This window comes from Columba livia, chromosome 1 (genome assembly GCF_036013475.1).
Source record: "Columba livia isolate bColLiv1 breed racing homer chromosome 1, bColLiv1.pat.W.v2, whole genome shotgun sequence".
Classification (NCBI taxonomy): Eukaryota; Metazoa; Chordata; class Aves; order Columbiformes; family Columbidae; genus Columba; species Columba livia.
Genome location: NC_088602.1, coordinates 65,398,768 through 65,687,125, shown reverse-complemented (window position 1 = coordinate 65,687,125; position 288,358 = coordinate 65,398,768). Strand labels below are relative to the sequence as shown.

Sequence of the window (288,358 nt, the reverse complement as noted above, 5' to 3'; positions counted from 1 at the left end):
CGCGTCCACGCTCCAAGCATGGATTCGCTAAATGAGCATCATGGGCTGTCCATGCACAGGAGTCTCACTGATGATACGTCCGATGATTCACGCCACGCCAGGACCCTGCTGATTGAGGAATGCCCCTCTTTCTCACAGCAGATTCTGTTCTCAGCTTCTCGAAGCAGCCTTGAGATTCCTTTAAGCCTGACTAATTCAACAACATATCTTTATCTATCAAAACCCCTCCACACTCTTCCAACCAAAATTATTCTATGATTCTGTCTTATGAAGTACAAGTTGCAGTGATCAAATGACTGGTTTTTACAGACAAATATCAAGAAAAATAATATTTTCTACAATAATATAGTGCTAATATTTGTCTAAGTGCATAATTAATTTTCTGTCTGTAGTGTCTAGTATATGGCTATTGCTGGATTGGATTTGCCCATGTTTTTAAAGCAAAGGACTACATAAGGACTTGTCTGTGTTAAAATGTATTAATGTAATGCCCTTGATTGTAAAAAGACATAGACATGAATAAGAATATGGATTGATGTCACAGACAATGGATACATTATAAACAGATTAGGCAGATGAACAAAACAATAACAGTGCCCAAAATTTGAAAGACACAACCCTGAGTGTTTCCCTGATCACACTGATGGAATTCAAGTAGGAACCAAGGAGACACTTTGGCTTTCTTCTTACTATACAAATTTCTTCTTACTATAGCACTAACAATAGTTCATGTGTCAGACCACCCAGCCACTGGTTCTGTAACTGTCCAGAAAGACAAAGAGAGAACTGTACAGGAGAAGTGATGCTTCCCAGAATACACCACCAATGAATTGTGAATTAGGTGCTGGTCTATTTCAAAGGCGTGCTCTGACTCTGAGGGAAGACAGGACCTGCTCACAGTTTTCTGCGTTTAATTACATTTTGCTACATGTCCATTGACAATCATGGATGCAAGAAAGCTAAACAACATCATTGCCATCTGGAGTTACTTTGTGCCATGAAGATGGGAACAGGAGAGATAAAAAGCCTCAAAAGAAGATCACATTTCTTGATTGCTCTCTCTTAGTATAGCTGGTGACTAATGGGAGCTAAAGAAGGTATGACAATATACATTTAGACTGTTACCTGTTTTGTCTTCAAGAGGTTTGTGCTATAGGTCTTTAAATTGCACAGTGAGTTGTTAAAGTTGTATTTCTGATGTCTGGTCCTTTAAAACTGTCTAGCAGTACAAAGCTAGTTGCAACATTATCTAAATGGTAATACAAAGATCTCTTCAGAGGCCTCTTCAGACATTGAAGCATGGTGGTTCCAGCCCTGCTCTGCCCACAATCAGAAGGATGTAGATAGAAGCTCATACAACATAGGTGTTGGAAGTTACTCTGGAGTACAGTTCAGGGAAAAAAAGTTAAAGACCTGGGCAGTGCAAAGTATTCCAGCTCACACTTAAGGATAATATCTTGGGATATAGGTTGGGATAAAGACTCCAGAATCAGCTCATATTGAGTAACCACTTGCTTTTCTTTTGGTCTGAGAAAAAAAAAAAAAAAAACGCCAGCTTCTCTTGGCTAGTTAAGGCCATAAAAGACTGAGCCTCTTGTCATCACTGCATGACAGCTGCCATTGACAGTGAATGACAGTGTTCATATTAAAGCTATATAAAAAACCTCACTGTGATGATTTTTAGAAACACTCTGAAGAGCACTTGCATTCTCGTTGTCTGTCAGTACAACCATGAACTTTGCTTTAAGCTGTAACAAGCATTTGCTATATGCTGAAATCCAAGAAGGACGTGGCTTTCCAGCACAGAGGCTGCCAGTGCCACTCCTGTGCCTTGCCAGGAGATCACAGGACCCCATCCCATTCACAAAAAGACAGTTGTTTATCTTGACTGCTTTAAACCAGTAAACTTTTCTTGTGCCCTGTGGGAGAAAAGAGTCTAAGGAGACCACATGCAGGCCTGTGCTTCTTTTCACAGCAGCATAAGTCATGCTGTGGGCTTAAGCAGCTCATGTCATCAGCTTACGTGCTTTATTGGTTTTGGCAAAGAGACAGAAGAATAGGAAAATCTTCAGGACAAAGCAGAAATATTAATGTGAGAGGCACTAGATTCCTGCCACTTTTTTGATAAAAATGAGGAACATAAGCCCTCTCTACCCCCATTCAGATACATGAGGAGCAAATTGCAGTAACCTCTGGACTGGTTACTGGGTTATGGATTATGGGGATATGAATAATCTGAGACTAACTATAATTTCAAGTATGATTTACTTATTTCTTTCTGAGAACTTTCTATTCAATCTTACGTATCTGTCAGGCATCATCTAGTTCATAGTTGTCTTTGAAAATATTCAGCCGAAATGGATATATGCATTCATACATAATCTTATTTAGAAAACAAGACAGTGCTCATTATTACAGTCATGACCAACACTAAATGTATTAAACATCCTCTATGCAGGTTTCTTAAAATTTTTAAACAATGCTGCAAAAAGTAGAAGTATCCTAAGAATTATCTAAGAATTGTCCTAATAATTATTAGAAGTATCTAAGAATTATTAGAATAAATATATATTAAGAATAAATATTCCAAGGATCACTCTATGCAGGCTCTAGAAGAAAGCAATTATTTTTTAATCCAGCTCAGCAGATGATTTCTAGTATTTTACAGTAGTAGGACATATGTTCTCCTTCACAGTATAGGCCTCATCTTCCTAGTAAAATCTGATGACAATTCATTTCTTCTTAGTCTTCCTACAGCACACTATGCGAATTGTCCACTACATCTCCCATTTGCAATTAAAAAGCATCTGCAGTACCTACTGCAAATTCATAGACTGGTAAAGAAAAACTCTTTAGTGATCTTTAGATAGGAATGATGGCACCAAGCCACCTACCTTCTTTCTGTTGGTGCACAAGAACTCCTTAACAAAACACTGCTGACTGGAACTCTGGTCAGGACAGTTGGAAAGAAAATGTTGAGTGAACCACATTTCCTTTCCATTACCCTGGAGCAACACCTTCAGCTCAGTTACAAAGCCAGGCTCCTGCTAGGTCCAGCTCTAGTAAGTCACGCAGTTACGTCAGCAGCTTTCTGCTCCTACGACCCACTGGAGTCTCCCAACACAGATGAGTGATCTCAGGGAAATTCAGTGCGCCAAGCTCCCCTCAGCAGGGATAGATGTTACAGAAGTCTGGGAGGCAACAAAAATCTTGTCACAGTAGCACCATGCACTGAGAAGTTTCCAGGAGTGCCTCCTCTTTGGGGAGGTGGATTACTGTGTGTCTCCAGGTTTGACTTCACTCTCTCCAATGTCAGTATTTCATTTCCTGTACTCTTCAGCAGCTCTCCATGTGGTTGACATGATGTTAATCCGAACAAGAATTTTTTGAAGTGAGTACATAGCACACAAGGTTTATTGTGGGGCTTTCCTTGAACTCAGCATCACTGATGTTTGCTTTAAAAAGTTATCATCTTTCTGCTCTTTTAATGAACCTTGGGTTACAAGTCAGAGGCAAAATCTGCAATACAAGTTTGAGCATTTCTAAATTTCATGGTGTAAATCAGAAGAACAGGGTCAGACATCCTGGCATCCTACATAACTAATGGATAGTATTAGTCACCGTTCCAAAGGACAGTCCAAAAATATCCCATACAGTGCACAGAAAGCCAAGAAATTATAGCTAATTGAAGTTCCCACCTCCTCCCTAGAGTTTAGACACGGTATTAGGTGAGGTGCTCTCTCCTAGTGGAAAGTACCTTGAGATGCTTTCAGGAAGAGGTAGCCTTAGGTCCCAAATCATGTCAAAATTGCGTGTTTTCAAGGAGCAGGTCCTTACCATATGTCTATACAATGCTCTGAGTGAGAGAAACATCCATGAAGCCACTGCAGCTCAGCAGCCCATAAGACAGGAGACTTCAAGGCTGAGAAATGTAAATACCTTACTTTGTAACCTACTGATTATGACGCTAACCTGGAACATGGAAGGCCTGGAATCCATTTTACAGGGTGAATAAACCCCTGTAGTCTTGCCAAGTTGTCTCATACTATCTGGACTACAGTAATCTTGTAGGGCACAGAAAATTAAAAATAAATATTCTGTGGATCTTCACAGCACTGGTAGAAAAGTCACCTGCTACTCTAAACCACATCTGATACTCTGAAAATACCTTCCGTTTCCATGAGATCTCACTGTGGAAAAGTAAACTCAATCATTACAGTAAAGATACTGTGGTGAGTCGCTAAGATAGCATAAAAATACTACTTCTATATTCACTCTCCATAGCAGTGTTGCAATAGCCTTTAAAAATTGAAATACTTGTCTGAATTATGAAAAATACAATATCTCTATTACTCTCATCCTTGCTGGATGTAAGGAGAAAGATGAATATTTGGACCAGATCTGTTTATTATACTGCCAGTAAGAAAACTGTAAATTAGAAAGCAATAAATTATTTTCACAGCAGCCCCAAAACTCTGGACTAAACTAGACAATTCTTGAATATGTCTGTTGCATTCTTTTAGTAAGCAAGATTGCTCTGCTGAAAAAAAGAAAATCCTCTTTTTATAAACTTCCAGCCAAAGCACTTAAAAAAATAAAAAAATAAGATAAAAAAACACTGCAGAAAGAGCTGATGTTCTCTTTGTTTGCAAGTGCAGTGAACAACTAGTTCATGGGTAGGCTGCAGAACATATTTTAATTCACCCCTACAGAGGCTGGTAAAGCAGCATTTTTCATAATAATTGTTTATATTAATTTAAACCCACAAAAATAGACATGCTTGTTACTTTCCTTTTCTCTGCGACCATAATTTATTTTTGATCTGTATATTGGGCATATGTGAAGTAGTATCATGCAGGAGACTTGTTTACCTTTTTCTGTCTAGCTTTGCAAAAGCATCTGCACTCTGTAAATCTCCTCTTCATTCCAGCTGCATTCTTCTCTAAGGCAAGAAAAAGGCCTATAAAATGTTTAGAAAGTTAATTTTGAACCAGTACCAGAATGGCTCTTAAGAGCAAGCCTGTACTATAAAATTCTGCTTCCAGCTACAATTTGTTGATGTCTAATGGCCATCTAACAATTAGAGAGTCTATAGCCACATATGAAAGAAAATGGATATACAAAGAACTCTCAATGTTTCCATATCCCAGCTAGCAATAGCTTCAATTCAAAATGTAGCTCTCCAAACATATGTCAAAAAATTGAGAGGACGGGTCAGGGGGGCAGTTGTTTGCGTCACCATAGGTTTCGCTAGACAGAACGCATTAAGAATATTTATGAGTCGAAGGAGCAGAGTCGCCTGTAATGCAATTGCAGCTCATTTAATTGAGAAAACAGAATGAAAAACGCTTACCTCAACATGTCTGCTTAAGCTGTCTTCTGATTTACTCCATCTGTATCAATGCAGGAAGTCAAAGAGGCAAATTGAATTTATGGACCAGTGGAAGATAAACCAATTTTCTCTGCAGAATCCCGTGTAACATAGCTCATACCTAAGCTGCCTCTTCTGTTTTCACATCAGTCACCATACACAACATTTCACAAAGCAGTAAACCAATTTAAATGATCCATACGTGTGAGCTACTGCACTGCTCACGTGCCATCCCTGCGGTGCAACTTTGCTCTTTGTACAACCGCTGCGGTGGCACAACTCACCATCTCAGCCCTCTGCCCAGGGTGAGGGTCCCAGCACAGACATTCACACCCTTCTCAGGTCTTGATAGGTTCATTAAGGACCCATCAAGGTGGTGGCCCTCCTGATCCCCTCTTTTCCTGTGAGTCTGTTCGCTTGTGATGTCCAGCTATCAGGGCTAACGAGTGCTAGCAGTAATCGCCTAGTACCAATTTAATAACACCTTTGCCCTACCACTACACCAAGTCTTTCTCTTACAGTTAACATAAACACATGTGCCTTTCAGGGTTGCTTGTTGTAAATGGCTTTTTCAATTATCTCAATTAATTCCAACTGAAAAGCAACAGTGTGTCAAAGAAAAAGCTTTAATGTAAACAGGCATGTAGTCAAAAATACAGCTGACACAGCAGAAGTTTTTCTAGACTTGGCATTTTTCTGACAGAAAATGTCAGACATTAAAGAACTTAAATGTTCTCAGCAACATGTTGATAAAACATCCAACAGACCTCAGTAGTAGGCAGCTCCACGGTCAGGGAGTTATATTTCTAGGGATCCCAGGAAGTGCATTTTGCTTTTGAAACAGATTTTGAAATATTTTCTTTCAGAGTGTACCGTGATGGGAATCTAACCCAGGACCTTCACACTCACAGCAGCTTCGAGGTCCCTTCCAATCCCTAACATTCTGTGATTCCGTGATTCCTCACTTTTGAGCCAGACGCAGGGCACTTTGGGCAGCATTGCTTGGTTGTCCCATACACACCAATGTGGAGGGCAAATGAGAGTTAATCTTACCATTGCAGTAAATCCTAATCCCCTCAATGTCTGCTATGAACACACAAGGTATGCATAGTAAATAACACATCCTCCTAAAAGTTGCTCTCTAGAAACATGGTCACAGCAGAATAATGTATTGCTTAGTACCACTGGTATACCAATAAGATTATTACAGTCTTATTTTAAATTATTTATCTCCCAGAGTTTTGTTTTAAAATAAAACCTGTTGTTCTCTTTCTTTCCTTCCCATGATCCTCTGCTTCCACAACTGTTTGAACTCAGTATTTGAGCCATGTGAGGTCCTGGAACATCTGTAGAGCAAGAAGATATTTAGTGTAAGAGAGTAGTCACAGCACAGCTAAGATAAATAGTGAATAAACTTAGCCTTAATGCTGAGCTAACGTGGATGTGACATGTCTGGCTGGGTCAGCATATATGCAAAACTCACTCTCTTCTGCTTGAAGACCACACAAAAATACTATATTGCAGATATACTCTCAGTTCCTTCCTCAAAAGACTAAAATCACATACATAGCAGGAAAACAAAGGCACTACATATGTCAAAGTACAGACCACTGGGGAATCTGTCTCTGATTTATAAAATCTATGAGAATTAGAAACTCTTTGGACTTTTCCCTAACAACCAGGTGTGTTTTGGATGCCCAGTTTCTACTGCTTTTACTGAAAGCATGGCCTTCTCTGCTGTACCTTCCCATGTACCTTATTATAATTTGCCTCATAGTAGGCTCTTGGCTGAAATCCTGAAAGTAATGGACCCAGACACCAAGCTACGTGCTTTGAAGTACGTATTTTGCTGACAGGGAAGGTCATCTTGATGACAAGGTCATCTAACAAACATTCGTTGTAACCAAAACAAAAGTGATCATGAAGTTGCTTCAGGGACTGGAAAACTTAGAAGGTCCAGGGTCTTTCCTCTTTTTTTGGCCTTTATTCAGTAGAAAGGGAAATGAGACAGGAATAACGAGCAGAGGGGCGTGCTGGAACTCAGATGTTACTGGGACATCTGTGGAGCTGTGGTTTTGCTCTTGGAAAGGGATGCTAAACCAGAGTGTGGGCCAAGTTCCCTACAAGCTGCCTGGTGAGTTAAAAAGGGCTATTTTGCCAGGTTCACCACTAAGCAGAGTGACCTCAGCTGCTTTACAGATGGGGTGTTGATCTCCTAACTGGGATTCAGCTGACCTTTGGATTTCAGATGACAACCTATGTGAGGACGCAGATTCTCATGCTGTCTATGCCTGAAGTCAGGCACAGTGCATCCCATTCATAGTGCAAGCACTTTAATAGGCCTTTGCAAACACATCACAAAACTTTGTTTCACATTAATACAAGGCCATTCTGTCCTTGGTATGTCCTGGACAAGTTCCACCAAAATCATTATAGAGAGATGCTTACAGGCAATTCTCACTGTGCTTAGTCTCAATTTTTTTCCTTAGCCAAGATCAGGTATGCAGGATGGTTATTTTCCTATTTGATAGGGTGCCTTCAGACCATTCTGGGAGGAGACCTAGATGCCATCTCCTTGCAATGATGAAATTATGTCTGCCTTCCCCTCACCATAATGATACACAGGAATCCTGAGCAGCACAAGTCTGATCTACAGTGGCTACAGATTGCAAAATGTGTATTTGTACACTAGATTCTAGTCTTTTTAGTAAAGAACAACAAATTGCAAAGGACACACAATTATTTTTAGTGCTCAGGGCTTAGTTCCCAGATAAGAAATTACTAAAAACCTGTGTTTTACCACCACCAAAACATAAGCTCTCAAATGTCAAAAAGTGCTAATACACATGGCTTTCTCAAGTTCATGATTAATGTTGAAGCAGAAGGGCTCCAGGCTGATTTAAATTGGCCCTCATCTTAAAAGACGTTAACAAAAATGGGAGTTTGGTTTTTTTGCCTTTTGTTTTTTCTTTTGAGGTGGTGGTAGTAGTATAGTTATATAAAGTTTTCAATTCAATAACTGGAACTGCCAAACTCAGGAAAAGAAATAAGACATGATGTCTAGAAGTTACAGAAAAAGGATGAAAAAAAAAAACATTAAAGCTTCAACTGAGGACATTTATGAGGACAACAGAGCCTGAAGGAAGAGTGTGTATGTTTTAGAAGGGCGACTCCAGAAGCTAGATTTACATAGAATTAACAAACAAGCAAGTGTAATCTATTGTTTGTGACAGGTAACAAACTGACATCCTCGACAACAGAGTTATTTACCCCTGGACCTTGGACAACATGGAAAACACCACTGGCAATAAACGATTTCCTACTTCATGCAGAGCTGTCCATGACCTCAATATGAAAGGATCATATTTGAAAACAGGCAATGTGACACTGTCTCCATGTTCCTTTCTTGCTAACTAGTCATCAACCCATGATCAGGCTCACTAAAATAGAATTATAAACTCTCCACCCATTCTCCATTGCCACTGAAGTCCAAATCTGGATTTGAGTTATCTTAGTCTTTCCTTAAAGGTCTCCAATATATGTTTGGACCCAGCATTTTGGAAATTCAAAATTGGTGGGGACAAATACCAACAGAACTGTGACATAAGGAGATATACCTACATTCCTCTTCTTCCCTGTCATAGCCATTTTCTTTTTGTAGATCCCATACCTGTCCCACCTTCAAGGTATCCTTCGCTAGAGCTGCCTTTGCAGTAGACCTTGAAACCTTTTGTCCTTCCCATATCCTGTTTTTTGACATTCTTCATGAAACCATTGTCTTGGGGTTTGTTTTTATGCTTTGGGCTTTTACTTCCTATTTAACAGTTCCACATACACCTTTTCACATGCTTCTTTGTAAGAAGCCCTGGCCATGCCCAGCAACTAGTTGGGAGGCTCTGTATCAGGAAAACAGAGAGTGACAGTAGACCTGTAAAGAGATATTCTGTTCCATAAAACAGCCCCTGTGAAAAAAAGCTGCTCATCCACACCATCACCCCCCTGCAGTGTCTCCCAAACATGCCAAAATAAGAAAGATATGGTAGCCTTATTCCGCAATGTAAACCAGGCAGGGCTCCTGGGCCTCTGAGAGGACACAGTCACAGAGCAGATATACATAGAAACATGCAGATCTCTAACCAGCTTAAACCAATTTCAGCAGCTTCTCATTTTCTCTTGCGCCTCCTTCAAAGCAGCTTGAAACTTTTGTCACATAAACAGGTAGATGGCAAATTAAATCAAAACCCCACACCTTTCACAAATGCCACCCTTAACTTTCCACCATCATAAAGTCTCACCAGTGATAACAAATCCTCATTTGTTAATAGCCCCTGGCTTTTGTTCATTTTTGAGTCACACTTACAAGCAGTCTCAAGCTTTCCAAGCAACTGCCAGTCCCAAGTTTCCCCTTCTATTTTTGTTGTATAAGAGGACCTCATGTGTTTGGCTCATTTACTTTGTTCTGTCCGGGAAATGAAGGCAAAAGCTCTGCTTCTAGACATCATTTGCATGTAGCTGACAGCAGCAATTCATCAGGATACTTGGATCGTAATATGTGAGAATCTGGGCCTCAGTTTAATTTCTAAATCAAGTAAATCTCCAAAGCTACAAGCAGGCAGCATTTTCTAAAAAAAAAAAAAAAAAAATTAAAAAATGTAATTAGTTAAGATATTATAATAGTCACAGTATAATTGCATTATGTAGACTTTAAGCTAGGCTATATGCATCTAAAATCATAAAAGAATCATTGCTCTAAGGTAACTCAAGACAGAATAATATATATGGTCTCATACACACATATTCATCCTTTGATATAAGGCCTCAAAGATTACTTGGAGGAAAGTCTGGGATTTCTCATTTGTAAGATACTTTCAGGAAATTATTTACATTATTAACATTTAAAATGGCATTTGTTGGTTTACCAATCTTATAATACTACTTTGTATTTTAAATAAGCAATCTGCCTCTACAAACAAGTTCAAAATTACCTCAAAGAGAATTCAACCTTCCAGCCAGAACAGTAAACATAGGGGGACAAAAGAAAAAGAAAACTAACTGAATACCTCTCTTGGGCAAAGTTATGGGGGGCTTTGCCCTTGATTTTTATTCAGGTACATTTTAACTGCAAAGATCAACTTCTGTAGTCTTTTCTCAGCTGAGAGTCTCACTCTTTTTTTGTTTCTGAAGGAAAGTTATGTTTGCTCTAACCACCATGTATTTGACTGAATTTTGTTTGCTTTTGGAGATTAAAATGTTAACTGAGGCCTTAAACTCTGTCACTGGTTCTGTCCTACATGATTTGGTCAGTATGCTCAGAGTCAAATGCAGCCAACAGTTCTGGTTCAGAGCTGCTGGAACGGGGGGAATTTGGTCACCGGCATCTAGAAATGAAGTTTAGAAATCTCTGCTCAACAGCAATAGAAACTGCTTAAATGTGCAACAGTCACAATAGCATAGGTACTTTTGTCCCATACCATAGAGGTCCCTGGTTTCCAAAGTACCACAGGTGGGTCAGGCTTAACTTCGCTTTGGTAAATTGATACAAATATCAGACCTAGGTTTCCACCAAGGCCCAGCTCTGAAGCATTCCACACCTTTGTCTTGCCAGTCTACCAGTTCAAACCATGTCTAAAACACACTGGCAGGCTCAGACTTTTCTGAAGGTCAATGGAACAGGCCACTTTTTCTTCTAGAATGATCCTGGTTTCTCTAAAACCCACAAATTTCTCCTTGTTTTATTTTTTTTATTTTTTTAATACAGCTTACTCACTGAAGCCTAAGACCTGCATTCTAGTCCTTTACTCACCTGAAGTGGTTCAAAATCACCTCAACTATCAACAAGGGTGTTATGCCGAAGTTGTGCATCTGTGCTTTGGCCAGACTCTGATTCTGCACTAGTCAGGGTTGTCCTAGGACACTTGTTCAGAAAGGGGAAATCCTGAGTACCAGCCACACCTCAACAAATGCATCAAGATTTTACATTATATTATATTAGGATATGATATGATATCAGGATATTACATCAATATATGATATGATGTTATTGTATTAGATCAATATTTCATATTATATAGTGATATGCTAAAAAATATAAACAACATCTGGAGTGAGGACTGGACTCTAGATTTTCTTACCAACCTGCACCACTAGTCTCCATGATACAGAATGATTTGTTCCTCCTAACCTAATTCTGCCCTCAGATGATTATTCAAGTACAGCAGGTCCATTTCCACAGAGTAAGTGGAGGACATCCTCACCCAGAAGAACCTCCTAGCTGTGGAAATGGCACTTCTGGAAAGCAGTTTTCACTTGCTACCAGGCTGAGCTGTGTTTGTAGACAGAGGCTTTGGTCCTGGCCCACATCTTACAACAGGTCCCAGAAATTTCTGCTATTTCACTGTAAACCGAGGACTGCCACAGCAGGTGTTACTTATGTATTGGCATGCAAGTTAGCTAAGGTTCAGGTTTCTTTTATTTTTTTTTTTTACCAGTACTATTCAACATATTACTAGTACTATTCAATCTACTCATCAGTGACTTGGATGAGGGAATAGAGTGCACTGTCAGCAAGTTCGTTGATGACACCAGACTGGGAGGAGTGGCTGACACGCCAGAAGGCTGTGCTGCCATCCAGCGAGACCTGGACAGGCTGGAGAGTTGGGCGCGGAAAAATGTAATAAAATGTAACAAGGGCAAGTGTAGAGTCTTGCATCTGGGCAGGAACAACCCCAGGTTCCAGTGTAAGTTGGGGAACAACCTGTCAGAGAGCAGTGTAGGGGAAGGGACCTGGGGATCCTGATGGACAGCAGGATGACCATGAGCCAGCACTGTGCCCTTGTGGCCAGGAAGGCCGATGGCATCCTGGGGTGTATTAGAAGGGGGATGGTCAGTAGGTCGAGGGAGATTCCCTTCCTCCTCTACTCTGCCCTGATGAGACCACACCTGGAATATTGTGTCCAGTTCTGGGCCCCTCAGTTCAAGAAAGACAGGGAACTGCTGGAGAGGGTCCAGTGTAGGGCAACAAAGATGATCAAGGGAGTGGAGCACCTCCCTTATGAGGAAAGGCTGAGGGAGGTGGATCTCTTTAGTTTGGAGGAGACTGAGGGGTGACCTCATTAATGTTTACAGATATATAAAGGGTAAGTGTCACAAGGATGGAGCCAGGCTCTTCTCAGTGACAGCCAATGACAGGATAAGGGGCAATGGGTACAAAATGGAACACAGAAGGATCCATTTAAATTTGAGAAGAAACTTCTCAGTGAGGGTGCCAGAGCACTGGAACAGGCTGCCCAGGAAGGCTGTGGAGTCTCATTCTCTGAAGACATTCAAAACACACCTGGATACATTCCTGTGTAACCTCATCTGGGTGTTCCTGCTCCGGCAGGGGGATTGGACTAGATGATCTTTCAAGGTCCCTTCCAATACCTGACATTCTGTGATTCTGTGATTCTGGCCTGAGCTGTATGTGGCAATATCTGGATTGATTATTCTAGGTTTTAAGAAATCTGTAATTATTTTCAAGTGTCACTGTTAATCACACTTTCCTTTTAAAAACATCAGAGCAGGGAACCTTAGTGCTGCAAACAATACTCATCGACAGTCCTGTGTTTTATTCATTATTTGCTTACTGACAGATGCAAAAAGAAAAATGAGGTTGCCTGTAAGTTACTTCAATCCTTGACTAAATATTGGGGTTTTTTTCCCCTCTGAGGACATAAATATATGATTTGGAATGGTCAGTTACAAAACCCATTTTTAAAATCATTCATACTTTCATGTTTCACCTGTTGCTTTGTTTTATTTAAGGAGAACAATAAAAATAACAAATGTATTACTAATAAATTCAAATATGAAAGAAGCTGGAACTAATTTATGTAGAATGTTTATTTATGTTCTGTCAGGTCTTTGTACTAAGCAATTAGAAAGTTTGCAGCCACTGATTTAGAGGTTTTTTTTAGTCAACCACCTATTTAGAAAATGTTTGCGGCAATTTCTTACATCATTTATTTACTTTCTGAAAACTGGAATAGGAATTTCTCTGATCTTGCAGTTTATTCTTTACTTCAGGCTATAATCTGGAATTACACTCATTTATCTTCTTTGGAAGTTTACTTTAAAGGAAAGAAACTGAACTTTCAGGAAATGGTATGACAGTTCTTTGGGAGTGCAAAAGTCAAAAGAATCTATTTTGGAGATGCAGCTTAAGGCACCATAATTAGTTACTGGAATGGAATTAATGGCTTGTCACTAAAAAGCCAATTCTCTGACTGGAACATCTGGCTGGGATATGACGATTGGCTGCTACAGACATCATGTTGGTGTCACATTATGTGATAAGTAATAGGAGAAGGCAAAATCTCTAAGAGAATGAAGATCTAGTTTTATGATCCTGTTCCTAAAAACTAGACATATGAGAAGAAAACCATACAATGAAACTGTTGTCCAGTTTATAAGTATAGTTGTTTCAATCTTGGATAATATCTACATTTTCTTCGTACTGTTTTTATGAGATAATATATGCTCTTACAACAAAACCAACTGTATTCCATAGTAATGCTTTTGTTTTCATTACACTTTCCTGTGCATTTCTAACAACACTGGGCAATTCAAGTGCTACTTGCTGCTCATATGAGCAGTCATAGGATGTGTTTTCAGTGTTCTGAAGTCCATGGCCTTGATTTAAATTAAAGTTGTAAAGTCCAATAATTTTTTTTGCTCAGTATATGCGGTTGCCCCACATTTCAGCCATCTTTCCAAGAGAGTTTACCAAATTAATCAAAACCAAATATTGATATATTGTACACTGTGCTAATTACTGGGGGAAAAAAAAGCTACTGCCCTTGCAGAAAATTAGTTTAATAAATGAATGCCATATTGTTTTCCATGTCTTGCTCTTTTGTGTTTTATTTGTGCATCATGTGTGGTAATCTTTCACATGAAGCTTTCCCTGTTAGGTATTATACTAATATTTTAGAAAGACAGACTCAGACATGAAAAACAAATGAAGAAAGAGAAAGTAATCCTGATGAAAGGAAGCTGTTCATCACAGAAGTACACATTTTTCTTTTCTGTTTTACTGAGCCAAATCAGCCCATAAAGCTATCCAGATGCTATAGTTTCAGAGGAGCACTAAAGTAGAAAACACAGAATTACTCTAATTGTCCCAGAGTGATTAAATTTAGAAGAGGTGGTGTATGCATCAGTTGAGTTAATTATTTTTTTTAAAATACGAACAGGTCAAACTCTGAAGCATACCCCGTTGTGCTTGTATATTCTTATTATTCCTTAAGTAACTGAAGAACAGTCATAAATTCACTCTAGTTATGCTTTCTGCTTGGTAGCATGCCAAAAGTTCTCGTCTTCATCCACTCTGCAACATTCCCATTTCCTTTTGTTCTGCCTCAGTAACTTCAAACCTTGACGTTTAGGTACATGCACAACAGCAGATTCATGTAACTACACCCTTTACAGAAAAAACTTCTGTCTCCAAGGTAAAAATAGAACAGATTGATGGGGTCAGTATTAAACTGGCTCCCTCTAATGAGTTAAAGACTCCCATCTGTTCCATATACTAATGTGGTTGAAGCCTGCATGGAAGAAAGAATAAAAAGATCAATACAAATTTATGGGCTCTTCATAAGCATTAAATTAACAGCAAGAGAAACACAAGGTTGTGTGGAAGGGATGCTCATGATCCTCCTCTGAGGCTTATAAAGGTAACTGAGCACAAAATGATATAATTATACTGTTAAATAAGACTTCTAGGGTAAAGTTCCTAAAGGATTAAAAAAAAAGCTTGCTATAGCCCTGAAAATTAAAGAAGCCTTTCCAAAGGCTTCCAAAAGGAAGTCTGTAGCCCTGGCTCACTTTCCAATTTCTCATATTAATCCTTAGAATTTCCAACTCCCCCATGTAGTTCCCTTCCCTTGTATATTTCCCCAGATCTTTACTTCATCAAGATTCAGTGATTCAGCTGAAAGGTTCACTGGAGCTGGCCTCCATGCAATGCTGCTTCTTCTCTGAATTCACTGTGGCTAAACTTCTTCTCTTGATCCTTCAGCATCAGCCATTTGCTCCCTCATGATTTCTCATCAGCAGGCAGAGCCAGCTCCCTGGTTTGCTCTGCCCCTTTTTGTCCCTCTTTGTATTAATACTCTGTCTGATGCTCTTCACACTTCATTAGTCTCCATTCTCAGACTTCTTGTCCCATTCCTCCCCTGTTAAGCCTTACCCATCAAAATCTATAAACATATCTCTAGCACCTGCTTGTACATTACATCTTGAATAAATCCCAGTCCTCTGCTACAAATTCAGTTCCGCCACTTTCATAGTTAAAGGAATCTATGCCACTAATTTTGTTGAAGCTGGACCAACACTTTCAGTGATATAGTTCTTTACCTTTAGACTGATGCTCAGGTCCTTTCATCCTCTTCCTGCCATTTCCCTCTCTGCATAGACAAGGTCCCCAATTTCTCCCATCTGACCTCCTTTGAACTCACCCCTGTCTCACCCCTAACTATTCTCTCTGATTTCTCAGTCATCTCTGGTTTCTTCTACTTACAGTGTAAACATATCATAGAATCATAGTTCGGGTTGCAAGGGACCTTCAAAGGTCATCTAGTCCAATCCCCCTGTAATGAGCAGGGACATCTGCAACTAGATCAGGTTGCTCAGAGCCCTGTCCAGCATGGCCTTGAATGTTTCCAGGGATGGGGAATCTACCACGTCTCCGGGCAACCTATGCCAGTGTTTCACCACCCTCAGTGTAAAAAATTCTTCCTCATGTCTGAACTGAATCTGCTCTCTTTTAGTTTAAAACCATTATGCCTTGCCTTCTTGTAATGGACCCTGCTAAAAAGTGTGTCCCCATCTTTTTATAGGCCCCTTTTAAGTACTGAAAGGCCACAATAAGATCTCCCTGGAGTCTTTTCCAAGCTGAACAACCCCAGCTCTCTTGGCCTGTCCCAGTACCACACACCCATTAAGCTCTTGGCTTGTCCCTTTCTCATTCTCTTTCCCTTTTTCCCTTTAATCACTAAATTCATTGGAGGTACACTTAATAATAACCATCTTGGTGCTCCTCTTCTCTCTCCAGCCTGACTCCCTGCAGTGGCTTTCTGCTGAGCTGACTATGACCAGTGCCTCTGGCAGTTCCCCTACCGATTTAGGATCCATCTCCATCCTCCCTCCTCACTTCAGCTGCCTACACTATCGTCTGTCAATTGCTTCCCAATAGCATGTTCTCTGCTCTCTTTCTTCCTTCCCTTGCAATCATCTTTCAGCATGTTTAGGAGATATTCCTCTTCCCCCTTGGTCTTTTTATGAGGATCCCACAACCTTTGGCCACATACTTTTTCTCCCTCTCTAACGTTTTGCTCAATAACTTCATTCTCATACACAAACTGCACTGCAAATGACCATTTATACATAATGACTTTTTCTGTGTACCCTCATCGCTAAAATTTCTATGCAGACTATCATGTCACTGATTATTGGAACAACTTTTTCTTCTGATCTTGACTGTCTCACAGTTCAGCGTCTGTACAATTGTCTGCAGACTTCTGAGCTAATAATGACGGCAGTCTTTCAAAGGTCTTTGAGGTTGATATCACCCAGCCTTAACTCAAATACTTTATTTTAGAGAACAAGGTAACTTAACAGTGTAATTCAAGTATTGCTTTGCCAGTTGGCCTCGATGCAGAGAACAGCATCAGGCACATCTAATTTGTTAGCACAGAAATAGCCAAGTACCTTGAAGCTAGAGGCCTGAACTCTCCCCAAACACTTCTGATCATTAGTCAACCAAGTATCTGTGCCTTTTCAGAATTATTTTTCTCATCACCAGTCAAAAGGAGAACTTCTATAAACTCCTATGCCTTTGCACAGTTGTTGGCTGCAGCAGTTATTGGTACGCAGACTCCAAGGTCTGCCATTTTCTCCTTTGGGCTTTTTTTCCTCTTGCAAAGACACCTGTAAAGTCCTCTCTTCTCCAGCTGTTGAGACATTTCCTTCCATACTGCAAAGTGCAAATGGTGTGTATTAAATTTATTGACGTGTAAAAATTTAGCAAGGAAACAGACTAAAAAAAGTTTCAGTTATGCTGAATCCAACCAAATGTGCAAGCAGACATGCTGGCCCAGATACCCCCAAATTCAAGTCCTGACTCTTTGCTATTCTCCAAGACTGGGAACTAAGTATCCATGCAGTCTCATATTCATCCTGGACACCAGCCACAGAGCCTCTTTCTGTTCACCCAGTGGATCTTACAGAGGGTTTTCAGCAAAGTGGCCTGTTTCCAGTAGGTGAAGAGCTGATGCCATGGCTTAGCTTAGTCTTATAACTATAGCTTCTTCTAGGACATAGGACACACAGGTCTCAACCTTCTCAGACATTAAGCAAAATAGCTCAAAAGGCAGAAATCATCCCATTTCTTGAAAAATGGTCCAATAACTGGCAAGTTAATTATAAAGGAACACCATATCTACTTCTTGTATAGAAAAAAAATAATGGTAATCATGGCTACATTTTACAAAAATCCTGTAGGAACATGCTATGAGTTTAATAAAAAGGCTTAGCAGATCAAACCCTTTGGAGGAATATAGACAGAAGAATGACTCTTCTCCAGTTCCCAGCTGGTCTCCTGTGCAGTCTCTATCCTGCTGAGCCCAGACAGCCATGCAGATGTGCAGGAGGATTGACAGGCAGCACAGCAGCCGTGGGAGCTCACAATGCCCCCATGCTAGGTAGCGGAGCAGGATTTTCGGGATCTAAATGTCTTCTCAGTCCAATTCTACTCATCAAACAAGTATGCTGCACTGCAATCTTCTTCCTTGACAAACAGTCAGGAGAACTTTCATGGATATAGCTTTAAGTGTTGCTCCTAGTTGTCATGGACATAAATACAATTTTAAATGTTAATACATATAATTAGAGTGTTTTCAAGAGTCAGTATTTTCCTTGTTTTTACAGAACTCCAACAATATACATCTCAACACAGAGGATTACATTCCACGTGGAGTCACAGTAACAAAATATTGGAAAATACCTCTGCTTTTTAGAGATTATGTAAGTTTAGAGGGGTATTTCATTTTCTGTATCTTAGTAGGTTGCTGATAAATAGCGTCAGCTTTTACAGTACTCTAATTACTTTTGATGCTGAAGAGCAACAGAAAGATTAAAATTAGCTGTCTGAAACTGAGCATCTTCTGATTTGAGAAAGTGCAAATAGTGAAATACAAAACTAGAATATATTACTATAATTCAGTAATGGGAATTTATTGTACTGCTGACAATACATGGATTTATGTTTTTAACACAGATAACTGGGCTCAACTTTACCTTGAAATCTGACAATAAAAAATGGAAGAAGTCATTGTTTTAACTTTGTGTCTACCAGCTTGGACGTGATGGAAGACAGCTTCTCTAAATTTGGAACAAAGCCATGCTTAGTTGCCATTTGTTGCAGTTTTGTCCATTTTTAAGCTGTTGCTTCCTACAGAGGTAGTAGAATGTCTTCGGCTTAATTTATAACACAACCTTTCTTAAAGGCAGTTCTTGGGCTTTTCAACGGAATCCATTTCTTTTCCCTTTAACTGTTTTGCAAGAAAGTACTAGGAAGAGTTATCCATCCTTACAGGTTTTCATATTGCATATAAACATATATATATATATATACAGCTCCAATGAGAGCTGTAGAGTCATCTCTGGAACCAATCTGCATTAACTGCATTAGAGTCAGAGGAGCAATTCACAGAGAGAGGGGAATAAGTTAAACAAAACCTCTAAGGACACCTGAAAAACACCCCTGGTAATCCTTAGGGTTCAGAAGTCTTTCATCCTGTCAGATGCTCCACAAAAATGAGGTTCAGCCTTGTTAAAGATCACCATCACTTATATGAGAACAAGCATTTTCAGTATTTCCCAGGTGTAAACAAATATGCTATGGTTATATGCAGTCTGATGTTTTTCTGCTGCTAGAAAACAATGAGTGAATGAGTCCTGGTGACCAGAGACAGAGGGGAGAGTGGAAAGTTTTGTACTGATTTCCATATGCTGTTATGAGCCATTACGTGTCAGTATTTCTACTACAAATAATGACTCAGAGCCAAAGGAAACAACTGCAAAACATAACATCAAAATCAAATTACAAGGTGAAAATAATTTGTTTCTGGGTATGAACATAATTGCTATGTTCTGCTTTGCTGGGAAGCTCTTTAAATCAAGGCACCCAGACTCTATGTTGAGAAATATTTACAACATTGAGTGAGTTTTGATGTTTATAGATCTTTGACTAAGTTCAGAAAAGCTTGCCCTAGTGTTTACTGGACTCTATAAAACTTACAGAAGAGCCCTTGCAGGTTATCCTTGCATAGGTTGGAGGCACCACTCCCTGCTCGTGTGCGCTGGGCACTGACTTTCACACTGAGGTGAAATCCAGTGCCAGGCAGGAGCAAGAAGTTCCTGTAACTCTGCTAGTAGGCACAATCAGAATGGGAAGTTATTTTCTGAGCACAAAAGAGCTTGGGACTACTCTGAGTCTTCTTACAGTCCTTCCACATTAGTTTTGGTAAAGCTATTCCCTCAGTTGAGATCCTAGGTCCCTGGCCTAGTTCAGACCTTCTCAGCTGGGTCAAGCTCAGAGCTAAGACATTGATTCAGCTTAGCAGGCTGCACACTGACCCAGCAGAGAAGATCTAAGTACTGCATCCAAGAGATGTCTTCCAGATAACACCACAACTCACTTAAACCCGCATTAAGGGCCTTCCTCCTTCCAGGAAGACTTGTATATGCAAGCACCTACCTCCACATATTGTTAGGTTTTAGGAATGTTCCAACTCATTTGTTGGGTCTTGTCACGGGATGACAATTAATAATGAAGTTACAAGATGCTGAACAAGCTGGTTTACATACTAGCTTCAGGAGTGCTGCACAGACAAGCCCAGCCTTTGGCTGCCTGACCCCCGTGTGCCTCCACTTGTGCCATCTCCCTATTCCCTCTCACCAGAGCTGGACTAAGCTCTCTGCAAAGCCTTGTCACTGCAGTTTGCTCCCTCAGCCCTTCCCAGCCTCACGTGACACCAATCTTCTTTCTCCACAGCAAGCCATCAGAGCCGAGCTAGTGAACAGGCAGGGTCATATGGGGAATGTATGGGTGTGTGAGGGGGACAGCTATGCTGGTGCAAGTCCCCTGCCTCAGGCCACTGATAGAGATGGGCAGACACCTGTGGTCACCCTGTTCCACTGTGGGGTGAAGTTCCCATCAGGAAGTTCTTACGGACCTTCTCACCATCCAAATCAGTTAAAGGGGTGGCAGGGACTGAAAAAGTGGGAAGTTCTTGTCCCCAGTCATGCATTTATATTTGCTGTTGTTTCATTAAAGATCTTTTGGTTTTGTGAAGCCTTGCCTGCGTGTAGGTGTCTGTAGGCAATGAGGAAATCACTTCTACAATTTGAATAATTTAAGAAAATTTTGCTCAAGTTTCTACCTGTTTTCCAGACTACAGTTTGGAATCTTTTATATTTTCAATTTTTCAGCAAAATTCTCAAAATGGAGACCCTAGAGCTGAAGTGTTTCAGTGATGACCTTCCTAGCAGTTACACAGATGGCCCTGCTTCTCCTCCAAACTGTGCCTCAACTTACACCAGCACAGGTCACATTAGCCCTTCAGCTAGCTATCTCAATGGAAATGCCTGTCCTGATAGCTGTATAACTTTCTCTTAAGATCTTTTTGATGTTGCAGCATAACAGTATCCTATCTCATAGGTGGGACCCATATTCTTCGCTTCAAAATCCACAGTCTTGAATTCAGCTGTCTTCAAAGGCTCACAACTCAGATCAACACACTTTACAAAAGAATCCAGCTCGCTCTATATGACTGACCTGTCCCTGTCTTTATTTACTTAATCCCACAAGGATCATTGTGTCCAACTCCTGTCCCTGCATAGGACAATCCCAGAGTTCACACCACGCATCTCAGGGTGTTGTCCAATCTCTTCTTGAACACTGTCAGGCTTGGGGCCGTGACACCTCCCTGGGGAGCCTGTTCCAGTGCTCCACCACCCTCTGGGGGAAGAACCTTTTCCTAATGTCCAACCTAAACCTCCCCTGGCACATCTTCCTGACATTCCCTCAGGTTCTGTCATTGGTCACCAGAAAGAAGAGATCAGTGCCTGTCCTTCCTCCTCCCCTTGTGAGGAAGCTGTAGACCGTGATGAGGTCTCCTCTAAGTCTCCTCTTCTCCAGGCTGAACAAACCAAGTGCCTTTAGCCGCTCCTCATACAGCTTCCCCTCCAAACCCTGCACCAACTTCGTAGCCCTCTTCTGGACACTCTCCAGCAGACTTTTATCTTTTTTATCCTGTGGCGCCCAGAACTGCACACAGTGCTCCAGGTGAGGCCGCACCAGTGCAGAGCAGAACAGGACAGCCACCTCCCTCACCCAGCTGGCAATGCTGTGCTGGATGCACCCAAGGACATGCTTGGCCCTCTTGGCTGCCGGGGCACACTGCTGGCTTGTGTTCAGCTTGCTGTCAACCAGAACCCCCAGGTCCTTAGCCACGGAGCTGCTTTCCAGGATCTCATCCCCCAGTCTGTATGTGCAGGCAGGGTTGCCATGTCCTGCCGCGACTGAGAGACAGGACGCAGTTTGATACGAACAAAATGTTGGCTTTATTAGTGTACTTCACATACATTTATGCTTTTCCTCAGCAACGTGTTTCGAGCTGATTGGTGTTTCTGATATCATGTTACAGGCTGATTGGTCTACACCGTACACTAGACATCACAGACTGGCTAATGTTAAGACATTTTCTTAAACAGTTACTACCTTAACTCAAGCAATCTTCCCTGTGCAAGAACAATAGTTCCTCTTTTACAGGACAATTGTTTTACAACTTTACTAACTCGTGAACCTTGTCTAAACATAGAATCAGCACTCTCTATTCCTTCTAAGTAAGGTTCTTGCCTTTATCATTCCCATGGCCTGTGATCAACAAGTTCCAGCACGTCTCCTTTTACCAATTGATAAGCGCTGGGAGTTTTGCTGAAGCCAGCCAAATCCTGTCCCACAATGTCCCAGGTGCAAAATCTGGCACTTGCTCTTGTTGAACTTCATGCAGTCGGTGATTGCCCAGTTCTCCAATTTGTTCAGATTCCTCTGTAGGGTCTCTCTGCCCCCAAGAGTGTCAACAGTTCCCCCCCAATTTTGTGTCATCAGCAAACTTACTAAGCAATCCCTCAAGTCCTGAGTCTAAGTCATTTATAAAGACATTGAAAAGTGCTGGATCCCTGCAGAACCCCACTAGTGGCTAGTCACCAGCCCAACATAACCCCATTTACTAGAATCCTTTGAGCCCGGCCTGTCAGACAATTGCTCACCCACTGCATTGTCTGTTTACATAGCTGTGTGCTGGACAACTTGTCCAAGAGGATACTGTGAGAGACAGTATCAAAGGCTTTACTGAAATCCAAAAAGATCATGTCAACAGGCTTCCCCTGGTCGACTAAGTGGCTAACCTTGTCATAGACCAAAATCAAGTTGGGCAGGCAAAACTTCCCCCCCATGAACTGGCTGGGACCAATGACTGTGTGTCATTCAGATGTTTTTCAGTAACTCCCAGAACAATCTTCTCCATGATTTTGCCAGGAACAGAAGTGAGGCTGACAGGCCTGTAGTTGCCAGGGTCATCCCTGTTGCCCTTCTTGTAGATTGGGACATTTGCCAGCTTCCAGTCTTCCAGAACGTCTCCAGATTCCCAAGAACATTGAAAAATCACAGAGAGACATCTCACTCTGATGTCAGCCAGCTCTTTAGGCACCCTCAGATGAATCCCATCAGGCCCTATTGACTTGTAGGGATCTAGCTGGAGTAGCAGATCCCATACAAGTTCAGGGTTCATTGGGAGTTTATCATTCTTGCAGCCACAGTTTTCCAGTCCAGGGTTATAGGGGCCCCCAAGTCCATCGGTGTTGAAGACTGAGGTGAAGAAGGTGTTAAACATCTCAGCTTTGTCTATGTCCCTGTTAGCAAGGTGACCACACTTGTCAATTAATGATTCAGGCAGTTCTTTCTTCTTTCCTGAAGGAAGAAAACAGACTCAAAGCTTGTAAAGAAAGCAAGCTGCTTCTCTCATGGGCTTGCAGAAGAGAAATATAGGGGGCAAAAGAAAGCTCAGCAGATGTTCAGTGCCACTAATGGATGAATTACGAAACGCTTTCTTTTCTACTAGAAGAATATATTCTGTACTGTACAGCAGAATCACAGTATGTTACTATTAACCATGGAATGAAATCAGCCAGTCCATCAAAAACCAGCATGGATCTGCATTTTATTCCCCTTCCCTGAGTTGAAAGTATTCAAAATATTTTCTTTCCCACTTGCCCAAGTTTTGCATAAATATTCACAAATGACCTGAGGAAAACTATGAAATGTTATAGAAATTTTTTTAAGTAAATAGAACAGTGAAATGAATCCTTGCAGTGAGTGGCATGGAGGTTAGAATGAAGATAGAATACCGAAAAATGTTGGAATACTGACAAATAAAAGGAAAATGTTCTGACTTAAGAGCAAAAAAGACTCTCATTAGCACACAAAATAATAAAACTGTTTATAGATTTCTATGAAAACATTCCTTGACCTTAATTTTGTGGGTGACAAATTTGGAATCTCTGACACAGAACCTTAAGGGGACAGAGTTCAAATCTCTTTCTAGTTGAATGAGGATTCAAGCTACCGAATGCTCTTGTAATAAGCTGCTGGGAAAGCAGCGACACATCACAAGCTTTCTTTTCCGAGAGAAAGTGTAGTTCATTCATAGTTGACAGCTCTCTATTTTGAAAACTTGTATTTAAAGTAAATCATTAATATACATTTTCTTTGCCTTCTATTTTCATTCTACTGGCATTTATTATAGAATCGTATTTAGAGTGAACTGGAGGGTAGCATAATATGTGACAATTTTGTCATTTTACATAGTCTTGTCTTTCTGATACATGATAGCTACGATCTTCAGTAGTCTTATGTTGCTATCTCATGTCCAACCAGACAGCACCAGAATCATAGAAATCACAGAATCACAGAAAAATGCTATGTTGTGTGTGAGAAAGATCTGCCTACCACCCTATAGAGCAGGGTATATAATTTATCATCTGGAGTACAGTGCAGTTGCTAGGACCACTAGCTGTCCTAAAGATAAAGTCCATAGCTTCACCCTTGGTACACATCCCTCCATTTCTTCTAGAGATCATAGTTGTACAAAAAAGAGTAGGAATTGTGGGAACCCTGTTTGTACGTCAAGCATAGGATTCAGCCAGCCAACCTCACCTTCCTTGTCTAACTTTAAGAAATCACCAGTAATTAGGAGTACACTGCCTCATTCTTGCAGAGATATGCAAGTAGCTGTTTATGATCTTGCTCCAACACGACTCCGTTTCCAGCACAAGTTTCTTTCTCAAAAGTGTTGTAGGAACTGCAAGTGTCAAAGGTTTGAGCTGACACAGAAAACCAAAATCCAGTAAGTAACTTTTCCATTATTAATCTGTCATAGATGAGAAAAGCAGTAACCCATTTACTGCATACTATTAATATAAAGCTGAGACCTTCTTCTCTCAACTACTTTACTACAAAAAGATTGAAAGCAAGGTAAAGAAAGAAATGCATTCCAACAGATAATTGTTTTAATCAGAGAATGTAAAACAAAACAAAATGCCAGATAAACCAGGTCTTTTTCATCTATAAGAGCCACAGTTACTCCATTAGCTTTCCTCAGCACAATTTGTTCAGTGCAATGGGGAGCTCCACATAAAAAATCAATGATTCGATCTGGCCCTATAAATACCAGGTAGCTCAACCATCTACAGAATTCTGGCAGAGTCACGACGAGATGGATGAGATTGTCTCCTTGAAATTTGCTCTCTGAAAGCAGAAAAATAACTGAGGGGGCCATACTAAAAAGAGCGTATTCTTAAAAAAAAAAAAATCCTCTAGGATGATTAGAAAAGTCAAGTCAATTGTTTACTTTTCCCTAGTGCAAACTGATAGCCACTCCCTGCATAATTTGTATCATCCATGCCAAAAGGATCATAAAGTACAGAACCTCCACAGCACAGTTGTGCTACCTCACAATAATACACCGCTCAGGCAGCTCTTTGTTGGCAAATGTCAATGCTCCAGCTTCCATGACAGGGGATGTAACCGTGTCTCTTCCTAAGGACCTGAGACAGATCATTATATGTGCAGGTAAAGACTGCAGGGTAGAAAAGAGAAAAGATGGCACTGATATGAGTGTTTAAGCACAGACTATCACTCCACACTTACTGAAGGGTGGAAAGCCCTGAAGAAGTCACTGTTTGCAATAGGGGCACTGTGAGAGCTCTGGACACCACATTAACTCATGAGGTCCCTGTGTGACATCCTGTGACTAGGGAAATTTCATAATACTAGTAACAAGGTGAAAGAAGTGTTTAGTCTCAGTCAAACTCATGTGTGGGTGGAAAAGAAGGTGATGACCTCAGCTATTGCCTTAGTCAAGCAGATAATAAAGTGATCACTGATTTATCAAACCTTCCCAGAGACGTTTTTTAAGCTGTGACCCTTCCCTTATAGCATATAGATGACAGGTGGTCCTCTGCCTGTTACATCCTCATCGTCTGTAATGTTTGATATAATTGCTTCAGATTGACTTATATACAGGCAATGAATTACAACTTAGTGGCCAGCCTCCCCCTTTTCTTTCTATTTAATTCTTAAGCATTTAATAGAGTACCTTTCCAATTTAATTAAAAAAAAAAGAAATCAGAAAAAAGTTACTATTGTTCAAAGTGTGTAGCATATTACTGCATAATTTATGTCTTTGCAGCAAACTGCAGATTAATTTATAAATGGCACACACAATGGCATCTTTCTGATAATAAAAAACTGCAAAATATGACTCATAGTAAAGTCATGGCAGACATTGTAGACATAAGAGGAATGTTTAAGTGTCTTCCATTGTGCTCAGAAACCTCCTACAGCCACGATGCGCAGTGCACCAGCAATATCGTGTAGTTTGTAGCCAAACAGGAGTGCTGTCGAGTGCCTGAAACAGCAGCTGTACTGTCTTCACTTCTGGGGAATGGAAAGGGAGTCTTCCAAAATAGAGTTACCCTCCAAGCTGTTGTATGCAGAGGTCAATCCAAAATGCACGAACTTAGGGTCATTGGATCCTTTAATTTGGTCATGTCAATGACCCACTTGAATACTCCATGAATATATTGCCCAAAACCTGTTGTAAATCAAAACTGTATGTGGTTGAGATGTCCATGGTAACTTTGCGTGCTGGAGGAATAAGTAAGAAGTGCAAGATTTGACCTTTTATGGAATAATGGAGAGTAGCAGGGATGAGTCAGCCTGTAAGGAACTGATACAATTCTGCATTCAAGGTCACCATAATGAAATTACAGTCTACAGTTGAAAATAATCAGAAGGCCAGTCCAATGTTCATTTGGCACAAGACACTCTCTTATCAAAAGAATCAAACTTTGAGAACCCTGAACGGACTTCTCACATTTCTGTGCAGCTCCAGTTTAATCTGCTAAATTGCTCATGCTTGTCCCACAGTAGCAAATGTAATCAAATAAATTAAGCTCATTCTCTAATGTAATTTACCACAAGCCAAGTTCTATAACAGCTCCTGCACTAGAAGAGTATCCAAGTACACAGAGTATCTTTTGAGCCTGCATGTGACTTTGAGCTACCGTCTTCATGTTAAAAAAGGAAAAAAGAAATTCATACTGAGTTGCAAATTAAATAAGAAATGAGGCAAAATGCCCAATGCCTGTCTTTGGAAGCCTTTTACTATACAATATTATTTACTGCATGTGTGTAGGTGTATAGAGGCAGAGAATACACAGGTGGGTGTGATTTTTTTTTTATACAGGGGCAATTCAGTACTAAGTAAATGTAACGTCCTAAAATTCCTTATTTCTCATGGTGCAAACATGGGAATTACCATACTACAGCTAACTATTGGCCCACTTAGCACACAGTTTTTAGATTCAGGCTAAACTATTTAGATGTACTTTCCTACCACCTGCTGATATGCTGTATGCCATTCAAGGTGCTGTCCCCAGCAAAAGACTGTACTTACAGCAGTTAAACACATTACTTATGCTTCACATCCAGTCTAAACAAGTCACAGTGAATTTTCAAGTTATCTGAAGACACCACTGTGATCCACTTGCACAGGAGCCCGACATGATAAAAATGAATGACTCTGTATAGCAAGGGTGTAAGAAACTGCTCTGGCTTTCTACCCTGCTCCTCAGTACCACCAACATATGGATGGAGCATCAATACCTACATCTAAGTTCCTCTCCTACCAAAGTCAGTGGAAAGAAACAGAAGCTCAGGACTCATGTCATCTTAGAGACACCTCCCCAGGCTTTTCTCAGTGGTGAGTAGTGCCCAGGAGGAGGTTGGACTATCTGACTTCCAGAAGTTCCTTCCAATCCAAACTTTTCTATGATTCCATCTAAAACCAAAGTGGTTATTTCTCATCACTGAGTATTTTGCTCCAGAAATACACAGTGAACCACTGAAGCTCCATAGTCAGCACTAATGAATGTGATATCCTGATATGAAAATGAAATAAAATATTTCTTTTTCTGCTATTAGAAGGCAATATATCATAAGGTATTAAGTCTCTCACAGCAGTCAAGGGTTTAATTGCTCCATCTATTGTGGGAAACCACATGTCACCTAGTTCTGCAGAAAGTTTTAAATGTTGTGGCAACACTCTCCTAGACTGGACATTTAATAAGGAGCCAGAGGAAAGAGAGGAATATCGAAGTTATATGCACATGCTGGTTATTTTGCTAAACATCCCACACAGGACTTTCTTTGGAAGTGACTGGTCTTGTTTCCTGCATAGGAGCTGTAATAATCAAACCTGAAGATTTGGATTAGAATTGCATAAGGTAAACATCTGCCCAATGTAATCTTCTAATATCTAGGAGACATGATTTATCTCACCTAAACCTTACCTGTGTAACTCTGAATCATCTTCAGCTCCTTATGCTTTAAAAAATTAGAAAGGCACCAGGCTTGTCACACATACTTCAGTTACTTGCCTTTTATGAACAGGAGTGTTCTCTGAAGGTGTTTGTTCCTTTCCATTTACAGTAGCTGGAGATTCCTCAAGTAGTGAAGAGATAAAGAAAAAACTGTGCATTTAAAATTACTAGGAAGGGACCCGAGCTGATGAGCCTGAAGGTGTCCTGAGGACATCAACCAACCTAGCAGATGTAGTAACTATAAAAGTAAGTGCCTTTATTGCGAATGCTATTACAAAAAAGACAAATTCTCTCCTCAAGCGAATATGAATTTAGTAATGTTTGACTTCTGGTTTAGGTAGTAGTTCTGCATCCAGATATGAAAAGAATAAGATCACTGTTAAAAAAAACAAAACAGTAATTTTTACAATAGACTAGGTATCTGCATGCTTATGCCTCAACTTAGCATTACTCAGCAGGTTGTGTCCCAGAACCAGTTTGCATAAAGAAATTGATTTCTTTTTCTTTTTTCAGTAATGCTGCTTCGACTTTTCCATACTGACACTTTATTCCAGCAAAATGATGCTTCATTTTCAGTGATGTCTGTTTGTAAGGATGACAACGAAACAAACAAACAACCATTTTGGTTGGGGTTTTTTGCATTCTACCCCTGTGACTTCCTTGGCTGGAGAAGTCTTGGGTGAAACCTAATAACAACCTTCTGATAGCTAAGAGTAGATAACAGGAGACAGAACCAGGCTCTTTAATGAGATCCATGGTGGAAGAACAATAGAAGGTAGTCACATATAGGAACAGGGAAGGATCTGACCGGATATAAAGAAAAACAAATGTTTCATTATAAGGAAAATCAGCACTTGAACAGGGTGCCCAGACAGACTGTCAAGTTTCTGGCTTTGGCAGCTTCTGAGATTCAACCTTAGACAAAGTTCTGAGCAACCCCATCTGAATTTAGTGTTGATCCTGTCATGAGCAGGAGGTTGACCTGGGGACTTCCTGATGTCTACTCCAACCAGAACGACTCTGCGACTCTACAGTCACACACTTTACATCACATTTCAAAAAATATCCTTATTTATATGAGACCCCAAACAACTACATTGGCATTTCTAGCTTTTGGGCTCCACAGAATGTGATGTATGAATGCCTTGATGAAAAATATATCTTGAAATTCCCACATAGGCAGGGGTGTTTTCTGGCTGACCAAAAGTTGAAAACCATGTATTCCGTTTATCTGTTAGCAGAATTGCCTTTATGAAGGACCCAAAATAAGTCACAATAATTTATTATCATATTTACAAATATGTCATGTCTTTTTTCTGCTGAGAGGAAGAAGAAAACTATTTTTTCCACAATGAAATTGCTCTTCCTTGAAAGGGAAAATCCAGTATAAAATAAAGCCAGCTCTGGAACCAAGTTAGCTTGATGATAAAAATGCCTTCACTCCATGAGTAAATGTCTCAAAGAGAGCAGCGGACTTTCTGCTGCTTTTATTGATTTTGGGCTTTGCTGTGTACTGTCCAGCTTGTACACAGAGACAGCTTTTCACTTTATCTATTCTCTGTGCAAATCTAGTGGAAGCCATTGTACAAATTAGAACTGAGCTTCTTAAGATTAAGATTCAGAGTTATGGGTTTTGTTGGTATCTTTAAGTAACTTAATAAAGCAGTGTATCTGTTGGATTGAAAGGACATTGTTCAGATAAGAGAAGCTCAGCTTTTGAAGAGGCACCAGAGGAGTTTATCCAGCAAAGACAACATGTTGCACAGAAAAATAAATAAATACATACATACATACATACATACATACATCAATAAAGGGAAAGTAAAACTAAAAAATATTTCAGGAAGTCAAAATTAAAATAGAGATGTGAGAGGAGGTGACTGTGAGGGAAGTTTATTTTGTATTCCATTTCTTTAAAAAGGAATCGTCCTGGAAACTGCAAGATTTATTTCCTTTTATCTTTTTTTTTTTTTTTTTATCTATCTCTTCCACTTACCTTAAAGGACACAATATTTTCTTTGTATTGCTTCAGTTGGAGCAGAGCAGAAAAAAGGAGCAGCTGTACTAGCACTCCCATAGCTCATGGGAAACTTTGCTACACCAAGACTGACCCAAGGACAAAGTCAGATCTTGGAGCTCAGCATTCCAAAAGTAGGATTTCAGCGTTTTCTGTCTTCCATCCTGTTGGTAAGGAAATATACAGAAAATTTTGTCAAAGCTCTATAGAAAGTTGTCAACTCACAAGAACAGCTGCTTCCTTGTTAACAACAGTCTGATTTCATTATGTTAGCCCATTGCTTCAGAAAACTAAACGCTTACTCTAAAAAATGTCCATATTAACACAGATATTATGAGCCCTGCAAAGAAAACATTCAAGTCAAAATAGGGGATGGAAACAAAACTAACCACAGCTTGTGAGCAAAGATATTTTAAATGCACTAGTAATCATTGAAATCACTCAGTGCAATCCTTTCCACACGTGCAGATGAGTGCTGCATTTAAAGCAATCAAAAGTTTTGACTGATTAGGTTGCTTAGACACAGTTATCCAAAGTATCTTGTAGATTCATAAAGAGGACAAACAAATGACACTGTGTTAGACAACTGACTCCTTCTATTTTTGGTGCCGGGTGGTGAAGTTTCCAAATATTTTACACTTGCATTTTGCTTTACACACTGTCCTAAACAACCATACCTGTGCCTCTCCACCTAGGGAACTAGGAAAGCTAATGGCTCAGAGTCTGGGAATTATTGGTCTTTTACCTTGGTTCCTCTAGTTTTCTTTTTTATAAGTCTGAAATAATAATGACACATTTTTTTCTGAAACATTTTGAATATAATGGGCCTTATCTGCAGGCAAGTAATTCTACAGGCCACATATTCTACCCTGGCCCCATTGAAGTCAATGGCAAAGTGCCTGTTTACTTAAGAGAGAGCAGATTTTTCACTTATTGACTTCAATAACAGGTCAGGCCCTGTTGTTAAACCAAAATTTAACAATTTTTGCTATTTTAAACTTTCTTGGTATTTACTTGTCATGTTGGTCCTGTTTCAGCTGTGGATAAGCACAGGACTAATATCTAATTTCATTGGTGGAGTCTGTTATTTCAGGTGTTCACAAGCTGTAGGTAAGTGTCTACTGGTGTAGCATCTCCATCACACATATATTCTAGAGTAGCTGCAATGGGCAGCAGTCAGTGTTTTCTTGAACTGACATGTTAAAGTTGCACACATTCAATTGTTGTTTACATTAAACCCTAAGCAAACAGCTTTTCTAGAAAGTTTTGCCAAATATGTAATATATTTCTAGACTATGATGTAGTTTCAGCGCCAGTGCATGGCAAAACTCAGCAATTAAAAGGATCTTGCATAATCAGTGAATAGGTATTATTGTATTATTTTATATCCGCTGAGGTTCCATAAATTTCTGTGTCATATTACACAAATTCATTTTAGACAAATGGAAGTTCATTGTTTTATTTTTAACAATGCTTGGCATTTAGTGACTTATTGTAAATGAAGATGGGTTTGCCTCTGTCAGTCTAGGACAAATATAAAGAATGACAATGCTCAGCATTTATTGACATGAGAAATTTTATACTGGATAGAAATTGTTTTGATAATGGTTCATCGTGCTTATTTAATTATTAATTTTTCCCTCTTCCTTTTACAGGGAGGAATTATCAGCTTTCTGGAAACCAGCAGAAAAATAATAAATTGTGGCAATAATTCTAATAGAAAGAATGCACTTAAAATCTTGGCCAGCATTTCTAAGCCCAGATATCTACAACTGGACAGACAAAGTTGTATCAGACACCTCTGCAGAGGTACAAGAAGAATCTGCACTTTCTCTTTACATTTTTTTACCTGCTTTTGGTAACAAAACAGCATGCTTGAAAATTAGGCCTTTTGTATGCAAGTGTCATCTCAGGACAGATATAAATGACTGATTTTAGGAATATAGTAATAGCTAGCATTATCAGGTTTTTCTTATCCTATAACCAGAAGACAAGCTCCTGTCTGGACAATTCAAGGTTTCTGTAGCAGCTATAGGCTCTAGGTCTTCAGACTGTTGGATGACATGTTGGTTGTTCGCCCCTGGGAGATGGACTAGATATGCTACAATCCTTCAGACTGGAACATGGATCTCCAGGACGAGGGGGTCAGATGGGTCAAAAGTCATGAAAAGCAAGGAAAAATGCATAGCAAACCATTATTTTCTATTGCATGCTACAAAAGAACTGTGAAGTACTCATTAAGTGTTCAGACAGGATGTGTCAAGCCAAGAGATTCGTTACCTTTCAGCAGTATTTTGAATGCCATAGAAGCTTAAAGTGGGATCAAAAATAGTTGTATCAATTCAGAAAAAATTAATCCACTGGGAGATTTTAAATATAAACAATCTTCAGGTCAAGAAGTCCCACTAGTACCTATGCTCAGAATCTGCAGGACCACAGCACAAGAAAACTTACTGTTTCCCATCACATTTTCTTAAGCATAAGTGACTGAATATGATGGTAGAGATTGAATAATAGATCTTTAGTCTGACCAATTCCTTTACTCAATCTTGAGATCAAGAGGAACAAAAGCAAAAATTACTAAACCACTGAAACTGCCAGTAGTCTCAGCCTCCAGTGTTCAGTGACCTTCTCACTGCCCTGAACTTTGTCCTGATTTGCATGCACTACTTTTTAATCTGAAATTTTGCAAAATGTTTCAGAATTAAATGCAATTACTTTAAAAGGATCAATAATGTTGTAAGACATCTCAAAGTGCAGTGTGCCTAAAATAAATTTTTAAGTTCTTTTTTTTTTGAGGGAAAGAGGTTTGGAATAGGCTTGTGTGTATGTTCAGAAAATATTAAAGATGTTCGTGAATCAGATTAAGTGCTAGCTCTTTGGGTCCTAATATCTTGGCATGCCGCCAGATAGCAATTTTAGTGATTGAGTCATTTTGTATAGGGAGACTTTCTTCAGATAATGCCCAAGTGAGTCATGAGATCTAATTCCATTAAAAAGAGTCATGGGGCCCACAATCTTAATTACATTTATGCTACTAAGCAGAGGAATGCTTAATGGAAGAGAACAAGAATAACTCATTTTGAGCCCCTTCCAATGGAACCAGAATAGAAGTAGCATTGCCCATGCCTGAATGTATGATTTTTTTCTCTGTGTAGCTTTCCAGTTACAAGCTCCATAAGCACTGGAACGGTCATGATGCCATTAGAGAGATTAGAATCATGGGGTGAGGGGTGTGGAAGATGCCAGAAATGATGGTCTTACGCTTTCCAGAGATTGTAACCTCTGCCTATCTCGATCTGGGTGAAACTCCTCAGATAAGTTCACATGACAAGACAAAACAATTTAATGACTACTAAGTTTAGATAAACATAGACTCAGGTACCACTTCCATCATTCATACAGGCATAATCCATGTTTTGCTGTACTAACAAAATAATAGGCTTGTTTTCTCTGTCACCAGGATGCAACAGAGATGGGGTTTTACTCACACAATGTAAGCAAGGAAAGTATTTAATCCTATGCTCTGTTAAAATGCAATTCTTTAGAAGACCTGCCTCATATTTTCAGTCTTGAAGACCTTGTCTAAATAGGTATGCAGAGATTGATATTTTTTTGAAGTCAAAATAAAAATACCTTTCCAAAGTTTGCTATTTTTTCTACTGTGGCCCAAACAGGAAGTCAATTAATCTGCATATTTTTAAATAATCAAATCTGCATTCTGAGGTTCCCAAGTTTTATATATAACAGGCAAATTTCATTCTGCACTCATTCCATTTTGTTTTCATTCATGAGTACCTCTAAGAAGCTGTAATAAATGCCATCGACACAATATACACCATATGTGGGTAAAAGCTTAGTAACCCATCCCTTTGCTGGAGTGGCATATACAGAACAGCAAGTCAGACAGATCACCTGGCATGTACGTCAGGAGCTCTGCTCCCTCTGCATCAGCAAGCAGCACCGCACCAGGGTTGTAGAGAAGGTGCTGAGGAGCCCCTGTCCACACCTTGTGTGTGTCAGGGGGTTACCTTGGGCTGCTGCAGCTCCAGAACCCAAAAGCCCATGAGCAGCTGGAGCTCACCAGGTGTGCTCCTGGAGCACAGCTTTGGGTGACACATCGTCAAAACAACTGCAGCATTAATAGTTTCCTCTAAAGTAATAACATGAGGGGCAAAGGTTCTGTTAGAAATTCCATTAGTCATGAAGCGAATATTTTAATCTCTAAACTCTTCAATTACAATGTTTAACACAATTTCTTTACTGCTTGTTTCTGCAACTAATTAAAAAATAATAATCTTCAAAACTGGATAAAACATATTTAATTTACTACTTGACACCTTGTCTAGACTGAAAAGCAGATTTAATGCTTTGACATAACTAAACTGGTTTTAAGTTCCAGACTGCTGAAGCAAGCCTCCTATAACAAGATGATCTGTCTTCAAGCCATTTTTGTCTTGACAGTTGCAGACAATGATTTCATCAAGCCTAGCATAAAGCCTAACATTAAAATGTCCTGTTTTCCTCCCAAATGAATCCTAGTCTTGTAATCGAGGTGGACGGGAAAGAAGCATGAAAAGGTAACACTTCAATCGGTGAATTTTAAAAGGCTTGAACGTACAGTATCTAATTTGTTCCAAAGCAATTAAATTGTAAGAAAACACAACAAATAATGAGAGGTTGTTCCTTAAGTCACTGATATAATCTTAAAAATCATCTTTAGCAACTTATTATTTCCCAAAACTTTCTTCAAACCAGATTTAAGTTTCACATGCCACTCTGGAAAGTACGCATAGATCTGTATTTTGTTTTCATTGTGCCTTCTGATATTGAGAAGACAATTGCACTGAGCTACAGGCATCCAGAGCTGAGACTATGAACAGAGAGGAGCAGGAGGAATGACAGTCCAACCTGTTTGCTGTCCCATGCACCTAAAATACATATCTTGCAAGAGTCTTGCAAAAGGATTTGCACATGTTGCCAAAGAGTGACTGCAACAGAGCCAGCTATGGAGCCTATTTCTCTCAGTCTTTCTCCAGTATTTTAATAGCATCCATCTGGTCCAGTTTTTGCACAATTACAATTTACTACTTCTGAAAAAACAACAGCATCTAAATGCAAAAATCAAAACAAATCACAGGTTATACTGACATCAACAGAGACGTCTGCCTTTGTTTCAGGCATGTGTTATAACCTCCTCTCCGCTTGCTATCCAAAAGCATGTTTCCTGCACATCAATATAAATGAGAGCAGAACAAAAGCAAATAGTAATTCAAGCTACTGATGTAAAGAGCTCCCTCCATTTATTGATACTTGATCACTTGATACTTATTTGGATAGTTGACTGTTATCTAACTAGGAAAAAATAGAATAATACATTTGCCTAAGGATGCCTAAGTGCATCTGTTACAACATGTACTTAGTTAGAGTTGTTTGAAAAGATAGTCACTGAAATACTTAAGAACATTTCCACACTATTCTGTTTCTCAAATGGCTGGACTAGATCATTGGTTCTTTCTTTTCAGATAAGTATTTAAGTGACATAGAGAAGTCAGAAAGCCAGACCAGGAATCCCCTTTTACACAAGAAAAGGATAGCAAATAAAATCTAAATCCCTTAAGAACAGTACAGCCATTCTACCTGCACTTGGGTTACCCACTGTGCTCCTGCCAAGACGGTGAGCTCTGTTACACCCTTGTACTATGATCTTTGCTGGGCATTGGAGCAGCGACAGAATACCTGCCACAAACTCAGCCACAGTGTGGTTAAAAATCAAGGTAGCAGCAGCAGTCAAAAATTTAGGTAAGTATCCTACAGAAATACAATACTAAAGCTCCAGTGATATTTTGTTTTTTCCTCTAACACAATACTCACTGAACAGTAAATCGTCCTAATTAATTTGTCAGATAAATGGTCATTAGTTAGTCAAAGTACAACCCAATCCTTATGGCAGTACGTAGGAAAAAAGTAACAAGAATGCAAAGATTAATAACTATTACAGAATGAATTTAAAGGCTTGTAAGAGAAATTTCTCTAAGCAATCTTCATCTTGGTCTGCCCCAGCAAATTAATTTTTTAAAACCAGCTATTAAAATATAAAACACCCTGTGAAATATTTTCGTTGTCTCCTCACAGCCCCTTTCTGAATTTGTGCCAGCAGAGCTATTAGCAGTGATTGAAGGTGAGACAGCCAAGACGAAATTCTCCAGAGAACAAGATGAGAGACACCTTTCTGCCCTCAACCCATCAACTATAATGAATGATAGGCACAGTGCATGACAGGGACTGAAATAGGAGACTGTGACAAAGACAGGCTCAGAAGTGCTTTGGAATAATTCATTCAGTTGCATTTGGCAGCTGCAGGTCATAATATTTTTTGTGTAGCTATGCTGTCAATGCAAAAAAATATAAAAAATACAGAACGGGATTTGCATGCTGATTCCATTTCAGTCAGAAAGAAAGGAACAGTGAGTTAATCAAGTGTCTAAGCTAAATTCTCCCTCCTTTGTCCCACTGCTCAGAAGCACAGAGGGCAGTATGAGACAGCCGCATGAGGCTGAACAGGGACCAAGGCCTAATTAGCAATGTATTGATTACAGCTACTTCCCTCTCCCTCATGTAATACTCCATGCTAGGAAAACCCAAGGCTTTATTCATCGGCTGTGTTTGGAGTCTTTAATTGTCTCCCTGCTGGAAGAAGAGTTGGAAACACAGCATCACCCTTCAAGAGACTAATGGGAGTGGCAAGAAACTCAGAGAGAGATCAAGTCCTGAGCCAGAAATCAGACTCCTAGAAGCAAAACTGCAATCCCAGGTGCCATCCCAAGGCTGTCACCTCGCCTTGCAGACAGTGACTCTCCATCAGTGCTTTACCTGCTGAAACCAAAGCCCCCAGGAAGCCGACGCCTCTGTGTCCACACGGGCTCACAGGCACAGAGACTTGTCACAGCAGGGCAGGGCTCCATCCAAGCAGCACGTAGCCCCAACCTGAATTCAAGGAACCCACATAACACAGTTGGTAGAGGACTTCTGCAAGGTGCTGACACAGTGGGTGGTGGGTGCAGACAGTATCAGCATGTTCAGAAGAAATTAGATCCAGAAATGGACCCTGAAAGTAGGGGTATGCTCTAACATCCCTAACACAGCTACTCTGCATGTCCAGAAGCCTGAGGAGAGAGAACTGTAAGAGACCAGGCTCCCAGCCCAAGCCCTGAGCCCCATGACCCCCCTCAAACCTGACAGGACATTTCCTTTGTTCTTTGGGTTCTTCTCTCTCTGTCTCTGATGGATTTGAGCTAACAAGAATGCACCCAAAATGCCTGTTTCATGATGCTCAGTGCAGATGCCACGCAAACGATCTTAAATTTAACTCCAGTAACCGAAGAATTCATCTAGCAGGTGGAAAAAGAAAACCACTTATTCGACGATGTAAAAGCATTCAAACTTCCATTCCCCACTCCTTGCTCATCTCTAACATAGAAGCCATTCCAGAAGACAGACAACTTTCAGCACAGAAAAATGAAGTAAGCATCATGCTAAACAGAGCACTTGTCCTACTCTGAGACTTGTTTAGGCACAATTTGATATTATAATGAACAGTCTGTGTACAAGAGGTATAAAAGGTTTTTGCAGCAGGGACTGGTACAGCCAGTGGGTTATGTGGGTGCATTCCTTAAAGATTAAAGTTGCGGCTTTGAATTCCCACATGACAGGAGAGGGGATTGCACTTCTGTCCATCACATCACAGATGACTGCACTGAACACTAAGCTTACCACCGGGAAAGGAGAAAGATGCTTCCTCTGCTAGCATTATACAAACATGACCCCTTGCTCTACTTAGAATAAAAATGAGCATGGCCACCTACTTTCAGGAGTTTTGTTCAAGGAGTCCTCAGAGGACTAGGCAGAGGACAGTTTGGCTCAGCAGGCTGCTTGCCAGTTTGGTGTTGTTCAGGATCTCCGTCTTCTGCACGGAAGTTGTCACCGTTCAAAGTCACTGCTGGTGACCTTCCAAGGTCCCTTCCAACCCAAACTATTCTATGATTTTATTTTAGGAGCTCAGCACCTAGTGCTCTCCGAGGACGTGGTCCTCAGTCCAAGCTGTGACCTCCTGATAGCGACAGCTAACAGCAAATCCTTCCTTCAGCACAGTAACACACTGACTGGGACAATCTGCAACCCCCTTGCTTTGTCCTAGGTAAAAAGATAAACTATGATGGATTACAACAGGCAATTTGTTAGCTTTTTTGACGTGTTCAGTTCTGTCTAGGAATCTGAACTGTATTTCCTACATAGTCTGCTATCAAAAAGCACTAATGAATTTGAGCTAAAATCACAGGTGTATGAAAATATGGCAAATCTGGCTTCACAATATATGCACACAAAAATATTTGGATATTTTCCAGGCAAAAATATTTTTTTAAAAGTAATAAATATGCTTCAAGAAAATTAATTTCAACTCATTAGATTACTTTATTCAAGCCTGAAAAAAAAAAACAGTATGCCAGTGAGATACTTACCTTATGCATTCAGTGTGCCTATGTGTGATGACAGAGACCTTCTAACAAATACATATTTATCAGTAAATGCCGGTGTTTACTTGTCAACTACAGTTGCCAAATCTCACTCCTGGCTTTAGTGGGAGACACAGTGTGAATGCCAGTGGAACTGGTACTGAAGTATGTCTGTAGAAGCAGGACAACTCTCTTATTTTATTAATTGTTTCATATAATCAGCTGAGGGATACTTCAAAACAGCACAACAAAAATGTTACTGCTGATTGCCAGTTATCTTGGAAATGCTGTATAGAGACAGCATTTCTACTCTGACATGGGGATACTGTGAGGGGTTTGACTCGGATGGGGAAAGTTCAGTATGTGCTTTCCCCATACTGAACGCAATGAATGAGAAAAGATGAATAGTCACCAGACATTTTGTGATGAGTATTTGAACTTTTCAAGGCTCCTGCAAACCACAAAATCCTTAGGTTTGCTTATTAGTAAGAAAGAGTATTCCTCAGACTTGTGAGTTACCAGAAATGCGACATTTTAGACAAACTTGATAGGGAATTTGAAACTTTCTTACAATTGTGCTTCAAACTAAGCATTGTGTAGGATATACAACCCCATGTATGAGCAGGTTTGCCTTCTCTAGGTTGTCTTGAAGCAAATGTAATCCAAAAACCAAATATTGAGAAACTAAACAGCAAAAGTATATGTGCAGTTTGGGATCAATACATTATTCCTCTGAAGTTGCCCAGGCACTTGTTGAATGTGCTCTGTGCTCTGTTCAGGAAACCGTGAAGAGCTGCAACAGATAATTAGGGTAGTGGAAAATATTCATAGTTGATCTGACAATTTTGTATGCTTGCAATGATAAGAGTCAGTTCATAAATGCTTAGGTCTCTGAGGCAAAATAAGATTGTCCTACACAGCAAGAAGCATGTTCTCCTACCACTGTACTATCAGTTTGCACAAGTGATCCATAGTCATTCATACCAACCATTGTTTTTCACAGTAGCCATTAAAGCTGAAGTCTTACATCAGCCTGCAAATAAAGAGTAAAGACCTGATTCCAATGAATATAGAACAGAATCATAGAATAGTTTGTGTTGGAAGGGACCTTCAAAGGTCATCTAGTCCAACCCCCCTGCAATGAGCAGGGACATCTGCAACTAGATCAGGTTGCTCAGAGCCCCATCCAGCCTGGCCTGGAATGTCTCCAGGGATGGGGCATCTACCACCTCTCTGGGCAACCTGGGCCAGTGTCTCACCACCCTCACTGGAAAAAATTTCTTCGCCATGTCCAGCCTGAATCTCCCCTCTTTTAGTTTAAAACCATTATCTCTTGCCCAGCCATAACAGGCCCTTCTTAAAAGTCTGTCCTCATCTTTCTTACAAGCCCCTTGTAAGTACTGAAAGGCCACAATAAGGTCTCCCTGGAGCCTTCTCTTCTGCAGGCTGAGCAATCTCAACCCTCTCAGCCTATGCTCATGCTACTGAAGTCAGCAGCAAAATCTTTGTTGCTTGTCTAAGGTTCTCCAGTAAAGAAATAGTACAATAATAAGGCATCAAAATAAGACTATCAGCTAAGTGGACTACAAATATTCCTATGGGAAAACTGATCAGGTGAGCGCAGTGGGGATGGATTACAAAGCCTAATTTAAAAATAAATGTGGTCATCATTTGGTGACAGCACGAAGCAGGGCTTTTATTATTTAGCTACATTCTGCACCCATAACAGAAACCCAGTTAGGTCTAAATTGTGCTTTTTAAGAATTAGAAATCTGTCTGCACTACATACAGTGAGAAAGTGACTGGCTCAGTTTGGCATCACATTCAGCTGTGGGCAAGAGATAGCACACAACTACTTCAGACTGAAAGAAACCTCCAGGGATGCTCTAATTCATATCATGGAAACACAATAACCACCTTATTTTCCTCTTTGAGACAGGTAATTACTTTCCAAAAGGTATATAGCTATTTCCATTTTACAAGGAATTACTAATCCAGCTCTTCTATGTTAGCGATTGTAACTGAAGAACAGAGTATATAGACAACTCACTGTCTACCTCCTTTCAGAAGTGGATAAACTCTTGACTGCTACGTCTGGAAGAAAATATAAGGCTCTCCCACAAGCTAACTTTAGTACAGTCTAAAACACAGCCTGGTTCAGTAGAAAGCAAAAACAGAAGATACGAATACTACCCAGTAGGTTAGTCTTTCTCCAATTTTTAATGGAATCATTAACTTAGAAAACAACAGAAATAAAATGGTTGAAATCTCAATAAGGTTAAAAAAAAAAAAAGTTTCATAGTCTCAGATGATTTAATGCCAGATTATTACTGTCACCCAGTAATCAAATTGGGTATATTAAATATCACAACCGCATTTCATGAAGTTGGAATCTAATGCCTTTCAAATTAAGGTTACCTTTGAATCAAACTATAGGTTTTTAGCAAACTAATAAACCTACTAATTTTACGTCATTTTTTTCTCAAACTTTGGTTCAGCACATATTCCCTCAAAACAGGGATGAGGACTTTATTTAAAAAGGTCATCTGGAACCTGCTTACCAAACTTGTTTGAACCCATTAATAAGCTTAAAACCAGAAGAGTCCCTGCCTTGGCTGGGAACAAGTGGTACAGGCTTCCTGGGCTCACAGTGGCTCCTAATTCATCAATGAGGGTGGGCAGAACATGAATAAGTGGAAAACTTTGGTAAATATTTACCTTTCTGTAGCAAGTACTGCTCTTTCCAAACTAGTCTAATTCCCTCACATGGATGGTATTTTCCATGAAGCAGGTAAGAAACTTTTCTGAACCTGGAGCAGTGCCTCATCCTCCAGGAAAGCTTATTGATTTTGGGGGGAGTGTTTGCAGAGTAGAGAGCTGCCTAACACTAGGAAGTAAGTAAAATACGTGTGTAAAAAAGTGTGTGTATCACAGGGTGTAGTGAGATACAGCAATCACCATGACTAGCTATCCAAACAGCTTGGCCAAGTTAGCTCAACTAAATCCAGATAGCACGTATAATTCAGTTTAAGATGAAGCTACTTATATTCAGGCATTTGCATGTAAACATATTCATATGAGCAAGGATTTGAAGCAACTGTTTGAGTTGGTGGAGACCTGGAGTTTGATTCAGCTGCCCAAGCACATCCCTTTTGCAAAGCCTTGCTGTTAGGAGCTCCCTGGGAGGGGACTGGTAAATCCAGGAGGCACAGTGTCTGCCAGAGATCTCTTCAACTCTGGGGCAGCCCTGGGAGGCCAGCAGGATAAAAGGAGAAGAGAAGGTTCTGGGGACACCTCATTGTGGCTTTTCAGTACTTAAAATGGGTCTATAAGAAGATGTGGAAAGACTTTTTAGCAGGGTCTGTTACAAGAAGACCAGTGGCAATGGTTTTAAATTAAAAGAGGGGAGATGCAGGCTAGACACAAGGAAGAAATTTTTTACAGTGAGGGTGGTGGAACACTGGCCCAGGTTGCCCAGAGAGGTGGTAGATGCCCCATCCCTGGAGACATTCCAGGCCAGGCTGGACGGGGCTCTGAGCAACCTGATCTAGTTGCAGATGTCCCTGCTCTTTGCAAGGGGGTTGGACTAGGTGGCCTTTGAAGGTCCCTTCCAACCCAAACTATCCTTTGATTCTATAACTGAGGCATCTCACATACGCTTTAGGCAACTGAACTATGCCCCAGGCTCACATGTAAAAAACTGCTTGTCCTTACCTAAATGTAGGTGGATCTGATTAGGAGTGATTAAGACCTACCTGTGGTGCCTCTGCACTGCAGGTACACCCCTGCCACTCCTTCTGTGTGCATATGAGACACAAGAAATTAAAAGCAAAACTGTTTCTCTGTCCACAGGTACTGACATCAGTGCATGTGCTGTGACACATCTCTGTCACTATTTTAGCATTGACAAGAATACTAACTTTGGGCAGAAGTCTTTATTCAGGAAACCTAACAATAATAACAGACTATTCTATGGATACATAATTTTTTTTCCCTAAAGATACATTAACAGGTATCCATTATGTGATTGCAAGCTACTAATATCCTGATAAACATAACATTTTATTTTTCAGTACCTAGCATCTTAAAAGGTTTGACCAGTCTAACAGCATTTCTCTAGGCAGAAAAAATACAAAGCCTTTTAATATACAAAACTGAAATAATCATCTCATTTTGCTAATTGATTCCCCTCTAGAATACTTTGAGGCCTGCAGGGAGCTTGCATAAGAAATTTTGATTAATGTATTTTGCCATTCTCCTCTCAGAAACAAAATGGCATAAACAAAATAAATAGCAAAGTAGTCTCTACTGCATGAGGTACAGGCAAAAATGGCATAAATCATCTTTAAGATGTCCATGGGGAAAGTGCTTTTGAGCTCTGTTTGCCTATAAGTTTACAAATGAGAGTTTAATCTTTGCATGTCAAAGGTAAAAAGTAGGGCACAGGAAAGGTTTATTAAAAGTCATTATTACTTTGCTTCAGATCCGACCAGTAACCTGCTTCTCAGAAATCTGTTGAATGAAGCCCAGATGTTTCACCTCAAGCCTAAAGGAACTGTACCTGAACACAGCATTATTAACTCCTCCTGTCACACTCAATGCATCTATGGCTTGCTGTTGCAGCAGGGCAGAGCCAACATTCCCCAACTTAGCATGCCCAAATGTCTTTAACTTATAAATTGAAATCTGAATTGTATCAGTGTCTAATACTTGGTTTATAGTCAATTACACCATCTAATGTGTTTTATTTTTTTAAATTACTCCTAGGTAGTCTCAACCTTAACTGCATGCTGGTATGATTTGTATCTTGTAAATTGTCAGAGGGCTGATGTTTTATTGTGAATGTGATGACTGCAATGAATATGTGACTCATTACCACATCTTTTATTGATGGGGCTGGGGGTTACACTGCAGGACATCAGCAGAGGAAGAAAGATGATTTGCAAATTAAACTCTGTGCAAAGAATAGCATCTTGCAGGAGGTTATGGCCATGAATTAGTTGCCTCTCGGGGGGGGGGGTTTTTACAATCATGTTCTCACTGGTTTAGTGTTTTCCAATCTTCAGACTGATTTTCATTCTTAGTCACAGTCAAATCTCTCTCTTTGCCCAGCCATGTTCTCGTTGCTGTATGCCAAAATGAAACCACTTAAATACAAAACACATAGTGGTAGGCAGTTCACTATTTGTCTCTCCTTGAGGGTCCTTAAACATACCAGTCAGTCAATGCAGAAGTAAATCACTGCTTCCGAATCTCTCTTCTCCAAAAAAACTAGATATCCTGATTTTCTCATCTATTTTGTTTTTCTTCTGCAGCTTTCTAAACCAAACCAATATCCAGGTACTAATTCTGGCCAGACTCTCATATAACATATATTACTTTCCTTCTGTGTTATAAAAATAAACAAACCCACAGCTTGTTGAAGACCAAGGTTTTGACAAAGTCCATGCATTTTTCATGAAGTTACAAGATCTTTCTCAGCTCCTCATGAAGTCACTCTCCTTTAAATTTCCAAACATCAAATAGCAATTAATGAACAGAGCCATGTAGACCTACAGTTTAAGTTGGCAACGTACAATCATCTCAGGTGAGGATACATGCAGATTCTCTTGGAGAGGAAAGAGCTGCAAGTAATTTTAAACTACTCATGCTCCTTCCCAGCACTGAGCTGGTACAGGCATCAGCAGTGGAGCAGTGGGTGAGAGACAGAAAGTGAATTGGAGGGGATCAAGGATGGGACAAAAGAAGAACTGGAGACTGGACTTACAGTGTGTTTACTAGGGGGCTGGGGGGTGGGGAGGGGAAAGGAGGGCGTAGCTGGAGTGTGTTGCAAGCTACTCTCCAGAAAAGGAAGATGAATAAGAATTACCCAGGACAGCCAGGAAGGCACCTTTATTAAAGATAAACTATAACATCATATGCATCAATATCATGGTGGGCTACAGCTACAACAGAACAAAAGATCTCACCACTCTGCTGGCAAGATACAATGAAACGTATCACTGCAGACCTGCTGCAGTTTTATTTTGTTTTGCTTTCTCTAGTTACCTCCCATATTGTTTACTATTTTATTGATTTATTGCAAATTGAAATCAGGGCAAAATTAGCATATCTTTCACTAACTGGTCAAAGGTATCCTCTTGGGAAGAGTGAAAGGGATGTGACTTCAATAAATGCATCAAACTGGGAATATCTTTTTCCTCCATTGACTTTTTCTATCATCTTGGCAAGTTTTGCAATCAATTACTCCACTTGCTCTTTGCCATGTTATTCATGTTCCACTTTATACACTTACCTCTTCCTACCTGGGATTAAGAAATACTAGCTAAAATCTTGTTTTAATGTTACTGGGAGAAAAATGTCCAACATATAAATATGTTGGTATCTCTGTGTGTGTGTGTACACTTTGCAAATATATATATATATATTTGTGGGTTGCAGAGAAAGAAGGGTTTTGAAAGTCTCAAACCTTGAGATCTGATGACCATTCATCTAGAAGGGAATGAAGAAAGTATTTTGCAAGCTCCCATGCATAAACATCCCTCTGTTTCAGGAATGTGTGCTGGCAACACTTGTAAAGTAACTTGCCCTTCAAGTTCCTCTCAGGTGACAGGTGGGACTGATACCAGTTTTCTCAATTTGTTCTTGGCAACAAAAAAGATCTGCACATCTCCATATTTTGGATCCAACAAGAAACTATCAAATATTTAACATGTGGCTTTCTAGCACAAGTAATCTTATCACTTCAAAACGTTTTTCTTTTAAAGAAATAAAAATAACTTTTGATCACAGTCACTAGAGCTATAATTTTTTCCTAAAAATAATTACGAAAGCAGGGGTTGTGCTAGATTTTACTACATTTGTTCTGTACCACCTCTGACACTACTTATGGGGAAAGTAATACTGAACTTATGGCAAACTACTGTGGACTGAAACCTAAAGATAATACAAATCTACTTAATGTTTCTGGCCATTTAAATTAGGTGGTAAATATTAAATTTCAATGCGATGAGTGTGCTGAGACCAGACAAGGATTTAAATAGGAAAAAAAGCTCTTGTAGAGCCAAAAGCAATTGTCAAGACTCTTCGGAGTCAACATATATGCTACTACTTTAAAAAGAGCAGACACAACTTGACCTTACCTAGGAAGGGTCTTCTTTCTCCTACAGACAATGATCCCTGACCTCCCATGTCTCAGTGAGTTTAACCAGAATAAATTATACTAGATAAAACTGATTGTGCTGTCCTCAGCTTCACCTAATGCTCACAATGCAGGGAACACTCTGTTTGGCTGCATCTTTTTCTTCCTCACAACTGTGACAAAGACACACAGCTCTTTAAAAGTGACAATATTGAATTCTACCCTTTCTTTATTGTTTACTGATCTTGGGGTTACCAATACACTTCAGTTTTAATTAGGGGGCTTTCAACCAGTTGTGAGGAACTTCATATAGCTGGCTTTTCATTGTATAGGTGGAATCTAGATAAACTCATAAATACTGTACCACTATATACTAGTGTCCAGAAAAGATCATAAACTGTCTCAACGAAATAGTAAGCATGCTAAATGTCTCCAGTAACTGACTTGCTAGTAGCATACAGAGAATCACAGAATCACAGAATCACAGAATGGTTGGGTTTGGAAGGTACCTCTGGAGATCATCTTTCCAACCCACCTGCTGAAGCAGGTTCACCCAGAGCAGATCACACAGGAATGTGTCCAGGCAGGTCTTGAATGTCTCCAGAGAAAGAGCCTCCACAACCTCCCTGGGCAGCCTGTTCCAGTGCCCTGGCACCGTCAAAGTAAAGAAGTTTCTCCTCATATTCAGACGGAACCTCCACTGCTTCAGCCTGTGCCCGTTGCCCTTCTTCCTATTGTTGGGCACCGCTGAAAGGAATCTGGTCCCATCCTCTTGACATCCACCCTTGAGATATTTATAAGCATTGATAAGATCCCCTCTGAGCCTTCTCTTCTCCAGGCTGAACAGACTGAGCTCTCTCAGCCTTTCCTTATAAGAAGGGTGCTCCAGGCCCCTCATCATCTCCGTAGCTCTCTGCTGGACTCTCTTGGGTAATTCCTTGTCCTTCTCGAACTGGGGTGCCCAGAACTGGACACAGTACTGCAGAAGCAGCCTCACCAGGGCAGGATAGAGGGGGAGGAGAACCTCCCTAGGAAACCATTGGCCTTCTTGACCACAAGGGCACTGACTCATGGTCAGCATGTTGTCAACACCAAAGGCTATATTTAAAATGCAGAATGGGCAAGAATTATGCAGAGGTGTTAATAAAACAAAAAAAGAAAAATGAAAAGGAAAAGGAAAAGGAAAAGGAAAAGGAAAAGGAAAAGGAAAAGGAAAAGGAAAAGGAAAAGGAAAAGGAAAAGGAAAAGGAAAAGGAAAAGGAAAAGGAAAAGGAAAAGGAAAAGGAAAAGGAAAAGGAAAAGGAAAAGGAAAAGGAAAAGGAAAAGGAAAAGGAAAAGGAAAAGGAAGAAAAAGAAAAAGAAAAAGAAAAAGAAAAAGAAAAAGAAAAAGAAAAAGAAAAAGAAAAAGGAAAAGGAAAAGGAAAAGGAAAAGGAAAAGGAAAAGAAAAAGAAAAAGAAAAAGAAAAAGAAAAAGAAAAAGAAAAAGAAAAAGAAAAAGAAAAAGAAAAAGAAAAAGAAAAAGAAAAAGAAAAAGAAAAAGGAAAAGAAAAAGAAAAAGAAAAAGAAAAAGAAAAAGAAAAGAAAAAGAAAAAGAAAAAAAAGAAAAAGAAGACAATGTTATCTATCATCAATTATTTTGGCTATGCCTCAATGAGCACCCAGAGCTAACCACTCAAGGCCATTGTTAGTTTTAAGTGTGTGCTGATGTTACCACTCAGTCTGTTTAATGTGGTGCTACTATTGGCTTGATTTCGGAAAAAAAAAAGGGTTTGTGGGGTACCTTTAGCAGCTATGATTGAGTTAACAGCTCATTGAAGTAGTGGTACAACAAAGGCTGTCTTCCAGAACAATGTGATATTATCCATGACTTCTGTAAAATTCAAATGAAAAGTGAAAAACACGACTCTGAGGAATCTTTAAAGCATTTTCTGCTGAAACAGTTATTCAAATAAAGACTATCTTCCTATCAGTTGAAGGTATGTGGCAGACTAAATATATGTTTCAGAAACACACTGGAAGCCTACCAAATCCCAACCAGCCTATAAATGACAGGCAACCTTTGATTTTTTTCTGATGCAGTCAATGTACCTCTCCTTAAAAGCTTTCTAAAGAGCTATTATTTTAAACTACAATGGGTTTTTACTGCTGGTAGCTTCCACAAACACTGCAAAAAGAAAGAATAAACCCATTACACTAATTTTTCCTGCTTTTGTCCTTTGATGAGCTTGGGGAAGGGAAAAAGAAAAAGAAATATCTCCCACAGGCAGCAAGTATACCTAGTAAGTGTGCTTGTGTTCCTCTGACAGGAAACATTCATCCTCCATTTTAATGACAGTTTCTTCATTTATGCCCTCTTCTTCTCACAATTTTATAAAGGATTTCAACACTTAGAGCAATGCAACTACGAGTACTTACCAAGGTACAAAACACTTGTGTAAGAAAATTTAAAATATTCCACAGCTTCCCTTGCTGAATGGCAACACAGTGAGCCATGTTTTACTCATCAACCACAAACCTGACTTTAAAAAAAAATATTCCCTGCTGTTTAAAACAGCAAAAAGAGCCTTTATGTTAGTCATTTGCTCTATAAACTGTAGCTCTGGGGCAGACTTTGGCCCGGAGTAAAACAAGGGCATCTTCATGGTAGTCAATGCAGACATTGTAGCAAAAAGCTGCTGCAAACCTGTGTTCAGAAATAGGATGATAATGTCAAGTGTTTTCTGCCACAGAGGATACAGCTTTTCTTACTGGAATAGAAATTTTGTCTGGGAAACATGTTGAGATTTCTATGGTTAGTGACCTCTACCTCATTTTATTTCATCTTGTACCCTACACTCTCATATGGCTGAATATATTCAGGTTTTCTCTTTTTCAGAATGTGTCTGAAGGCTTTTGTGGCAAAGGCTTAATTGCAAAAAAACTCCCTTTTAGCATCATCAGCACAAGTTATTTTGTTAAATGTACTGTGTTAGGTCAAACAACGAATATGGACTTTTAACAACTTTGCAATAAAGCGCTGAGAGATGCAACAATGAGAGAGAACAGCTCATCTCTACCAGATTGAATGGCCAAGGATGTATCTCTAATCTAAGAATGCAGCTAAACACCTAAGAAATCTGTTTTAAGCAGTCACAGCTCCATCCTGCTTGTGTCTCAAGGCTTGCTAATGGCACAATTTTATTTGGATTACTGCTGTCCCATGTGTGCAATAAATCCATACCTTTGCAATCACCCCTGCCATACTTTTTCAATTGTATAGGCAAAGACTAAGGAAGACAGACACATGATGTGCTCCTGATGCATCTGTGCAACGAATAACTGCATCAAAGGGTAAGAGAGGGAAAGCTGGAAGTGGGGAAGACTTACTTTGATCCTTTGTTGTTTCTGTGTGCAAGCCACAATCTATTGGTAAGAAACTATGAGGAGAACTGACATTTAAGGATGAAAAAATTATTCTATGCAAATTTTCACATTTACCACTCAGGATGTATCTAGGACGAAAATAAATTGCACCTAATTACTACCTGCAGAGCCATGGCTGTGCATCTTATCTAAGTTAATAGCAGCCACAGATGGACAATCAAGAATAAAATCTGGCCAGCAGTCAGGATGAGAACCTGTGGAGAAGTTATGTTTACCACATCACAGGCAATGCAGTAGGGTTAAAACCAGCAACCTTCATCAATAATTCAGCCACCAGACAGATTCGATTCTGCATCAGAAAGCTCCAGCAGGAAAAAATCAAATTTGTACTCTCTATTCTAGCATTCAGTGATGTTTACTGCTTTATTAGAAATGGAAACAGGAAAGTGTTTCCCCTCTTTTATCTCTACTCATGAAAGCATGTTTCATAAGGAATAAACTGGAATAGCCAGCAGCTGGCAACAAATTTCTGGTCATTAGTGCTGACTAAGGCTGAATTTCAAACCACAAATTTCCTTAGCTCCTTCAGTTCCAACATCATTTTGCAACAATCCCTTCATCATATTCAAGAAGCTGAGAATATGTAGCTCTCTTGGTTTTACTATTTACTTTGTTTATTTTCTGAAGATGCTATTCTATTTGTACCATGAGTAGTCTGCCTCAGGAGGCTATAACAAAGTGCTTTGGTCTACTGAGGAAAAGCAAACTCCCTTATCAGCACTTTTTAGAGCATCTCAGTCAAGTAACTGGTAAATCGCTAAAAGAAACAACCGTCATATAAGCCAGCATCTGCTGGTGGATTATCCAGCAGGATACACAGTGCTGGAGATGGTTGGTGTTCATGAAGACCTTCTGAGCCTGGTGAACTTGGGTTTGGAGTAATACAGTCAGGCAGGCACCATGCTGTAGCCGTGCACAAAGCTGACATGGGTCTGGACATGTTAGAGAGGACAAAAGAGAGATACCAAGTCCGCTCCACTGCACCAACATTTCATTTATGTTCCAACCCTTACATTTGATTTTTTTTTTTTCCCTTTATGTTGTTACCTCTTCTGGCCTCTTGAGTGACAAACCAAGACCTGGCGTTTTGAAGGTTATTGCAGTAAGCAGAAGTCAATGAAGTAGTTAGCCATCATCAGTACAACTTCTATTTACAAGAATGCCCAAACAGAAAGAAAATATTTGTCTAGGTTTCTGGTTTCATCTTCCCTCCTTTATGTAAGTGACATGGAGATGACTATACTACACTCTAAATACTTTTCCCTTATAAATAATAGTGCTACTTGCATCCTGCTCACTTAGTTTAACTTTTCCATTTCCAGGTCCACAGCAGACAATACACAATGTCTCCACTCTGCTGCCTGCAGGAACCAGGAAGATAGTAACCAATTGAGCTTCTTCCTTCATTTCAGAATTGCCTGCCAGCAGTGCATGAATTGAGTGCACGATCCTTGCAAAGAGGCAAAGTCGGGGAAAGAATTCCATTGTACCCAATTAAAGCCCTTCTTGGGCTACTGATAATTACTTACCAAACAGTTTAGCAGTGAATAATGTGTGACAGGCTCTTCATCAGCAGTGGCGGAGAAGCAGTCCATCACCAAGCAGCTTCCCTGATGTGATTAGTGCTGATTAGACACGTAAGCTTCGGCAGCTCACTGGTTCAGACCCAGGATGGGGTCTCTCTTCCTCTCCACCTCCACACTTCGGGATGCTGTTGCCAGGGTAACTTCTACTGATGTTTTAGGTTCAATTTCCAACATTTACCTGTTCAGTGTTCATAAATCCTTGTTATTTTCCTTCCCTTCACTAGCCCTTCAGTAGGCTTCTCTCAGCAAACCCATCTGGTGGATATTTACCAAACACCAAGGTGAAGTGGACATGACCATGAGTGAGAAGGCTGTTTTTCTAAAGCAGGGGAGAGCTGCAGAAAATAAGTTCAGTCATCCACAAAGTTTCAGCCTTTTCATCTCATATGTGGAGCTCAGTACCCTTGAACTCCATCACTTAGAGCTGGTCCCAACCACACTGGGTTATTTTGTGGTCTTTGTGACACTGGAACAGTTTCAACACACACTGGATATTAACACAACTATGGGCATTGTGTGCATGAAAAACTGAACTACAAAAAGTATACAGGCTATAAAAAAAAGCATTTGATCCTTGGAAAAAAAGGCCCAAGGCCGCTGGGATCCTGATAAACAGCTGTGACGTTCTATTTCATGCAAAACTTGGTGACTGAACCAGGGAACTTTGGGGTAATTTTGTATGTTCACGGTGATGTACAACATCCTACTTTCCTGAAAGTCAGGGGGACTGAACACTGAAGGGGGTTTTCTGACTCTTTCAATCCCGTACCTCAACACCGTACACTTTTGTCACGACCACACACAGATGCTATACAAAATGTACTGTGATTTTATCCGTTATCATTTAGTGTTATTCTCTCATCCACATACCCTGTCATGCCAAAATAATGCGTTGTCCCAGCTCATCCACACATATCACTTACATTTCCAAGCTGCCTTGCACTTCCTCTGCTTGGGACAGAAATGTATGCCTCATAAAATCTTAAATGAAGGATCTACTCATTTTGACAAAGTTTAATCCAACCCATAATGAGATAACCTACTCTGTCAAGCAATTAACAGATTTTGAATGGTCAAACTGCATCTGAAACCTGCCCATTACAGAGGCAACTGGTTCCTGACCTTAACTAAATAATTCACACCTGCTAACACAACTATAATTGCAGCCTAGTAGCTCTGAAAGTGCATGTTCCAGAATGGATATCTGAGGCTTATTCTCAAGCCCAGAGGCAATCACATTTATTACATTTTGCAATTGGCAATTAGAGACACAAGAATTAAAATCGTCTTTGAAGAAAAACCCTTTCCCGCTTCACCTGTTTGTCTTGGAGATCAAGTTTCTAAAGAGGAAGGAAGAGGAATGGCAAAAGAGAGACATCTGAGTTGGGCATGTTTCGGGCTTGGGAACCACGGTGAAGGAGCCATTTAAAACATATCATGCTGTTCAATTAAGGAGCAGAAGAAAAGGAAGTGCCGATAGGTTTTAAAATATCATGACATACAGAAATAAAAGTAAGAACAGGATATCCAGAAAGGTATCTGTTTTCACCTTCAGGCACAATTGCAGCAAATTTAGACAACTAAATATTTAATTAAATTGCTGATCAAAGTTTCTACCAATGCTGAAAAGCACAGGAAGGTGGTTTTTGTCTTGTCCCTTTATGATGCATAAATTTCTGCCCTGCATTAAATGCACTTTAGAAAAAGCATTATATTGTGAAGCTGGTCAATGGAGGCCATGTCTTGTTTGGTAGAGTACTTTATTCCCCAGTGGCTCTGGTTGCCTTTTTACATTGAATTTCTAAGCCCTCCTTTATCACAGTATATTTCCATGAAAGCATTCAGTGGTGCAGACAATAGCAAAGCACAAACAAAGGGAGTTTATATTTTAAGCCATACATTGTAAATACATGACCTTAAACTACTTATCACAGTAGGAAACAGCAATGAACAACATTCAAGTTTACTTATTTGAAATTTTATGTTTCAGGAATTGTTTGCCTGGGGAAAGAGGTGGGGGAGAATCCAGGGTTTCCTGGTCACTGGCTGGCCTTAATTTGGGGTGTTTGAAGGGTGACACATAGCACAGCAACCCAGTCATATGCATTTGAAAAACACCAAATAAAATTCCCACTGAAAGTTTTAAAAATAAAAATATTGCAGGAGCTAAGACTGCTCAGTGAAGGCTATTTTTCTGGAGCCTTTAAAAAGCTCTAAGAAAAAGTGCCTAGGTTATTTTTTCCCTCTGCCAAAGCCCATGCTATACCCAATTTAGGATGTGTAGTTTCCCTGAGCATGGTTGGCAAATGCAACCCCCACCCTTATGTCTGGATGGCATAATGAAGATGGAGCACAATTTACAAATAACAAAACAGGATTGTATTAAAGAAACAACAGACATGGTTACCACTTTTCTGCTTTTATAGATGTGATCCCCAGGACCTCAAAGTCAGAGGATGAGACTTTCAATCAGAAATAGTATTTTTCCTTTGGGCTTCTCGAAAAGACGAATCATTTACTCTGCTGTGGTTTCCTCAGCACCTGAACTGATCACAAGACAAAATGCTGTTTCCTTCTGAATTCTGCCCACTTGCACAGCACATTGCTGGCAAGTTGCCCCTGGCTTTGCTGACAGAAGATTGCAAAAAGGTAAAAAATAGGGAAACTGGGATTTCTGAAGAAATACGATCTTTCTGTGTCTTCCACTCAAGAAGAGAAACAAAGCTGGATAGTGCTGAGAAGAAGATTGGAGGGAAAAGGACATGATGAAAGCTGGGACGTGCAGAAGGAAAGAGCGCTGGATCTTAGTACTAAAAGTAGGAGCTACAAAAACCTGCATGCTGAGCCAGGAGCTGCCTAAACTGCACAACAGCGGCTCAAAGGAGAAAGGGCTGAAGCTAGTAGCCTTGCTTTCTCCTGGAAGGAGGCACCAGCCCAGCCTACAAGTGATGGGGTGTCCCCCCCACCTCTACACAAATGCTGTCTCCTCTAGCTGGGAACACCAAATCCAGTTCAGTGGTTTTCTGGGGAGATTTCTTCCTGCCTCTTCAGCTATGCAAAGGAAATTTCAACAAGGCTGTATGGTTGTGATCCTCCCAGCCCACTTGTTCCCACTTTATATTATTTATCTTAATAGTTGGCCCAAGCAGTGGAGAGAGTAACATGTGGAACAGGCCGGTGATGACACCAGTCACCCAGTTCCTGTTTCTAGTCCACAGATCAATGAATACCTTAGGAAAAAAAAAAAAACAAAAACAAAACAAAAACAAAAACAAAAACAAAAACAAAAACAAAACAAAAAAAACACCACACAAAACACCACTTGTTTCTCAGCTGAGGAGAAAGAGGACCGGGTCCAAAAGAAAAGACTAAGAATTCATTCTGTTCTCAGACTAGAAAGAAGGATGAAGAATCTACCCTATAGAGAGGGCTCATTCCAGATGATAGTGGCAATTTGCAGAAAAGTTGCAAGTTCTTCCAGCACAAGGATCCAGAAACTTTGTGGTTTGCTGTACCCAGTGGCACAAGAGAGAAAGGACCTATTCTCAGCATTCCCATCTACTCAATAACAAGAGTAAACTAAAAGACAGGTCCCCCAGGTCCCAGAATCCTAGGAAAGAAGCCATGTACTCCCTTTAGTACATATCGGTTCATATCAAAGCTGTTCCCCATGCTCATGTCTACTTTCCATACAGCTCAGAAGTAGGGAGGGCACCCACATATCCCCTCCCAGGAATGAGAGTAAGGTCAGGTCAATACCCAAAGCCAGCAGTCAGGGAGTACTTCCAGATCCAAAAAATATCCTTGTATTTTCACCAGAAGACAGTGGCATGCCAAACTTCAGAAGAGAATTCATAGATACAAATATCAAATAAAAACTGAAAAGGAGCTTTGCCTACCCTAAATGTCAAACTCCTCCTATTCAAGAAAGCCTGAGCTTCTAAATCAGGACAGAGAATTTTACTAGGCCATAGGGTGTCTAAAAGTTAACTTTTTCAGTTCTTCAGTTGCTTTCTAGATCAAGCATTTAGGTCCCTGCTTCTCTTTGTGGAAACAAACCAGCAGACATGTACACATACAGGCTGAATTCACCTCACAGCAGAGACACAGTCTCTCCAGGAAGGGATATTTCTTATCACTCTCACCAGCAGCAGATTTTTGTATAACTTCATAAAATGAACACTGAATTTCAATCATAGAATCACAGAACCCCACAAGGATCATCTGGTCCAACCTTTCTTGGCAAAAGCATGGTTTAGACAAGCTGGCCCAGCACCCTGTCCAGCTGAATCTTTAAAGTGTCCAATGTTGGGGAACCCACCACTTCCCTGGGGAGATTATTCCAATGTCTGGTTGTTCTCATTGTGAAAAAATTCCCTCTTGTGTCCAATCAGAATGTTCCCAGGAATAACTTGCATCCATTTCCCCTGGTCTTTTCCATGTGACTCCTTGTAAAAAGGGAGTTTCCTTCTGCTTTGTAGCCACCCTTTAAACAGTGGAGCATGGTGATAAGGTCTCCCCTAAGCCTTCTTTTCTCCAGGCTGGACAAATCCAGTTCTGAATAAACCTATTTGCTGAAAAATATAATGGGAAGGGGAGAGTGGGCAGGGGGGAAGACATTACAAAGTGAAGCACCAGATATGAGCAGCAGACAGAAAAATTACAATTCCAACGGCTAGGTACCCTTTATTACATAGCAAAAATGTCGAGACGAACTCATTTCTAACTTGGAAGATCGCAAACGCCAGGGGGAGGGCGGCTGAAGAGTACGGTAACATGACCGATCGTACTGGCTCCAGCTTAAATTATTCAAAGCAGTGCCATCTACTGGGGCCAGCTGCAGGATGAAGCCTCTCCCAAAGATCTGGTAGGGGTTTTTACTTCCTCTACATAATATAGTTCAGTGTTTTAATAGACAAGGCCACGGCTGATGGATGCTAAAGATTTTAGAAGTACCCTTTGTGTTTCATTCACACACCTTGCAAAATGTTTTCCAAAGGTCAAACTGCTCCACATGGTGCTGTCTCTTCAGATTTTTTGAATCACGATGGAGATGTTATTCTTTTTTAATTTATACTCTCCAGCACAATAAAAGCTCAATCAGTAAAGCACTTAAGCAAATGCTCACCATTAAGCATCTAAGTGGCTTCTCTGATGGTGGCAGAGATAACCGCATTTCTTCAAAGTCCTGTAGAGCAAGACGTGAGATCAGGGTGAAAAAAAAAAAAAAAAACATGCTTATGAAAGTATCTGTCTCTTATTTACCAAGGAGTCATCCAGATATATATTCTAGATTCAGAATTATGCATGAAAAAAAAAGCAATGAGGAGAGTACATGAAGCAAAAAAAAACAGTTAAGTAGTTTTTATGTGAAGAAAATACATATTGTAAAATCATTCCACTTGTTGAATTAGAACTAATAGAAAATGGATCATTTAAGGTCATTAGCAAGTTAATATTCAGCAGTTCAAAAATTCTTATATCATCTTTTAAAATTATTCATAGACTTTATAGAACTGACGTTTATAACCTCAAATCCTTCCCGGGCTGTTTAATATACTAAAAATCTTTCTCTGCTTGTGTGTCTAAGAGCATCAAGAGCAACAATAATGCTAATTTTACAAACTTTAGACCAACTTGAGCTTTAGACTTCAGAAACTCAGACAGAGAGAGTGTCTAAAGCTAGAATTTAAGCTCTGCTTATCAATCTCAGATGACCAACTTGAGCTACCTATGTAGTCTGTCTCAGATATAAAAGGTGTGTACCTTATCACTTTATGGACTTTACAAAGAAGCTGAAGAGGGAATAATTTTCAAAAGAAAAATATAGGACCTCTAGCGAAAATATCATGGTGAGCTTTTTTGAAAGAAATATATTTTCAGAACAAGTTGTAATTGTGGATCTCAGTGCTACATTTTGTTAGGGATATCAAAAGTATAAAAATATGTTCAAAAATATTATCTAAATTCATTTAGATTCATTATCTAAATTCATAACTCTGTCAAAGGGATAGAGTGTTATATTACTGTTTTTCAGAACTGCCTTTTTATAGTCTTAATGTATAATCAAAGCACATTTTCCATCAGCTCCTGCCTAAGTTGTGAGTGTGGTCAGCACCACCATGAATCTATCCCTAGGTCTTTCATACTGTTGTGCTCCAGGCAACCTGATACACATCCTTAGCAACCAAGTGCAATCATTTTGTCTCACAGCTTACTGCCACATCTACAGAAATGTTTTGAGCACCCATGTGTAGTGTGATCCACCTCTGTAGGCAGAAATGGAGTCTCAGAAGAGCCAGTCAGCTCCTTCAGAGCACTGGAAGTTGCTTAAATCCCTGGTATCCAATTTTTGCCAGCACATTTGTCTAATCCCCACTAAGATGGGATTTCCTTAAATGTGGGTGATCCCTCAAACATCTGGTCCAACAGAGAGCAGCGGAGCATGCTTCTCGGAGAAGCTTCATGCTTCAAAGGGAAACTATTGCTTCAGAATTTAAAAAAAAAAAAAAAAGAAAACCTTCTAAAACTAAACAGCCTTAGGGTTGTTGATTCAGGATCCGATGAGAGCCTACAGCTGTCATGGGAAACTGTACAAACTGAGAGAGATAAGAAGCATCTAATACCCACGCTGGATGTGAGCAGGCCCATAAACACCTATTTCCAGCCACACGACAAGAGCCACCCAACAGCATTTGCTGTCTGCACCAGATATAGCAGGTCCTGCTGCAGCTTTGCCATTTCTGGGATCAGAAGCTTTTGTTTTATAGTAAAGTTCCTACATCAATTCTCCCAGCATCCTATGTCAGTGATTATAAGATCTTGTTAAGGGGGAAAGCAGTGGGGATGTAAACACAAAAGGCTGAATTTAATGAAGAAGTATTAATACAAGCAGTAATAATATAGGGCGTGAAAAGTGACTCCATGGTTATGAAGGTATCTGTACTGATCTTCTAAAAGCAGAGGAAGAGTGCAAGTTTTGGACTCCAGCAGGAAAGCAGATAGAGACAGACAAGCTTTGGAGACCAGCCAGTCCTCCTTACTTGGAAAAAAATCTCATTTCGACCTTGCAGAAGGGGATTGTTCCTCTTGTTTGGTATCAATCTTATGTGACATCAACAGAGCTGGATGAGTGACCGGCTGATGTAGGAGGTAATACAAAATTGGATTTTACCATAAGAATAGGTCAACACATGGTGAGAATAGTGTCCCGCTATCTGGAATACCTCTGAGTGGTCACAGGACACTACTCAGAGGTCTTTCAGCTGCTGTTTCCCAAGCAAAATCCACAGGTTTGAATCCTTCACTTGCTGAAGTGTGGTGTCTTTTTCCCTAGGAAGGGAAAACAAAGTCCAGCTGTGAAAGTAGCAAGAAATAAATACAATTTAGAGGAGAAAATGGGATTATAACAAATTTCATTTTATTTTGAATTTTACATGTAAAGTACATTATATCATACTTTATCTTATTTTGAACTAAACCACAGAACTGACAGGAATATCTTTTTCTGGAGAGTAAACATGATGGGGAGTTCAGATACATGCTTCAGTTTTACACAACACACACACATATATATCTATGCATTTGTGCATATGCCTATATTCATGTATGTATATGCCTATACACTTATATATGCCTATATTTTGAGACCATTAAGTACACCTGATTGTACTTTTTAGCATTAACTGATTGTTTCTGGAGCAAAGGGATAAGATTTTAATTTGTTTGCAGGACTAGTTCTTACAACGTGCAAACACAGATGCAACTGACCTTTTAACATGAGGAGGATCAAACTACTCTCCCTGACAAATTTAATGTATTTTATGGGAGTCTCACACAAATGGGAATCAAATGTGTTACTATGTCTTTAAAGATGAGTGGATCTGTCACTAGTGCCCTAAAGCTTTTTGCAGAACACACTGCCTGGTTCGCTCCCTACCAGCTCTCAGCCCCTCCACTCCTGAAGCAGAGGACTGTAATGCTCATGATAATTTTTAGATCCCTGAGCTCAAGAGAATACTGAACAATCTCCAGTCCGATGCTGCAGGACAGTCATGCTGAAGAGATCTTAGGGAGCCCATCCAAGGAGCAAGCAAAAGTTTGATGTACTCCCTGTTCCAGGCTTGCAGGTCCATGTCTGGCATGGACTCCTGAGTGTGACCCATGCTTTGAGTGCAGGCTTGTATTTGCTGGGCCAGGAATCACTCTCTGGTTCTCTGGGGCTCTAAGAAACCTGATCTAGTTGAAGATGTCCCTGCTTGTTGCAGGGGGATTGGACTAGATGACCTTTAAAGGTCCCTTCCAACCCAAATGGTTCTATGATTCTGTGAATTCTATGATTCTCTTTTACTTATATAGCTTCTGTACTTCCTTTGCACTAGATTTTGAGTGGGCCTACAACAAAACACAACACAAACACAGCAACAAAATCTACTTATGGATATAACATCCCATATCCACTGTGATATCTTGCAGAATCCTGGTCCTTTCAACAGCCCACAGCTGGGTTTGCTTCTTGCAGACATCAGGAAGCTGGTGAGTGCCCAGGACCTTGAGGCAGTGTCAGGTGAGAGCTAGAGCCTTGTGATTTCATGTAGCTAGAATGCTTCCTCCTGGGACAGTCCTCCTAGGAGTGCTCCAACCCACTGCTGCATGCTTGCTGATGTGTGGTGGATGCTAGAGACACACTGGCAATCTTTGCAAGGCTGGATGCCTTCATGTACTGAAAAAGGAAATAAGTAGTATATAGTACACAACCCTGCTGTACATCAACTAATTCCAAGTATTCATCTCCATAAAAATACCACTGGAAGCCCTGCTAACACCAGTCATTTAAATAGAGGCGATCGTTTCCTTCAAATTTTGAGGGGGTGTTAACACACACACACACACAAAAAAATCTTCATTTCTTACCCACTTCTGCCCTCATATCACAAAGTGCTCACACTTCTGTTAAGTGTGAGAAAGCTCCTCACAGGAGTGTTTCCTGACCTTCCTTTCTAAATTAGATTTGCTAAGTGTTGGCTGCCAGCTGGTAAATGAGAAGGGAAACCAGTTATCAGTTCCTGCATAAACTGTTCTGGGACAGCAGCTTCAGGAGCTAAGTCTTCAAATCAGTTCCCTGCAGCTCTTGAAGATGGTGGAGGGGGGTTAATACATTTTATATCTATAACTATCACACATAATTGCATTAAGTCATCCGGGCTATTGCGTACATGCATTAGGACGTATCCACTGTCTTTGCACACTAAGGGATGGCTGAACTACATATACAGAGTCCTTCAAGTGAGTTGGATGCTGATTTATTATATTTCCAAGATGTTTGCCCATGGCTGACAAATATGACCCACAGGAGATTTCCACCCTTCTGGAGAATCAGCTGGAGACCAGACTGGGGTGTCCAAGGTTATTAGACTCCCATGCTTAGGCAACTAAATCCACATAACATTTATCCTGTGCCAGCCCTAGATAGCTGATCCCTACACACCAGGAATGTGGTATTGTTGCTTGGTGTTGTACCAAGCTTCACCACCAAGCGCAAAACTCCCTAGAACCAGCAGAAGCTGCTGCCTTCAAACAGCCATGCTAGCCTTAGCAAGTCACAGGAAATCTGTGTAGATTAGTCCCAGAAGTTGTTACAGTCCAGTCAGTTACAAGGTTTACAGGAAAGCCAGGACTAGGAGAGCACAACAAGCACAGCTAAGAAATCACTCATGTGATTATAGACAAGCTAAAGAAGTAGCTCTAGGTATATAGAGATATGTCTTTGTGATTTAAAAATATGAATAGTTTTTAATAGAAAGCTATGCTTGTTGGTCATGTTCAGCAGGCTACTTACAATGAAAGATTAATTAAAACTCACAGTTAGGATGCATATGAAAGGAAAAAAAAAAATTAATAGCTTCTTTAGATAAAAGAATGAGGTTTATGCTCAAACTTTTGGCCCCAAAACAACAAAGCCTACAGATAGATGCTTGACTTCAACCATATGCTGAAGTTTCCAGAACCAGTTAAATAAAATATAATGGGATTCCAGAGTGTTTTGATTCAGACACATAGTTAATTTCCCTTCTGAATCTTCTTTCCATTACATTTCATCATAACATATGAAGGTCATGGGGAGAGAGTTTTTAGCTGCTTTTGGTATTTCTGAGCAAATTTCTGGAATCAGTCACCTTGTAAAATATGCATTTGCAGAATTTCCTAAACTGAGTGGTCAGTAAAAGTCACAGACCTTCTGATACGATAAAAACATAATTCAGCATGTTGGCAAACTCCAGATCCAGTTTTTTGGGGTAGAACAATATTCCCTATATTGTTTATGTTGGGGGTTTAAAATGGTTTATTTGAGCTAAGAGATTCTGTTTTCCTCCAATTAACTTAGAAAATCTGTGTAGCTACCCATGTAAAAGACATAGTCTTATGTTAAACGTGGAAATGAGCATAGATACATGTAAATAGGAAGCAGGTTTTATCACTATTTTAATTTGCCAAATTTTAAGTTTGGCATCTATGCCAGTACTCACCTTGTAACTACCAGGTAGTGTTACAGCAGAAAGAAAAAAAGATAACGTTGAGCCTGAAGAAAATCATCTTGAGAGGGTGGCCATTTAGCCACCAAACCCCAGGAATGGTCATGGCTCATTGGTCGAATGCCGTGTCATTAAAGTACAACTCAAAAACATTTAAAGGCATTCTTACATGTGAAAGCACCATGCCCGAAGAAACAGTGCTGTCAGGTAGGTCACCCAGCAGTTTAATGTTCAGAACGTGGAGATGTGGGCAGGAATTCCAATCTCAGAGCTCCACTATCACATTATAAAAATGATTGATATTCCAGAAGTTGCACCCTGAACACCATGTGCAAAGATAGCCTCGAGAATTCAAAGCTTAGACAAGAGTCATCACATGTTGATTGATGGCCCCATGTCACTCTGGTTTATGGGTTGTGACCACTGGAGACTTCAAAATGAACTAAGCCAAACATAACAGCATCCTTTGCTCAGTGAAGCAAGGATGCAAGACTCAGAAACCAAACTGTTCTGTCAAAAAATAAAATACTTAGCTCAAAAAATCTGTCAGACTTTCAACACTTTTGACAGCTTCCATATTCAATGCATGCAAAAGTGAGTCTGATGAATGCAGACAAAGCATTCAGAATGTTTCTTTGCTATTAAAAATCCCTAATCTGATATATTAAGCTTAAATAACTCACATATCTCATTTATGTAGGTCTTTCTGTCTTTGATGTTCTATAGAATAAATATCTTCATTAAAGCAAACAAAAATAAACTACTTTTCTTGTTTTGGGTAGCATTAAAAGCTGTCCTTACATAGGGTACAAAACTATGCTAACACTTTAATGACACTGATTAAAAGCATATATAAACTGAAAAATAGCTATCTTTTAAGCATACAAATATCAAGTGTATTAATCCTGTATTAGGACTGTCATTTATTGTAACAGGATGGATTTTTCTCAACATGTAAAATGAAAACATATTATATTAATGTACATAATTACCAAATCCTTCAAAATCAGCCATAGTTGTTATAAAAACATCGCTTTGTAAGATATTTGGTTTTAATTTGCAATCTTCTGTTCTTTAATTTCATTAGGAATCCTTATGTCTCCCATCATTCTTGTTGAAAAAGTAAAAATCACATAAATTTGGATAATTAATATTTTGCTGAACTTTTCACCATTTGGAAAGCTTCAAAGAGCATAGAGGTTTTTTGCTCCAACCAAATTCAACAGAAGACTTTTAGATAAGACATAAGCAATCTAAGGAAAGACACATATCCAAAATGATAAAAGAATAAGTGAGCATACTTTTCTTAATTTTCTGCTGAAGGCACACATAAAAGTTATTCACTGAGATTTAACAGCCAGTAGTGACTTTCCAAAAGATTTTTCAGGACAATTAGAAGAGCAAAGAATGCACATTGTTAAAAGGTCAGAAATTCCAATAACTCAGAAACCATGCTGTCACACTTTTGTCATTCATACGGTTTAGGTCAAAGCACAAAGACCTGACCGGTCATTTTTTATTCCTATAGCTTTCTCACTTCATATCTGTTTTGACTTTAAACTCTACTTCTGTTGTTGGGAATAACTGACAGCAACATCCTTCCTTCTGTGTTGCAGGTGACATGTACAATCCTGTACCTCAGCACCCCAAGGAACAAGGCTGGAACTACAGCAACAGAAGGTGTGACACAAAGTACACAGAGAACCAGAACCTCATGTGCCTCATTTACAAGCTCTGGACAAGAGGACTGCCCTCTATGAGATACACTGTTAAGTAGAAGAAAGTATATGCTTAGTGCAGAATTTTCAGATGCTTGTAAAATTTTTTAAAGCCTTACACATTACAATAGTTCTGAATACTCCACCATCACAACCTAGCTCTTCTCTCATAAATTATTAGATATATTACCTTACATTTTCATAGAAGCAGGATTAGCCACATACTTCAGAAACAAGGCTATTTATGCAGGGTGTTTTTTCTACTCAACATTTGGTTGGACAACAAAGATTTAGACTAAATAATTTTGTTTGTACATATACAGATGTTTCTTTATATATAGGTCACTATTCTTCATATATGGACTTGTGGGTGAGATGACTTAAAATGTACAGTTCCAAAGCCATTTTATTGGTAGGCATAGTAGAGTCTGGATCCAAGTTGCCTAACTTCAGGAATTTGAATATCTGCCTACATTAGGAGTCTAGTTGCTTTAGCTTCTCTAGTTGTCAATAAAGAAAGGTAGATGTCCACCAAGGCAATACAGCTGCATCTAAGACTGCTGATACCACACTTTTGCAGTTTTACATATGCAAAGACCCAACATCTGGCAAAGCAACCAGTTGCTACTGAAATATCAAGGTCCTGCCCAGCATGCCTCGATCTTTTAACACAAACTTTAACTGTGTGATACTCAGTCATACCAGTCCCTGATAGGCGGCTTGTATCTGTAGTACCCTGATGTGAGAAGACAACTTGTCAGACTTGACCAATACAAATTGGCTGTTCAGAAAAGGTTTTACTTATAATCTTCCCACTATACATATGTTACCCAAGAACAGGAGAAATGCACCCACAGGGTCGTGATATGCCCACTATGGAGGCCCTTCTGGCTGCCACCATATAAATACAGCCTTTGACACCCCTGGATTTGGCTTTGTTTCTGTTGTATGTTGAGGGACATTTTAAGTCCAAAAGTTACGTCTTAAAGCAAGAGAGCTTCTTCCCCTGTAAAGTTGCCACAAGGAACAGCATAGCCCCCAGTCTGCCATGTGACACTGAAACGCAGGTCATTCATTTCAAAACAGTGTTAATTCTTCAGAAAATGTGAACATTGCTATTTGTTTTCATGCCAGTGCCTGAAAGAAACAGGTCAACTGATTCATTGGCCTATGAGAATAAAAATATATGACAACATCAACAGACTTTATAAATCCTAGATCAACTTCTCTCCTCCTCGTTATACACCCATGCAATTCTGTTTATGAAAATGGCATAGTCCCCAAAAGAATGCCCAAATGAAAGGAGAAACACAGACATAAAACTCTGAGTAGATTTTTGTCAACAAGATGAAAAGATCTAAAAGAATACTTAAAAAAGGAGAGGACAAATTTCCCACTTAAATATTCCCACCTGCATCAGTTCCACAAACATCACAACAGGCAAGCTCAGTGGGACAGAAAGGCGCTTGGACACCAACTGTTGCTAACAACAGGTAACGTCAGTATGGTATTTGTCCAGCTGTTAAAGTGCTCCATTTGTTATAGGGCTGGGGAGGAGTGCAAATTTCAATCTGTTGCAACTGAAGGTACAGGGATTTTCAACCACTCAAAATGTCTTTGTCACTGAAAATGTGAACAGACTTTTCAAAGTAAATACAGAAGATCCCTTTAAAACTGTCTACCATTAAGGATCCACCACTGTAAATTAAAGCTGGCTTCCTGTATCAGAAAACACAGGCAAGTGAAACACATAGACTTCTTTACTTCTGAAGTGCATCAGATTTTATGCTGGTAATGAATGTTCCTGTTAAAATGTTGGTGGTAATAATATAATTTTCATACTCACAAGAAAATCTAGTAAAAAAATGTATACCTTTGCTTTCCCTCACTGCACTGTGTTTAAATGAGCAATGTCTTTTCAGCACCATGCATAAAGACAGCCACTGCCAAGAGAGAAATTTTCATAGGCTTTATTAATAGTAGTTTTGTATTGTTTAGGTGTTTCACATATAATATTCTTTCTGCTACCTAATAAGAATTGTGACACCCAGACCTATTGTACTGAAAAAATGACAGCATAAATATTTTGTTTGTTTGAAGCATCTGGATTCCTTTCTTGAAGTTATGAAATAATCATATAAGGATTTCCCAGAACCAAGCAGCACTAGACTGAAAAAGTAATATTGTTGGGCTTGCAGAATTTCAGAGAGAAATCTGGCTAATGATCACAAGTTCAGCACTGCATGAAAATTTCTGAAGCTGCTTTCTCATGCTTCACATCCAGAGAGATTTTCCTGTCTCCAAACAGATGCTTGTAAAAAGGAAACTGGAGCTATAATTTGGTTGGATAAGCAAATGTCTTCTGAACTGGGAATGGCAGTCTTAATGCAACAAAGTCCCAGCTTGAACAGCAGATGTGTCACTTAAGCAAAACTCCATTTAATTGTTCCAGATGAAAGGTCAAGAGGTTTTAGTGCCCAAAGTAGTACAGGGTAGAACTTGAGCATCCTGCTATACCACCAGTAGAGCCAAGAATTAAATTTTCTGCGTCTGGTCTTCAGCCGTAATGAAGAAGTGCACTTTTATTCTCAATAAATAGTTGTAAAGAAAATTGTACAAGTCTGATTGTATTTTGTCTGACCTAGCTTCCTAGTTTCACATAGCCTTGGGAAGAGGCTGCAGTTGCCAGTAGCCCCAAGAGATCTGTATGACTGTAGTGAATCCAAAACAGTGAAGTTATTTTCTCTCAATCACAAGCTGTATAAAGAGGTATAGAAGATATAGGGGCTTAAGAGCAAATACATTTTCCCTGGCTGTTCCCAGGCTGTTTTGTTCTGCTGCTGCTGTGGTACGAACGCTCAATAAATGGTCAAATTGAGGCCTCAGAAATAAATGCCAGTTGAAAGAGAACAGATATGAAATTATGTCAGTTCACAAAGTCCCCTTCAAAGAAGGTGTGCTTACATCCATAAAGAATGCTAAATAAAGTGATTACACAAACAGCCTGTTGAATAACTTCACTTAATGCAAGCAGAGGCTGTGCTACAAAGAAGATGTTTGGCTTGAATGGAAATATTTTCACAACAGTTCATGAAGACAGTTGCTAAAAGAACTTTTTTATAAGCCTTGCTATGCCCCTGCTATTATGGTGGCATGAAGCTTGTCTTTGTATCCATAAATCATAGAATCATAGGATGTCCTGAGTTGGATGGGATGCACAAGGATCATGAAGTCCAATTCCTGAACACAGTACATGACACCTTATTCTGTTCAGGAAAACTGGAATCCTGGATTCAGCTTTAAGAAAGAGATTCATCTGTTGATACAAAGGAATCAGCAGAGGGCAATGGACAGCTTACATTATTTTTTGGAGTGCACATTTTTAAAAGCATTTCTTTCCTGCTATCATTTGGTAGTTACAGGGAAGGTTGACAGGAAAGGATGGAGAAAGTCAATTACTTTTCCACTTAGCACTGCTCTGAGGAAAAGGACCATAAGTGTTCAGTTAGCACTTGCTCATCAATCAACGCATGCCTGATGCCTGGAAGCTTGGACACATACCTGCCATCCATGGGCTCTTCAGTTACATTTGCTCTTGGGCTGCATCTGTCTTCACTTCTGGTTGCTCATCACAGCATGAACTGGGGTCTTGGTGCACCAGTCCCCCATAGCATCTGTCACAAATTCTGGAGCTTTGTTTGGGGAGAAACAAGGACACAGCTGTGTCAGGCATGTAAAACTAAGCAGTGCTCCCAAGTTCTCTAATGTAGACTTTTGCTACATCCATGTTTAAGCCTGAGAGACATTAACAGCTTCTATCCCTTCTATATCGAGCAATGCTGCCTGCATTAACATTTTCCACACTGAGCTTGCAATCTTGCTAGTTCAGTCTGCTGATAATTGGGAACTGTGTATTTTTAAAACATAATAAGTAATGTTAGCAAATAAATTCCATCATTTCATATATATAGGCCACCAAACTCTAAAACTGTTTATTACAAGTTTCCGTTTCCCCCCTGCAGCTCTAAACCAAATCTCATTTACAAGTGGGAATGTATTATTCTGTGTAGTGAATACCTGACCTTTTATTTCTACAAAGTAATTTCCAGAAACAATGCCAAAAGCATGTAGTACCACTGACAGGGTGACACTGCAGCACTTCATATGCATATTTTCTTGAGAAAAGTATTTGGAAAAAGCTGTAGGAGCCCAATTAAGCTTTATCACCTGACTATGCATGCTCACAATAACAAGATTGTATATTAATACAACTGTGACCCCAACACGTGCAGAGCTGGTCAGAGTTATGCAAACTGTGGGCTCTAACACTTCCTCTAGCAGGAAACTCTGCTGGAGAGAGGACACTTAAAGCAAAGAAATTTCTGGTGTCTGATGCTAATGGAACATAAGTGCTTTACTGAGAGGGGCTGCACTTAGGTATTGTCCTTAAATGTGCTGCTGAATTAAAGCCTTAGGACTTTTCATTTCATGTTTTCACTTGACATTTCCCTTAGTATTAGTTTTGCTGTTACATAAATCTATCTGTGACGATTATCTCAACCGTATCTGGCTGCAATCCCTGCGTTCATTAAATAACCATCACTAGATCAGTAGTACCATTCTAGTTTTACAGTTACCAGCAAGAAGATTGCTCTTGACAACATATGGGCTGGACAGCCAGGAGACTGTGACAGGACATGTTTGTGATAAACCCCAGATGTGTCCCACAATACCAAAAGTTTTCATTGCCTAAGGTTGCTTATCGACTGATAGGTAGGTCAGTTCAATTCAGTCACCACAATGTGAATGCAGACAACAAGCTGTAAGATTCAAGAAGCCTGAAAGTGAAACCTTGACCTGTCCAGAGTCTTGTTTTGTTTTTCCAGAATACATGATGTTTTTCTGAATGAGTAATAAAGGTTAGTATCGGAGAATTTCAATAGCTTTCAAATGTAAAGTTAAGTTTAAAATATTTTAACATCTTTTGAGATAAAATCTGTGTTTTGTCCAGCAGAGGGAGACGAGAATTTTATATAAACGTGATACAAACATTAAGCATAACAAGGAAAAAAATTCTTTAAGTCAAACATATTAGCCATGGATTTTGATTTATAAGACATAGTACTCTAGATCATATAGACAGCTAAATATAGGCAAAATCTGATGAAAATCAGACTTGAAACCATATTATAGTGCTTGATACTAATGTAGGATTTGTAGCCTTCATCTCACTTCAAGTCTGATGCTGTACAAATGACAAAAAAGAACAACTCTTTCTAACATGATTTGAAAGTCCTACTGTGAATCTTAATCAATTTTTAAATGTAAAAATATTCAAAACCAACATAAAAATTAGAACAAAAGCAGCTTTATCTGCCTTTAAATTCAGTATTATTCATGTCCACTAGCCTGAGACAGATTTCTTGTCCAAGACACAATTCTATCAGACATTTTAAAAATCCCACATAATACATTCTGTGAGTTTTTGAATTACCTGCATTCTTTCAAATGTTCTTTCTCTATATACAAATGATCCCTGAAATATCCATTGCAGGGAGAGTAAAAAGAGCTAATAAAGAAATGTAAAGCTTTCAATCAGTTAATAAACCAACACCTTTTGCCAGAGATCTCATCGCAGAATTATCTTCAGTAAGAAATGTTCTACAAATTATTTTTAAAAACACAAAAGCTTCAGATGGTAACTGGAAATATATTTTGTTGCTCAGATAATCCCTTTGTTTGTTTTTTTTTTTCAAGCCAGAAAATCTAAAACTGATATATTTAATAGGAATGGAAAAAAGAGATTTCAAAGGAGATCTCATCTGAAGAACAGGAAAAAAAAAAAAAACACACAGACCCAACTCCAAGGTCTGGAGGATGAAGAAAAGAAAACCATGTCTTCGTTCATTTGCTGTCTAGTTTTGACTCCACTGTAGTGCTGTTTATCTTTGCTTAACTCACTTCAGATGTTCTGGTCAGTAGCATTTGGATGTCTCTGCTCATATAAGCAGTCATATGAATGTCAAGAACAGCATGGATAGCCACGAAACATAGCAGCAGCATGTATTAATGGCGTCCTGAATCCACCAAATACCTGAGGCTCCGCAGGACATACACTTCTATTTTTAGTTCCCACCCAGGAAAGAGCAGAAGAAACAGTAATAAATCTCTGCCACTGAATAAAAGCATGTAAGTAAACAGTGCAAATGTGTCATTATCTCCAAAATAACTCAAATGACACCATGCCAAAGGGAAGCTCTATCCTGACACGGAGCAGAAGATGAGGCAGGCCAGGACAGGCCAGTCCAGCACTCTGAGCAACCACCCCAGCAACCTGGTTACCTTGTGAAATAATATTCCTGACCCTCTCTGCCACTGTTATAAACTGGTGTGTGCTGAAAAGAGAATTTTACCTGGAACTAAATGAGAAACTCATAGACAATTATCACATTGTGATAAAACTTGTTGGCTTACCATGTGTACATTTAAGGACGTGAGATGAGAACAAAAGTAAAATAAAGGTACCTCTACTCTCCCTTTGTACTTCTTTTGCTGATCAGATGCAGATTTCACGAAGCTCAGTGACTGTGAACCATAGCATTAACTATCCAAATTCATAATGCTATACAGCAAGGATACTTCCAAGGACAGGGAAGCATATTCCTGATTTGTAGTCACTTATCTCCATGCTCTGAGCACCCAAAAGTCTCTATTTTTATTTTTGTTGAGTGTCCTGTGGCTTTCCATTGCAGGTAAAGATTTTAGTGTTTTCAGCAAAGCCAACACAAAATATAAAATAAAACAAAATGAGTGTGTTTTACATGAGGAAACATCTGCCAGCAGTTTGTGCTCAGGAAATGGGCAGTGGAAACCTGGAGGAAGCTCTTTGCGGAGACTGCCTGGTCTTTTTATAGAGTGGCCCAATAAACAATTATTCTAGCCCAGAAACCCAGTCCCTGGGCTGACTAGTTGATCTCTCACCTCCCTGTTTTACAACAGGAGAAATCCATGACCCATTGCCTATTTCAAAAGCAGTTTTAAAGCTGCAGGCAATGGTTTTTGACCTCACTCCAGATTATCTGGCAAAGTGCACTGTTCACAGGCTACTCAGATTCACAGCTGCAACGAAAGAGAGCCCCTCGATAAGCAGCTCTTGGGTTTTCCTTTGTTCGGACACACCAACTGATATGCTTTGGGGATTACTGCATTATCATGGTGATTTCGTAACTGAAAGGGGAGTAGATACCTTTTCAATCCAGCAAATGAACTGCCAGGTGCAGGTGTGAGAAGGACAAACAGAAAGGACTGGCCTTAACACAGAGAGGAAAATGGCAGGTCATTTCATAATAGAACTTAAAAGTAATGGTCACATTAATAAACAGACAAATGGAAGAAGAAATATTATGCCTTAGCCATATATTCTCTGTTCTGTGTCACTGGTTCTGCCTCCAGGATAAAAACCTGGTGTCAGAGACAGAAGAAAGATCAAGTGGTCAGCTTAAACCTAACCAAGCAGTTCTCTTGGTTTGTTTCCTGATTCTTGGGAAACTTTTCATTAAGTCATACAGGGAACACTGAACCAATTCACTGACTCCCACAGCTCCTGAGTACTCACAGTGCTTGCATGCCTTCAGCAGAAGAGAGAAGCAATGCCTGATAGCAATGCTTTTCAAAGTAATTTTCATTTATGAACACAATCCATTCAAACTTGCTTGAGATCAGCTGGAGTGACCTACCTTTTGCCCAAGAAAAGTTTTTCCTGTTGCAACCAAACATTTTGGTGTGACTGCAACAGCTGGGAAACAGATTTAAAAGCGTCACTGGCATACTTTTAGCAGCCCATGTTACTATGTTGTTCATGGCTAGTCTGGGGCATGTCATTATCTCTCCCAGTATCTCATATGAATATAGACAGGGACTTAAATCTTGTGAAGAAACATTACCTCACACACTGTGATCCATAACCCTGTAATGTCAAGTTAGTTAAGAAGTGCACCTGTCTAGAAAGTGCTATAAAACATAAATGGTTGGCCACAGCAATGGGACAGACCCTCAGACATTTATTAAATGATTACGGTGCAGTACACGGTGAAAATGAAACCAAGTTACTTCTAATTCATTCAGTCCTATTTATCTTAGGCACCAACAAATAACAAAGTGTTTTGCAATTTAGATTAAATATTTGTAAGAAAATGAAATATTCCAAGATGGTTGACAATGACAGAGACAAGTTAAAATCATTTTGCTGGAGCTACTGACTGATATTTAATGTTGTTGGCAGTAAATAATCATACTTTAGATGATAGATCATAGAATAGATCATAGAACGGTTTGGGTCGGAAGGGACCTTAAAGATCATCTAGTTTTGACCCCACTACCATGGGCAGTGACATCTTCCACTAGATGAGGATTCAAAGTCTTTTTCCTTCATGAGATCAAACAGGAGTTCATAAACCAAGCCAGACACACTGTTCAACTATTGGCTGCTGCTGCACCTCCTCCTTTGCTCTCCTCATGCTCAGGAGGAATAGAAACTCCACCCAAACTTTCATTCTGCTTCTGCCTGAAAATCTAAGTGGGTGCACAGTCATCAATACAGCCAAGGACTGAAGATATTCAATCAGGAAAAATTCTCTGGCAAGTTTCTTTTACCTTCTTTTTTTTTTTCTTTAATTTCTTGAGTCACTTCCCAGCCACTAATCCAACCTCTTGCTATAATCAACTGTACCTCTGGGAAATTGTGTGTGAGTCAACAAGGAAATGAAAGGAAATATTTTGGTGATGTTTGCTGTTGGGATTGAAATGTCTTTTATCTTTTCTGGCTGGTATTTTTAATTGAAGCAATTTCCGTAGCCTCCTTTTAAGCAGAACTTTCCTCTGATCATATTCTGGCTCTCTGAAGGTTATGGCTAAGAACAGTCCTCCTTGAAAGAAATCCAGAAATCAATAACTAGTTATCATAAAATGGGACAATCAGCAGTAGAATTAACTAGATTTATTTAAATAATTGAAGTCTAACAACCTTTAGTTAATGATTTATCTAGTCCAGTTTATTTTTCTGCAAAAAAAAATCATTATACAGCAGAGAGCTCTAAGAGTGAAAAGCTCCAGGAACAAAACACTGAAAAGCTTTCAAATATTTTTGTGAGTATGAGGTCCAAAGGGTGTTAGAAGGTGTTTCTGTTTATTTTCCTTGAGAAGGTTTGGGTCCTGCTTGCTGAATTCAATGGGAGCTGTTATGCCTTCTTTTGAATCGTACCTCTAATCAATTACTTTTTCCTGCCTTTCAAAAGGCACATACTTACAATCAAAATTTTACATAAATATGTCTGGTAAAATGTTTAAAGATGGAATTTTTTCTTTTCTCTTTCCGTACCTGAGTAAATGGAGTGATTTTTAGAGATACTGAAACCCACCAGCAGCAATATACCAAGCATTTCTGAAAATCAGATCCAACTTTAAGGATATGTGGATCCAGATAGGCCAAATCATAGCCAAAGAAACAAGAAGACATGGAACTCAGTCTATAAAAGATACCTCAAAAACAGATCAGTAAGCTTAGATATTTTTTTCTCAGAGCAACCATGTTAATTCCAAGCCTTTCTTTCTTCATGCAGTGTTCAATGGTCCTGGATAAAATGGGAGATTTGAGTCTGGAACAGACACTGGACCGAGCTGAGTTACGTGAATTAAAAGGTATTCCCTTGACAACAGCAACATACAGCATATGGGACCAAGTGTGGAAGTTCAAAGCCAGACCTGACGATCTGCTCATCTCAACCTATGCAAAAGCAGGTTGGTATGGGAAGGAAACAGAATAGAAAAGATTGTGATAGTGCTTATTATTGGAACTGAAAATTAAGTTTTTCATTTGTGGCTAATATTTGCTTGATCCCAAACCAGACATATTTTAAAGACATGAAGCTCTGTCAGCTGTCACAAGTGACTTTTGATTTCTTTGTCAGAAGTGACAACTATCTATTATTACTGAAGTTCAAACGGTCACAGTCCAATTACTTATACTTAAAGGTTTCCATTGATTTAGATTATATACACATATATTAGTAGCAACAATAGTCTTCCACCAATAGATATTGATTTAGCAAAGCCACATAAAAGTAATCATTACTAAGAAGTAATAGAAACCAGTTGAACAACTATGGATTTTATTGTGTATTTAGAGAATGACTTGGTGTGTAAACCAGTACTGATTTCTGGAAACAGGTTAATTGTTTTAATGAAATAACCAAATTAACTTAATAATTTTAGCAAATAAAATAAAATACCCACCATTAATATTAGCTATCTGTTATTTTATCCACTGATTAGCCATTTAGCTCATTACTATTGCTCTTCTTGATCAGACCCTTTATACTTACTGCACAGGAAAACAATGAATAATAAGCATCAATATTAATCCTGGATGAATAAAAACATGTAAAGTCTAGGGGATTCAGGAACAGATTCATGAACATTTCATGAGTATTATAAGAAAAATTACTTGAATTAGCAAGAATTTTTAAGTTTGATTTGGTTTTTTGGTTGTGGGGTTTTTTTGTTGTTTTTGGGGGTTTGTTTCAGTAGGAAAAATCACATCACCAAACAAACAAACAAAAAAAATCAAACCTGAAAACTTTTAATTTATTTCCTGTATACTGAAAGGAAAAACACATTATTTTATCCAAGCTGTATCAGGCATGGAATCAAAAAGGATTATAGTTAGGAATCCATTCAACATTATGTTGTATCTGCCAGAGATGTACAATTCAAGCATCTTAAGAGGGGCTGAGTTTCCTGCCCACATTGCTTTCTGAGTTATCCCTTAGCCTGTTCTCCAGTTGACCTGCCACAGTACCTTGAAGGAGATGTGGTTAACCCAGTGACCATGGTTATTAGCGAAAAGATGTTCATGAAAGACAGAATAACTCTTACAAGATGTTGCAATGCCTAAGGCAGATGAAAGGTTGTACTGACCTTTGTTGGAGCATTTCAAATGGGAATATCGAAAATACTGCAATTTTTTTACATTTTCAAACCGTATGAAATTTTTACTCACTCAAAGTTCAGGTATTGCATTTTTTCATTCAAATTCAGAATGAAAATAATGTTGAAATACCTGAGTTTTTATGAGGTATGAAAACTGGGAGGAGGGAATTTCATTCTCCTCTGCAAATAATACGATCTCTAAATAATAGTGAGTTTATCCCAGAGCATTTTTCATTACTGACATGAGGGTGGAGGCTTTCTGTTGGCAACAAGAAGCCTGTCTAAAATGGAATCCCTGAAACTGTGTTTTGGGAACTACCTTGGTATTCCTAACTATGCATTTTTCCTCCACTACCCTCTCTTTCCTCTTTGTTCATCATCTTCTGTGCTGCTCCTTTCTCCTTTAATAGGGTGTCTATCCTTCTGGCTTTCAGCTTCCTAGCAGAAAAGACTCTTGGCTGTCCCTGAAGGAAGTGTCTAAACACTGGTATTTTCAGGTACCACATGGACACAAGAAATAGTGGATATGATTCAACAAAATGGAGATGTCGAGAAGTGTAGACGTGCCACTACTTACAGACGCCATCCTTTCCTTGAGTGGTACATCCCAGAGCCTTCATCTTTGCGTTACTCAGGTAAATATTGGACAAATAGATTTATATTTCAGACAAAATGAAATAAAACAAGCACCCAGTGCTGCTGCCACAGGTTTCCTGGGAAAGGTCCCGCTTGCTTTGTCACTGAGCTGTGCACCATGCTGGGTATTAGGGATCAGTTCTATTGCTTTAATATAAACATCTAGTGCTACTCCAGCCAATGCAAGGCTGGCAGGTGTGACACAGGCACTACTGAAGACCATGCTGTCCTGGGGTGGCATCTGAAATCTGTGTGTGATACTCCACAGTATCTAAATCAGCAGCAGATATGCATAAAATGGCAATGTGTGGGCTGTATGGAAGAGAAACCTATGCCATGGATATATCCCCAAAAGGTGGATAACGTTTTTGGTGGTTTTGCTACTGAGTAACTGTTGTAAAATTCTAGGGTCTAGTCATCTAAACAAGCTGTGGAGCATTCAGACAACCAGCAGGCCTGACTATTTTGCAAAGACACTTTCCTACAAGAGTCTTCCCCCAGCAAGGGCTCCCATTCCACATACTTTTATAAGCCAGACTCTCTTCATATTTGAAGCTAAAATGCTTGACTAACAATGCAGCAGAAGTGCTAGTTTTTATCTTCTAAACTAGACTGTGTTGACACAGAGACAAAAAAGTGATAAAGGATAAGAATGATAAATGATGACAGGAAAATAAATTATAGAGGTCATGATAGATGTTTAAACATCACATAACACCAGGTATTCCCATTTATCCACAGCTACACCAAATCTATTGTCCATCATTCTCCCAGTCTCTCTTTGCACACTATCCAGAAAGTCTAGTCAGTCAGTCTGTTCAAGTATCCTAGAAAGAAACATGCTTTTCTTACCTACAAAGTGAAAGGAGATCACTAAATATTGTGAAGGAAAAACTTTGGTTGGGTAAATATAAATTAGTATTCGTCATTACCCCTTGGAATGCAGGGGTTAGGGAACCAAGAAAGCAACTAGGTATGAAACAGTGTTGCCTCTTTCCTGCTTGAATACATAGGTCAAAATTTCTCAATAAGCCCTGAAGGGGCTTATGCAATGTTGTATATGTTACACTGCTACATAATTGCTTTGGAGATGAATGATCATTGCAAAGTGAACTGCTGAAAAGTCACAGTCAAAATCATACATCTGAGAAAAGCAAAGAAGTGCTAGTGCAATTCAGAGAACAAGTCACATCTCATAATGAAACATCCCACAGGCTTGGAGTTAGCTGAAGCTATGCCTTCTCCACGAACAATGAAAACTCACCTCCCTGTGCAGCTGGTGCCTCCCTCCTTCTGGGAACAAAACTGTAAGGTAAGGCTAAAGAGGTAGGACTCAATTCTACTTCACCTATAAGGAAAGTGATGTGAACCAGGACTGAATGTGGTTTCCAGAATCTTTGTGAAACCTAAAGATCTCCCCAGATATTTTCCCTTCAATGTGCCTGTGTGAAGCTAAAAAAGTCATGACTAAGTTACCTGTGTTGGATTTCAGAAAATGGCAGCTTCAAAGCAAATTCTCTTTAGCCTCTGTCAGGCTCCAAAACTCCAGATGCTCAATATCAAGCATGTGTAAGTTAATTTCTCTCTCTCCCTCTCTCTTTCTCTTTTCATATAAATAAAGATAATCTATGTGGCAAGAAATCCGAAAGACAGCCTGGTGTCATACTACCATTTCCACAGAATGAATAAAGCAATGCCTGAGCCAGGAACCTGGGAGGAGTTCATGGAGAAATTCATGGCAGGAAAAGGTGATGAACAGTTGTAAAAGAGATTTTGTTCTTTTAAGAAATGTGTGACTGATTTATTTATTTCAGCTATGCTTTGAAATTCAGTGCTGACACTCTCTGGAAGGATATCTACTGAAGGTGTTCCAGTACTAATTTATCTTCATTCATAGGTTTTTATTGCTACCTAAAGGATTAATTTTGTCTTTACATTTGCATTTTGAAAGGGAAAAAAAAAAAAAAGCTACTCTTTATGCTATTATCATTCAGTAACATATGTAACAATTTTCAGGTTTGATCTCTTCTGTCTGAGGTTAACAGAAACCTGCTTAGAAGCCAGCTGGGAAGGAAGAGTGTTTTAACTGGGTTTACCCTAGCCTGTTATATGAGAAACCAAGGATTAATTTTGTGTAAAAATGTTTGGTGTGAATTTGAGTTAAGGGAGTCTTTTTACCTAATTTAATATTTTTACCTAAATCAGGCATTTGAACAAAGCCAGTTTTCTAGCTAAAGGCAAGCAACCCCGGAAGCTGATTCTTCCCTTTCCAAAAAAAGTGCTGATACACAACAAAGAAAACCTGCTCAGGTGGATGGCACTCTGCAATTTTGGTCATTAAAGCTTCCACATGTCCTTAGCATTTTGCCATCACATAGGCCTAGAAACACCACTATCTGGACCAGTATGAGAGACCTTGTGTCCTGAGTTTGACTAGCTCAGCTTGGGAGCCATCTGTCACAGCACAGATGTCTAGAACATAGCTACGTCTGTCCAAGCTGGTCATCTTGATACTTGCTGGAGAGAAACAGGCACTTCTGATAGTATATCAAATATTTAAACCAGTTAGAACCACAGAATAATGCAAGTTGGAGGTGATATTTGGTGTCTATCTGGTCCAACTCCCTGTGCAAAGCAGCACAAATTAAGACCAGTCTTGTCCAGCTGATCAGATGAATCACTCTGGAAACATCTGCTTCTCTCCATTGACTGTAAAGACAGCCTGGATTTTTCATTCAGCAGTAAACATCTGCATTTGTTGTCCTCTAAAGTTACACATGAATCCCACTCTGAGCATCCATACATCTGAGGGATTGATAGCACAAATGCTGTGATGAGCACAGAGCACAGTAGTCGTGGTCACAGTGATTCAAAACCAGCTGGGAAATGCATAGACACTGGTTATGAGGAAAACACGAGTGCCACACATAACTAAAGACAGTTTGGGCATTTTTAGCCACTGACGATGTCACTCCTTTTTCAGTGCTCTGGGGTTCCTGGTATGACCATGTAAAGGGATGGTGGAAGGCAAAAGATAAGCACCGGATCCTCTACCTCTTCTATGAAGATATGAAGGAGGTAAAAGGCTGGATGTATGTTTATAGAGCCCAGAAATCTGGAGGTCTAGTAGATGTCACCTACAATCAACAGTTTTCTATTGTAATGTCAGCCATATCAGTAAATCTTCAGACAACTTGGTTGTCTCACCCTGACAACAATTGCAACTTTAACACCATGTTTGATTTCTTTGCTTTTCCTGGCTCTGTATCTTATCCCATGTTATTCTCTTTACAGAATCCAAAGCAAGAAATTCAGAAGATTCTGAAGTTCCTGGAGAAGGACTTGACCGAGGATGTTCTAAACAAGATACTCCACAATACCTCATTTGAGGTAATGAAAGAAAATCCCATGGCAAACTACACTAAGGACTTTCCAGGAGTAATGGATCACTCTCTTTTCCCATTCATGAGAAAAGGTACTGAGGTTTGTTACTGACATCAACTCTGTGTTCCTGGTTATTATTGTTTTAAAGTGAGCCTTAAAGTACAAGGATCCAGTGAATCATGGCTAATGGGCTTCAGGAAATAGTAGTAAATTAATCTTTTTTTTTCTTTTTTTGCTTTGCTGTTTCTTAGGGGTTGTCAGTGACTGGAAGAATTACTTCACTGTGGCACAAAATAAGAAATTTGATGAAGATTATAAGAAGAAAATGGCTGATACCTCTCTTGTTTTTCGCACAGAATTGTGATTAGCAATGGGAATTATTCTCTACGATCTTCAGCATTTTCCATTTTATGTATTTTGCTTTTCCTTCACACAACGCCTGTGTTTCTAAGATTTCAATATCTCTCTTTCAAACACCACTGATTTTTTGTTGCCATGAGAGTACACAAATTATGCGGAGTTTAGGTTGGTCTCCCTGAACTGGATACTTCTCGTTCATCCTTCCCACAGTAATTTTCAGCATTAACAGAAATATTTCAGACATGCTTTGGCTTTTTGTCTTTGTAAAAGTGCAGTTGATATTGCTGGTGTGTTCAAATAAACCTCTAACAGAAATTAGAAACCAACTGGAAAAAAGCTCTCAAGATAATGCAGTGGGTGTATGCATAGTATGTTATTCATATGTCGTATATACATTAATCAATATATAACAATAAACAAATTTAAAAGTGATCAAGTATAAATAGAGCAACAAAAGAAGCACTTTATTTTTTCTCTTGTTTTAATCTGTACATCATAAATGGCATTGAAGTGAAAGCAAAAATACCAAACACCAATTACTTCCTTTGATAAAACTTGCCAAACGACTACATAAAGGCATTTATCTACAATCCAGCTGTGGAGGCAGTAGTCCCTACTGCATCAGGACAAGAAAGTTTTCTCACTGTTGCCTTTTGAAACAGATCACACGATCTTCTGTTAACATCTGGAGAATTCTGAAAGCTGGTATGAACCAGCTGGTATGGTCAAGAGTCAGTGCTGCGTATACCACCACACTCTTCTCCACCGTTGTAAAAGTGTTCATCAGACGCATCACGTTATTACCTCCTCCTTTTCTTCACTCTTCTCTTGTGTAGCCAAACAGACAAACATCCCATTGAGGGCTTTTAGTTGCAATAGGGCCTGGTCAATATTAACAAATAAAGACCAGTTCTGCTTTAGCATCAATACCAGCACTATAGCCATGCTTTGAGCTTGTGGGAAATTAACTAAAATTATTCATAAGCCATTTAATTACAGACAACTGCTACCAATCCACTTTTGGATTTAATGTGCCACCACTGAGTTTGGCACACAAAAAAGGCCTCGAAGAGTTCCTGCTTAACTGAGTTTGCACTCTGAATGTCAGAGGGAAAACAACACAGATGACAGCAGCTGGAGGAAAATACTCGCCTTAATCTCATTCAGTCTAGTTTAGTCTATTATAACAAAGAAAATGTTTGCTGAGGTTACTTCTCTTGGGCCTGTGGAGAGTTCCAAGGATTTAGTAATAAGAGCAGCTGTCAAGATGCACAGTCCATTTCAGATTATCAATTTAATCCAAATATCTAAAATGAACGCAGTTCTCTAAAGGGTAGCAATATCTTGCATCAAGTTTGAAAACAAACAAAAAACTTCCTGCTAAATGTAGAAGTTACACTGTCAGTTCCTGGCACACTAAGTTTCCCCCCAAAACGCAGGAAACACTGAAACAAGATGCATTGACTTAAGTTAACAGAGATTCCTGCCCACAATAAAGGATGTATCAGTGAATTAACTACCTGAGAAAGAAAAAAATTATCCAGCAGAGATGCCAGCAAGGCTAAATATTAGCCCAAGGAGCTTTCTGGCACTTGTTTGTTTTTTTGTTTATGATTAACTTTATTTGCTATCTTGTTATTGCCAGTATGAGGAAAAGGCGTTGCCTGCTCTCTGGCATATTTCCATCCTCTTGGGTTGCTCCATGAAATCACGAGTCAGCTTTGTTTGTCAATCTAATCCTCATTCAGTGTCATAAGACCAATCAGTAAATGAAAAACCTGCTTAAGGCAGTAGTTTGGTGACATTTTATCAGCAGTGCTGCACAAAAGGTTGCACAGATGACGTATTTGCTCCTCCTTTGAAATCTCTGAATCTATCAGAAGTGCAAAATGCTGATGGTAGCTGAAGTCTGGTCTGGAAGAGACCTTCACAGCCACTGAAAGGAAAGAGCCAGCGTATCATAAGGGGCTCATGTCACGTTGGAAAAGTCACCTCTGTTCTTACTTCCTCAGGTAACTCTTCACCAAGCTACAATGAAGCTGCTCTGAAAAACAGATAAAAAGTCACACAGGTCAGAGGGAAACAAACACTGCATATATGGTTACATAAAAACTGGCTTTTCTTATCCTATTGATATTATCCTTGTATTTATTCAAAGACAGAAAAGTTAATCTTCATGACAAAATATAGCTGGCAGTGGGATAGAAAAGTGGGATGTTTCTGCTTTTTAAGCCCTCTCAGGCCACCACAGTTGAGAGAGATCAGCCTGTGGATTCAATCATAATTTGCAAAATATTATTAATTATACCAGTGTAAAGCTACAGGGAACAGTGAATTGTTACCTGTGAAAATGATTGGATGTGTAGTTACCAGGAAAGTTTGGAAAAGGAGTTAATGGGCTGTATATGTCCCCCAGTGGGCCTGGAGACCACCGTGCTTTGGTGTCTATGACGGTATATCAGCATAGATGTGCACATGCTTCTGGGTAGATGACTGGAGGGTGCCTCCATCTAGAGCACCTTTAACTTATGTTACTTTAGGTTTGTTGGTTGTTATGTACAGAAGAACTTTAGATGACGTGTTTGTATACAAAGATTGTTTCTTAATACCAACGCAAGTTGGTGAGAGATTTATTTTTACACAAGGTACTGTAAATCAATGAGCACCTGCAGAAGGAGATTGTACATGTTAAGCTAAATTATTTTGAATAAATTTAAACGACTGTCAATTTTCTGGTGCAAACAAGTGACTCTGTTTACTATGGTGATAGAGCCCTGTACAAAGCTCTATTGGACATCTGTCTTGAGTATAGACCTATGCTTTATTTTTCATACAGTTACCTAGATGCATGATTTTACTAACCTTCTTATACAGGCGCAACTTCTTCCATGTCAGTTTAAAAAGAACTTGTGTCAGTTCAGCTAATGCAATCTCACAGCAACTTCTTCAATGCCGCTCCTCTCTTCCCTTACAAGAAAGCACCTGCAGAGTTTTGATAGCTGGAAAACTTTCCTATTTATCTCTAATAAAGGTTTGAAAATCAGTGTTGACTAATACACATCAGTTGTTCACATGGTTCTGTTTTGGAGCTCTACCTAAACAAATCCTCCCACAGGAATGGCTGAAGATTCCTGCTTCGATATAGATCTTTTTACAGGAACTGTTGTATTAATTCTAGGGTAGTCACAATGGTCCTTTAGCTTGACTGCCATTAGCAATTAGGGGAGCCATTTTACTTTCACATGGAAGGCAAACATCTATGAGACAGAATGGAAGAAGCCCCAAGTTTCAAAAAAATAAACAAAGAGACAGAGAAGGGAGCTGTTCTATCTTCTTAGCTAGCACTCAAAGACAGAGGGACACTGCTTTCCTTTCCACTAATTTTACTGTAGATGATCCGCTTCATGCTTGGATTGAAAGTCACTGTTCCTCCAGTTAGGAAACAGACTGCAGACAGAAAGTAGTTTCTATGTAATTTGTCCTATCTATATAGGATATGGATATACTACCCTATAATATATGCCTTATAAGTTTTTTATAATGATTTATGTCAACATGTTCACAAAGAGCCTTATCAACAAGGTTAATTATTAATTCTGGATTTTTCCAGAGGTACGTTAACATTATATTTTAAGCCTGGATGGAAGCTTTCACTTCCTTCAGGTCCTCAAGGAGTGATGCAAGCCCTGTCTCTGTGTAGGCTGCAGGTGAGCCTAGAGGCACACTGTGAGAGAAAGTTAAGCCGTTCATACTCATAGTATGCAACCAAACTGTGCTGGCCAGACCTAAAGCCACGGGCTTAGGCTGGATAACAAGGCTCTGCCCACCCTCCAGACTAAGCACAGACTTAGGCACTGTGTAGGTGGATCAGGAATGCTGTTATGCAGCAGTGTTCCATGGCTAATGTTGAAGAGACAAATTACTCATGGATTATTTTGCAAAAGGGCTTCGGCAAAGCCTGCTGCAAGGGTAGTTGGTGTTTATCAGCAGTGTGAGCTCAGACTGCCTTTGGGACTGTGTGAAGGCTCACAGTTGAATTATGGTCATCTACCATGATCATAGAGACAGAGAGATTACGTCAAAAGCAAGCCACATTGCGTCCTGCTCTAGTACAGGCAACGTAGATGTAAGTATAGTCTCAGGCCTGGGGGTTTTGCAGATGAGCTGTAGAACACCGAACCCCTTACTTTTCAGTTTTCTATTGCAATTTAAGACCAAAGTTAAGGACTACGTATCCAATTTTTTTTTTTTAATGCCTAACCAAATCCTTCGCACACAGAGTAGTATTGAGATAAATATAAAGGACAGCACTGCCCTTGCATCTTATTTATTCACATAAACATTCAGATTAACCTCCCCTTTTACACTTTATTAGCCTTTTTCATTGTACCTACAGGTACATCTCCCATTCCACTCCAGTGGGAACCTGCTAAACCTTAAACCAACCCAACAAAATGGCCACAGTCAGCCAAAGGGTTTACAGTTCACTTGTATGTGGAAGGGAACATATACAAATTCTTACCTTGCCTTCATTTATACTAATATGGCATGTAGAAAAGAGATAAAAGCAGCTCAAAGCAAGAATGCTGACTGGCCTGGCATAGTGCACAAGCAAAAGAGGTTGTCATCTTTAGAACCTGTTGGAAAGCAGACTCTACAGTGGGAAGAATTTAAATCACCGGCTCTTGTATGCTGGAAACACATTCCTCAGTTGCACAATTACAGTAATTTTCTCATTCTGTGCTCTTTGGAAAATTCCTGCAGGTCTAATAATTTCCATGATAGTGCACAAGCATTTGTACGTTGCCTTTATGTGACAGCTAATCACAGCCCTGTGGGACTTGGCCTCTCAACAAAAGAAGAATTTATAGTTTGTTATGCTCTGTCCCAGCATATCTCATAAATGTCTTGACAATCTTGTTTTACATAAAAAATGCTATTTTAAAAGATGAACTAATTATCTTTTACATAGACAATAAAATTATAGAATATAGAAAGCATATATTCTTGTTTTTCTTACTTATCTTGTCCCAAATTAGCTGCATGCAATATGTATCACCTTACTGGCTCCTACTAGATAGGCAAGATGTACTATTCATAAACTGTTAAAGAAAATTATGTAAGCCTATAGCACGTACGAATCAACATTTTTTCCCACAAAATATAGAGCAACTGGTACTTTACTGTAACACGTTGAAAAAAACAGCGCTCAAAATCCTCAATCTTTTTTATTCCAGTTATTCTAGAAACTATTCCTTAACCAGGACGCTTTGCAACTGCCGTTGCAATTCAAGACCAGAATGAAAGACTGTCAAGACTGTCTCATTTGTAAAACATGGCTAAATTACATTGCACGAAATGGAGGGAGGTGGGAAGGGAGAATTGGCCTGTCCCTGTCAAATACGTGTCTCACAGGAGCAGGAACCTACGTCAGGGGCTGAGTGCTCTCTAGCCAGAATCAGTTTCAGAAAGCCTACAATAAGTGAGCTAGTAGTTCATTGTTTACAGTACAAACACATCTGAAACCCCTTTGTGCGTCTGCCTTGGACCATCTCCAAAATCAGTTTCCTCGTTGGCTAAGTCATGAAATGACCCAAGAGTTGGATCACAACACATATTTTCTGAGGATAGACAAAACATTGTTTTCTCTGGGGTTTTCCAAAAGAGAAGGTAAGCTTTCCTATAGCATTCTCCCCAAACATCCAACTTCAATCGTAGGCTGACCTGGAAGGAAAAAGCAGTGCAGTATGGCATAGGTAAGGGGTCAAAAGCATTTGCCATAGGATGGTTCTGCAAGGACTGTGTCTAGGAAGGCTCTTCTTGAAGTTGTATGAAACCCCCATATTTGACTGCGGCAGCGCAGGCCTAGGTACCCAGTTCAGAGTCTCCCAAAGAAAAAGGGAAGACTGCTTAGTGCCCTGTGGGGCTTCTAAAAATGTGTAATAGAAGTAAAGGAAAATAGCTTCTAGCAGTTTGGTTAGGGAGATCTATTTCTTGCCAGCAACCTCTGTGAGAGCATGGAACCATATGCTCCTGCTGCAGTTGTGTATCTGTGTAGTTTACAACAGACAATAAATATATATATTGTACAGTGAATGTATTGGAGGAATAAAAGACAAGGAAATAATTTCTAAGGTGAAGAACCTTTCTGCCTTTTGTCACTGTCATTTATATTTTAAAAGAAGAATGACAATAAGCATACTTGGAAAATGCAAATTATTCTTCCAAAAGCAGCATTTTGACTCACATTAGTCTCTTTTTTTTTTATTATTAAAATAATAGGCATTCTCTCATGACACCATAATTAATTTGGTGATATTCAATATTTATCCAGTGAACTGTAAATAGAATCATATGCCTAAATTTTTTCTCCCAGGCAACTTCTCATTAAAAATCAATTACTTATCACAAAACGTCAAAAAGCATTCAGGCATTATGAAAGGGCATGCATGGTTACAATGAAAAATGTGTGCACTTAAAAGTAGGTATTTCTCCCCTCAAACACCTACCCAAATGGCCATAAAATGTCTTTTAATTAAAAACAAACAAACAAACAGAAAGACACAACAGAACTACAAGCCCTAATACTTGGCTTCTGCTATTTGCTCTGGTACAGTCCTTCGTATCTGATGTTTGATAAACAACTTAATCACTTTGTGTTTCCATCAAGATATTAAAAACAGGATCCTAAATCCTTAAGTACCTGTCGGGGCACATAGCTGTTCATCTCACACTCTCCTTATGGCGACAGCGACAGACACTTGCCTAACACCAGGCTCCCCACACCATAAGGTGCCCTTACAGCAGTGCATACCCCTCAGGAGCCCTTCAGGAATAGGAAGTGGTGGGGTGCAGGCGTGTTGTAGCCTCTTCCCCAGTGCCATTTTCATTAGACAGAGAGCGTGCGGCGGGCAGCACTACCTGCACCGCCTGCCTTAAGCCACCTTTCAGGTGGGTTTTGCCGCCGAAGCAGCGTGGACAGAGCACAATCCCTGTCAGGCGACAGCAGCTGGGCAGGGCTGTACCACATCCCTCCCTTTCCGCACGCCCCGCTCCCCGACAGTGAGCCGTTAAACCGCCGGCGTCACCGGCCGGGGGGCGGGGCGGGGCGGGGCTGGGCGCCGAGGAGGCGGGGCTCAGGTGATGGACGTTCTCTGACCCTCTGCCGGCACCGGAGCGGGGAGTTGCTGCGTTACCGGCGTACGTGGATGACGAAGGCGGAAGTGGGTCGGGGAGGATGTAGCGGCGCTGACAGCGGCTACGGCGCCGCCGCGATTTCCCTGCCTGTGCAGCCAGCCGGCTCCACCATGGAGGTAACGGGGCGAGCGGAGGAAGAGGGGACGCAGACCCGTTCAGTGGGGTGAGGGGTGTCCGCTGCTGGGAGGGGGGCTCGTGACATTGGGCTGCGGGGCGGGGGCGGAGCGAGGTGCGCGCGCCAGCCCACCCCCCCATCCCCCAAAGCGGGTGGTGCAACCCGCTCCCCGCTCGCGCGCAGCCCCCTCCGCGCGCCGCCAGCGGCCATTGGCAGGCGGTTTGTCAGCGCCCGGGGCCGTCGCGCCGGCCGGGTGGCGCCGCTCGCCTCAGGGCCCGCCGGCGGCTGCTGCGCGGCTGCCAGCGTGGCGGGCAGGGTAACCCGCGGGCCGCTGCGCGACCCTTCGCCTCCTCCCCGGAATGTTGCGGCCCCGCTGGGCGGGAGCTGTGATGGGGTGCGATGCTCGGCCCGCCGCCCTCCCCGCTGCGCTGGACAGGGGTGGGCGCTTCGACTGTGCACTGTGGCGGTGTGAGCGCCGGTGCGGGCTTCAGGGGTTGCTGAAGTGCCTCCTGCTGGAAGGTGGGGATGCCATCGTGTTTGTATGGGATGGGGGAGATCAGCCAGTGCTGACTCAAGGGGAGAAACATTCAGGTGACACACGGTGGATGTGTGGAGTGCTTACTCTTTCAAAGTACCCACGGGTGAACAAGCATTCCTTCCCTATTGAAATGACCTGATGCGTTAACAGTGTGCCAACTATGAAATGCTTACCAAACACGCGGATAGGATCACTGAAGTGTATATACATCTAGTGTAGCTTGCGTAACCACCAAGGCAAACCCAAAGGCAAGGCTGTAGAGGTTAAAATTCATACTTTAAATTTAACTCTCCTTGTAGTTTCTGAGCTGCACACCTTGTAACTATGACTCTGCTTTCTGAAATGATCACAACTCAAAATAAGTTTTGATGTCACTTGGTACGATTAGAATTAGTGGTGTCTGAAAGTCACATGCTGCTCAGGAGGTCGCTGTTTGTAATGGTCGTTACTGCCACAGTTCTCATCAAAGGTTGATATATTGTGTTCATACATTGGTTAGGCTTCCTAAAAGTATCTTTAGCTGTTGCAAAAGTAAGGGGTAGACAGCAATTAAAATACACAGAACATGCCGAACTGTGGCTTGGAAACACCTTAGTGTAGATAAAGAGGGCTTTAATTAAAAAGAAAAAGTTGTCTCTGCATCTGTCAGTAAAGTATGAAAGCATACCCAGTTTTCAGAATGGTGGGATAGAAACTTGAGAGTATTTGCAGAATTCATTTTTGTGCTTAGAAGTGTACTTATAATCTGCTATCTCACAGTTTGGATGCAACTAATCAATATAAAGTTCAGAGTTTTTTAGTAACCATATTCCTTGTTCTTCTAACTGAGATGGGTGAAACCCTTTGCACCAGCTGCTCTGGTTTCTATTACCAGAACAACAAAACTGGATGCATTCTCTTACGTGATACATGGTTCTACTTCTCTGCATATTAGCTTAAAGGAGAGTGAAAGTAATGTGTAGATTCATCAGACCTTGCTGTAGTAGGAGGAGACATGTGCTGTCATTTTCTAAGCAGTACATTAAATTTGTTGTACTTAATTATATTGTGTAAGTCTACTGCTTGTAGTGACAGTGTTTTGTTAAATGCAGTGCTGAAATATTAAGAATGTAAATGTTGACAAAGTGTTGCGTACCGAGAAAATATGAAACTTAAAAACACCTCTAGCCCATGTGATACAGAGAGCAATAACTGTAACTGCCTTTGTCCTTGGTCGGTACTTGAACTCATATTACTAATTATGACCTTTCTTCTTATCTGTGTCAGCTGTTCTTTCCATTAGTCAGCGATTCTTCATTCTGGTAGTGCTTACATCCAGTTTGTTTTTTCCTTAGTTTCTACTGTAAGGGTTTTTTTGTCAGAATAAAGAGAGTAGAAAAATAAAAGTGAAAGTAAGTGGATATACATATTCACACACACACACACACACATGTAGATATTTAAAAATACAGCTACCTATATATACACCCCTTCACTTTTATACACACATATCTTATAGTATAAAGGAAAAAGAAGGGTAAGCATCAAAGCTTGGAAATGCTACCCTTAGTATATTGGAAGTGTTTGTTCCATTTTTCTTTGCCTCATCTTATTTATGTGTGTTTCTTCGTGTCCACTATAAATTAATATATAGTCTCCCAGTTTAGTTCTGTGGAAGTTTACAGCAGCAGGCATTATGTATGCATGTTAGGAATAGAGAACCCAGAGTTTGTGGAGCCTTTTCAAATATGTTTGCCGGGCCAGTACTTTTAGTGCTAACCAGTGTGTTTAAAAAAAAATAAAGGGGAGCGGAGGGATATATTTTTTTCAAAAGAACCTAGGCTTTGCAGAGTCTTTTCAAATATATTTGTTAGGCCAAAAATTTTAGTGATAACAAGTGTGTTTAAAAAAGAAAAAAAAAAAAAAACGGAGGGGTATATGTAGTTCAAAAGTTCCCAAAGGTTGATTTAACTGCTATTCCTCTTTGTTTGTTTGTTTGTTTGTTTGTTTATGCCTTTTTTAAGAACAAGGTAGTGAGTCACCCATGTAACCTCTTGGATATAAAATCATTTTTCGTCAGTGTGTCAACTCTAGTTGTCACTTTGGTAATGGAATCCTAAGATCATACTGGTTTGGAAACCAGGAGTTTTCTATTCTCCTGCTGTATTGTACTGATCACAATAGACCTCTATCAATTTTTTTTTCCCATTATTCCTCTGAATAGTCCTACAATGTATTTTTAACTTTATTTTCTTGAGCTTTCACTATATTCAGTTATTCTCAGTGTTTGCAGACTTTCATTTATTTCCTTTGTTTGTCTTTCATGAAAAAGTTCAGTTACCACAGATGGTGCTTTATTTTGTTGTAGGTCCAAGATGCTGGGCAAGAGGTGGTGGCATCTTCCGTCACACCAGGATCAGGCAAATCAAAGGTAATCAGTTCTCACAAGTGTAATTTATTTGGATAGCAGTAGTTGAAAGAGTTACTACTTAGCATGCAAGCTGTGAGTAACCGGAAGACAAAAAGGTATTTTTAAACAGTTTCCTGTCTTCTAGACTTCTTGAAAAATTGGTTTATAAACACTGGGCTGAAATGTTTTGGAAAACATGAGGAAAAAATATCTTACTTTTCAGTTCTTGTTATAATATTTGAGAGTACATTATTAGCCTCCAGTTTGGGCAGTTTTCTATTTCATAATGCACACAGACCTCTTTGCATATGTTGGAAGTAAATTTAAACAATGCCAATGTTAGGTCAACATGCTATTTTCAGAACATTGTTTGAATTATGTTACGGAATTGTAATCCTTCCCAACCAAGTTTTCCTGTCTAACTGATGCTGCTGGTTTTGTGCTCTAGAACTATTTGGAAAAGTACAGAACTGGGAGTAGTTTCTATTATTGCCCTTGAAATAACAGAACAGTAGTAACTTGGACTGTTACTGTTCTTGCAAGTGTGTGGTAAGACCATTTCTTGCCCCAAAATTTGATTTCTTAGGTGTCAGATGCTAAAATGCCCTGTTTTCTGCTTACCACTGGGTTGGAGAACGCTGACTTCTCTAACATGTACCTTTTTACAGCTGGACACATTGCCCAAAGAAGAGCTCATCAAGTTTGCAAAAAAGCAAGTGATGCTTATACAGAAAGTGAAGTCAAGATGTACAGGTACGTTACTGGAAAGAGAAAAATTTTTGCCTTAATGCTTAGTGCTATCTGACCTTACCTAATATCAGTGCATATTTTGCTGGGTAGATTTGAATTCTAGGCAAAAATCAAAAATGCTTTTCTGCAGTTTCACTGTTTTTTGTTTTTTTTTGTGGGAGGATAAGGACTGAAATCCTTGGAGCAAGAGAGGGAAGAAAAAGAAGCATTGCTTTTCTTGGGCATTAAATTAATTTTGATCCAGCAGGATGGCATGGTGGAACAATGCAGCTTGTACAAGGGTTGAAGTGGGACTTGTCATTGTCTGTTCCCAATATTGATTGCAGAGAGATCTGTTGCTTTTCAGGAAGCAGATGGGAGCTGGAATGCCTCTGACAGATTTTGCATAATTAGTACTGTTGTAGAGTACAATGGCTTCTTTAAAATACTTAACTACTTAATATTTGATCATTTGCTTCTTTAACAAAATCATAAAATATACCAACCAAATTTTTGTGTGAACCACCTAAAAGTAGCCTGTGTAAATCTATGCTCTCATGTGCTGTCCCTTCAGTGGCCCACTACTTGGACTAGTGTCGCTTCCCCTTCTTTGGAGCTACAGTGATGCTGACTGCTAGTAGCTGTCTAGTGAAAAAAATAAGGGTAGAGATGGGCTATATTAGGCTTTTCCTCAGTGAGGTTATTAATAAGATATTTTTCTTCTACCTGCTGCTTATTTTTAGAGAACCAGTAGGAAATTAATATATTTTCTCTGGCTTAAATTGATCATGAAATAGAAGGTAAGACAATAATAAAAAAATTTGCATCTGTCTGTTGTCTCTCCACCGAAACACGGAGGCTTTGCTTCCTCAGGAAACCATGCTAAATATCAGGACTGGAGAAGTAGTGCTGAATGTTTGTTCTTGAATAGGAGTATTGTTAGGCACTGGATTTACTAGTAATTTGCTACTGTGACGGAGTATAAATTCATGCCGTGAAATTTCTATACTTCTTTTTTTAAGAACTGGAGAAAGAGATTGAAGAACTCAGATCTAAAGCAGCTGCTGGAGGAGCTGATGATATTATTCAGGTAGGAACATGTAATGGGTTTCTAATGTATTATATAATTTTAGCTGAAATATATCTACAGAAATAATTAGTGATAAATAGTAAATAACTTCAAAACTGTTATTCAAATTTAATGTAATCAATTTCCAGGAATTCAGGACACTTCCTAAAACGTTTTCTTTTCCTCCTCCTGCAAAATTCTTACTCAAAAACACTATCGGTTCTGTGAAGAGTAGTACAGTATGTTAACATTTCCTCAGCAAGACTATTTCCTTGTGTAGCTGGTTAGACAGGCTTTTGTTTATTTTAGAATGACCACTGCAGGAAGACTTTCAGCCATTTAGAAAGCTTCAGAGACAGTAATTTGATGAGATCAGAAACAAATAATTAAAGTTGCATGTCACAAGCAATACTTTTAAGAAAGTAACTGGATTTAAGTGGCAAGAACATCTGTCTTTCTCAAAGTAAGGGTCATAAGCAGCATATGAAAGTGAAAGTTGGCAATGAGGAGGAATTTATCAACTGGAAAATTGTTTTAATAATTTGTGTGGAGATTACTTTTCTACAGAAGGAAAGCTCCCCACACACATGGTGATAAAAAGTTAGCTGATTAGAAATACAATTTTGAACAGAACCTATTACCCAACGTCGTTTTTTAGTCTGCCTGTTCCATATCTGTCATATCTAACTTGAAAGTAACTTTTAAAATCAGTCCGATCTGTTTAATTGATAAAGAGTCATGACCAATACGTGATGTCCTATGGTTTGCAAAAATCATTCAGGCTTCCATTGTTAAGAAACCCTTCTTTCCGTGATCTTTTTCCCTTAAAATTAGGCTCTCACAGAAAGACTGGATGTTGTACTTCTGGAAAAAGCTGAAAGTCAGCAGCAGTGCGTAGCTCTGAAAAAAGAAAATATTCAAAGAAAGCAAGAAGCAGAGGTACTGAAATGAGCAATAGAGCATTAAAAATAATTCAGAATTATGTTTATTTTCTAGTTTTGCTTGTTGAGTATTTCACTTTCATTTTAATATTTTTTTTCACTTAGCTATGTTCTGTTTTACCTTAAAAAAATCTAAAGGATTCATATGTTAACGCATTTTCTCTGTATCCTCTAATTAATAGTTTTTTGTAGGACTGACAATAAATATAAAATTCTTATGTGCACTGGCTAGTTGCACAACTGTTCAAAAATAATTCAGTCAGTGCATTAGTAGCCTATATATGTGATAGCTTCAATTAGTTGGCTCTGTCTTTCCATGGGAAATATGAGGTTGATATTCAGATATTCATAGGAAGGAGCCTAGCAGCCAAGGTATCTAAAGTATGTCAGTAATCTTAATTAATAATAAAATGAGTAATCTTAATAATAAAGTGAAGAGTGAATTGCTTGCAATTGATGAACATCATTATATTCCAGATACTTGAATTTGATGAGCTAAAACTAATTTGGTCTTTAGTACATTATTGTAATAGTTGCTGAAGCTGAAGTCTATTATGACGATTTTATGAAAATATGCTGGTAAACATGATTTAAGACTTAGTTTTCCTTTCCTTTCCTTTCTGAAAATGTTTTTGTACTCTCTTAAGTGTCTTCTAAATTGAGTTGTCCTAACATAGAATTAAATATTTTAAAACCATAGCAATTTTTAAAACTAAAGGGCTCCTAAATCTTCTAATTCGTTATTGTAATCAGTTTACTTGGATTCTGTGTACTAAATTACCAGTATTTAATAACTTGCATGTTTGTTTAGGCTGCAGTGGCTAAGACGGAAGAATTGCAGCAGCAACTGGAACAATCAAGTATTGACTCTCTGAAAGAAATAACAGCTCTGAAGAATGAATTAGCTAATGCACAATGCAAATACAACGAGGACTTAACAAAGCTGAAAACAGAATTAGAGGAACAAGTGAAGAAACAAATGGGACTGGTGGAACAGATTGAATGTCATAGTGATAGTCAAAAAGAAGTTAAAAGATTACAAGATGATGTCCAGAGAATTAAATCTACCTATGAGGAGCAAATTTTGTGTCTGAGCAAGCAGCTGGAAACTGTGAATGAAGACAAAAACAGAGAAGTGACAAATCTGCAAGAAACTATTAAAAGCAACTCTCAGTGTTACCATAATGAAATCAATAACCTGAATGAAGAGCTTAAAAAATTAAAAATTGCCCATCAGGAAGAGGTGTCAGAGTTGATGCATCAGATTGAAATATCATCTAAAGAAAATGAAGAAAAGCAAAATCAGATAAATCAGTTACAGCACAATTTGGCAGAGGAGAGCTTAATAAAAGAGAAAAATGTGAAGGATGAAATGTGTGCTTGTACTGACCAGTGTAAACATGACTTGGAGCAGCTGAGAGAAGTCTTAAATAAAAATACAGGAAACAAGATAGATGTTGTGGATACACAGGAAGAACCTCACGTAGAAGTGACAATGGAAGAAAAGGTTAGGCACCTGGAGCGTAGCTTAGAAGAGCTCCAGTCCCAACATAGTATATTAAAAGATGAGTTAACTTACATGAGTAATGTTAAACTAAAACTGGAAGAGGAAATCCATCGCATAAAGGATGAGTACTTTCATGAGCGGGAAGATTTGGACTTTAAGATAAATGAATTGCAGCTTACTAAAGAAGATTACTGTTGTGTAATTGAAAAACTGAAATTGGAGCTTCAAGCAGCAAGGGAGCACTGTGAAGCCACTGTAAAAGAACATAAGTTAGAGACTCAAACTCTGAAAGAGCAACATAAGAGAGAAATTTCTGAACTAAATGAAACTTTATTATCGGATTCTGAAAAAGAAAAGATGGCATTAGTTTTTGAAGTGCAGGAACTTAGAGAACAACTTGAAAAGCTAACTCAGGAGAAAGAAGAAGCAGTGTCCAGTTACAACAGCCTGAGAGAAACAATGGAAACTCTACAGACTGAGCTGGGGGAATCTGCTGGAAAGATCAGCCAGGAGTTTGAATCAATGAAACAACAGCAAGCTTCTGATGTCAATGAACTGCAGCAGAAACTCCGGGCTGCTTTTAAAGAAAAGGATGTTCTTCTTGAAACTGTGAATCGTCTCCAGGAAGAAACAGAAAAATTGTCATCTAGTCAGCTAGAGATCGAAGAACTTAAATGTAAAATTGTTAATCTTCAGGAGGAGAATAACACAATAACACAGTCCATCGACCAAAAAGAGACTGCTATGAAAGAACTGGAAGAGAAAATAATTGCTCTTACTGACCAAAACAAGGATATTTTAAATGAAGTAAAATTCTTGGGTGAAGAGAGAGAAACCCTTCAGGAAAGATGCAAGCAAGAACAAGGAAAAATTCAGGAACTTCAGCAAGAAGTAGATGTTGCTAATCAGTACAATAACAACCTGAAGAAAAAAGTGGAGGAATTAACAAAGGGACTGAACGAAGCTTTAACTGGGAACAGTGAAAATGCTCAAACGCTAGAGCAACTGGAAAACCAGATTGAGTCTCTGTTGCGTGAAAGAGACAGCCTTTCATCTGAAGCGTATAGGCTTCATGAGGAAAATAAGAAAATCCTTCAGGAAAAAGGCAAATTAAGTGAAGAGGTGGAAAAGATTAAATCTGAAAAAGATGGTTGGTTAGTGTTGAAGGAGCAGTATGAAAACTTAGAAAAGCAACTACAAAAGATGACTGCAGAAAAAGACCAGATATCAACAGTACTTGAAAGTGAAAAAGTGCACAGATCTCTTGTAAGAACTCAGCTGTGCCACTTAATTGAGCAAGTGGCGTCCAATGTTTCAGCTGCTGATGAAGAATATGATTCTCTTAGCTTGTTAGAAATTGCAAATGAATGCTTGGCAAAAATGAAAGAAGAGCAGTGCCTTGCTCTACAGAATGAGGAGAAAATTCTTCTTTTGCAACGGGAAGTTGAGAGACTAGAGGAAGAAAATGCAGCTCAATATACAGAACGTAGATCCCTGATTCAGGATTTTGAAAAAGAAAAGGATCTCTTGAAAGAAGAATTGGAAGGAGCGTTGTCTGAAAAGGAAGCACTTCAACGTGATATCCAGGAGCTGAAGAGTGCCGGTGAAAAAACAAGGATCGAAAATCAAGATCTTCTGGCTAATATTGAAGAGATCACTCGAAAACTTGCTTTTTATGAAAGTCAAATACAAGAACAGCACGAAGGATCAGAAAAACAAGATGACTTAAGTTTCATTCTGTCGCAAAAGGAAACTGAACTTAGAACTCTGAAAGACGAACTGAGTTCTCTAAAGGTTATATTTTGTTATTGAAGTATACAGACTAAACCTCTAAAGTCTTCAGAATTAAGGTTCAAAAAATACTTTCAATTCTGTCTTTTTTTTTTTTTTTTCCTTGGCCTCGAAGTGAGTTTCCCTTCTAGAAAGCACACGTTTCAGAGTTACTTAACACCTCAGAATTCCATCCCCCCAGGAAAAAATAACCAAAACCAATCATAATGTTTTTTTGACAGAAGTTGCTTGTACTTGAATCTCTCTTCCTATCTATACCCCTCAAAGTGATTATTTAACTAGATGGACTAACTAACCAACCTCATAATCTTTCACCTCTAACTTACTATGGCTCCATCTCAAACAAAACTCCTGCTTGATATGCCTTAGCTACTCCTAACTTCAGGTCCTGGGAATTGATGGTTATGTAAAACTGACAGCTGCAGAATTAATGGTCTCCCATTTTTTGTCCTCGGACAGGATGGAAAGCAGCTGTTAAAGGGTTGGAATATTTTCCTTTCAACATAAGTATTCTTTTCAGTTACCAAGCTGATATGAAATTGCACATAAAGGACTTTCTTGGTAGTAGGAATGTAGACACAGTCCAGCTGTAGATGAAACTTCTGGTGGCTTGTTAGGGGGAAAACAGATATTGCAAAGAAATTTTTGTAATACTTCTTATGTCTTTGTTTATAATACAGAATGTAATGGAGACATTGACTGCGAAAACTGATGAGCAGTCTTCAGTAGCAGAGCTGCAAGAAAAAATTGGTATCTTTCTCACTCTTCTCTCTTATGTAAATAGTTTGGGGGTTTTGGCTTTTTAGTTTTCTTTCTCTGCATAATCGTGCTGTATTCCTGCAGTATTTCTTCCGTTAAGGACTTAAAATATTGTTAGCAATTTCAAGTCTATTATCATTTGATACTTTTTAAGATTTTTGTTCCTGTGTACATTTGGCTATAAACAGTGTAGTGGATTTAATCTTTATTTTTTAAATATGGGAAATAATTGTCTCAATAAGAATCCCTGAAGCTGCTGAGAGGAAAGCAACACTTTGCCAAAGCTATTGTTGCCTCATTGCAGTTATCCCAGCACATTATAAAGAAGAAGGTTCTGAGTTGTTACAACTCTTTGTAGAAGTAGACAAGAAGCCTCTGAAACGGGGAAAGATTGTCCCTAAACCATCTGTGCGGCTGGATGTGCATAACTGAACAAAATATTTGAACATCTCCCCCAGCTTTATATTTTGTTTTGTTTTAAAGTCATGCTGGTATTTGTGTTCTAATTGAATTTAATTTCATTTCTTGGGGGAAAGAAGAGGCATATTTTTTCACTTTCTTATTTATTTATTTTAGGAAGACTGGAAAAAGAATCTGCAGAAAAAGGAGAGAAGCTAAATAAAATTAAGGTTGTTGCTGTGAAAGCAAAGAAAGAATTAGATGCCAGCCGAAAAGAGGTACCCTGATTACTTCTTCATATGAAGAACATTCTGCATGTGGGATTCGGTTTTAGTGATACACTTCTTTTTTTAATAAGGTACAGGCTCTGAGGGAAGAATTGGAATTGGTTCAATCAGAAAAAGATCAGTTGTCTGCTTCAATGAAAGATGTCATTCAAGGAGCTGAAAGCTATAAGGTAAGAATAGTACTGTATTTACAAAAGACAGGTAGCTGTCATAAAATACTTCGCTATTGAAGCCTAGCCTGGGTGTATATTGCTATCTACTTGCACAATTATGTTTGGAAAAAAAGATTGCATTGGTGCAGGTGAGTAGCCAAATCAAGAAATCTAATGTTCTAGTAACTGTGTGGCTGCTGTCGGGTGAAAATAAGGCACTTCCTTTCTACTGGATGGTATTTTTAAACCTTTCAGATCTAGCATCATACATATTAAACATTGTGTTGCTGAGACAAAACATAAATCCTTATGGATTCCACAAAGCGCATTAATTTAGAGATCAGTTAGGAAGTCCTTAAGCAATAAAGACATAAACTAACAATTACCTGGGAGCATGTCCTCTTGGAGCCTGTCTTTGGGCACATGAAGCAGAAGCAGGGGACTAGGGACAGTCAGCATCACTTCACCACGAGTGAATTGTGTCTGATTATTCTGATTGCCTGCTGTGATAAAACAGTTGCTGTTGTGGGTTGGAGGAGAACAGTGGATGTCACTTTACTTTAGGAAGGCTTTTGATGCTGTCTCGCAGTGCTCTTGTATCCATGGTAGGACATTGTGGTCCAAATGGGTAAACAACCAAATGAGTGCTTAAAATATTTAAAAAAAAAAAAAAAAAAAAAAAAAAAAAAAAAGTTGCATGGTTTGACTCAGAGAGTAGCAATTAATGGCTTATACTAAATGGCAAAATGACAAAACTCTGAGCAACCTGGTTTGATTTCACTGTTGACCCTGCTTTAAGCAGGAGGCTGAATGGAGACCTCCTGATATCTCTTCCAACCTAAATTATTCAAGAATTTCCTGAACTGAAAAGGGTTTCTCCCAGAGCCTATAATGGAATTATGACTCTAAATTCATTCTGATATTTCTGATGTTGCAGTGAAACAACTTATATGCTGAAGTATTAGGAAGATAAGTGTCTGAAGCTTGAGCAATGTATAGTATAAAGAATGATGGGTTTGTGTTTGTATGTGTTAAGAATCTTCTGATGGAATATGATAAGCAAGGAGAACAGCTGGATTCTGAAAAAGACAGAGCAAATGATCTTGAACGTCAGATAGATGACCTCACAAGACAGCTACAGGTGTCATCTCAGCAGGTCAGTTCTGTATGTGTGTCTGATCTATTGATAATTGCAGTAAAAATTAATTTACCTATTGAGCTTAGGTTTTATTAATCTGATTGTTACTATATATAGTTTCGTAACTTAAGTTCATTTTGTATAGTGACTTGCAATTCAGGATTGTTTTCCAACATCTGATATCTTCTCTGGGCTGTGACAAAAATATATCTAGAATGTCTGGCCTTTTCAATAGAAAGGGGTTTGTTTACCTCAGGTTAATGTATATAAAAGAGCAGGTGATCAGCTGTGATATGGGTTGGACATACAACTCTGCTGCACCTAGATAGTGGAAGTTTTGTATTTCTCTAATTTCACACCTACACTTTTCTTGAAGTGCAGTAACCTTTAAGTGCTACTTTTTCCTTTTTTTTCTATTTCTTAGAGAAAATGTGGTGGTGTTCTTTAATCACGAGAGTGTTTAAACATATTAAATTAATTATGGGTTTTCTTTGCGTCTTTCACAAGTCTGCGACTTTAGGATGTATTGCGGAATACTACAGTGGCATTCAGAAGAGTCTAAGATGGTAATTAAGCAGCTATGAGGCACATTTTTGCAAAGCTAACTGAAATGAGTTTAGGATTTAGGATTTAAACTCACAGGTCCCATACATATTTATGCCGAAGATCCACCTAGGCCACTGTTGCCTTATAAATGGAAGCTAGTAGTGAATAGCGTAAGAAGAAATGACAAGTAGTAGCATATATTCTACTGATTATGCAGGTGTTGATTTATTCAAGTTTGTTGTGAGGTATTTTGTAAATAAAAGCACTGTTTAGATAATTAGCAGCTTCTTTAGCTTGTACTTCCTTCTTAATCTGCATAATAGAGACTGAGATAAACCATTGAAGGTTTCAAAATTAAATCTGTTAAAAGCATTGCAAAAATAGCACAGATACAGGAGGAGTTTTTACTATGTACTGATGTGATCCCATTGAAAGCCTGGTGGTGCTGCAGATAAATCTTTTTTAAGAATTGATAGTATGATTATTTATTTATAAATACAGCAGCTATATTTGAAGTGGGGCATTAAGTACTCAAACCTTGTATATTGGTGTAGAAGGAAGGTGATTCTTGCAGAAATCATAAATGTTTGGTTACTTTTTTCAGATTTCTTGTAACTAGCCATCTTACAGAAAGTTGGGCACATGAACTCTGAACAAAATAATCAAATTTTTCTTGTTTAAAACAAGGTGGATAAAACTGATGGGTAGGAGTGCTGTTTATAGGGGCACTGGATAGAAATTGGTGGTATTTTTTAAATATAGACAATATCTTATTTGTCAGTCACATGCAGATTCAGCTGATGTTTTTATCTTTCCATTATAATCCTTTCAGCATGATCAGTTGCACTCTGCTAATGAAGACCTCCTGGCTCGTGTTGAAACACTGCAACATAATGCTAAGCTGCTGGAAGCTCAGATACTGGAGATACAAAGAGCCAAGGCAAAGGCTGACAAAGAACTAGAAGCTGAAAAGCTTCTGAAAGAACAGAAGATAAAGGTAGTACACTGTAGATGTGGTGAATGGGCTGAAACATTCATTTCACTGGATGAGACTTCTGTTAGACCCTTGTAAACTGTGTTTTTTATAGAACAAGTTCCATACTTTCTTTTCTTGTTACCTGACTCCATCTTATTTGAAGGACTAGTCTATTCATTGAAAGAACTTCATGAGACTGTCACTTAAAGTGATTGTTGCAGAATGTGAAAAATACTTCTTCATCTGAGTTTTTCTTTGGTTCACAGTGATTTTCCTAAAAAAAAAAAAAGGTATTTGTACAACCTATCTGTGTGTAAGTGTAAATAGATACTGACATCTATTTTGAAACTGGACTGCATAATTGAGAAGTATTTAAATTTCAGGAACATAGTGGTGCTCTCCGAGAAATAGAGGAGCTTCAGATGCAACTTCAGAAGGAAAAGAAACATCTGCAGAAAATTATGCAAGAACTAGAGCTGGCCAGAAAGGTAGAGTTGCTGTTCGTGTTAGTGCTTAATGGACTAAAGATTTCAGCCAGTCTTGCTGTTTTGGATGCCTCTGAGGTATTTGGATGTTCTGAGGATTTTAAAGCCCAAAGTTTGCAAAAGGGAAAACATGAGGGTTTTTACCCCTGGTTTTGTGTTTGGAGAGCTGATGTGTACTTTGGGGTTTGTTTGGGTTTTTTTAATTATTTTTTGTTTGGTTGGTTTAGCTTGCGTTATGTGGCCTGTCCTAAGCAGAAATAGGAATAGAGTTCAAATGCCTGGACTACTTATATGGTGCGCTATTCAGAAGCTGCCCTTCTTGCAAGGTCTGAAGATGACAGAAACTAATATCTGTTTTCAAACAAGAAGAAGAAGTTTTGAAAAACCTGTTGCTACTTTTGACACTTACTAGTAGGTATTTTGTAGACATTAGTTACAAGCTGTAACTTCATTGTGTGTAACTTGCAGGATGCTCAAAAGAGTACGCTGATGGATATGGAAATAGCTGATTATGAAAGGCTAGTAAAAGAACTTAATCAGAAGATTACTGATAAAGACGGCAGAATAGAAGATCTTGAGCAAGAGACAGGGATTCAGAAACAGAAGCAAGAGACCCTACAGGAAGAAATAAGTGAGTAAACTATAAACAGCAATAATCTCTATGGTATAGTTAGTAATAGTAATAGTAAAAGATACGATTCAGAAACAACTCAAGTTAATGAGTGAGAGTAAAGTTTTCAGGGAATACTGAACAGTTACATAGTCAAAATTACTCTTCCATAAAGAAAACTTTACTATGTTATTAGTTGCTCGATCTTGTGTTCAACAAATAAAAGCCAAATTACCTGCCTGATAAACTGTGTTTCTTACCTGATTAAGTTACTCATAAGTTCTGAAAGCTGGTGACTGACGGGTTTTCATTATGACATATCACACTCATAAAACTTTACTAGTTAGCATGTGGTTAAAAACTATCCTTACATGTAATTTATTTGAAGAGACATATCATTTATTTGAAGACCTTGTGTGCTTGAAAATAGGATGCTAAACTTACTGTAAGCTACTTGTTTGCAGCTCTTAAGAAATCTGTCAGGATTTGCTTAAATATTTTCCAACATTTTTAGGAAAATAGGGGAATTTTCCTTTGTGTATAACTGCTGTTTTCTGCATTAGAGTCACTTCAGTCAACTATGCAACAGGATGAGGAAAGAAATGCCAAGATAAAACAACTCCTGGTGAAAACCAAAAAAGAACTGGCCGATGCAAAACAAGCTGTAAGTCCACATGTTAATGAGTGTGTATTCCATTTGTGAACTAACTTTTAAAAAATGGGCTGGTAGCTGAATTGTGAAGTTGCTGAGGTTTGTTTTTTTTTAATAATCAGATAATTTTGTCATGCAGGAAAATGACCTTCTGATGTTGCAGGCATCATTAAAAGGGGAACTGGAAGCCAGTCAGCAGCAAGTGGAAGCCTATAAGGCAAGAAAATTCACTCCTTTGTTAGTTTAAGGTTTCTTATCTAAGTAATAAGGATGTGATTCATACTGGGCAGATGGAATATAGGCTGAAGAATGAAAAGGTATTATTTCTATTGTTAGGTTACTGGTTCTTTTTCTTAAATGAATTTTGTCTATTTTCTGCTTTCCCCAAATATTTCTGCTGTGATGTTCTTTAAACAGGCTTACCCTGTCTCATTCCTTTTTCTTTTTTCTTTACACCAGAAGAGAAGACTGCATAATTTGAAGCTTGTAGCTGGGATAGAGCTGTCAAATAATTTCTTTTAAAATGGAAGTTTCTCAATTTAAAAACAAAATAATGCAATATTATCAGCAAAAATCCAAAGTGGTGTCCATCTGTGTAATTTTTTTTGGTTGGGCAGAATAGGAGTTGAATGTAATTAAAGGTAGCAGGGAAAGAAAGGGAGAGGGGTTGGCTTCTTAAATATTGCCACCCCGGTACTGTAATTTTTATCTTCTATTCTCACTTTAGACAACATAATATATTTTTTTTAAAATTATGCGCACAGTAACCCATGTCTGTTTTTCTTGGATTTTGATTTTATATACACCAGTTCTGTGCAGGAATTACTATATTAGAACACTATGTGTTCTGTGGCATCTGCCTTTGAAGAGGGAAGAAAAAAAAATTGTCATAGTGAAGTTTTCAACTGACTTTTTCAGATTCAAGTGGCTGTGCTAACATCAGAAAAGCATAAAGTTCAGGAACACCTGCGAACTTCTTCAGAGCAACATCAGCGTACGTTGAGTGCTTACCAGCAAAAGATTGCAACATTGCAAGAAGAGTGCAGAGCAGCCCAGGTACTCTAGTGGGAGAAATACTGTCAAAGACTTTAGAAGGGAGATTTACAGCACTCTCTGCCTGCTTCTCTAAAAATATTTTGCAGATCTTTCACTCTTGTCTTTTTATCTGCCAAGAACTGAGAATTATCCCAGTGTTTAATGTAGTTGAGTGGTGGTATAGAGGACAAATCAGACTTTGTCCTGGTTGTTGTCTATCACTTGTGGTGGAAGATTTGGACTGCACTCTTATATTTCTAGTAGGGGAAACCTGTGGTGGTAGTGGGAAGTCAGAATTCATTTAAGATGATCAGCGAGTGTAGACTGAGGAGGGTGGAAGGAGAAGCCTTTAAACAAAAGGTGGGAAGAACAAACAGAATAGTATAATTTGCTCCATAGAAAAACCATTAACATAGATACCACTTAAAAAACTGGGGAAAAAATATTTGCAAGCACCTTTTAATTTGCTGCTATATGAGAAGCTTCTTAATTGGCAGCTGAGCTACATGTGACGCTGACAATATTGCCGAGCTTTTTGTCCATATAATACTGTGTTAGATGTTCCTTGAATATAGTGTTTACTGCGATTTAAAAAGGTGAACCGAAATTGACAAACTTTGTGGTTGCTGCTACAGGCAGCTTGTCTGAGTCATACTGGTAGATATGGATCATGGTTTTATAAGTACATTCTTTGTAACTGGGGACTTATGGTACTTATCCATGACAGCTTACTCCTTGATGTTGTGAAACCAGTCTGAGTGTAGATCTTCTATGACGGCATGGCATGAAGCTGTTGGAAGATTAGCCTTCCTCTTTAGATGCCGTATGTCTGAAAAATATATATTATTACAAGGCTGTTAACAAAGGAAAATTCTGTCCAAAGGAAAGGTGGGCACTAAAGCAGATAGTAGCTTAGAAAGCAAAAGTCATGTTGACATTTAAGGTTGTGTACCTGAGAACTTAGGAATGTTCTAACTCGCATAGTTTGACTGGAAGAGAAGAGGAGGATTAATTTAAAGAAATGCCTACAAATCGTACAGACTTCAGAAAAGCTGGAGCTGAATCTGGAGTAGTGGCTAGTTGGGGTCAGCACTGTGGAATTTCAGTCACCAGGTCAGCTGAAGAGAAGTTTTCCAAAATCCTTCTCTTGGAGAATGGAGCATCTTAGTCATCTCCAGGATGACGAATGAGTCCGTGAGCTTCTCCTAAGATCCAAGAATGAAAATCCGCATCTTTGTTTTCTTAGAAAAATATGTAACATGAGTACTTGGATCATGGGAATAATTCTTGCTGTATAGTGTACAGTCAAGGGTGAAACTATGTTACGAGGTGATTTTCTGTATGTTCACAGAAACTCATGTGTCGGCTGAATTTAGAAGATAAAATAGACCAAACGCCCTTACGATCAGCTAGAATATTATATCTTGTGCTGTGTAATACCATTACAAGACCGATTTAAGTCCTCAAAATTATGCATAACTTTCAGGCATATTTGACTTTTCACACCTGGGTGGTATAAAAGAAAAAACAATTACCCTTTTTTTTTTTTGCCCTTCACCTTTGTCTTCATTTAAAGCTGTTTGAGAGAACCCTTTGCTTGTGAACCTGTCAAATGCAGTTTTGGAATTTGCAAGTATTTGTTCGGTTCTTTAGTAGGGGTATGTTGAAAATCAATGTCTCTTTTTAAAGTTTCACATTTTATGATATTCAGTTAAAGTGTAGAGAAACATGATCTGTTATGATTGTCATAATTTTAATTATCCACTTAAAAGAAGAAAATACAACAAGTGGTTCTTAATGTTTTTAATGTAAGATGTATTTCATTTTAAAGAAATGAGTAATATAGTCAATAGCATAACTTATTAAGGCTTTTTTTTCTGTGTGATAGGCTGAACAAGCCTCTGTTACATCTGAATTCGAGAGCTACAAAGTTCGTGTTCATAACGTTCTGAAACAGCAAAAGAATAAATCTGCTTCTCAGACAGAATCTGAGGGAGCCAAACAAGAAAGGTAAAACTAAAATCTTTATATGCATACAGAAAAATACTGATACTTGAGTTGTTGTGCTTGCCTTCGCTAGTTTCTCACCAACAAGTGAATTCCACTATTAAACTATTTGCTTGAACAAGAAAAATATCAGAAGGGATACAGTTTTCTTCCCCAGTCACTTTAGGTTAAAAAAAACCCAAACCAACAAAAAAAACCCTTCTTCATTTCTATAAACTTTATCTGATCTGTAATCTAACTGTGGTAATGCAAATGTGAACAGAAGAAAGATCAGAAGTTTTTACTGGTACTGCATTCCTTTCTAGTTCCTTGATTTGTCTTTTTCAACATTTATGTTTGTGTAGATTACCTGTTGTTACGGTCAGAGGGAGAAGTAAGGTGTTAGAAAGATTTTCATGAGCAAAAATTAGCCAGCATCCTCTGTGTAGACCTGACACATAATTTTTTTCTGCCAAAAAGTATTGCATCAACATGCCATTTCCAGCTAAGAAGAGAAGACCAGATTGGTACTGTTCAGCTGAGCTCACTTTGAACTTTTCAAGAAGGAATGGTTTCGTGTAGTTAAAGCTCTGTCTGCCACTTCAGGCATCAGTTTCAGCAGATTTAGGAAATACTTACCAGCTTTTATGTGAGGAAAGACTAGGGGAAAAAAAGGCTGCACTGCCAAATGTTCCCTGCAAATCATGTAAGTATAGTCATAAGCTACGTAAATTCAGATTCACTTCAGGAAATGTCTGAACCCACTGCGAAAGATAATTTTTTGTAAGTTATTTTTATAAGTAATTGATAGCTGTCCTTGGTGACAGACTGGGTGTTTATGTCAAAAGTAATTTCTGACACAGGTCATAAAACAGTACGTGCAATTGCTGCTGAAAATCCACCAGAGGGAGATCTGTGCTTTTTGTTAGAGGACTTGGATTTTATGGTCGGTTTGGGGGGGTGTTTGTTTTGTTTTGTTTTTTTGGTGTTGTTTGTTTGTTTGTTTTGTTTTTGTTTTTAAACACATCTACCTCTTCTTTTCTTTGAAGCAAGCAAACTGCAAGAGTTGCCTTTCTTTGTCTCTCTTTTTTGCAGATTTAAGAAGTTCTGGTATTGTTAGGTTTTTGTGAGGGTCACCTTGGAAACAAAATGGAGAAGCAATAAAGCAATGAACAGATGACAAATACTTTTCAAATGAATGATAAGGGTTAATGAGCTACACAGTACATGAGATAATGGAGATGTCTGCATATATAAATACAGAAAACATAAAGAAAAATGCGTCTGACTTAAGAATTTTTCCTTGTGGTGTATATGATTTTGATTTATTTCTGTCCAACAGTTTATCTGTTTTTATGGATTTTGATGTTGCTTTCTAGTCCTTTGCTGTACTCAGTCTCATTGAACTGAAGTGCATTTCCTAAACAAATAAAAAAAGTCCACCACTTTTAAGAATAATTTTTTTTCTCCCATCTGCATCCCACATATTATTGTCCCTCTGTCTTGTTCCTCCAAGCCAGCTTGAAGTAGAAGGCAGTAGCAATCACACTACCCATCCCAATAGTCATGTTCCCAGCAGTACAGTTGTTATGTACTAAACCTTTTTGTGCATATATTGAAACACAGTCAGAACTTTCCTAACTGTTTCTGCTGCAGTCACATTCTAAGATTATTTTGATCCTGGTGCTATATTGATTTTCATTAATAAATAAGAAAGGTGGATCAGCTATTCAAAATGTGGATATAATGTAGGCTCTGAAATAATGTAATTATTTTTAAATGTATCTTCTTTATTTATTCTCGTCCTTTTGAAGAGAACAGTTGGAAATGGTAATAGATCAGCTGAAAGTTAAGCTGCAAGATGCTCAGCGTAATTCACAGATGAATGCATCTGAACTCCAGGCGTTGCAGTCTGAACACGACACCCTGCTGGAAAGACACAATAAGATGCTGCAAGAGACTGTTGCAAAAGAGGCAGAACTCCGTGAAAAGTACGGTTTGCTGATGAACAGACACAGATATTTTTATTCGGTGTGAACTTCAAGGGCTGGGCATATAGCGGCCTCTAACTGCACTTCCCAAAGAAAGTGCATAACAATTAAGAAAGTCTTTGAAGGGAATTTTCAAAATAGTTGTTTGCTGTTTTTTATCAGCCTTCAGAAGTTTCAGCGATGAAAATGAAGTGATAGCTGATAAGGGAATTTGAGATTTCTGCAAGCTTTCTACCAGTTAATTGTCAGACATAAAAATTAACATTTTTTTTAAGCACATTGACTGTTTCTAAGTCCAATACTGAGCATTACATTTGTGTTGGACTGCTCAGCTAAATTTTACAGATGTTTCCTATTAAAAAAATAAGGTAGTTAAATGCAGAGCACACAATTTCACTGAAAAAATGTCCAGTCTTGCTTCGACCAAATGCCTTTCTTACTAAAAGTACTGTTTTTTTAAGTCTGTTCCTCTCACAGTCCTAATCTGCTGTTTCTTTCACAGTAAAAGGAATTTGCTTAGCCTGTATCACTTCTTGAAAAATCACATATGTACCTAATACCTGAGCTCTTCAAAAAGGGTTTTTCATTGTCTTTTCTTATTTAGAGTACAAAGAAGTTCACGTGAGATATTCATGAGAAATTACAGCTTCGTATTAGGAACTGTTGACTTCTTGTTTCCATCTTTGTACTGTTTTGTCTGTTCCTGATAGACACGTGATGATTCATTGTAATTAACTAAATCATGTCCTTCTGCGTTTTTCTGGGAACAACCCATATCACAGTAGGTTCCCTTTGTACCCAGAGAGACAAGCTCTTTGCCACTCTGGCTATATTTAAATTTGTACGCTTATAAGGGCAAGTCCTATGCTTAGTCTTTCCATACATGCACTTGTTTAATTGCTTGTGACAATTTTATCTTGCTTCTGGAGTACCTCCAAACCAAGCACAATTGATGTGTTACTGGCACTTTTCTTGCTAACAGCTATACTCGTCTATGCTCTATTTTACTGAAAGTTGAAGCTTAAAAAAATTGAACTTAGGTTCTTAGAAACTAATGTTTTCAGAAGTCCTGCATAAGTGTTTGGTAAATAAATGTTGAAGGAAGTGGAGTATAAGGTGACATGCACTGTATGACACTATAAACAATCATGTTGTGAGTTTAGAATTTAGGAATGTTTAGACCACAGTGTCTCTAATACTTCCCTTTTTTTTCCCAAAGATATCTGAATTTTGTGTTCTGAAAAAGAAATGAATAGTGCAGTGCATTCATATGATAGATAATAAGTGTAACTTTCTCAGTCTTAGATTTTTCCCTGTAAAAAGAGGAATTTACATGGGGGAAAAAGTTGTACAGTCTTTCTCAGATAATCCCACTCATGAAAACTACTGTAAACTATAAAAATTTTGAAATGTAAAAATGTCAGTGTTTTGCTGTTCATTTCTTATGTTTTGTGTGTACACTGTTTTCAGGCTCTGCACAATACAATCTGAGAACATGGTCATGAAAACGGAGCATGCCCAGTCTTTGAGTCAGCTGACAGCCCAGAACGAAGCTCTCCGGAACAATTTCAGAGATCAAGTCAGGAACCTGCAGGAAGAGCACAGGAAGACAGTAGAGACGCTTCAGCAGCAACTGTCCAGAGTAGAGGCTCAGCTCTTCCAACTCAAGAGTGAACCAAGCACTAGAGGTAATTTTCAGTCATCACACCAGGTTTTCTTGGGTTTAGATACAAATTTGTGTACCTGAGTCTGAATCTAAAATGTGTTTATTGTGTGTGGTTCTGTAATACATCAGAAACCTTTTCTGGAGGACCTGCAGCATGCCATATCATTCCACTGATACAAAGTAGGGAATGTGTCTTTGTTATTACTGTCTCTTCAGAATCTTAAGGTAATTGAACGTGTCCAGAGGAGAGCAACAAAGCTGGTGAAAGGGCTGGAATGCCAGTCCTGGAGAAGGGAGGGGCTGGGCTCTTCTGCCTCGTATCCAGTAACAGAACATGTCAGAATGGTTCAAAGCTGTATCAAGGGAGGTATAGGAAGCATTTCTTTACCTAGAGTGTGGTCAGACACTGGAACAGGCTACCTAGAGAGGTGGTTGATGCCCCAAGCCTGTCAGTGTTTAAGAGGCACTTGGACAGTGCCCTTAATAATATGCTTTAACTTTTTGGTCAGTCCTGAAGTGGTCAGGCAGTTGGACTAAGTGATTGTTCGAGGTCAAGTTCAACTGGAACTATTCTGTTCTGTTCTAGAATCTGCATCAGTGTTATTTCTTCTGCAGTACCTGCATTGTCAGACAGGTGAAGGGAGATTACTGTGTAAATATTGGGTGCTCTTCCTATCAGTTTGTCTCAGATTTTGGAGCATACTGGACTTCTGCCTCCAGTATGAGTGGTAAAGCTAAAGAAAAGTGCACTGAAAGCTGTTTTAACAATGTTTGTTATTGATATACTTACTATTTGACTCCTAATTTAGGATTTTACTGTGTTCAAGCTCGAGTGCTGTTTTTGTATCTGTAAAGTTAGTAATTAGGATGTAGTTGGACATTTGCTGAGTAGCAGTAACAGTTTAAGAAGTTACTCTTTCCGTATGTTACTGAAGCAAGAGGATAGTACACACAGTATTAAAACAGAATAATTTACACCTCCCACAGGACTGGTTGAAAGAAAAACTAATTCTGTTTTGCATTAAAAACATTTGACACTCTTGTCATAGTTTGTCATACAACATAGATGTGTTGTAACACATCTTCAGGGAGGGTTGCGTGAAGATTTCATAGTCACTGAAATAGAAATTGCCAATAAAGTTTGGATTTAGAAGCAGGCTTTGATTGGAATGGTGTTTTAGCAGTGAGAGTCTATATTTTCTATTATAAATGTTATGTGTGTATCTGACTTTCTCTCGTTTCTTCACCTTTCTTCCCCTTGCTTTTTGAAGACTATTTTATGTACTGCTCTCCAATTTGAGACTGTCATACCTGTTAAACAGCCCCACCAGCTGCATTCTGATGACAAACATGAGCAAGTATTTTTCAGGTCCAGCTGTTTCAAATCCAGCAATGAAGAACTTAAGAGAACGGCGAAACACTGACCTTCCTGTTCTCGATGTGCACACGGTAGCTAGGGAAGAGGGAGAAGGTATGGAAACAACAGACACAGAGTCTGTCTCTTCATCCAGCACCTACATACCATCCTTGGAACAACTTCTGAACTCCCCGGAAACAAAACTTGGTAGGTAGAACATGTGGCTTTTTGGAGCACTTGCATATGTAAGTTGCAGAAGTTTCTGCCCTCAAAATACCTCAGAGTATTGTGTTTTCATGCTTTTAGGTGCAAGACACAGGTCTACTTAAGTGCCACTGAGCATGCACAAATATTTCATATTTGTGACTTTCCAAAGGGAAAAGACTGGATGAGCAAGTCAGTGAATAGTTACAGAGCTTTTTGCATTCGGGACTAGTCTCTACTAGAGACAATTAAGTGTTGGTTTAACTCTCATTAATGAAAGGATAAAATGTCCATCTTAATGTGACTTATTAGAACAGACATTTATTCATAGGTATTTTTCCCAGGAAAAGGAAAGCCCGTATGAAGAACAGTGTTCTAAGATTCCCCCCTAAAAAAAAACCAGAAAAACATATGGTAGCATCTGATCATGTTTTAAAAGTCTACTGAGCACTTTGTGGAGAGGTGTTGAAAAATCTCCATCTATGGGAAGGAAACGAGGGGTAAATTAAACCCATGTATCTTGATGTACTTAGAACTGATTTGCCAAACCCCTTCTAATATATATACAAAAATTCTTCACAAAAAAAAAAAGCATGCAGCAGCAGCAGTGATGCCCACTCATTTTGCAGTCTGACTTTGGGTGGAACTTGTTTCTGAGATGCTACATCAATCAAGTCCTAATGTTAACTTAGTATAAAGTAGATGCAATTGCTTTTTCCTTCTCTGTTTTCTTTCCAATTAATTGCAGAACCAACTCAGTGGCAAACAGAACTCACCAAGGATGAACTGATTCAGAAACTAAACACAACAGCAAAGAGCACTGATCACTTGAATGAATTACTTCGTGAATCAGAAGCAACCAATGCAATCCTAATGGAACAAATTAAGGTTAGTAGACATGTAGGAAATGTGGGGATGGCTCTAATTTCTGTGGTGTGTTTCCTAGGCTAAATGTTTAACATCAAATAAGTTTCAGAAAATCCTAGTATATAAGAATTTGGTAATGCAAAACTTAATTTCAGAAGGGCTTTTATACCACGGGACTAAGTAGCACTTCCAGAGTTGACCTCAGGTTTTTAGTTTGGAAGTTTAATGTGCTTTTACTGTTTTCACTTGGATAAAGGCAGTAAATCCTGAGGGAAGCGTTGTGTGGTTTTTCTTCCTGTAACCTATTTAACTGTCTTAAATTAAAAGAAGATATATGTTTAGAGGTACACATGCTAATAGAGTTTGGTATGATTTCATTGTACCTTCCTGAGTTTTCTGAAAACACTTTGGAAGTTAACATATTCTCTAAATATGCTAAGCTTTCCTTTATAAAAAGTTTCTTAATGAAATTATAATATTGTTGAATCTTTGATCCACATTGCTTATTTAACTGTTCAACTCCTGAAAAGTTGGTACTGTATGTCACGGTAAGTACTCCACAGATTTTATCAAAAAAATATATTTTTGATCAATTAAAAGTTATTTCTGGACTATATTATCGTGTGTTCAAGTATCAAAGGATTTTTGTCCAGAATATGTTGCTGTGCACACTTTATTCCTTTTGAAGCAAGCTGCATAATTAGCTTTTTAGCTTTTCAAAAGACCTTTGTTCAATTTCTCATTATATGAAGCAAACAGTATTTCATAATTTTCCATCATCTGCAGCTTCTTAAGAATGAAATAAGAAGATTGGAAAGAAATCAAGAGAGAGAAAAGTCTGTGGCTAACCTAGAATACTTGAAGAATGTTCTATTGCAGTTCATATTTCTAAAATCAGGAAGTGAGAAAGAAAGGCTGCTCCCAGTAATAGACACCATGTTGCAGCTCAGCCCTGAAGAGAAGGGGAAGCTGGTTGCAATTGCTCAAGGTAGGTGGTAGTCGAAACATTGTTGGTTAAAAAGGATAAGTGGAAGTACAGGCAACTGAAGTTCTGTTCCTTCTTGTTAGACCTTTGAGGAAAAACAAAGCTTAGCAGTGTAATGCCAGTGAGCTAGCAATAAAAACATTTGACTCTGTTGGGAAGTTACTATTCAGTTTTCAGAAACCAAAACAAATACCTAAACATATAAATAAAATTAAGGTAAAATATAATTTCTTCTGAAACTTAGATGTTTTAGGAAGAGGATAGTATGTTGCAAAAATGTAATGTGCCCACATTTTGAGTAGAATTAAAGATTTCTGTCAAAGTGACCTTAAAATAGAAGTTAAAATAAATTAATTACTTTTTTGGCAGGTGTTCTAAAGAAGTGGTCCTTTCCAGGCAGTACTGCAGATCTAATATTAGTTTCAATATATTAACTTCAAAAACCTCTTAAACAAAATATGCTTTTCATTTAATAAATAAAGGGACTAGGGAAGGAAAGAAAGAGTTACACCTTTGCAAGAAATTAACCCAAGAGCTGATAGTACAATAATGTTCTGGCTCCGCTTCAAATACCCTAAGCATTTGTCCCCTTAAAAACACTTTTTAAGGTATTGTTTGTCACTCCTCAATAACAACGTGTAGCTTTTGTACTTCATTAGCAACTGAACTATTCTTTATTTTAAGATTAATATAAAGAGTAAGTACCATGTGTATATATGAAGTACTTAAAACTTGTGAACAAAATCATGTGAATAAGGTGAGTGGCAAAGTACTACATTCCATGGTAGGGTTTGCATTCAGAAAGATGAGAAGTAAATTAAGTCCACAGTATTTCAATGTTCTTCTGACACTGTAATGAACGCTGACTGTTGGTTTGGTTTGGGTTTTTTTTCTGGAGAAAGGTGATGAATGGCTTTCTTAACACGTCCTTAAGTACCCAAAGTAAAGTAGACTTGGTGATAAAATCCATGAACACATCTATGCCAGACTGAGAGCAAGTATTGAATATTATCTTTTCAACAACTTTAATTTGAAAAAAGAATAGAAGCGGCAGCGGGGAGAAACAAGGTCATTTAACCAAATGATGCAATGTCTAATATAATGAAGTTAGTTTACAGTATGTCTTTCTTCCTCCTTCAGGTGAGGAAGAGAGTACCTCACGGCCCTCTGGGTGGGCTTCATACCTCCACAGCTGGTCAGGACTTCGATGAGACAGTGGAAACACCGAATCTTTAAACACATTCCACAGCTGCAAAGATAAATCTCAGTGTAGAAGAACAAGCTTTTGGTGTTGTGGCACTGACTACGCATTTTTATCCATGTGTTATTTTCAGCTTTTTAGATTCTTCTAAGATAGGTCTGAAAAATTGTCTGATATGATGCTGACAGCAGTGAACTATTCCTCTTGTAAATGAGAAAGCTGATAATCAGAAGTATAATGAGAAGTGACAAATTAATTGCAAATTGCTTGGAAACAGAATTTGACAAACCTGTGACAAATCTTTTGATATTGATTTAGAAACTTGGTCTAACATAATAACTGGAATAACTAGACTTAAGGCATTATGAAATGTTTACAGTTTCTTTCACATATTTTTGTCAGCTCACCAATATGGTTAGTGTTGTACTCTGCACACTGAAGAAATCAAAATTGAGTTATTTCCTCTCTGGTGATGCTTACAAAATGTAAGATCATTAAGAAACAGAAATGGCATTTTCTGCTTTGAATTGACTATAACTTTTGTCTTGGTTGTTTTGTTTTCTTCAAAAGCTGGATTGAAAATATGAAGGTAACGGTCCAAAAAAATGTAGAGGGTACCTAAAACTATATGAAATATAGTAAACATATCTGAAGCATGGTACTGTAGGAGAGATTAATGGCATCTATTGAAGTCTTGGTATAGTACTCCACGAATCAGAGGTTGTGAGCTGAAGACTGGAGAGAAAGGGCTTAAGCTGTGGTTTCTTAACCTGAGGTTGGAAGTTTGTGTTCAAGACCAGGAAGAAATATTTCATTACTGTAGTGATGCCTGTACGGAGGTGAAAAGACTACTTGTACTGATTTAGTCATATTGTAGACACTAAATCTGAGTCTGTAGGTCAGACTCCTAACAATAACTTGTGAGAAAAAGGGACAAAATTTTATCAGTAGATGCATCTTTTAAATGTTCTAGTGATTGAAGAAGCTATATACTTCTCTCGCTTCTGTGTTCCCATGTGTCATTTACACAAATGTTATGCACAGATGAGATAATCTCTGCTCCAGGTTATTCAACAGAATGCTTGGGGTTTTTTCGAGAAAAATACATCTCTGCCACAGAATTACTTTTTCTATTATCAACACACCTCTTTTAGCTTCAGTCTTCTTTTTCCTCATTCTAGTCCATGTTGTCTTTCACCATCTTAATTTATTTATAAGTTATTAAAATGCATATACATGTTTTCAAACCCTGCTTACCTTCCAAAGAGTCTTTCCATCTTTTACACTCATGTTTTCATGCTTTCTGTGTTGTTTCACACTGAATTGTTCCCTGGTATACATACCAATGTGAAATAGTATTTCCTATCTATCTTAGTTGAGGCCCTGAGGAAATTATGCTAATTTCTTTAATATTACCTTACTTAAGACTGAGATTAATCTGGACATAAGAACAGCAGAAAGGCAGCACAGATTGAAAATAAACTATTCGGTAACTGTGCTTTTGGTTTAAATTTTTGCTGCTTGTATATGTTTCAGTACACAATGAACAAAGTCAACATGCTTTATTTAGATATTTTAATTCCTTTCCATGGTCTTCAGCACCTATTTTTTTTTCCCCTCCAATATGTGTTCTAACTGGAATCTTTATGGTTTGTGCTACTAATGAAAACATTCTCTGTGGACTTTTAGATCACAGAACTGACAAATGGTAGCATGGGGATGAGTCTTTTAGGCATCTGTAGTTTGGAAATGTGGATAGCAAACATGGGGCTATGTTTAGGCATTCTAGCATTTGAGTTTGAAATTATTACCATATCTTCAACACTTATAATTTGCACCTGATCTCAGATGTTGAATTTTAACTCCTTATTCACAGCTGGATTTGGTTAATGTCACTCAAAAGAGCGCCAAAGCAGAACGATAGGAGAGATTTGAAATATGCATAAAAATAGTGCAAGTCATTCTCCTGCAGTTGTAACAATGGAAGCACATGAGTGGCAGGTTACGACTTTGTCTTCATTCAAACTCAGTTTGCAGCTGACCTGATTTAGTTTCTTCTGCACAATGTCTGCTCTGCTTTCACTAAAGAGCTGTTACAAGTTCCTTTTAAAATGCACATATTTCAGAACTATAGATGATTTAACATTGTAAACTGTGAATAAATGTATGCAAGTAACATGTATCACTGGCTGTATTAAATAACAGTTGCTTATTGACTTATTTCAAGTCTGAGTTGCGTGCTCACTGTAGTAAGACTCAAGCATTGTACTTATGAATGTAGTGGATACCTCTTGCATTACTCTACATATATTTTTTTTACAATGGAAGGTTAAGATCTTAATGTAAGGCTATTTTAATAACTGCTACTAAGCTGTATTCTGTTACTTAGATTGCCAGAAGTTACCTTTGTGGCAATAAACTGTATGTAAACAAATATATCAAAGTTTAATACGCACTTGCAGTAAATGTCTTAGAAGGATGTGGACTGGAAGAAGGATTATTTTGCGGAGAGAACTTTTTACATGTCATATATTTGCATTTGTAATGTACAGCATTGTAGCTGTGATTTGCTTTCAAAAAGCAATTTAAAACTGTAACTAGTACTGCTGCTTCTTTATATACTGTGGTACTCTTTTTGGAAGAGCACTGTTCTGACTTTGCTTTCTGGTTCATTCATTTGTTTTTTTTCTTTACAGTGCCATATTTTGTTAGGATGTTTCCCAGAAAATGTAACCCCAGCCCAGGGAGTTTATAAGCTTAGGCCCAAATTTTACTCTTTTATCAGCTTGCTGTCAGGGTAAGCCTAAGGAGGGCATAAAAAAAACCCCCAAACAACAGAGTATCTATTAATTAAAAAACAAACAAGGGAGTGGTTTGGGGTTCAAAGGCCTATGTGTGCACTGTAGCTGCGTTTTTAACTACCTGTGCTGGCTTAGAAATGGGTTATGTGCCATCCATCTGCCATTTACCCAGGAGACCCACCTGTGAAAGCAAAATGTGCTCCAGTTAAAAGATGGGAAGACCAGAGCTTGTCAGGTTGTAGTGCAGATGTGGCCAGTAGGATTCGCAGTTCAGGATGGCCAAAGGGAACCCATGGGAAGGTAGAGTTGCTTTTATCTTTTCATTTCCCCAAAGCATAATTGAGAGAATACATGCTTAAATTCTTTTCCAAATTTAAATCTTCCCTTGGCTATTGCCCTCCATCCTCTTGCTTTGATAAAAGCCAGTATATCCTGAAATTGTGGAGGAATGCTTAAAAACTCTCCTGAGTTTGTACTAAGTGGCTTTGAAGGCAGCTTACCCACCTAGGTTTCATTTGACTTATGCCTTGGCTTCACCCAGTGCACCAATACTTCCTCAGCTACCTGATAGTTCCATTGGTACTGTGAAAATATCTCCGTTAAATAGCAGTAACCACCCACAAGCTGAGAAACCAAATGTATGGAGAAGTAAAAGTATATTTGTTGTAGTAATTTCAGAATTGCTAGTCTGAATAGATAAGTGTTTTGGTTGGAAATATGTCTTTGGCCTTTTTGAATGGCCGTCACTTCAATAAAGGTCACCTTTACCCAATGGAGTGCCTTTCTTTTTCCCTGAATGCTTGTTCTTACCTGAGAAAATGCTACTCAGGTGCAAGATAAAAAACAAGGGGGTGTTTACTGTGGTACCGAAGAGAAGATTCTATGGATCTGGTATAGCAGCTGCAGTCTTTGCTTTGGAACGCAATAACAGTGGTGGATACTTCTGGATGAATGAAAGAGGAAAAGAAACTGGTTGCTTATGCTTGTTTGGGGGAAAAAAAATGAAGCTTTCAAAAAAAAGGCTAATTTAAGTTACTTCAAATGTGTTATTGGATTGTCACCAACAATCTGACAATATCTGACATGAAGGAGAGGAGGGATGCAGAAGGTATTAACATGCTGATTGCAAGGATTGCACTTGGTATTTTTAAGTACTAGCCACCTTATAAATCAGCACTCAGCTTTGAAGTGGATGTAACTACCTCTCCCCTAATTCCCTCTGATAATTTTTCTGTATCTACACAGTTGTAGTGCAAAAAATTAGATGTTCTGTGGATGAAGAGGGGGTTGATTGCTTTGTTTAAGTGAGAGCTTGGTGTGTTTCTCTTCTTGCCATCCATTTTTTGTTAGGCTATATGTATTATACAAATATGTGGTCAGAGGGGATGTCAAAATAGGTTGACATAAATGGATATAAAACAGTCAAAAAAGAAAGTCTGATATTTAAAGTCAATTTCTAACAGATGTATATATGCTTAGGGGAATAGTCTGGCTACTTGCAAACTGAATTTGATCTAAAATTTAGCATATAGTCCTGTAAGGATGAGAAGGTGCATCTTAGGTTCAAAGGCTTCCTTCCTGTCCTGTGTTCCTCAGGCTCATCCTGAGGATCAAGGCTGGACTGAATAATGAAGACCAAGAATATAGTAAAATGAAGTAGAAAAATGCACATCGGCTACTGCTCCAACAAGTAAATCCACTTCAGTATTAGCGAATCATTTATTCTCTTTGTGGTCAGTTGAATGCCTGCAGGCTTCTTAAGAATCCAAGGTAAAGGTAATTGGTGTAAAAAACAATGTGCTGTTTTGGGCATGGGCACAATCCCAGTTATCTTATAATGGCCTTTGAAAGTGTTTTAAATTGACAGGCATTGGATAGCAGCTGTATATAAGATTTAAGGTGTTGTTTGGTTTTTTTTTATTGTTCCGTCTGGATGTTTAATTGCTTGAAAAATTGAAGCTTGTTCCAAAAACACTCGGACCATTTCTGGAGTGGAAGTATATAGTGGTTCTTGGATCTCTTGCCCTTTGCAGCATGTCGAACTTCTCGGAAATAAAAACCATGGAAAACATTGCAGAACCCCAGAAAAATGTTTTTACCTAAATGCTGTTTTCCTGTCATTATTCCCCTTTGCAGAGTTAAGTTGCTGATGCTCAGCATTACTTTTGCCAAGGGAGAAGACCAATTGTATCATTTTGGCTTTTTAGCATCCAAATATTTATACAGACAAGTTAATGTTCCTCTCACAAGCAGTCGCACCATTTACTTTAAGCTGCAGTAATCTAGTTGCAGCTGCCACCCTTTGCAGGGGGATATGGTGGGTGGTCACAGTGCTCCACGGGCAGAGGGCCACAGCCTCTGGAAGACAGAGAAGCTGCTGGAAGCAATCAAAACTTAAACCAGCTCCTGTTGTTAGCATGGTGGCTCTCTGTCCCTGCTCCAACTGGCCTTTCTCTTGGAAACTGGTTAAACCAGTAGTTTGCAGAGTGGTGGGGGGTAGTGGATGGATGATGCTTTTATTGCAGGAGGAGGATTTTCAAAAAATGCAGAAAAGCTGCCCATAAGTTTTGCAACATTCTGTGGAGGGTGGAAGTTGCAGTGACAAAAAGCTTAAAACAGAAAAATGACAGACTTGAATTACTTCCAGTTGGAACTTGTCTGTCTGCACTCTGATCTCTCTGGTGATCAATGACAAGACCAGAGGGAATGTCAGGAAGATGTGTCAGGGGAGGTTTAGGTTGGACATTAGGAAAAGGTTCTTCCCCCAGAGGGTGGTGGAGCACTGGAACAGGCTCCCCAGGGAGGTGTCACGACCCCAAGCCTGACAGTGTTCAAGAAGAGACTGGACAACACCCTCAGACACATGGTGTGAACTGTGGGGTTGTCCTGTGCAGGGACAGGAGTTGGACTCGATGATCCTTGTGGGTCCCTTCCAGGTCAGGACATTCTATGATTCTAGTTATCCCCAGGTACTTGACTGACTTTGTTGCTGTCTGATTCCTGAGCTACGTTTCCTCTCCTCAGAGGACCTCTGATTACTGGCATTAGCAAAAACATCCAAATAACCACACAAAATAAACAGGTAATTCTAACAGGTTGTATGAAGTTGTTGTCATCGCACAATGACTTTTTTTTTTTTTTTAATAAGCAATAGTGACACCGCTGATCTTTCAATAGCTAGAGGTGCTCGTGCTAAAATACGGTCCACATGTGGTAGAGAAGGATGGGTTTGTCAGCAGGATTTGCCATCAGATTTGTTCCCTACATTCTGCAGTTGAACAGTAATCACTTTGAAAAAATATTTCTGATGGGTGGGTTAGGAATTTGGGGTGGCTCAGGGAGTGGTTTATTTTTTATGATACGTGGAGCATAATGAGAATAGTCTGTTAAACAGAAAGGATGACTGTGTATTAAATTAACCCTTTTATAGCTTTATCTAGTTACCCAGACTAAGCTTTTAGTTTTGAACTTCTTTTAAAGCACCACAACAATTAACATTGTGGTGGACAAATTTCCCTATTCTGTTAAATGCAAGTGGCGTACAATCTTAAATAAAAATGTGAGAATAATACCATGATTGCCAATAGTCATTAAGTTACTTTCTTAAGTACCTGTTTTGTGGTGCTGCCATAAGCTTTTTCTTTAGCTGTTACTGCATTCATCCAATTACTGACCTTATCATGAAGCAGAAATTTATGCTGCTAAATATGGGATTTTAATGATCAGTTTTGCAGGGTTTTGACATCAGTCTATAAAAGTGATACTCGTTCTCACGTAATCTTCTTCCATCTTCCAAGAAAAGGTGAAGCCAAATTACTCGGTATGTCTACAATGCACGAAGCAGAAATTTAATTTTGCCTTTATAAGGATTTCAGAATGATCACTAAAATAAGCCTATTAGTATTCTGAGTAAAATATATACTGTTTTTAAAAATAGCAAAGTTTTTAATGAAGATAAAATAGTGGTTAAAACTTATTTCTACAACTAAGTTGTGAAGTTATTAATGCTGAACAAGAATATGAAACCTAAATAATTCCTTATTTGTGGATCCATTAACAGCTTTGCTAGGAATATTTAGCTGGACACCATGTGTTCAAAAATTATTCGTACTTCAATGGCCAAAGTTTGCTGTTGCTTTAACTTCATATCTTTCAAGGTATGACATGAAGAACACTGACACAATTTACAGTTGAAATCCATTGGTTATATTGAGGTAAACAACCACAGGGCTGCTACGTTACCAGGCACTTGGAGTCAATAACAACATGAGGAAGAACGCAGCGTCTGCAGTTGCACAAAGTTCTGAGAGAATGCAAAAGCTAGAACAAATACTACTGGTGAAAATTACATATTCAAGTCTCTTCACATCACTGTGGCAAAATTGTAACACACTTTGTGGCAAAGAAAGAAGAACTTGTTGTGAAGATGCTGACATTTGTGATCACAGAGAGACACAGTCAAACTCTTTCACCAATCAGCCTTTTTCTTGTCCGTCCCCCCAATAACCATTCCTTCCTCTCTTCTTCCACAGGCCTATAACCATGGTCTTTTTTTGTGTCAGCAAAGCTGATAATGTGTGTGGCTCTGAGTAGGTAAAGGTTCTTTGCTGTCACATCTGCCACTGCCAGCTGCAGTCCTATATGTTGGCATTTCAGTAGTTTCGAAAGACTGCAGATGCTCTGGAAACAGAACATAAGAAACGTATGTCTACTTAAAACTGCTTTTTATTCTAGTCTAGCACAGAGAGATAGGATGAGGGAAAAAAAATACATTAATTTTGTGATTAATATGCTGGTCTGGAGACACCGAGTCCAAAGTCCTTGCTTTGCCACAAGCTTCCTTTGTGAATTTAATTTCCATTTCTCTGTCTCTGTTTCCTCACTCGTCTGCTGGGGATAATGGCACTTCTCCTCCTGATGCCAAGTACATTAGCAGCAGAATGTTTAACTCCGCGATGGGTTTGTAAACAGAAATAAGTAGGCAGATTACCACATCTTTTAAAAACTGCATAGGAAGAAAATGCTCATAGGCTTTCATTTTACTGGACTGGAAGGAAAGACCTTTATTTTCTTTGGAGTTTGCAGTGTGTGTTTGTGAATCCTATTAAATTATTTGCTTAAGTGTTCTGGACTGAATTTTACAAGTTAATTAGAATGCCAGCACGCTCAAATACTATGTAATGGAGAATTAATGACAATCAAGAATTGTTATTTCTGTTGTACGGCAAGACACAACAAAAATTTAAATCAGACTCCAATGCCAAGGCACAAACTTGCTGCAAAGCGCACAGAGCCTGGGGAGGTACTCCGAGAAACTGGATTCCTGGCTTTTCTTGGTACGGCGTTTCCGAAAGCTGCTCGTACTTAACGTTTGGCAGGCGTACGTGTTTGGTGGAGGCTCTCCCACTCTCTGTGAATGCCTTTGCTACTTGGAGATTATATTGCTAGTGGATGAGGCTCTAGGGATGTCATCTTTAAAAGCATTGGAAAACTGCGTGTGGTGCAATTCACTTGCCATTAAATCTATTAATGTGCTCTGTAAGGGAAGGACCGTAACGGCTGCGCTCGTTGGCAGGCCCTGATGGTTAATTATTTCCAGAGTTTACTGTCTCGGAGTTTGCTGCCCTGGCAGTCACACGTCTGCCCAGCCACCTCCTCCCATTCCAGGCAGTGCTGGTCAGAGGTGCTGCTCTTTGGCCGGGCTCAGCAGGCAGGGGCAGCTGCCTCGTACAGCTCCCCAGGAGGATGGGCAATGGGAGACACCTCAAAAATCCTTGCAGACAAACTGAAGTAATTAAAGACATTCATGAAGCTGCCCCCAAGTAATCGCAGACCGCCCAAAGTTGGTTAGAAAGAAACCCAAAAGGGTACCATGACCTTCAACTGGCACAGAATGAGTACTTACTCAGATGAAGTAAGGAAGCTCTGCTGACAGACTCATTAAATTTTTTTTTTTTGGGGGGGGGGTGTCAGTGTGTCTGTTTCCTCTTTTAACAGACACACAGACTGTTTGATGTTGTCATGTACCTCTGGAGGTCATCTTGTCCAGCCTCTCTGCTCAAGTAGGGCCACCTTCAGCCAGTTGTCCAGGACTATGTCCAGGCAGCTTTTGAATATCTCCAAGGATGGAGTCTCCACAACCTCCCTGGGGAACCTGTTCCAGTGCTTGGTCTCCCCCACAGTGAAAAAGTGTTTCCTAATGTTCGGAGGGAACCTCCTGTGTTTCAATTTGTGCCCTTTGCCTCTGGTCCTGTAACTAGAGAATGCTGAGAAGAGCCTGGCTTCCTCCTCCTTGCACCCTCCCTTTTCAGATATTTAGATCCCCCTGAGCCTTTTCTTCTCCAGGCTGAGCAGTCCCAGCTCTCTCAGCCTGTCCTCATAGCAGAGATGCTCCAGTCCCTTAGTCCTCTTAGTGGCCACTCATTGGACTCTTTCCAGTTTGGCCACGGGCCCTGTACTGGGGACCCCAGAACTGGACTCAGCCCTTCAGGTGTGACCTCACCAGTGCTGAGTAGAGGGGAAGGATTATCTGCCCCTCTTCTGGCATATCATCCTTTCCCTTTTCCAGCCATATATTTTATTTCCCTTTTTGTACAGAAATGTATTCCCTGTGACATTTTGCTATGTTTGGATTCCTTAACTTGGCAAGCAAAACCAAACTGTGACAAGGAGCAAACAAACGAACCAAAAGCCAATGGTCTGATGTCTGTGTTTTTACAGTCGTAGTTCTGTCCAGAACCATACTTGCGGCATATCTGTCAAATGCGTTTTGTGAATTATATTCCTGAGAGTTTACATTTTTTCCTAGCCCTGACGCATACTGGAGTAGATGTACTCCATGACCATGTAGTTTGAACTGCTCTCTGATGTGTACTCACTTGTACCTGCCTACACTGGTTTTCCCTGTCTTAATGTATTCCCTGAATGTATTGTCTTCTTGGAGCCATGCAGAGATCTCCTTAATCCCGAAAGTCAAATATTTGCGTTTTTCATTTCACCACCGCACTTCCTTCTTCTGATATTAAGAATGGCCATCGGTGGTGATACAGATTTCTTAATAATCCTGCGCTCTTTGTAATGCTCCTTCCATTCATTCATAAGTCTCTAAAACTTGTGTGGTTTGGACTGAGATTGCTTCTCTCCAAGTAAGGCAGGGCCTCTGCCTTCAGGTTTGGCAGCTGTGGTGCTGAAAGTTACTTTTTGGTATTTACTTTCTGAAAAAGGTTGCTGAACCTGAGTGAGGTGCCGGCCTTTTCCCCCGCAATTCTTTATTAATACCGTTACATTTCTAAATACGTTGATTAAAATTGGAATCCTACTCCAGCAAATACTCACCTGGACATGTTTGGCACCTCAGGGTGAGGCGATGGCTCTCTTGCTAGAAACAATACCATATTACGCAACCACATGTGAGGAATAGTAAAAATGCTTTGCTTGCAATTGTTTTGACAGCAATTTTCTGTTCTGGAAAGACAAAAAAAAAAGAAAAAAGAAAAAGGAAAAAAAAAAAAACCAACAACAAAAAAAGAAAACCCAGCAAGAGACGCCTCCCGAATCTATTTGTGACTCTGCAGGGCTCGCTGACCGCCACCGCTCCCCCAGCCAGGTGCGTTTCCTGACAAACGGTGCAAATACCCTGATTCCGTGGACTTGGCGCTGGTTTAACATCCCCCGGCCCGTTGCGGGGTCACCGGGGCGGGCGGTGGGGCCCGGCCCTCCAACACCTGCCGGGCACTTTTCTTCCTTAACGGGGCGCGGGTGATGATGAGGAGGGGCCGAGCGGCGCCCTACACAGCCGGGACAGCCGGCCGAGCGCTGCCGGCGGGCCGGGGGTGGTGCTGCCCGGGGCGGGGCCTGCGGCGGGCGGTGGCGCGGGCGGAGCGCGCCCCCTGGCGGCGGCGGCGGGCAGGTGCGGCCGCCCCAGCGCCATTACCGCCGCCCGGCGTGGCTCCTCCCGGCGGCGGGACCGGCGGGCGCTCGGCGGGAGCGGCGCGGCGGAGCAGCGCGGCCGCCGGCGGGATGCTGGGGGTGGCGGGGATGACCTGCAACAGGTAGGAAGAAGCGCGGGGGCCGCCCGCCCCGTCCCGCCTCCCGCGGCGGGCGGCTGCTGAGGGCGGCGCTTTCTCTCGGCGCGGCCGGGTCGCTGTCACCGGTTGCTTCCCGTTTGCTTGAACCCCCCCCCTCCCGGTGCCACGGGAAAGGCGCTTCCCCCTGCTCCGCCCGACGCCGGTTGGGAGGCGGGCGGGCGGGCGGCGACGGGACCGCGCCGTGCGGGGCGGAGGGCGGCGAGAGCGGCGTTCCCGAGCTCCGGCGGGGGCGAGAGGGTCTGAGTTGGTCTCTCGGGTGGGTACTGGCATAGGGGACGGGGTCCCGCCAAAGGGCTGGGGGTTGCAGCCGTGCAGGTGTGCCGCCTTCTCGCCCCGTGAAGTTTCCGCGTTACGGGGGAACTTTCACCGTCCCTCCGGCAGCACCGGGCACGGGCGTGATCCCTTCTCCCTTTGTGCCCTCACTTAGTGGTCTGTGCGTCCTGGCTGCAGCAAACTAGAAATAATACACAAAACTCAAGTAAAACACATGTTGAATGGAGCGTGTGCACGGTTTAGTGCTCTGTGCATTGGAACACATCCTTTCCTGAGGGGGGTTATTGTTGTAAAAGTGTGGCGCTAAATAACCTCGGGTCTTTAAGTGGTGAGGTTTGTGTAGTTTTATGCATATCCCACAATTACTGAGTAGTTGTATGCCAGGGAGAGGTTAATGGGGATGGGTTACAGAAAGCACAGGCTGTTCTACTTATGGCCTGGTGTTTCAAAGCCTCATCCATTGTAGCTGTTTCTCAGGAAGAAACATCCCAAATTAAAACACTTGGCAAGTGTTGCTCTAATGCGTTGAAACCTGGGGTTCAGGGAAGGGGAAAGAGTGATTTTGTAGCTGCAGGTTCAGGATTGCTGCTGGCACACAGACTTTAGCCTGGCTAAAGACCGCCTTATCTTTCCCTGCCCGATTTCTACCGTGAATTCCTCCAGCTCTGCACCACACCTTTGGAGAAAAGCTGTGGCAGCAGCAAAGTCAAGCTCGGTTGGAGCTACCGGTGGCACCCTGTGCTGGCGTGCAGCAAGGTGGGCTGCTGGGCCAGCTCCGCTCCTGGGGTCAATGCCCACGGACAAGGGAGGGGACGCGGCAGGATCTCGCCAGCTTTGACCAGCTTTAGCTCTAGCTGCTGAGAAAAAGAAAGGTAACATGATTCAGATGTACATGTGTATTAAAGTAACTGTTTTATTTTAGTTGTCTCAAAAGCCACTTGCTTTCTTGGTGGGTGATGGGTGCTTCCAGGCCAGGCTCCCTTCCTGCATTCCCTAAAGTGGCTGAGTTCTCAGTATTTGTGCTGTGAGCGTCAGTCTCTTGTGACTGCGAGGATCTGCGCGTTGTTCAGCCCTGCACAGGTGCTTCAGCTCCAGTGTGGAGTCTGCCTCTCCGGGTAAATAGAGCAATTGCATATTTGGCATCTGTTCTGCTGAAGTCGTCAGGGAGCGGGCCAGCTGCCCTGCTGGTACACGCTTCCCAGGATATGAACCAGGCTACACCCCTGGCAGGGTGAGAAATTTTGGGACAAAGTCAGGCTAGAGCTGACGCTTGCACAAACTTGCTGAGACGAAGTAGCAGAGCACTCTGGTGGGAGCCCACCTCTCTCAAAGCTGTCTGGGGGGAGCTTCTTCAGTGCAAAACGCAGGCGGTGCGTCCCACAGCAGGCAAGGGGGTGGCCGGCATCCAGGGAAGCGGCAGCGGCGGAGCACCCATCCCCGGGTACGGGCAGCAGCTCCAGCATCCTCCCCAGGCAGCGGGGACAAGCCGGGCCGCCTCCTGGCCAAGCAAATCCTCCCACAGCTGAGAGAGTCGACGTGGCCTCCCGTCACTGCTGACAGGCTTTGAATATGAAATGCTCACCCACCAAGGGCTGGACGTGGGACCCCTTGCCTAAACTGGCTGGTCCCCCCTGTAGCTCTCCTCTCCCTGTTCTTTGGGTGAATTGGCATATCGAGGACCAGGCGCCGCAGTTAAGGAGGTGAAGGTGAGGTGCTGATTCTTGCACAAGTGTGGCTGTGGGGAGCAGAGGGAGCTGCCGGCCGGTGCAGGGAGCGGAGCACTGGTCGCCTGGCAGGGCAGCACGATGGGGAGAGGCTGTGGGGTCAGTGCCTTTGGGGTAGCTGGTGGCAGGACTTCCAGGCAAAGGAGTTTTCTTTAGATGATTCCAGCCATTAAGGACAAAATAAAACAAAGGGGCAAGGTTTGTGTAAGATACATTTCCATTTGGTAAAACACAAGGGTAGGAGATTTAAAAAGTGGTGCATTTTTTCTTGTTTTGATTCTTCAGAGAAAAGAATACTAAAAATGAAAATGTTTAATTCAAAACCACTTTTCAACAAAAATAAGGTCATCTCAAAAGCTTTCCCAGGCTGAAACTCCTAAGGGATTTTGGATCTTGAGTTTTTGCTGTAATTTAGAGAGTTAAAGTAATCTGAGTTTGGGAGAAGAAAACAGGAAAATGAAAGAATGACTTGAGGTCTCTCTCCAGATTTAGTACATGAAAGAGGAGCAGACATCTGGTCAGCAGGTACGCACAAAGGGCTCGTTATTGTCCTTTGAAAAACTCTTCTTTTCAACTTTTTTTTTTACCTCTTCACTTTATGGAGTCTTTTTGAACTCCACTTGCTGCCACAGCTTTTGTCTTGCAATGAAAGGAACCTGCAGGCTGGCACAGTAACCTGAACGCCTGTTAGCTGGGGCATGGCCATCGCACTTGGCATCGGGCTGGGAAATCAGGTTCTGTCCCGGAGAAGAAGGTTTTGGGCAGGGAGAGTTGTGTGGTTCTCCCTGTAGCTGCGGTGATGCTGGGTAGCAGTTTGGGTTTCAACATTTAAGAGCTAGGTTTTTTTTAGGGGGTGCAGAGGGGATTGCAGGCTGGGTTTTGTGGGTGGCTTTTTCAGCTGCTTGTCCTGAGCTCATACTGATGTATTATAGTTCGAATAACTATTTTTATGCAGTTCAGAGAAAAACATGAGCTTGCCGTTCAGAACCTGTATTATCTTGAGCTTTTGTAGTTTCCTAGCTCAAACTAAGTTTTTCTTTGTAGCAATAAATACAGGCCAGCATGCAGTAAAATACCAAACAAAGCAAGCTGTTCTTTATTCAGAGCATAACTACATTTGAAAAACTAGCATAAACTCACAGTATTTACAACTCTTGGTCTCCTGTAGACCGTGAAGCTCAAAACTGGGCACTTGGTGTTACTGGCTTTGATAGGGAGCTCCATAAATAAGAAGGTAAACGTGATGCTACAGTTAAATCTCAGTTGTAACTCACAGGTCTTTTTCTTAGAACTGGCTCCATGCAATTACTGCAGGGGAACCATCAATAGCCTGAAATATACAGAGGATGTTTTGCATAGTTAACAAATTCTTTTTCAAGTTGCAATAAAATATTTATTATTGAAGCACTTAAGGCAGGCTTTTCAGCTTCTGCAATTGTGGCTTTGTACTAAGTGTGTTAGGTAAGACATCCTGATTCATCTGTGTTTTGTTCTCCTCCAAAGTCTGACGTAAAGGTTTTTCACACCGTAGCATAATGCAATCTCTTATTACTTTTCAATACAGGGAGGCTTTAACTCTTAGCTGTGCTAAAAGCAGCTTGATAGTTGGCAGGGAAATTACTTGCATCAGGTCTTTCCATGATGGCAGGTGAAAAATCAAATCGACGGTCAAATTCTGATGGCTAAAGCCTTCCCCTTGTATGAGCTACCCATAGCATGAATTGAGCAGCCGTGTACGTGGTCTCCTGTCCTTGTCGTTTTAGGGATGTGTTACAGTGCACGTCACCCTGGCAGCTTGTGCAGGAATGCTGGTGTTGAGACAGAAAGGGCAAAGGGATGGGGGAAGGTCCTGATTCAATCTGACAATTAGAGAAAACACAGCAGAGGACTGTGCCCTGGGGTTAATACTTTTCTTCAAATTAGGACACTCCTTTGCAATTACTTCGGTATTTCCCTTCCTGCAGTGTCGAAGTCTTTATGAAAGTGCTTACTTGTGTTTTTCAAGCAGATAGAAGGGGAAAAAAAGTGCTCAAGATACTGTAATTTCCTTGGCTGGATTTGCGTACCCTAACAACCCTTTATGCAAAACAGTTTGAATTTATCTCGGTGCCTGGAGATGGTCAGTGAGGTCCAAGAGGCAGAAGCTGATGGTGAGCCCAGTGACAAACTATTCATAGGCCAAGTGGACCTCTTGTCTGCAGTCTGAAACCACATTCCTGTGCAAAAATGACATAGTTTGGAGTATCCTTGGATGCATGAAAAATAGCGTAACAAGAAGGCCAGCACCCAGGATGAGGTTTTATGCTCTGTATTTTTCATACTAATTGCTTTTCCTTATATTTTAAATAAGAAGTCCTTGAATTCCAGCTCTGATCATGCTCTTTTTCCCATAACTTTTTAACTAATTAAAAAAAAACCACCAGCGACTTCTACAGAATTTGATAAGAAGGTGAGTCCTAAGTCAAGGTATTTAGGGTTATTTCATTCACTGCTTGCATTAAATAGTTTGAAGAACTGGGAACACACTAGTGGATGGGCTTTTAATTGAGTAAAACCTAAATTGGTGGGAACAGTAGAGTTAAAACCATGGGATTTTTTGCTTACATCTGATGAGGAGTTGGTGTGGATAATCTGGGAAACTAAGACAATGTATTGATTTTATGTATGTTTCCTGAGTGGCCTGAGCAGCCTGGGGAAGCTGCTGTGCTCAGAATTATAAGGGTTTTCTGTATTAATATATTGTTTTAGTGTAGTTGGGGGCACTGGGAAAGACCACAGCAAAGCATTGCAGTAACGCCAGCAAATATTTGGGAGGCAGCAACATGGCAGGGTGGCTCCCGTCCAGACCCCACGCTGACGTGCAACAGCTGTGGGATTGATGTGGGGAGAGGAAAGCAACGCAAAGGAATAGTTTCAAATCTGCCCTGGGAGGGGGAAAGGAGCCCTTGATGCTTTGCAAGGACTCTCGGGGGGGGCTTGGCCATCCCTGCTGAGTCTGGTTGCTGCCTGAGAGGGGCAAGGGACCGGCTGTCAGCCCTTCGCCTTCTGGAGCCGCAGCATCTCCACCTCCGATTTGGGAATGAAAAATACAGCTTGGCAGGCAGGACGGCACAGGCTGCCAGCCGGTGCTGCCGGGGAAGGCAGCGCCTGTGGATTCAGGGCTGAATCAGCACAGCAGCCTCTGCTCGCAAAACCCTTTGATTTTGGTGAATTCTCTGTCGTGAGGAAGCGTTTATAAGTAGGCGCATATTTTGGTCTGTAGCTTTGCAGATAAACACCGTGCGCTTCTGAACTGCACTGGTAGCAGGCCAGACTTGCGTTTTGTGGCAGAAAGGCCAACATTTGTTTTGGATTAAGTCATTTATTTTTTGCCAGGGTCTGCTGGTCAGTGGACCGAGATTCACTTGGCAGTGATCATCTCCCAGATCCAGCTCTGGCCAGTGTCATGAAGTGGGGCAGACCATTCCTGAGCCATGCCAGGGCAGCTGCTCTTCCCCTAGGCGGTGATTACAGAGACATTTTAATTAAGCATGCAGTTGTGCTGCAGCTGACTATGGTGACTTGCAAGCTCCTGTCCCCCAGCATCTATTGTGCTGGCACCAGGGAACTGACCCAGCTGAAAACCCATGGCGAAAGATATTGGTAGATATATAGATTTAAAGCCGAGTTAGTCTCAATCTGGATCGATTCCTTGATCTTGTGAGTGGTGGTGATGTTGGGGAAGGGGAAGTGACATGGGAAAGTTGGAAATACCCATTTCAGCAGAAGCATGGAGTTGTGCCTGCGTTCTTAGCTGTGGCCTCAGAGAACAGTGTTAAAGGTGGGGTCCCATGAGGAGGTGCTGGAGATCTAAAGGAGTGAGCAGTGTTTGATGGTCTGGATTGGGGCTGGCGCTTGCTGTGGTGTCAGGAAGGGGCACGTCTGTGCTGCGTTGCACCAAAAGAGGCATCGCCTGTCTGCAGGTTGTGCGTGGAAGATGGATTTCAAAGCACACTTGCGTGCGTTCTTTATGCAGCTTGTCATCTGCTCCTGCAGCCTTGCCTGGATGGAAAGCTCCCCGGCAGTGGTTTTTTCATGGCTGTCACAGAAGCAGTTTGCAGAAATTCACCTCAGAGCATTTGGAGGAAGGAGACCCCGTGTCCCATCCCTGTGACACATAGGTTAGTTAGAAAGGGCATGTAGAGCAGCAACACATCGATGCTTGTTTAAATCTATCTAACATTCATTGGCACGACAGGACTCCATGATCTGAAGGCGCCCAGGGGCTTTCTTCACCCACTGCTTTCAGGTCCCAGAGGAATTGGATGCTGTCTATACCCACTTGTACTGTTGAGGGGAAAAAAATGGAGCGAGAGTTGTGCCTGTGAGGTCTCGCAAGCTGAATCCCACCATATAGAGACACAGCTGTGTGACACCCGTGGCACAGGTGCCTGCTGGCGTGTTTTTCTCAAGTGCTGTGCTGGGGGATGAGGTTCCCTTGTTTTGTACTGGAGAACAAGGTTTCCCTCCAGCTGCTGTGGGAAAAGGGGCTTTGATGGGAGCTGTCAGTGAGCTTCACCGGGACTCAAAGAAGGGCAGGAACATCTCAAGTGCAACATTGTGGTAGTGCTTTTAAATATCCCAGAAAACAAAAGGTTTTTTTTCCTCTCATAAATATATGAAGTTGTAAGAGAGAGGTAATATTCTGATAATATGAGAAAGGAATGGAAGTGGATCATTTTAAAGCTGCTGAGAAAAAGCTGACTTCAGAAACCTTTGTTCCTTCATTCACATTTTTTTTCTTTTTGTTAGCCAGCCTCAGGAAATGAGAACATTCTTTTGGCTTTCTGTGCCTGAGTCACATCTTTTATATATATCTCTGTCTATATATAAAAATATGTTAAAACATCTGGAGATGTTTGTTTCAGAGAGGTACTTGTTTTGTATTAGGGTTTCTGAGCTTTAAGTGTTTGTACACAGTTGGATGTTTCCAGAGTTTCCCATACTTCTCCAGTTACAAGGATATGTGTATTGCTGACAGAAAGGCCTAGGGAAATATGCTGATAACCTAAAGAATATATAAACAAGTAAAAGTAAAACCTTTAAAGAAAGTAAGAATTTGCTTTTTCTTTCAAAAATTAAACTATCAAAGCGGTTGTTTAATGTGAGTTGCATCCAAATATGTAACTGTTTAATGTTTGACAAGTATATATTAAACAAAAAAAAAAGTGTGAGGAGGAAAATCAGAAAATCCCAGTAGATCTTTTCTTGTTCTTTAAAAAAAAAAAAAAAAAAAAAAAAGGAAAAGGAAGTAATTAAAAGCTCGTTACACCCATTTCAGGCAGCTGACACTCTCTGGGCTCTGGCAGTGCTCGGAGTGCACATTGGGGTCTCGTTGCCTCCCTCTGTCCTCCCACCGGGGTCACACGGGGATCGTGAGACTTCATTTTAAAAGGGGAAAAAAACCCCCTCTATTTAGTTTAACCGAAGGCCAAATGTTTAACTTTGGTGGGGGAGGTGGTCGGGTTTAGGAGAACAAATTGAATTTCTACTCTTGGTTGTTTAATGTAGCTACACCAAAAATAATGGGAGACTGGGGACGGCGAGTGCTGGCGGTGTCCCGCTGGGACGTGAGGGGAATGTCCCCCCAAGGGGATCCATCTGCTGTGGCCATGCAGCCTCCAGGTGTTCGTGGCAGCTTCTCCTGCAGCTCCCACTGAAATGCCCTGGAGTCTATGGCTCGGATAAGAAACCTCTCACTGATCAAATATTTTGATTGTACCCTGGCCTTCCTGTTAGTTTCTTTGATCTCTCTCATCAGTGGATTACAGTGGACTTGAAAAAGTCGAGCTTGTTGAAATAGTTGTATAAATATGATCCTCGGGGTAGGTGTTGTTTAGAAAGGTACTTATCTCCCGGAAAAAAAATCTAACTCTTTTTGGCCCTTCAACATGCTCATTTGCCATTGTGCGTCAAAGAAGTGTGACTTCTATAATTACATCAAAGAATAGCAGCTTATTGTTAATTGTTTGAAATAATCTAAAGACCGTTGGGCTTATTCTTTTGGCTGATTTCTTGCTCATTCAAACACTGAAGAATGTTTCAGGTTCACCTTTTAAAAAGTGTATAAAAGAAACCCATACAGCCAAGAGAGTCTCTCGGGGAAACGGATGGGCTCGTAGCCCTGGGACAAATCCCACTCTGTTGAAATCTCCAGCAGTTACAATTTCTCTCTTTTTTTTCAAAGAGAAAAGGCTCTCCTTTTCCGCATGTCCCCTGTGAAATGGCATCGCTCAGCCCCGCTGGATGCCACGCTGGGTTCTGGGTGTCTTCAAGTGGTGGCACAAAGCTGCTGGTTACCAGGCTGGGTTTAGCTTTGGAGCATGGCCGGGGTGGCAGGGAATGAGTTGAACCACAGCTTTGCACTCGAAGCAAGGGAGGAGGGATAAAACATTGCTGGTGCCTATGTACAAGTGTAAGCCCAGAGGTCAGAGTATCCAATCTTTGTTGCAGACTTGAAGCTGCATTTTCTTTTTCACAGAATCACAGAATGGTTGGGGTTGGAAGTGACCTCTGGAGATCATCTAGCCCAAACCACCTGCTGAAGCAGGTTCACCTAGAGCAGGTTGCCCAGGAATGTGTCCAGGCAGGTTTTGAATGTCTCCAGAGAAGGAGACTCCACAACCTCTCTGGGCAGCCTGTCCCAGTGCTCTGGCACCCTCCGAGTATAAAAGTTTCTCCTCATATTCAGATGGAACATGTCTGTGCCCATTGCTCCTCTTCCTATCGTTGCCACCACTGAAAAGAGTCTGGTCCCATCCTCTTGGCACCCACCCTTGAGATATTTATAAGCATCGACAAGGTCCTCTCTCAGCCTTCTCTTCTCCAGGCTGAACAGACCCAGCTCTCTCAACCTTTCCTCATAAGAAAGATGCTCTAGGCCCCTAATCATCTTTGTAGCTCTCTGCTGGAATACATTTCATTGCATGCAGAATGGGAACAGTGGCTCTGGCCTCTCCAGGACCCTGTGGAGAGGATCTGAGGGTTTTCAGTGGTGGGGGGTGTTTGAAGTGCCCAGGCCAGTTCAGATCCCAGCACTGTTCTCAAGGATGCTCCTTGGTGTAGGCTCACATCTGAGGTAAACCCCACCCAGCAGACGCTGCTCTTTGGACCCTTCCATTCCCCAGTGTGCATTACATCTCCTGCTGGTCCAGGGCTTCATTTTGAAAATTACAGAGAAAATTAAGTGCTATTTTAAGTGTCATGTATTAGAGATACTGCTTAATTTTGACGCAAGTGAAGCTCTTTGTGCTTGTTATTGCTTAGCGAGAAATAATTTGGATTTCATGTGTCGAATTCCATCTGAGTCACAAAAGTGAAAATCAATATTTTTATTATTAGCATGCAGAGATGGGCAAACAGTATGGTTAAGAGGATCATTGACATCAATCTTGGGAAAATTACTAGAACATGATGAAATGGCAGAGGATCTAGGAGCAGTAATATTGTGTTATTGCTCAGGTTTCATGAGAAAGCTTTCTGCTCACCTTGTGCTGTTTATTCATTTATAAATAGCTTTGTGAACCCGTATTTAAGGGAAACATTAAAGGATTTTAATGCTGTCGCATGATATTGATATCTTTTCAGAGCAGTTTCAGCATGGACAGATTCCCAAGGTAGGCAGAATTACAAAATGAGCATTTTGTGTCATTTGAGGTAAAATTGGTTTAGTCATTTTTACCTGATGGATATTGATAACATGTGGCTGAGCAGCTGTGTAGTGGTTCAACTGGCATATTGTTTTTTCTTTTAAGTCCAAAAACGCGCAGTTTAAAATGTGCAGCGGTGTTACTTCCATGCATGCATCAAAATAAGCGCTGGAATCTGCAGAGGGAAGTGATGGGGAAGATGCCAGGTTGTGAGTCACTGTGTGCCCAGCAGAGCCAGCACGGCCATTGCAGCCATCACTTGCATGAGTTGGGTGGTGGCAGCATGGCACTGAGGTCTTCTGGTGGGAAAAGGGCTCCATCCTGCCAGAGGAGGAATCATGCCACTGAAAGCTGTCTCCAGGTGTCCCACTCATGTAGGCATGAAGGACATTGATGGTACTAATGTTAAGCAGAGGATTTTTCTTTCCTTGTTGAGTAATGCTCCTTGTTTGGTTTGCATTACAGATATTTACCAGCTCTCCCTGCTACAGTGAGGGGAGACTATAATGAAAAACTGCTGAGTCCAGATTTTCCAACACATCATGAATCCCTTTTCATGAAAGTATGTGAAGCATGAGCAGGGCCTTAGTTCCAGGTCAAAAGTTTTTTCGTCCAGCTTAGAAAAACTAAGTTATCCACTGTGTGTTCATGGCTTAAATAATACTATCTTATAGCTGGTCTTGGGGATGCAAGAGAGAGGCAGAGTCTACCTGAAATAGTTAGAAGGAAGATCTTAGTTCATCACAATAAAAATATATTGTTCTGCATTCTGCGGAAATATCTGAAGTTCATTTAAAGTTAGTGTTGATCTGAAGTTCAATAAGCCAAAAAAAAAAAGTGTGCCATCAATTACTAATATTTCAGATTGAAGTACTGAATGTTTTGTTAATGCTTGAATGGAAATGTTGCAAGGATGTTAGCAGAATTGCATTTACTGAAAACTTTGTTTCACTTGCTTTTTTCCTTATGATATTAGTAGAAGTCAGGAAAGACAAGCAGCTCATATTTGTCTCAAATATTCTTTTCTTAAAGTGAACGTTAAAAATGTACAGAAAGGACATACTTGTTCTTTGGAAATTCATAAACAGCAAAATGTATCTAAGTAAAAATAATTGGATAAGTTTATTTAGTCTGAAGTCAATATAGTCCAAATCACGCAGAGCACTTGAGTTAAATTCCCGAGTTCACTCAGGTCAAGTTACGAGTTTAAATTTTTCTCGGAGCCAAGAGCTCAAGTGCGTGGAGCTGGCACCCGCATGTCTCCAGTAACAGCGCCTGGGTTCGCCCTCCTTGTCTGTGGCTCACGCACGGCTTAAACTGCATCTACGCTGCTGTATTCTCTTTATAGGCTTTCTTAAGTGATAAAATCATAGAATCATTTAAGTTGGGAAAGACCTTTAAGATCACTGAGTCCAATCGTTACCTAGCACTGCCAAATCCCACTAAACCATGTCCCTGAGAACCTCATCTACATGTCTTTTAAACACCTCCAGGGATCGTGACTCAACCAGTTTCCCTGGGCAGCCTGTTCCAGTGCTTGAAATACCTGTGTTACAGCACGTGAAGGTGAAAGAGTGGCAAGAGAAAATGTAGATTCTTTTTTTATTTGCTATAGTGATTCTGCCATAAATCATTCCTTAACTTTGTTCATTGTGTACAAGCAGGAGTTGCAATAGGATGTTGTCTCCAAAATATTAGTAGCAATTGCCTGGTGAGGTATATAAACAAACACAGGATGCTTCTACTGAAGTCTTCGCTCTGAAGCCAGAAATGCACCAACAAGAATTGCTGACATTTTAAAACTGCAGTAGGTGATGGTACGGGGTCAAAAGCAATTTGGCAAGGAGTGCTTCGGTTCTGCCTGTTGCCTTCACAAAATGTCATTGCTGGCATTTTTCTCCTTGGATGCTGGGAAGCTGCAGCTGCCCCTTGGCAGGATGATGCTGCCTGTACTAGAGGAGAGGCCGATGGGGTGGCAGGGCACAGCTCGGGGAGGTGTGTGAAAGGGCTGCTTGGTGAGCAACAGAAGTGACAGCTGTGGTCTCCAGACCTTCCCTCCAGGCTTATCCTAATGGGCTTCATGCAATGAAATGCAAAGTTTGCTCCATGTAAGTAAGGAAGGAGTTGAGAGAAGCAGTGGCAGTCTCTGGGGACGTCCAAACATAAGGCAGTGGTCAGCAGCCAGTGCAGTGACATGGGTGTGGGTAGGGATGTCACCTCTCTCTTATTCTCTCAACACCAGAAGAATTCTCTTTCTCATGTACCTTATCATCTTTTATTATCTTATTGTGGCATGCTAGGATATTTATTTTTCTAATAGCTCAGGCGTATCCTGTTGCTTTGCTTCTGTAAATATGCATTTTCTGTGCTAACAAATGTGTGCTTTTACAGAGGACGTGTTCAATGCTTTGTCAGTCCAAGCTGCAGCAGTGTCGCTCAGCATGCAGGCATGAAGCCAGGTTGTGTGGATATAGATGAGACACTTGGGGACATAGCTTAGTGGTGGACTTCGCAGTGTTGTGTCAATGGTTGAACTCGATGATCCTGAAGGTCTTTTCCAGCCTACGTGATTCTATGATTATGTGAACCGATTGCACTAGTCCCTTATATACAGGGATGGGAAGAGAGGAAACTGCAGCTGAACTCAGGACCTACTTGCTTATTCATTAGTTCTGAAGAGCCAAACTGAGGTCATTTCTGGCTGCCTGGCCAACGTGCTACTGCTTGCTGCTCTTGAGCTCTCTCTGCAAAGTCGCTGCCTGCATCACCTCTCTGGCTGTATCTTTTGGGAAGGTGAGACCAGCAGCCTAGGAAGGAGATTAAATCGCCCCACAGTTTTTTTCAGGGAATACAGAAATGACTTCTACAGGGGAAGAAATGTGTGTACCTCTCAGAATTGGAGAAGTATGATTCAGAGTTTTCCTGCATTTCCATGTCAAGAGGGAAAGATGGACCACCAGCTGTGTTTAGCATTTTTTTAAATAGAGCAGCTTTTGCAGAGGTATTTTAAAATGGGGAGGTTACTTCTTTTTTTGCTGCTTGATAATGATATGAAAACACCTGAGGAACAGGTTTTAAGAACATTTCCCTCATCACCTTTTTTATTTCTTTTTTATATTTAACTCTAAAAAAATGTCAGTTTTGTCTTCCCTGACTCCTACATCTGGAAGATTTGAGCCGTGCTTGCTGGTAACAGATATCAGTTTGTCCTGGTACAAAACCATCTGTGAACAAGCCCTAAGGTTTTACTGTGACATCCCACTTGCTGTTGTCATGCTAATAGCTTTTCAGTCAGATGTTAGTTTTGTAGCTTAGACAGGAACTGATTTTTTAACTGAGATAATAAACTCCCCAAAAAGAAAAACAAAAGTTGTTTTGATTTAAAAAATGGTTGTCCCAATCTATCTTTTTGCCAGCTTCTACAATAAAGGTTCAAAAGATTACCTGTCAGAAATGAAGGTGATTTTAGCTTATTTGGAATCAAATTCCTTTGAAATCTGCAGGGATTGTATCATTAACTTCAATAAAAATAGATTAGTAGAACTTTGTGATAATTCCTCAAGACCGCATCCATATAAACAGAGAATTCTCCACCAGTTTAAAGTAATATTCTGCATGTCTTTAGGAACACAGAAATACCTCAAGCCGTGTTTGATCACTCGTTGTTTAGCATTTCTGATAATGCACAAATGCTAAAGGTTAGCATGATTAGTGTGATTAACTGATTTGGTGCTCATGGATTACAGCAAATCTTTCCCAATTCCCCTCGAAGCCAATTGAAATTCTGTTGTTCTGTCTAATGGGGTTTGGTGTAGACTCAAGGGTCTGTTAAGTGGAACATCGATGGCCAAATAGGACAAAATACCTGCTAATATTTGGGAAATAATTCTGTCATTTTTGAAAGCTTGCTTCTACGTCTTGAGTATCGAGATGAAGCTATTGATGTTTTGAGTTAGTTTTGTCCAGATGGTACAGTTAAGCTTGGGAAGATATTTTCCTAATCTATCGTTTCTCATATTTAAAGAAGAGCAGCTGCTTGTTAGATAAATATGTATGGTATGCCTGCTCAGTGTCACATCCCTGTGCCCACAGATAAATGCTTTCAACAGAAGATGGCGTAGGTTGGATTTTACACCTGGTAAAGTATATTTTGTAAAATTTATGTCTTGCTTATAACCAGTAACTAAGGTTGTTTCAGCTTTTTTTTTCGTACAAAAGGTCCACATTTAAGTAAAAAGTGATTGTCGTGCCATGTGACTCTATAGTTTTATTTACAGCATTTTTCAACAGATCTTGGCAACGCCCTTTCACTGCTGTAACTGAGTTTACACAGTTTGGCAAACCGTCATGCAAATGTAAATGTGAGAAAGAAAATGAAAGTGCAGACCCGCAGGCTATGAAAAGCGAGTCAGCACAGGTCTGCTTGCTCAGAAGGTCGGAACCCAAATGACAGTTCAGTTTCAGTCTTACGCAGCAGAGTATCAAAAGCTGTGTATTAACCCAGTATGATGCTACCTGATTTAACTTTAACTACATTTTAGCCCAGTAGCCACTTGGCTGATGACCTGCATGACATTCTTTTGGCTTTGATGCAAAAGAAATGGTTACAAATGGGTAAACAAGTAGAAGGTGCCTGTTCGTGGGAGCCTTTGTGGATCCTGACCAGAAGAAAGACATTGAGGTGCTGGAGCGAGTTCAGAGGAGGGCAATGAAGCTGGTGAGGGGTCTGGAGCACAAGTCTGATGAGGAGCGGCTGAGGGAACTGGGGCTGTTCAGCCTGGAGAAAAGGAGGCTGAGGGGAGACCTTATCGCTCTCTGCAGCCACCTGAAAGGAGGTTGTAGCATGGAGGGGCTTGGTCTCTTCTTCCAAGAAACAAGTGACAGGATGAGAGGAAATGGCCTCAAGTTGTGCCAGGGGAGGTTTAGATTGGATATTTGTAAAAATTTCTTCACTGAAAGGGTTGTCAGGCATTGGAACAGTCTGCCCAGGGAAGTGGTTGAGTCACCATCCCTGGAGGTGTTTAAAAGCTGCGTAGATGAGGTTCTTAGGGACATGGTTTAGTGGCAGTGTTAGGTTAATGGTTGGACTCGATCTTGAGGGTCTCGTCCAACCAGAATGATTCTGTAATCTTCAGATGAGCTCCAGGGAGTGAATTTTACAGCAATCGTGTTGCATTTCTTAAGGGGAGACAAGGTTTGGGTTGACAGTGGGGTTACTGCTACATGGGACCACAGGCTGCAGGGCTTCTGGTGACCTGTGAACCAGACTCTGCCTCCAGGAGAGGTGAGGTCCTGGTGAACACGGGTCTGGGGAGTGGTTGCTTGCTCCATGGACTGGCGGTGTTTTAGCAGAAGTTCAATTTTGGCAAAGCCGGAACTCCCCTTAAAGAAAGGGAAAGCAGGGAGTGGCGTTGTGCCTTGTAGCAGTTGCTGGTGAATGATGTATGTAAAAACAACAGCAGCAGAGAAAATGGCATTTATACATCACCTTGGTCAAAGGGATTTTAATCACAGTGAATTCCACAAGCAACAGGGCCCTGGAACCCCTGTGGTGGGGTACTTTGGTACTGAAGAAGGCAAAGAAAGAAGGAAGGAAAGAGGTGAAAATAACACTTAGAAACCACAGTGACTTAGACATCCTAAGGTGCCTGGGTTATTTGTACTGCTTGCTTAATGTTTCTTGTATTACTTGGCATTATACCAGTACTTTTCAATGACATTAGGAACAGCACATTGGGATTTAATGACAAAACCAGGATTTCTGTTCGTTGAGTATCATCCCCCACTTCCTCGTGAACCAGATTTTATTCTGGACGACTGTAATGATTTATCTGTGAAGCTGCTGAAACCATAATCTGTGTGTATGTTGCGTTGTGTTTGTGTTCCTAATTAATTTATGCTGGTAATTTCTGCTGAATGTTGAGCGCCGGTTTGGGCTGCTCAGAGCTACCTGTTACTATCTCCTTTATAAATATATATGGAAAAGCCAACTTCTGAAGGGAGTAGTTGCAAGGCAATATTAGAACAGAAGATTTGCCACTCTGGCAGCAACAGCGGCAACCAAATGTGGTATTACACAGATGCTTGTGCTACTTTTGCTTCCTCTCTGCAATATTCCCTTTGTAGCATCCCCAAAGGTGAGAGCATTGGAGAGGGAATGCTTTGATTATAAGGATTGCTAAAAGCCCATAAAATGAGGAGGGTGTCTCCACTGCAAGAGGATTTTTAGAAAAGTTTCCTTCTCCCAGGCTTGTTTTGTGGCTGTGCAGTCTTCAGCAGCAGCAGGGTGGTGAAGTAGTGCCTTGGTCCACCCTGGTCTCTGCTCTCAGCTTGGTCCTTCTGCCTCTGAAGGGGCAGTGGTGGGTCCAATACAGAGCTGCTTTTGTGGTCTGGCCTTGCAGGTGTGGTGGGGGACAAGGTTTAGCTGTGGGAGCAGAGAAGGAAAGGATCTTCTGAGAAGTGACTTGACCATCTTCAAGTCCACGTGCTGGTCATTGTTTCACCTGCATTGCTGGTCAAAGGATTGGCTGTAAATCCAGGAGTTCCTCAATGCTCTTCTAAAGGGATGCCACATCTTACCTGGTCTTTCCCTGAGCATGCCCGAAGAGTGGAAGATGACTAACCAGGAAAAAGTGGTGTCTGCTTGAGAGGTTTTCCCAGTAACTGGAAAAAAATTCCCTTAAAATGCCAAACTTCATGCATATTACAAGTTAGCTGTCTTCTAAATCTTTTTCTGAGGAAAGCTTATAACAGTGATGCTCTCCAGTGGGTCATGCAGGTGGGAATCCAGACTTTTAAATTGCTACAGCATGTTGTGCATGGTCTTGACATCTGAAAAGTTGCTATAGGAGTACAGGGCAGCATTTTTAGATATGCTTTTTTTCAGTTTGAAGTATTGGCAGATTTTAATTTCTGCAATAAGCAGCTCTGATTCCTATCTCAGTTCCCAAAAACAAAAAATTGCTGGTGATGTGCAAGGGCACACATGGTGTGTAATTTAAGTGTAGCTTAGGGCTGGGCTTAAATCTGTGTACGATGCTGCTCAATGGGACAAATGTGGGTAGGCACAGGTGCTTATGGTATTTCTGTTTAATTGAGTAGAGCACACAGCACAGAGTTTATGCCAGCTGTGGGAACACTGGTGATAACTTTATGTTAGTAGGTTTTATATTAGGATAGGTCACCTGCCAATATTTAAAAAAAAATATCTGATCTGGATAGGAGAGTTAATAGTGACTTGGTACACAGCATCGCACTGCTGCAGCATGTTTGGTCCAGCCTGAGAAGCTGTGTGTAAACTGTGTCTCTGAACTGTGGTTTCAAGGAGATTGCAGCTTGCAGAAAGCCAGAGAGCAAGGCCAGGAATGGTGTACAAGCTTTGTTGTTGTTGTTTGGGAAAAAAAAAAAGAACTTAAAAGCAAACAAACACAAGCAGCAAAGAAAGGAAGCCTTTGCTTTGCCAAATGTCTTGCTCCTCATAACATCAGCAATTAGATGCTCTTGACCTGGCATCTACCTCCTGCCTTAGAAGGAAAAACAGTCTCCGTTGTTACTTAGGGGTGTCTGTTTTACAACCCCTCTGTTTTTATACCCTAAGTTATAGGTTGATTGGACCAATTATTCTCTTTGGGAAGGTGCCTTTGAGCAATCTAAGCATACATTAATGTTGGCCTGAGCAATCTAAGCATACATTAATGTTTGCCTGAGGAATGTTATGTCCTGGAATATTGTGTCCAGTTCTGGGCCCCTCAGTTCAAGAAGGACAGGGAACTGCTGGAGAGAGTCCAGTGTAGGGCAACAAAGATGATTAAGGGAGTGGAGCATCTCCCTTATGAGGAAAGGCTGAGGGAGCTGGGTCTCTTTAGTTTGGAGGAGACTGAGGGGTGACCTCATTAATGTTTATAAATATGTAAAGGGTGAGCGTCACAAGGATGGAGCCAGGCTCTTCTCGGTGACAAACAATGGTAGGACAAGGGGTAATGGGTTTAAGCTGGAACATAAGAGGTTCCACTTAAACTTGAGAAGAAACTTCTTCTCAGTGAGGGTAACAGAGCACTGGAACAGGCTGCCCAGGGGGGTTGTGGAGTCTCCTTCTCTGGAGACATTCAAAACCCACCTGGACACGCTCCTGTGTAGCCTCATCTAGGCGTTCCTGCTCCGGCAGGGGGATTGGACTAGATGATCTTTCGAGGTCCCTTCCAATCCCTAACGTTCTATGATTCTATGATAAAACAACTTCCTGCTCCCCAAGTGGAGGATGTTGCTCTGAACCAACAAAAGTGTGGCTCCCCTTTGGGAGGGTGACAGTAGTGTAGCATGATCCCACAGTAACATTCATCCCTCCCTTTGGGTAGGCATGTGCTATTTGACATGGTAGCCTTTATACATTTTTTTAAGATTTTATTAAACCCGTACATTTTTCTTGTATTTTATCTAAGTACAAATAACATATTAATGAAGGTCTCCATAGCTGAAAAGAATTTGGTGTGAAATCCTGTGACCAATGTGACCATAAGGAAAGATTTTTCTTTGTCTTTCTTCCCTTTTGCTTCTTACTTCCAGTATCTAATTGCCATTTCACGGTTACTGGCACTGGTGGTTAAAACTGAGGACTGGTCTCTTTCTTTTTATTTTTTTATTTTTTTAATATCTTGTTACATCTTTAGGCTGAAAGCCAGGAAATGGAGAGAGCAGAAGTTAAAGGAACTCTGGGCAACTTTGAGGGTGTATTTCATGGAAATCAGATTTAATTTCAAATTTTAGGTGCAGGATAGTTTAAGACAATTTAAGTCTGGATAATTTAAAAGCTGCTTTTCTGTAATGATTCCAGGAAGAGAAGGCACTGGGTTACTAGTCCCATTTTTGGAACTGCTGAGCATCTGATGCCATTCCCATTAATTTCAGCAGAAGTTCAGATACATTTCGTCAACCTTCTTTTTGAACGTGCTCCCCTTGGTTTCGCTTCCATTTCACATAATTTATTTTATATAATACAGATTTATATCATCTACTCTGGCTGCATTACTGTCTTTAATCCATTTCCTGGAATTCTTGTGCTTTATTTTCAAGCATTTACTGCTAACCACTAATAAATCCAGAACATATTGGGGCTTGGTGGGATGTTGGGCTTTCCAGGATGAAACTTCATTGTTTCCCGTTAGAGGCTGTGGCTGGTAATTGCCTTCTCCTCCCTCCAACCCTCAGTCATTTGAAGTCCTCTCATACTGCACCAGCTCTTTCCACCCCAGCTGTCCCTGCTTATGGCTGTTTTTGTCCCCGCTTCCTGCCGGTGTCCCTTTTCAGGGTGATCCTGCTGGAAAACGTGCCCACAGTTGCTCCTGCGTGGGGGGGCAGAAGCCTCCTGGCACGGGCTCCTGCAAATGCCATCTGACCTGCTTCCTCTGCAATGACTGTGAGAAATTTTAACTAACCTGAAATGGCTCAGAAGAGCAGCCGTGGGCCCAGCATGAGAGAGAAGATTTGAAATAAGAGTACGTATCACGTTTTTCACTGAATTCTCCTTTTGACCCGTCTTTGTTTTCATTTTAAGCATGTAGGATGGAAAGTGTCTTTTCACATTTCTGTCAATGCCCAGTGTATTTTGAAGCTCTTACATTAACAAAAAGTAGCCAAAAATGTCTATTAAATCCGCAGTTGTCGCAGATGCCAGCATTAAGCAGCAGGTTTCATGGGCTGCAATCTGGCCGACCATCTCTTCACAGTTTTTATGTTTGCAGTTATATGGGAACGAAAGATGACAGAAAGCCTCTGCTTTTCTCCCGATTGCCTCAGCTCACAGGTGGCAGCACAGCAGAGCAGTCACCCCCCTGCAGTGACAGAGCGGTACCCAGGGTGAGATGGGGACGGGGGCCCATGGGGGATGCTGTGGGGAGGCAGACTCCCACAGCTGAGCTGAGCTCCGCGCTGCCAAACATGGTTTTGTGTTACGTTGCCTTTTTTTGAATAAAAACTTCCTCTGCATAAAAACTTCCTCTGCATTTTTTTTTGTCCCCTTAAGTTACTGGAACCCAAATTGTTTTTCCATGTGTGGTTTCGGATGGAAATGCTTTTCTTCCTCTTTTTCTTTCTGTCTAAAGAACTAGTGGAAATTTCTTTTTTTAGTATTATTCAAAGACCTTTATTTTTTTTCCCCCTGTGCTTACTCTTTACTTTGGACCGATGCCTCATTTTTCAGTAGCAGAGCAGAGCTACCAGAAAAAGTGTCTGCTAGACAAGCACAGTAACTTTTAAAAATTTTATTTGGCACTCTTTTTGCACATCAAGCTTGATAACTGTATGTTACTGGCGTTGCCATGATCTAAAAATGGTGGTAACGATTCTTGGGTCTGGCACTTTTTTTTATGTCCTGAACGAATTCTTTTATGGGCTGTGCTCAAAATAACTTGGCATCCTTGCAGCTCTCTGTTACTTAGAAAGCACAAAAGAAAATTTTGGTAGTAACTTCTTTCTGTTATTGGAATATCTAGTACACAAAATTAGTGTTTACTTTTTGTTAGGCACAACATCTGGGGATTTTGATTTCTTCTGCTAAATCTTGTGTCTAAATTAGGGTGGTGATGGCTACTCTGAAAGAAATATATCAGATTTTTTTCAACATGTGTGGCAGCAGTATTTTCTAATGAGTTCTTCATAGGTTTTGAGTGTTTATAGAACTTCCAAGTTAAAGCACATCTCCTTCTAGAGCTTATGTTTTTCTTATCTATTCCTATCATTATTATGAATGTGTAACTTACCATAAGAGAATTAAGGGAAAAAATAAGCATATAATTCTGAGTTCTTGTACTGCCCTTATTCTTCTACATTTGCCCTGCTTTCCACACAAATAAAATTGACCTGTACCTTACCTCACAGCTGATGTTAATATTCATATTTATATTTAATTATATGCTGAATACTTGATGAATTACTGAACTTAATGATTTGCTATTTTTATAGCAGTAAATGGAAGTAGAAATAGGGAATGCCTGTTGTCAGAGGAACCACAAATGAAGTGCCAAAAAAACACTGCAGCTTAGTACTGACCTCAGTTTTTAACTGCTTGTTAAGGGTACATCGTGACAGTAATTCTTTATCCGAACATGGTCATTATATGCATAGCACACTTCCTATGCAACCCATATTTAGATCTCTTCTGAGATCTCTGTGAATGTTCCTTCTTCACATTCTTTGATGAAGGGTGTGTGTCCAGAGAGACTTTAAAAATTACTTTTAAGGGAAAAAAAAATTTGAGAAATACCACACCCTCTTACTCCAAAGAAGCCTTGTGCTGTTTTTTCTTTTGGCTATGTTTCTTTTTGTTTTCTTTTTCCTTCCTGAGATGCATGCTACCTGAAAGTCACCCAGGAGTATTTGATGGTGGTACTGGCGTAAGGGCCTGCATGATGGGCTGGTAGCAGGGGACAGATGGTAGTATTTACATATCACTCTTAAATCAGTGTGGAGTTGTGCATGGGATCATCCTTAAAGTTAAACCTAAGAATTCATCTCCTTTAAATCCAAATAAGGGTGGTTATCCCAGTTTATTGTAGCCAGTTTGGAACAGATCTTAAATCATGGCACTCTTCATGTGTGAACAGATGCACTTGCTCTCTGGCTCTTTGCGTGCCCTTCATTTTTGCCATTAGCCTTCCCCCAGCAGACACCACAAGCAGCATTTTTGATTGTGGTGGCTTCCTGAGCAGGTATAGCTGCAGAAGGGTAGAACTTGATGTAATCCTTATTTTAATCCCTGCCAAGGAGAACAGGCTGTGGAGGGGCGGTTTGGGGACAACTTTCCTTGGACAAGCATTTTGGAGAAGATGAGGTGGAAGGAAAAAGGGTACTAGAGGGCATGCCAAGGCACAACCTCCTGCTACCCCTTTCTGTTCTTCATCTCCTATCTGTTCATCATTTGTCTGTAAATCTCTTCAGCTGGTATTGGACTGAGTGCCTGGATTTCAGCAGTTGTCTGCTAGCTGTTGATATTTGTCCAGCTTCTGGTACCAAGCAGCCACTGTCACCATGTTATCTGGCACAGCAGTCTCCAAAGGGGTGTGCGTGCACAGGATGATGCATTGAAATACGGGAAGAAAATATTAGAACTTCAGTAGTACATACACATAATTTATAAATATACATAAATATATGTGTATTGGGGGTGCACACTCAAAAGGTTTTGCTAATAAGGGGTACATGATCAAAATAGTTTGGAGACTACTTCTCTAGCAGATGGAAAAATCTTTTTTCCCCTTATTTGCCCCCTGATATGTCTCTGCTAAATTCAGCCCTCCACAAATACAGCTCCTTCCCAGCTTTTAGACACTGTGTAATGAAATTAATCCCTCCAGTAACTCAGCTGAATACAACCCCTTCTCCAACAGAAAATATAAATGAACGGGTCTGGCTGAAAGAGAAGCGTGCTTGCTGTCCACCTCACCAATGCAATTAATTGAAATGCATCCATGTGATTTTTTTTCCTTTCTATTTGAGTGGGAGCTGGTTGGTTTCCCAGTGCAAGCAAAAGAGACGTTTTCTTTTCCTGAAGTGAAATGCCTGGTATCTGATGCTCAATCTATTGAGGTTGGTTAAGGGAAAGAAAGGCAAAGGGGCACAGCTGGGCAGCGAGATGACTGACGTGGAGGGACCGGTGGGGAGCAGCAAAGGTGGAGGTAGAGTGACTCAGGTTGGCTGCCTCTAGGCCTGGATTCCTCCCATGCTGCTGCTCCTTCTGTCTCCAAAAATGAAAAAGGGGATCTTGACAAGGTGCTTTGGAGGATGATGGGCATGTCAGTGGGATCCTGCTCCTGGCAGCAGCTGGACAAGCTTTGGGTGAACCCAAATTCACCTCACCCTATTTGGAGTTCGGAAGGTGGGTTCATGCTCATGGCCACCACATGGGCACCCAAATGGGTGTCCGGCACAGGGGAAGTGATTTGCTCCTCTTTGCAACTCCTGGTCTAAACACTCATGCCAAGGAATAGGGAAAAGGAGTGGGACGGACAGACAAATGGGCATCTCTTTTCAAGCTGTGTCCCCAACCAGTGCTTTCAGGGTCTTAAATGTGAGAGCACCCCAGTCTGGCTGGCAGACAGGCTGCAAGTCCAGTTAAGGTGGGACTGTGCTGCTAATGAATGCTTTGGTCATGAGCTTGAGGGCCTTTTTAAACTATTGGTTTTCTTTTTTCCCCTTTTTAACTAAACAGCCTTTCTGCAAGGGCACACGTCCAGGCTTCAGGTGCTCTGAGGTGAGGATGGAAGCCTAGAGCATGATTTGGTTCCCTGTTCTGCACCCTCTCTTGCTCCTGGACTGTAAGTGGTTTTGTCTCTGTCTCAGCTCCACGGCTGCCACCTGGAGCTCCGCATCACCTCCCAGTCTTACAGGAGTGCTTGAGAGCAAATAGTTTAAGGACCATGAGATGCTCAAACACTGGAGCCAGATCTGTACACAGTTGAGGGAAGCAGCTAGTGGTGGACTAATATGTGAAGAGCTTAATCATCTGGGGAATGGGTCTCTGCCTTGACACCCTCTTCTTCCTACCCAAAATAAGCAAAATCAGGTAAAACTGCAAGAGGAATAAAATTCTGGAGTTACAGAGTGTTTAATATTTCATAGGTGGAATTGCATAAACAAAAACACATTGATGGTAAATTAACTCATTATAATTTATTATTCAGTACTAAGCAGCCAGGCGATTAAACTTGATTTATCATGTAAGTATTTTTGTGTCCTCTTAATGATTGCTTTTGTTACAGCCAGCAGAATGGAGTAGTGCCTTAGGTTATCCTGCAGGTATGCCCTGCTGTGCTGTCAGGTGTGCCCATTTTTTGAGGTGTGAGGGGGAAAGAATCAGATGATGGTGCCAGCTTGGAAAGTTATTGCATAGCTACTGTCACATAAAACAGAATTAATTCCAAGAGCTTTAAAATATGTGCAGTATGTGTACTGAATTTCTACAAACTGGTACTCTTAGCGATTGCCAGTAGCTATTATGTCAAAACTTTATGCTTCTAATGTCAAACACAAGACTTTAATGGTGAATGATTATAGATAAGTTTTTTTATCTTCTGAAGGGTATAATTTTGCTTCTTAGCAGCTTAAACACGCAGCACACACTCCTGCCTCTCTCTTGCTGCATGTGTTGCTGCACCTTCCAGCTGTACTACCATCAAAGCACTGATACAGACAGTAAGTCCCTGGATAAGCCAGTGGGTGAGAGGAGGAGGGTGCTGAGGAAGGAGGGGGCGGTGAGCAGGGAGCAGCGATCTACCCAGGTGAAATTAGGGGAGCTGGATGAGATGCTGGGATGATTTCTGCAGATGCGTGGCCCCAGTGCTGTTGACCTGAAGGGGTGGAGGAGTTCTTGAGGATAATGCACTGACATGCAAGGCAGACATGTGGACTAGAAAGGCCTGTCCCATGAGTCATAGAATCATTTTGGTTGGAAAAGATGTTTAAGATCATAGAGTCCAACCATTAACCCAACACTGCCAAGTCCACCTCTAAATCATGTCCCTAAGAACCTCATCAACACATACCTCAAGCTGCCATGGCCTTCAGAAAGCAATGTTGCATGTATTTCCAGTTGGTCTGGAAGACCCTCTGCTTGGAGAAGCTGAATTCTTCTATAAGTCTTTGCACTCTTTTCTCCATCTGCCAAAACGGTGTGTGAGAAGGGCAGGAGATGAAAGCAGCATGGTGGATCAGGTGGGAGGATGGATGGTGAGCACAGAAGTTGTCAGTGCTGTACATATGTGGTAGTAATTTCTGTTGATTCTGCAGTATGCAAATATTGCAACCATTATGTAATACAATACTTCAAAGTGGTTTCATGTTGAAACACAGATTTATTAAAACAGAGGACCCAGCTGATAATGTGAATGAAATCCAATAATCAAAACAGTTACTCGTAGGTGGGATATTTGAATCTGAACGCCCGCAGTCTCTTTCTGAGTCTTTAAAGTACTTTGCAGTCTTGTGAGAGATTGTATCGAGAACTCTTGAAATTTTAAAGGGTGACTCACTTTATTTTCCCCTCCAAAGAATTAAGCTGTTTCACTGAGCTCATCTTCACTGTTTTGATATGTAATAACTTGTTTTTCCCTCTGCTACTACTAAATTTATTGTTCTAGTGCTGTTGTTAAATGTGAACCTTTTCATTTATTATTTTTTGATGCTATGGTTGATCAGTAACCCAGAAGTTTGTAGCTGGATGGAGGATTGCCACATATAAAGTAGTTCCATGCAGCCTCTTGATCTGGGCATCAAGCAAACTGCTCTTGAAGTAAATCCAGTCTTTGCAGCAAGTGGGTTTTCGTGAGTTTTCACTCACATTGGGGCAGGTGTTTATGTCCCAGCTCTCTTCTGCTCCATGGTCTAGCACTGATCAAGTGGGCAAGTTCAACCAGGCATTGACAGACAGAACCATGAGGTGGATGTGAGCTTCAAAGACAAAGTGAATGTCCCCTGATGCCGTGAGTGTGCTGGCTTTCTTCACAAGCCGAGCTGCTGCCATCGTCTTGCAAAGGCCAGGGAGCAGGGCAAGCCCTTGCAGTGCCCTGGTGAGACACTGGCAAACAATCCAAAGCTATTTGGTGTTGCTGGAAGGAGGTGGGGAAAGAAATAATTTATATCCCTGACTCCTGACAGGTGAGACAGCGGGAAACAAGAAGGGTCCTATTGGAAGTGGAAGGGTTTCTTGAATTGGCGCTTGCAGCAGGGCTCAGGGAGAGTCCAGAGGGAGGCAGGGCGGCCACCAGCAGCCAGCTGGCCCCGAATCCGCAGCAGCGCGCCTGGGAGGGAGATCCCTGGTTCACTGCCAGCCAGTTTGGGAGGAAAGCTGCTACCGATGGTGTTAGTCAGACTATGACTGCAGAGTGCTGTTCAAAGGGCTGGCGTGCTGTAAGAATGATGGGTTGGGCGTTATCTCATTTCCCCTTTCACATAACCCCAGGGATGAGGGAGTCTGTTAATGAAACTCTGGTGGTGAATGGAGCCAGAACCAGGCTGCAATGTGTAAATAATTTCTCATGGGAGATTTGTCATTTGGTCCTTTTGTACCACTCCACAAGCATAGCCTTCCCGTTTGCTTGTTGTTTATTTTCCCCTGGCTGTCACTGTTCCTGTTTAATCCTTAAAAATAATAATATGCAGTAATAATGGTGAAGAAGAATGCTTTTCTTAACATTGATGTCAAACACTATGATACAATTTCCGTAATATTTTGGCTTAATACTATGCGCACAATGCCAGCAGTAGCACTGAATGGGTTCAGAGACTGCTGTAATGCTCATTAGGGATGCTTTTTCAGAGCTCATGTAAGAGGCCCCTGAAGACATGCAGAAGAATGAACACAGTATTTGTATATGAAATGGTGGCAAAATAGGCTGCTGGAGAATTAAAGCTCAGTCAGCCTAACTTTGATCCCTAGCAAGGCATGAATGCAACTAAGTCAATAAAGAAGCACTTACTGAGTAGCACAGCATTAAAAATGCTATGTAGATTTTTTAAGAACAGATTGTTTCAAAGCAGCTAGTCTTCCAACTCTGACAGGTGAGCATGCCCTGTAAACAGAAGGGAGGGAATAAATAAGGTGGATCTGCTCATGCTGTCTCACAGAAAATTTCATAAGCAAACAAGAGAGGCTCTAGGACTAGAGCCACTGTGTTTAACCTTGTTGGAGCACAAGCCCTGCCCCTTCTCTTTCTCTGTGTATCCACCCCTCCTCTCTTGCCACTAGTTTGTTCCTGTCCTGGACTATTCACAGAAGTGCTGCAGCTACCTCCTCCCATTCCTTCATCATCCCCTTGCAAGATGCTTGGACTCAGTGGTAGGTTTCACTGCTGTTGGCCTTGTTTGAGAGAAGCACACAGCAACCTGGAAATAATAGTCTAGGTGAAATTGCCAGAAGGGAGGTGTGCAGCTGCTTGAAAAGAAGCATTTGGTCAGGAATTCATGTTTTGATACAAAGCCATCACCAGGACCCCTGCTACCAGGACCTTCTTGACAGGCCCTTGCAGGAGTTCCTCTTTTCCCGCTTGCATTCATTAACTCTATCAGTGACCTGGATGCTAGAGCTTAAAGTTGACTTATGCAGCTTGCGAGTATCCCTAACTTTGAGGAACCTTGGGGGGCACAGGAGATAAATTCAAAACGATCTTGGCAGGCTGGAGAGAGGGTCCATGATGAAGAAGCTGAAATTTCACAGAGAAAAGCGCTAAGAGTGGTACTCATGACGGAGAATCCAAATGGCTGTGACCTGGGCCATTTGGCAGATGTATTGAAAAGACTTAGTATATCTTACGATGTGCTTGTACAGAAAACCAGATCTTGTTTTGGAAACGTTATATGTGAAATATAAAGGAGGGTCGACCTAGATTTTTTTGAAGAGACTATATGTTCATTTCTGAAAAAGCCTGAGAGCTGTTCTCCTGCCAGAGGAGGGTAACAGAGAGGCCTTGTTGAAACTGAAGCACTTGAAGAAGATTGGAAAGAATGCAGCAGCCGCTGGCTGGTGTGTGCTGCTTTACTGAAATCTAGTAACAGGGTTGCCTCTGTGGATGGCAAATCTATTTTGGTTGTGAGTTAATGTATCTGTAGTCTCTGTAAGTGAAACAGGAGGAATATGATAGCCTTACCCAGGAATTATGGTCACTTTTTTCTCCAAAACAGCATTTCCTCCTTCCATGTGCCAGAAAGGAGTTGCATGCAGCACGGTAGGTAGATGAAGTCAGAGATGCCGAAATGGGACCCATGCCCTGACATGTTCTTGATGAGCATGTGTCAGTTTGGGATAAGAAGTGCCCACGGCTGTGGTGGGCACCCTGCATGCAACAGGGTGTGCACATCCCCCCATGTCAGGGTGCAGACTGCAAGGAACCATCCAGCCACACTGGGCAACGAGTAGCTGTCCTGTTTGTTTTCGCCTGTCACGGGAACTGCAGAGGAGGAGGATGTGGAGAATGGCAGGGATGATGTCCTCCCTTTCTGGCCATGAGGATCCTGGGGTTCAGATCTGGTCAGTGCAGCTTTGGACTCTGCAGGTGAAATTATAATCGTAACCAGGACAATGGGCAGACTCACAGCAGATAAACATTAATGTCTTTGGGATTCGAAAAATAACCTGAGAGTAGCATTTATGGTTTTTGGAGCAAATTCCATCGTTTAACTGCGAAAAAAGAGAAATGTCACTTTCACTTCTTCCAGAAGTACACTGGGGGAAAGGTCAAGCCTTTCTGCTGTTATTCCTAAGCACATTAGAGGAGAGGAAGCTTTTGACAGCTCCCAACATCAAACACTTCCTCCGATCAGCTGCTGCGACTCTGGTCCCACAGCGCAGTAGGTGTGTTGTGTTCTTGTGCCTGGTACTCGAGTGCTGGCGGTCTGCTCCTGTCTGCTCAGCCTGCTGGTGCTGCTGGGCCCGGGAGAGGACACTCAGCAAGGGGAGCAAATCTCGCCATGGAGCTCGTGCTCCCCATCGCTCTCTGATGAAGGCCCTCAAGCAAACAGTGCAGCTCATCCCAGAGCATCACTCCGGGCCTGTATCAGATGCAGCAATAGCACCTTTTCAAAAGCCGTGTTTAAATATTGAAAGGGGAGAGAAATTATTGTCTGTTCTCTTGTCAGCTGAGAGCAGATTTTATTTATTGGTGCAATTTCATAGAATCACAGAATAGTTTGGGTTGGAAGGGACCTTCAAAAATCATCTAGTCCAACCCCCTGCAACGATCAGAGACATCTGCAACTAGATCAGGTTGCTCAGAGCCCCATTCAGCCTGGCCTGGAATGTCTCCAGGGATGAGGCATCTACCACCTCTCTGGGCAACCTGGGCCAGTGTTTTGCCACCCTCATTGTAAAAAATTGATTCTTTATTTGTATGGCTACGATTTTTGACTTCTTGCCTGAACCTGAGAGAGGCTAGTTCGGAGGTCCAACTTTGATTTAAGTGAATTTGCTGTTAGACTGCAAGGGAAACCCCAGCGGCTTCCCCCCTCCGCCCCCATCCCTCTCTTTCCTTTTTTCGAACAGGCAGTGCCTCTACAACTCTTGTGGCGATTTGTGGGCAGAGTGACGGGCAGGGCTTGGCCTGGCAGGAGGCGGTGGTACATTTGCATCTGGAATATTGTGTCCAGTTCTGGGCCTCTCAGTTCCAGAAGGACAGGGAACTGCTGGAGAGAGTCCAGTGTAGGGCAACAAAGATGATTAAGGGAGGAAAGGCTGAGGGAGCTGGGTCTCTCTAGCTAGGAGGAGACTGAGGGGTGACCTTATTAATGTTTATAATATGTAAAGGGTGTCATGAGGATGGAGCCAGGCTCTTCTCGGTGACAACCAATGATAAGACAAGGGGCAATGGGTGCAAACTGGAACACAGGAGGTTCCATTTAAATTTGAGAAGAAACTTCTTCAGAGTGAGGGTGACAGACACTGGAACACGCTGCCCAGGGAGGTTGTGGAGTCTCCTCTGGAGACGTTCAAACCCCGCCTGGACACATTCCTGTGTAACCTCATCTGGATGTTCCTGCTCCAGCAGGGGGATTGGACTAGATGACCTTTCGAGCCCCCTTCCAGTCCCTGACATTCTGTGATTCGGGCGGGGGACGCTGTGAAGCAGCCCCTGATCGCGGCTGATCGCGACTCTCGGGCTCCGACTGCCGGTGAGGCCGCGGCGGGGCCGGGGCGGGGCTGCGGGGGCGGGGCCAGGCCGGCTCCCCGGCGCGGGTCCCGGGCACGGCGGGTTCGGCGAGCGGCTGCGGGCGGGGGCTCCTCCTGCAGGTCGGTTCTGCCGGGCGGGGGTGGCTTTGAGGGCGGCAGCTGTAAAAGCTGTTTGGGGCGAAGAAGGGAGGGAGGTGAGAAGCGGCGGTTCAGAGCTGTGGTCGCACGGCAGCGTGAGTCAAGGGTTTTAATTAAGTTGGTATTTGCAGGGGGAGGAACGCAGCTCGCATGCGGATGACTTCTGAAGTGTATGAAAGCCGTCTTCTAATTACAAGTGCTTTACTGATTCCGATTAATTGGCAGAGATGACTGCAAGCCTTGCGAGACCTGGGGTCATAAGGTCCTGAAAAGATGATAAATCCAGTTTTGACAAAGATCCCCTCCATTCCCGTGTACCCGTGGCCATGGCCTGCTCCCTGTCCCCAGCCTGCAACGTTACCCCCTGCTGCAAACCTGGCAGGAGGGGATACGTCTGCCAGTCCTGTGCCTGTTGTCCCAGCACAGGATGCCCACGCTGAAGGGAACATCTCGCTTTTGCTGCAATGGGGAGATGCTGCTTTCATCTTGCACCCTTGTGCTGGGTGTGGTGCTCACTGGTCCCTTGCTCTGTCCCAGCTGAATTCAGTAACCCACTCCCCAAGGCCCAGTCTTCTGCTGGTATGGCAAGTCGTATCAGCTGGGAGAGGGCTCTTACAAGAGCAAGAGATGGTCTGAAGGAGAGTGCTGCTCCTTGCAGCTAGGGTGGAGCTGAGGGGAAGGAAGGAGTGTGGTGGTGGTGGGGGAAGGAAGAGCATCGGAAAGAGAGAAAAGGAACTAGACTTTGCCTTTTTGGTGTTGGTGAGCTCCTTAATCAGCTCAGTCATCTTATATGTACGCCCTCAGCAAAGGGGAACAGCTGAGGCATGAGTACGTGTTTCCTTCTGCTTGCTTTGCTGGGGGAATGGTGATCTCACGGGGTGGCGAGGCAGACAGCTGCAGGGTGTGACTGTCTGGCTTCTTCGCCAGCTCCTGGCACTGTGGGCACCTCAAAGTTCTCCTTGCAGAGGGCTACCCAAGCTGCCTGAAGCAGGGAGAAAGACACACACCTGGCCAGAAGCTGCGGAGTGTTGAGCATCTTGGAGCAGCCCTGGGGACCATGGGCTGCTGTTCCAGTTCATGGTGGCCTGCTAGAGGTGCAAAGAAAAATACTATGGGAAATGTGGATCTGAAGTGATGGTTCCCTCTCATAGTCAACCTTTGCTTGACAACACTGCTCTGATTTCATGCCTAGTGCAGGTCTAGCCACTCTCCTCTACCTCAGGAGCTTCATCATCACCGCAGATCCATGGCTGCTGGCCCCATCTTCTGCTGGTGCAGGCAGCCCTGGCGCCAGGACCAAGTTGATGGGCTTGGCTGGACCATGCAGCTTTGTCTGGAGCTGTTGATGTGGCTTCTTTGCTGTAGTTCTCCTAACACCTGCTCTGGACGACCACAGACCACAGCGGTCTGGCAGTGCTTAGGAGCCTGGTCTCTGCGGAGCTGGCCTTGTCCTGCTCTCCTCAGCTGTAATTTTGTTCACAAGTTTTCTTTCAGCACAGCCCTTTTGGAAAATGGGTTGGTAATAGAATAGGGCCCAACTACTACTGCAAAGTGAACAAAACTGAAAAACATAGTTTAGCCAGGCCAAACTGGTTACTAAATGACTCAAATGTGCTTTAAGATGTGTTAATTGAAGGGTTAATGTTGTTTTTTTTTTTCCTAGTTCCCTTTTAACAGATGCTTATTGGCATTCTCCATGAAGTCTTGCAGCTTTTACAGTCATCATGAATCAACAAACTGTTCTTGTCTTCCCATAAAAGTGGAACTGCTGGCATATGAGCAATATATGAAATAACATGCATTGCAATAGCAAGCGAGGCCTCTCCATTCTCTATGGCAACTGGTTTATTGTGATTGGGCCAGCATAGGGCAATGAAGATGATTAAGGGAGTGGAGCACCTCCCTTATGAAGAAAGGCTGAGGGAGCTGGGTCTCTTTAGTTTGGAGAAGAGGAGACTAAGGGGGGACCTCATTAATGTTTATAAATATATAAAGGGTGAGTGCCATGAGGATGGAGCCAGGCTCTTCTCAGTGGCAAACAATGATAGGACAAGGGGTAATGGGATCAAGCTGGAACACAAGAGGTTCCGCTTAAATATGAGAAAACACTTCTTCTCAGTAAGGGTGCCAGAGCACTGGAACAGGCTGCCCAGGGAGGTTGTGGAGTCTCCTTCTCTGGAGACATTCAAAACCCACCTGGACATGTTCCTGTGCGACCTCACCTAGACGTTCCTGCTCCAGCAGGGGGATTGGACTAGATGATCTTTTGAGGTCCCTTCCAATCCCTAACATACTGTGATACTGTGATCCTCAAGAACAACCTGCTCTTACCTTGACATTTGCCACATTATTTTGAGAGACAAAGCTGTAGCACATTCTTTCTCCTATGTTAGTAACCGTCCAGTGATAAGTTTAATAGAACTTTGCTGCTGTTTTTGTGCTTGAAGGGCCTTTGCAGGAAGAGATAAAAAGCTCAAATGAGGAAGCACTATGTGGCGGTATGGGAAACAGCAGCTTGGAAAGATAACTTACATTGTTAATTTGTTCACAGAAGAGGGTTAGCGATAATGTTAAGTGGCCTGAAGACAGAAATAGAATGAGCAAAAAGCAGGATGTAGAGAGACATGGTGGAGAAGGGAAAGCAAATTGAGGCTCTGTTGGTACAGTGTAGCATTACTTGGTGCCTATGGTGAAAGGAGGTAAGGAGGACTAACAAGATGCTTGAGCACTGACTGCCAAAAATCTTGTAAGAAGACAAGATATTGTGCACCAGATTTCACCAACATGCATTGAATATGGTGGCTAAATACACTACAGTGCACTAAGTACAGTTTTAAATATCTGAATAGAGGAGATTTCTGCATTACCTTTAGGGTCACTGTCAAATGCCAGCACAAATGTTATGTCTGAAATCAGCACACTGGTTTCTCATTAAATGCTGCTGTAGATCTGGGGCTGGCCCTGCTCAGTTTCACAGCTGGGGGCATGGAGGGCAAGTAGTCACGTTTTCACATGAGGTATTTGCTTTTAAGTTATGTCTGTCCATAACAGACAATAAGTACCCTTCTGAGTGACCAATAAAAAAAAAAATCCATTTTATTTAATTCCTTTATAAACTATACAATCATACTTTGTAACCATTATTGTCAGTGAGTGGTAAAATGAGGATTATGAGGATTAGATATTAGGAATTAAAAATATTATACTTTTAAAATGTTTTTGGCTCCCTCTGTCCAAGCTAATAGTTACATGGAAGAAAGCTGCCTTTAAATGTATGCCATGATACAGGAAAACTGTATCTTTGTAATTTTTTCTTTGTAACCAATAGCAGGCCAAAAGGCATGTTATTAAGCATGGGCAGCGGAAAATGCTGTCGGGTTGATTTGTATGTCACAGAATTACAGAAGATTGGAAGGGACCTCGAAAGATCATCTAGTCCAATCCCCCTGCCAGAGCAGGGACACCTAGATGAGGTTACACTTGTAGGTGACCTGGAGCTGTGCTGCTTTATGAGCAGAGCTGGGGACACGTTCTGCCTGGAGGCATGTCCTGCGTGTCCTCTGTGGACGTCAGGTTGTGGCCTCGTTTCTCTGTCCCCATCACTGGCAGTGAGCAAAGTTTTAAGCTCTGATTGATACTGGTTGTGTAGCAAGTGGCAGACACGCATTTGTCAGTCTTGAGGATATTGCTGCTTTAACCTGCAAAGGATTCGGATTGCTTCAGGAAAACTGAGTTTGAGCCTCTTGTCAGCACAAGAGAGATGCAGCTCAGCTATTGCTTGGTCATGCAGGTTGATCACCCAGATGTGCTTTAGGAAGTGGTGGTTATTTTGGGTCCCCATTTAGTCCTTGCCCTGTGCTGAGGTTGTCAGAGATGGCAATGGTCTTCCAGGAGATGGAGAGTGAAACTGTATGCCTTCATCTCAGCAAAGAAGAAAATGAGAGGGTATTTCTCCTTTCTCAGCAGGTGGGAAGGTGGGGAGAGAGGGTCTTTCCCCTTCCCTTGGCATTGACCAGGTGCTTGAAGTGGGGTGGGGTGGCCCTGTGTGGCTGTTCACAGCTCACTGGTGATGTCAGGGGTTGCTCTTTCCAGGTAGGCACGTAGAACCCTGTTATGCTCATTGAGATGTGTGGGGTTATGGTCACAGAGTTGTTGCCTGTTCCTTTTCTCTTTGTCCCCAGAATAACAGTGTAAAAAGCTACGAGTTAAGGTATAGCTCTGGAGGGACTGAAGTTGTCACAATCATCTTCAGTCCCTGGAATATTAAGAAATTTGTAAGATGAGACACCTGAATGATCCCAAGAAGTGGATTTACAGCTATTGGCTCTTCCCTCTCTGGGTTTTTGTGCTTTTGTCACTTAAAAAATAATGGTGGTTATAACTAAAGCTATACCCTTTCCTGCAGGGAGAAGGATTTGCTTCCTTTTCTACATGGTGGTTTTGGGATGGGGAATTAACATGACACAATTTGTGGACCCAAACTGTGAACTTTGATGAATTTGTCCTCCTCTTTACAGCCTGAAATTTTTACAGGGTGAAAGAAGGAAGTGGTTTGCTAAGTCACTTTTTTTTTTTTTTTTTTTTTTTTTTTTTAATCAAAACAACCAGTAATAACCACAGGGAAAACATACAAACAGTGAGTATTCAATGTAAAGCTGTATTTGGGAAAGGCTGCTCATTGCGAACCCGCTGCCAGCGAGGCTACACCCGGCGCGTAAGTGTCCACCCGTCGGTTTGGGATGGGGGTCTGGCTCTCACGTCTGCCTGGTGCACGTTGTGCTGCTTGCCAAGCTGACAGCCTGGTGATGAACTGCACGGTCCTTTAGTCCTTCAGGAAGAGATTGTTACGAGCAGGAGCCACGTTTGGCGAAGGTGATAAATGAAGTTAGGAAGAGGACGGATAATAGGTTTGATCCCTGGGTTTTATTACTACTAAAAGCAAGCAGCAGCGGTAATAGAGCTTTGAGCGAAGTCCTTCATCATTCTTGAAATGTGTAGAGGTGTTCTGATATTTCCAATACTTTTTTAAGCTGTTGCTCATCTGGAGTGTTTTTAGGGACGCTGTTTTGTCCCCACCCCGAACAGAGGATTCATGGTGGGTTTGAAGGTGCCTGTTGCTGATGGGAGTTTTTCAGCAATGGGGTAACTGTCAGTGCAGATTTGGCTGAGGAAAAGGTCACTGCAATGGAGCAGCTGAACCTAAAAATGTCATTTCAGTGGAAGGAATTGCTTTGTCCCATCTGTTACAGAAACTGTATTGCTTCTCGTACAATTTGAGGGAGTCTTTATGTTCAGAAGTCAGTGAAGCGAAACTTTTAAGGTAGGGCAGATGTGCTTTTTTTTGCTTTAAGGCTTTTGCTCTAATTTAAGAAGCATGTTTTTCATATGCTTTACTATATTATGAAAATCCATATGGGATCATATTTTTTGTGCTGAATCCAAAAGTAATTTTTGCAGCGTTAAGGGGAGCGGGGCGGTGTTTCTGTTTTACATTATTCTGAATTTTTAGGATGAACTAGTTCTGTTTCTTTTGTACTGTGCATTTCTTTTTCAGTATGGATTTTTCTGAGTGGGTATGGATTACAAGTTTTAATCACTTTGAAACCAAAATATATATGCTTAAAAATTAAGAATTTTTTTTGACTGGTTGAAAATTTCACCCTGCCTGTGTTTCTGAAGTCTTTATATATAATCAGCTTCATTTTTCTAGACATGAGCTACTTCCTATGTTCTACATTAGAGAGTACATTAGTTTTTATGTGAGAAACCATCATACTATTAGTCTCTGACCTTTTAATAGTGACATGGTTGGTTAGTCACTAAACTGATAATCTCTAAGGAACCACAGCTTTCTACCTTTCTTGGGAATGCCAGTCAGAGTATAGGTGGCTGTGTGGTGTGTTCACAGATGTACAGCCATGACCATTGCTTCTTCTGGGCTGCTAAATTTGCCATTTCTCACCAATCAGCTTATCCTTCTTCTTACACCAGCAGCATTCAAAGGCTCTGCAACCCTCTTGGGAGCTCAGGGGTGGATTGTCCTTCTAAAACACCAGCACTTGCAGCCGTAAAGTCGCATCACGTACTACTTGGCGGTCACAATTGGTTGTGTGCCGTGAGGTGGTGGTGCCTTGAGGCATGGGCATGTTGTTGGGGTCACCGGGACCTTTTCCATCCTTTGCAAGGGGAGCATGCCATCTTCTGTCCTTGGCAGTTTCATTTCAGTATAAAGAACACTAAACCTTGGTGAAAGACTTTTCTTTCTCTACTTGTAATGTAGCGCTAGTGATTTAAAAATAATTTGTGAGATGGAAATCAAAGGGGCCAGGAGAATAATTGCTGGGCAGTCAACAGAGGAAGCAGTTTATAGGCTGCTTTGGGCTTTTTTGTTGCCTTAATTTAACCTTGCTAAGTGGTGTTCTGGAGAAAAATGGAGACTTTGTAATGCTCCCATTCCTTCAGTGAAAGGGCAAACTCAGCCTGGGGCCTGTTTTGAGATCTCCCACTAGGTCTCCAACAAAACCAGGTCTCGGCAGTTGTCCGTCTGGATCGGCTCCGTTGGCTCTTCTGTAGCCCTGGAAGGGCTTGCTGCTTTTCAGGGCACACACCCGGCCATCAGAGCAGGTAATTCCTGAAGGTATGTGGGGCAGCAGCTCTCTGGGCAGTTTCCTTCAGTTGCCAGACATTTTCAGCTTCTGCCTTGTTTTTGTTTGTTGGTTTGGTTTGTTTTGTGGATTTTTATTTTTCTTTTTCCTTCTCCTTGAAGGCTTCCTCAGCCTTTTGTAGCATCTACTGGGAAACTTTTTATCGCCCAGTAAGTCAGTTGTTACCAGGGGCTTTTACCCCTATTTCCAAGGGAATTTTATCCTATTACAATAAAGTGACCATTCTGGATACATTTGTAGTAGTAGGGCTTGAAAATATCTTTTGAGAAGAGGTTTTTAATTCCAAGGCAATAAAAATTATTCTGAAGGAACGGTCCCATATCTAGAAATGCAGATTGGGAATTGCTTGTTTACTTTACCTGTGTTTTTCCACATATTCTAGGCTATGAAGATTAGTCTGAAATCTGAATCTGCTGGCTTTGAACGCTCCCTTCCTTCTCCTTTTCTCTTTAAGTTGTTTGTCCCATGGAGTTCAGGGTCCATATGAGTAATTGTACCAATTTTAAAGTTTCAACTGCTTGCAGCTTGTTTATCACTCTTTTTTTTAAAGAGGCTTATTTACAAATGGCAGGACAAAACTGATTCATGCTATGTCACATGTTTTTTTCTTTGGGCACCTGCTCATGCATTGATCATCCACTGATTAATGGCATAAATTTCTAGCTATAATGCTAACCTGCATCTTCAGCTGCTGCTCTGTCATTCCTTTCTGGTCTCAGCTTGGCCCTGGCTTGAATTATGAAAGCATATGTGGGTTAATCCACACCAGCTTTTCCCAGTAGAGGGAGGTATTGTAAAGCTTAGCCAAGGTAGGATTATACTCACTGGAGAAAAATGTGCCTTTTTCCTTTTTTCTTCCCCCCACTCCGAATTTCAAGAATTCGTGGGGCACTGTGTGTGGAGAGCCTGGAAGAGGCAGCTGAATGATATTGCTCCACGTTTGAGTACACAGAAGATTTTCCCATGCTTGCTTTTATAGTTTTTCATTATTATTGGAACTGAATAGTTGGAATGAGAGCAGGGACCCCTGCCTTGCCTCACCAAAACCTCATGGGCCACCTGCAGTGGGGGTGAAGATGCCTTTGGTACTGCCAGGGCGAGGAGGGGACCCCATGCTCACTGCAGCAGCCCCTCTGCCTTCCCTGTTCCCCCTCAAATCCCAAACAAGTTTGGTATTTTGAGTGTGTCGGTGCTCTTAAGGGTATTGAGGACATCATCATGTAGGGGTTTTTTCACTTTACATTGTATGGCAGGGATGTGCATTTTAAAAAATGCAGCAACTACTGTTAAATTGCAGCAAGAAAAGCATGGACATAAATCCATAGTCTGCTTTGCAGTGTCCTGGTAGGTAGTTCAAGTGCCTCAGTATGTAGCCTAATCCGCAGATGAAATACGCATGCTTCAGGATTGATTGATCGCTAAGTGGAAAAGGCAGGAAACATCAAAACAGATGTTGGAGTCACATTAGACAAGGAAGGAAACATGTAATTAGTTAATCATTTAACTCCTTGAATTTAGGCTCCTATGAAGCTTTGAATTTTTTTTGTTTTCAAGGTTCATGTCCTTAGATTTGTGGCTTGATTTCTCTCTGTTCATTTCCTTTTGTCACTGCTGGCCCTAGCAGGGACTCAAGGCATGGTACATTATTTCTTGACACCCAAACCCGTCAGTGAGGACTCCTGGGCAACCTAATTCAGGGAGGTGTAAACCTTCATTTGCAGTCAGCACGTCGGTTGGGCACTGTGGGGATTTTTGCAAAACTGCTGGAAGGGTTATCGCCACCTTCCTTTGCTTGCTCCAGGGAGTCGTGTGCATTCCTGCTGACATACAAACCATTTCCTTTGCTTTAAAGAGTGTTTTTCTTCCAGATATTGCAAGAAATAGCAGAAAGCCAACACTCTTAGACACATTCCTCTGGAGGGACTCATTCCAGTGATAAACTGGGTGAGCAAGATGGGATGGAGAAACATGCTCCCCCTCCTGCCCCCACCACAGCCACCTTTCAACTGTGTGTGTGCTATGAGCACTCCTATACTCTTCTTACAATGCTATTCCGGTTTTTCTTTTTTACCGTTTATGCTGCTGTGAAACAAACCTTTTCTGTTGCTTTGAAAATCTTCAACTAAATTTAATTGAAATTTGGTGGTTTGTTCAAAGTTTTTTAAAAAAAAAACCTAAGCAAAACAAGAATGTGTCACTGGAGCGGAAAAAAGATCAATCACATTGATAAAGGCTTCTCTGTGTGGAATGAGAGAGCTAAAACTTTGTCTTTCCTGGTTTCTATAGTTAATGTGCATTGTCTGTAAATACAGATTCATGAAGAAATGTACCGAATTTGAAGTACTTGGCATTTTTTGTTATTCCTAAATTCAATGACATGATGTCATGGTTTAACCTGAGCTTGCAATATAACTACAATAGCTACTCACTCACCTCCCTCCCCACTCCCCAAATAGTGGGGAGAATCAAAAGGGAAGGGAGAATCTTGGATTGAGATAAACACAGGTTACAAAAATAACAAAATACTAACACACTACTAGTAAATATATGTCTAAAATAGAAATAGAATATAAATTAGGAGATACTCAATGCAATTCTTCATGAACTTGGTTCACACCGAGCAGCCAGTCCCAGGGAGCAGCACCTGGTACCCAACAGCTGATCCCGGAGAGAGAAAAGAGGAAAAAAGGTGGAAAGGCCCAGAGGCCTCTGCAAAATGATGAGAGGCCGAACTAAAGAAAAGTCCTAAACAGAACTTCCCTGAACTGTCTTGGCCTTGACAGAGAGAGCAAAGATGAGAGAATGTGAGAGAGAGAGAGAGACCAGAAGATCCTGACTCTCCTTAAATATGAAGCATGATGCTAATGGGATGGAATAGTCTTATTGATCAGCCTGGATGTCAGTCAAGCTCTGCCCCATCCATACCCCACTTACTCGCTGCCTCACACCTGTGGGCAGAGCACTCAGAATGCCCTTGGCTCTCAGACCAGAGCAATTAAAAACGTTAACTCTGTCACAGGTTAGCTCTTGTTCTTAGACCAAGTCCAAATAATGACTCGCTGTGAAAAAGAAAGGTTTCTAAGTGCACGAAGAAAATTAACTCATTTTCAGTCAAACCAACACACATGGTTCCTTGCACCATGGGTTATTGTTCACGTCCCTTTGAACACAGTGAAAAGTAACCAGACATAACCTGTCTTAAAAGGTTTTTAAATTGCATAATTCTGATGAATACCTACAGTCACCGGAACAAGAGTACTTTCACAGAAATTTAAGAGAGAACACTTCAGGCCTGGTATATCAAGACAAATGCTTTGTAGGACTGCAGTGAAAACTCAAGCTGGAGCCTTGTCCCACATAATGAAAAGTTATTTATCGCTTGGGATGAATGAAGAACTGCATGGTTTCTGTCTAGGTTCTACCTTTTGCTGCTTAGACATAGGTGACTATTTTCCTCTAATAAAACACTGATAATAGCATGCTTATCCATCAGATTGCAGTAGCAATGTTAGCTTTCTCTGGGGGTGAGAGGGAGGTCGGTTGCATGAGACACACACTGAAGAATGAAGACCGAACCTTCAAAGTCCAGGGCATAAAAGCAGCTGCGTGTTACCGGTAACAAGAAAAGCTGTGGTAACTTGGCCAGTCCTCAAAAATTCTGACGGAATGTGAAAGGTCCAAGCGGCCTCATCCCACGCGAGAAGAATGTAATCTCTCAAAAAAGGAATTATAAACAGCAGATAGGGGCTGAAAGGTAAAAGGGGGTGTGGGGAGCAGGAGGCACTCACTGGGGAAGTTCTTTTAACTGCAGAGTGATGTTCATCTGAGTTGCGTTCTGGAAACCTTTGAGCAAGTTAGTGGACAAATACCATTTGTATTCTCCAACTTCTATCCAAAACACACCCATACAATATGTATTTGATACTCAGAACTTAAGATTCGTCTGTTTGAATAATCAGATTTGAAACCTTGTCTCTTGTAAGGATTGGTGGAGGATCCCACAGGACAAAGAAGGAGTCTGGTTTGGATTTTGTCATGTAGCAAGCTTTTAGCTTGTCCCCAGGTCCTCCAAGAAAGTCTTTCCCAAATCAGCTTAGACCCCTATTGGAGTTTTCTGAAGAAACCTGTGAAATAATGCTGTGGAGCTGACTCCCAGGTCTATTTTAAAAAACTAACCATCTTGCCCTCCTTTATACTGAAATGGATTTGATCTCAACAAAAAACAATGTGGTTTTGTGTCTGGACTTCTTGTATTCCTTAAATTCATGTGCTCTGTCTGGTGGTGTTGATTTTAAATTCTAGTAATACAGGTTCGGTGCAGCTCTGGTTTCCAAGTACGTTTTAGTAAAAGCCATTTTGTCCCATTGGCTGTCCAAGTACAGGGGCTGTTTGTGCAGATGAACATGATTTTTAATGTGATGTACTTCACACTAATACAATTTGCAGCAAAGTGGGTGAAGAGTTGTCATTTAGTTTTTGATAGACTTGTTGCGTTGTTAATAAAGAAGTATTCCATGTACATTGAAGAGACTGCTACTGTAGTGAATTAAAATTTCTGAACAAATTTGCGGGTAATAGTTCTGTTTCATTAGTTTAGAAGGAGCTTTTTCACAGCAAAAAAATCTGCTGTGTCTTCACTTTTTGGATTCTCTAAAATTGTTTGGGCAAAGAGAAATCATTGGTAGACTGATATTTAAAGCAGAGTAAAAACTGTTGGTAATGTATAGAAGCGGCTGTGCTATGAGCCTCTGTTGTCTTCTGTCCTTAACTCCACTTGTAACAGCATTAACTTTTCATTGAATCACTGATTGACTGATTGTGGGGAACTGGCATTTAATTATGTTTAAGCTTATCCTGGTGCATATTAAGAAACAATTTAAAATACTTTGAAACTGGAATGCAGCGTGTTTAGGCAAATATCGTGACTGTTCTCCCTTTTATTTTCTGAGCACAAGAGCTCAGCGGTACAGCTTTGTTGACATTTCAGAGTGTGCAGCCTTCTAACATCATATAAATCATATTGAATTTCTCGAACCATTATCTGTTTGGCACATTATGTGACTTCTTTTTCCAAATTAATTTATGTTATTTTTCCATTGTGTTATGTTTTATATTATATGTTGATGACGTTCCAGACTGAAGCACATTGATAGTATTATATAGAACTACTGTGCTTGTGTTCAGTCTGGTAATCCTAACAAAATTGGTGTCAAGTGACATAGCCAGTTTTACATATGTTACGCTTTTCTCTGTTACAGACATTCACTAATGCTCTTTTGTATGTAATCCTCTACAAAACAAACATTTCAATAATGAACTATGAAATTCATACGACATAGAACTTGTTTCCTATCCTAGTCAAAACCGTCCTTGCAAATTGTTAGATTTCTTGTCTTTCATTAAATGCAAATTCATTTAAAAACACACACCCTCTGAAACTCTCAACATAGAAGTAAAAGCTCTGAATTAAGTTTTTGTTTATATGTGCCGTGGATAATGTTAAAGAAGTTGTAAAAATATTTCAGAAAGTGGTAAGCTTTTCTGAAGCCTCCTTTTAAGTTGAAATGAAGAGTTTTATTACTAAAACATTACTAAGTGAGATGAGATGCAGAGCTTGCAAATCCCTGCTTGTCACCTTCCTGTTTTACAGGAAACCTTGAGCACTTTCATTCCGGTTTTACAATTACACAGGACACTCCATCACTGCAAAATGTGACAAATAGTTGCGGTGGTTATGTTTTGATGGCTGAGAGTGGGAAGAAAAATACATCGCGCTTTTCTTCTGATTCTCAAGATTTGTGGAAAGGAGCAATGTCTGAGCAGCACAGTGCTGTTGTGTTTCCAAAAGAGCATTTTATCTGAAGTTACTTTGCTGCACTCTTTGCCGCATTAATCTCCCTGTCGGAGTTTCCTCAGAAGCTTGGGTAACTCTGAATTTTCCTAGCACTTGTGACTTTCTTTTAATCATAAATTATAGCGGGAAAGAGTTAACAGCAGATTGCAGCCCTGCAAAATTTGTAGCCGACTGCAGCAGGCGATGGGGAGAGCGCAGGGCAGAGTGGCTCCCGCCGTCGGGGTGGCCGGACTTGGAAGGAAAGCTGGAGGGAAGCCGGTGAGCGTGTCCTTTAGACATCCCTTAGGTGTGATCGAGTTATAAAGGAAATGTGGTGCCCTTCGGGAGGGTGTGTACCTATGAGAAAACAGGAAGCCGAGCAGCGGCCGCTTGCCTGCCCTGCCCGCCGAGGTGGGTCGCTCGGGCGGGTGCAGGTGTGCTGACACGCCGCCCAGCCTCTCCTCTCCAGGCATCTTGGCAGCCGCGCTGCTTCTCGGCAGCAACATCTGGAAGAAGCGAGAGCGGGGGGAGAGAAGCCCAACCCAAAGCCAAAACAGCACCCCCCCACACCCAGCCGCCACACACACACCCCTCCTTAAACCAACGCTTCAGGTAGAGAAATATGACGGCCTTGCAGCTGAAAGAGTTGTCACATTCGGGTCTGTACAGGAGGAGAAGGGATCGCCCCGATAGCGTGGGACTGGCCGGGTTGCAGGATGAGAAGCTGAGGTGAGTGCGCATTTGACGGGTACTGCTGGGGCGCTGAGCCCTGCTCGGCAGCCTGCTTGTTTTGGTGGTGCTAGCAAACAAAATGCAGTCACGGCTCGGGAAACTCACTGCAAAGCACATGCATTGGGAAGCAGTCCTGAAGAACTACAGAAAAAAAAACCCAAAGGAGGGATAACAGGAGCCATGTGGTCACCTTGTGGGTTTTCGTGATTGTGTGACTCCCTTCCCTGACTCTGGGAAGGGCAAATGTTACCCAGTGGTTACTTCTGCATCCCTTCTGACAGCCAGCACTTGCCGGTAAATAACCTTCTGCAGCCTGACAACTTTGCTGTGTATGGTTTGAAGTCAGGTTTGGGTCACCCAGACTCTGTGGGTTGCTCTGTTTCTCGGGGGTCTTGGCGCAGCCCCTTCCCTGGGCTGGTTTAGTGGTGGAGGAGCTGGGGCAGCTCCTGGGCTCTGGCTTTCCTCACGGGGGGGTTCTTTGTTGCGGAAAGGGCTTTAGACAAAAGAATGCAGCAGGACCACTTAGCCTGACCTTACCCAGGAAGGGTGACCAAAAATCAGAAAGCCATTTAATGTCTGGCGTTATCTTCCTGATGCTACGTGCCTTTTGAAGGAGCAACAACAGATTTTCAAAAAGCTGCTGTTTGGAGCAGGGATATTAAAGAATTGTTTGTAACCTGACTAAGAGCAGACACCAAAAATAAAGTAAAAATGCAAATGTTTCTCCCTAACTGGGCTTGGCGTGAAAGCAATCTGTTCCCACTTCAGGCTCCCCAGAAAAGAATCCCTGTGTAAATGCTAACAAAAGTCTCGGAGGAGAGGAAGTACTTCCTATCTCCCAATGCCTGTTCTCTGGTTGTATTTTTAGATTCTTTTTCAGTGTTGGTGGTGGTTGTGCATCAAATTGGAGTGCTATGTGATTTAAAGGGTTTTTGTCAACTGCGCTTTTGTTGTCTGAGTTCGCAATTTCAGAAGGATGGGTATCCAGATTTGGGGGATTTACCCTTTTGTTATAACTAAGCACCTTTATTAAAAATTATTGTGGCAAAATGTCTGGTTGTAACCTACTGAAATTATTTGCTATGAGATATCAGAAATATTGGGTCAGTTCTAGGAATGTGTTAATTTGCAGGACTGATGTGCGTGGTTGGTGTCTATTTATAGTATTAATTTCCTAGATGGATTTCTAATAGCATTAGCAGCATGTATTCATATGGCTATAGATAAAAGAATAATTAGTAGAATAAGAGACGTGCAGAGATTCTTGACTTTTTGTGTTTAATTTCTTTTATACAAAACTAGCCATGAGGAAGAAGAGATCATTTAGGGAAGAGAAAGCTGCTTTTAAAATAATATACATAAAAATGAGTGCTAGCTCTCTACAGCTGTGTTGCTGTTTCTTGTATTTATATGCACATCCAAGATGGGAATGAGATCCTTTATGGGCTGAGTAGGGGGAAGGAGTTGTCTGGATCAGTATAAGTGTAGGCATTTTGATCCTTTTCTGAGCCTCTTCCAGTTAAAGACAAGAAATATGAGAAACAGGGGTTGGTCTTGAGAAATAAAATCCAAGTTGGAGGAAACAGCAAATCAGGAGACTTAGGAATCAGTTTAGGTCAGGGTATTTGAGATACAAGAAGGTGAACAGAGCAAGGTGAGATGGTGCTCCTAGAGCAGGGAGAAAACTCATACCTGAATAAAGAGCTTCTCTTATATTTGCTGATAGCTTAAGCTGGTTCTTATTCAAACTAAACCTTGCTCCTTCCTAACCCATTTTGTGATATTTCAGTGTGTTGCCTGGCAGCCTTATTTGTCATTTTTACTGCATTCTCTATGACAAAAGGCTATGGCATTGTAAATACAAAATAATGACATAAAACCAGGGCAAAGATCAGTCAGGAGCGAATAGAAAAAGTCCTTTAGTTTTCTAAAACTGGAAACTTCTAGCTTATTTCATGTGCTCGCCCCAGTGACACTTAGGTGCCTGTCCTTAGCAAATACTTCCAGAGTATCTAGAGTGCCCAAGAAAGACAAGAGGTTTCTTTCATGTCTGCTAAATATAGCTTGCTATCCTCCATGGCTTTGCAATGCCCTCCTGTAGTTTCTCCTGTTCTTTGTTCTAGTGCCTTTGTATTTCGTTTTACATACATATTAATCCACGTGTTAAATAATATCAGCCCTTGAGGAACAGTTCACAGAAATCTGCTTTCTTGGTTCAAGTACCGTATTTTTCTAATCCTTGGCCAAATTGTACCCTACATGCCAATGTCCTCAAGGTATCCTGTGAGAATTTCTGTATTTAAAGAAAGAGAAATGAAAATCGCCTTTTGTTAAAGTCATATATGATAACTACCAGTTTTCGTTTTACAGCCTTTTGCATCTTACCCCACTATAAGATTTCTCTCTCCTGCCCTTTTTGTGGCCTGTTTCTCCTTCAGTAGCTGTTTCCTGGGATCCAGGCTGGGCTGTTCCTTTGCTAAGGCACAGAACAGCAGTAAGTCACCCAGCAGACAGCCATTCACACCCTTTCACCTTGCTGCAGGGTGTCTTGGGTGGCCTCTGCACTGCTGCAAGCGCCGCTGTGATTGCGGCTCCGGGGTCCGGCCATCACAGCAGGACCTGGACGCTGCTCAGTAGGACAGGGGCTTGTGCGTCTGCAAACTGCAGTGGAGATCCAGCGAAGAGTTGGCAGTGTCAGCGCTGCAAAGCAGCTTGAAATTCCACCTTTGCTCTTTCCTGGGAAGGTCAGTGTCATTTGTACTTAAAACACACAAGATTACTAATAATTAGGTGTGCAGAGCATATATTTATCATATAATGCATCACATACATTTTATTTTCCAGGAACCAAAATTTATTGAAACAATTCTCTTTACAGTATAAAGTAATTTCCTCTGTTGAGGTAGCTTCATGACAGGTCATGTGCCATGGGACTCTGAGCTCCATAACAGGAAGGTGAGCTTTAGTTTCTACATCTGTCTCCACTGATGTCACTTCGCCCAGAGGTTTGACTCACGTCATTGTCTTCCAGATCTGCTATTCAGTCTTTTGTAGTAAAGACCGTCGGAATATAGTCTGGCTCTTTCCATTAAGTTTTGTAGCTTGTTATATTTCCATTTGCAGTAGAAGCTCCTAAATAAATGTTTAAATATAACAGGAGTGTCTCCAAACACCTCTTGCTCTAGTAAGTAGGTTCCAGGTTGTCTTTGGGGGGAATCTCATCTCACGCAGCTGTAGGTATCTGCAGGGCCTGATTTGCAAGCAGCAGAGCTTACTTTAGTGCATGCTTTTGCTCATTTTGCCCATCCAGGCATTGTCCTCCTGCAGACAAAGTTCAACACCTTGCCATTCACACACTGCCCTGCTGTGGTATACACGCTGATTCTTGGGGCTAGCCCCAAATCTGCCCCAGCTGCTTCAGTGTTGCAGGTGGAATGGCACAGAAACTGAGCAGCTGAAGCTGTCCCACTGGCAGTGGTGAGGACCTGAGAGGGCTGGGAAGGGCCACCGCAGCCCAACCAGTTGAGGAGAGTAAGGGTGTTTCAAGTGAAGCCACCCGCAGCTGTGAATAGCAAGCCCTAAGCTCAACTGAGATCAGGACTGGAGTGGCAGGGTAGGACTCACAGAATCACAGAATGTTAGGGACTGGAAGGGACCTCAAAAGATCATCTAGTCCAATCCCCCTGTCGGAGCAGGAACACCTAGATGAAGTTACACAGGAACGTGTCCAGGCAGGTCTTGAATGCCTCCAGAGTAGGAGACTCCACAACCTCCCTGGGCAGCCTGTTCCCGTGCTCTGGCACCCTCACTGAGAAGCTTCTTCCCAAATTTTAAGTGGAACCTTTTGTGTTCCAGTTTGTACCCCTTACCCCTTGTCCTATCACTGGTTGTCACCGAGAAGAGCCTGGCTCCATCCTCGTGACACTCACCCTTTATATATTTGTAAACATTAATGAGGTCACCCCTCAGTCTCCTGTTCTCCAAGCTAAAGAGACCCAGCTCCCTCAGCCTTTCCTCATAAGGGAGATGCTCCACTCCCTTAATCATCTTTGTTGCCCTACACTGGACTCTCTCAAGCAGTTCCCTGTCCTTCTGGAACTGAGGGGCCCAGAACTGGACACAATATTCCAGATGTGGTCTCACCAGGGCAGAGTAGAGGGGAAGGAGAACCTGTCTTGACCTAAATCTTGACTCATCCCCCTCTTTTAGAAACCCAACCTAGGATGAGTGAGTTTCACTCCATGGAAGCCTCTCTCATCCCCTGCACCCCCCCTCCTCCTGTGTAAGCTGTGCACAGCTGATCCCACTTGCTATGGTGAGGTGAGAGGAGTCCCAGCCCTTGTCCTGACAGCACAGCACATTGGTGGGGATGGGAAATTCAGCTTCTCTTTCCACCTCTCTGACTTCATTTATCACTTAACAAACCCCACAACCTCTCTGGGTGCCTTTTAATCTGCTGCTGTGGATGTTACTGGTGCTTTACTGGCCTGCCCACCCCACGTAAAAGGTGGTCTGGATAGCTTGTCCTTTTATTGTACTTGCACAGTACAAAACTGTGCTTGGTTTAGACCTCCACTGGGGTAGGGATGCTGAATGCAGTCCTCTCTTCTGCTGCTTAAGTTGGGCTTACCAATGCATAGACTACCCAGGATGCTCCCCAGTTGCAGGGCTCAACGTGCAGGGGGCTGCCCGGCACCTTCATCTCACCCCGTCGGCAGCAGATGCAGCAGCCATTGAACTAAATGCAACCTGAGAAATCTGCTTTTCAGAACAGAGGGTAAGACTTGTTCTTTACCAGCTGTATTGATTTGGTGGGGAAAAAAATGACATCTCTCATAAATCTTGTCTTGCCTTGTCTTTAGAAATGGCATGTAAAAAATTCTGAACTGTATGCTGAGCTCTTCTTTGTTGCTTCTCTCAGCAAACAGGATGCAAAGGAAATTGTACGCATACATTTGTGATTAATCATTAGGAGTCACTTAACAGTAGCAGTATGCTTGCTATTTTTGCTCTTTCCCCTTCTCATCCCATGGCCTTTGTAAAAATAGAATGATTCATCTAAAAAGATTGATACTATTAATTTCCAAAGATCAGCACAAGGTACTGGGAAAAGCAGGGGCAATTCTCTTTTTTTTTGACAATTACACTTAAAGTGAATTGATCACTGTTATCCATAGCTCTCTTTTCTAAGTTCATATGCGTTCAAATGCAATTAAAAATGTAAACAACTTTTGAAGAGGTTAGTCTCCGGTTTTTACCAAACAGTAAATTGCAGCATTTGCAACAAATAACCATCAGCAAGCTTCAGTCTGTGGCTGTCAGTCAGTTCACTGCTCTGTTCTCTTATGCAGAAATCACCATAGACGTTTTCCACATTAATGGCTTTCAAGATCTGCCTTTCTTTTGCTCTCTTCTGCTGAAGCTGGTGGGCACATCTGCATGAGTAGGTGCAGGCAATCTTCTGCTGGGTCCCTCCAGGCTCCCACCTGCCTCTGCACACAGACTCCAGGCTGGAAGGCATGTGGATGTGCCCCAAAATTTCATGCACAAAGGCTCCCTCAAAGGTGAAATAGGAGACACAAGCACATTCTTATGTCCCGCTGAGCCTTGCGGGGAGATGCTCTGCACAACAAAGCTCGTAGGTGAGTATAAAAGGAAACTAGTGAATAAAATCCCTCAAACATCGGCAATGCGGTAGGCCTGAATGCCTCTCTTTATGAGATACAGCAGTTGGGAGTTGTGCGAGGTCACAGATCTCCTCAGCCTGCCATCAAAAACCCACGTGTAGCGGCCAGCCAAGGTGTGCAGCTGTTTCCAGCTGCACGTCCCCCCTGAAGATCTCCTGCTCTACCTATTGGGGAGAGATGATCATGCTGATCAGGGACTGCCTGGGGAACCAGGAACCCTGCTGAACTTTCAGAGGGCAGGGAAAGGAAGAAAGGAAAGACCTGTCTACACCTGGAAGCGTTCTTAAATTTGTTTTCCACTGGTAATGTTTCTTAACAGCATTACAAATGTTAATATTTATAGAGCTGCTTTCTGTAAGTATAGGTTTCACTTGCTAATGGTGCCAGTGCCAGCAGGTAAAGCAGTAATTATTCAATACATTGGTAAAAAGGACACTAATTTATTAAACCAGGAGGAGCTTGAAAATAAATGTTAAGCCACAAAAAATTACACTTCTTCATTTGTTGTGGTTAGAAAATATGCTTGAATAGTAGAGAGTTGGGACCTAGAAATACTCATTTGAATCAAATATTTGGGAACTCTTGATTAAAAAACACTTTGGCTCATCGTCTAGCTGCTGTAATTGAAGAAGGATTTCTCCATGTAAATGTAACACTGAATTAGTATTATTAATTATAGTAACTTGGAGCCAGGAAAAATATGCTTCATGGTTATATTTTAATATTGTGATACTCAGAATTTGCTTTGAGCCTTAGTTTGAGGTATCCAAATGACTAGAGGCCTTACTTTTCATTTGTGCTGTACTTTTCATTGCTCTAGGGGTTAAAATAACTTAGGAGGAACACACCCTTTTTTCCTTACCTCCTCTCTAACCCCTTGTCTCCTGTATTGCATAACAACTCCTAAGTGATTTTCTTTGCTCACCCTGACTGTCACCTCACCTGACTGCAAATGACCCGAGGTGGCTACTTGTGTAACAGAAACCCGAGCAATTACTGCTGTTCCTGTTACACTTGCCTCATTGTAATAATCTCTGATTTCAGTAAATTGTTTAGCTTCAATGATTATAGTAATTAGGATTGCTTTTTCTTACAGAATAAGCTGGCTAAGGATAAATTGTAGGGTTTTTTTCTTGCTTTCATGTGTTTTGATAACACCTAATCAGAGATGTTCTCTACAGAAAATGTACTGTGATTGCTCATTATTCTTCGTTATAATTAAGTTCTCCTTTGAATGCAACCTGTCACACTGAAGTGAATTTACACACAGCAATGTTCTGCAGAGGAGAGAAAAACTGAATTATCTCAGTGTCACCACTTAATAAAAATTACCAACTTGCAGGCATCAGGGAGAACAAACTTAAAGGCTGTAAGTTTGGGTTCCCTTCCTATTTATTTTCTTTTCCTGTGGTCTCTGAGGTGTTCTGGGAAACGTAAAGCTAACAGACATGGTGTTCTCAAGATGACCGTGAGCTTTTTACATGATGCTCTCCAGACATGGGAACAGCTCCAGCTTGCCAAGTATGTTGCCTCTGATAGTGACCAAAAGCTGATGCCTGGGGAGCTAGGCAGAAGGAAAGAGCGGACCTTTTATGGGATTTCCCTTGGTAGTAATCCCAGCTCGCTCCCAGCTGTGGCTCAGGGACTTCCTACAGGATTGGTGACATTCAGTGTTTTTCCCTTTGGTTAACAGCTCTGGTCTCACCTCACACCCAGGAATCTCAGGGCGTTTCCTAAACATGAGTGACACTCCGAGTTTTCACTTGTGTTATCAGATGCCATGATGCACATGGTTATGGGTTTATCATTTTTTTTGTTGTTTGCTTTGTCATAGGGGTTTTGGGTGTTGTTCAGTTTTCAGCTTTGTATCTGCCAGCTTTGAAGAGACTTCTGATTTTAGGTAGTTCCTGGTAGTATTCTGAAATGATGGTTTCATACATAACGCTCCGGGGATGGTGGTTTTGGATGACACTGCTCAGCTTCATGAGCAGATTTTAAGTCATCCTGTGATGCATCTTTATGTATCAACAAGATGAAGTTTCATAACCCTTTGGAGCCTTTTGTCCAACAAGAGAGGTTTGGGTTATTACTTCGGTGACGTATTTCCCTGTAGCTTTTCTGCTTCTTCTATGTGCTCTAATAGCCATGACAGAGTGAGAAGAAAATTAATTAACAGCTATTAGCCATTAACCTCAAAGGAAGTAACACATTGGCAAACACAGCTGGCACTACCTGGCAGCATTTTTCAGCTGTGCCTTTTTAAATGAAAGATTCAAAAGGTTCAAGCTGGTCCAGCAAGAAATGAACAGACAAATGTGAAGTGAATGTGAAATAGCCTTTGTCTTTTCAAGCATGTTAAATCCATGCATGCCACTGTCTTCATAGATCATAATGTTCTTGATCCTGAGTCGAGTCTATCTTTTGAACTCTGTTTCTTTGCAGCTATTGGAAAAATGTTACCTGCTTAGGGTCATGACTCAAAACCGCCCTGGCTGGTCCCCGTCTTGTTCCGGTACGGAAAATCTGCATTGAAAGCTGTTTGTCTCCCTTGATGTTTGGCTTTTCAGTTGTTGTTTTTACATTTCTCCTTGCTGATTACAGAAACTGAAGCATAAGCTATATTTCTGATATATTAAAAAAACTGTGTCATATATATATCATATATATTTAAAGGACATGGTAGCACTGTCTCTTCAGGCCAGAATAGCTCCATGAGTTACCAGGTTGCAGGCCATGAATTTTGAAGTGTACAAGGAATTGCTTAGTTTTAAACTACATTCCTTTCTAAAGCTAATCTTCAGATTACACCTACAGTTTGTATTGCCTCAAATGTTAAGTTCACCATAATGAAGTATGAAAGCAATGCTATTTTGTATTAGCTTTATTTGTCAGTAACGTTACTCATGCTCGACTCTTAGGAACATAAATTGCTTTTGGTTATTCTCTTTCAGCTGCTGAATATTGAGGCCATTATTTAATTCTGCGATGTTAACTGCAGATGGCTCAGCTGTCTGCCATCCTCTGCTGGTTTTAAAGCTCAGTGATGCTGCAGTGAATGTGGAAAATAAAAAATGTGAAACCGAAACTGAGGATGACTAATAATTACAATTTAATCTGTGTGTGAGAAAAGAGCAACAGCTGAGGGGATGTTTACTCTAGCACATTCTACCTTCTGCCCAAAACAAATTAATTCAAGATATGAAAAACTTTGCAATTCCTCATATAAAATAGAAAAACAAACTTAATGAAGCTGAAGAATGGTTTGAGAGGCTATGTTGCTGGAGGTATAAATTAATAGTAATGTTCGAGAGGAGACATGTGGAAGTGGCATGCTGGTTAGTAAAGCTAAAGGTCCGTTCTCAACGTAGTATCTCCAGCGGAGATGTTACTATAATAAGGATGTCGCTACGAGAAGGGAAGCTTGGTGTTGGAGTTATCTCTGCCCTACAAGGAATGGTGTGGATGTAATGGAAGTCTCCTGGTAGCCGGGTTGTTATGTTGAGTCATGGTATTAATTATAGCTACTGGATGAACTGCTTAGATCATGGTGTTCAGCTTGTTTAAACATTGGTTCGAGCTAGTATGGGCAGATGGTTAAGACAGAAGCACAGGCTGGCATTTGCCTTCTCACTAAGGATTTCGTGAAGGATTTTTGGTGAATTTCAGTGACAGATAGCATGAGCTGAATATTGGTGCTAGGAAACTATGACTCTGAAGAGAAACATGGTAGTGCATTATTTTAGAATTGTAGAATAATTTAGATTGGAAAAGATCCTTAAGATCATTGAGTCCAACTGTTAACCTACCACTGCCAGGTCCCACTAAACCATCTCCCTAAGCACCACATCTACGTGTCTTTCAAACCCCTCCAGGGATGGTGACTCAACCACTTCCCTGGGCAGCCTGTTCCAATGCTTGACAACCCTTTCTGTGATTCAATTTTTCCTAATATCCAATCTAAACCTCTCCTGGTGCAATTTGAGGCTATTTCATCTTGTTCTCTTGCTTGCTACTGGGGAGAAGAGACCAAGCCCCTCCATGCTACAACCTCCTTTCAGGTGGTTGCAGAGAGCGATAAGGTCTCCCCTCAGCCTCCTTTTCTCCAGGCTAAACAGCCCCAGTTCCCTCAGCCGCTCCTCATCAGACTTGTGCTCCAGACCCCTCACCAGCTTCATTGCCCTTCTCTGAACTCGCTCCAGCACCTCAATGTCTTTCTTATGATGAGGGGCCCAAAACTGAACACAGGATTCGAGGTGGGACCTCACCAGCACCGAGTACAGGGGGACAATCACTGCCCCAGTCCTGCTGGCCACACTATTTCTGATACAAGCCAGGATGGGATTTTCCTGAAATGTCAGAAAATACAAAGGTCAACATCATACATTTTACATATTTGAACTTTAAATTTGTTTCTTAAGCAACAGATGAGGAACACGCATACACTTAGTTGTAATTTGCTAACAATTGCCTTTTGGTAATTTGGTAATGTTTGTAACCAGCAGGCAGAAAATACAACATTTTTTAAAAATATGACTTACAACAGGAACCTGCTATAGTTAAATATTGCTCTCCCTTTCTACAAATTCTGTCAGACTGATTTTTCACTGTGCTTGTATGGCTGATAAAATGTTGTGTGGGAAAGGGCTGCTTACCTGTTTATTCCAGTTATATTCATTTCCTTATGGAAAGATGGAATGTGAACCTTCTCTGTGGAGACCAAAGCATTTTTTGGACATGTTTATACAAGAATCAATTTATATTGAAGTATAAGGAACAGCTAGAGTTGCCTTTTGTTTGCCCTGTTTAAACTCCCACCACATAAGTTTATTCAAGCTTTTTGTGGCAAAGACTAAAGAATTAAACTTGTAGGAACACTCAGAATTCACTTGATTTTTATTGCAGTGGTTTCAAGATGGTTTTACATTCTTTTTATTAAGAAACAGAAGTTAGACCAGTGCTAGACACATGTGAAAATCCTACCTGTAATGAGCATTTTTATGATAGAAAATATTTATACCTTCTTTCAAATTGCCTTAAGAGATCAGCTTAGCACAGAAAGTATTTTATTGCTTAAGAGATAAACAATTGCAGCAACCAGAACCCAAGAGTGTTTTTATTTTCAATTTAAAAGATGCGAAAGGTCAATCCTTGCTTTAAAAGTTTGGTGCAGAAATCAGTGCAGGGCACTGCAAGTCCACACAGTTTTTGCAGCAAAACTTCTGTTGCAGTTGTTCTGTGTTTTGTGTGGAGGGCCATTGTGTAGCATCAGTTTTAATATAATTAAAATGAAATCAGCCTTACCTATGCAGGAAGGGGAGGGATGCACTGTGAATACTTATTCCCCCACTGCATAACCAGGCAGGGCTCATGGCTTTCTGACAGCGCCGGTGACGCAGTGACATTTCGTGGTGGCACGAGCAGGTTGCCAAGCAGAAGCTGCTTTTGCCAAGCACCTTGTTTGGAGCCGTGACTGCTCAGCACGTCTATTTGTGGCAGGGAGCAGAGCGCTCAGCAGGGCTGGCTGGCCACCGAACCTTCTCTGTAAGAGTCCCTGTCTGCCTCAAGCAGCCAGATTTGAAAGGTCTCCAGAGAATCACAGAATCATAGAATAGTTTGGGTTGGAAGAAACCTTCAAAGGCGATCTAGTCCAACCCCCCCTGCAATGAGCAGGGACATCTGCAACTAGATCAGGTTGCTCAGAGCCTTGTCCAGCCTGGTCCGAAACGTTTCCAGGGATGGAAAAGCAGCGTGTGAGTGGGGCAGCGATTGTCCGTCAGCGATGACAAAGCAGTGCGGCTATTTTTGCTGCTGTTTTCTGAAGCCCTTCTCTGTAGCTACGGTGGGACCCTTCCCTTCCCCTCTTCTGCTGTTTCCTTTAGCATCTTCCCCTCCATCAGCTTTGGCTTCTGATATATCATCAGTGTGCCAGGAAGAGCCTCTCTGCCTCCTTCCTTCCTACGAACCTTTTCCAACGAAATCCTGAATTTCTCATTTTTCTCGTCTCCTTATGACTGCTTCCTTAACAGCAGGCTGGTAGGTTTTGTCCCAGATCCCAGGGAATGCCCTTGGGAAGCTCATACTGCAAATCAGCAACCCCTCTACACACTTCTCACTCCCCATGGATGGCTTCACCTCCGAGTAACATAGAATTCCCTAATGAAAATGCTGTGTATTTTTAACAGCGTATTTCAGCTCTTGGCAGCACTCCTCCAGCAAAATGACAGAAAAGAGAAAGATGGCCAGCTGCTGTGGATTTGTGGACTACCAAACCTTCACAGTAGAAACTATGTTTTGCTTCAGTAGCAGATGAGCGCTTTTTAAACTCCTGGCGAGCTGCTTTTTTGCTTAATGGAAAACAAGTTGGGAGTAATTCCACCAGCAGCAACAGGCCTTGAGAACCAGGAAGCTTCTACTTACTGTGCATATGGAGTCCCAGTACCATTTTAGGACCGCTTCTTGAAAAAAAAGCTAGGAAGATTAAAACAGAAATTTTGGATGGAAATCTTATTGCACTGACTTGCTGTACTACCTGCTTTGCTACAGCCACGCAGAAGACTGTACAGTGGCAAGCTGAAGAAGCAAGGAAATATTTTCCTGTTGACCTCAGAAGACGCGAGGCAGCACAAGTGGCTTCCAGCCACCTTGGTAGTCTGTGGATTTCGCATTACTACAAGGACTAAAGTAGTCCACTGGGAGAAACAAACTCTTCAGGGCTCCCTGAATCTCAGCAGCAGCAGCAGCCTCCTGGGAGAATCGCCTGTGATCTGGTACAACATACAAGAAAACGACTGAGGAGATGGTCAGTGATAACAGGAAGAGACAGACTGCCTTGCTGTTTCTTATCATAGTGGCTTGGTGTACCTGCACTAATCCTGGACGAATCAGCATGGTTAGTCCATTGCAGTCACTCTCCCTGGAGATTTTCGTACCCACAGAAGCTCAGCGTTTCACCTGTGCAGGAAATGTTGGGAAGCAGCATGGAGACGAAGAGCCAGCATCACTACTCCTGCATCTCCATTAGCAAACAGCACTCATTTTCATCACTCCAGCGGATGCAGAAACCTTTTCTTCCAGTGCTGTTTCCTGCTACTAACCATGTTCTGGAAAGTTCATCATGGCCTAGGGCTACAATCTGAGCATTACTTGATCTGGAGCTTGCTCCGTGACAGATAAAAATAGGGCTTGAGCCCCAGCCAAGCCATGTCAGTGGTAAGGGTGCAGCTTCTGTAGCCTGTTACAGCTTGTAACTGCTGGTAGCTCTGGTGCAAAATGCATAATCACACCTACAAATGAGTAGATGGGCAGGGTCATGCTGCCTGGGTCCCACCTACTGTGATGTCCTGTGGCTCAGGGGAATATCTTGCACCTCCTGATGACAGGAGTTGAAGGAAAGACACCTGACCAAACCCATCCCAGAAATTTGGCAGCAACAGCAGAGATGCAGCGCTGTGTTGGCCAGGATATGGGAAAGACGGCTACATGCGAGCCCAGGCCTGCATGGAGAGTGGCGTGTGGGCTGCTGTACACTTACTGAGCAAGCTGTCCTAGCTAGCGGTGAGAGGTATGACCCAAAACCATCATAAACCACACCCTCTGAAGTACATCCTAGGAAGGCAAAGGCATATTCAAAAGTAGTAGCCTTGACTGGACTTTCTGTCATGTTGTCATCTTCTAGTCTTCATTTCTGCTCTTGTTCCCTTTCCTCCTGTTTGTCTCCTTCCTGTCCTCCTCTGCCTTTCCATGCCCCCTCACAGATGAGCAGATTCTTCAGATGCCAAGGCACTGTATGTCATGAGCACTGAGTGGATGCGTTTCTGTGGTTCAGTCGATTGCTGACAAGGCTGAGTGAGTTCAACACAAGGGATAGCCTCTCCAAACCCTGCTTTGTCTGGAGTTAAGAGTGGCTGGAAGCCTAGTACCCCACGTCTGCTGCAAGCTCTGTGCTTCAAGCAGGAAGAGCTTGCAGGTGTGTAATTATTAGCTGCAGATCTGCAGCTAATCCATCCCGCCTTCCCTAGTAGGCAGTGCACAACAGGTTTTTAAAAATAAAATGTTAAATAATTGCAACATTAGGAGGGCAATCTGTGGTGAAGGAATGATTAATTTTATTCTTTCTGCCTGATTGTGCTCTCTCAGTTCCCTAATATCCACAGTAAATTTCTTCAGTAAGTGTTCTTAAATTAGATAATTGTTTTAAATGCAGTACATCACTGGAAATCAAGCTTCATTTATCCTCCTTCATATATTGCCCATCATAGTATACCTGGCAGTTCGGTGAATGGCCTGTGAAGCACAACAGAAACCAAACTATTCATCCATAACTGCCCCTTTTCTGAAATGCTGACAAGAATATACCTATAGATAAATTCAGCACATATGACTTAGAAGACACAAGTGGAATATGAAAGGCCATTTTTACAATGAAAAGTAAACTGTAGCGTGAAAGCAATATTTACCTAATGACAGAAGTCTTCGCACTTTCCACTGCTGTTTTGCCCATGATCAAATGTTATTGGAATCCACCTCCACCCCCAGCAGAAGGAAGCTGAGGACAAGTTTGGTGGTGGTGGTGTTTGCTCACGTAGGTGACCAGCACCGCAGCTCTCCTGGGCAGCTCCTGTCAGCAGCTGACAGCAAAGCCCCTCTCCAGCATCTGAGTGTGCACAAGGGCCTGGCAGGGGAATGTGCAGCTCCGCTGGCAGCCAGCGTCAGTAAATCACAGCGTGACGGGCTCACCGCCCCGCCACCGAGCTTTTAACTTGAAGCTCTAGCAGGGCGCTGAGTAGCTCCGGCTGCATGACACAGAGCTGTGAAAGTAAATCACTTCGCTGGGAACAAGGGGAAGGCCAGCAGATCGTTTTGCAGGCTGTGCCTACAGCTTTGCAGTATAAGCATAGAATATATACACCTGGGAAAGCAATTAGAGAGAGATGAACTTTCAGCGCAGAGCTTACCCTTACCCCATCCCGGAGGATGAAGAGGTTGCACACAAGGTCGCTCCTGATGCCTACAACTCTGCAGGAAATGAAGACGAGAAACCGGTGTCAAAATTGCAACGTAGGCACAGTGACATAAAACTCTACAAAGAGTTTTGTGACTTTTATGCAAGATTGTAAGTTCATTCTGTTCGGCTTTGGGGTATAACTATGGTGACTTTATTGGCGTATTGTACGTTTGTACTGTATTATCTGAGCTGCAGGCTGGCTGTGCAAGCCGTTCTCTAATGCAACCTTTGCCACGGTTCTGCTTGATACTTTGCCAGTTGTAATCAGCAACTAAAATTTGAGCCGTTGCTTTAAACTTCATAATTAATTGCGTCAGAAATTTTTATCAGCAGTTGAAACAGGGTTGTGATTTGTCAAGTAGTGTCTCTGACTTTATGTTGTTTGCCTACTATTTTGGGCAGACCAATAAACTGCTTCACTAATGCAGAAGTATTATGTACATCTCTGTGTCTACATATGCATTTCAAATCAAAGTGAAGTGCTTTTGCGCACTGAGAAGGAAAGCTTTATGTTTTCATTTGGTTTTGAACTTTGTTTCATATTTTGCTTGGAGTATAATTTGTGTCTGACAGCTCTTAACATTGAATAATTTTTTAAGTTTGACATCCTTAGTGCCTGAGAACTGCTGAGGTGATGATGAACATCCTAATTTCTGTTGTGATTATTCTTCATTTAGATTGATAAAGGGGACGGGTGAAGTGACAGAGGTTTTCCCCCACGGAAAGCTCACAGAATCCATGGAGAACATTGGCGAGCTTTATAGTTACCCATAGTTCATACATATAATCAGTCTAGGCTTGTCTGTTATGTATGGGGTAGTATGGAATAGACGATTCTCCATCTGATATCCTTGTGAAATTTGCTCACTTGCTGTTTCACTGAGAGAGCGGTGAACATTTGGATAGCAGTTACTGTTTTCCTTTTCTGCAAAGATCTCTAGAGAGAGAGGAAAAAAAAGAGGCTGGCTAATAATAACTGGTCAGATGTGACCTTGCCTAGGGCTCTCCTGTGAGAACAGTGTAACAAAAAGACAAAGCACATTCCTTTTTGAAACTTGTGCCAGGTGTTTGCTTGCTCCCTTGAATGCCATGCAAGGAATGAGTTCAGTTCCTATTGAACCTGGTGGGAGCCAAGAGGTCTCACCCCTTGGAGGGAAAGGCAGTGTGAAGGAGCACCTCGCAGAGGACTAAGGGCTCTGCATTTGCAGATACAGCATGATATCTGTATCAAAATGTGTACATGCATGCACACGTTTAAAATGTCAGTTGTTTAATAAGCTTCCAGATAGATGTTTGAGTCAGTGTTTTTGTCAGCTGTGGTCAGATTGTAACGAAACTAGACCATTACCCTGTATTTGCTCTCTGCTGTCAAATGGTATTGGGCAGAGAGGTGAACCTGAAAGGCATAGCTTTGAGAGTCTAGATATGAGTAAGAAAATGCTTGCAAAGGAAAAATCAAGTGAGCCTTTTTCTGGCCTTAATTAACTGAAACACAGCTGTACTGTCTGCTGCAGATGTGGACAAGATCCTAGTGAAGTAGCTAATATCCTCTGATATTTTGCAGCTACTCTGCTGTCATTTTATGGTCACGTGCCTTTGAGAAGCCACCAAGGTTGCAATTTGAGTAATTTTTGCATTCCTGGCATGGGGTTACCAGCTTGTGTTGGCCTCTCTGTGTGGGTCACAGTGGGGCAGCCAGAGCATCCCAAACGTCTCCCTTAGCCCCCCTGGACCAACAACAGCACTCTGTGAGCTGACCTCCCTAACAAACCAACCAAAAATCCCAGGGCTTCAAACTAAATTTGGAAAATGACTTCAAGCTATCTGAAGCTTTTAGAAGGAATAATTGTTTACGTACTCTGGTTTTCAGTAATATCTGCTGGACTAGATACTGTACACACCTTCACATTGCTTATTTAGAACTTTTGAACTGGTGCTGTTATATGCATTTTAGAATTGGGAATTATTTTGGAATTATCATTTATGCTTTCCTATGTGTTGCCAGTCCTCAGTTATTGTTAACATTTGTACTTGTATGCTGTAATTCTAATCTATTTTGTCATTTTTAAAGTACTTCTTTGAACTGCCTGCCTTTTCTCATCATAAAAAGCCTGAAAATGTATCTTTAGTAATGGTGTCTCTGTTTGGGTTTCTTTGAATTAGTATTTGAGTGCATTGTGGGGATTTTGTTTCTAAAGAGTTTGGGAGCAGGGGGAAATGGCACTTTTATTTCTGAGGGTGTGCCACAAGTCATTAAGTCCATTGAAAAACTTTTGTTGAGCAGTCTAGCTAGGCTGATGCAGCTGGCTTTGTGGAAAAAAAAAGAGACCCACAACCAGTGTTGTTTCCTATTTGGGCTAATTTTGTTTCTGTTTCCTTTCTTTTTTTTAATGACAGCAACATGGCAAATGCACTTGCAAACGCCATCTGCGAGCGCTGCAGAGGTGGCTTCGCCCCTGCTGAGAAAATTGTCAACAGCAATGGTGAGCTGTACCACGAGCAGTGCTTCGTCTGCGCCCAGTGCTTCCAGCAGTTCCCCGAAGGGCTCTTCTACGAGGTGAGTCCCCGTCTCACCCCCAGCCTCTGCCTTGTGCCTTCCTTCTCATACAAGAAGTAACTACAGGCAGGTTGATAGCTTAGGAAGTCCTGTGGAAAGACTGGGGCTCTGAAAGGATATGCCTAATAGAGGGAGAAAAAGCAGAAATGTTTCTGTACCAATTTGGAGGACATCATTGGTGAGGCCACACCTCGAATTCTGTGTTCAGTTTTGGGTCCCCCGCTACAAGAAAGACTTTGAGGTGCTGGAGCAAGTTCAGAGAAGGGCAACGAAGCTGGTGAGGGGTCTGGAGCACAAGTCTGATGAGGAGCGGGTGAGGGAACTGAGGCTGTTCAGCCTGGAGAAAAGGAGGCTGAGGGGAGACCTTATCGCTCTCTGCAACCACCTGAAAGGAGGTTGTAGCATGGAGGGGGTTGATCTCTTCTCACGAGTAGCAAACAAGAGAACAAGAAGAAACAGCCTCAAATTGCGCCAGGAGAGGTTTAGATTGGATATTAGGAAAAACTGAATCACAGAAAGGGTTGTCAAGTATTGGAACAGGCTGCCCAGGGAAGTGGTGGAGTCACCATCCCTGGAGGTGTTTAAAAGACACATAGATATAGTTCTTAGGGACATGGTTTAGTGCTAGAGTTAGGTTAATGGTTGTACTTGATGATCTTGAGGGTCTCTTCCAACCAAAATGATTCTTTGATTCTATAGTCTTATTTAAATGTGTAGCCTTATGTTATCAAAGGCGAGAAAAGAGCTGCTGGAGATTTGTCTCTCAGTGCAGACTTCTTCCCCTGAAGCCCGTGAAGACAGGCTAGGTATCACACCAGAAGTGTACAGAGGAAGCATACTTCTTAGAGGAGAACAGTCATCTGGAAGGAAACCCCAGCATCATGTAGTCCATCGGAGGTTTAATGCTGAGCTGAGTGAGGCCAACATGGCATGTGAAAAGTTGCTCAGGGAGGTGACCAATAAGTCAGCATGCTGAGATCAGGGTGTGCAGAGAGCCCAAACCAGATGGGGCCTATGTATGGTCAACTCTAGGTTTAACAAATTGGAACATTCAAAATCAGCTTTTCAAGGATTATAACCCTCTCTCACTTGTATTTCTCAGCCCAAGATAGGTTGCCCTCAGCTTAGATGGGTATTTTGATATTAGTGTCATTTTCTTTCACCTGTTGTGGGGATCCAGGATGTGGCTCAGCTATCTCAAGTACAAAGTGGCTTTAGTGAAAGCCTTAGACTGGTTCATAAACTAATGAAGTGACTGGTATAGGGAAGGGTAGATGATGCAAGACAGGGAATTATAGTTTGAGAGTTAAGGTCCTGCTCCAGTAGCTTGCAGTCCAACATACAGTAGCAGTTGCAGGATTTATGTCATGCCGTGATCTGGAAAGGAAGGTGAGCAAGTGTGTAAAAAGCACAGTGCTGTGCTCTTATATACTGTGTGCCATCCTTCTGGCAAGAGCACAGCAGTAGTATTTCTCATTTTACAGGACCATGTCGACAAGGAGAGGCTGAGGGAGGAGTGTGGATTGGAAAAGAGATGGCAAAGGGGATTCCTGGGGTTTGCTTTCTCGCATCTTGTTTGAGGATCAAAAGACTTTTCAGTGCTGTAGGGATAGTGTTGCACAAATTGTGGTAAATGAGCCACTAGTGTTCCCTAAGACATCAAAAGGTGAGCTGCAAGGCAATAGCAATTAAAAAGAAACAAAACAGAACACCCTCTAGATACTTACACATTACATTACAATTGTTAATATCTACTGAGCTGCTGCTGTCTTGCAGCTGTGGTAAGGAGTCCTGATGTGTTAAGACCCGAGGCAAAAGTAGAGTGATACAAATGTTTTAAAACTGAAATCTTTGTAGCTGTGTTAATAGAATTGTCTTAAAACAATAAAATGTAATTTATTTACATAACAAGTACTTTATTCATCCTTTTCCTGACTCAAAAAGCAGTGGGGCGATCCAGGGACCTCTTTCAGAAAGTTGAATGGTCCTTCGTTTAAGATAAAATTTTGAGAAATCCTGCTCTGGGCAGGCTGTACCTCCTAGCTCAGGTGTGTCAAACTCATTTTCACTGTATAAATGTAGGAGTAATTACATTTATACAGTCTTAAAATTGCATTCGGCCCCTTGAAGGCAAGCATGAGGCTGATGTAGCCCCTGGTGAACATGAGTCTGACACCCTTGTCCTAGAGGTTGGAGGAGGACCGCAATGGAAGGAAAGTCTTAACCTTTGCACCTAATTCAGGAATATGACAGTATCTCTGTTGCTTACTATGGCCATGTCTGGATGTCCTTGGCAGGACCAAGTATCTTGGTGGTGTTTAGATATATTGGATGCAGGCATTTTGTTTCCTGCTGGTACCTTGTTGACATTCATATTAGTCTTTGAGCACTCTTACTGCAAAGTGATGCTCCCTGTTAAAGACAGTTTGTCAGAAGTGAGTGTCGATAGATATTCCTGGGCATGAAAATAGCCCTGTGTACTAAACACATTTTGGTTAACACTGTTAGGGTTTGTTTTTCTTTCAGGCTGGACAGACTTCTTGTTCTGGAGAAATGTTACATAGAAAGTGGAAAGTTTCAATTAAGAATAGACACTTTTTTGCCATAACTATTACAGAGGTAAAATAATTGTGGTGAGGATTAAATGAATACGTAAAGACTTGTGTGGGGGTTGAACCCTTCTATCACACTTCTGCCTCTAGCCTTTGTAGTGTTTACCACAAGATCTTGCAGTTTCTCTCCACACCAGCAAGTCTGTCTGTGGCTGCTAAAGAGAGGTATTTTTCACTCTGCTTGAGCCCTCTGACAGCCTTCAGGTGATAGCTCATAAATCTTACTTGGCCTTCCTCCCTCATCTAAACTGGCCTGTCCTGGGCATCTTCTAGAGAGTGGGAAGGTCAGTAGATATCTGTGCTGTCCCAGCCCTTGTGCCTTTGCAGCTGTTTCAGATGGGAAATCTGCAGCAGGGCATTCTTCTCTATCTGTGCACCCCTTTAGGGGGTCTGTGCATCTCCTGTGCTGCCAGAATGGCTTTCACTTAGCCTTGGTGCTCAGTGAGATGATTGCAGTGGAAAACTCCAACATGTTTCGCGGTGGTGCTGCTCAAAGGAGAAGGGGGGACAAAGGCACAGCTTGCTCGTCTTCATTCCACACCTCTGTGCCAGAGGTGGGTGCATACGGGGTGATAATGTTTGGGGGAGAGGGAGGGACAGCCCTAAGGAGGTAGAGGGTGAGCTTAGGTTGGCCAGTGCTCAGGAGATGACTGATGGGACTTGAGGTGACCTGTATCACTGTCAAGAAAAAATGTCTGGAGAAGACAGGCAGAAAGGAGATCTTGCTCTGACTGGCTTAATGCACTCTTTGAGAAGATGGATGTGTTTGGAGGTGTGGCCAGGTAACGTGCTTTTCTGAGCGTGTTCCCTGTGGGTAAACACAGACATTGTTGGTCACCCTGCATGAGTTTGTGTTTATTCTGTGCCTGGTTTAGCTAAGCTAGTGTTTTTTGGAAACGATCTCCAGCTCTGAGCAATAGGGAAGTCAAATATTCTTCCCCTTCTTATCGCAAGCCTTGCTGGGTTTCCCCAGTTAGTCATTAAGCTGCTTATCACATTTGCCCTCAGACGCTGCTGTGATAAGCTTTCATGCTCTGCTCCATGGGTTGAAGGGGCCAAAACTAGTTTGGCCATGTGGGAAGAAGTTCTGATGCAGGTCTCCTGCACGGTGGGACATGTCGCCAAACAGTCTGTAGGGACCCCGACCAGCACAGCTCACCGTGGTCTGGCACCAGAGCTGAACCTCTTGCAGGCACAAGCGGTGCCGTGGTAGAGCAGTGCGCCTCCGCAGCTGGGAGTTCGCACAGTGTAGCAGCAGGCATCAGCTGTGCCAGTCTAAAAATAAGTAATTCTGGAAAGATAAGGACTTCCAGGATACTTTCTAAAGTTTTCCAAATATTTTTGATGTTTTTTTAGGCACTCGACCTAAACAGAAATTAGGACAAGTGCATGCCAGCAGAATTTCCGAACTCACCATGCTTGGCCATCAGATATGAAGCAGTAGCAATTCTGCTCTGCTTTTACTCCTCTGCCTGGAAGCCATGTATTCCCTAGAATTGCTGTTGCCAAGTCTTACAACAGGTAGCAGCACACAGTCCTGTACTAATAGCAGCAGAACAGCTGGCTTAAATGGAGAGCTTCAGAAGCAGCGTGCTCAGAGGGACGGGCTGGCCCCACTGCAATCAGTCAGCAGGCATTTCTTCCAAGAGGGTGCAGGAATGGCTCCTCCCTACTAGAGGTTGCCTGTGTCTCCTACTGGGGAGTGTGGGCACCTCGCCTTTAGATATGGAAGGTCTGGAGAGATGAGTCCTACCCCTGGTCCAGGTGCCCCTTAAGAGCCTTTTGCTGGACGCTTTCAGAAGAAGCCAAACCTGCTCTGCATTGTGCTGAGATCAGGGAGATGGAAGGACTTAGCGAGGTGCATGCCACAACAGAAGAAATACAGCAAAATCCTTATGGAGTACTCATAAAAGCTATAATTGAGGAATCTTTATTGTTGTTGTTATTATTCTATTATTATTATTATTATTATTATTATTATTATTATTATTATTATTATTATTATTATTATTATTATTATTATTATTGAATGGCACGTGACTTTTGGTATTGCTGATGGTATTGCTTTCAGTTTTGGGGTTTTTTCCTAAGATGTTTATAATAACCTATAGGAAGATTAAAGGAATGTGCGGGTGTAATGTGCTTGTCAGATTTGTTTCTATTCCAGTTGCACCTCGAGTGTTTTCTTAAAATGTTCTTCACCAGGAGCTGCCTTAGAGGATGGGTCTTTAAAGACTCAGGTTTTGTGCATGTCTTTCCACTAGGTTAGATAAAACCATGGAGATCAGCTGGAGGTTACATCATGGTGAAATGTTCTGTGCAGAGCCATTTAATGTATGGCCCTCCAGCATACAACAGTCAAATGACCTGGCTTTTTAAAATATGTGCTGTGGGATTTATTGTAGCAGCTCAAGGCTTTCTCTGGTGGATGAACTGCTGGGTCATCCACAAGAGGCAACGCAAATGAGCCAAGAATGTTGAAAATATAAACAAGACTGAATGGTAACTAACCTGTCTGATGCACATCACAGGGGTAGAAAACCTGTTTGGTTTGCCCAGCTCAACATGTGGTGGTTCTGAAATCCAAGAAAACCTATGCATCTCCCATTGGACCGCTTGTTTACACAAAACAGGAAGCTTGTGGATTTTTTTCAGTTAAAAAGTATTTTATTGAGCAGGAAGCAAGTACAATTCTCAGTGGACCAATAATTTCCCTTGCTCTTTGAGACAGTAATAGTCCTCTGACTCTCTTTGTTTTTTTAAAAAAAGCTGCAATTTAAAAAGTCATCTATTTTAGAGTATTACACTGGAAAAACACTTGATAAATTGCTAGCAGACTTCTGAACGAGTCTGTATTGAGCATGTCTTTGTGTTTCTAGTAGATGCAGTTCAGGTTTGACACAGGAATTGAGTTTCTGATCTCCAGTATCCAGTGACTTCTGGAGTATTTAATTAGATTCCCATCCTGCCAGTGGCTCTGTATATTGCATGAATAATTACTATACTTATATTGTATTGATTCCGTGGAATTTCCTAGTATAAAACAGGTAATCTTGAAGCACATTGCTGTATTTTGTGTCTGTGCACCAAAATTTAATTTTGGGTAGTTATTCTATGCGATTCACTTTGTTTTGTGTTAGATCCAGTAAAAAGAAAGGAGTGGGGTTTCTCTGCTATCTCCTTTTTTCCAGTGTTTTAACACAAGACACTCAAACATTTCGTAGCATACCTAATATTGTCTGTCTGGTTTTGACATGCTAGTTGGCATGTGTCTCTAGTAATGATGTGCCTAAAGGTATGTAAACATTTCCTTTCATTTCAGGACATACTCGCCTACATGTTTTTACATATTTTCCAGCTAAGTTTCTAATGCAATGCTGTAGTACTACTTTTTTTTCATATTTTTTTTTCTATGCAAGCTTGAACTGTAGCTGAACTTCTCTAAGCTGTGAAAAAATTCAGATCCAAATCCAAATCCCTTAAGATTGGTTCCCTGTTTCATCAGGTCGATATAGTGAACTTTGTCCCTTAAAATTTGGACTCAATGAGCTTAAGAATCTTTTCAAACCTAAGTGATTCTATGATTCTGTGAAAGAAGCATCATGAAGGAGAAATCTTATTTCCCTTCATGTTTTGTCTGTACTGCTTCATAAATTGCTAAAATTTCTGTCCCTGAGTGTTCCACCTCACCCTGTACTTACGTCCCCCAGCTTGCTGGGTCATTCTTGCAGGAAATGTAGAGTGGAGAAGAGATCAAATGGGTTCAAGGAAAATGCTTCCCCTCAGGAAGGGTTTTTATTAGCTATTTTCCTGCCCGGAATTCTCTCAGTTGCATCAGAGTTTCAGCAGTTTGTCAGAAATGCAGATGTCTGTTGCAATGTAAATGGATGTTGGAAAATGCCTTACACCCTCAGCTGTATTAGAGGAATGGCGTGCTATTAATGCTACGTACTAACTAGTAGCTGAATTAAGGTGGGTGGATTTAACGCCTAGCACATAGTCTGTTTTTTTGTGCAGCCCCTCATGTTTTACCGCCTAATTGCATCTGGAAACAAATTGGTATGCTACAGCATTTATGTTAAGGGTATGCTCCTCGTCCCTCTAACACTCAGATTTTTTTTCCATTTGCAGTTTGAAGGGAGGAAGTACTGCGAACATGATTTTCAAATGCTTTTTGCCCCTTGCTGCCATCAATGCGGTAAGTTTTACTTCAAGATTTAAACACTTCACACTGCTCACAAATGGGAATGTCACTGGGAGAAGACGTGCAACCCTTGTATATGTTCTTGGGGAGGTGGCCCTGTGCAGCTGAGCATCTAAACTTGCAGAATGAACTGGACTTCAGAGAAGCTGGAGAGCTGCTTTTCCTAGAGGTCATCAAACAATAGGATTAAAAAAAAAAAAGTTTCCTTTATTTGTAGAGTAATCAGTTTAGCTGTTGATCCAGCAATCCAATGAACAGGCCATTCATGACTCCTGATTATATATATCTATACATCTGCATGAACTCATATTTGGCCCTTCTCATGCAGCTGAAAATGTGCAACAAGTCTTTGTCATCTGCTTTGACTATTGTAACCCACCTGTGCTGTCCTACTCCACAGAAGTGGGGACAGTCTTCATCATCTAGTGTTGTAATCAAATGATCGTCAGCTGGTCCCCCATTGTATTGTTGAAACAAATATCTTTAAGGCTTCAGCAGCTCACGTCCAACTTACATAACACTGAGGGCTGCTTTTTACTGCTTTTTATTTGCCACTCTTGATGTAAATGCTTGCGTGTCTGCTGTGTTGTAATCATTTGCATGGTTTTCTTCACCCTGTGTATAACGCACCGTGCTCGGGCAGGGCTGGGAAGTGATTGCTTGGCTGTTACTTAACCTGGTCTGGAAGCTCTTGCGTTTCTGTGGCACCTTGGCAAGGCACTGCGGCTTTCACTTATCTCAGTGAGGCCTTTCCCAATGCAGACAAAACTGAGAGAGAAAGAATTAGATGTTATGGACCTTTGAATTTAAAGCTGCAGATGTGAACAAGCAGGGGAAGAGGAAGAAGTGGGTCAATGGCGATTTCTGAGGAGCTATGCTGCCTATCTCCAGGATTTCTCCTGCCCAGGCAGCACAGCTCCCACTGCTCCTGCCCTGGCTTCTTGTAGGGCAAGCTCCCGTCAAACCTCATCAAGGTCCTGTGCAGAGCTGGGCTTTGCCACTGCTTGGGTTTAGTGCTCACAGCCAAAATCAACAGGGCTATTGTCAGCGATGAGGCCTCGAGCATTCCTGACATTTCTGGAGTCCGTTGGGGTTTATTCTTGGAAAGCCGCGGCTTCATGGGAACGCCACAGAGTCGCATGCTGGATGTTATCATCCACATCGGTTACCTGCCCCATCACTCCCCGTTGGCAGCTGTTTGAGTTGTACGTTCTCCAAAGCCAGGACTCATCCTCCCACAGCACTGGGAAGCTGAGCTCCCAGCACATTTTATGCAGAGCCTTTGTGCTGCTCAGGGGCCTTGGCCACACCGTCCGCATGGAGAACGACTGAATCGTGTGTGTGGTAGACATGGCTTCACTGTCTGTGCTGTACAGTCACACAGTGCATGCAAAACAGTGGTTCTCACACTATTTTTTTAATGCCTCACAGAACAGGACTCCTCATGGTGTGTCAGAAGTTGTGTGTGTTAGATTGGCTTTTCTGCAGCTTCGCTGCACCTTTGCATTTCAGTTCTGTGGGGATTTTTTGCAGGAGCCACCCAAGCTCAGTTCTGTTGTGCTTTGAGCACAGAGCCCCTTCACAGCTTGATCCTAGTGGAGTAGAAACCACTGCTACTTACGTGACAAGTTAAAATTGTCATCTTCTAAAAGAAGAGGAGAAGAAAGGTGATGAGGACACAAGAAAGCCATATTATATAAAGAACTCCATATATTTCTTAGCAGCTTAAGAACGGATAAGTAAAAACATGGAAGCGATTGAAACAGGATGATTGCCGAGGGACGGTGGAGTGTGCATATAGAAGGGCCTGTATGTAAAGAACAGAAGGTGTTCCATCAACAAGGACATTTTCTTCTGACCCACAGCAAAAAAAGACAAGCCAAATTCCAGAGTTTAGAACCAAAGCTGTGACACTGAAAGCAGATCTGGGGGGAGGAAGAGAATGATGACATTGTAGCAATTCAGTCGTGGATTGCTTTAAACTTTGTCTAGCATGGTATTTTATATCCTGGTGTTGTGTTTCTTACAGGTGAGTTCATTATTGGTCGTGTTATTAAAGCTATGAACAATAGCTGGCATCCAGAGTGCTTCTGCTGTGATATCTGTCAACAAGTATTGGCTGATATTGGATTTGTCAAGAATGCTGGCAGGTAGATCTTCACCCTTCTGTTACTCATCATGAATAAAGTGAACTAAGCGGCGGGACTGAGAGGTTTTGGTTCCTGACACTTTCTAGCTGAGGTGGAGCAACTGAAGCATCTTTTGTGGGGAAAAAAATCTAAGTCAGGGGTGTATAAATGTAGGAGTAGTTACATTTATACAGTCCTAAAATTACATTCGGCCCTTTGAAGGCAACTGCGAGGCTGATGTGGTCCCCAGTGAAAATGAGTTTGACACCCCTCGTCTAAGTGCATTACAAAGCTAGGAATGGGTATCTTAAAATATACTCTTAAAATAGTACAAGTTTACCTACTTCAACAACAGATTTGTCAGCAAACATTCTTTACCTGGTGACATTTAAAAGCCATAATAAGGGAGAAAATATTCAGATACAGAAGCATTGTCTTTGTTTTTTTAATATCAGTTTTTACTTTATTTTCCAACTTGGGGTTCCAATTTTGGTCTAGTTTAGCACCTTAGTTATTAATAATTTCTTTAAGTTTAGTGGGATCCTTCACAGAGTAGGATATTTTTACCAGCTGTAATCAGAAGAGTGTTTTACAAGAGCCATTGGCTTCATATGTATAATATGATCTACATAGTTATCTACAGAATTAGGACTTGTGCACTCATCCAGCTTCCAGTCTAAATTTTTAAGATTTTGAGAGTAAAACATTCAGCAATGAGAATCCATAGCAATCTTTGTTTTCTGTCTTTCAACACAGCTTAAACCCAAATAAGCTGAAGAAATGATACTCCTGTGGTGACAGAGAATAAAGTGATCACCCTGGCTCTTCTGAACTTGGTTGATCTAGCAAGAAAATTTTTTAAAGGGTTTTCCCTCCAGAAAGGGCTGATTGAAATGAGGTTCTAATAGTTTTTTTGCTTTATATTTTGCCCTCTAGTACCTGGTACCAGTATTTAACCTCTCTTTTTTATGCTGTTTCAGGCATCTCTGCCGTCCTTGCCATAACAGGGAAAAAGCCAGAGGCCTGGGAAAGTACATTTGCCAGAAGTGTCATGCCATTATTGATGAACAGCCTCTCATATTCAAAAACGATCCTTATCACCCTGATCACTTCAACTGTGCAAACTGCGGGTAACTTGAGTTCTACAGAGGAAAACAGGAAAATGCTGTGTTTATTTGCTTCATCAATATACATGTTAAAGTGAAAACCTGCCCTGTACAACTGGCAACAAGGGGGTGGGGGGGTGGGTGCCTCGCGGCCAGATGTGTGTTGCTGCTTTTAGGGTGCTGGAGTTGGGCCTTTAGTTCAAATGACAGCTGAGCTGTTGGGGAGTAGTTAAAGGTTTGGGCTCTGCAGGGCAACGTGGTACCTTGGGAAATGTGGACACAGATAATGGTTTCTGTAGTAGTGAAATGATAGCTTGTTATTCTGTTAGGAGAGGAAGAAAAGCAGTCTTCTTCGGCTGCTCAAGTTACTATCTTGCCTATGTTATTTCTTTTTAGATGAGTGGCATGCAAACCTTATTCTCTCCTTTTAAGGCCTATACATTTCTTAGAAACTTTCTCCTGCCTCATTTTATCAGCCTTTGCAACTGTAGTACATGAAGCTGCACATTGCTACATCCTGCACTGATGCAGAGATCAGGGGACATTGTAGGATATAGCAGAGAATGTTAGTTGTTTATTTCTGGTGAAAAGGAAGCTATCATCCATCTAAACACAAGGAGAAAGTTCTTTACTTTGAGGGTTCCAGAGCACTGGAACAGGCTGCCCAGAGAGGTTGTGGAGTCTCCTTCTCTGGAGACATTCAAGACCTGCCTGGACACATTCCTGTGTGATCTGCTCTGGGTGAACCTGCTTTAGCAGGTGGGTTGGACCAGATGATCTCCAGAGATCCATTCCAACCCCAACCATTCTGTGACTCTGTGATCATTTCAGTGCCATAGCAAAGCCTGATCGAAATAACATGGTGTTGTGTCAGTGGCAACCACTTGGGAGTACAGTAGCATTTAAAGTTTAGCTGATCTAAGTATTCCAACCACGCAAATTACTGAAAAGTAGAGTGTATGAAATTCTGCAATTGGCAATGAATAAGCATAGCCAGCTCATGGAGGTCTGTAGTTTTCTTTCTCCGAAGTTTGATACAACAGGGAAAATGTACCTAGAGGTAGAGGAATACATTTTACTTTCAGTTACAGGTATGCAAATCTAAAATAAACTGGTGATAAGTGTGCCAGACTATAAGCCAAACATAGCTATGGATTGCACACACACATTTGTGCTACATAACCTGAATGCAGAATGACAATAGCTCAGTAACTGTTCTCAGAGAGACGTAGTGCATCTGTCTTAGCAGCTTCTTCTCAATTTACTGTGGACTTGATCGGTCCTGAACTGTGTTGAACTGTGTCATATTTGATGCTGCTGCATTACTGTAGGACAAATACAATTCCTGAAACAAATGCTAATTCTTTTTTTCTTTTCAGAAACTCTGAAGAGTTGACATTGTTCAGTGGCTTTATTCATGCTCTCAATTCATTAACTTTTGAACAGGAAGGAACTTACTGCTGATGCTCGTGAGTTGAAGGGAGAATTATACTGTTTACCCTGCCACGACAAAATGGGTGTCCCCATCTGTGGGGCATGTAGAAGACCAATTGAAGGCCGGGTGGTGAATGCTATGGGCAAACAATGGCATGTGGAGGTAAACATCAGATAATACCTTTTCTTTTCGAAACATAAATACTAACATACTTATCTGGGATTTTGCCGATCAGTTTCAACGAAAGGATTAGCAAAGTATTCAGCAGTGATTGGTAAACGCCTTCTCCTAGTCCCATCTTCAACCTTCTTGTGGCTGGTGTTCTGCTGTGAAATGGGATTTATCTCCTACCTTACAGAGAGCTTTGACTGTGAAGCTGAAATCAGTAATCAGACGAGGCACTTACAGAAGAAAATTTCAGAGTGAAAGACAGTACATGTGGAAAGGCAGTAAAATTCTGTGGCAACCGTAATATTACTGAGCATCATAACACCCTTATGCCTTCCAGAGTCACCTGCCATGTAAATACCTCTAAAGCACTTAATGTGAGGGTTCGCATTTCAAGGCCATGTAGAAGATTTAGGAAGACAAACAGTTTATTCCTTTTGTTGTTTTGAAAATCTCCTTCAGCAAACATGTTCACAGGAGTCTAACGTTGGTGCAAATGATTTAAAGTCTCTCCATTCTGCTAACTAATAACATCAGAATCTCTTTGCTTGATTTATATTTTGGGTAACTTTTGGACTGAAATGTTGAAGACCTTAAAAGGAGCATTATTTTAATAGTCTAAATGTAGAAATTAAAAAAATTAACTCTCCTTTTCAAGATGGCACAGCTAGCTCAGTAGACCTCAGTTATGTTCAGTACTGGGCTTGGTTGGTTTGCTTTCCAGAAAAAAAATACCATTACTTCCAAGTAATCCAAAATAATGTATGCAATTTTCTTTGTAGCATTTTGTTTGTGCAAAATGTGAAAAGCCATTCCTGGGTCATCGTCATTACGAGAGAAAAGGCTTGGCATATTGTGAAACCCACTACAATCAGGTAAGGTTGCAAATTTCATAAAATGGTGTTAATTGGTAACTGGTTCATAACTGGTTTTATAAGGTAGAGATGGAAAACCGTGAACATTCTTCTGTTTTCTTATAGGCACCTGTGGGTGTAAGGCCAATTAGTCAATGTTCAGTGGCAATTAATTTATACGGATTTCTCTATACGCTGGTCTGGTGCTGAGAAAGAAAACTGGAGGTATTTCACAAAGTCTAGCCAGGACAGTCAGTATCAAGTTGTGCAAGCTTGGTGGTCCTTAAGTAGAGCTGTTACCAACTTTTACTTGTCTATGAGATCAGAGCAGCTAATGACATTGAGAAAGACACCGAGGTGCCAGAGCAAGTTCAGAGAAGAGTAACAAAGCTGGTGAAGAGTCTGGAGAACAAGTCCTATGAGGGGAGGCTGAGGGAACTGGGGTTGTTCAGCCTGGAGAAAAGGAGGCTGAGGGGAGACCTTATCACGCTCTGCAACCACCTGAAAGGAGGTTGTAGCATGGAGGGGGTTGGTCTCTTCTCCCAAGTAACAAGTGACAGGACAAGAAGAAATGGCCTCAAGTTGTGCCAGGGAAGGTTTAGATTGAATATTAGGAAAAAATTATTCACCCAAAGGGTTGTCAGGCATTGGAACAGGCTGCCCAGGGAAGTGGTAAAGTCACCATTCCTGGAGGTGTTTAAAAGATGTGTAGATGACATTCCTAGGGACATGGTTTAGAGGTAGACTTGGCAGTGACATGTTATCGGTTGGACTCAATAATCTTAAAGGTTCTTCCCAACCAAAATGATTCTATGATTCTGTGGCACCCAATTTTTCCCAAGAAGTTAAAGGAGATTTGCCACTCAGTAGCTGCGGTTTGAGACGAGGCCCTAGTGAGTACTGTGCTTTTTCCCTACAGCTGCTACTCTAAGATAAATGTGTGTTAACAGCTGCATCACCCAGCTCATTCATTAGGCTGCTGAAGACTGCAGACTGAATTTGTCAGAGGACACCACCTAGTGACCACTTGCATTTATATAGGAGTAATGTCGCATGGTACCATCTCTCTCCAGACTCCCTTAGTTGTGCAGTCCAGCATCACCACCGTATAGACCTTTTTTATTTGGAAACAATCTGCATTGTGTCACGTCCACCTCTTTGCTTGTATAAATACAAGATTAGGGGTTACATCTGGGAGTTGTAAGGCATCTGCTAATTACAGACAGATTCTTAATTTGTCAGTGATGAGGGACAGATGATTGAGATGTTGCTGGCATACTTGTAGACAATAAATGCCTTGACATGAGTAGTCATAGTGTTGCAGCCATAATGGGGCAAGTACATGTACCAGACAGGAGTTGTATGTAGTGTGCATATCTTCTTACTGGGTTAACTACTAAACTTAGAAAAGACACATGAATTTTTAGGCACTTCTTAATTGTTGTGTTGTAGACAAATGTTAAGCCTGGAAGTAGAATGAATTATTTGTGGCCTTTTTTTTTTTTTAATAAAAATAACATTTCCCTACAGTTTTTACCAGAAAGAGCAATATGTTGTTCTAGTCATGCATGTAAGTTCAAACATTAAATTGGCTGATTAGTAATATTGTGTATGTGACACCGATTGCTGTATTTCAGATGTTCAGGATTAGAGAAATGTTAAAACAAAATCATATTTGCAGAGGATCAAACAGGTGTAAACAAATGTTTTTGTCTGTAATATTATAAAGATGTTTTGTCAGAACATGATGCAAAACGCATTTCGAAAACCAAACCAAATTTGCCAGCATTCTCTTTATTTTACTGAAATAAATAGGAAAGCTATTGTGCCCATATATAGTTATTTTGTTAGTCTGAGAAGCTACTCTCAATAAAATCCTTACATTAACAATTATTTACTTCTCTTTCCTTTTCAGCTATTTGGTGATGTTTGCTTCCATTGCAACCGTGTGATTGAAGGAGATGGTAAGCACTTTTGTAACTGTTTCCTCAATGTTCCTTTCTGATGGAAGTTCTCTTTATAAGTGGAAGTAAGGGAAAAGCAGCCTCCTGTTGAATTCTTGATTGCTCTCATTTAAACAAAACCAACCATTCTCTTAATCAGAAATTAGGCTAGAGCTGATTATTCAGAGACCAAATGGTAAGAAAGCCTTACAGTGAGTGTTTCATGATGGTAGAAGACCACCCAGGGGCTGAAGAGAACTGTGGCCAACTGGAAACCCCTTAGTGAGATGCAAAGGCCATGGATGCTGAGAGATGCACTGGGGTGGCTTCCTGCTGCACCAGCTTCAAACAAGAACACATGCAAGGGCAAGGATGACCACACGGGCATCTCCTCAAAGGAATTCAGGGGTCATGAACCAAATTTGAAAGTACTTAAATAGTGAAAAATGTGGGTGGGCACTCGGATTATTTTTTTTTAGGTGCCTAGTTTCCATTATTTCGGTTTGGTTCCTGGAAATATTTACCTATCTATCACGGGCACCCATCTTTTAAAAATCTAGGCTGATAATAATATCACAAACCCAAGAAAGATTGTATTTGGAAAAATGTGTCCTATAAATGCAGAACTGGAAGCAAGTGGTTTAAGTTTAGAGGGTTTTTTGAGGCAGGGAGGGTGGGAAGTGTTTTGGATGGGTTTTTTTTGGACAACAATGATAAAATGCCAAAAAGAAAATTATTCTACCTGAAATAACGCAACATTGTTATGTGCCTTTTTACCCCTGCCTGAAGTAAATACTGTAATACCAGTGTTATCTTCACCTAAGCCAAAGCCCGTAGCAAAGCAGGAGGAAGCCTCTAGTGTGTAAAAAGAGACGTAAACTAGTTTACAGTCATGTAACTACCAGGTGAGACCTACATTCCAGTGATGTGGTTTCCCCACATTGTCTGGACCGGACTATACCTGCAGAGCTACAATCCAAAATGCTTTGGAGGAAACACTGTCCTTCTTTTCCATAAAATCCTACTAGAATGAGCAGAACTGGATCTTGAGGTGAATGAAAAGATTCAGATAACTACATCTCTGTGTGTTTCTAACTCTTCACCATGTAATCTGACACCCATATTGCGTATTTTGGTCTCTGACCTGAACAGAATATAGTGTAATGCAGTAATTTCTTTATTTTCAATGTACATCATCAGGTACATTTCTTCTTTCATTTCTGCACACAAATTTGACACTGCTGTCACAAATTTTAAGTATCTAGTATTGATCTCTCTGGTGAAACAAACATCTGTGGCAGCACTTTTTCAGGAGAGTGTCTATGACTGTATTGCAGAGGTTGCTTGGGAGCATAAACTTTCTTTTAAATAGTATTATTTTGGCAAGCAATGGAATAATTATGCATCTGTGAACGTGCTTGTCCCATAGTACAGGAAAAAAAGCTCTGCATAACAACGCTCTAGTTTGGTTGTTGTTGAAAAATGTATTTCATGAGAAAACCATTGTCCTGCATCTTCTAACTTAGATTAGAAGAGAGGCAAATTGTGTCAGGAAAAAGTGGGAAGGTAAATTGAAAGAGAGGAAAATATAGAGAACAGAGAAAATAGTTATGTTCTCTCCAAAGCAAAGAACAAATATACATCCAAGTTTGTCTTGATCAAGTAATTTATCCCTCAAGTCCATTAATTTTTTCTCCTTGGTAGTGCTGTTTTACCAGCAGCATCCTGACTGCTGGCTTGACTTTATTTCCTTTGGCTGGGCAAGCGCTCCTGTCAATGGTTCTGCAGCCTGAACAGGAGCTGAGAGATGACACCGAGTGAAAACATAAAACACCTTCTTGCTGGATGGCTATTCAGCTGTCATAGTCTCCTGATTAAGTTGGAAATACGGCCTCATAAAGCAGTTGCCTGAGGTCAGCATGCTGTGAGGTGGAAGCAGGCAACAGGAGGCAGAAATGGGTTAAACTGGTCTTTCTGGTGAACACAGCATTGTATGTCTCCTCAGAGACAGTTTTGTCAATGCTTCATAGCCCTGCTGCGCTACACTCACATGTGCCTTCCCAGTCTTGCCACATTACTGTTATAGAATCACAGAATGGTTGGGGTTGGAAGTGACCTCTGGAGATCATCTAGTCCAACCCACCTGCTAAAGCAGGTTCACCCAGAGCAGATCACACAGGAATGTGTCCAGGTGGGTTTTGAATGTCTCCAGAGAAGGAGACTCCACAGCCTCTCTGGGCAGCCTGTTCCAGTGCTCTGGCACCCTCAAAGTAAAGAACTTTCTCCTCATAGTCAGATGGAACCTCCAGTGCTTCAGCCTGTGCCTGTTGCCCCTCATCGCTGGGCACCACTGAAAGGAGTCTGGCCCCATCCTCTTGACATCCACCCTTCAGATGTTTGTAAGCATTGATAACATCGCCTCTCAGGATGGTCCAGAATACTTGGGACAAAAACCAAATGACTGTTCTTCATGTCTCATGAGCTTAAAATTTTTGTAATATCTTTTTTTTTCTTGTCTGCAATGCTAATGATATCTTTTTTTTTTCCCCATCGCCCTAGTTGTGTCTGCTCTGAATAAGGCATGGTGTGTGCACTGTTTCGCTTGTTCAACTTGCAACACTAAGTTAACACTCAAGTAAGTTTACCAATAAGTGTGATGCCTTCAAAACATATCAGTGGTTATCTTTGAAGTGTTGCTGTAGTGTAACTGTGATGGTATGAAAAACATACAAGCAGCACTAAGAAAATATGTGCATCTTTCTTCCTCTTGCTCCACTTACTAATTTACATCTCTTTTAGCTATGTATTCAGGTCTTCTTTCAGTCTTCTTAACTCTTCTCCTTTTCTGTCCTTTATTTTTTCTGTGTTTAACTCTAAAGGGATAAGTTTGTTGAAATTGATCTAAAACCTGTCTGCAAACACTGTTATGAGAAAATGCCAGATGAATTTAAGCGGCGACTTGCCAAACGGGAACGTGAAGCAAAGGATAAAGAGAAGCAGAAAAAGAAAAAGCCAATCTGTTTGTAAACTTTTTTTCCTTCTCACCACCACCTCTGCTCCTTTCTTCTTTGGTCAGTGCTAAGGAAGCTTTTATTTTCAGTTATTGCATGAATTTATGCCAATCAAAACCGAAATATTTTTCACACAACTGCAACTTCAACATTAAGTTGTTATTCTGTTACCTTATGTTTCGTCTCTTCAGCTCTGCAGTTAGGTTTGAAAGCCTTTTCAAATGACAGTTAATAAATATGGACGTTTGGGTAAAAACTACATAACTCACTCAACAGGGTACTGTAATTACTCTTTACAATGTATAACCTTGTGAAAGTAACTTCATATTTATATGTATAAGTTGCAGTTGTGATCTTCTGCTTGTGCACGTTTAATAGGATACTTTTTTTTTCCCCCCCACTATCCCTGCTGCTAAAACTTTGTCTGGTTTTTGCTTTGTTGTTTTAGGAACAAATTTGTTGAGTTTGATATGAAGCCTGTCTGCAAAAAGTGTTACGAGAAGTTTCCTCTAGAGCTGAAGAAAAGACTGAAGAAACTAGCTGAAACTTTGGGAAGGAAGTAAAGGCTTCAGCTGGTCCCCTTCCTTTGTGAAAATCTTATATATATTACTGGGTGGGAGGGGTGCTGCTTTGAGTCTGCGATCAGACAACAAATTATGATGTGTGCCTTTTATCAAATCAAAATATCTTAAGATTTTCTGTTCTCTATCCATGTACATTTATGCTTATTTGTTGATAAGCAGACCATACTTCCAAACTAAATTAAATACCAGCTCACCTGAAATGTTTTTGACTCTTTTAATGCAGCTGAACTGATGCAAGTGGCCCATTCTGCACAGTAATCTCTGTGGGAATTCACAGACAGAAAATTTGCTTGTGAATACCTGCAAAAACAAACTGTGCAAATGTGTCCAACTTTAGGACCATCTATTGTCATTTATATTCATTAAAGTATTAGCCTTCAAATTAAGCATGTACACAAAACTTGCCCAAGTCAAGTGACTTGGGCAAGAAACCAACATACTTCACCTCGTGGAAAAAGTGACACTTGGATTTCAGGCCAAGTGGTTTCACTAAAGGGTCTTTCTTTGAGGTGGTTTGAAGAGTATCAGACTTCTACATACAGTCACTGTACAAACGACCTGCTTCTGATAGATTATGCTTACATGATGAATCTTAGTACATCTGGCTTAGCATGAAATATCTATATAAAATATATATTCCTGGTGCAAGAAATGAGCATACTCAGAACTACTTGAACTTTGCTATATTCCACTCAAAATAACACATTAACTTTTATATATGCTTTTGCATTCTGTTTACTTTTTGTGCCTTATTCTGCTGGACCATACATAACAGTGTTCCATTAAATATATATATATATAGTTTTATTTTTTATTTCATATTTTTATGCAGAAACCATATACAAGGTATTTTCAAAAGATAACATACTTTGCCTTAACTATACAGGATGCGAGAACTATTTTGTTTCAAATGTGAATACCTGAGCTTAAAATTTAACTTCTGGACTTCACTAAGTTTCAGAACAATACTGAAAATGCGTATTTCAATTAACTGGCAATGTTACTTTTACACCTATGAGTGTAAATATACAAGGTTTGATCCTGCTAGGATCTATTTGTTTAGCCAAGAACTGAGCTCACAAATCATCAGAACTCTTTATAACGTACATTTAATTGTTTTATACTATTGACTTCTGTCCATGCAATTCTGTTTTATTTTTTCCTTTCTTATAGAAAATAGTTACTTAGAACTTCTTGATGGTACTACATTATGAAGTATGCAAACTTTTTTTTTAATTAGTGACTTAGACAGATATTATGTAATTACATTTTAGGAAGCAAAATGTTCTTTCCTGTTAATGAAAAATTAGTTGCTCCAAAATATCTGCTTTCCAATGTCATCAATAAAGGCTATGTTATTAAACCTTGTATCACTTCTCTTAAGTGATTGCTTGAGAAGGGTGGGAAGGCAACTAGACTCTCTCGGTTCCCCATGCTTTTACGTATGATTCTATGTAAATACTTCCTCTTTATCCTGATTTAAAGAAGACATCTGCCTTTCCGAAGTATCCCGCTGCTTAGGCTCATGAAAGAAACCACAGCTTGTTTCATAAAGAACAACTTGATGCATCTGGATATTTTCTGAATTGGCAGAGTCACTAGGTTTTCCTATAGAAAACAGGCATTTAAGTGTATGAGTGTAAAACATACACCTTTCTATCTTTTTCTCTTCCTTTCACTGTAATGAAACTGTCACCCCAAACTTCCAATTTAATGTTAGGTAGGGTACTTTTTTACTGTTTTATTCTACATAGTTATTGAATGCTTGTGAGGGATGCACTTGACCCACCCCCGCCAGCCAAACCAGCAGCAGTTTGGTCCAAGTTCTAGAGGAGGGAAAGGCCTGAGCTGTAGCCACGCCAAGATTTTTTGGGAAAGCCACAAGGAAGCAGAACGGCAACTGAACGCTGATGAGTTGTGGGTGCAAGGAATCTCAGGCAGACCTTTCCCACTGTATGCGATTTGACTGTGAGTCAACCACTTTATTCTATAAATATGACAGCCTGAGTGAGCCTACTTTAAGCTCTCTCTGTGAAATAAGATGGCTGTATGGTGATGGTTTTACTACTCACACACCTGTGGATGAGCCCAATCTAAGTTTCATATTAATCATTTAGCATGTAAAGAGAAGTAAATGCATTAGAAGTAATAGAAGTAAATGCATACTGAATATAAAGAATCATCGAGAAGTATAAAGTCATGTGATTTTTAATATACTCTCTGCTTCATGTTACTTAGTAAGCTGGATTTGTTGAAAACTTAAGCTGTAAAGTACTGCTCATATTTACCAAAAACAACTACACTGAACACTTGCAAGATAAGGCCTGTTTTGCACTTCACTGAGAAAAAAAGGATTTATTCAGACAAAACAGCACCTACAAGGCTATGGACTATAAAAAATGTCTACAGCTAAACAAAACAAAGGTACATATGAGATCAGTGAAAAAGGTCCAATGAGAAGCAAGAAGACTCCAAAGTGAAATATTGCTATTGGACTGAATTGTGGTATGAATGGTTTGTGAAAGATATAAAAGTCTGTGGTTTTCTAGGCTCAGGTGGGACCTCTGTGCAGGCACTCAGCTTGAGCCAGCCCTCTTGTTCTTCTACTCCATTAAATTTTTTTTCTGAGAATTTTGTTTCCTGAAAGTCTGCCCTGGATACGGTTATCAGGCCTCACCTGAAAGTTTGCTTCTGGAGCCCTAAAATATGGACACCAGAGCAAACAGTTATCAGATAGGTAACACTTGAAAGTTTGCTTTTGTGAACAGTTACAGGCCTCCCCTGAAAGTTTGCCTTCAGAGCTCAAAAATACAGACTTCAGAGCGAACAGTTATAAGGGGGAGAAGAATCCTGAAAGTTTGCACTGTAACCAATACAGGCCTCGCCTGAAAGTTTGCCTGCAGCACTCCAAGACACAGGCTCTGGAGTAAACAATTATCAGGGAGAGAAGATGCCTGAAAGTTTGCTTCATGAACAGGTACAGGCACCTGGAGAGAAAATTGCATTTGACTTGGCATATTCCCTCCATGCAGTAAATAACAGAGTGAACTTGCCACTGAACTTTTTTTAAGTTGCACTTCCCTTTGAGAAATCCAAACAATACTGCAACAGTTCAGTAACTGAATGCAGTCCTGACTATGTTAAAGACTAGAAGAGCTTAAAATGTCACCAAAAAAATGTTTACATAACTAGAATGGTAGCACTGCTGGGATTTCAGACCATGCCATGGATTCAGTAGATCATACTCAGCAGTGCTTCCTCTAAATTGTAATCACTTCTTGTCCTAGGTTTTCCACATGACTGTACATCTTTTCCTCCAGCCTACGTATGTGCAGCCCTGCTGCTTAAAGGATCAGGGAGGGTCCGTAATCCTGAGACTAAATGGCAATACCTGGCTCACGTCCAAATTGCTTGGGGCTACATTCTACTATGACATAGCAGCCTGGTTGCCACTCTACAGCCACAGGTCTCCCCTGGACCCTGTGGAGGCCCTGTGACCCTATGATGGGATGGTTTTTTTCTGTTTCCAAGCTTCTAGTGGTGAACACTGTGCTATGGTTCACCAAGGCAGTGGTTTCTATTTCATGAACATGAGCATTTGTATCTCAGACCCCATGATGTAGCACTGAGAGTATGTGAGGGTACTTGAGGGTCCAAAGCCTGATGAGTCATGGAAAAAGGTTGGTTGGAAGGGGTAGAGATCAGCTAGCCCAACCATCTGCTCAAAGCAGGTCTAACTTCAAAGCTGGATCAGTATTGAAGGTCTTGCCAAGCTGTGAGTGTCTCCATGGAAGGAGATTTCACAGACCTTTGTGGGCAATATGTTCCAGTGAATAATCACCCTCATGGTAAACTTATTTTATTATTGAGGTCTTATGTTGAGTGCAGGGTTCCCCAAATCCATACTGCTCTCTTGGGAGCTGTCTTTGGAGTGAACGATCACTGAAATAACCCTGGACATTGTCATGAAGATAATTAATTAAAAGCAGTCGCAAAACAGATCCAGGGAGCATGTTAGCAATTAGGCAGGCTGGACAATTACAGGTCTGGTGCTGAAGCTCACTTCCTGGTCTGTCAGTATTACTAGTATTTTGCATAGTTGCACATACTTTCCTGAAAGAGGCAGAGTTTATTATTGTTTTTCTACATGACCCCTACTGTGTCTCTCGAAGAAGGCTATGAGCCTGGGATGTGGAAAGGGATGCCTCAGAAGCTTTGCCCCTTCCTGCTGCGCAGGATCAATTTTGAAGCCCCTGCTTACACTAACAACAAGGAGCACTTCAAGAAGCCCAATGGATGTAGCCGTAGGGGTAAAAAGCTGAGCCTAAAGCCCTTCTGCTATCGGCAGTGGCAAGGCCTGTGCTCAGACAGTGAGCCGGGCTGAGCTAAGTCAGGTTGCAGAGGATAGCACTAGAGTCAACTGGAGCTGCCTTCCTGGTGGTGTCATCACTGGGGACAACACGGAGGTGCCACTTTCACAGGGATGGGCAAGAAGGTGACCAGTGTCAAGGCACTGGGGCTGAATGAAGGCAATTTCCTATGGCTCCCCATCAGTTTCCTCCAGTGAGCCAACTCCAGCATTTTGCTCCACAACAGCACCACAACTTCTGTTACTTGGGCCTGGCAGGTGCTGATAAATTGTTTGGCAATCCCAGTGGTAGACACACCATCCAAAAAAGTACAGAGAAAAAAAGATCCTCTTTCTTCTTAGAGAATTAAATCCAGATCCTCTTTCTTCTTAGGAAATTAAATCCAACGTCTAAATAAATCACTGTTAATAAAGCAAATAATATAAGAGAGGGTTAATTCTTTCAGCCAGGCTGTCACATGGATGCTGCTCATCTCCTTACAGGAACAAGCTGGGTTATGTTTTATTAATTTTTCTGGCAAAAAATGGTAAGAGCTTTGGGGATGTCAGTACTTCTTATGCATAACAGAAATTATATGGCTGTCAGTGGGCTGCTTAAGATTGAAAACAGGACACATTTTTAATGATGCTTCTCTGGAGACAGAGCCCAGTGGCCTAATTTTGCCCAAAGCGCCTGCGGTGGCAGAGGAGAGATGGGATGGGCGAATCCAGTGAGCAGAACCCCAGCCTGCCAGCTGGGAATCACACGGTAGGGCAGGGGCGTCAAACTCATTTCCAGCGGGGGTCACATCAGCCTCGCGGTTGCCTTCAACGGGCCGAATGTAATTTTACGACTGTATAAATGTAACTACCCTTACATTCCGGGCTACAGAGCAACGACGAGTGCTCAGCGTCACCAAACTTTCACAACTGTAACCTTGGCAAATTCCACCTGTTTCGAGGGTTGCTGATCTTGTCATCTTTCATCCACATTCCCAGCTGTGCCTCAGAATAAGAGTGTAACTACGCTCTTCACAGTGGCAGGAAAATAGCAGTTTCTCACCGTAACTGCTAGAGGATTTGGAAACTCATTTTCTAGAACGCTGGATCCCAGTAATAAGGCCCATGCTTATGGATTAAATTCACAGTTTTGATGAGCCACGAGATGCAATATTTGGTGAAAAAACACTGAGGTTTGTTTCCACACGTGAAGGTTTTCCGTGACAGCCAAGGCCGGTGCACAAATGGAAGCCGCTCTAGTAGCAACAGAGCCAACAGAGCTGCCTCTTGAAGTTCAGCTCCACAGGGACGCCGGCAGCCGTTAAGCCGCGCCGTTACCTCGGCCGCGCCCCTCACTGCCTCCGGCCAACGGCCTCGCGGGGGGGTCGAAGAGAGGCTCAACCATCGCCTCACCAGGCGGGCTCCCTGAGGGAAGGAAAGAGAGCGGCCCGGACCCCCCGCCACCGCGATCGGCCTGCAGAGAACCACGTCCCGCTGCCCCCACCCTGCAAAGACTGCGCGCTCCTGCTCCACCTCCGCACATACAAGGCCTCCGCGCATGCGCAGAGAGCGGTGCCCGCCGAGGCGCCGCCCTCCCCGCTGCGGGCGGTGATGGGAAGCGGCCGGACGCGGGGGGAGGGCGTGGGACGGCTCTTGCGCACTCGCCGGAGCCGAGTGCTCTGTACGGTTGCGCGGGAACTTGCGTAACGCACCAGCGGCCGCCGCGTCCTTTCGTCGCTTCCTCCTTCCTTTCCGAAGGCGCCGCGCGAAGGCCGGCCGGGAAGCCGTTCCGCCTGGAGGGAGTGAGGGAGGCCGGGCGCGGCCCCCGCCGCGGCGCCATGATGAGGCGCACGAAGCCCGAAGTGGAGCGGTACGTCGCCTCCGTGCAGGCCGCCGCGCCTTCTCCCAGAGAGGTGAGTGCTGCCGGCGGAACCTCCCGCGGCTTTGCGTTTCTCTCCGACGCCGGCTCCGGACGGCGTTGCGGTTGCTGGCGGCCGCCCGGCCCGTCCTGGCTCGGTGCGGCCCGCGGTGGCGTCCTTTCCCGTCTCGCGTGGGGCGGCAGTGGCGGCCATCCCTCGCTTGCTGAGCGGCGGCCGCTTCCCGCCCAGGCGGCAGGCCTGGCTGCTGCTCCGGTCGGCACGGAAAAGCCCCGGGGAGGGCCGGGTTGATGACTGGGTGTGCCGGAGCTCCCCGCGCCGTGTCGAGCGGTGAGGTCCTTGGGTTTGGTCTGCTCTGTCCTTCCTCATCCCTGTTGGTAAGAGGGAAAGGGGGTTATGGTGTCTCTGGGTCCGTATGACTCCTGTCTGAGTCCGTATTTACTCAGGGGTTCTTAAAGTCGAGTGAGCTAAGGGAAGCTGCTGTGAGGGAGGGCTTGGGGTTTCGCTTGCTAGAGGTGCTTTCCCTAACCAGCAGCAGTGGTTTTACCAGGGCTGTGCACCTGCCTTTTACACCTGGTAAGCCTTAGTGTAGCTTTGAAGAGTCCACAGACTCTCTAAATTGAGCGTTCTTCAGTTTTGTGAGAGTGTAGTTCATGAGTTTCCCGAGTTTCATTTATTCAGAAAAATAAAGAAGTCAAAAAGGGAATATGTGAGACACTTTCAGTTTTCTTTCTGCTGTGTGATTAGTATTCTTGTCTGTATGACTGCCTTGTGAAGTAACAGCGTTAAGAGAGGGAGAACTTGGAGGAAAATAACTCTCCTACTGTATTTTAGTAACTGGAAAGAAGAGTGAGGAACTCTGCATGACTGGTTATCTTTCTATTATATCTGGAAAATGGTATACAGGTCACAGCAGTCTGCTGCATTTCTTGGGAGCTATTTAATCCTGAAAGATCCTGTTCTGCTGCTTTTAACTGATTTTTGTTGCAGAGGTAGAATATTCAGCAGTATGTTGTATAGCATGAATGCATCCGTGTTCATCATTATGCAGTAGGGCCTTTATGCAGGGCTTGTGTACCTCATCATCATTTGTACCTTTCCCAACAGCAACAAAGTTGTCCTGTGACTGTGTTTAATTGACTTGGGTGCTGTTTAGACCAAATAATGTCAAATATATCACTGCCAGAATGAGAGATGCTCTCTAATTGTTCTGATATTCCTACCAAATTCAACAAAAAAAACCCCTCTCCTTCTGTTGTGCTGAAGCCCAACTGGTGCACATTTAACTTTTGTTTGTTTTTAAGTAATGCTAACAACTAATTGTATAGTTTAGTCAATGGTGGAAATAGTTACTGGTTTTCTTATGTTGATTTGGGGGGGTGGGGGAATGGGTGTGTGCTTATAAGGCTACAAAGCAGTTATTTTGAGGTTTCATCTGTGTTTAAAAGGAGATGCCAAGTGTGACTCCACTCTGACAATTTCAATGTTTCCTTTTTATAGCATACTTCAAAAATACAGACTGAAAACTTGAAGTATCTTAGGAGGCCTGGTTTCATTCTAAAGTATTTCTGAAAGTTTTGTATGAATAGAGGGGATGGCAGAAGGAGGAAGATGAGTGGTTCAAGTGTATTCAAAATGTACACACCTGTTTGGAATTATAGATGTAACTAGCTCCATTATTTCTTGGTTCACAAGCAAAATCTGCTTTTGAACTGATACTGGGAATCTCAAGGTTTAAATTTCTGCCTCGTTTAATTCTATCTTGAGGTTTTTGCTTGACTTAGTTCTTTAGCTCATTCCTTTTACCCTTTTTCTGTTGTCCATGCTTTTGCTGTCTAGCCCTCTGCCTCCTCTCTGTTTCTTTTTGGTTTACCTTTTACTTCCTTGTTCTGCCCTGTAAAAAAATATACTTGGAGATGTTTCACCTTTTGCCTATAGAGTGTGTATTTGGGTGCTGTTTAGACCAAATAATGTCAATTATTTGCCAGAATCAGAGATGCTCTCTAATTGTTCTGATATTCCTACCAAATTCAACAAAAAAAACCCCTCTCCTTCTGTTGTGCTGAAGCCCAAGTTATCTTAGGCTGGCAACATCAGAAATAAACTACTGCATAAATACATTCTTACCCAAACTGAGAATGATTTAGGTAGAAATTGTTTTTTCTTGTGTCTGACACTATGCTACAATGGGGCTGAACCACAGATCTCTCTTGGTTTGTAGGAATTTTTATTTGCTTTGCTATATTGCAACAAAAGGGATTAAATGTAGCAGACCCCATTCTTTCATTCTTCTCTTTATTCAGAAGTGTTTATGAAATGTCATATGTTTAAGGGCTTGTTTCTTGATTCACTTGTAATCTCTATTTTGCCCGGTAACCTTTGCCAATTATAGTAAAAACTGTTACTCTTTTCATTCTTAATCCTACATCCTTCAAAACCAAATCCTTAAATATGAGGAGTGAATTTGACCTGATAACTAGTTGTGAAATTCAGTCGTTTTAAAGTATTTTTGCATTGCTGAAAAGAAGGGTCACTCTATTGAACTATTTTTAAAGTACCTTATGTCTGAAGTATGTCTGTCATGTTTTTTTTTTCTTCTTCAGAAATCGATGAAAGGATTCCTCTTTGCTAAGCTGTATTTTGAAATAAAAGAATATGAACTTGCTAAAAGGTAACGTTTGTTGCTGTATGTTTGTTTTTCTGTTCTCTAAAGTGTAAGAGAAAAGCTAAATGAATATGAAATAAACCAGAGAAACCAAGATCAGTATCATGCTGGTTTAAGGTAGCAGTAAGTGTGGGTATTGAGTGCCGTTTAAATCTTTATAAAACAACAACTTGAAAGAAGATTAGTTATGTGTTACTTAAAAACTTACCTGGTTGGTTTTTTTTGTTGTTGTTTTTTTTTTTTTTTCTCCTCTCACTGTATTATGTAGTTCTCACTGTTTCTGCAGTGTGTTGCTTTTTTTTTTTTTAAATAAAGGTAAATACTTGCCCACAGTTAAGTAGCATCTGTACATGTCAAACAATGTTACTTCTTACTTTAAGGTACAGGCAAAGTATGTAGAACAAAATAAGGCTGTGCTTCCTGTATGGCAGATTAAGTTATCATTATAGGTCAGGGAAGGGAGTATTATTGAAAAATGTTGGTCGAGTAACTGACTTTCCCCACCTCCCCCATAGGTATATATCTACATACCTCAACGTACAAGAGAGAGATCCCAAAGCACACAGATTTCTTGGACAAATTTATGAAGCTGAGGATAACATAGAAAAGGCCTTTGGGTGTTACAAGGTAAGTATTACACTGACCACTAATGTCCTGCCTTATTCCTTTGTAAATGAACTTGTAAAATCCTTCTGTGATGGACATTCTCAAACTCATAGAAGAAAAAATGTTCCTGGAAAAACTGTATTATTGATATACATTTAACCATGGAAAGTATATGAAGCACTGCAGAGGAGATTCTTCACTTGATATCACTTGCTTTAGTAGCATATTTTAAAGTTGATTCTTTGTTTGTTTGTTCTGGGCTTGATCTTTGTGCTAGTTGCTGTTAAACTCTTCCAATGTCATATATTGCTTTTTGGACTAAAGATCTGTGACTGTTGTAGAATTCCTTAATGTGGTCTGTGATGACAACAGGAATCTGGTTGCTACTAGAAGACTGTAGGCCTAGTGGGTTTTTTGTTCAGTTTTGTAGGGGGCAGGGCCTGAAGGAAGAAGCAAATCTAATTTTGATTAGGCAAGCGCATAAATGTCAAATTCGTAATTGGAATGTCTTTGTTCCGTTTTTGGGGAGGGAGATGATGTGCTCAGTAGTCTGGTTGCCAACACAGCTCCATGAAGTGCTATCATACTTCTTAAACTGTGTGTCTTAAGTATTTTTTGAAGTGTCCACATCTGGCTAGAATAGAGGTTCTTGTAGTCCTGCTGTCTGTGTATAGCAGTAGCTAGTGGCAGATGCAGAGGAGCTGGATTTTGCATTTTCTCTTATGCTCTTCTGAATTCCATCTGTTTTATCTGGGTGCTGTGAACTAGTTGTGGCATTTAGAAAGGGAGTTTTGGTTTTTTTTCTTTTTTTTTTATAATTGATAAGTTTAATTTGAAGAGACAGGTCTGTTTGTGGGGAGATAACTTTCTTTCCTGTTTCATATGGATTGTAAGATGAAGTTACTTTTTTTTTTTTCTTTCCTCCTGTGTGTGCATGGGAAAAACTAGCGTTCTGTGGAGTTGAATCCAACACAGAAAGATCTTGTGTTGAAGATTGCAGAGTTACTATGCAACAATGACATTACTGATGGAAGAGCAAAATACTGGGTTGAGAGAGCTGCTAAGCTCTTCCCTGGGAGTCCTGCTGTTTACAGGTTGAAGGTAAATTCCAAGTTATCTCTGTTCTGCGGCTTGAAGAAACTTCCAGTGTCTGACTGGAGTGTTTTTTGCATGTCAACTCGTACAAAACTCTTCCTGGCTAAATTATTTTAAAATCCTTGATATTGAAGCTATTAGATATTACTTTCTTTGCAGTCAGACCTTTTTGTCTAGCTTTCAAGAAAGCTGCAGCTACAGGCTTTCATACCCTTTTTAATTCTTCAAGGTTAACCCTCTCGAAAATGCCGAGAAACTGTGTTAGTTGTCACATCTGAGAAATTAAGACTAGGTAGGCATTACTTGATCTTTCTGTTGTCTGACTAGCAGGAAGGTAGCAGGCCTGCGAACTCAGGCTTTTTGGTTTTCAAATCTGTATTACGATAAACTGCAGAAAGTGATAAATGCTGTAATTCTCAAATACTGTGTAAAAGCTTTCAGTCATGCAATCTCACTTTTGCAGAGGTATATACTGTGTAACTCGGCAGCAACCACATTGAAGTCCTAAGATTTCTGGTTGGCTCTTTTTTGAGCAAGGTGGTCTATGGCAGAGTATGCTGTCATTGAACCAAATGGTTTGGCAAGCATTACTTACCCTTGGTAAGAGGCAAATTTTTCTGAGTATTTTTTTCTATGATAGTTGTCTCTATTTTAAAATATTTGAGTATTTCATCAAATTTGTGTAATACCTGAAAGCTATTAAGAGTCTGAGTAATGTAGTCTACGTAGCGGAGGAGAAAAAACTGTCTGGTACTGTAGTTGCTGAAAAGACTCACATGGGAAACAAAATATTAACATGTTGCCTTCATGTTTAACAGGAGCAGTTACTGGATTGTAAAGGTGAAGACGGATGGAATCAGCTTTTTGACTTGATTCAAGCAGAACTTTACGCAAGACCAGATGATGTCTACATAAACATCAGACTAGTTGCTCTCTACCGTTCAAACAATAGATTAAGAGATGCTGTACTCCATTGTCAGGAAGCACAGAAGAAAATACCTTTGCAGTCAAGCTTGGAATGGTGTTCCTGTGTTGTAGAGACATTTGAGGTGTTTAATCATATTTTGATCCTGTGATAGTCTTCCATATCTTTTTAACTGGTCTGTTTCTCTTAGTGTGATTACTCTGACAACTATTTCTCAAGTGATTTAACTCCTTCAAATGCAAGTCTGCTGAAGCCAGTGGAATTACAAAATACTTTTTTTTTTTTTTTTTTCCAAGGGGAATTTTCTCCCTAAAATTAAACCTTATAGAGCTATTGAGTTTCTAACTTCAAAAGCTGAGTTAGATACAGCAGTTCCATTAGGGATAAAATTGCTCAGGCAATTAGCTCCCTGGAACTTTGCTGCTGAAGAATATGTTAAGGTCTCAACTGTGAAACTGGATTATACAGTAAATGCTACTAATATGTTTTGGAGAAGTACTGCCCTTGCCTTCATGGAAGGATGACTGTTCCTTATCCTGTGATGAACTTTCTTCTTTAGGAATATCTGGAATCTGTACAAGACTTGGAGTCTGATAAAAGTAACTGGAGAGCTATCAAGAAAGATCATCTGCTGGCCTATTCCAGCTTTGTCAAAATGACACTTTCTTCTAGAGATGTTCAGGAATGCAGAGAGGCACTTGAAAGGTACTGTCTTAACTTTCCTATAGAAAAAAAAAAATCTAATAATTGTTGTGGTTTTTTTTTCTGGGTCACAATATTTATCACATTTCAAATTCACTGCTTGATTGTGGAGGGGAGAGGTGATTCTCTGTACTAGCCACTAAGAATGGTTCTTACTGGGTTTGAACCCCAAGCTATCTTTAGACTGAGATGCAAGCCCTGTTTTGCGTAGTCAGCACATGGCCATGGCAAAGACTCATATCCTGGGTCAATTAACTTTGCATCTTCTTTTCCTTCAGTATGATGTTCCGTACTTCAGCAATTGATTAGTCCAGATTTCCCAGGCAATTTAAAAAACAAACAGAAAAGAAACACCTCTTGTGTATCAGCTTTGTCCTGGCCATTTTGTTTTAAATGAACGCAACACATATGGTAATAATTAGGAACTTTAGATATATAGGATAATTGGGAAGAAGGAAGTCAGTTTCAGTGAGAACACTCTCGTTCAGGGAAAACTGATGGTGTTACAGGGCCAGCTGAATTCAAGGTATGTAATCTGTGGCACACTTACAGTGTAGTACAAAATGATGTTCGTAGTCAATATATTGATTAAGATCTGTGTTCCTTTCTTTTCGTTATCATCCTTTTCTTACTGGCTTTTATTGACTTAACCTTTGTTCCTCAATTATGCAATGGCTGTTATATTGTCTTGTAAAACACTGTTCTTCAGTCTGTTCATCTTGAATGGATACTTGAAGATTACAGAGAATGAATGAGGAATACTTAATGCCCAAGTATATTTTATTTTCTTTTTCTTCTCCAACATTGACCAAAACAATCTTGTGGTTTTTGCTGCGATTTTATTAGAGCCTTTCAAGGTAATTACATCTAAACCACTTCCAGATCACAGCAATGCTAGCAGTCATTGTAGTTTTGTCAGGTAACTGAAAGAGTGTTTTAACTGGTTTTTGGAAAGCCTCTCCTGAATGGGGGTTGTGTACTAGCCTACAGCTACTCAGATTTCTACAGTACCTTCTATTTTTAAAGAGCTTGTCCAGCTGTATTTTTGGCCTTTCTGATAAATGAAGGAAAGGGAAGAGCAGAGTGACTAGTGCCTCCTGCATATCTCTAAATCTGCAATAAACAAGTTTATCCATGTTGTTTGGGAGAATAGTTTTGAAAGCAGCTGTACAAAGATATTCTGGAAGACTGTAAATATCTAGGTAATATTAAATATGTTTTACTTCAGTAAACCAAGTTGAAGCTTTGGGAGTTTGAGACCGTTACCGTACTTTCTAGTGCAACTCGGCTCTAAGCAACTGAGACAGTACTAACCATTGACTTATGAAGTTACTTGATTCACAGTTAAATATCATCACCCAAAACCATCTGCTATAGCTTTTACCAGCACTGTTTAGAATGAGTCTTCTCTATGTTTTAGTTTTGATCGTGTGCTTCATTCGTTGAAGCCATATGTGAATGGGGCTGATGAGCTGTCTCGTACCTTTGTGGAAATGAAAGGACAGCTCTACATGCTTGCTGGAACTCTGCTACTGAAAATGGCCCGACACAATGAGGCACAGTGGAAAGTTGTGTGTGAACTAGCAGCACTCTGTTATCTGATAAGTTTCCAGGTAAGTATTTTCAGTTTATGCCTTTAGCTGATGCAGTTCTTGAAATGTTCTTGCCTTACATGTGTTGAACTCCTGTATTCTTGAGATTAACTAGAGTTTCTGTGCCTAAGGAAAAACTCTTTCCTCACTCGTGAAACCCTACTCTTTCACAATTCTTTAAAAGGTTTCAAATGACATGAATAGGGTAAAAGTGTATCTGCAGCTGTTTCCCTTGTCGGAGTAACCTGATTCTTTAAGGCTAGCAAGTTTATTTCCTGCAGTATATTCGCTTTTCTGTAATACAGCTGAATACATATGTTAAGCATTAGGCTTATTGCTATAGAGAGGGAAGGGGATGAACTGAATTGTCCTAATGTACTTGTGTAGACAGCAGAACTAAAAAAATATAGTTTAATTCTTTAGCTGCTTGCATTCCAGGTATTACTTGCTCTTGTGCATGCTTAAAGTTATTTGCAATAGCTATAATTGTACACCCAGGGGTTTTGTACGTTTTGGATGACTTCCTGGCCCCCTGAACTATGTGACATAGTACCTTTAAAATTAATTACGTATTTTTTTCTATAGTTTTCTAATACTAAAAAGAAACTTGTTTCCTAATTCTTAAGACTAATTTAAATGACCTGCTCTTATTGTGAAAAAGCTGTAACAATTCTCTCTTTACTTCATCAGGTTCCTAAACCAAAGTCAAAACTAATAAAGGGGGATCAAACTGGACAAGATGTGCTAGAAATGTTGGCCTGTGATCGAAAAAGCCAGTCTGGTAATAAAAATAGCTGCGTAGTTCCATTTTAGTGCTACAGGTAGTTTAAGAGTCAAGTGGTTTGTAAAAGAACACATTTCTTATCTTGAAATGTAATGTTAACACTTCCATATGCAACAATATCTTCTGGATTCTGACTACATATGTAAAACAAACGAACAAAACCCAGAAAAACACCAAACAAAAACAAAACAACAAAACAAACTAGTTTGATCCTGACACCTAAAGTGGTGTGTGTGGATTTTTGTTTTGTTTCATTTTTTCCCCCCTCTTTAGTGTGCTAGTGGAGTGTGTTCTTTTTTTTTCAAGTGTGGCTTTTTTCATGCTTTTTGCCTTTCCAGCACACTAAGATAGGATTTAACTTGTATGGTCTCTTAATCTACTGGAAATGGCTTCTGCTTGCTGGTAGATACAGTTTTGCAAGTATTGTTAGCCCCAAGAGGAGAGGATTAGTGTTTCCCTGTCCTTCCATCCTCTTATTTGTTCATCATATTTGTGCTTTTGGCTGTCAAGTATAGGCAGTTTTTCAGTCTACATCCTCTTGCAGGGCCTAGATGAAAACAAATGAACCCACTAGATATCAGGTTCAATTGTTTTAGAATGGATTTTGATAAGACAGACTTGTATTGCAACTGTCCTTGAAATAAGTAGCTGTAATGCTACTACAGTAGTAGTTATAAGAAGATGGCTTTGTTTTCCCAAAGAACTGGCTTTACAAATATCTTGGGTTGGTTGTCACTAAAAGCTTGGAAAAGCCTATGTGCTGAAACACTGACCTTATTACAGGGAGAACATAACAATCTCTAGGTTTCATAAGGAGAAATCCCGATTCCCACCCAGCCTTAGGTAACAAGAACAAGCCAATGTATTAAATGTTACTTTTCTCATGTTCATTGCTTTATTTATGTGAAGTGATATTTTTGCTTTCTAGGCCATATGCTGCTGAACTTAAGCCATGGCAAGCAAGACTTCAAAGAGATTGTGGAGTCTTTTGCAAACAAGAATGGTTCATATACGTTGTTTGATAGCCTGTTTGAGAGTGGAGCTTCTAGAGAGGGATCTTTTATTGGCACAGATGATATTGGGAATGTCAGTACACAAGCACCAATGCAAGTGGAACTTAATAAATACGATATTGGTAAGAGTTGTTACATTCTGAAACTCAACAAAACTTTCTGTACGAGAAGCTCTTCTACAAATACTTCATATTGCAGCAGCAGACAGATACCTTGAATAGCCACCCAAAGTTGCCCTACTGTCCTAAGCAAGGCTTAGACTTGTAAAGAAGTGCTTCTTTAATAATTCCATAAAGATTTTGGAGAAATTAAATAGTGCTAAAAGTAGTTGCGTATTAGGCTGAATATGGTAAGGATAGAAGTGAAAGGAAATCTGAGAGTCATGCCCCTCAGAAGCTTTAAGGGGTTGATGGCTTGAGCACTCGGATGAACTGTCTACTTGATATGTTTGGCTAACTTGGAGTTTGTAATCTTTCATAAGTGAAAGCTGGAACCTTGGTGTTTATTGGTCTGCAAAGTATCTTTGGCTGCACTGACAGAGTGAAATGTGAAACTCACTTTTGATCAGATACAGGTCTTGCTGACTTGTAGGATATTGACATCTGCATCCAACTTTGTTTTTGCGTAGGTGCTGTTCGGATGCACAATGGCAGTCTCCAGCACCTTGTGTGGCTCGGTTTGCAGTGGAACTCTATGTCAGTCTTACCCCCAATACGCAAATGGTTAAAACAGCTTTTTCACTTGCCCCAAGAAACAGCGAGACTTGAGACAGATGCTCCTGAATCCATTTGCCTATTGGACCTTGAAGTAAGTAAACTTTCTAAGTTATTAAACATACTATGCAATTTAAGTTTTTTGGTATTTAATACCTTTTTTTTATTTTTACAAAACCAGGTATTTCTACTTGGGGTGGTATTCACTAGCAACTTACAATTGCAAGAGAAGTTTAACTCTCACTACGATGCACATCAGCCTCAATTCCTACCATTGCCAGTGTGCAAACAGCTCTACACAGAAAAACAAAGATCCTGGTGGGACACTGTTCGTACTCTTATTCAGAGAAAAACAACGTAAGGCTTTTTCAGTTTGGAAATGTTTCACTAAGCCTTTAGGCGGTTTCTGCTACAGCAGCTTAGATTGGTCCCAGTAGATTCTTGTACAGTCAGATTTATTTTTTGACATAATTTGGACATTGAAGCTTTGTGGTAGTATGGACTTGATACGTTTGAAAGATTTTCAAGAGTGGAATTTCCATTTCTAACAATGTATTTCTAAACTAGAGGAAGGTTAAGGCTTAAACTGTAGGCTGTACTCGTCAAGCAAATGACATGTGAACAAGTGAAAAATAGGGAATACTAATCAAGGAATGTTTCTTCTGATATGCAGACCAGGAACCGCAGCAAAACTGAGGCTTATCGTACAGCATGGAATAAGCACTCTGCGAGCACTGGAGAAGCATGGCCTTCAACCTGCCTTAGTTATACACTGGGCAAAAAGCCTGCAAAAAACAGTAAGCTGAGATTATTTTGAAATACACAGAAGCCAAGGTGTTTTTCTCTCTTATTTTCCAAACTATGAACAGACTGTGTGGGGGAGGGGGAAGATAATCAGATGAGAATGTGTTATTGACAACAGTTTCTAGTCACCCTATGAAGTACTCTGTCTTAAACTGTAGTGTTATTTTCTACATATATGTTATTTTGCATAGCTCTGGAGATAACCCCCACAATGTTTCTCTCAAGTGTTACAGAAGCACTCTCGGAACTTCTCAAGAAAACAGGAGAATGATATGTATAAATAGCATTTTTATTTGAATTTGTTGAAACAGTGTGTGCTTCTGTTCCCTTTTCTCCACCAGGGCATTAGTCTTAACTCCTTTTATGACCAGAAGGAATACATTGGACGAAGCGTCTACTACTGGAAGAAGGTTTTACCTATGCTGGAAATTGTTAAAAAGAAGAGAAGCATTCCTGAACCTATTGATCCTCTTTTCAAGCACTTCCATAGTGTAGACATACAGGTACAGATAGATTAAGCAGAGGCTGAGCATGGAGAGGCTCTGTGTCAGAAACTTAGTTGGTGGGATTTTTCTCTGCATTGTACAGCTCATTGTTATTACTGTAAAACTGTTAATGATGAGATTGGGTAGTATCAGTGTATGATAAAGGGGCAAAAAAAGTCCTTACAACTTTATTCTTACCTTTAAAACTGTGTATGTGGTTGGAATGCACTGTGCACTGCTAGTACCAACTTTCTTTAAAAGTATTTTCCCTGGATTATAGGAAGAAAAATACATATCATTCCACTGTTTGGTATGAGTTGACTTTCACTTTATTTGTAGGGTTGTCATATTGCAGCATATGAAGAAGAGGCACGTATAGCATTTGCAATGTTGGATGCAGTTGATGGCAAAACTGATGATGCTCTATTAGCATTTGAAGCTATTGAAAATGTGGTTTCATACTGGAATCTTGCTGTGGTAAGTTCATAAATTGCATTACCCTAAATTGTTTTGCTTTACTCAGTTGCCTTCTAACTGATCCTAATTAATCTGTGTCCTGTTCTTTAGATCTTCCAAAGAAAGGCAGAAGACATTGAAAATGATGCCATGCTGCCAGAAGAACAAGAAGAACACAAACCCTATCTTCGTAAAAGCAAGCATTATCTAATGAAGATCATCGAGAAAAGCTACTCGGATCCCTCAGTAATTGAGACAGTATGTCCTTCTTGCTTTAAAAACTTGTTGCAAGAGATGTAGTGGATTGGTTACTGTTTCAAAATGAAACCTTTTGCATGTATGTCAGCTTTTTTAGACCAGGCTTTGCATTAGAGCAAGTTAAAGTTTCTTTGCGCAAGACAAATGACCTGCTTAACACCAGTGGGGTGATAATCTCAGAGTAACTTCTGTAACTGAGCAGGTCATGCAATATTCTGACAGTTCTGTGGATGAAAGCTTTAATGTAAACAGCTTTTCCCACCATCCTTTTATAGAGATCAGTAAGTTTGAAAAAATAGAATTAATGTTTTTCTGAATTGTTTTCTTACATTAGTCTTAACAGATTTAGCGCTTTGAAAAAACAGTATTTGTGTCATGAAAGCCTTGTGAATTGTTCAGCCAGAATTCTGAGTGTAGTCTGTCTTGCTCTGAGTGAGAATTGCAATCATGACTCACGTTTTAACTAACTTTTTAGTTGCCGGTGTCTATTGAAACTGTGAAGGAAATGCTAGATACAGTGATCCAGGAACTTGGCGAGAATGATGAAGAGGGAAGTCCTGCCTTCAGAAATGGTCTTTCACGAGCTGTAGATTCAGAGGTGAAACATTCCACTCCATCACCAACAAAGTTCTCTCTTTCACCTACTAAGAGCTACAAGGTATATTAGCCAGCTGTTATTTCAGGGAATTGTTATGTTTAAATAAAAATGCACAAGATTCAATTAACGTTTTTTTTTTCTAGTTTTCTCCTAAAACTCCTCCTCAGTGGGCAGAAGATCACAAAACTTTACTTCAAATGATCTGTCAGCAAGTGGAAGCTCTAAAGGTAAAGAATTTTCTCACCATACTTCAGTGAATAACAGCTGGTCTTTTAGTTATGGTAAAGACTTAGTGATAATAGCAGGCACTAACTTAGAGTTCCTAGGCTACTACTTAAATCAGTGGAAATATCTTCTCTAAACATCTACCTAAATTGAGTGCAAGAGTAAATCTTTTTGCTTGAAATCTCTTTATTTGGGACTTGAGCAGGGGTGCAGAGGGAACCCTTCTAAGGGCTGTATGCAGAAGGAGTTCTGCTTTCATCAGTTTGCTTCTCATGTGCTTGTCTCTGTGTTTGTTGTTGTTTTTTTTTTTACTTCTGGCTTTAGAACACAGTCTTAGTACTTTGTATTGTATGGGCAGATCTTGGATGATTTTGGAAGGTACCTCTTGACTTATTAATTTTCCCAAGCTTGAACATGCTTTTAAATAGAAAAAGGGTAGGGATCATTCCTTATTTTTTTTTCTACAAATACCTATGAAATATATACTTATGCTTTTGATTGGCACACTGTCTTGACAGAATGAAATGCAAGAAATGAAACTTAGCAATTCTAACTCAAATACATCTCATCGGTGGCCTGCTGAAAGCTATGGAACAGATGCAATGTCAGAGGGTTATCAGAGAGCACAGAATCTTCACGAAGCTCCTCTAACAGGTAAGTTGCTGCTGAATTTTTATCTACACAGTTAGCTAAACCAGCTAAAACATTTCTGCAATACTTTGAAAAGTCTTAATGATTCCCAGTTAAAAACTGATTGCTGGAAAGGGTCTATTCAAAACAACAACAAATCAAGTGTAAACTCTTTCCCTGATGTTCCTTTTAGTTGCTACCACTGGCCCATCTGTTTACTACAACCAGTCACCTGCCTATAACTCTCAGTATCTTCTCAGAACTGCTGCAACCAATGTAACACCAACAAAGGTGAGAATAAATCTATCCGCTTAAGCTACTTCCAATGATCTACTGAAAATGACTGCTTTTTATTCTATATGTAGCTGGGTGTAATTGCAGTTCCTTATATAGTGGTTGGTAAATTTGGACTGCTAGGGATAAATTGGTAATTTATCTTTGTGCTTAATTTCGGGGATGTGGGGTTTGGGACAAAAAGTCAGCAAAATGTGTTTGTAATATATTAGTATATGTCCCGTACAAGGTATGTGTGATAAAGTTTTGTTTCTCTTTTTTTTCCCCAGAAGTAGTGTGGCAAAAGAAAATAGGGCTTTGTATGCCCTTCAAGATTTAAACTAATCAGTTTAAACTAAGTTAAAATCAGCTTAGATCGAAACTCGTATGACAGTGTAGCCTGCTTTCAAGTGTACATGTTGTGTGGGCTCCAGCACAAATTACTGACTTTGACCTGTATGTTGCCGTAATAAGCAAAGCAATTGTTTTCTACTTTAGGCTCCTGTCTATGGCATGAACCGGCTTACACCTCAGCAACATATATATGCTTATCAACAACCGATGCATACACCACCTCTGCAAAACACTTCTGCTTGTATGTTTTCCCAAGAAATATATGGCACACCTCTGCGTTTTGATTCTGCAGCTACTGGCCTCATTTCTCCTCGTGGGGGTGATGATTACTACAATTATAGTGTTCCACCAGCAAGCACAAATCCAGCATTGCCTGAACCAGGCTATTTCACAAAGCCTTCAGTTGCGCCACCGACATTAAAGCCTGCAGAATCAAAGGTGTTAGAATTTCCAAAACCTAAGTTTGGACAGCCAGGAACAGCAGAAGGATCAAAAACTTCTCTGACAACACCAGCACAGCCAAGTCAGCAAAAAACTTTTAAATTCAACACTAACTTCAAGTCTAATGATGGAGACTTTACCTTTTCTTCTCTTCAAGTTGCAACGCCACCTGCCAATGCAGCTTTTAATAGCAGTGAAAGCCTCTTGGATCTTTTGACATCTGATAAACCTTTACAGGATGATCGATATATCGAACGAAAACCAGTTAACGATCACACAGCTGCTCAAAGAAATGTCTTCAATTTTGGCAATAAACCTATGCCAGCCCTCTCTTTTAGAGAAAGCATGGGACAAAATGCACACAAAAACCTGGGTTTTGAGAAAAGTGATATGTTTAGTGTCCAAGAACCAAGCAAACCTCTCTTTATGACTTCAAATTCAGATTTGGCCAATAGAAGTTATGAAACAGAGGGAGGAAGCACCCATGGTGGAGATGAGGATGATGATGGTCCTCATTTTGATCCTGTGGTGCCACTCCCTGACAAGATTGAAGTAAAAACAGGTGAGGAAGATGAAGAAGAATTCTTTTGTAACAGAGCAAAGCTCTTTCGTTTTGATGCAGAATCTAAAGAATGGAAAGAAAGGGGTATTGGAAATGTAAAAATACTGAAACATAAAGTATCTGGCAAATTTCGTCTCCTGATGAGACGGGACCAAGTGCTGAAAATCTGTGCAAATCACTACATAAATACTGATATGAAATTAACTCCAAATGCTGGATCAGATAAGTCATTTGTATGGCATGCTTTAGATTATGCAGATGAGTTGCCAAAACCAGAACAACTTGCAATTAGATTTAAAACACCTGAGGAAGCCATGCTCTTCAAAAGTAAGTTTGAGGAGGCACAGAATCTTTTAAAAACCTTGGGATCAAATGTTGACACATCTGTGACTCAGAGTAATGGAACTACAAGAGAAACAACAAATCAGGACACCAAGGAGCCCAGCAGATCCATTTCTGGAAATGTGAACTTTGGCTTTCAGTTTGCAAAAGATGGGGCAAACAGTGAATCTGATAGCAAAGGCAGCCTTACAGCTACATCAACTGCATCTGGCCCTACCACTTTTTCATTTGGAAAGGAAGCCCCACAAACCTGGTCTTCCGGTGGGTTTGGGCAGCATCTCTTGAAGAAGAATCAATGGGAGTGTAAAGTATGTTTAGTTCCAAATGAAGCAACTGCAAAGAATTGCGTATCATGTCGAAGTCCAAATCCAGATGCGTGGGAAACACATGGTACCCCTTTAACTGACTCTGCTGCAAATTTCAAAGCCAGTGGTAACACTGTGCAGGACAACTTTGGATCTGCTTTTGCTAAAAAAGAAGGTCAGTGGGATTGCAGTATCTGTTCAGTAAGAAATGAACCCACTGCCTCCAGGTGTATTGCCTGCCAGAATCCAAACGAAACTGATACAGCAGTATCTGGTCAACAAAAGTCCTTTAAATTTGGCCTAGCAATTGCTCCAAAGACTATTCAAAATGACTTGGGAACTACTTTTTCTAAAAAAGAAGGTCAGTGGGACTGCTCTGTATGCTTAGTCCAAAATGAAGCAGGAGATATGAACTGTCGTTCTTGTCAGCATCCGAACTCACAAAGTCAACCAAATGTGCCTATACCAAATGTTCAGGCATCCCCTGCCCCCAGGTTTGGTTCCATTGCTGATGCGAGTAAGCCACAGAAAAATGGATTTGAAGGGCTTTTTGTTAAAAAGGAAGGGCAGTGGGATTGTAGTACTTGTTTTGTGAGGAACGAAGGTTCTTCACCATCCTGCATAGCCTGCCAAACACCAAATCCATCTAGTAAGCCTGCTGGTGATGCTTCATCAACTCCTACTTTTGGCTTGAAAAGTAAATTATCTGAACCTGCTGGAGGACAGCTGGGAACAGGCTTTAAGTGTGATTTCTTAGAAAAGGGCTTTAAGTTTGGTCATTCTGAGCAAGGCAAGACACCATCATTTACATTTCAGATTCCTTCTGATACTGAAACTAAGTCTGCGAAGGAAGGATTCAGTTTTTCAATGCCAGTGCCTGCAGGTGGATTTAAATTTGGAATACAAGAGTCTAGTAAAAATACTACTAAGAAAGAAGAGCCATCTAAAGAGTGCACAACTGGCTTCTTAAAAAGCACTGATGAAAAAGACAAAAAGGAACAGCCTTCAGATAGTGGAACTACATTCAAATCGCAAGAAACAGCAAACAAGGAGAAAGGTGACTTTGTTTTTGGGCAAAATAGCAGCACCTTTACTTTTGCTGAACTTGCAAAAAGTACTCCTGGGGAAGGCTTTCAGTTTGGCAAAAAAGACCCTAACTTCAAAGGCTTTTCAGGTGCAGGTGAAAAGCTGTTTTCTTCACAGGATTCTAAAACGGATCACAAAGCAAACACATCTGCTGACCTTGGTGAGAAGGATGACGATGTGTATAAGACAGAGGACAGTGATGATATCCATTTTGAGCCTATAGTTCAGATGCCTGAAAAAGTAGAACCATTTACAGGAGAGGAAGATGAGAAGGTGTTATATTCCCAAAGAGTAAAGCTGTTCAGGTTTGATCCAGAAACTAGTCAGTGGAAAGAACGTGGGGTGGGCAACCTGAAGATTCTTAAAAACGAAGTTAATGGCAAAGTAAGAATATTAATGCGGCGTGAGCAGGTACTGAAAGTATGTGCAAATCACTGGATAACAACAACAATGAACTTGAAACAGCTCTCTGGCTCAGACAAAGCATGGATGTGGATGGCAAATGACTTCTCTGATGGTGATGCAAAGTTGGAACAACTAGCAGCCAAATTTAAGACACCAGAGCAGGCTGAAGAGTTCAAACAGAAATTTGAAGAGTGTCAGAGGCTACTACTAGATATACCACTGCAGACACCACATAAACTTGTCGATACAGGTAGGACAGCTCAACTTATACAGAAGGCAGAAGAAATGAAGTGTGGCTTAAAAGATCTCAAAACATTTCTGACAGATGACAAAACTAAACTGTCAGAAGAGGAAAATGTAAACTCTGTTTGTGCCAGCAGTACCTCTGGTCTGATTATAAAGCCACATGCTGAAAGTACTGGACCTACTCTGGAATGGGATAACTATGACTTGCGTGAAGAAGCATTGGATGATAGTGTAAGTAGTTCTGTATATGCATCACCTCTTGCAAGTAGCCCTGTAAGGAAAAATCTGTTTAGATTCGGAGAGTCTACCACAGGTTTTAGTTTCAGCTTTAAATCTGCCTTGAGCCCATCCAAATCCCCTGCCAAACAGAACCAGAGTAGAACATCAGTAGGCACAGATGAAGATTCTGATGTTACTCAAGAAGAAGAGAGAGATGGACAGTACTTTGAACCTGTGGTACCTCTGCCTGACCTTGTGGAAGTGACCAGTGGTGAGGAAAATGAGCAAGTTGTCTTCAGTCACAGAGCTAAGCTCTACAGATATGACAAAGATGCTAATCAGTGGAAAGAGAGAGGTATTGGGGATATCAAGATATTACAGAACTACGACAACAAACAAGTGCGTATAGTCATGAGAAGGGACCAGGTACTAAAGCTCTGTGCCAATCACAGAATAACACCAGATATGAATATGCAACAAATGAAAGGATCTGATAGAGCGTGGGTATGGACTGCATGTGACTTTGCAGATGGGGAAAGGAAAGTAGAACTTCTGGCTGTGCGATTCAAGCTGCAAGATGTTGCAGACTCATTTAAGCAAATTTTTGATGAAGCGAAGCATGCCCAAGAGAGAGACACACTGATAACGCCTCTTTCTTCTCGTGCCACTACACCGAAGGAATCTCCGTGTGGTAAAAATGCTGTGGCTGTACTAGAAGAAACTACCAGAGAAAGAACTGACCTCAGCCATGGTGGTGATACTTCTGATGCAACTGCAGAGGTTACAGAGGTGTCAAACACTTCTGAAACACCAACAAAAGCGGTGGTTTCTCCTCCAAAGTTTGTATTTGGATCTGAATCTGTTAAGAGCATTTTCAGTAATGGAAAATCAAAGACATTCACATTTGGAAATACTTCAGCCACTGGTTCTCTCTTTGGCTTCAGCTTTAATCCTCCAAGAAAGAGTGAAGACCATACTCCAGTGTCTCAGAACACAGTGCAGAAAGAACTGGAAGTCTCTGAATTGCCAAAAGGTTCTAGTACTCCGCAGAAGCCTCTAGACAGCAAGGTAGACAGCTTGCCTGCTTCGACTCAAGATGGACCCTCTAACTTTTCATTTAGACTTCTGGAAAAAGGTGAGTGCCAGTTGAACTAGGCACTTATTCAACTATGCAACTTATTAAGCAGTCATCTCTATGTTATTCGTTACTCTTTGTCTTGATAATAGGTAGTTTCTTTCATTTCTAATGCGGCTACCCATATCTTCACAAGTTTTCAAGAGTTTCAACTAAAGGAGTGAATTTTAAGTCATAATTCATTTAATATAAAAATTAGTGTGTGATGCAATATGGAGTTTTATTGATTAGTGAGGAAGGGGATTTCAGGTAGCAGCTATGACTCTGAAATGCTGTGCCTGAATCTCACATTGAAGTGCTTAAAGAAGGAGCTGTGGATTCACTTTTGGAGACTTAAATAGGTAGTTGGATTGATAGTGTATATACCTGGGCCTTTGCTCTGAGTGGTAAAGTGTGAGAACAGCAAAGGTATGCTTCAGCTAAAATTTTAATTATCCCTGTGATTGAATAGATGGTATTTTAAAACTACTCTGTATACGTTTGTTTAAAGTTTTAATTATTGGCCTCTGCAATTTCAGATGTGTAGCTTAAATAACACCAGACATGAGCCTCTTTCCTTAGCCTGAAAAGAGATCATGTGACTACAGCCTCAATTACACAGTTCCTGACACTGTCTGAAACAGATGTATTTGTGACATGACCACTATAGTGTGCTGAAGTGTCTTGGTGAAAAGAATGGGATTTACTAGCATTTTAGTGGTAGAGTGAGGCCTTCTCTTCGAAGGCATCATGTGCTGCTTCCCCTCAGTGCAAGACTGGTTAATCAGAACAAAGTTTTTGACTTAGGTACTAGTCTTAGAATTATGAAGACATACTGTTTATTAACTGAAGCATAATAAAGCGATGTGGTGGAAGATGATAGCTGCAGTCTATTTTTCTGGGTTGGATAAACTTCTATAGAATTAACATCTGAAATTTCCTGCTTTGAAATATGATTATGGAATGCTTCCAGAACATGAATAAAGTCTGTTTTACTCTTTAAAAATTCCAGGTAAACACTTATATCCAAACAATTTATTTTTTTAGGATTTAATTTTAGCCTTTTTAAATCTAATCCAGTGGCCTTTTGGACAAGTCCATCTTCCTTGCAACCTGATAGTAAAGGTATTTACATAGTGCACTGAATGCGTGATAGAAACACTTTAGCAGGCATGGACGGTAACCCAACTGTGGCCAAGCAGTTGGCTCAGTGATCCTTATAATTAACATGCATGCTGGAGAAGAGTACTTAAAGTTGTGTCTGCCTACTGTATTTGTTGTATTGGAGAATGTCTCTAGCCCTTAGTCTGTTAATACGAGCCAGCACAGTGGATGTCCCTGTTTAAGCTTTTGGCTTGTTTGCCTTATTTTCTGAGGATACCTGGCTTCTGTTTGCCTTATTTTCTGAGGATATCTGCCTTGCACTTCTCTGTCACAGTTTTACTGAACATGCACACTAGACCTCTAAAATTCTCCTTTTCTGAATCAATTAAATTATCCTGTTATCTTTACTCTCCTAGTACCTGAGGTCTTCCACTTAAATGAAGTGCTTGAAGATCTCAAGACAGGCCATCCAGTAAAATGCTTCAATGTATTTAGCATCTCTTGTGGAAGTGTTCATTTCACTTCTCTGATTATCAATATGTTAACTATTGCACTTTTAAAAACAAGGAATGCACAGAAATGAGTCAGGCAACTCTTCAGCTACTGCTTATGTGTATATACCTCATGTATAATATGAAGCCCACCTTAGATGGTCAGAAGACTTTTGCTGAGTAACCAGCTTGTTTACATTCAGAACCTGTAACCAAAACTATTACAGCTTATAGTTTGATTATATGTCACTAGTGGTGCTTCTTGCAAGTATGCTTGCTGTAAGCGTACTGAACTTAATTCAATAGCATTTTGATTTTTAAAAGCAAATTTTTATTCTAGTCTGCACAAGTTATTCTAATGTTAGTGTCTTAACATTTTGACATTTTTAAACAATGTGTTACAAACACCATTTTCCCAAATTTGTGTTTTTAGAAAAGCTGTTCTTATTTAAACACTGAACTCCTGTTCTGTATAAATAATCTAAAGTCAACCAGTCTGTGTTTTTGGGCATCCCTGTGCATGGAATTTATTAACAATTCCGTTTTATTTTCATAATTTGATGTCCATAATGTGAAGCGATGAAGCATTCTGCACGAATGCATACACGAAAGAATTTTTGCCACCTCAAACTGATCCTGTTTTTGTATTGGAGGTGTTTGAGGGCAGGTGTGCATGTATTAAAAGAAGATAAAATATACCTTTCTGGTACCTCAGACTGCTCTTCTATTACATACAAAGTGATTTATTTACAGTCAATAATTGTCCTTGATATAGTTTTTTGGTGGCTTTGTTTCTGAGCTCTGTGACTTCATAAGCAAATGATTTTGAGAAGTCTTTTCTAAAATAGATTTTTAATCCTACACAATGCAAACATAATCTGAGACTTTCTTATCAGTAATGTGTTTTGGGGAGCAGCTTCTGAGTTGTGCAAGAGCAACATTCAAAAGAAATTTAACCTCATAGTAGTTCTGCATCTCCATGAAAAAGTGTTTAAGTTTTTCTCAGGTATGGTCATGAGCTTTTTAGAAGTGCTTTACAAGGCTGAATCAAAGTTGTGTCAATTGCATGTAACTGTATCAGTTACATGCGTTAAGGTTTAAACTCTGGTGCTTTTCTGTTATATCCAGAAGATATTCTGTGATATATGCATGAGAAAAAAAGTAGCAGCATTGTGACTAGCTAGATATTTAGGTTTATCTGGTCTTAGCGTCAGTTGAAACAAAAGCAAAAATATAAACACACCAGTGAAAAAAAAACAAAACAAAAACAAACCTGTTGTGCGTGATATTTTTCTTTATTTTGTTCCTTCCGTATACTAACAATGTTTTGTGTGGATTTTTTCCCTGGAGTAGAAAGTTCTATTTGTTGCAAAACCAACATTCTTTTAAGAATATGTTGTATGTATGCATGGCTCTTTGTTTCGTGGCTGCCTGTGAAGTTACATTTAGGCTATTTGTGGCATTTTTGAATAAGAAAAGTTAACTTTTTTGTGGTGGAGGGTGGATAGAAGCTGACTTAATCAGTGAGCTCACTCTTAACATTCTGAGGGCAAATACGTGTTGTAATCTTTGTTGAACCCTTTTATCACTTTGAGTGGATGTTTGGAACTTGAATCTTAATATAGTGTTTGATAGATCAGCTTCATGGAGAACTTCGCCTACAGATGAATCTGAAGTGACTTCTTAATGTATTTCTCTTATTCAGCTACTTTGCACAAAGGCTACTGAAAAAGATTCCATGGTAATTCTTTTGTGAATACTGTCTGTTGAATATGATGGACTATATCCTCTTACAAGCTCTGCTAGCTGGCTTCATAGTGGGCAGGCTAAAGGAAGCTCACACTTTTTCCATCTTGCTGACTGACTTTCAAAGATTTTTTTTGTTCTTGAAGGTAGATTTTTGCAAATTTTCTAATCCTAAGAAAAGCTGTTTTTTTTTTTTGCTGTAGCCTTTAGTGGCTGTAAGACTAAATACTCCACTCTTAAACCTCTGTGATGAACTTTGTGTGAATTTACTCAGTACAATTGAGACACTTGCTTAACTAATCTGAGGAATAAAACGCATGTTAATATGCAGGTTACCTACATATCTTGATAACAGAGTACTAGATATACTCCTGATTCTTAAATCAGCTAGGGTGAGTTTTTTGCATAAGATTGAGAGAATATATGAAAACATCTATAGCCTGCTGTCATGATATAGATTTAGAAATTTGCTGTTCAATAGTTGTATCCTACATGTACTTTATACAAGCTCAGAATTGCTATTGAGATATTAAAAAAGTGAGCAAATGGGATTTCTCCACAAGGCGTTATGCACTGGTCATGGATCTGAGCTACGCTCTAGTGCATAATTACATGAAATTATTAGCTTGTAATCAAAGAAGGAGTCAACTGGGGCAAAAGTTGGGGAGGGAACACTTGGGGAAAAAAAAAAGACTAAATTTGAACTTTTGATTTTGTTTTTACTCTACTGTTTATATTGCTCTTAAGCTACTAGAAGATACTAGTGGGAAAACCACTTTTAAAAAGCAGCTTTAGTGTCTCAGTTGTGTCAGAAGATCAAGGGTATGTCTATAAATATTCCATTTCTCTTCTGTCCTTGTCTGTTCTTGTGGTAATGAATATCAAATCTCATGTCCAGGAAAATAAGTATTCCTCAGGAACTGAGTAGTAGTCTGGTTCATAGCTGGAGCTTTAGTTTCCCACTGACAACATTGTGCCACAAACTTACCAAATATTTTGTAATGAAAAGGACAGTGAGCTTTTGAGAGGACCCTTCAAATTCTGCTGAGTAGTTTAACTCAAACCTGGAAAATGTTAACAAATAGGTTGACTTACTAAGCAATCAGGTTGTTCTTAGAAACAGCTGATGTGTGGATACTGATGTGCTTGTGGGGGTAATTCTTATAAATAGTTAACAAATTTATTTCTCATACTTTTACCCCAAAACTCCCCTCTCAAAACAAATCTAAAACCTCAAACAAACAAAACTGGTGTATCTTCCCTCTCTGCTTCCATTCTCTCATTCCATTCTCTTATAGCCCTGTGTTTTTCTGCAGTTTTCTCTAGGCTGTGCTTTCAGCTTTAACCTTTGATTATGCGCTGTTTCTTTCAATACAAGTGGAATGGACAACTTAATGTTGAAGGAGAGAGGTAGAAAAAGCTATATAATAAAATTGATAGTGGTATTTTTCCTTGCTGGAAAAGCTAATTAAATAGGCTGAAAGCAATATTTTTGTTGTTGTTGAAGAAGATGGAACTAAAAATTACTTTTGTAACAAAAGTTTTGGCAGTGGCTATTATGATAAAATTGAGATTACCTGTGGGAAATCTGAGCTTTTTATTAGCTAGTCTGAAATAAGTTCTATTCAGTTGCTGCTAAATATTTTGTAGAACTTAAAAGCTCTTTTAAGCAATTCAGTAGGACATGTTGCTGTAGACAGCTTCACTTTTTTCAGGCCTGAAGTTTGCCTCTATACCTCTAGATGACACTTAGATCTCTCTTCTCCATAGTTGTATCTTGTCTGATGTGAGAACTTAATTAATTAATCTTTTTAACAATATAAAGATGCAGGCTTGTTTCTGTTCTGATACGTGAATTTCAGATGCAATAGGACATGATGTAGTTGGGCTTGCAGGTTAGAACTTCTGAAGTTTTATCAGGATGCTCTGTCCTAGCATCCTGTAACTTTGATTTTTTTTTTTTTGTTTCCTGAGGTTCAACAGAAAATTTGTAGGCTCCAAATGTATTTTTAACTGCCTTAAATTAATTCAGTTTAGTAATAACGGCAATATGGGGTTAATATTATTCCCTGTTCTGAAATGATTCAATTTTAATGGTTTGCTCAATTTCTGTAAAAAGCAGAGAAGACAACAACATCGGAAGAAGATCTCCCATCTGATGACGTCGTAATAGTTTACGAGTTAACACCTACCCCTGAACAGAGGGCTCTTGCTGGCTTCCTCAAGCTACCTTCAACTTTCTTCTGTTACAAGAATAAGCCCGGTTATGTGAGCGATGAGGATGATGGTAAAGAGTGTCACAGTTGATCTTTGTGTTTTCTTACTGTGGGGAGAGGATGTAAAACACTGCACTGGTGGGGCCCCATCTCAAGCACTGTATGCAATTTTGGGTGTCTCAGTACAAGGAGGACATCAAACTATTAAGAGTATGTCCAGAGGAGAGTAGCCAAGATGGTGAAGGGTCTTGGGGGCCAGACCTATGAGGAGCAGCTGCAGTCACTTGGTCTGTTCAGCTTGGAGAAGGCTGAGGGGTGATCACATTGCAGTCTACAGCTTCCTCAAGGTGGTCAGTGGAGGGGGAGGTGCTGATCTCCTCTTTCTGGTGACCAGCGATGGGACATGAGGAAATGGAATGAAGCTGCATCGGGGAAGTTCAGATTGGACATTAGGAAAAGTTTCTTCAATGAGAGGGTGGTCAGTCGCTGAAACAGGCTCCCCAGGGCAGTGGTCATGGCACCAACCTGTCAGAGTTCAAGGAATGCCTGGTCAATGCTTTTAGTCATATAGTTTAGTTTTAGGTAGGCTTGTGAGGAGCAATGAGTTGGACTCCATGGTCCATATGTATGGATGCTTCCAACTTGAGATGATCTATGATTCTGTGAATACTATCAGAACCATTAGACACTTGAATGTTTTTGTTTGGACTGATGGGAAGTAATCCCATCGTCTTCTTTATGGCCAAAGATGTACACTCAAGTCTTCAAGACAGAATAGTACAATGGTGGTTGACACTCATTACCGATGCTGTTGGTTAGGTAAGACTAAATAATCAGATGTTTAAGCCTAATCTCATTTGCAGTAGCTTCTCTATTTTTAGAGACAGATGAGGCAATCTTTATCAAAAAGGAACATACTCAGGTTTCCTGAATGCTAGACTAATGGCTTATTTTTCCTCTAAAGCAAATTCCTAACACTAAAACTGGAAATATTTTATATAAAATCTTATTGCATGCAGCTAAATTACTTTCAATTTATTCAGCAGCAAATATGTTAAATGGAAGTTCTGAAGTATTCAACAGAAAATGGGAGAAGACAAGCCCACTCACACAAATGTTGGAGCTTGCTAGTTTTTATATAAAACATCTTCAGTCTTCCTTCCGAGTTCTCTTTAGTGGTATTCTTAATAAAATCACTCAATAGGAAACGTGTTTTCTGAAAACAAAACCTGTGCCACGCATCTGTAGCAACCTAGGTGAAGAAAAGTATCAATAGCACTTGTGTGCAAAATAGGAAATGAAAGCTTACTTGCTGACCTGTGGAACTCTTAAAACGTAAGCAAAGAGCATGCATGATTGTTAGACTTGTGAGTCCGGAGGGCTTAGCAAACTTCTCTGTACTTAGAGGATGCCTGAGAACTTACGCTTGTTTCCTGTATTTAAGATGAAGACTATGAAACAGCTGTTAAGAAACTTAATGGACGACTGTATCCCAGTGATTCAGAAGAGAAAAAGAAATTGCAAGATCCTGTAAAAGGTATGTCTTAGAACACAATACTTAAAACTTCTTATATACTGAAACATAAGCTCCATATCTAAAGGACACTCAGGCACTGAGATTAATTTTAGGTTTCCTGAGGTAGTTTTTAGAAGCACTGATACTGGGAGCAGAAAAGCTGCGTCTCAAAATACAGCTTTACTGCCAACTAACAGTTCAACCTACTGAGCTTAAAGTGGTACCTGAATGAGAAATGTACATTTCAGTTGGCCTCTAAACAAGAACATCAAAGTGTCTTCCTACCTTGAGCCCTCTCTTCTGAATATGGAGAATTCAGCTTGGGATGATACTGTGCGAGACAGAAGTTGTCTGTGTCTGTGAATACTTGCTACCCCTGCAGACTGTCAATTTAGATTAAGCTTATAAGTCAATATTGCCCAATTAAGATGAAGATATTTGGTCTTTATACTAAAAATGCAAGTGTAGAAGGTAAAATTTGCTGCTTTTATTTATGTCTGCTTCAACTGTGCCTCAGACTTCAGTGTTGAGTAACTGAAAATCTGGGTAGATACTTCTGGAAGTTTAGCGATTTTTTTTTTTTTTTTTTTTTTTTTTTTTTTCAGGATATGGGCTAGAAAGAGGTGGCATATGTTGAGCCATCTGAAATATGAACATATGTTGAAGGAAGCTAGTAGTAGTGGCATCTGCAAGATTGAAGTCTTATAGCTGTATGAAAATTCCCTGATAGCAATAGGAAACCAAGTATGATGAATTTCCAGTTCTAGTCACCCTGCGTGGAGTTAAGTTGGTCTTAACTTCCACTGTTTAAACTTGAAGAGTTTTTTCAAATAACTTCCACTGTTTAAACAGTGGAAGTTATTTGAAAAACTCTTCAAGTTGCTCTGACTAACATGAGGTCGTCTTACAATGTTTGTACCAAAAAATACTTCAGTGTTTAGCTGTTTTCACAGCTATTTTCCACTAATTTTTATTCTTTGCAGTAGGCATCACAGGAAAAAGTGAATTTGACAGTGAAAGAGAATGTATTACTGCTTGGGAAAAGGAACCAACTCCTGAGGAGGTGGCCGAAGCAGAAACTCTGCAGGTTCCTTCTACTTCTGTCTGTGGTGTCAGCAGGGATACTGAGGATGACAGTCCAGAAGACATACAGGCAGAAGTTATTATTCAAGAAACAGATGTAAGAACTAAATATTTGCTAATCTTTTTGTCGTTGAACTTGTACAATCACTTCATATACATGTGAGACTTCACATAGTTTTCACCCTGTGAGAACTAAAATATCCTGTGGTGAAAAACTATTTGACTCTTTTGTGGCTATGTCTCGAGTCTTTGTCAACACTGAAACAAAAGCTCAGATCTTAAGTTCCTTTGGGAGAATAAAGGAGGTACAGCTGTTCTCATAAAGTATAAATTGCTCTGGCTAGTAAAATCACTCCTAATGTGTATGTAAGGACTCATTGATTTCTGGAAGTTACAGGTTTTTCTTGAAAGCATGCTGCTGCAAAGATGCATCAGTCTCTTGTCAAGTTAATGTCCAGTGTGCATTAAATGTAATGAAGAATTTCAGAAAGCTTTAAAACAATTTTTCTTGGTGTTCTTTTTTTACTAAAATGATTTTTCTTCATCTCCCAAGGAGATGGTTTGAATACTAGACTCATCTAGCTTATTTGCTTTACTGCTTTATCTTTTTTATTAATCTCAGGAGAATGAGGTTACAAGTTCAACTGACTTAGTCTGTACCAGTGAGGAAGAAGTACCTATGCCATCAACCGCTGAGGTGACAGTACTTGTCCAGTCAGCTACCAACAATGAAGAACCAAATTCCACCACAGAAACAGTGCATGAATCACAGACTGTACCAAGAGCTGATGACAAACCAGTAGACTTGTCAACTAAAAAAAGTGATTCGGATTGTTCAGAGTCAACACAAGGTAAGGTCAGGGGTATGTTCTCATTTTTCATTGAAACTTAAACTACTGTGCAGAAAGCATCTAATGTAGCTGCTGCCTTGCAGACAAGTAGTACCAGCATTGAATTAGAAGCATGAGTACCAATCTAGTAAAAATGTGACTAGGAATTAAAATAATCGTCAAATTCTGGTATGTTCAAATGGCACTGCTATAGAGCAATACTAGTGTCTGTATAATTTTCATATGTCGTACATTCATTAGCTTACTGTTAAATACCACATCAACACTTACTAGAGCTCTGTGGGTCTGCAGAGAACCCACATGCATGCTGAAACTATCTCACACAGTCTTGAGCCATTTTTTCAAACCATTACAAATGGTTGTCATTATGACAAGTCACATGCAAACTTTAAATTTATGGGAAGGTAAAAGTACTGTGGAGACTTCTCCAGTTAATTTTTGTGACTACATAACATTAAACACATTTTCTTTAAGAAAGGCAGAGAATAAGCTTTGATTTTTCTTCTCTTATTTGATAGAAAACAGAGTCCTCTCATTTGGTTTTGGCAATACTGCAGGCTTGTCATTTGCAGATCTGGCTTCGAAAAACTCTGGAGACTTTGCTTTTGGCTCAAAAGGTGAGTTAAACCGGTCTGGAAGACACACTCACTTGGACTTCTGTTTCATGCAATATAGCTTTTGTGCACCAAATTTCTACTGATTGATTAGTTACTAGCAGTTTCTTACAAGTTTTTGTCTGGCAGAAAAGTTCTGCAAAATTTAAAATGTAAATATCTTAATTGTAGATAAAAACTTCAAATGGGCAAATACAGGAGCAGCTGTATTTGGAGAAACAGCCCGTAAAGCAGATGAAGATGAAGGTGGCAGTGATGATGAGGTGGTACATAGTGATGACATCCACTTTGAGCCAATTGTGTCCTTACCAGAGGTAAGGGGACTTCTGGGATATAAAAAAACCATTAAGATAATCATGTCTGCTAACACAGCAAGTTTTTAAAAAATGCTTTCCTTAACTAACTTTGCTTTCTGTGTTGTGTGATTTGTACTATGTTTCTTGCACTGCGTGTGTAGAAATGTCTGCTGTTTTAAATCCTAGTACAGCTTAGCACTGGGGAGGTGTCTGGCGTATCAGTTAAAATCTTCAAAGTTTATTTCATTATGCTTTGAGTGTTGATCAGTATGCAGATTTGCACGTAACTTGTAAAAGCTAAAACTGATTGATTATAGCTCAGGTGAAAACCAAGGGAGTGTGCCTAATAACCATTTCAAACTTTTCTGGTGTTATATCATCTGGTTTTTCTATACATAATTTAAATTATGTATGAATATAAATGTAAAATTATGGATTAGTATAATTATTGAGTAAGACAAATAAGCACAAATAAACAGTATGCAGTGTCCTTTAATTTGAACAGCAAATCTAATGTTCATAATATACCTTCAACCACCTTCAAAATTTTGTAGGCCTTTGTTCATCTCTGTCATATGACTTCTGTGGTTTTCTTTCTTCCCTTACATGCTGATTCTCCAGTCTCATTTTCTCCCATCCACAAATAGTTGTTTGTCACTTATTTTTCCAGTTCTCTCAAGTGTTCCCTTCCTTCAGAAGATGTGTTAACTAAAGGAAGTTAGAGGCCAGTAATATGCATACATAAAGTGGGGAGATATGGCTGTCAGGTGCCACTGTTTATATTCAGTGTTTATGCTGTTGAAATACAAATATCAAGTTTTTTTAACAATGTTCAATGTTACCATACCACCTGGAATGGTAATAGTACTATATCTTCATTTGTCAGTGTGCACATCATTCAGCAAACCTGAAACTTTCAGTGCTGTAATTAATCTCAAACAATGGAATTTGTTGAGCACTTAATTTCTAAAAAGGCTAGATGTTTTACTGATTTTGGTGTGTGATGAATATGGTGTTGGAGAAAGGAACACATTGAATAATTTTCCATTGTAATATGTCAGAATGATCCTAAGTGTATGTAATGCTATTATTATTGTTGGTTATAGCAGCTTTCTGGGAAATCACAGGTATTCCACTGTGCTGTTTTTTAGGTGGAGGTAAAATCTGGAGAAGAAGATGAAGAAATTCTCTTCAAAGAGAGGGCAAAACTTTACAGATGGGACAGAGATGCTACTCAGTGGAAGGAGCGTGGCGTTGGAGAGATAAAGATCCTATTCCACACACAGAAGAAATACTATAGAGTTGTCATGAGAAGGGACCAAGTTCTTAAAGTCTGTGCAAACCATGTCATCACCAAAGAAATGAACTTAGTAGCCTCTGATACATCAAACAATGCTTTAATTTGGACAGCTACAGATTATGCTGGTGAGTTTTTTCAGGCCTTGGTTGTTTTTTTTTTTTCTTCTTAGGTGGTCTGTGGTTTCTGTGGCTTTGTTTTTTCCCTGGAGTTTATATAAGATGAAAGCTATTTGTTTTTTTACTATCCTGAATAGAACTAAAGAACTTGTTCTTGGATTTATTTTCAGATGGAGAAGTAAAAGTAGAACAATTTGCAGTCAGATTTAAAAGCCAAGAAATTGCTAATTCTTTCAAGAGGAGATTCGAAGAATGCCAGCTAAGCTTGTCAGAACTACAGAAGGGACATCTATCTCTGGCAGCAGGACTGTCAAAGGACACCAATCCCGTTGTGTATTTTGAAGTTTCTGCTGATGATGAACCTTTAGGGCACATAACTATGGAGCTATTTTCAAATATTGTCCCTCGAACTGCGGAAAATTTCAGAGCCCTGTGCACAGGAGAGAAAGGATTTGGATTCAAGAATTCCAGATTTCACAGAATAGTCACGGACTTCGTGTGTCAGGTATGTGTAACAAGCAGACTCTTCATTGAGAGAATGAAAGACATCTTGACTAACAATGGCACTTCAAAAAATCACTTATACAGGATACCACATTCTTGTTGACAGCATGAATCCAGCATGCAGAATACTCTCATTCACCCTCTCCCTACCAGGAGATGAGAAATGGTGCAAGCAGCACATGCTGCCCTAAGCCATGTGCTGCTTACTTGTGGCTGCCAGCTGCCTGATGCTTTATTGTTACCTGGTGCTGCCATGTTAGTGGGGAAGCAAAAACTGAGATAGAGATCTCCTTACAATGGAAAAGGGCCTGCTGCTGAACAGGAACACCAAGGAAAGTAGGGGTTCCCAAAACTACCATTCAGCCTTCTCTCTCTACAGAGCGGAACTTCCATATGCTCACCTGCCAAGAACACCTATTTTCCAGGCTTACATTTTAGAGTATACTTTGTATATCAGATAATGCGTGCTTTCAAAGTGGTATTCCAAATATTTGAGATGCTTAAGTTTTCATCTAAAAGAAGTCTTCTAGATGTCATCATGTAGTGGCCTGTTCCTTAAAATTTTCAGATCTTTCACCAAGAGTATGGACCTGCAGTGCATCTGAACCCCCATGTAGACACTGTTGGTTTTAAACCTCTGTGAGCATTCAGTAGCACTAGCAAGTTCTTGATAAATACTGAAAGTTTAGGACATTGATCATAGCTAAGATAGACATTTCCTTCCCTAAAAGCCACATAAATAATTCAGTGAGCTTTTAGTGACTTGTAACAGGCAGAATGAACCAACTTCCTTACACACTACACTGATGTTCCTGCGTGTCACTGCATCCATGAAGACACGGTGTGACCTTCTACAAACTCAGAAGTAGACAGTAATATATGAGTGGCTTGTCACCAGAATGAAAAACTATCCAGTCTCTTGATCAGGTGTCAACTGTGTCTTAAGTGTGCCCTTTATAGCTCTTTTGTTGAAATCTTGTGCCCTTCTAAGGAAAGCAGTGTTGCTTATTTCAGGTTTAAGCTTGTTTCAGGTTATTGCGTGTGCTATAAGGAGCAGACTTTTAAACAGTTAACTGCATCATGTGTACCCTGACAGAAATAAGCATTTATCACATGTAATTAGTATATTCTGAGCTTGCTCTGCTGTGTCTAAATTTTATATAGGTACACTGAGAAGCTTGTTAATGAGAATTAAGTCTTTCCTTCAAAGATATAACCTATACTGTTTCCTTTGCATATATTCAAATAATGAGGAGCAAGAAGCTTGCTGCCTTGCAGAAAGGTGGAAGGCAACGCTCACTAGCAGTAGCTGTTTTCCTGGACAAGCAATAATGTAGCAAAAGCTGTTGCCTGCACAGAATCAAGAAGTTACTGATTATCGATACTTTGACCTTTTTTAGGTGATCAGTTCTGTGCCTGTAGGGACTAAGTAAGCAAGGTCAGGCCTTCAATGAGAACAATGCAGGTCCCAGCTGTCAGGGCCAAGTAATGCAAGAAGCAGGCAGTGGGAAAGCCAGGCCTAGAGGAGTGGTCACCCTGTGGAGCAGGAAGACAAAAGGCTGCAATCAGAATAAACAAGGGATAAACTTTCCACTACTGCTTGCATTACCATGAACAAAGCTGCTGAAACTGGGAAGCCTTATAGCTAAAGTAAATATTGTACTTGTGAAAACTGAGAATGAATTCTTCCGAAGCAAAACCTTTACTGTTGAATGGGAATATAGTTGTGCTGTTGGTTTGTGTCTTGGGACTTGTAAGTTAATTCTGTGTCTTTTTTTCTTTTTAAGGGAGGTGATATAACTAACCATGATGGAACAGGTGGACGGTCAATTTATGGAACAGCATTTGAAGATGAGAATTTTGAAGTGAAACACACTGGCCCTGGATTATTGTCAATGGCAAATAAGGGCAGGGATACAAACAATTCTCAGTTCTTCATAACACTTAAAAAAGCAGAACACTTGGACTTCAAGCATGTGGTATTTGGGTTTGTGAAAGATGGAATGGATGTTGTGAAAAAGATTGAATCCTTTGGTTCTCCTAAAGGGCTAGTAAATGGAAGAATTGTCATTACAGACTGTGGGCAGATATAGAATTATTGCTTTGAGGATACAGATGTTCTAGCAGTATAAATGAGTATTTAGATGTTATTGACTAATTATTTTAACTTCTTAAAATGAACACTTCTGATGTATAAATGTAAAATTACAGCTTATAGTTGGGTTTTTTATGTGTTCAAATTGATTTTTTTGCATGTTAAATAAAAAGTTCAGACACTGGCATATTTCAGGTGTATTTGTGTTATCCTGACATATTTGTATTAAATGTCAAATTTTAAAAATTAAATCTTAGTCTTGTTAAAATAAATGTCTTCACTTTGCTTTGTTTCAAAAAGAAAAACTTGCATTATTTGGCTTCCTGCTCTCGTCAATCTGTTTTGAATATACAAATTGTAGGTGCTAATTGCTAGTCACTAAACTGAAGGCGCTTGAAACTTTTGCACATCAGAGTATGCATTAAGCTGAGGCAGCCAGTGGGTAGATGCTGGTTTGTGCAGACTGGAGTCTCTGAAGAGCCAGAGTTTGAAAGCTAGAGAGTAGTTCTTAAATGCTCTGATGGGGTATTTCGCTAGAGAAGTGGACCAACTGTTTTTTTGCACACTAGCGGTAGCTATTCTCCTGGACAAGCAGTAATGTGGCAAAAGCTGTTGCTAAATAACTCAGTTTAGTAAAATCTACTTAACATTGGGATTTTATCTGATGCTGTGATATAACTTGGTGTCACTGATAGGGCTCTCCTGCCTCTCAGCATGTTTATCAGCTATTTCCTGGGGCAGATTTCTGACCTTGCTGCGAGCTGCGTAACTGTAGCTTAAATGTGCTTGGGTTGTTCTATCTTTTAAAGCTTTGTCTCTCAGTAGTGAATATACATAAATGAATACGGCTTTTAAACAATTTATGGTCTGCACCTCAGTGCTGACATTATCAAGGTTTTTTCTTCAAGGTAACCAATTTAATGTTTTGATCTGTAAACTGGAAATATGTAACTTATAGATTCAGCTTTTTTTGTTTGTTTGTTTTTAGGGATAGTGGGAGTACTTCTTCCCTAAAGCTCATACAAAAGCATTAGCCTGTAAAACAAACCTGCCATGGCTGGTCAAGAGAGGTTCTCCTCCCCCTCTACTCTGCCCTAGTGAGACCGCATGTGGAATATTGTGTCCAGTTCTGGGCCCCTCAGCTCAAGAAGGACAGAGAACTGCTGGAGAGGGTCCAGCACAGAGACATAAAGGTGATGAAGGGAGTGGAGCATCTCCCTTATGAGGAAAGGCTGAGGGAGCTGGGTCTCTTTAGCTTGGAGGAGCCTGAGGGGTGACCACGTTAATGTTTATAAATATGTAAAGGGTGATTGTTACGAGGATGGAGCCAGGCTCTTCTCGGTGACTGCCAATGATAGGACAAGGGGTAATGGGTGCCAACTGGAACACGGGAGGTTCCACTGAAATACGAGAAGAAACTTCTTCACAGTGAAGGTGCCAGAGCACTGGAACAGGCTGCGCAGTGGGGGGTTGTGGAGTCTCCTCTGGAGACATTCAAAACCCACCTGGATGCATTATTGTGTAGCCTCATCCAAGTGTTCCTGCGCCGGCAGGGGGATGGGACTAGGTGATCTTAGGTCCCTTCCAATCCGTAACACTCTGTGATTCTGTGTGAGGCCGGGACGCAGGCCCCTCTGCGGGCAGCACGAGAGGGAGGCCGGGGCTGCAGGAAGCGCCGTCCCGCTGGGGAGAGGGAAGCAGTCATTTCAGAGCTTTGCCGGCCCCGTGAAGCCGGGTGCGGCGGTGGCGGGGCCCGAGCCGCTCCGTCCTGGCTCCTCGGGCAGCAGCAATCGCCTCCCGCCGCCACGGGGGAACTAACGCGCCCCGCCCGTTCCCAACGGCCGATGGGACCGTGTGCGCGTGCGCCCGGCCCGCCGGTCCCGCGCCGCTTCCCGCGCCTGCGCATCCCGCCTGCGAGTGGCGGCGGTTTCTTCGAGCGCGGCGGTGCGCAATGGCGGGGCCTGGGCACGGCTTCGGTGTGAGCCCCGGCCGCTCTGCCCAGTGTCTGCAGCGGCGCTACCTGCGGGGGCCGGCGGGGGTGAGACGGGAGGGCCGGGGGCTACGTGCCTAGGGAGGGAGGTGGGCAGTATGGGGGGAGGCGGCGGAGGAGGAGAAAGTCGTTCCCTCTCGCCAGGTGGCTTCCCTTGGAGTTCATGGTGAACACTGTGGTGTGACAGATGCGTACAGTATCAAAGCCAGAAACAGGATTTAAACGAGCTTCAGGAGCTTACGTGTAAAGTATGTTAGTTCTAATCCTGCCTCTGTTTCCTTCTCTGTTCTGGTTGCATTACAGTGGAAGTCATGGAAGCGTAGAATGTCCTGAGTTGGAAGGGATCATCGAGTCCAACTCTGGTCTAAGTGCTAAAGATTCATCCTTAGCTGAACTTGAAATTTTTCTGGAAATTGCGATTCCAAATTGTGTGCATTCCCAAAGCACACTCTGAGCAGTTTGGCTTTAATTTTTGTCTCAAACCTTCTGGTGCCTGAAGCCTCTTAGAAGCGGTATAGTAGGCATGTATGAAATATATATAATAGGATAACTGATTTCTTTAGTATCTTCTCTTGCTACAGCAATTGCTAGCCTTATTTAGAATATGTTAGGAGCGTTTGTGTTTTTTTGTAAAGCCTCGTGATTAGCTGTGTTTTCAGGGAGCAGGAAATTGTTCCTTGTGTAGTTAACAAGAGGAGAATCTAACCTATCGTTTACAAGAGACTGCCACAATAACGAGACAGTAAACAGTGATTGATATCACTTCCTTGCTGAGATAAAGCAAAGCTATTTCACATTAGAGAATGTCAGGTTCTTTGCACCGACCTGAATTAAAGAACTGGATTGTGATTCCTCTGTTTCTGTCACTTGTGCTGATATAAGCGTTTATGGGTCTACACGGTGGATTAGGAAAATGATCTGCCTAAAAATCCAGCAAACCAGACCCCCCTGCCTTTATGTGCTGGTGTTTCAAAAGTCTTTGACACTTTGTAGAAGGAACACTCACTGTCTGCGCACTTTTTATTTTGTCTGGTCTGTCCTTCCCTGTGACAAGTTTTTGCAGTTCCTTTATTGCATCTGTGCTCTATGGGTCAAATGCTTCCAGTGTGCCCAGGGCATAACAGACCTTAAGTGTTAAAACTCATGCTGCAAGGGAAGTAATATGTTGTAAAAATTCCCATGAGCAGACAAAGATTGAGAGCTATTGAAAGCTGGATCTCAGACAGACACATGTTTGGATTGGGAGATCAAGCTGGTCCTGGAAATCATCAAGTAAACACAGAAACCAGCCTTTTTTTTTTTTCCTGAGGAAGTGTGGCTTAACATGTTAGGATCACAAACCACCCCAAATGTGAGGTGAAGATTTGAGTTCTTTAGCACCTAAAATCTGGATGTATCTGCCCTTAGTTCCTCTAGAAGGATTTGCAATTCAGGTAGCATTTTGTGGTGCCCTAAGTCGTGTGTTTTTCTTGGGGAATATTCTGCTTTGAACTACAGAACTGTTCTTTAAAGAAAAATATTTTTCAAAAGCTGTTTTTAAAAAACTATCACTGTATTTTTAAAGTGTAATGTTTGCAAGGAAGGACATACAAGATTTGTTTGTGCTTTTTCTTATTATAAAGCAGCATGTATATACAAGAAAATACAGGAGTTAGTAGCCCAACACTTCCGTCATTTGTTTTTTTAGAATGTAGTTACAAGTTAATAGGAAGCAGGAAACTTTGACATAAAACACCTAGATGCAAAGATAGATGGCACTGTTTCTATGATTACCTAATCCTACGTTTATGCCCGTATTTTATGTCACTGTCTCCATAGTTTCTCAAATATTTTAATATATAACACTATGAATATTTCATTATTAGACTGGGGGGAATATGATTACCTCTTTATAACAATGTGAGAGGCATTTATATATTAAAAAAAACCCACTTCTCTTTTCAAAGTCAGTAGTTCGTAGTAAGTTCTGTCACAAGATGTTGTAACTGTTAAACAAGTGAGTTGTAACATACATTTTCCCTGAAAATTCTGACTGTATTATGGTGGTTTTGCACTTACTTTTAGGATTGCCTTTCAGGAGCATTACATACTGGATATAAGAGTGGAAGCTCCCTTGAATACAAAGGTAATACCAAACAATGTTGCTTTGATGTCTTTTTCAGGGAAAATATATACTAAAACTGTATAATTTCTAAATTTATTTTAAGTTGTCTTGTATTTTCCTCATTTTAACCGGTAGTCATTTTTGATCAGCATTTTGTGATATCTGGGAGCCAGCCTGGGAATGTTAAGATTCACATGAAGAGCACAAAGGATGCTTTAGAACAATGGTTCCCAACCTATTTGTGTTTAAGTCCTGCTTGAAGCAGTTATTAGCAGTCCACCTCGTAATGCATACATTTAGCTTTAATTTAAAGATATATGTACACATTTGATATTTGAAATGTCTTTAGGTGTCTTGAGAAGCACATGTTGCACAGCAGGGTGAAACAATGTATTTATCAAACTTCAGTTATAGAAAAATTAATATATGAAGGCAAGCTGTAAAACTTCAGAAAGAGAAATCTAGTTTGAAAACTAAGTAATTCTTCCTATAATTCAAGCTGTTAAAATTTTTCATTAATTTGTCAGGCTGCATCAGTGGTTTTTTTGGTTCTTAAATGTACACAATTACATGGCAAGCATTTCTCTTAAGCCCTTGTTGATTTCAGTTGATGTCAGTTTCTCGAATAATACAATTATTTTCTATATTACAGGTGACATGGACAGCTCACTGGAAAATACAACTATTTCTTTATCCAAATGTTCTTTAGTGTCAGAATTTACGGAAAGTGGACGAGAGAACAGCATCAGGTCTCCTAGCGATTTCCTACGAAGTTTTAAAGACTGGGATTGGTAAGAGGTGTTTCTGCTCACCTTTATCATGTATTATCTCCAATGATCCAAATAAACCATGAGTAAACAATACATTCGGATCGCACATCTCTGGAAGTTGGTTTAAGATTCTTATTTTCTTGTTCAATAAATAACTGTTTGTGGCTAGTGTATGAAATACTGGGAATGCTGATTTTTATGAGGGGTATTGTCTCATTCCTTTTCTAATATGTGTATGTTGGAATTGCCGATGGAATACAGGGATTATATAAACTGAACTGGTGATATAAATTAGTTACTGTCACTGCTTTTAAGTCAGCAACATTACTAATTGTTGTGTTTAAAATCTTGTAAATAATAGTGCCTTTCCATCCAAATGATCTAACTCTGCTATTTGTTATTAGTCAAATATATAAATCTTAGATCAAGCAATGTTTACACATTTATACAAACTTCTCTCAGTGCTCTACATATAGTACGTTAGAAAGGGACGGGGTAATTTCAAAATATTGCTTTTTTGTATTTTTTTTTTTTTTAGTTTGGATGATGAGCAAGATTCTTTTTGTGATTCAAGTGGTTTAGAAGTAGAAGAAAAGACTATTAATGGCTCTGAAACTGATGCAGTTCAAAATACAGCTATGTATGTGGAAACAGGTAATAAATATTGAATTTTAAATATTTTTACATTTCTGTGTGAAGTATAACATGTAATGTCAAAAGCGTGCTAGTACGTTTATTTCTTTTCAGTTCAGAAATACGATAATCAGCTAAAATGCATTTTAATTTGGCGATTTACCCTTTCATGTAAGTGTGAGTAACTCCTTCAGAATTAGTTTAGGAGGTCCAGACATACTTGATCCAATGCTAACATATATTTTAAAAAGAAAAACTAAGCTTTTATGAAACTGGTTGCCAGGTGACTTTATAATAAGAATGAAGAAGCAGGATGGGTTTTGGGTTTGTTTTAAGTAGCCAGCTGCATTAACAGATACAACAGCTCTGCTAGGTCAGATGTCTGTTGTTGGTTTAAGGATTGAAAACTGCCAAAGGGGAGAGAGAAGGTGTTATCTGTTGTTCAGTTAGCTCTGGAAATTCTAACTGGAAGATTGTAGCAGGGTCCAGCTGGCATTAATTCACTGCACATGTTTGAAATTGCTGCCACAATTGGAGGAATCTGTGAATCAGTGTAGCTCTGACTCGTGTGGAGAGTTTTAGGTTTAGAAGAACATAGCTGAATGCTTTTGAAAGTGTACCTGGAAATGCAGAGACAGACAGCCTGCCAGCCAACAACCCCAGAAAAGAGCTAAAAGGAATCTCAGAAGCCAGGCAGAACAGATCAATGGAACTGTAACAGACTGCCACCAAGAGTTGTATTAAATGGGTGGAGACAGTATAAGAACAGTTTTCTGAAAACACATGCTTTCTGAAAAGAAGAAAAAAAATGAACTGCAACACAAAAAATTTAGTTTACAGTATTTGGGTTCAAAGGTAAAATAAACAAACTTTGATAAATAGGTCCCTTCCAACCTGGTATTTTATGATTCTATGATTTGTTTCAGATATAACTACTTTTTTTTCTTGGTTTCTTTTCCTTCCCTCCCTTCCCCCCCTTTATGATTTGTGTGGCATTGTACTAGTTATGCTCTCCTCCTTTACTCTGGGACCAGACACACTGTAGGAGAACAACAGATTTGGTTTCTTGTCCTGCTCCAGCTGTGAAAGGTGATCAACCACAGGTCTGCCAGATGCATACCACCAATTAGCCCTTATTACATCATTTGCTTTTCAAGTAATCTTTTTCCTGTTTCTTGATGCTCCTTGTTATCCTTCTTTTCTACAGTTGTGAAATAACCAACCTATCCCTACTTTCTTTTTCCTCATTGGCCTGAGCTTTGCTACATCTCTACATGTTGTGGCAGCTCAGCCCCACACAACTGCTTGCTCACTTTCCCCTCCCCAGCATGAAGTGAGAGAATCAGAAAGGTAAAAATGAGAAAACTTGCAAACTGCTTGGGAGAGTCCAGTGCAGAGCCATGAAGATGATGAAGGGGGTGGAGCATCTCCCTTAGGAGGAAAGGCTGAGGGAGCTGGGTCTCTTTAGCTTGGAGAAGAAAAGACTGAGGGGTGACCTCATTAATGTTTATAGATATGTAAAGGGTATGTGTCACAAGGATGGCGCCAGGCTCTTCTTGGTGACAACCAGTGATAGGACAAGGGGCAATGGGTGCGAACTGGAACATGGGAGGTTCCACTTAATTATGAGAAGAAACTTCTTCTCAGTGAGGGTAACAGAGCACTGGAACAGGCTGCCCAGGGAGGTTGTGGAGTCTCCTTCTCTGGAGACATTCAAAACCCGCCTGGACACATTCCTGTGTAACCTCATCTGGGTGTTCCTGCTCCGGCAGGGGGATTGGACTAGATGATCTTTCGAGGTCCCTTCCAATCCCTAATGCTTTGATTCTTTGATTTTGTGAGATAAAAACACTTTAATAGGTAAAGCAAAAGCTGTGTGTGCAAGCAAAGCCAAACAAGGGATTCATTCACTGCTTCCCACGGACAGGCAGGTTTTCAGCCATCTCCAGGAAAGCCAGGCTCCATTACATGTAACGGTTACTTGGGAAGGCAAATGCCATCACTCCAAACATCCCCCCTTTCTCCCTCTTCCTGCAGCTTTTGTTGCTGAGCATGGCGCCATATGGTTTGGGATATCTCTTTGGTCAGTTGGGATCAGCTGTCCTGGCTGTGTCCCCTCCCAGTTTCTTGTGCACCCCCAACCTCCTTACTGGTGGGGCAGTGTGAGAAACACAAAAGCCCTTGATGCTGTGCAAGCCCTGCTCAGCAGTAACTAAAACATCCCTGTGTTATCAACACTGGTTTTGTCACAAATGCAAAACACAGCACCATATGAGCTACTGTGAAGAAAATTAACTCTATCCAAGCTAAAACCAGCACGGTACCCAAACTTATATTTCTGATACTGTTGCCTAGGTAGTCTTGGCCTGATGTGGTACCTAGGTGCCATTGGCCTTTCCAGATGTCTCTTCCCCAAAAGATCACAATACTTCCATTCAATTATCTGTGAATTTTGGCTGTTTTACTGTTTATGGAATCTAGCCATTCCTCACTGTGCTATTTGCAACTTTCATCAGCTCCTTACACTATAATTTGTGTAATCTGTGTAGAACATAGTTTTTCTGAAAAACTTCATTGATTAGCGATCAATTCAAACAAGTCATGGAACGCAGCTTTGAGCAATTCTCTGTAATTCTTTAAGAGCTACTTTCTAGTTTTGATACCTCTTGCTCTATACTTGTCACTCTAAATGCCTAAAATAAGTTTTCACTGCTTTGGAAGAACAATCATGTCATTATTTCTCTAGGAATAATTTTTTTAAGTAAAATGGGTTTTTCCTTTCCATAGGCAGCACCTTACCATCCCATTTGGATGCAAATACACAAGAAAATAGTGACCAAAGTATTACCGATGCTTTGGCAAGGAGAATTGTGAATGAAGCTGATGTTCAAGCATGCAATAGTCAAGGCTTAATACCACCTCACATCAGTCAAATTTATGATGAATTATTTGTCATACATCAAAAGCTCCAGGTAAGAACCGGAATCACCTTAAAAATTTTGTTGAGTAATGTTTCAAAGATTCTCAGTTTTGACAGGTAATTCAGAAATTACTCATATACTAAATCACTATTACTTATATACTAAAGCTTAATTACTTATACACTAAAGCTTTTACTATTACTTAATCACAATTACTTACACACTGAAACTGTCATCGTCCACCTCTTCCCCTAAATTAATTCACTGATTTATTAGTGGTGCTTGGACTTGCACAGTGGGTAGATTTCAGCTTGAGGGGGTGCTTGCCTTCATGGCCTCCAGCAAAAACTCCGTTTTGCTTGATCTTTCCTTTATTGCTGCTGGGGAATCATGACAGTTCATCCCCTTGCAGGCCTAGGGCACAAATAGAAGAACCTACTATGTGGCTTTATTCTGTAATAGCTCCTACGAATCTGTTAGATTCCTTGCCAGGATTGTCTTTTGTAAAAATAATTTTGTCCTTTTTTTTTCCTCGCCACTCTTGCAGGGATGCTTCCCACTGATTGAAGAAACAATACAATAATCTAGTGCTCAGGATAGAGAGTTGCATCAGACTCTGCCTTACAGTTAATGCCATTATCCAAGTCTTTTGGAAGCAAAAACCTAGGCTAAATTATCTAGATTTATACCTGAAAAACTGTGTAGGGTTGAATTTTCTATTTTAGGAAGTTGAACCATCCCGACACACTTCAAAATCATGTGGGTTAATGTGTAGGGAAACTGAACATAGATGTCCATCAGGATACTTTTCGTTAGTAACCTATTGTGTAACACTGTATCATTTTACAAAAAGTTAAGCAAATCACTGAGAGAGAAAATTCAAATTCAGTATAAATTGTAATAATTTCATGTATTTTAAAGGTCTTTCAACATTTGTTTTCTTGATACAGAGAGAAAGTTCAGCACAGCAGGAGTATGCTCTGCAACTCCAGAAACGAGAGCGTTTTCTAACAGAGCGAGAAACATTGCTTTTTAAACATGAAGCAGCTTTAGCTAAAATAAGAGGTGTTGAGGAAGAAGTTCACACAAAATTTGGAATAATAAAAGAGGTGCAGTAATATATTTAATAATGTTTATTGCTCGACATGCCATTTAACTCGTTTGTAGTTATCTTAAGTCATCACAGGTTTTCTGGATATTAATGCTTATTTCATTAAACTGCTTGAAATCCCCGAATGAAGGGTTTACAGAAAAAGTACCAAACAACGTTGTTAGGGTTTTTATATGGCTTCTGTTTCAGAGTGGAGCATTTAGTTGTCTATGTGTAGGTACATGTTACTGTTACAATTTAGAAAGCAAAGGTAACTTGTTTCTAAAATAGCAATGACTATATAACCAGTATTAGAGAAAAAAATTGTGGTCTGTCTGTAATTGTATGTAACCTAAATTAATATCTTTGTGCTAGCTGTGGTTGAAGTAGATTTCCTGGGGAAGGCTCTAAGTCAAAAAGAGATCTTATAACAACTACTGCAGAGAATATTAGCAGAAAAACACTCAAGAAGTTCAAAGAAATAAAATATCAACCTAACTTTGGGAGTGTGGGAGGAAATGAAATGGTATAATTTCAGCAATGGAAAAACGTGTTCAACAACACTGTTCTTGTGGGTGTTTGCTGTTGAACTTAGGTCTTGTGAAAAGTTTTGGTTATTATCCAGAAGATCGCCAAAAAAGTCCTTAAATATGTGTACTTAGTGTGAAAACCAGAAACTGAGAAATTAAATTTCTTTGAAGTGTGCAGATAAACCTTTCCCACAAGCTGTTGAGGGAGGATAGAGTACACATTAGAAAGGGGAAAGGAGTGTCAGAGGAGGGAGACCTCAACCTCAGGGAAGGAATAGATTAAGATGTTAATTTAGATGTTTCAAATCTTCTGGGCTTTAAGAATGTTACACTAGTTATAGAACTAGTTGATAAAAAACAGGGAAAAATTAGTGGTTATCTGTGAAAATTTGTGGAGGCCAAATGGAGTATTAGAAGACTGGAAAAATGTGGTCCCATTCTTTTCAAAAGGGAAAGACTTGTACAGCCATCAGCTTAATGACAGTTCTCTAAATAAATAAATAAATCCTGAAACAAGCTGCGAACAAACCACAGCAAGCACAATGCAGAAAACAATGCAATAAATAACTACTAGCGTATGTTAATCATAAATTGTCAAATCAGTCTCATTTCCACTGCAGCAAGGTAACAGGCATTGAGAATAGAGAAGTAATAGATATATATATTTCTGGACTAAATTAGAAATTCTTTATCCAGTTTTGCGTGGCATTTTCATAGTCATATTAGGAAAGTGTAACACAGATGTAATGCCATTGGTGGAAAGCTGTATTGAGACAGTTGTTTACAGTAAACTTGATAGAATGTACATAGTGAATTCTGGAATATCTTTTCAATCTGGTATTATTCAGTCTTTTCAATAAGAAGTTTGATGGTGAGAAAGAACACATTTATTAATTTCGAAGAAAATAGCAAGTGAGAGGGAATTTCAAGCATGCTGAAAAAGAGCATCAGGATTAAAATTGATCTTGACAAAGTGAAAATATGAGAGGTATGATAAAAGCCATTATACTATTCTTAAAGTGTGAGTGTACAGTATTGCACTTGAATAGAAATATCTGTAGAAATAGAGGATGACAAGCAGATGCATAGGTTCAACATGCAGGATGGACATGCCAAGCTTCAACTACGTAACAGGTTGCAATAAAGAGGATAAAACTAATATTTTTTCATGTCTGTGATAAGAGAAGTAGTAGTAATGGAATATTAGGTTAAGTATTAGAAAAAAATAGATCTAAACAAAAATAGTTAAATATAAGGACAGGTAGATTGGTAAGACTGCAAATTTTGTCTTATACTCTTTTATTCAAAGAAAAAATACTGCTTTAAAAAATTGCTATAAACTGACTGATGTCCCACACAGGGAAAGATATGGGTCCTACAATGCCCCTCATAACTCAGAAAATGCTTAAATGTTTCCAGTACTAGAGGACTTAAGAACACACTAGACAGACATTTGGCAGGAGTGAAATGATATAGCTGATTATGATATGGATGACTTAACCTGGTTTGCTTTATGGAAGTGGATGGCCTAGACATCCTGGCATCACCTACAACTTCGTGGCTACAATTTAGCTGAGTTGGCTCTACTTCCCTTTCAGATTAATATTTCTATGCAGATTCTTCCTAGAGCATCTATTGAACTTCAAACAAAGCTCTTAACTGCATATATAGAAAGTGAAATTGAAACTTTGTGTGTGATGTGATAGGGTGTACTCAGCTCTATGTTGGCAGAGTCTGCATGCGTATTGATAGGAAAAGGGGATCTGTCATTTCGTGTTGTCGTAGCCAAGTGTGGGTAGGTGCTTTAGAAAAGAATGTCGTGCCCACAGCTGCTTTGATCCTGTTGGCTGAAGAAGGGCGACAGTTGAGAAAAAAGGAATTGTAGATGATTTTTTCTATGTAGCAGGAAGTTACTGTGATTTTAGAATCATAGAATATCTCAAGCTGGAAGATACCCAAACCAGAGAAGGATCTCTTTAGGGCTTGCTTCCTTTAAACTTCTGCTGTGCTTTATTTTTGTCATTTGCACATGTAGAAAGAAAGGATAGGACTGGAAACCGAAAAGTAGAGAAACAGTGAGTGAATGAGTGAAGAATAGTGAATTCATGGAAGGGGAGAAATTAAAAATAGCAAGTATATAGAACTGGAATATTTTCAGTAAAATAAAACTTTGCTGTTTTATCAGATCTGAGGTACACCAGATGCACTGCTATCCAGAGAAGATTAAATCTAAAATAAGATTCAGGGAAATGAGAAGAATAGCAGTGGATGTGTGGGTTGTACTTAGCAATTCATATGCCTGTGCTATAAACCAGACCACTAGCCTAAGAGATGCAGGATTAATTTCTTGCTCTGCATGATTCAGAGTGAGCAAAGCCAGAAAAACTATTTGAAACCTCAGAAGTCACTGCAAAAGAGAATCACAGTTTTTTGTAGTTATGTAAGTAAAAGCTTTGCTGTTAGTTTGACATCATAAATCTTGCCCACATTTCACTTGTCTGAGAAATGTACATATTGATATAATCTGTTTTGGGTAGAATCAGGAAAGAATAAAAGCAATTGGTTGTGCACGTTGCTCTCAGTTTCTTTATAGATTCTCCTTAAGTGTGGATGTTCTTTTTCTCACTACTGGTTCAACTTGCAAATTTGGCCATGAAGAATTACAAACTTAAACTTTGAAAGTTTGTCCTATTATTTTAATACTATAGCTTAGAATTGTTTTTAAAATAGTCTCTTGTAAATCGTATTTTTAAATTTGATATTTCTATAGCAACACGAGGCAGAAGTTAAACAGCTGACAGAAGCCTTAAGGGAAATAACTAAAGAAAATAGAAGGCTCAAGTCATCATTTGACACCTTGAAGGAAATTAATGACTCTTTAAGAAAACAGGTAAAAGGACTTATTTCCTGTTATCAATAATTTTACAAGTTACAGTCAACAATTTGAAATATTTGAACAGCTTAAGTTTACCAGATTGATGATTTTTTGTTTCTGTAACACAAGAATTGTATGAATGACTGAAAGTACTTTCCACACCCCTTTCTAGTACTTGAAATTTAGCCTCTCTGATATTTTACAGTACAAAAAAAGTTGGACTTAATCCTCTGACCCACTAGCAACAGCTAATTGTTAGGAAGGACAAATCCTTGTCCTCTGAAGCCAGTTGAGGATGGATGGAGAAAAAGTATTGTAAAATAATAGAATCCACCTTGTGCTGAATTGCTGTGCTGATTCTATTAAATAAGAAGTAGAATGTATATTTCCAGCTTTGCTCAGTATTCTCAGTTATTTTTACAAATCTTAATTAAGGCAGTGTTTTTTCAGTACTTCAACTGAGCCAGTGGTTCATAGTAATACAGGGATTAAGAATTTTTGTCTCACTTCACTGTTAAAATGCTGACACACAAATTGCTATCTAAACTACTTGGACATTGTTTATTCAGTGAATTAATTACAGTTCTGATAGTCTCGGTGTGAAAAAAATCTACATCAGAGCCTTATTCTTTCTCTTTAAGAAGGTCTGACCTAACTCCTAGACTGTTGATGGTTCTGGTGCTACCCATCTGTCTCTTTATTTCCCCTCACTATAAAAATCTTTGCATATCTGTGCAAACTGAGGGCTTCCACGATAATCGTGCTGTTGATTATTGTATGCATATAGTATGTTTCTTGTATTTAAATGGAAGTTACGGTTTCCCTCATCTTTTCTCATGGAGCAAACTGGTTTTGTAGTGTGGTTAGTAACTGTTTCGTTCTGCAGAGAAGAAAATTTCCACCTTCCTCATTAACAAGACTATTAGACCATCCTTAAAATGTGTGCTCCATTTTTATGTCACTTCTTCATGAAAAGTAATAAAATATGTAGTGCCTGTGTATCTGGAGTGGCGCTGTGGTGCTTATTCTTCCCCTGAAAACTGAAAGGTTGGGCAGCAGGTCAGTGAAGAGCTACTGCTGTCTTATTTATCATGGAACAGGCTGCCCAGAGAGGTGGTAGAGTTTCTTACCTTGGAGATATTCCATAGCTATCAGGATAAGGTACTGGGAAGCTGGTTCTAGGTGGCTCTGCTTGAGCTGAGGGGTGATGACCTCCAGAGGTACCAGCCAACTTCAGCCACTTTATGATTCTGTGGTTTGCTGAGGAGGTTTCAACTGATATGATTTTGTTTCAATGACTTGCTCGGGAGAAAAAAAATGAACTTAAATAATTCAGCTGCTCAGCAGCCTCATCAAATTATTTCTATGTGATAATTAAATCAAGAAGTGATTTTTGAATTTACAAATACTTTAATATTTTCTGATTCTTTCAGTTAAATGATGTAACTGAGCTGAACAAGAAGTTGGAAGGTCAAGCCAGAAAAGTACAAGCTCGTTTAGAGAATCTACAAGTAAGGATGTTTCTTACATGTACCTTCTTCCTTTATAGGTAGCAAGTGAAATGTAATTCATTGTTACATTTTGTTGTAGAGGAAGCATGAATTTTTAACCGTACAGAAGTCTAAGAATATATGTCAAGTAGTGCAACAAAGTAAACCTGTCAAGCATGAAAAAGTGATGGTAACATCAAAAATTGCTAAGGTAAGAACTGGGCAAAATGAAAGATTTACTTTAAATAGAGTACAGGGTCTTTCAAAAAGATGGACCCAAGTTGAAATAATACTGCTTTGAAATGGGATCCATCTCTTTGAAATATCCTGTATATTATGTATGTATATAGTGTAAGTATGTATATTTTTATATATGGTATGATGTAAGAAGATATGGTCATCCTTTAATTGAAATTGAAATTATAACCTTCTTACAGTGTAACTGGTTTATTTTGCTGTCAGAGCAAGTCTTAAACTAATTTTGATCGGTGCAAAAGTGCAGCACTCTTGTTATGAATAACACCAGCTAAAAAGCATTTAATCAGACATATCAGATAAAGAATTTTAATTTTCTGTACTAGTGAGATTTTTTTTTTTGATAAATAGTCTTTATTGAGGAAAAGAGAATAAATGCCGTGTTCATACACAATTCCAAAATAGTCACCTCGTTTTCCTTAAAATATCTTCTTACAACACTTAATGAAATTCTTTCTGTCTCCATATTGTTCCATTTAGTAGCAAGTCCTCTGCTAGTAATCTGCCAACATCTCCCAACTGGTAATGTTTTTCTCTAGCTAGAGGCTAAACAGTCAAATGGGAGATATTCACACCACCCTACTTAATTAATCTACACCAGATGCCTTAAAACTGTCCTGTGTATATATAACCAACATATTTCTCTGTTTACATAGGTTTTAGTGTACTTTGATTGCAAGTGAAATATAAACAGTATTGGTAGTTATAGTCCTGAGTGAAGAGGAAAACAGTTTTATGAAGATAGATACAATAAAACTGTCAGAGTCTTTAGAGACCTGTTCGCACAGCCTTTCTTCAGCCACCTCTGGATATCTGTCATAGAGTATATCATTGCAGTGTAGAAGAGGGACAGAATGACAATTTAATGAAGTCTTTGTTCTTTTTTCTAACAATGCTAGTTACACCGTTAAATTTTAACAACAGTGGATTGTAAGCAATAAAGCAAAGGAGGTCTGATGCAGTGAAATTATTATTTTCACATGTAAAGGACATTAAAGATTTGCTTTCTCCTGTAATTCATTTGGCCACAGTTATAAAATGTAGTGATTCTGTATGTGAAAATCTTTTCCCAGGCCTTTTATAACCATTTCTCTAAGTATGAATACATGATGTGTGTATTTTTTCACACCCAGAAACCATTACAAATAGTACCTGTTCTGCAGTGGGGAGGGGAGTGAGGGGTGAAAGTGAGAGACAATGCAAGGTTCTTTCTGGATCTCCATAAGAAAGACTTGACAACAAATGGCTTAATGAAACAGCTGTTTATATAAGACAGAGTAAGAGTAGGAATATAGATAGTGAGTACATCTTGCATCCCTTCAGATGCTGGGAACCTTGCCTTTGTGCACCATCAGATAGAGCTCAGGAGGATTTTTCCAGGGCACACTGAGCAGGTCCCATCCATGGAGAGAAGCTCCTTCTTTTGGCCATGTCAAGGGTTAAGATTGCGGGGTGACAATAAAACCCTGGCAGATGTATTGTTAGCCCCCTCTTCCCCCCCCACACTTCCCCCTCCCTCTCCCCCCTTTTCACTAAGGAGAGGCAATTGGGAGGAAAAGAAGCACAGAGTGAAGAGAGTTGGAAAAAAATTAAAGATGTTTTACTAATGCTACTAATAAGAATAGAGAAAATAATACAAAATATACAAAACCAATCTTGAAAGTCTCAGCAACTGCAGAGTCGGCACCTGAAGTCCTGGATTGGACTCTGCAGCCAACCGGAGCTGGATTCAGTCTCTCACTAGGCCTCAGTTCGCACGGACGACTAGCAAGGTCCTCTCCTAATGTCGGCCATAAGCAGAAGGGAAAAGGGAAAAGCACACGAGATCCTCGTGATCTCCCACTTTTATATGAAGTATTCACGTGAATGGAATGTTATACACAGTTGGTCAGTTTCTTGCTCACTTGCTTCTCGTCGCCCCTCTCGCAAGATGTCCATCTGTGCTTATCAATAAGTTTGCATTCCATTGCTAGGTTTACCAAAACATGTGTCTGGTTCTCCAGGAAAATGCAGTTAATATGAAGGCTTTAGCTGACAGGCAAATTCACTAAAAGAGAAACTTGTTTTTAGCAAAACCAGGACAGGCCATTCAAGCTATTATGTAATTTTCTAACAAGGAAAGAACTCTATTAATGAAGGATGTTCGCCCGAGAGCTTCTTGTTGCCCTGTTAGACAGAGGCATGGCCAGGCAGGAGGTGTCGCTGGTACCAAGTGGGAGCTGCCTGCAGGCTTCTGTTACAGGCTGAGTTTATCCTGCAGACAAGCACAAGATAAACTGTGCAGCTGGTTAATCTGTGCAGCACAGCACAGGCTGTGGCTGCTCGGGTTACCTGTGATGTGGATCTCTGACTCCTCAATGTACTGTGGTGTCCTGGTCAGGATTGCCATCTTCCACCCCTTGATCCACATACAATTTACATTTACCAGCTATATTATAAGTTACAAGTTATATTAATAACATACAGCCTTCTCAAACCTTGGGTACAAGGTCCAACAGAGCAGATATGGCCTGTTCAGGATCACCGTTTCCTTGAATATAAGGTTTTCCACAGGGTCCAGATGCACTAACTGACCTCGCAGATTTTATCAGGCATATCTTCATCATCCTTTAAATTATGCATAATATTTCAGAACTAATGTGCTCTCATATATTTCAGTCTTACTGTTTTGACTTAGAAAAATCATTAACTTGAAAGCTGAAATATCTGATCTTGTGGATATATTACAGCTACCATTGAATTCACAAGTTTATGAGCTCTTAACTTTTCTTATGGATTGGATCTCAGACCAGCACCTTAGCAGAATAAAAATACAAGAAGAAAAAGGGGACAGTTATAAACCTCTTGTTACCCAGGCATCCAAAAATACCTGCACCCAGGAAAGGTGTATGAAGGTAAAGTGATTTGGATTGTTTGCTTGTGTTAATATGTTTTCGGATTTATGTGTTTTATTAAATGATTCCGCGAATATAACAGGTCAGCCTGTTTTATACATGCTTTGGATATAGTAATTAAAACAAAATCACTGTTAATAAGTCAGTATTAATTCAGGCAGTGAGGCATAATAGATAATTTGTAATTCGTAAAGTGTACAGATTGTTTTTAAGAAAAAGTGTGATGTCTCAACATTTTGTTTCAGGTCACGTTTGTCAGTTGATAATTTGTCTGTTTTATGTGTGATACTGTACATAATTCTTTTTTTCTAAGGAGATGAATAGGTATAATTTAAAATATTTTGGTGTCTATATCAGACATTAAAGTTTCAATTTATGACTGATAAAATGTGATACTATGCTGTACTTTTAACACATTTATTTCTTTCTGGGGATACCAAGGTTTGGAAATCAATGAGGTGTTCAGAAAATCTTCTTTTACTGGTTTCCTTCATTATAATAAAGATTTATAGCCATTTGGGTTGGCTTTATTGAGATTGCACTCACATAATGTATCTACATCTTTGCGTGTAAACCTCTATAAAATTTAAAATTCTGTTACTTTTACTCCAAGAGAAAGGAGGTTTTTTTGTTTGTTTTTCACTTCATATACTGCATGTAATTTTACTTTTGTATATTTTTTACAGCTTTTGCCTATAGCTACTGAGCAACTCCAGTGGATGCCATTTGTGAATCCTAAACTACACGTGCCTGTGATTAAATTTATTTACTGGTCCATAAGACAGCTAGACAATGGTAATCAGGTAAAAGAAGTGGTCCTCTTGCAGTATGTTTGTTTTTTTTTAAAAAACTAAATTCCCAGAAGATAATGGATTTTGTGTTTTAAACACATATGAAAAGTGGATGTTTTCAGGTAGTATATATAAAAGAAACTCTTTTGTCTTTGCAAAGCATAAATTCATAGTGTTTAGCGTGGATACTTGGCAAATGAAAAAAATTAATTATTTTTCAAGTCAATTTTAAATTTTGCATTGTGTATCTAAACACAGTTTGCATAAGTATGTGATCTCTATTGTGGTGTCTAAGCATCTCAGAAATTATATATGTTTCTACAAAACTTTTGCACTCAAAAATGCAATATTTTTAAGCTCACTTTATGCATGAGATTTGTTGAAATTGATGGAAGTGTGTGGCAAAGTAGCAAAGGAATTTAGATTTTACTGTTTTCTGCTCAGTGTCCAACCACAAGACATTCGTTACTCCCTTTAACTAGAATGCTGTATGAAAATATTTGGCACTATAATAAAGCAAAAGACAGTAGCTGTACTGTAAAGACTCAGTGTAGCGCATAGTGCTGTCAGTATTACTTTTGCTAAAACAGAAGATAGGAAACTTTGGAAATACCTTGACTTTAAATTCAATAGAAGTAATATTTCTGTACAGTTTATGATGAAAAGTCTGATAGGTCTTACCTGAACAATGTTCTTAAGGTTTATGTTTAGACCTTCAGTCTGTAAATGCTTTAGCAGGACATAACTTCAGGCATCCATACAAAACAGAGTTGACTGAAGCTGAGCTGTCCTGGAACCAGAGGCAACTCTAATAACATCAGCATATCAGAGGCCCTCACTAACAAGTCTCTTTGTGAAGCGTGTCTTGATAAGGCATCATGATAATGTTCACCTGCTTTTGGAACACAAAGTAGTAGCCTATTCAGATGATATTCGATACATAGTCAAACCATTTGCTATTTAATATTTAATTTCTAGGGGAACATAGGTATCTCTACATAGTACACAGGATTTTAATGTGCTTTAATGTTTACACTAACTGCGTGCGTTGTTTGAAACAGCATGCAACAATGACATCGACAATGAGAAGACTTGGTGAAGATATTTTCAAAGGCATAGTAAGTAAGGGAAAGCTGCAGAGTTCTGAACAGTCTACAGAGAATAAATCAAAATCAGCAGCTTTCTTTAAGAGTTCCTGTATGCCTTTGAGGTTTCTGTCAACTTTAATTGTGCTTAAAACAGTGACACAAGGTAAGTTTTGATTTTTTGAAATTTATTTGTTTATTTATTTCAGTCATGTACCTGGACAAAAACCATTTCAGTGATACTGTAGTGTCTATTATGCTTTATTAGTGAAAAGTAGGTTTACTTGTGTTTTACTACCTTGTGAAGCAAAATATACTGGAAACAAGTATGAATCTCGCTATTGTTAATTTCATGTTGGAATTTATGTGTTGTTTTTAGTACGATGACTTCTTGTCAGACAAATCAGCATTTCTGAAGAAGGGGAAAAGAGATGTTGGTAATTCTGTTGAACTGCCACTACAGCAGTGATAGGATTGCCAAGATCTTTACTGCATAGAGAGCCATAGCTACTTACTCTTTATAAACTGAAATAAGTAGCAGATTTTGCACAGTTCTAGAATTTCACTGTCCTGTTGAAGCTAGTAGGTTGTTTACCTGTCTCCTGAAATGCTGATCAGCTTCAGTGTCAAGTGTTTCTTTTCTGACATAGTCACGATTTTGCTGCATTTGTCTTTATAGATAAGTCTGATGTTCATAGTTATTTCTAATGGATCTATAGTCACAAAGGGAAAGCTGCATGTGTAGTGGATTAGAATTGCTAGATTGAATTGCGATACCATGTATGTCCTGAAATTGCTTTGTTGCTTGGTCTAAGTTCAGTACACAGTTTGTACTCCAGCCCTTACCTGTCTGCTGCTCTCCTCTTCTCCTACCAAGTCTGGCACTGCAAATGGCTACCTGTAAAACATTGTCAACATCGAAACTGGCAGTTCTTGATATTGTCCATTCAGATTCTCCTGTTAAACTTATTTACAAAGGTACCATGTTCTGTTTACATAAAAGTGTGTTATCATTCAAAGCCACCTAGCATGAAAAATCACCTTTTTATCCAAAATTTTCCAAGTTTTCAAGATGCTGTGGCAAGTCTTGGTGGGGCCTTCTTTGAAAACAGATATGATCTGAAAAGACTGTAGCATTTTCTTTAAAGTGATGACTGTTTCTGTGAGCTCTGACTGTTGAGCACACTATGAGTAGCTTTTTAATGCTTTCCTTCCTTATCCTTTTGACATAGAGATTGGTGTACACTTTTCTGTCAGAACCCAGAGAATAACCTACAAAATTAACTTTGGTCATTTAAACAAATTAATACCTATTTCTAGTTTATATATGACTTTGAAAACTTCAACAGTAGTACTTAATCTGAATAATGCTTGAAGGTTCTTAATTGGTAAATCTGCAGATTTGATGAGTAATCCAAAAGAATGTCTTATTTTGACTTCTGTTATTATTAGCTTTCTCTTTTGATTTAGTTGTCTTAATTAAATGGTGGTTTCAGTGATTGCTGTGAAGCAGTTTTGTTCACCTGTGCAAAAAGAGCTCATCAGCATAAAAGCAGCAGAGTTAATAAGTCCCCTCTGAATCCTAAATGCAATGTAATTGCCACGTAATATCAAGTTGAACTTCTGACTGTATAAAGACTTGATTTTTTTGTGTGTGTATTTATTCCTTTAAAAAAAAAAAAATCTTCTTAAACAATATAGTCCAGACAGCCTTCAGTGCCTGTTAGGAGATGATTGTATCTGAAACAGCTACATCCTTTTCAGCTCATGCTTCTGCCTTTTGTTAACCAAAAAAAGAATCAAGGGTGTGTGACTCTTTCCTTTCATTGTGAGTTTTTATCTGTTTCCACTTTGTTCCCAGGACCCTCCCACCTTTCACACTTGGCAGAAGGTGTATAATAGTAGTGTAAGGTATAATTGTCTACTTAAAACCTATGTAATTTTGTGCTGGCAAAGGAGCAGGGGACGTTGGGTCTTCACTACCTCATGGGAGAGGGAGCAGGTAAAGGTTTCGAAGTAGGCACTATGAGTTTACAAGAATCAGATTGTGTCTGGGCAGAGTGAGAAAAAATGTGAAAAACAAGAGTAGCTGTTCTCTTGGCTGATTTGTTAACTGCTGCCTTCAGTTATGAAGCCTTTGCTCTCTTCAAGGGAAATGGGGAAAAAGAGGTGCTGTTACAGATCCTTTTTATGGAAGTCAGGCAGAAAACACTTCTTACATATCATTAAGAGCAAGTATAAAAAGTGATTACTGCCTACCTGCAGCAACTTAGGAGTGCTGTGGTGCTGCATAACTGGGATTTTCTGCAAGAATGAGTTCTACAAGCATAGCATGAGAATGAATCTATCTGTAACCCTTTTCCAGCTGCTTGTGATACTAGCCACTCATTTTTCCATTTTCAAAGACATTTTAAAAGCACAGATCTTTTCGATAGCATATAATTTTTCAGTGGGGTTACGATTATGAGCAATCTGATCTAATTTCAGAGATGGTCCTGCTTTGGGCAGGAGATTCCAAACTAAATTATTCTGTTATTCCATTTTTGCTATCTTTTTCTCAGAATGGTTTGTATTTTAAAATGTCTTTATGCTTAACTGACTTGTGCTGTATTTACATTGTATTTACAGTAAACACAGGATTTAAATGTGGTAGAAGACTACCCTGACATCATTAATGAATATATACAGTATTACAGCTGTTGGAGGGAACTATTTCAGTTGAGATATTTTGGTGAAGCATGATAATTACTCTTAAATTAAGACTCACATTTCTAGAAATGTTTGATAAAAATGATGCAAAAAGGAAATTATCGCAGAGACTTACCCTAAGCAGATGAATGCTGTTCATAAGAATGGATCACTTCAGCTTCTCATGGTTGCTTTTTGCTGCTGGCTTCTATAACATGGAAAATATGATCTGTTGATAAACATATGTGGAATATCACTGTGTATGAATTTCAATCACTCTGACCACACGGCACTAATCATCTAGTGATAAAGTAGCACATTTGGTTTGAACATAAATTCTATATCCTTCAAAATGTCAATATCCAGCAGGTGGCGCCGTGGTTAAACTTTTGCTATAGGATAAACGGTTTCCTTGTACTAAATTTTCTGTGCTCCAGATGATCAATGCTATTCCAAGATACTGAGAAAGATTTGACTTCAGGAAATTAAGAAAATTAGATTGCTTCACTTAATCGACATTCTTTGTATAATTTAGTGCACTCCACAATGGATGGGTATATAGAATGTATGCAGTGAAACTTAAACTACAGTTTTTTATAGAAAGGAATGGGAGTAGTTGCTCTTATGAAAGTAATTTCTCTTATTCAGACAAATCAGTCCTTGACTCCTCTAACAGAACTTTCCCAGATGTTGAAACCAACATTGTCTCAAACTGTGCAAGCTCATGTTTTCTCTTAAGCAAAATATTAAAAGGGCTTTGTACTTTTCTTCAACATATGAGTTGTAGTTAGTCTTTTTCTTCACTTACAACAAATTCTTAAGGAATAAAAACAGGAAGATGATTTCTTTAAATAAAAATAAAATTTAATCTTTTCAGCCATTTGTCTGCAACAGTAACTCTCACGATAGCTATTCACATATTGCTTAATGGAACTATGATTATAGAAGTTTTATTGGTTGTATTCTGATATCTTTCAGTGGACTACCTGGCTCAAGCATTGGATTCCCTCTGCACTGACTTGAAGACAGATGAAGGGAAGGCCTTATTTTTGGAATACCAATGTATGCCTGTAATTTTAAGTCACTTAAAAGTATCCAGTAGAGGTCTGCTTTCCAGTGCTCTTGATGGATTACTTCAGATGACCATGGAATCTGGTAAATTGGGGTAGTTTTTAAAAAAAATGTTGAAAACAGGTCAAGTAAGCATAAATAGAGCATAAAAAATACCATGATTCTTCTGTATAAATAATCTAATCTAGTATTAACGTTTGTATCATGTAAATTCATTAGAGACATAAAATGTATTTCTGTATTGTCTGTCTCTTTCTGAGTTATCTTGTCTTCTCCCTCTCAACACCTATGTTTCATATGTTGTCCTGGTTACTTTCTTTTTTATTGGTGTCACGTTTTTCATGCTATTTTTGGTTTGGCTTTTCAATTTATTCCCCTGTTTTACCTGCTGATGTCTTTCATTTAAGTCAGGCTGTGTCATGGAAGCCATATCATGAAAACGTGCCAGCAGGTGGAGATAAAAAATGGACTTTATTTAAATTATTTTTCTAGTTTAGATGAACAGTTTATCCTCAGTCATTTTTCAGTTTCTAATAACTGGAAATACATTTCTGGAAGAGATGGTTATGTTTTTCTGAATTTTACTGTACTGTAGCCGTATAAAAGGGTCAATAATCTAGTTTGTCACAGAACTTTTCCAAGTGATACAGGCTGAGTATCAGCTGGTAGCCAAGTGGATGAACACAAAAGTAGTGGGCATTCCAGTGCCATGTTGAATATACTTTGTGACTGTGTTTTTAAAATAAAAATCACTCACTGCCTTTTAGAAGAGAAAAGAGGAAGGGGCTGCTACTATTTTTAAAATGTATATTGTTATTCTGGAAGTGTTTTGTTGCCATACATTGGTAAAAATGGAAAGCATGTTTGACTTGGGATGGAACAGCAGGTTATGGTTGGACTCGATGATCCTGAGGGTCTCTTCCAACCGAAATGATTCTATGATTCTATGAATTAAAAGCTGTTGTGTAGTGAGATAAGTGGCAGAAAGATTTAGCTAAAGCTTTATTCTTCCTTGCAGACTCTTTTTCTGACCATATAGTTAGCATAGTCTTACACCAAAGTGTTATTCCTAATGGTCGTAACTATGATTGGTAAAGTGTTTGGGAAAGAGGTAGTTGTGTGCAGTAAAGTAACCTAAGCAACATGGATGGTGTCTGGTATTACTTTAGGTACTGCCAGTGACACTACATCTTCTGTTACCTTGCAGTAGTTGTTCTGATACATTAGATCCCTGCATTTTGAAGAATAATGGAGATACACAATAGTTTTCGTTGCTCAAAGGTCAATCTAGTCCAACCCTCCCGCAATGAGCAGGGACATCTGCAACTAGCTCTGGGGTGTCAGCTTCACCAGCCTTCATCTGGGGACAGATATGTTGTGGGAGACTCACGTTTTGCCCTGTTGCTTCTCAGAGAAAATGTATATATGAAATCAGAGAAGGATGTTTAATTGACTTGACATTTGAGAATTTATTTTGTGGCAACTGGATATAAAGCCTTATGTAGAGCCTTTATCTTTGGTAGAATAAATTGCCAATACACAAGTTATAGGCATGTTCTTCTCTTTTTACTAATACATAGTGTTTGCAATAAATTTTTAACAATGAGAAGTAGTATTGTTAATGAGAAATCATATTTTTATTTCTTTGTGAGCTTCTTGTTAAAAAGTCATCAAAAGGCAAACTAGAATGTGGCAGTAGGTATTCTGAGGGCTCTCTGTGTTAGATTAAAACAGAAATGCATACTCAGTTAGAAAGTTTTACTGGTGTGCCACCTAAATATGAATTAGCTGGTCATATGCTAAACTATGGAATCATGTTACTGGAAAAACAACATTTGATCAACAGACAGCAAAGTCTAGGTTTTTAGTTTTTCCTGTAAGATATGCAATCCTAGGCATTCTTTCAACTTGCTGCAATAATTTTCTGGCTCTGTAAGAGTATTCCAATATTTTTGTACAAAAACATCACCTGTAGAGCTGAAGAGATAAGAAATCAGGTTGGAAAAAAAGCCAGTGCTTTATTTTTTTCCAGATATTTTCTGTAATTTAATTTTTTAAGGTTGTTTGTTTTGTTTTGGTTTGGTTTTTTTTTGTGAAGTATTTTTACAGATTCAAATGTTAGTTGTTTGGACTGAAAAATGTGAATCAGATATGAAGTAGCTACTATGTACACTATTTCTCCCTGTAACTGCATGTACCTTTTGTTATAATAAGCAACTAATACTAATAGTTCTCTACAGTCCAGACCTGTCTGGGGGTCCTCATGTAGTTTCTCTTCCTTGTAAGAAAATATCTTCCTCATATTCCAGAAGTAAAACCTAGATTTCCCTTATATTTTAAGGTAAATTGCTTAAGCTGCATGTTAAAAAAGTACCTGCTGGTCTAAGATGGATATTTCTGTGCTTTGGTAGAAATTATAACAAGAGAGTGTGCAGTACTGCTTAAGCCCACTGACTAATTCAGTGTTACTAGGCACATTTTTGGATTTTAGATCAGTATCATTGCGTTTGGCTTCAAAGTACATCTGGTTCAATGGGTCCAGGACCCAAGTTTCCATTGCAAGTTCATACAACATTGTCAGTGTTGACAAGGCATTCAGTTACTGAAAACATGATGTCAAATGCAACAGTTGAGGCACTGGTATCATCTGTTTTCTGTCTATGTACAAGACCTTAACGGCAAATTAAAATTAATAGCCTTACTGCTGTGCACATTACAGGCACACAGCCTTTCATGTAGTCCCTGTCCATTTCTGTTCAGGAATTTCGCATCAAGAATCTAGGAGAGTCCTGACACCACCATTTCAATGGTAAATGGTGGAGGACTGAAAGGTAACATTCTTCAGTACTTTTTTTCTCTATCTGTGATGTCATTAGTATATGGTCATCAGTCTTGGCCTACTCAGCATATGCATTGATATGCAATTTCATCTACTGTTCTGATTGTTGCCTTCTTCTCATAGCTAAACTGAGGAAGTGTGGTCTGGACGATTGGGTAGTGAGGTGGACTGTGAACTGGCTGAAGGAAAGAAGCCAGAGAGTTGTGGTCAATGGGGCAGAGTCCGGTTGGAGGCCTGTATCTAGTGGAGTGCCCCAAGGGTCAGTGCTGGGGCCAGTACTGTTCAACGTATTCATCAATGACTTGGATGAGGGAATAGAGTGCACTATCAGCAAGTTTGCTGATGACACCAAGCTGGGAGGAGTGACTGACACGCCAGAAGGCTGTGCTGCCATCCGGTGTGACCTGGACAGGCTGGAGAGTTGGGCGGGGAAAAAGTTAATTAAATATAACAAGGGCAAATGAGCCAGCACTGTGCCCTTGTGGCCAGGAAGGCCAATGGTATCCTGGGGTGCATTAGAAGGGAGGTGGTTAGTACGTCGAGAGAGGTTCTCCTTCCTCTCTACTCTGCCCTGGTGAGACCACACCTGGAATATTGTGTCCAATTCTGGGCCCCTCAGTTCAAGAAGGACAGAGAACTACTGGAGAGAGTCCAGTGTAGGGCAACCAAGATGATTAAGGGAGTGGAGCACCTCCCTTATGAAGAAAGGCTGAGGGAGCTGGGGCTCTTTAGCTTGGAGGAGACTGAGGGGTAACCTTATGAATGTTTACAAATATGTAAAGGGTGAGTGTCATGAGGATGGAGCCAGGCTCTTCTCGGAGACAAACAATGATAGGACAAGGAGTAATGGGTTTAAGCTGGAACATAAGAGGTTCCACTTAAACTTGAGAAGAAACTTCTTCTCAGTGGGTGTCAGAGCACTGGAACAGGCTGCCCAGGGAGGTTGTGGAGTCTCCTACTCTGGAGACATTCAAAACCCGCCTGGACACCTTCCTGTGTAACCTCATCTGGGTGTTCCTGCTCCGGCAGGGGGATTGGACTAGATGATCTTTCGAGGTCCCTTCCAATCCCTAGAATTCTATGATGCTATGATTCTTCTGTTAGATCTTTCTTTCACAAGGAAGAGAAGGGTCTGCAGGCAGAGGTGAAGAAATAATTAATTCTAAAGTGTTTGATTTGTCTGAGAAAGCTTTCTAGATCATAAGGTGATCTAGAGGATGGCTTCAGGGCGTTTCAAAACACGAAAAAAAAAGGCATGAAGTTCAGTCTTCAGTTCCTCCTGGAAACTGTGGCCAGAAAGCCAAATAGTGTGTTAAATGTTTTGTAAGCTTTTTTGCCTGGTAGACTGGGAATAGCATTCAACAAGGAATTTTTTGATAAGAGAACTGCAGTATCATTTTTTGGCATTTTAGAGATTCCATTATTCTTTCTAGGGCTCTTTTTTATTGTATCTCATGGCTACTCTTTGGGAAAGATTGAAACAAAAAGGATAATTTAAAGTAAGCTTAGTTTAAATTTAAAAAAAAAGAAAGGCAGCAAACCAGGATTTGTTTGGCCAGATCTATTTCTCTGTCGCTCTCTAAATGTATATTGTGTATTGACACTCACTATGTGCTTCTGTCAAGGTAAGGCTAATGAACCAGCTTGTCTGTTTGTAAAGACTCCCACAGAGCGGTGGGTTCATTAAGTTTGCCCAAGTTGACATGTATTCTGTACAAGAGTGGATAACACCAATGCGCCTGTTCAGCTAAGCCATAGAAACACAGTGGCCTTAACACCACAGGAGTTGCATGAAGAAAAGATTTTTGGTACCCTTGGGAAGCTTAGCTGTGTATGTTTCTTGAAACTTAGGTGCCTCATTGTAGCATACAGAGCTCCAGAGCCCACGTTACAGGATACAATACAGTCACATTATTTCTTGGAAGGATTCAAGTTATGTGTATTTATCAAATTGAGATCTCAAATTACATACATGTTACCAGACTACATTATGGTTCAGATATCAGAACTTGGAGAGTATTCTAGCTGCACAGGCATTTCCCAGACATTAGCGACTTTTCATGCCATTGTATAATTCTGAAGTACAGTGGCAGCCAAAAATAATCTCACTCTTTTGTCCCAGTCATTAATGGGTTTGGAACTGTAACAGTATGTCATGGATACAGAATATATATATATTTTTTTCCGATCTTATTTGCCTCACCTCTTTTACAAAAATATTAAAGCCAAGGGAGGAGGGCAAAATATTATACTTATTACTGCTCTTGTAATATATAAAAACATTAATATTTGGAAGAAAGGCTGACTTTTAAATGTGAGGGCTGAAAGAAAGTTGAGAGTAGTTTTGGCCCGTTCCTCAGGGCATAAGAGTGAGAGGAAATGCTAGAGTTGTTAGGCAGTAATTTCAGAGCTTTGTGTCAAGAAAACTTCAATTTCAGCTTACTTTTGTACTCTAAAAGCCTTTTTGGTGTTTTGTGTTGTTGTTTGGGTTTTGTTTTGTTGTTTTGAGGGTTTTGGGGGGGGGGGGGGCAGGGGGGGATATTGCTTTGTGGTGTTTTTTTTTTGTTTTTTTTTTTTTTTTTTTTTTTGTTGTTTTTGTTTTTTTTTTTTTTGTTTGGTGGTATTTTGTTTGTTAGTTTGGGTTTTTTTTTGTCATCTTCCAGTACTTCTGTGGATTCTGCTTGCTACTATTACTGTTACTACATTTGAGGAAAGAAACTTTGCAACCAAGTGAAGTCCTTCCCGAACCATTTGCTTTCTGTTAGCAAATGCTTGCTTCGTGTAACCTATACTAGAAACTGGATATGTAGCTGAAACGAAGGTGTAAGTAATTATTAGGGTAAACGATATAATTTTAAATAATTCATGTTTTGTGTTGTGTCGTTTGCATGCTGGAGTGATTCTTTTCCTTTGGATGAGCTCAGTGGCATAAGTTGAAGTCCAGTTGGTTTAGTCTGTCTTCTTCAATGGAAGTCATAGGTTGCTTCTAAATTCCACAGCTGGGAGAGTTAACAGCTTGTTTTGAACCTGACAGTAGAAAATCAACTCAACAAAGATATTTTACTCCTTTTCTCTTACTACACTCTACTAATATTCTTGTCTAAAAATGTCTGTAGTGGTGCATAAAGTGATACATTTCAACCTGTTCTGCCTTCTATTTTAAGTGTTCTTTCCAGTATCTGATACACGGGAACCCAGCACTGAAGCAGTGTTTTAGCTATATTTTCACTGTAGCTATCTCATCAGTGCTGGTTTTGTTTCATGGTCAGATGGGATGAGTGCCAGTTCAGATTTATCCTTTTCAATCTCTTCCTTGGCTCTCCATACCAAATACCAGGATTTCAATCCATGTTCATTTGCTGGAGAATGCCCGTCTTTCCTTTGCTGCAAAGATTGATTGATAAAAGCAGAATGAAGGGAGCAAGTCCTACAGGCTTTTTTTTTTTTTTTAGTGATGGTAACATTTTGCTCAGATCTGTGGCTTCAGATGGGTGCCATGAAATTCAGCTTGATCATTCTTTTCATCTTTGAAACTAGTGGGTGGTCTATAAAGACATTTTTCTCGCTTCCCATTGAATAAAAGGGGAAGAGATATATTCCTGCTGATTTGACAGGGGAAAAAAGATTTCAGTACCAAGGCTTTTGAAGGTTTTCTTACCTTAGTTAAGGAAAGAAGACTACCAAGCCATGATTTTTGGTTTAGTCCCATCTCTCAGCTATGAACCTGTCTAAAGACAGAAGTAAGAACAAAACCTCTGATAGTATTGCAGAATCAGAGAGTGTTAGGGATTGGAAGGGACCTTGAAAGATCATCTAGTCCAATCTCCCCATGGGAGCAGGAACACCCAGATGAGATTACACAGGAATGTGTCCAGGCGGGTTTTGAATGTCTCCAGAGAAGGCGACTCCACAACCCCCCTGGGCAGCCTGTTCCAGTGCTCTGGCACCCTCACTGTGAAGAAGTTTCTTCTCATATTTAAGTGGAACCTCCTGTGTTCCAGTTTGAACCCATTGCCCCTTGTCCTGTCATTGGTTGTCACCAAGAAGAGCCTGGCTCCATCCTCGTGTCACTCACCCTTTACATATTTATAAACAGTAATGAGGTCACCCCTCAGTCTCCTCCAAGCTAAAGAGACCCAGCTCCCTCAGCCTTTCCTCATAAGGGAGATGCTCCACTCCCTTAATCATCTTGGTTGCCCTACGCTGGACCCTCTCCAGCAGTTCCCTGTCCTTCTTGAACTGAGGGGCCCAGAACTGGACACAATATTCCAGATGTGGTCTCAGCAGGGCAGAGTAGAAAAGAAAGTAGATTTAGTGTCTTGATAAACTCAGAATGTGCTCAGTGATAGATTTCCACAAATGCAGTACTCTGACCACCTTTAAAATTTTGGGAGCAAAATATATTAACTGCTGAATACTGACATGTTTCAGTTTAATTGAGTTACTTGTAATGTATTTATCACTAAAAAAAGCTTTTACCATTTCCCATTTAAACAGCTATTACAATGTTTAATAATTGAAGTAATAGTTACTTATAATCATCCAAGTTGTAATATGTTACCAGTGTCTTCCATGGTGTCTTCTTGCTCTGAAGTTCTCTCCCTATCACTACAAATTTATTTTCTCCACAGATCTTGTTTCTAGGACAGTAGTTGCAACACAAGGTTCAAAAGAATTCCTGGATGGCAGACATGAAATGTTTTCTGGAAACAGTCTAGCATGACCTCAGCAAGAAAATTTGTTCTGTGGGTGTTGAAGAACATCACATCGTTAGTATTCAATCACCCTGTAGTTGAATACTTGTCATATACAGTTTTGATTAATATTGTTGTTCCTGTCTTGCTTCTTAGCCCACTTTGGTTTTTAACCTGTGAATCAGTTAAAACAGTTCCAAAGGATGTCGTGAGTTTATCATCACCGATCAAAAATACCATTGTTGAACTGCCGGCTGATTCATGCCTGATTTGAGACCTGTGGTTAGCAGAGACCTGCCCGAGTTTCACTCTTTGCACTCTTACACAAAGACAGTGTACGTGTTAAATTCTTCCCACAGCGATAGGTGACTTGTGTCGTGTAGATCAGTAGGTTCTGCTTTCCCAGCCGTATGTTCATTCAAAGAAATCAAAATCTACTTGCTCATTAGACATTACAAAGCACTGGCCTTTGCTTTAAATAAAGCTTACGTTTACTTAGTCTTCAAGCTTACTTCTGAGTATATTTTGCACTAGCGTGTATTTATTCACAAATTGAGAAGAATGCATATTGAAAAAAATATCTCTAAATGTCTCTCTTATGCTTGCTGTAAGTGAAGGCACATTCTGATAGGGCTTAAGTATGATTTCTTAACCACGTTAACTTTTAGTAGCTGCAAAAGTGAGCTGTATTTACACAGTCATCGAACCTTCTAATTTATTTTTTTTTTAAGGAAATTTTCTGGTCATGGGTAACCAAGTCTGTGCCCAGATTTACTCATCCCATAGAGAAATTAATCAAGCCAGAGGAGATAAAAAGATTAAGTTTAAAAATAAATAATCACATCTTACTATGGAGACAGTCTTTTTATGTGGACCGCTTGTATGTACGCTTTCTCTCTTAATCCGAGTTGGAATGTTTCTGTAACCAATGCGAGGTATTCCACAATTCACACTATTCTACAGGTACTTCTAAAAAGTCAATGATCAGAATCTGCCAAGGAAACCCAAACCCACTGCTTTATTTTCTTCTTGAGTCTTAGCATTTTGAGACTTTAAAGGCTGCAAGCAGTGAAGGTATAGAGTAAAAAATGCCTGTAGGCTTAAAGAGATTAAAATGTAACTGTATTTTTCAACATATTATCTTTATGGGTAGTTGCAGGATTGAAACTTTTCAAAGGGGTTATTCCGTAGTACCAAAAGGGTAAAAATGTGAAGTCTGTGAATACCATACTAAGGTAGGATTCCCCTCACCTGTGTGAAAGGCAGATGTGAAGTTATCCAGAGGAACCGTGTTTGAAGCTATAGTGAAAGGAATGATTTACAGCTTATGTGAGATAAACATTGAAATACAAACCATTTAAAAGGAAATCCTTCCTCTATTATCCTGTCTTACTTTTGTGATTTTTCAATTAATTCTTCTGAAAACAGTGAATAATTATGTTGGATTAATAGATGTTTTAGTTTAATATTTTTATCACAGATAAATATCTCTGACTCTGTTAAATGCAGCCTATGATAATGTTAGGAGTGACCTGTGTAGCTGCCAGAAGCAAGCAAGTACACCAAAAATTTGCACACATTTTTGTGAATTAGTTGCAAGTTTAATTTGAATACTTCGATTTTGATAAAATATGCATTTGCAGGCTTTAAAAATGACCGCAGTAAATGGAATAATGTAATTTAATTGCTATTAAAGTCATAGTAGCCTTCTCTCTAATAAGAAAAAAATATTATCACCATCATTTTTTTCTTGGTCTAGTAGCAGTTTGTAGCACTTAGCCATTCTGAATTTTGGACCAAAGTAAGAAATAAAAGGGACCATTAAATGTAAACTTATGTAGAGCCAAGTAGCCACGTTGTGAGTAAAAACCTTCACTGTGCATTCAGGGTAATACTGTACTTTGTAAGCAGCATACCATTTTGAAGGCAGTTGTGAATGCTAACGTTTTAAACTATTTGATGCAAAAATGAGTTGTTTGTATCAGTATTTGGATATATGCATTCCTTTTCAAGTCAATTTAATTTATGAAATCTTTAGAACAGTAAAGTTTATTCAAGCAGGATCTTGTTTGCTCTTATTTACTGAACTTGCATTTTTAATAAACAGTTTACAGTTGTATAGTTTTCCATAAAAAGGTTTACTTTAAAACAAAGTATTATTTGATTAGAATATTTTAAATACACTTTTAAAAATTTTGTATTTGACTAGCAGAACTACTGTACTTAGTAGCCAACTTTTCTCTGTAACTTTCAAAGTGAATTTAGAGCAATGTCATAATTGAAATAGTTTCATAAAGAAAGGCAGAAAGGATTTTTGAAAGTAGATAGTACAGTTTGTGCAGTTTGTGCAAAACATCTATGCTTTGTCAGAGTTCAGACTTTATTTACCTTCTTGCTTGCAATCTGCCATTACAGGTCATACCAGGTTAGTTTATTTATGTAAAAGCTTCCTTATTTGAGTTTGTCATTGTGTTTGAAATACTGTGCTTAGTTCTGAGCTGATTATTACAGGAGCACAGGTACAGGAACAAGGGAAGTAAGGCAGGTGAGCTCTGACAGAAAGCATTGGAACAAAGCTCCTGTCAGGTGTAAAAGAGAGAACTGTGATTCCTTCAGTGTTTCTGGTAGTTCATTCGTCTTTTTCTGGTTTCTTGAACAAAGAAACCCATAATAGTGCATAGCTTCAATTTCTAATGGTATCTAGGTTATTTGTAAAATGGTGTTTCTCTCTCGCGTCTCATTAGAATCAATCTTCTATGGTTAGACCATGCTGGTTGCTCACAGACATAGAGTTCAATTAACGCACCAAAAGTTTTCATATTCTCATGTTTCTGATCAGTGACATTCCACAAAAAATGCTTGTTGATTCTTACTGTGTTGTCTTTACACTTCTGCTATTCTAGCAAGTATGATAAGTCTGGTTTTCATGTGTTTTTTACCTGTTGCCTTCTAAATGGGCAGTTCCCCCAGCATGGAATTTCATTAGACTACTACTGTTTTCTTGCCACAGTCATTAATACACTAAGTAAGCACAACTGCAAAAATCAGTGTTTAAAACTAAGGTTCACATTTCAAGGCAAAATGTTTTGCTTTACTTTCAGCCAATTCCTTGCACTACACACTTTCCAGTCCTTCTACTAACCTCGATCTTCTCCAATCTAATATCACGTGTTGCTTTATCAAATGGTATTAAAATCTGAGTTATAACTGCTGTAGCATTTATTTACCAAACAGATGTATCTGACTACTCTAACACAACATACCTGTAGTTCCCATAAACATACTTACAGATAAACCTGTAGTACACTTTATTTCATTTATTCATCTCCTTTAGTTCCTGAAAATATCTTTAGAGTCTTACCGAAGGGCACATGTGTTCAGATTTCCTTTTTTGTGTGTAAGTCCAACATACATATATTGCCTTGGCCATTCTCTCTTCACAAGGTGCTGCTTCCTGACTGTTTAGCTCTTCTTGTCATCTAATTGAGGCAACGTTTCTTTCAGAGTCCTGCAGTCTGTTCTGGAGTCCCTGACTAAAGGACTCTTCTGGAATTACAAGTTTGGGGAACTTTTTTTGGTCCCTTTTATCAAGATAGAGCTCTCTTCTGAAAACCAGAATATTAGCCAAAGTGTGCAGCCAAAAGACTAATATACCATTAGCTTCTATCTCATCTTTCTTGTGCTGACCACAGATCACCTCACTGCCTCTTTTTTGTTGTATTTCTAGTGAAATGGCTGGGAGAATTTTATTTTCTTAACAAAGTCTGACTTAACCTGACTTTTCATACTATTCCTTTTATTATAGTTTCTGACCTCCAAGGAATAGCTTTCTTTCCTGATATTTTCCTTGTAGGCTTCTTTTCATTCCAAGCATCTCTTGTGACATAAGTATTCCTGCTAATTTTTTAGCCTTTTCTGCTACTTTTTTTTTAATCTTTTTGGTGGGTATAACCTCCAGTTGCCATTTGAGGATGACATTGGTCTCCCATATGTCCTGTCTGCATGAATGTCTTGTACATCCTAGGAAACTGAAGAGGAATTCAGATCGTACTGAGGTCAACCCATTGAGTGACCAGCTGAAATTGCCACTTGGGCTTTCTTAGCTCAGGGTCACCCCGGAGGCATCAACAGTTGAGGTGCCTTTTGCTTTGTGGAATCTCACCCCATCTCTGCTGTGCTTCAGCCAGTGGCACTTAACAGTCCTGGCTGCTGATTAAAAGAGAAAAAGTTAAACTCAGAAAATGGTTCAAATCTTATTATAGACAGTTTATTATTAGCAACGTGTAAGTGATATTACTGTTTCATTTTAAGTGTTTCTGCTGTGGTACATAGTTAACTTTTGTATTTGTAAACTTTTTCACAGTGCTGTGACACTTGTATTCACAGAATCACAGAATGTCAGGGATTGGAAGGGACCTCAAAAGATCATCTAGTCCAATCCCCCTGCCGGAGCAGGAACGCCTAGATGAGGTTACACAGGAATGTGTCCAGGTGGGTTTTGAATGTCTCCAGAGAAGGAGACTCCACAACCTCCCTGGGCAGCCTGTTCCAGTGCTCTGGCACTCTCACTGAGAAGAAGTTTCTTCTCATATTTAAGTGGAACCTCTTGTGTTCCCATTTGCACCCACTGCCCCTTGTCCTATCATTGGTTGTCACGGAGAAGAGCCTGGCTCCATCCTCCTGACACTCACCCTGTAGTTTTTATAAACATTATTGAGGTCACCCCTCAGTCTCCTGTTCTCCAAGCTAAAGAGACCCAGCTCCCTCAGCCTTTCCTCATAAGAGAGACACTCCACTCCCGTATTGCTGTCATGTGTTCTCCATTCTCCCAGCAGATCCTCATGCAATTAGAAATGAGGCAAAGCTGTAATCGTTAATTTGTTAAAGCATGACCTTAAAATTGACATTTCTGACAGTCTTCGTTTTCTGAGATGGCATAGCTTTAGGTATAAAACAGAATTTTCTGGGTAACTATAGCTGCTGAGATTTTATGCTGTGAGTGACTGATTACTTTGAGGGTAAATTTCAAATGAATTCTGTCAACACTGATAAATTGCTCATTGTTCATTGCAGTCTACCAATCAAGTTAAGCTAATACAACTACAACATGCTGCAATTTTTAAGGAAACCAGTGGAGGCTTTTGCAGTTCATTTTGAATTGTGCCAAGGTCTTGTCAGGATGAATTTCAATTTACTTTTTCCAAAATAGTTAGTAAAAACAAAATCTGTGCAGATCTAAACCACCACAATATTTTAAAATGTGACGCTTATCTTCTTTTAGTTCATCAGCTAGACATGTGTTTAAATGATATGCTTGTTTTATACATTTTCCAGTTACTTATTCTGCAAAAGCTTATCTGAAGCAAATATATAAGCAAGGTCACAAAAGTCCATTTAAATGTGTGCCTTTATCAGTTTGATTTCACATAATTGAACTTTGTGAAAGTTCAGAAGTTTCTACTTTGTCTTACAAGTAATGCTTATCTTTTACGTTTGTTCGTAAACTTCACAGTCAATACATTCTTACAGCATATATATGTGTGTGTATATCTACTTATTCTAATTAAATATTTTTATGGAACCAGTAAGAGCGAGGCAACAAAGAAATATCCAGGTCAGTTGAATATGGTATTTGTTTACCCTTGCAGAAAAGGGATGTAAAGCATTTTATGGCTATTTAAGGATATTTATAGGAATAAATTATAGGACCGCCCTCTTCATCCCAGCAGTCTTATTACCTTCTCTCATGAATTAGAGCTCAGCTGAGTCAGAGTTATATTAAATGAGGGGTGTCTGAAGTTATTTGTTGTTTGAACAGGCAATAGAATGAAGAAGAACATTTCTTCTCAATTTACTTCTTGAATGTCGGTGTTCTCACACGCTTACACTTTTCTTACCTTTCTGGTAAACATCTTCGGTAAGTAAGAGATACTGTTCAAGTTTTTATTGTTGAAACAGACTTCATCATTGGTCCCATGCGCATTGATAGGGCCCTTTCTTTTTCTTGCAGATAGGCAGTCATTTGTAGGAACTCTAGCAAATTACAGAAGAATTTCTATAAAGCTGTAGTTCCTGAGATTTTTCTTGCTTTAGAGAAGATTATCTCTTGTGGCTATTTGTATAAGAGTTTTTCCTTCAGACACTCTCAAGTGATAGAAATGTTTGGATACAAAGTACTCTTAAGGTGGCAGGATTGTGTTCATTGGGCTTTGCTTATTTCCTGTTTGTAATTTTGCCACCTTTTCTCATGGGTTTTAACAAGTTAGACTTACTCAGGCATGATGCCATCATATTAGAAGTGAATTGCAGGTTAGTTATTTTTCCAGGTTTAATACACTGTTGTATGAATTTAATAACTTCAGAGTTGTCATAGAGAGCAGTGGCTCAATACAGAGTGCTGAATCTTGTGTGTATGTCAGTCACATATGCTAAATTTAGCACATAGGGTGAACCCATCTAATGATTTTCTGCTTGCTGTAATTGACAGGTAGTAGCCCTGAGTTTTTGATGTCACAGTTTCTGAAAAAATAATACTCTCTGCAGCGAAAGTAGAAAAATATTAAAAGAAATATGAAAAGTGGTATGCCCTCAGTAACTATGTCATGGGGACCGTGTTGGCACACACCAAGGGCAAAATGCAGCCAATAATGACTTCTCTGGTTGGATTCCTGGCAAATTTGTTCAGTTCTGCGTTTTTTGTGGGGGAAATCAGCATTCCATTGTTCCCTTGCAATATCTGATTAAAAAGCATTTTCAGGTCAATTCAAACATATCCAGTTAATTTTGCACATGTATAAGATGTGTTTCTTCAGCATGAACCTTATTTTTGACCTTAAGGAGGCTATGCCACTTTCTTTGTTCCTTTTAGGAATTCTACTGCAGCTTCTAGTCTTCAGTTCATTTGCTTTTAATTTCTTATGGCGCCTGCGGGTCTATAGAAATGCAGTCGTAGGTTACTATTCCAGTATCCATGATGTTTTTCTTGACTTAGAAGTTGTCAGTGGTACTTAATACATCACTTCAGTTACAGCATTCTGTCCTTGATTAAAGACCATAAGCTAAAATAAAATGAGAAATAGTATCTGTACTGACAGAGGATAAAAATATATAGGTACTTATCATTTTTAGTTTATTTGACTGATTACTGCTTACATTTCTACTTTACTTTCATTGTGGTTTTTTATTTATTATTGTTACAATTTTGAGACAGCAAATTGTAACTGGAAATATTATCATACTAAAAGTGAGAGGAGAATATGCATAAAACCATAGGTGGATTGAACATGGTACAAAGACTGCAAGAAAACATGGAAGTAGAAGTAAACAGAAAAATAATTTTTAACCATTTATTGCCTTGATAATTTATGTGTCTTGGAATAATTGTTTTGTGTTGCTTTGGGTTTTTTGCAAACCACAAAACATCTGCCTGCCTTTTCCAAACTTCATAGTATATCAGTTGACATCTTGCTTTTAATTGCTGCAAGGTTGGCCCCTTGCTACCAAGGTCTATTATCCTACATCTGTATAGTTTCCATCCATACATATTACATATTTTGTGGATTCTGCCTGTTGAATCCAGACTTTTAAGTCAGTTCTACCAAAAGCACCTCAATTGACAAGAGAGGAGAACTCACACGTAACTGTAGATTCTCTGATCTGTGCTAAAGGCATTTGCTGTTTCTCGATCTCTTCATCTGACCGTGTAAAGCAGCAAAGGCCCAGAGATCTCCTTGGCTTCACTGTAATGCACGATAAGGTGCACTCGGCATTGGGGGGAGCGACACTGGGTCATTAGTTGCTGTAGTCAAATGACATGCCATTGTTTTGTAAAAAATACAGGTTTTGAAAAATCTTCTTCCTAACATTAAGGTCCAGGAGTTACTGGGTCTTTACTAAATATTCAGTATAAATGCCCAGCTCTGAGAAAATTTAGTTGTTTAGGCTCTCAAGCTGACTTTAATTGCCAGGGTTTTGTTGGCTTCTTTTTAAAGCCCTATTCCAAACTGTTTTCTGTAGCATCTCTTCTGATTTCAACCTCCTGAAATAAATTAAAACCTTGAATTCACTCCAAGGCTACTTGTTATATTTAATAAGTTGTGTGTCCTTGGACAAGGAGATGGAAAATTTTGAGCAAAAGTGACATTCAGTCCTCTTTGAACTGATAAAAGCAGCTTGACATCTGATTTATAAATTACAATTTTCAGCATGTGTGTGAATATTTTTTTAAAATGTCTGTGTTTATTGGTTTATGGTATAATTTGCATGTTGCAGTTTCTTATTAAGTATAACACATTAAATATTCTTAACATTATGTAAACATCAGAATATTTTCCTCACATCTGTATTCTTCTAATGCAGATGTCCTGTGCTATATGAAAGACTATTAATTAAAAAAAAAAATCAGTCGTTACTTACTTTTTTAGGTTTTTGCTATACATTCATCTTTAATATCAGAACCAAGAATGAGATTATGAGGAAACAGATTTAACCTTATTCTGAAGTGATCAGATTTTGGGGAACAGGATAGAGGCAAGTGTTATGTAATGTGATTTAAAAATTCATCCACGGTGTTAAGGGAGTTTCATTGATATTTAGGTGTTCTTATCCAGCTCTTACTTTTACCTCTCAATTATTATTTTTCCTGTCTTGAAGCAGAGTACAGTGATGGTATTTTGATAATGAAGGGCTGTCAGGCATCACGTTAACTTCTACATGTACTATCCCTGTCCATGTGATCTGCAGCAGCTTAAAATATTTCCTTGTGAGGCTTTTTGCAGGGCTTAATATTCCCCTCACATGAATAAATGGAAAGAACCGTGATTAATGAGCGTTGAAGAAATATGTTCAAGATAAGAATTTCTATTTGAGTTTAAAGTTGTTCTGTTTCCTGTTTTCCTTTGTTCTCAAGAGAATAGGCCTTGTTTTAATACAAGGGTCAATAATGTCAGAACTCTTAGGAACTTGCGTTTTTCCAGTTCCTGGTTTTACCTGAGTTTTGCATCACGTACCCAGCGTAAACTGAATTATTTCATTTTTCTAATAGTTGCATAACACAAGGCATTTAAAGCCCTCTAAAGGTATCAGTAGCTGTGTTACTTTTCCCTGCACAGAAGAGCTCCTTGATACATTTAACAAATCATTTTCTTTTACAGGTTTCTTACAGCCTTTCCTGGAAGCCTGCAGTAACGAATCCTTCTTCCGTACTTGCTCTGTATTGCTTCGAAGTTCTAAGCTGGATATTCAGGTTTTGGAAAAGCTCTGTGTTATACTACAAAAACTCTCCAGAATAAAGTAATCCTTTACTACCATTATTCTGTTAGTTATTATTAAATCAGCAAACCAGGGGACCTTCATCTTTCTGCTTTTTCAAAACTGATCTCTGTTTTGCTGTTTATTTGCTCTGCAATAAACCTGGACTTTCTCTCATAGCAGTTAAATTTAAACTTTGTGTCACAGATGTGTAAGACAGGACTCTCAATGCTTGTATATCCAGTTGAATTTACAGAATACAAACTAATAAAAAAAAAAAGAAACTAAACAACCCTAACCTAAAGAGGAAATGTTCCTTATGTATGCAGATGACAAGAATACTTAGAAGAGAACCCTATTCTTTTCCCTTGACCTTCAGTTTTACTCAGGCATTTGGTAATATCTGCTTTGAAAATACAGCCTCATCTGTGACTTGCATTCCTGTTTCATCAGTTTTCATTTCCTTCGAAAACAAACAAACAAAATTTCATGTCTTGAACTGTGTACGCCTTTTGGGGATTGTTAATCTTTATAAAATATGTTGTTAGGTTATTGTAACAGAGGTCTTCATGCATTGCTTAATGGGATTGCTTCATTTATAAAAGCAGGTATCTAAACTGAGCCATTTTTTACGTTAGACTTAAAGTTGTTGACAAAACTGAGGTTTTCATTTGACTTTATTTAGAACAAAATTGAACTCTAGAAAAAAAAATGGTTTCCTGTAAAATAATCTAATACAAATCATAACCTACATTGGAAATATACTAAAAGTAAAATTTGCTGAGAAACCCTTTTTTTTAATTTATTTATTGTTTCTGGAATCTTATTTCACGTTAGTGAAACCCTGTTACAGCCTTTCCTTGAGCTTTCTTTGTACTACATGTAAATACCACTTACTCAAGTAAAATGCATTGAAAACCTGCTCAGACACTATATGCAGTGTAGAAGAATTATATGAAACTCCCAATATAATGCATATTTTTCTTAATTAGAAAAATAGTTTTCTGTAGAAAACTTTTCTTTTCTTTAGATGAAACTTCATCATTTTCAATTGACAATTATTTTATGTAAAATCTTTTGCAGAAGCAATAAGAAGATGTTTGAATTGTTTGCTCTTCATCAGGTGATCCAAGAACTACACAGGACTACAAATCCAGATCATGCTTTTCTCTGTATAAACCTCAATTCAATTCTGTTGAATTTGGGATTGTCGAGGAGTAACTCTCTTACCTCCAGCCTAAGCACAAGTCACTAGCACTGTCTTTCAATCTGATTATTGTTCCGTATAATTTGTCAACTGCCTGTTACTTGAAATGTGGATATTTTTTTTACTGTTTTCTGTAAATAAACTAAGCAGAGCCACAGTACTCTGTAAGTTGCTCTGTATCATGTACAGTCTCATTGATATTTCCCTCATTGGCAAAAAGGAAAATGAAAAACTGCATAATACGCTAAATGGCTTTCTTCAACACTTTTTAAAGAAGTGAAATAATGCTGCTGTTCTGAATGACTAATGCAATCAAAGGAATTGGATCCCTTGAGTAAGCAGATCAGAAATATCAACCTTTCCTCACAGGTATGAATCTTAGTTACCTTTGACTCTTCAGAGAGTTTTAGAAATTCATTTATTTATTTTACTGTTGATAAGTAACAGGCGGGTATCTTCCCAAATTGTCTTTTGAGACAATTACAGTTTTAATTATTAAAACCAGGTTTTGATTTAACATAACTAGATGTGTTGAATGAGAAATGTTGTTATTGTTGTTTTGATTTCAGAAGGTCTTAGTGTTTGTTTGACCTTTTCTTGTAATTATGTAACATTTAGTATTTTACCCTGCTTTGTATGAATTTCTAGTGTAACTTTGGGTTGTAAGATCTCTGAAAATGTAGATAAAAACATTTCTTAAAAAGCTTGTCGATAGTAATCCCTAATGTATAATTATTATATGTTATTGTTTCTGATATATTTTTTATTAATTTGCATTGCAATCCTCATCTGATCTCTTTTCTGAGTGTGATAATACAGCTCAGTGTTCACACATAGGAAACAGGATACTTTTAAAAATTCAATTTAGTCTTCCATTTCTTATTTCTGTTTTGTACCGTAATTACTGATACTCTTTAATTGTAAAATATATATTGCAGTTAAAATTAAAGATCTATTGTATGTTAGTCTTTGACTAACACTGGCAGTCAGTATAAAACTTCAGAGAAGTTTACTTCTCATTTTTATACGTTTTTTCTTGCTTTTCCTTTGTATTTCTACCTTTGAACTGCATCTTTGAAGCTGAATTCTAACTGCAAATATTTTTCTAGCAATTCGACTTACATTTCTGACAAGCTTTTCTATGAAAGGAGTCTACAGCAGATTTGGCACCAAGTGTGTCTGGAAGTGAGAGCGAGCAGTGTGTGCTCGTTGGGCAGGAAACCAGTCCTAGGTAATTTTAAAATATCACTAATCACAGCTAAAAGCTTTTGCTGACAGTGGATTATGTTTTGGAATAAGTATTTCTTAATCTGTAGTTTTGGTTTTCTGTCAGATTTACTAGCAGTGCGAAAGCTTGCACGTAGCTTTGACTGGAGAGAAAATCCTCTTTCTTAGGAAATGTCTTCGCTGTCCTCATGTGCTAAAATATTAGAAAATTAATAACAAAAAAAGCACGCTATACGAAGTTGTTAGATTTCCCATGTCTACAGTAGTGTTGCTTGTGCTCTTGGCTTTCAGCCTTCATCACTGTTTGTGAATCTGCTGATCTACCTTGTGGTACCAATTTAACACAATGTGTTCACATCTTATAATGGCAAAGGTGATGTGGTAAAGAGATGCCCAGAGTATGGTGTAGCTTTTACTGCTGGTCCCTTGTGTTTTATATGCAGTAGTTTTTACAGCCTGAAAAGATGAATCACTGTTGATTTCAAGTTTTTATGATCTAGAATGTTTCTGTTTAAAATGCAGGAAAGAAAAAAGGTTTTTGGATCTGTTAAATGTTAATGTAGTTAAATTGATTGATGAACTAAAGATGAGACTAATTATTTTTAAGTAACTTTTAACGGAGCTTTGAAGAAAAATACAAGTTCTTGATTTCACAATAAGCATAAAAAGTATCAAAAATAAAGAAATAAATGAATTATGGAAATGAATATGAACTGGCTTGTGAAGAATAGATACTTCTATAAATAAAAAAGCTATAGTGAAGTTCCAAAACGTGCATGTGATTTTTGACTGTGGGTAATAATTCTTGGCAAAAAAAATGAGAGTCACATATACACTGTAGTAGAGCCATATGGAGGCTCAACTTGCGATGGCAGAAGTGATAGTTTTGAAGCCAGTTGCTGACAGACAATTTACAGTTCCTCAGTACATTGTCCTAAAACTTCACTGGGAAGATCTTTAAAGAGTATGAACCATGCCATGTTTTTTCCCAAATTTATCACTAATCCTGTTAGTGCAAAAATATTTATGAATCTTCCTAATATCTAGAAAAGTAAAACAATGATGAATTTGGAACTGGTTTTATTTGCCATTGGATTTTCAGTTTGCGTTAGATCACATCTTTAACTGTACATGGTTTCATGGGACATATGGACTATAAACACATGTGAAATGATTGTCTGACAACAGTGTGATTTCAGGATCAGACACTTCAAGGAAAGTAAAATGTCAGTCTACCAAAAACTGAACTAAAATGATTGGAAATAAAAACACTGAAATGGAGATTTTAACTCTGTTTCAGTTTGTAATTGATTATCTGGAGTAACTAAGCTAACTAATAATGCTGTCTACATTAGAAGCATAGCTAGCCTAGCTTGCCTTTGTCATTAACAGCCAAAGAGGTATTAGGATAAATTTTGTACTGAAATCACAGTTATTTATATATTTCTGCTTCTAAATACTTGGTATATCAGCTTTTGTACACGCCTGCTTGTTTTGTTGTCTTGACCATCACTCTTGCGGTCCAGCCCATCCCAGTTGTCCACAGCAATCCACGTTGTGGCCTTGCTCCAGCATCCCCATCCTGTTACTGTTCCCCTGAGGGACCTTGGCAGCCTCTGTGGGGAAGGGGAATGAAGGAAGCCGGTTGCCTTCCCAGCTCTCTTGGCGGTTTGGTTTTGGCTTGGGAAAGGTAGATTTCTGTCAAGTTGTCCACAGTTTTGGCACCTCTTTATCTAGTCTTGCCTTCTCAGGTGGAATCTAGACTTTCCTGGGGGTTTATACTTTTGCAGCATGTGGGTATTGTAATATGAGTATGAATTTCAACTACTTTATCCTTCTCTCAGAAGACTGCCTACAAGAAACATTTGAAAAGGTAACTGTAACTCCAGCTATTTCCTGCGGTTCCTGATTCTCTAAGGAAATAAGGTTTATGTGATCACTGTCTGTCTGCATTCCTGAAAAGGGATACGCTGTTTTGAATTTGCCAGCTACCTCTGGCCAGATGTGGCAGCAGGCAAGAGAATATGAATTTTTAACTGGGTTTTTTTGAGATCATTTGAGAAGAGAGAGACCTTACGAATACTTGCACCTAAATGAAAGAAAGCAACTCGCACTTTCTAGCAGCAGCCAGCTGGTCAGTCAGAACATGTAGCTTCAAATGGTCTTGCTTGCACGTATATCTCCAGAAACTGTTAACTACCATCACTCGCATGAAACAAAGAAAGTTTCTGGTAGTCACAACCTGTCACTTCAAAGTAAGATAAAGAATTGATCCACAATTTTATGCTGCAGTGTTTTTGAACAGCTGGATCAGAGACTTCAAGGAAAGCAAAATGTCAGTCTACCAAAAAATGGCACTAAAATGATCGGATAAAAAACTGAAATGGAGATTTTAACTCTGTTTCAATTTGTAATTGCTTATCTGGAGTAACTAAACTAATAATGCTGTCTACATTAGAAGCATAGCTAGCCTAGCTTGCCTTTGTCATTAACAGCCAAAGAGGTATTAGGATAAATTTTGTACTGAAATCACAGTTATTTATATATTTCTGCTTCTAAATATTTGGTATATCACCTGCTTGTTTCCTTGTCTTGAGCATCACTCTTGTGGACCAGCCCACCGCAGTTGTCCACAGCAATCCATGTTGGGTCCTTGTTGGGAAAGTCAACAAGAATATTTCACCTGCTTATGTTGGGATAGATTTCAGCCAAGAAAAGGCCACCCAACTTGAAGAGAATGTTTGGGTTTTTTTTTTACAGACTCATCTGTTGTAGAATTGTAATTGCCCTTGCTGTTTATCCAAGGCTTCCTATCAATAAATAGGCAAGACAATTTACAAAGTCTAGATTGGGCAAACCCATAAGAAATGTTGTTCCCTGAGCACGGAGCAGTTGTTCCTTGGCAGATCTAAAGAAAGTAGGCTACCATTACCCAGCCTGCACAGGTGTGCTCTGTTTCTTTATATCTGTGACTTTCACCAGCTAATAAAAGGTCTGTCTCTTAAAGTGGGATTTCACAGTCATTTTCCAGTTCTCCTGAACATGACTGGCTTGCATATTTTGTAATGTTATATAACTGAATTCAATATTCAATATTATGAGGAAAAATTTCTTGTAGCAGATAAATTAACCTGAAAGGTGAAGTATGCTGAAGGCAACATAATTTTAAAGTACTTCTATTCACGATCAGCATCAATGTCTAGAATGCATGATTTAACTTACTGGCTCAGATTTAAAAGAGGCTGTAAGCAGAGCTTGTAATTTAGAGCTGTGACACTGGATCCTTTAATTATATACTGATTTTTTTCACCTAAAACTTATACAGCTTCAGGGATTGATGGTCTGATAGAAAGCGTTTATCTTCAGGATAACATTTTAAATTTAGTCCAGAAAGTCTGAAAATTTGATCTATGAGACGATTTGGTAATCTTCCACTTTCCAAACGGTTAGAGGAACTGTGGTGGCAAAGCAGTGACCCCTTGTGCTCCTCTTAATGATATAATGTGCACATGTTCTTAAAATTTACAAAGATTTTTCAAGTGATAGTGCTGCGCAGTGTCGTGATCCTACCTTAGACATCTCCCTGAGAAACACTGTGATGGGCAAAGGCATATTTATGTGTCATACTGACAATCACAGTATTCTGTGTCAAAACCACCACTACCCGCTGTCAAAAATAGATGCATTTAGGGCTGATGGAATGCTTTAATGCCATCTTCTGACCATGGATAGGAACATTCCTGGCTATTAGACTTTTGCTTTTCACATAATTTTGAGAGCAAGTGTCTTGTATATTTGTGACTACCTGATCACTACTAGAAGAGATAACTTTGAACTAAATCACTTAGTGTCTAATTGCTTGTAGCAGCTTTTTTTGAGTGACTGGTCCTGAGTTGAAATTTAGCAAGACATAACTCACAAGACATTCTGATCTCTGAAGTCACACTGAGAGAATTACTGGATAAAAAGAAATCTGAGAAGTCAAATATATATATATATATATACATATATATATATATATATATATTTTTTTTTTTTTTAACCCAATTCTCTTTGTGCCCATCACTGAAGGATATTTAGACCGGTCCCAAGGAATATTTCCCTGAATATACTACATCTCTCTGATCACTGCAACTTAATGGTCAGTAACCACTCTGGTAGACATGCAGAAGCAAGGGCTGTAAACTCTGTGGCCAGGATACTGCTAACAACAGCAGCTGGGAAAGCTCAGCATACAATAACATTCCTATTAATAAGTTTGCTGTAAGGTCATCTTCAGCTCCATAGAATGGCATCCTCAGCACATGGAGAAAAGAAACTAAAATAATCTGTTCAACTTACAGGAAAATGAAAGTATCATGTGGTACAAGAGTTCCAACAGGAGCATAATAACCCACCCACACATCAGCATTTTGGAAAAGCAGCATGCCTTTGAAGAAGGTTGGAGATAACTAGTGTTGCCAGACTGGTTTTTGTCCTTGAGAATAAATAGTATTCCAGTATGTGGATTCAAGAGCTATTTATATAATAAGAAATGCAAATAAACAGGATTTCCGTGTTCCACTGTCCTCTCCAAAATGTAGCAGTTTCATGTTCTCCTGGTTTGTCCTCCTCCACACTGGAACATGACTATGGCTTCTTTCTTCACAGCAGCCTTGCACACCAAGGCCAAATTCCAGAAATACGTGCCTAACTCTGCTTCCTCCCTGTTTCATTTGTCTTTCTATTAATTGGTCTCCAGTGTTACGTCCTCCTGATTTTTCATTTGTTTCTGTGTGGTGGTTTAAACTGGAAAATCATTGTGTATTCCTGAACTGTCTTGCCATACTAACTTGAATCCTATTACAAGCTTGTTTTTAAAGCAGCCCCTCTCACCAACTATGCATATTTATCTATCTATCTATCTATCTATCTATCTATCTATCTATCTATCTATCTATTTATTTTAAAGTTGATGGGCAAATGAGATGGCTCTGTGTGTGACCTGTATAACAGCTCATCACCGACATCTTCTGCAGCACAGCATGCAAGGTTTCTTATCATTCCTCCATGATATGAGTATGCAGACAGTCTAGCCTCACAGAACTCTGGCAAAAAGGAACCAACGTTTTTTTGTCCTTGAAGAGCGGTTGAGAGAGATAAATTAATGCCAGAGGTAACAGGTGCTACGCATTATAATTCATATCACAATAAATAATCAAAAGAGCTTATTTGGGTGGGGGGGAAATAGAATATATATGCAATATTATGTGTCTAGAAATAGATATAGATAGTGCGTTCTCACCCTGTTTATATTAATATATTAAATGGAATATGCACTAGAAAGCCTGTCCAATACATAATAAGGGTATAACCTCTCTTTGCTTTTCATTATCACAGAGGAGTATAGAGGTTGCTTGCAGAAGAGTGATTTCTGCATACAGAAGTCATTGGCTCACCTCTGGGTCATGATTTTCACCTCCAATGGTAAGTTTGTTTTGTTTTGTTTTCTCACCTCTTAAATGCACCATTCTTATAATGAAGCAGGACTTCTAAATTGTATGAGGCTTTGAGGTCGCTTGGGAGAAGTTAAACTGGCTTTTTTGGTTCATCCTCCAACCCCTACTGCCGGGCCTTGACACACGTTATCTTTTTGTTCATGGATAATGGGTTAATGATCCCAAATTCTCAATCTACAGAGGCAGTCAGCTGTTGTTGCTTTAAGCTACAAGTCAGAGACTCATGGTTTTCAG

At 40.1% G+C, this 288,358-nt stretch overlaps 5 protein-coding genes and 3 long non-coding RNA genes across 36 annotated transcripts; 5 read left to right on the top strand and 3 right to left on the bottom strand.

The window, feature by feature from the left end:
• Nucleotides 1-4,267: 4,267 nt before the first annotated feature.
• Nucleotides 4,268-6,813, bottom strand: LOC135578341 (uncharacterized). The gene is made up of 3 exons (XR_010469853.1): nucleotides 6,630-6,813; nucleotides 5,354-5,393; nucleotides 4,268-4,960 (listed from the first exon to the last, which is right to left on the bottom strand). It is a non-coding gene; the product is annotated as an uncharacterized LOC135578341 (long non-coding RNA).
• Nucleotides 6,814-52,569: 45,756 nt separating this feature from the next.
• On the bottom strand, nucleotides 52,570-64,875 carry LOC110361074 (uncharacterized). The gene is made up of 4 exons (XR_002417405.2): nucleotides 64,759-64,875; nucleotides 58,141-59,819; nucleotides 56,226-56,285; nucleotides 52,570-55,671 (listed from the first exon to the last, which is right to left on the bottom strand). It is a non-coding gene; the product is annotated as an uncharacterized LOC110361074 (long non-coding RNA).
• A 6,975-nt stretch (nucleotides 64,876-71,850) lies between these two features.
• SULT1C4 (sulfotransferase family 1C member 4) lies at nucleotides 71,851-79,160 on the top strand. Of its 2 annotated transcripts, none has more exons than XM_021292077.2 (8): nucleotides 71,851-71,984; nucleotides 72,965-73,142; nucleotides 74,831-74,968; nucleotides 76,184-76,281; nucleotides 76,591-76,717; nucleotides 77,953-78,047; nucleotides 78,264-78,444; nucleotides 78,605-79,160. In XM_021292077.2, the coding sequence occupies exons 2-8, from the start codon at nucleotides 72,971-72,973 to the stop codon at nucleotides 78,715-78,717; spliced, it is 924 nt and encodes a 307-aa protein (XP_021147752.2). In that variant the 5' UTR covers nucleotides 71,851-71,984; nucleotides 72,965-72,970; the 3' UTR covers nucleotides 78,718-79,160. The 2 variants fall into 2 exon arrangements, with proteins under 2 accessions (XP_021147752.2, XP_005505892.2); XM_005505835.3 differs by lacking the exon at nucleotides 71,851-71,984 and adding an exon at nucleotides 72,388-72,491 and having other exon boundaries at nucleotides 78,605-78,915.
• Nucleotides 79,161-85,830: 6,670 nt separating this feature from the next.
• On the top strand, nucleotides 85,831-115,858 carry GCC2 (GRIP and coiled-coil domain containing 2). The gene is made up of 23 exons (XM_065060022.1): nucleotides 85,831-86,026; nucleotides 88,911-88,973; nucleotides 89,621-89,705; nucleotides 90,704-90,771; nucleotides 91,585-91,689; nucleotides 92,503-94,992; nucleotides 95,670-95,739; nucleotides 96,325-96,425; nucleotides 96,506-96,604; nucleotides 97,623-97,742; nucleotides 99,103-99,267; nucleotides 99,630-99,734; nucleotides 100,200-100,362; nucleotides 100,905-101,005; nucleotides 101,133-101,210; nucleotides 101,912-102,049; nucleotides 103,917-104,038; nucleotides 105,829-106,005; nucleotides 107,476-107,693; nucleotides 109,041-109,235; nucleotides 109,981-110,120; nucleotides 110,886-111,087; nucleotides 112,225-115,858. Exons 1-23 carry the CDS (start codon nucleotides 85,922-85,924, stop codon nucleotides 112,293-112,295), a joined length of 5,181 nt encoding a protein of 1,726 aa, XP_064916094.1. The 5' UTR covers nucleotides 85,831-85,921; the 3' UTR covers nucleotides 112,296-115,858.
• A 7,123-nt stretch (nucleotides 115,859-122,981) lies between these two features.
• Nucleotides 122,982-202,536, top strand: LIMS1 (LIM zinc finger domain containing 1). Of its 14 annotated transcripts, none has more exons than XM_065059940.1 (11): nucleotides 122,982-123,137; nucleotides 182,963-183,122; nucleotides 189,866-189,932; nucleotides 191,968-192,088; nucleotides 193,048-193,197; nucleotides 194,620-194,770; nucleotides 195,559-195,651; nucleotides 197,546-197,594; nucleotides 200,133-200,208; nucleotides 200,453-200,644; nucleotides 201,033-202,536. In XM_065059940.1, the coding sequence occupies exons 1-10, from the start codon at nucleotides 123,106-123,108 to the stop codon at nucleotides 200,598-200,600; spliced, it is 1,047 nt and encodes a 348-aa protein (XP_064916012.1). In that variant the 5' UTR covers nucleotides 122,982-123,105; the 3' UTR covers nucleotides 200,601-200,644; nucleotides 201,033-202,536. The 14 variants fall into 14 exon arrangements, with proteins under 14 accessions (XP_064916012.1, XP_064916024.1, XP_064916092.1 ...); XM_065060020.1 differs by lacking the exons at nucleotides 122,982-123,137; nucleotides 200,453-200,644 and adding exons at nucleotides 123,344-123,402; nucleotides 124,110-124,318; XM_065060012.1 differs by lacking the exon at nucleotides 122,982-123,137 and adding an exon at nucleotides 124,170-124,318.
• A 4,598-nt stretch (nucleotides 202,537-207,134) lies between these two features.
• Nucleotides 207,135-240,495, top strand: RGPD4 (RANBP2 like and GRIP domain containing 4). Of its 8 annotated transcripts, none has more exons than XM_065059816.1 (30): nucleotides 207,135-207,429; nucleotides 209,997-210,064; nucleotides 210,574-210,685; nucleotides 211,613-211,765; nucleotides 212,578-212,808; nucleotides 213,244-213,389; nucleotides 214,807-214,999; nucleotides 215,669-215,759; nucleotides 216,691-216,897; nucleotides 217,404-217,582; nucleotides 217,670-217,845; nucleotides 218,162-218,285; nucleotides 218,634-218,795; nucleotides 219,117-219,254; nucleotides 219,345-219,491; nucleotides 219,967-220,149; nucleotides 220,233-220,316; nucleotides 220,833-220,968; nucleotides 221,138-221,235; nucleotides 221,716-226,312; nucleotides 227,339-227,416; nucleotides 231,755-231,919; nucleotides 233,293-233,385; nucleotides 234,351-234,544; nucleotides 235,070-235,298; nucleotides 235,817-235,915; nucleotides 236,084-236,226; nucleotides 237,360-237,633; nucleotides 237,795-238,129; nucleotides 239,916-240,495. In XM_065059816.1, the coding sequence occupies exons 1-30, from the start codon at nucleotides 207,355-207,357 to the stop codon at nucleotides 240,219-240,221; spliced, it is 9,216 nt and encodes a 3,071-aa protein (XP_064915888.1). In that variant the 5' UTR covers nucleotides 207,135-207,354; the 3' UTR covers nucleotides 240,222-240,495. The 8 variants fall into 8 exon arrangements, with proteins under 8 accessions (XP_064915888.1, XP_064915874.1, XP_064915878.1 ...); XM_065059802.1 differs by having other exon boundaries at nucleotides 234,348-234,544; XM_065059806.1 differs by having other exon boundaries at nucleotides 231,752-231,919.
• LOC135579243 (uncharacterized) lies at nucleotides 237,874-242,072 on the bottom strand. Its single transcript, XR_010471969.1, has 2 exons — nucleotides 241,729-242,072; nucleotides 237,874-239,664 (listed from the first exon to the last, which is right to left on the bottom strand). It is a non-coding gene; the product is annotated as an uncharacterized LOC135579243 (long non-coding RNA).
• Nucleotides 242,073-242,106: 34 nt separating this feature from the next.
• On the top strand, nucleotides 242,107-283,397 carry CCDC138 (coiled-coil domain containing 138). Of its 8 annotated transcripts, none has more exons than XR_010471915.1 (15): nucleotides 242,107-242,261; nucleotides 244,278-244,338; nucleotides 244,970-245,108; nucleotides 245,626-245,741; nucleotides 248,508-248,692; nucleotides 249,592-249,750; nucleotides 253,032-253,151; nucleotides 254,570-254,647; nucleotides 254,727-254,837; nucleotides 257,611-257,775; nucleotides 258,462-258,578; nucleotides 259,628-259,817; nucleotides 263,318-263,494; nucleotides 276,762-276,860; nucleotides 280,096-280,234. XR_010471915.1 is itself a non-coding variant. In XM_065059867.1 (15 exons), exons 1-15 carry the CDS (start codon nucleotides 242,175-242,177, stop codon nucleotides 281,445-281,447), a joined length of 1,959 nt encoding a protein of 652 aa, XP_064915939.1. In that variant the 5' UTR covers nucleotides 242,108-242,174; the 3' UTR covers nucleotides 281,448-283,397. The 8 variants fall into 8 exon arrangements, 7 of the variants coding, with proteins under 7 accessions (XP_064915939.1, XP_064915932.1, XP_064915952.1 ...); XM_065059867.1 differs by lacking the exon at nucleotides 276,762-276,860 and adding an exon at nucleotides 281,276-283,397 and having other exon boundaries at nucleotides 242,108-242,261; nucleotides 245,027-245,108; XM_065059860.1 differs by lacking the exon at nucleotides 276,762-276,860 and adding an exon at nucleotides 281,276-283,397 and having other exon boundaries at nucleotides 242,108-242,261.
• The last annotated feature ends 4,961 nt before the right edge of the window (nucleotides 283,398-288,358 follow it).

Bases quoted from the DNA above. Each gene is read 5' to 3' on its own strand.
- SULT1C4 (XM_021292077.2), top strand. From the start codon at position 72,971: ATGGTCCTGGATAAAATGGGAGATTTGAGTCTGGAACAGACACTGGAC. The intron at 76,282-76,590 runs GTAAGGCTAAAG...ATATAAATAAAG, and splicing joins TCTGGGAACAAAACTGTAAG to ATAATCTATGTGGCAAGAAA. The intron at 76,718-77,952 runs GTGATGAACAGT...CTCCTTTTTCAG, and splicing joins GAAATTCATGGCAGGAAAAG to TGCTCTGGGGTTCCTGGTAT.
- LIMS1 (XM_065059960.1), top strand. From the start codon at position 180,492: ATGAACTTTCAGCGCAGAGCTTACCCTTACCCCATCCCGGAGGATGAA. The intron at 183,123-189,865 runs GTGAGTCCCCGT...TTCCATTTGCAG, and splicing joins CCGAAGGGCTCTTCTACGAG to TTTGAAGGGAGGAAGTACTG. The intron at 194,771-195,558 runs GTAAACATCAGA...TTTTCTTTGTAG, and splicing joins GCAAACAATGGCATGTGGAG to CATTTTGTTTGTGCAAAATG.
- GCC2 (XM_065060022.1), top strand. From the start codon at position 85,922: ATGACGAAGGCGGAAGTGGGTCGGGGAGGATGTAGCGGCGCTGACAGC. The intron at 99,268-99,629 runs GTAGTACACTGT...TTTAAATTTCAG, and splicing joins TGAAAGAACAGAAGATAAAG to GAACATAGTGGTGCTCTCCG. The intron at 100,363-100,904 runs GTGAGTAAACTA...TTTCTGCATTAG, and splicing joins GACCCTACAGGAAGAAATAA to AGTCACTTCAGTCAACTATG.
- CCDC138 (XM_065059860.1), top strand. From the start codon at position 242,175: ATGGCGGGGCCTGGGCACGGCTTCGGTGTGAGCCCCGGCCGCTCTGCC. The intron at 259,818-263,317 runs GTAAGTTTTGAT...GATATCTTTCAG, and splicing joins GCTTAAAACAGTGACACAAG to TGGACTACCTGGCTCAAGCA. The intron at 263,495-280,095 runs GTAAATTGGGGT...TTTCTTTTACAG, and splicing joins TCAGATGACCATGGAATCTG to GTTTCTTACAGCCTTTCCTG.
- RGPD4 (XM_065059794.1), top strand. From the start codon at position 207,355: ATGATGAGGCGCACGAAGCCCGAAGTGGAGCGGTACGTCGCCTCCGTG. The intron at 207,430-209,996 runs GTGAGTGCTGCC...TTTCTTCTTCAG, and splicing joins CCGCGCCTTCTCCCAGAGAG to AAATCGATGAAAGGATTCCT. The intron at 212,809-213,243 runs GTGTTTAATCAT...TTTCTTCTTTAG, and splicing joins GTGTTGTAGAGACATTTGAG to GAATATCTGGAATCTGTACA.